The sequence below is a fragment of the Tursiops truncatus genome, chromosome 21 (genome assembly GCF_011762595.2).
Source record: "Tursiops truncatus isolate mTurTru1 chromosome 21, mTurTru1.mat.Y, whole genome shotgun sequence".
In the NCBI taxonomy this organism is placed as follows: Eukaryota; Metazoa; Chordata; class Mammalia; order Artiodactyla; family Delphinidae; genus Tursiops; species Tursiops truncatus.
In genome coordinates, this window is record NC_047054.1 from 13,706,243 (window position 1) to 13,994,600 (window position 288,358).

At 38.6% G+C, this 288,358-nt stretch overlaps 1 protein-coding gene across 10 annotated transcripts; it reads right to left on the reverse strand.

Moving 5' to 3' along the window:
• Positions 1–2,186: 2,186 nt before the first annotated feature.
• SORBS2 (sorbin and SH3 domain containing 2) lies at positions 2,187–174,650 on the reverse strand. Of its 10 annotated transcripts, XM_073798705.1 has the most exons (26): positions 174,361–174,650; positions 139,901–139,956; positions 97,249–97,298; positions 92,371–92,463; positions 87,716–87,742; positions 87,349–87,473; positions 72,750–72,888; positions 68,953–69,125; positions 63,790–63,856; positions 63,061–63,105; positions 60,340–60,529; positions 57,540–57,654; positions 49,679–49,837; positions 48,904–48,987; positions 47,066–47,122; positions 42,761–42,810; positions 39,918–40,105; positions 35,986–37,566; positions 33,364–33,452; positions 31,949–31,995; positions 27,673–27,787; positions 27,459–27,587; positions 25,891–26,094; positions 10,218–10,267; positions 6,443–6,549; positions 2,187–4,335 (listed from the first exon to the last, which is right to left on the reverse strand). In XM_073798705.1, exons 3-26 carry the CDS (start codon positions 97,256–97,258, stop codon positions 4,274–4,276), a joined length of 3,906 nt encoding a protein of 1,301 aa, XP_073654806.1. In that variant the 5' UTR covers positions 97,259–97,298; positions 139,901–139,956; positions 174,361–174,650; the 3' UTR covers positions 2,187–4,273. The 10 variants fall into 10 exon arrangements, with proteins under 10 accessions (XP_073654806.1, XP_073654811.1, XP_073654812.1 ...); XM_073798710.1 differs by lacking the exons at positions 35,986–37,566; positions 48,904–48,987; positions 139,901–139,956 and having other exon boundaries at positions 174,361–174,624; XM_073798711.1 differs by lacking the exons at positions 35,986–37,566; positions 48,904–48,987; positions 49,679–49,837; positions 92,371–92,463; positions 139,901–139,956 and having other exon boundaries at positions 174,361–174,621.
• Between the last annotated feature and the right edge of the window lie 113,708 nt (positions 174,651–288,358).

Sequence of the window (288,358 nt, forward strand, 5' to 3'; positions counted from 1 at the left end):
AGGGGTTCACAGGTTTTTTTTTCTATAAAGGGACATATAGCAAGTGTTTTAGGTTTTGTGGGCCAGGAGGCAAGATTGAGGGCATTATGTACATACTTACGTTACAGAGAGAAAACTAATTTCCACCAATTTTTAATTGATGAAGTTCAAAATATAATAATAATAGGTTAAAGTTTTTCTAATATAGACCGACCAGTGAAAAGAAAGGGATTCTTTTTCTGGGGACACAGGATTTCACTTAATTGGGGCTCAAAGTTATCATCAAATTTATTGCCCATGTTCATCTGTACAAACCATTCTTAACTTGCAGACCAAATAAAAGCAGGTAGCAGGCTGAATTTGGTCCACAGGCTATAGTTTGCCAATTCCTGGTGTAATCCGTTTACCGCTAATGCCAGTCTCTGCTTGTGCTCTAAACCAATCATCCATGATAGGTAAATAATTTGAAATCATAAGTGCTACATAAACAACTATCGGAGGGCTACCATCTGGAAAGGAAGATGAGATAATTCAACCTTTAAATAAACAGGCTTTTAGAAGCTGACCGAGTGCTTATTCTATTTGATCCATTTGTGGCTGCAATCTGGAAAACAGTGGGAAGAAATTACCAGGCCACACAAAGTGACCACGTATGCACAGAGATCAAGCAGTGGACCATCATGGAAATAGTTACTCACACAGGTTCTTTGTTTCCTGTCAAATAAGAAATGGACATGCCTGTTTGTAGTAATCCCTCTAAAGGGGGGATTAAAATTTGGCACATAAAATAATGAGTGTCCCTTCCTGCTGCCCTTCCGCTGACCTGGCTGGCAAGTTAGTGGACAGATGTGAGTCCACAGCAGATTGAGGCTGGTGAGTAGAGACGGCGCTTTACGGGGCTCGTTGTGTTGGATTCACAACGATGGATCCGACTCCACCTGCCAAGGTGGCCGTCAGTGGCACAAATGAGATGCACTTAGGAATTTTTGGTGTGTATTGATTTTATGCATTGACATAAAATCAAGTAAAACAGGTCACCAAGCATCAATTTTTGCAGCAAAAATAAATCCATTCTACCCAGAATCCTGGCATTCACAGTGAGGAAGCACGGCAGGAGGGTCGAACTGTGGCTGTAGCCGTTCTGGAACCTACAGCAGTGCCTGGCTGGCTGTGACAGAAGTCTAGGCACAATGAAAAGCTGTTCAGGGATTCTTGAGCCCGGGGCTTTGACAAAGTTTCTGCTGCATCTCAGCAGACTCTACAGAGGAGCAGATGATAAATTCTCAGGTGGGACAAGGGAATCCAGATTTTGATGCATGTGGTTTTAAAATCCCAGATTTATATTTCTAGCGTGCCGAACACTTGGCAACAGATTCTCTTGGAGAGAGTAATGACAAGCAACCTCTGAGTACACCAACAGCATCCTTCATTTGATCAGATTCAGATTCACCTAGTTAAATTACCCATAAATGTTCTCATGAAAACAGGGACGAAAGAATAATATGGGTCATATTCTTTCTACAAAGGGAACATGTTTTTGTGGAAAGCTAATACATAGTGGAAACTATGCAGTGGAACAGAGGGGATCAGGGTGGGTATTAGGATGAAGCAACATGATAAGACATTGTTGACAACTGAATGGCCAACAGAGGAACGTACGTGTTTCTGAATATGTGAGTGATAGATATGGAAGAGGGCTGAAGCACATAGAGCAGAAAGGACTACGCTTTATTAGAAAGGATCCAACTAGAAGAGCTAGTTACTTACTACCTATGTGAGATAAAGGAATGACACCCAATGGCAATACATAGTTTGAGATTCATTGAGATCTTGTGAGTATTAACAGTGTCTGCCATGCCAATGGTGATAAAGCTTTTTAGGGCAACTGAAGAAAGGTGAATTTGGAAAGTGCTTACAACTTCTTGTAACTAACTTCTTCTTAGAAAAATAGCTATTTTTGAGGCAGAAATATTTTAAAATGTGTTATTTTAGCTGAAGAGCAATGTTCAGCCAAGGAGTATTTAGCAAATGAGCTTTGGTGATGGGTTTAAAAAATATTTCTTCTCTGAGCTTATGCAAATGCATCTTTTCTCCATTTGTGTGTCAAGAGAACACAGAGCAAATGCATTTCCTCTGAGGTTTATCTAACCGATTGGGATAAAATACACAATTCATGTAAGGATAAATGTCAAGAAGAAAAACTGAAGTATACTTCCAAGCAAAATTTATTAGATGTCTATTCAAGAAAAACACAATGACCTTTGCTTGTAAGAATTCAAAGTCAATTACCTAAAAGCTAGGTATGAATATTTTTCCTTTTAAAATCAGATACAGAGAATAGAAACATTAATTTTTCTTAAATATGACAGGCAACAGATATTGAATTTTTTCTCATAAATGGCATCAAAGGTAATTATTCATTTATCAGCAAAGCTGCATGCAGTTGACCTAATTTCAAACCCAAAGCCTTTAAAATATAAAGCTGGCTGTGAACTTGACAGTAATCAAGGTAGTAATCAAGGCTACTCAAAGATGTTTCTTTACCTTCTTTCTAATGAAATTCCTCTCTAATCGGTAGTTATATACATTTCAGTTTGGCTGCTAAGATGTTTTATGTTCATAAACTTTTGCAGAAGTGCTGTCTTACAGAATTGCACTGTCAAGGCATAATGATGATTTGTGGGAGATGTAAAGGGTAATCTGTTGAAAGTGTTTTAGCTTAGTTTAAAGGAAGGATAAAGACCAAATTAGGAAATTCCCCTGTTTTCTCAACAACTAAATAGTCCATACAAAAAATGAGCAAACATATGTACAAAATTCTAGAGTCTACATGCATTGTGAAAAGATCAACCACTGTTCACAGAAGAAATGCCATAAAAAGTTTTGTCTATAAGGTGCTCAGGATCCAAATATGAATAGTTCTTATGCAAAGTCATAAGAAATACAAAGCTAGTTCTCGGGTATGTGTAATTCAGGCACTGTTAAGCACATTAAATCTTTCAGGTTCCAATATCATCTTCAAGGTTTCTACTGCAGGGCAGAAAATTTAACCTGAATGATTTAACATTGCTTCTAAAAAGTGCCTAATGTATTCTGAGGAAATATTTTACACACACTAGGAAAATCAGGCTCAACATATTCCTGTCCTCAAATGTAGCCAGGATTCTGAGTTCCAGAGAAGAAAAATAATTATCATAGTAAAAATAATTGTACTGATCATAATCCTTACTAAAACCAGCCTTAATACTTGTGATGCTTCTGAAGTACTCTATTTCTATAAAATAATATGTGAGATTCCTTTACATTTCCATAAATGTACAACATATCTTATGGATTGTCTGTTCTCATACAATCTCAAATGTGTATGTGTACACACAGTGAAATCTTACCTATGAATATTGCTTACAGATGCTTTCAAGTGTCTATGTTAGAATGATTCTTTGCACCTCTCACTAACACTGCTTTCATTTAACTTTTATCAGATAAATAAAACACTAAGAGCTCATTGTTCATGATGCTGATTATTACATTTTAATATAAAATAGCAATGCAACTTTACAACACAATCGTTTTCTGTAATCTAGCTAAACCTCTTATATTCTCCTGATTATTACCAAAGGCTCTTATTCACTTATTGTTTGCACTTCTAAAAAGTACAAAAAAAAAAAAAATCCTGCAGAAGACTCCTATTTGAAACTCACATTCAATTCAACAAAATCACACTCATTCGAATTAACTTTCCTACTCTCGCTTTAGATTCTGTAATCACTGTGCATATTACAACATATAAGTGCAGGCAAACAATAGCTGAAGTACAGTTGTCATATCGTGTAAACCAGGACACTAGGCAAACTCGTGAAAGGAAAATATACTGCCAAGCTAAGAAGGTGAAAATGCAAACCCCAGCAAGTAGTAATAAACAAGCTTCTGGTTGCCTGAGGGGAGAACATCTTTCAGAGTGGACAAGAGAGCCTCCTTGAGACACTTACTTTTTTGCCTCAACTACTCAACCGTTATTAAGTATAATGATTTTCTTTCTGCTGCCGCATATTGACTTTTCAAAGTTTAGAGCAGACGGCAGGAATATGCACTTTCACACCGAAGCAAATCCTCCAATCTCCCCACCGCAGCGGCAGTTCCATTGCTGGTGGTTTGGTGGCAGATGGAGATGGTGATGGTGGGTGACTTCTATTGGAAACCAGAAGGCATAACAGCAGGAGGCCTGTGGAGATCTTTCAGGCAAGGTTATGCAGATGTGGTGCTGAAATGCAGCATAAATAATGGGGAGAGTGATTCACAGCCTCTTGACATAGTTCCCGGGAAAAGTACCAAAGAATTTGGTTCTTCTTGAGGTTCCTGAAAATAGAAGTGATACATGAAAGAGGGGTAACAGCCATTAAATGTCAGTTCATCTATGTGGGCTTGAAAACTCACTAAGAGAGCAAGCCCTCAGGGTTTGGAAAAGAGAGAAAACTCACTTGAAGGGATAGGAAGACAAAGTAAGCAGTTTTATCTGTTTTGCCTGATGCCTCTGTTGCCTCTTGAGCTTAAATTTTGTGCTTCCATCACACCGGGCTGAACAGAAAGCTCAGCCTCTCAGTCTGAGGGGAGAGACAGTCTTGCTGAGGAGGTGGGCTTTTGTGTTTTTTTTTGCGATACGCGGGCCTCTCACTGCTGTGGCCTCTCCCGTTGCGGAGCACAGGCTCCGGACGCGCAGGCTCAGCGGCCATGGCTCACTGGACCGGCCCCTCCGCGGCATGTGGGATCCTCCTGGACCGGGGCACGAATCGTGTCCCCTGCATCGGCAGGCGGACTCTCAACCACTGCGCCACCAGGGAAGCCCAGAGGTGGGCTTTTAAGTACAATGATACTCAAGTCTGATGAGGCTCCATTACCGAGGCTGCTAGACAGGAGTGAGGAGTGGAATAGGAAACGCAGCTGGGAAGTGACATTTTCAAATCCAATCTTCTCAGTTAGGATAAGGCTGGCCACGTGATAAGGTAGGCTGGAAAAGCACCACAGCAAGGCTTGGTTCTGGGAGCAGGACGTCTGTCACAGCTCCTCAGCACAGTGTAACGTGAAGGCTTTACTGGGGCTGCCATCACTCTCCAGTTTTATTATCTCATACAAGATCATGCTGAGCGCCACAGCATTCATTTACAAATAGCGCTGCCAGGGTCCTTAATAAAATATAGAAAATTTGAACTATTTACCAAGTCACTAAAGAAAAGAAAGATAGACCACTACTAGTGGGCGGGGGTTCTATCACTGGGCATGTTTCTAATATGAGGAGTAAAACCAAATGCATAAGCGGCCATCATTATGATCGCCTTTGGATTAGAATAACATGATTTCTTTGAAACTGTTTGGAAGAGCTAGTGCACTAAATTCTTCCTTATGATTTCCAGCTCACATAAAGCGAACAGGGTCTCTACACTTCCCTTTTGCATTTACTGTCCTGGTTTGATGACTGATTTTCTTTATCCCTGTTTAGGTAAGCCATTTTACCTTCTTCTAAATGGGGGATTAATATAAACAGAGGCAGAGGCTTGTGGCTGCTAATGTGGCCTTTGCTCTTATATTTCCCCACTGTTGGCCTGTCTACAGAAAGCCCTTATTCCCTCATCTTTTGTCTCCTCCATCCTCCTATGCCTCTGATTCCTCTTTACCTCTTTCCTCTGTGACTTAGTATATGATACTCTTGTCTACAAAATTTTTCTCAGAAAACCTCTAGTTTTCTTTTAAGACGGTAAGAATGGGATTGTTTTTTAAGTGGTGAGAATGGAACTTCTACTTGGACCACACATTAAAGCGAAGGTGAATCACTGGTGTTTTAGGGCACCTACAGCAGACCTAGTCATGGGTGAGTTGTTCATTTCATCTTGTTTTCTCAAATTAGATCCTCACTGCTGACGACTAACATTTACCACTCAACAAGGGTATTGGTATTTTGCATCTAGGGAGCAGTTTCGTTGTTTTTGTTCTTAGATCTCAGTCTTTCCTGGTTGGTGCTATTTAAAGAAATTTTCTTCTCTCAGTTGAACTGGAAATAAAACCAGCAGAAAATCACGTATACCTGAAGCAGTAAATACTAAACTATATTAAAAATGCAATTGCCGGGCTTCCCTGGTGGCGCAGTGGTTGAGAGTCCACCTGCCGATTCAGGGGACATGGGTTCGTGCCCCGGTCCGGGAGGATCCCACATGCCGTGGAGCGGCTGGGCCCGTGAGCCATGGCCGCTGAGCCTGCGCGTCCGGAGCCTGTGCTCCGTAACGGGAGAGGCCACAACAGTGAGAGGCCTGCGTACCGCAAAAAAAAAAAGTCATTGCCTTGAGATTACATAGTGCATATGGATGTGTGAAAGATCAAAGGCATTATGAAATCAAAGAAAGCTTGACTATCGCATCCAACCGTGCAAGGGAGCAAACATAAGCAAATTACAAAATGGCCAATGTACACATACCCACAAACCATCCATCATCACATTTTTCCATCACGTCAATGACATCACTTTCTCTGAGCTCCAGCTCGTCTTCATTCCTAGGAGTATAGTTATACAGAGCCTGAAACCTTAAACAGGACAAATGGACGCGTTAAACAAAATCTTTATGCCTCTGTGAAACTACAGAAGAGAGTATAATATTTATTTTACTTTTAACATTTCTATTCTTATTAACATATTAATTAGGTAGTATAAGTCTTTGGTAAGCATGTAAAGTAAGTAGAAGTAGTTAGGCTTTCATGGGAATTAGACCACTCTAATAGCATTTCAAAACTCATAATGGGGAAAATTTATGGAAGATTCTAATATCCATAGTTGGATTAAAACATTTATAAATTGGACCTGCATTTCAATTGTCCAGTCATGGATAGCTATCATTCGGACATTAAATGATAGTACAGAATATAAAAGAAGTGATATGTGCATTATTCAGCTATATAAAAACCAGAAGGAATTACAGTTTTAATTAGCCATAATCAGAAGCAAGTAATTGCAGCTTGCAAGTGGAATTTTCAAAAGATTCTAAATTGAGATGCACAAAATGTCTCAGACACAACTTCTAAATCACTGTATGGGAATTACTATAACAGAGAAGTGTTCTTTGTTTTTGTTTTTTTACCAGGAGGAATTCTTTAAAGCAGTTTAGTTTCATAGTTTGAATCAGTGTAAGTGGTGATCTCAAACAGTAGGTTAGGGACATACGTTCCTTTTTAAATGGGTCTCAGAGAAATTGTGTTCAATGTAAAAACTCTCAAAATAATCATATAAAAAAGAATTACTGATAGAATGCTGCCACTTTCTCTGTCTGAATTCTTTGAGAACACATATTTTGTTGACATTGATCAGTAGCAAACTCAGACATTGAATTTTTGGTAATAAAATAGCATGCATATTCATATGGACTGGCATTTTGGAAAGACACAAGTTCTAGCAGCTCGGGGTCAGGAAGCATTTGATATGCAGTGAACATGAAAACTTCATATTACCACTAAAATATTATCAGTATGTGAGGGGGATTTTTTTTAAAAGTTAGTGAATTTGTTTCTGCCGTTCTTCATAACAGTTAATGTAATTCTGCCAATGTAAGAAAATAAGAACCACATTTCAGGGCACTGTGAATTTTTTCAAGCCAACTTTAAAAGGTTGATAATATTGGATACTGCTCAGGAACAAGAATGATTTATTTTGATTACTTCATTCAGTCAGAAAATCATACTTCGGTAGAACAAAACTATTCTATCATGTCACCTGAACTCAAACATCATGTGATACACTGGGGCCTCGGCTGCATTGGCTTCTCTCCCTGTCCTTGAACTTTTCACATTGGGGGGTCTGGATAAAGTTGGATTGGGGGAGGGTGTATTGGGGAAAGAGCTGATAAGATGTGGTGCCTATCAGCCTCTCCTAGAAACATTATCTTCCCTGGCCTGAGAGCAAAGCCTGAAATTCCAACGTTAGAGATTTCTTCCCCTGTTAATATTTTGTCCTCCTAGTAAACCTTTTTAACCACTTGAGCTTCTGAGGTCTTCTATGGAAAAAGGATTCTCTGATTGTGGGGAAGGACAAAGAAAGGTAGCCTGAATCCCAGAGCCATGTGGAAAACAGACAGGAAGGTCTTGAATACCGACATTCCTTAATTTGGATGTTTGCATGGGCCAACCCTGGTTGGAACAAATTATTCTGCTGTTTGATTTGAAGATGCTCAGGTGAAGGAATGGTATCTCTTGTCTATCCCTGGGGAAAGTTAATTTCACCATAGTTCCTTTTACAATCTCACATCTGAGGGAGATAGGCATTCCTGGGCTGTTAATTCCATGGATATACATTGCATCTCTCACTTTGGGAAACACTGATTCTCTGAGCTTTTCAGGCTTCAGCCTTCACCCAGGCACATCTCCAGCCACTTACAGAGACAGACCTATTTAAGGCCACAAACCCCAGCTGCTTGAAGAATCTCAAGGTCCCAAGAGATTAAAAAAAAAAAAAAATTGGCATGAACTCCTTCACTTTGATATGATGAAAGCCACTATGCTTATCAGAGTTTACTTACCATTCTGGTTTAATTAGACCACCAAAAAAAAAAAATTTGGAAGTTTCATGGAAACATAAACAAACCTTCTGGAAATCCTCCTGCCTCTGCTGGCTTTCAAAATCAGTATTGCACGACAGGAAATGCAGTCGAATTACAATAAAAAAAATGCTGTTTTGAAAGATGTGTTGGTGAGATGAATGATGGTGGTGGGGTTAGGATGCCTCAAAAAGAAATCTGTCTTTTAAATAGGAAATGCTCAACCAAACTTGAAGCTCTCTCTATAACTTGCAACTTCTTCTATAACATATTTTACCATACTTCTGAATTGCAGTGACATTATAACATTATGTTCCTATTTTCACTCAAAACCTATTTCTTAAATGAAAGAGATTAAGTGACACCCATCTAATTGGCATTGTGATCAAATAGAAATTTCATAAAGAATGTTTTATGTCCAAAGCAGGACACTGAAAATGCCTTTTTCCACCTGTGAGCTCATAAACACGAGGAAGCATTAACTTTGTGACATGAAACAGTGTGACATCACCTACATCTTAATTCATAAATTCATTAAAAGCTGCTGATATAATGTGTTGATAATGCAGTAAACCTAAGCAGCCTTGGGATTTACTTTTTGTGATGTAATCCCTTCATCATTTGTGTAAATAAGGAAACACAAACCTTTCGAGTTACAAGTTATATTTAACATTTTTCCAAGTAAATGAAATTTTGAATTATTTGTACCTCCAAGCTATTTTTTCATAGTCTTTTCCTTAGCAAATAAAACCTTTCTGGCTGTACTCCGTGAGAGCCAGTTTCAGGTTAGAGATGGTTTCCGAGGAGCATGCTTTTAGCTGAGCACCAGGTCTGTGAGGAGTGAGGTCACCAGGCCCCCCTGGTTTGCTCTGCTCCGGGGGAGCAGAGCTTGGACAGTGGGCAGGAGGCACGCTGTGTGTGCTCAAGTCAGCCTGACATGGTTTAGTCCTGTAAATGTTCCTTCCCAGTGTCTAGCTCTGCACTCAGAGTAGGCAACAGCCAACAGGAAGTGGATAACCTCTGAATATCTCTCATGGGCAAAATGGGGCAGAAGGAGACCCTAAAAGACAATGTGTGACACCTTCAGATTGATTCGACTTAGAAAGGAGAGGGGATTTGAAAGAAAGTGTGAAAAGGCATTTTCCTGGTCCTCTGGGTAGTGAACATCGTGTAACTGAATGACAGTGCATGCTTTAATACTGCCATTTCCAAAAGAATGGAACTTTGGAATTACGCTACTAACGTATCACTGTAGGTCTACTTTGACATTCTCCTGCTCTTCAGATATGTGTAAAAACAATGTTAGAACATTTTCAGTGTATCTTTAAGGCTGTAGTTACTAGAATCTACGTGGTGAGTAGAAAAGAGCGGGAGACAGATTCATGAATCTTAGGAATCACTGCAGCATTGGAAGGGTTTTTTCTTAGTGCATAAATCAAAGTCTTCTCTGCAAAATCACGGATTTTTTTTTCTTAAATTAGCTTCTGTTCTCTGTTGTGAAAGATGGAGACTATTGCAATTTCTCTTAATCTGGGAGATGTCATCTCATGTTAGTTACTCTGATCTCTTTCATTTGCAAAGTTGTACCATCCTCGCTTATGGTACATCAGTTGTCCATTTTGTGGGTCAAGGTTAGTCTCGAATTTAGAAGATAAGAAGAATACTTACGGTTCCCCCCCACCTTGAATGTTTTCATGAGTAAACACAGGACGCTGTGGCTGAAATGAAATGATTTTCAATGTAATCAATGCTTAAACTGGTACTAATTAAAAGATAATTTGGATAATGGCATGGCACTTTTCTTGACATTTAATATTTCCTGTTGTAAAAAACCAAGAGGAAGGGAAAAAAACCAAATAAAGGGTTTCTGCTGGATTAATAATTAAAATATTTTGAAAGGTGCTTTAAATTAAATTGAGATAACCAAGGTTCAAATGTTTTGAACATATCTGCAATCTTGTCTGCTCAAGCTTTAAGGAAGAGTCAGGGTTTAGTCCCATTGATTTTTCAAAGGCCAGGAACATGGCAAGAACATAGACACCAAATCACTAGACTGGGAAGTCTGGACACCTTCATACAACCTTATTCTTCAGCGTTTTCTCAAACAAGCAAAGAATAAACCACATTTAGTCTAACAGCAAAGTATCCACATTCATTCTAATATACTTTTCCTTCACAGACAACATTTTCACATACAGTACAGATAAACATGTCAAGAGGCAGACATGTCATGCTACATTTGAAGTTACACTCTCTGTTCTCAATGTGGAGGAAACACATGCATTTTTAAAAAGAGAAAACAGAGAGTATGAAATAGCATGTAACAAACAATATCCAGGTAACATGTAACATTTTACCTTAGAAGAGAAATATTGGTAGAAATTCCCAGTGCACTGAACTCTCAAAAGAGTTTCCTTTCTTTTTAAACTAAGCATCAAGACCAGTATCTGTAATAGATACTTATAATATTGGAAATGACAAGCCTTTGCGTCCCATATATCCACATAAAAATTGCAATGAATGAAAGTTCACACATTTCTTGAATATGTAAACACAATGTAGTTTATACCGACTACCTAAATGTTACCTTTTAAGGGGGGAAAAAAAGAATTTCAGTTCATTCATAACACACTTCAAAAGCATTCTCTTCTAAATGATGGCTGCATGGTAAAATGAGATAAACCAGAGTTTGCATGGCAAATTGCATGGCAATTGTAAGTGATTCTTTATTGATGACTGCATTCATTTTTAGATCCATGTCTTTAGACCTCAGGGCTAATTCCTGGATCCCGGAGTTAGGAATGGATTACTGAGAGGCTGGGAATTCCCCCTGCAGACTGTCCATAGAAACCCCATTGGTCCAAGAACGGAGGGGGACTCTGGGGCTCCTCTGAGTCTTCGAGTCTACAATCTGCTCCCTTCCTGCGTTCTTTATCCACTCCCTTCCCATCCAAGCTGTCTATCTAGCATAGTAGACTAGGTGCTTACTACTAAAACTTTAAGCTTTCAGTTAATAGTAATTGGAAATGTTTACGAACAGTATTCTTAGAAATTTCACTCAACAGTCTGTGCATGGAATATATAAGCATAAGATTAAAGAGTGGATAAAAATTATCAGACACATGTATGACTTAAGAGTATAATACTTACCCTATAAATCAACATAAAATAACTAACAATGTATCTATTATTAGAATTATAACATATACTATTTTAAGAATGATTAAGACTAAACCATTTTCCAGCCATTTTTAAGGTCATTTAATTCAACATATTATTGAAATCAGTTTAAATGTATGAACAGGTAAAATAAGTCATTCATAAGCCTATATCCTACTACCTTTCTACAGGTTCTCATCCAGTCATATATATATGATGTATGTCATATATATCTTATATATATGTTTTATGCAGAAATAAGATTTGTATATATCAATTGCTATTAATATTTTGTAATTATTTCCAGTCTCCTTTTCTCAGTCTTCCTTTTCATTTTAAATCACTGCAGAATATTATTCCCTTACATATCTGTCTATACCTTTTTTGTTGACTTAACCATTTCTCTCTCTCTTTTGTTTTTGAAGTTCAGATTGATCTCGCCCTTTTCACTATCATAAATAACAATACCATACAATTTTTATACAAAGAACTATTTTCTTGTTTTGAACTATCTCTTAGGACACATTTCCAGGAGTAAAATTTCGGGCCAAAGATTATGCATTGAAGCCACACGATATTAAAAATGCTGGTGTTAGTTACTCAAACACACTATATTTAAAAACGCAATTAAAAAAATCGAAAATGCCATGTTTTGAATCACATACCAAGATAGCAATGGTTCTCTCACAAAAACAATCATAGAGCAGTTTACAGTGCACAACAAAGTTATAAATAAGGAAATATTATTTGTTCTTGTCTTAAGAGAAAATCTTTTGTAAAATATATTTCATTGTGCTCTAAAAATGGCATGCCTATTTCCACATATTTAAGCCATTCTAATATTTTTGAGTTGAGTAGAAGTTTCACTTTGATATCACGGCATCCAGTGCTTGGTAAAACTGGCTGGTCTAATTTCATTGCTCCCTTACGTTAAAATGTGAATGCAACTTTCAGGATTAAACTGTTCATTAACGTAAAACAATCTACTTATAAAATCCGTATAGCACCTTTCCGTTATTGTGATTACAATTCCCCTGGTTTAATTCCTTTAATTCAACTCATCTCATAAATCATTTCAATGAACCATCTCTGTGGCAGTTATGAAAATTGGGCTATTGCCAAAAGTATGTGGCTTCGTTAATTCTACAGGCCTCTAAGTCTTAAGAACTTGTGTTCCTGGGTGTGTCAGCCAGTAACATCCTTGTTTTTACTCATCTTTCTCAATACTTCCTTCATATCCTTTAAAAGGATCTACCCCCACTGTTTTGTTTTTTCTGAATCACTGGTTTTCTATACTGTTCACATACTGAGGCTAGGATTTATCACAGCTTTTATTAGCAGAGAAGTTGTGTATCTATTATAATGGTGACTTTTAGAACTTTTCTGAGGTTACTTTTGATAGGAGTCATCTCCATGTGAATATGGATAGCTAGGAGGCAGTTTTAAGGAAAGATGACCAGTTACAGCAACTGAAATAATTTATTTTAAAAGTCTTTTGGGACTTCCCTAATGGTGCAGTGGTTAAGAATCCACCTGCCAATGCAGAGGACACGGGTTTGATCCCTGGTCCGGGAAGATCCCACATGCTGCGGAGCAACTAAGCCCGTGTGCCACAACTACTGAGCCTGCGCTCTAGAGCATGCGAGCCACAACTACTGAGCCCACGCGCCACAACTACTGAAGCCCGCGCGCCTAGAGCCCATGCTCCGCAACAAGAGAAGCCACTGCAATGAGAAGCCTGCGCACCGCAAGGAAGAGTAGCCCCCACTTGCCGCAACTAGAGAAAGCCCGTGCGCAGCAACGAAGACCCAACGCAGCCAAAAATAAATTAATTAATTAGATAAATAAATCTATATTAAAAAATAGTCTTTGGTCAATAGAGGAATAAGCAGCACAGATACTTATGAGGGCATGTTTGTGCCTTTCCAGTGTTGGCGATGACTAACTATATGACCTTGGATATGCACCTCAGCTTCCTTATCTCTAAAATCAAGGAGGTGGACAAGTTGATGGTTTAGATCTTGTCCCCCTCGGGGAATCCATAAAGGAATCCACGTTTCCACAGATATATTTCCTCTGATACTCATTCAGTTGTCAGAGAGCTATGACAACTGGTTTTGGTTAATTCCCAAGTGTCTCAGTCATGTAAAAACAATTAATTTTAAAACAATAATTAAACTTCATTTTTCAGATCAGTAAACCAAAACCCAAAGATAATTTCTTAATATCACAAATAAGCAAGAAGAAGGAACAGAACTACAATTCTGACTCTCACTCTTTATTGCATAAAAGCTCACTATGATGGAATAGATAGCGCAGGCTTTTTAAAATCAACACCTTAATTTTTTTCCTTTAGGCAAGTGTTATGTTCTGTATGGATACCCAAACAAATTGTCGTAGAAGGTTGTCTTTTGCCTTTCCCCTTCCTTATAACTGGGCACAAACCCTGGGGCAAAGACCTGTGAGGTATCTGCACTCTTTTGCCACCTAATGGTGAGTAATGGCAGCAACATGTTAAAAGTTATTTTGCCTTTGGACAGCTCTCACCAAGTTGCTTCAGCCTGGATTCATTTGGAAAGGATATTTTAAAGACCACAGAGCGATGTGGAATAGATATTCATCTGTTTTTCTGACCATGTTCTTCCTATCCCACATTTTAAATTCTTGAGAAAGGATCAGTCTTTAGCCACCAGTATTTTTGGTCTGTGTTCATTTGTATTTTCACTATCTGCTCAGGCATTTCTATTACTCATAACTTCTTAGCGGTTTTGTGATAAATATAGAAGATACATGAGTGACATTCAAGAAGCTCATATGAGCTGTGAGTTTAAAAAGATGATTTTGAAGTTAACAGATTGCAGTCACTGTGCTGGAAATTTTAAGCGAGAATTATGTCATATTTATATTTCCTTAATGAGTCTTAAGAGCACAATAAAAATTAGAAAACCCAATGAAACATGCTGTTTTTATAGAATCCTAAATATTTAGCTTTTTCCTTGGCAATGCAACAATCTTTTTTTTCTCTTTTAGTGTAGCTGTTTTTTAGTGTTGTCAAAAGCAGATACAAATGAGACAGGTTTTAAACACATGCTAATTTTCAAAGCCAGAACCAATCACAAGCCACTGCTCATAAGAAAGTTGGTTTGAAATATCCTAGAACCTTAGGTATCAGTAAAATATATACTTTTCTAGCTGAGATAGTAAGGCACAGTCTATCCTAAACCTACCTTCTTACCTGTGCTTCTGCAGAGGCATCTGGAGGATTAGCTATATCTAGTACTAGGTAATTCTTAGGTAAGGATTGACCATTACTTTAAATACTAATGTGGGAAAATCTTTGAAAGAGCTATTAGCAGTTCTAGAGTTCTTATTTTTTTTTCCCAGAAAATGTTAGGTGTGGTACTTGCCAACCAGAATTAGATGAAATTCTCTTAATAACAAACAGTACCATGTTTATGTTTCTAGGCGTATTTTTCTTTCTTACCTTATACAATTATTTTAAATCTTTAAATTATTTTTTAAATTGTGGAAACACAACTTTGCCTAAATCTAGAGAATATAGAATATTTGTGTTCCACACAAATACATATAATAGAACATATAAGTACATAATGTAAAAATCTGACAAAGAAAAAAACTTATGGTGACCCAAAGCATACCATCTCATTGACCCATGGGAATTTATGGATGGGCCATATTAATTTTGGAAAAGTTTTCTTTTTTGGCTCTGGAAAGCCCTTCTGTGAGAATCTCTCCCAATCAACATTCCTCATTCTCTATGGCAACACAAATCTCTGCCTCAGAAACAAAATCAGGTCTTATTAGGCAAGGCAAAAAGCACAAAAATGGCCTAAATACAGAGAAGTATCTACATTTCTTAAAAACGGAAAAGGAAATCTGTCATCAAGTCCTTAAAAGCTTGCAGAACCATAATCATGTAATGGAGCATGTAAGATTAAACCAGCGGCCATCAAAATAGAAATGGGAAAGGACCGATTCAGGCAGAGATGAAAATTCTCAAACTCCTCGGCTGCCGTCCTCAGTATTAATGGTACCAATTAGAATCCATTCATTTTCCAGGGCTGTCGATGCCATAGAACTAAGTAGTCAAAGGGAAAGTAATCTGACCTTTAAGTTCAATCAGAGCTGTCAAGAGACTGGGAGCCCCTGGAGTCCAGAGAAGCAGAGTTGGCTTGAAAGGGTCATGGAGTAAATGCGGCACATGTCAGCAGAGCAACAAGATATTTTACAACAAGGGCCATGGGTTAAAAGAAATCCACATAAACTGAACGACACAGAAGCAAGCATCCCTGGAAGGGTGTGAGTTCAGTATATGATTGGCAGCAGCTTTATTCTTTGCACTAGAACTAGTGATGGGAAAGCAGTGATTTACACGAGATGGATGTGGAAGACAACATATACCACACCCTTATTTGTACAGAGGAGAATTGGGGCATGTCTCTGTCGCTTTTGGAAAGCTTACGCACACACATAAAGGAGAAGCTCATTGCCCAGAGACTCAGGATAGGATTTTCGTGTTGATCTGACTTCATAGCTGCTCATCATCATCAGAAAGGTCATTTCCTTTCAAGGGTACCTCCAGCCCTACTTCATTGGCAAAGCACAGCAATGACAACTAAGGAAGAGCCAGCCCACTGACGGCGGAGGGGTGGCCAGAGTGCCTGGCTCAAGGTGGGGCGTCTGATCCTACCCTGTGGGAACCGCTGAGCCCTCTGACTGGTGAACTGCAGGACCTCCAGGACATCACTGGGCTACGCGGAGGCTTACCCAAGACAAGTAGATCGCTTTTTAAATCAGCCTGGAAAAGCCGTAAGAAGTTAATTAGTTCTCATCTTCATTACCTAGCCTTCAGAGGAGCTTTACTGTTTTTTTTTTTTTTCCATGCACACACAGCATGCCAAACTCCCGAATGAGAGCAGAGCAGGAAGGGTTAAGACAGCTCTTCTGGCGGCCCAGAGTTTTCACAGCACAGGCATCAGTCGCTACTTTACTAGGGAACTCACAGGCAGAGCAGAGAGAGATTTATAGAGGGAAGTTGGTATAGGGAAGATGTTTGAATGCAGTGTAGATGGCTAAGAACACTTACAAGAAAATTTATGTCTTTAATAGAATGCTTAACAATTGGTTTCAAGATACTCTCAGATCTGACCTGTTTTCTTTGTGTTTATTTGAATGGATGCAAGGTAAGAGCCAGGGAAATCTTGCTTCATATCCATCAAATTTCATAGACAGTGTCAATCATTTGTCACAGGTAAATTTTCTAATAAAACACATACAAAGACAATATGGGGAATTCCCTGGGGGTCCAGTGGTTAGGACTCTGCACTTTCACTGCCGAGGGCCCAAGTTCAGACCCTGGTTGGGGAACTAAGATCCCACAAGCCTTGCAGCATGGCCAAAAAAAAAAAAGGTTTTTCTGGGGGAAATTGTGAAATACTGTTTAATTAAATACAGAATATTGTTCTAACTCCAAGCACCTTGTGACTATTTTGGTGTTCTTTCAAAGTAAGACTTTTAATATGACAGTGAGTAAACTAACCTTTCTTGTGTGTATGTTTTATTTTCTGTCCATTCATGGACAAGACCTAGCAATGTACTATCTGGTATTTGATTTGGCTTATGGGAACTTTAGCAGGACTAATGGACTTTTAAATAAAAGCATGTGCTTTTCTCAACTCTCATTTAGGAAAAAGTTCATAATAATTAGTAATGATGGACCTCATATCTTCAGTCTCTGGGGATGAAATGCATCAGGCATTTTTCTTTAAGGCTTGTGGCAGAGAATGCTTCATGTTCTCCAATATCCATTCTCTTCTTTGTCATCCCAGTAACAGAATCCCAAATGTTAGGTAGGCACACGGCCATTCTTAATAAGGTCTATTTTCCAAACTTCCTTGTATCTAGATGTACTTATGTGGTAAGTTCTGACAGATGGGATATGTGCGGTTTCTGGAAAATGCCCTTCAAGGAAGAAGACATAAGCTTCCCTCCCCTTTTTTCCTTCCTGGCTGGCTGGAATGAGAAAGGGACTGCTGGAGCTGCTGCAGCCACTTTGGACCATGCAGTGGAAGCTTTTCATTGAGCATGGTGATGTGCCAAAATAAAATGGAATCTCCTGGGATCCCTGATGACTGTATAGCCACCTACCAACCCTGGATACCCTACATTTATGCATAAGAAATATATATTTCTACCTTGTTTAAGCTCTAATTATTTTGAGTCTTCTGGCACTGCAGCTGCCCCAATCTTGACTAATACAAGGGTTCTATAAACATCAAGACTCATAGAGAAAAAAAAGTAGCTGTTGGAATGACGTGGATAAACAACTGGAAAGATCATTTGAACATATTAGGAAGAATCAGGGCTTAATTTCATGTTGGAAACTGTGCTCAAGGGGATTACCTTCCAGTGGGATGGCTTTAGGATGAGGAGACTTCCTTCTGGGACCATAATAACTGAGTTCCTTGGAAGAAACCCAAGAAAGAGTCTTTCTCTCTGTTCACAAAGCGCTTGCACTGCAGCTTGAGTCCACATTGCTGCAAGACTCTTTTACAGAATATTCTTAGATGGAACTGGAAGCTCAGCTTACAGCAAAGCTGAGGATTATAATAATTTGTATTATGAAAAACCAATATTTAAAAGATGCTCAAAGACTAGAGAAAATATTGGATTCTGATTTATATATCAAACTCATAATTTATATGTACATTTCAGTCTTCCGTCATCTATAAAGTCGTGGTAACTTTTACTTCCATGGAAGATTTTGGATTGCATATGACAGACTTACATTATCTCAGAAAATACTTTAAAAGAACAAAATTGCGTTAAATTAACATGAGTTAAGTAAAACAATGGCTGATAGGGGTTGATAACATTGTTGTAATGATTTCATGCATACTATACTATGCCTATTAAAGCATTATTGAAATTTTATTTTCTCTTTGCTTTTAGTGCTAGGTTACTTTCCTTCTTTGCAATGAGCAAAATTTCTAACATTCTTGAAATGAGAGAAATAGGAAGCCTTCTTAAAGGATTCACATCAATTTGTTACTGTGTCAGATGTGGATTAAACTATAATAATGGCCTAAAATTTGTAGTTGATGCAATTTGTATGTATACTTACAAGCATAACTTCAGTGAACTTATATTCTTTCTATGAGTAAAAAATAGATTTATAAGGTTTTCAGAAAAAGTGGGGGATTAAAATGAACATTTGCTCTCAAATATGAGATAAAAAAGAGAAAAAACTTCATTTTTCTGGAGTTGGTTATTTGATGTGGTTATTAAAGTATTCTTTTAAAACATGGTTACTGTGAATATCTCCATTCTCTCATACCATTCTGGGAACAACTGAAACATACAGAATGTATGAGATGAGCTTGGTTCTTGCAGGAGAATCAACCTGTTGAAGTTCTGGTTTTGTCCTTGACACTACAGTGGTGTGTTCCATCTCTCTACATTTGAGAAGGCCGATTCTCAAGTTACTTGCCCACTTATTGACTGAGCTTAAAGGCTGAAGAACAAGTTAGGGAAAGGCAAGGAATAAATATTTTGGCCTTAAAAGAGAACCACAGAGAGGGAAAAAAAGGCAAATTCTTAGACTCAGACATTTTCTAAAGAATTATTATTATTTAAAAAATTTCCTAATTATTTCCTGCCAGCTAAGATAAAAATCTCAAAGGGCAAAGAGCAATATGTCTTTAAAATATACTACATTTTTTTCAAAGATTCCTTTTCTACGTAAGATAAAATTCACGTAGATGGACTATTTTGGTGAATAGATTTGGTGATGGGGGTTTGGAAGATTGCATAAATGGCATTTCTCAGGTGTTGGTGCTTCCTAGTTCAAAAACATGACTCTACCAGAGCCTTCCTTTTGTATTGTTTTTTGACTTATGTGCAGAGGCTCTCATTTCAGGTGGAGAAGATTGAGTGTGAGGTTGAGTCATTATTTGAAGTCCTTTTGTCTAAAGGAAAAGGTTTCAGGATCATTCTGGACATAGAAGTAAAACTTTTCTGAGATGGATTAATTTCATGCTGTGGTTGTCACTGCATCTCTTTCCAAGGCCAGTCATTAACTTTGTTAAAAATCTTTTATCATGGTATCCTAAGAGGGAGTTAAATACCAGCAGAGCTGCCAGCCAGCCAACAAGTCTCAGAGATGGATGCTTTGTTAACTGCTACAAAAGAAGCCTCCTTTCCACATCCTCATTAATTTACTTCAATTTTGTGGAAGAACAACGCTCAAGACAGTGCCAAAGATCATCCAGCCCTTAGGCTCTGCTGAACCTGCTGATTGGTTGGGGAACTTGGGAGGCAATGAGCCCACTAAGAAGTGACAGAGGGTGACAGGCACAAAGCTGACCCCTTTGAATGGGATGGTTCTCCTGCTGACCCTCAACTTAAAAAAAAAAAATCTAATAATCGCTTTTTATTCTTGTATGAAGTTTAGTTTGTTCTTCTCCTCAATCTAAGTCTAGCTGCTATGCAAATATATCTTTCAAATTTTTGGACAGAGGCCATGCTAATGATGTTAAAAGTTAGCAACCAATATCGAATGGCTTTTTAGATCTTGTGAGATGGCACCAACCTAAAGACGCACATCTAATTAATTAAGTTCATTGAAAGACATGCAATAAACCACACTCAAGATGCAGTTACCTTTAATTTTGGTGAGCTTATCTCCTGTTGATAAGAGTATTTAGGGAGGAGCGGAGATGAGTAGGGCTGGGTAGGCTGAGAAAGTGTGGGGACCAGGTCAGAGGCAGTGGCCAAGGAGGAATGAGAGGGAAGGGAGGAAAGCAGACAGCTGGGAAAGGATGTAGATGTTCTATCTCCCGAAGAAAGTGAAGATGGCTTAAATATTGAGGAAAGACAAGGTGCAATTATGCTTGTGTCCAGCATGAGGTCACATGCTTTTTAGAGAATACCCCCCACACCTAAATAATTTTAAAGTTACCAAATACCCTGGGGCGTGTGACATTTATGACAAATTCTTGCTTTGAAAGCACTAACTTTTTATTCTGCATTTGATTCAAAATTCCCAGTGGGTATGATCAGTTTCACTTTTTTCTGATATGAGCGGCTGGAGATAAGAACCCCCATAATCTACAGTTGTATAACGTAATTTGTGGGATGGGTCCTTCTAAACACTGAGGAAGAAAGCGTAAAACCCTGCAATGACTCTTTGTAACTTGCTTGTGAAGTAGATCACAATTTATAGTCAGTTTGCTGCAAAGCTAGGGAAGTTACGACCTCTGTCTGTGCGTGTGCGTGCATGGTGGGAACTGGCTGTGAAACTCAGCCCCTGAGCACCACGCTGTGGGTGCTGCCTGCAGCCGGCAGTAGCAGTTCCTGGGAACCAAGCCACATGTCTAACCACATCTTAAACTTGATTAAATTGAAGGGGAAATTAGTTATTTAAGTAATTGACTTAGAAATCTGTTTGACTTACTGCAATGAAGGAATGATCTCTATTACTAAGCAGTGTGTTTATTTTATACGAATGCAGACATGGCTCCCTTCTTTGTCCAGATGACATTTTCTCACCTGGTTAGGGGACGGCCAAGACTCAGGGTTTTGTGGGTGTCTGGTGGCCTAATGGGCACTCACCATGATTTAATCCCAAGAATACCCCATATAGACCAAATGCCTCTACATTTGTTATTGGTAAGATCTTAATTGGAAATTATGGGGTTTTAAAACTGATTTTCATTTTTAAAGATTTCTAAATAGAGGAGCCATGGGGGAAAGTGACTTGCTTAGTGGCATAATATGAATCATGAATTTTGTTCCATAATTTCAATATTTGCCAGTAATCATATTTGCTTTTTAATTCACAGATTAAATATTTGAGACATCAAGTTTTGTTTTTGTCTTTTTCGAAAGAGAGAAGCTTACAAGCTAAAGATTTAGAGCATTTCCCTCTTAACTGATTAAAATTATTGCCCAGGGTTCCTTGTTTGTAAGGTGAATATGTAGGACTCAACTCTTAGGTCGTCACCAACTTAAAGCAGTTACCTCTTCAGAAAGAGTGGAAAGGGAACTGCAGTATATTTTTCTTTTTTGTTTTCTTTTCTTTCTCTTTCTCTTTCTTTCTTCCCTTCTTTTTCAAACTGCTACTGCTACAAAGATATGGTGTATAGTTTTCTCACCCTGGAGGTGAACTAATCTCTCTGTGTAGCAATTTCCTCATCCCGAAAGTGGGAGTAATAATATAACCCACCCCACTGAGCTTTGAAAAGTAAAGATGTAGCATTCTTAGAAAGCTGCCTGACACTCAGTAAGAGCTCAACTATTAGCTATTATTATGAATATTAAAATTAGAAAGACTTTAAATTACAAAAATCTTTAAATATGGATTTATAGTAATAAATAAATAATGGAATAATATCACATATTTACATCATCTTGTTAAAATTTGGTGTGTTTCTATCCATCCCTCCATCCCTACCTCATATAGTGCTGTGTTTCTTGCATGGAAACCTTCCAAGACCGTGTCAAAATTGATGTTTATTAATATGGTTAACTGTACTAGCTAACCGTAGTAAGACTGGTTAGTTCTTCAGGAATTAGGCAAAATTAGAGTACCTCTTCACTGGGTTTTGCTGCATCGCTGTCTTCCTTAGGACTCCTAGGGTCTGTGGGCATTGCTATTGGAAATTTTAAGCGGTCAGCTTCCCTCTCTTCTTCCTCCTCTATGTGCAGGAGTGGTGTCACCTCTGTGCCATCGTGGCCACACCACAAGGCATCTGGTTCTTGAGATTCTGGCCCTCTTCGGATACCTGCCAAGACCCCCTCATAGATTTCCTCATCTTCTTCTCCAATGACGGGGAGGGTTTGGGGCAAGGGACCCACACTAGCGTGTGCAGAGGTCACGAACTTATCACCTAGGACCTCAGGTACTTTTTCAGGGCCTGCAGAACGCTTCCTCATTGTCAGATCTGCAAAATGGTTTTGAGGTGTCTTTCTGGAATCCTGAAGTGGCGCTGCCCCAGGGGGCTGGGCTGCAGCTGAGGTCGCACCCAGGCGGGGGAGAGGTAGCAGCGAGGAGGGTGGCTTGGCAGGTGCAGACGCTGGCGGCAATGGGAGGACAACAGAGGGGTCCTCCTTAATTTCAAGGGTGGTCTCCTCTGGGGTATTTGGTTTGGCTTGGTCAGCAGGTAAAACTAAAGCACCAAGCTTCTCTAATTCGTCCAAGAAGTTGTCCAGAAAAGGAGGTAGTGTTGGGGCCAAAGGCTTTACCAGTGGACACTTGGCTGTCAGGGACAGCCACCCCGGGGTGATTCCCTGGAGAGCTCCTTTATCTGGGCCACATGAAGCTTTGTGCAAGGGAGGGGGGACTGGTTCGCTGGAAGCCAACTTAGAAACGAGCAGGATATATGAAGTTAAAAAAACATGAAAATAATAATAATGCATTAAAACACAGAGACAGAGAAATGCAGAAAGGTATGATGGTGAATATAAAAAATATTTTATGCTATGGTCTATATTTGCTTATAGTTTTTGAATTTAAATACATAAAATAATTAGTATGTTAATTAAAGATTTATCTGAATACTTTATACTAGTATTTGGAAAAGGTCTATTAAATGTCAAATGACACGATAAAGCTGTCATAGAGATTATAAGAACAGACAGCAAAATCTTTAGAGATTTAATTTACTAGACTACTTCTTTCAAAGCAGGTTTCCAGATATTGATTAATTGTAAATGACTCTGAAATAATGTTAATGTAGAATGAAAACCAATAATGAAGCCTTTTTTATTCCCAGAATCTGTTTAGTGTTCTTTCTTCCTGTGCCAAATCTTTTGAACCTTCATCATTTTCTCACTTGGGTTTGTGAGGTGATTATAACATACGGCATAAAATATTTTTACATCATTATATGTTAACACATTTCTAAACGAATAAGTTCTGAGAGATATTTTTTAAGAACAGAAACCCATGATCAAAACGAGACTGAACTTACATAACTGCTATTTCAAAGTTTTAAAAAATCCAAAGTAACTGTTGACATAGAAAGGGAGCATATGATGCGAACAGGAATAAACTTCTGCTAGGACTTCCATTCTTTTTTTCAAAAGCTGGACATTTTATATAATCTAGTGGAGGTCTAATTTATGAAGCTTAATCTCCTGAAGTAAAAAAATACTTCTGTATATCAATATTATCACTATATTTTGGATACATTGAACAAAACAGAATTTTTTATGTAAATTCATTAAAAGTTGTTCTAGAAGTGTTGCCTAGAAACATTCTAATACATTTATGTATTGTTTTTGGACTAGGAAGAATGCTATATGCTACACATATGAAGGCCTTGAGAGAGGCTGGTGGAAGACATTTTACTTTGGTTCTTTCCAGGTCGATGATTTGGGTTTGGAAAGAAAAAATCTTCAAGAAAGACTGCACTTGCTGGTTGACTGTTTAGGCTGACACGTCACTGGTGCACTCAGTACTCTTGGTCCTTGGGCCTTAGTATGGATCAGTGCACAGTGCACTCTCCACTTAACTTTTGACTTCTGTCCTATGATAGGAATGGGGCTTTAATAGAATTTATTTAGAGTTTTTAAAAACAGAAATGTGATGCCGTGTCACCATGGGGTGGGATAAATGAGATTAAATGTCACAAAACATTTGTGAGCATCCTTACAGAAGATTCAAGACTAAAGGCTACATAACACCTTTAGTGCTAGGAACATTATGTGGCTGAGGAGGAAAGGTCTTTAAATTCCATTATCGTCATGGCTACTGCTATCCCATTACTACCTGCTGCTACTACTACTCCAGCTCCATGACCGCCACAGTCACGAATATACATGTTAATGGGTTCAAAGTGCTTAGCCTTACCGTGGACTTGCTTCTACTGAAAGTTAAATTAAGTATCCCGAGATACCTATATCACAAAAATATACCTATAATACAAACATCATATAATTATCTTTTCTTCCAAAAGCATTAGAATTGGATTCTACTATATTAAAGGCAGAAATATCAGAAATAACATCAACTTACATTTGAGTCCCTCCTAAAATAAAGATAGTATGTCAAGAAATGTGATTTGAGTATGTCCAAGAGTGATTCATAAATCACAATGAATTCCCTCCTCTATTTATAAATATCAGTCAGAGAATAGGATATTTAACGTTTAGTATATTTTGGGTATCATGGTTTAAAAGTACATTACAGTTCTTTTTCTGAAAATGATTCAGTTCAAAACTACTGAGAAGTTCCCTTCACTTAACCAGTGACATCATAGTATACATTACCAGTTGGTAAAACCATTAAATATTTTTCAAAATTTATGAAAGTAAGCTTTTCAACGTATTTTTCCCCAGCAGTGAGAATAAAACAATAATTAGTTATTAGTGAAATTTGTACATTTCTCGATTTATAAAATGTAAAATCTGGTATTCTAAGAGAAAACTTAGGAAACTGAAAATACGTTTAAATCATATTCTCAGCAAAGATTAAAACATTGTGATCTAAAATATTACATTGCCAATATTATGACATCATGTAAGAATTTCTTATATTTTAAATAAGCCTTTGTAGATACACACTTATTCTTTCTTATAAACTTTTATTTGAAAGTACAGTCGCTTTGAAATTTATCTGGTAGTTCTTTTAAGATGACTGAATGGTGGATAAGACAAAGATATGGATGAAGATTCTTTTCTTACTAGCAGTAGGAACTACTGAAGGAAGGATGTTGCTCTAAATGCTGAGCTCTGCTAGTGAAGTAAATGTACTAAAGAAGATTCTGGAAAATTTTATAACCAATCAAACAAAATTGGAAAGTACCAGACTGTTCCATTATCCAATGATAAAGGATTGAGAGTAATTGCTCAGCAACCCAGTCTTCAAAGAAAAGTAGAATAAATAAAATGCCTAGCCTTAGCCCTTTAAAAGAAAATGCTTCTCTTAAGATAGTAGATTCTTTATGTAGTTTCCCTTTATGTAGCTTAAACCTTTATGCCAGCACCCATAGGAAAAATTAAATTATATTGATTTGACCTGGCACTTAGAAACATAACATGTAAATCTTTTGCTTTGCCATAGATATGATGTTGTAATCTAATGTCCTAAAATCATGTACCGAGTATGTTACTCTGAGCTCCCAAATATTATACTTAATATGCTAGAATGTTTTCTTACCTTATTTGAACTTAAGCTGTGGATTCTATCACTAGAATAGCTGTGGGGTATTGGAGGGTCAGGGTAATCCTCAGCACCTTTGGTTGTATTCTTCTTGATGACTTCTACATAGGAAACAGGGAAGATGCCTTGTCTGTTGGTTCCTGGAATTTTACCTTCATACCAGTTTTGATCAACTCTTTTAAGAAGAATAATTCTATCTCCCTGTAATGAATATTAGGAAAATGCATTAGAAATAGAGATGTGATAACATAAAAATTATAATTGTCAGTGTTTTCTAATAAACAATAGTTTTCCATCTGGGAAAGCCTTATACTTCCAGTGTTTTGTTTTCGTTATGAGAATGCAACTAAAGCCTCAGAGCTTACTCCCAAATTATGGCTTATCAACATATATGCGGTTTAATCATCCATTCACAACATTCGAATCTTTCCTAAGGATATTTGGCCTTATACATGTTCATATTGGTACTGTGGGAAATGACATGTGTAAGTTATTTCAAAAAGCACAGTAGTTTAACCTGCAATGTGTCGATGACAGTACCGTCATCTGATCACTGACAGATTCAAGGGAATGACCTTATGTAGGAAGAGCTTCAGAAAGTGCACTATAGCTTGCTGTGATGGTGTATCTGAAATGGGTTCTAGAAGTCAACCCCTGGAAGGGATGAAGTTGGATAGCACAATGTTCTTCTTCTTTATCTACATGTTCTGAGTTGTAACAAAGAGTGAGGCTAACAGGACAGGGCAAAGCTAGCATCCTAGATTACGCATAGCTGTGGCCAGGGCTGACATCCACCCGGTCTGCATCAAGATGGTGTAGCACCAGCATCCATTCTGATTGGTGGGTGGCCATGCCATAGTGGTCAATAATATATATATATATATTTTTTTTTTCGGTACGCGGGCCTCTCACTGTTGTGGCCTCTCCTGTTGCGGAGCACAGGCTCCGGACGCGCAGGCTCAGTGGCCATGGCTCACGGGCCCAGCCGCTCCGCGGCATGTGGGATCTTCCCGGACCGGGGCACGAACCCGCGTCCCCTGCATCGGCAGGCGGACTCTCAACCACTGCGCCACTAGGGAAGCCCAATAATATTTTTTATGAACCCCCTGGCTTTTGCAATGATAGAACTTTCTACAGTCACTATTCCTGCTGGCTGCAGGATCAAGCCAATGCCACAAGACCCAGTTTAAATTTTGAATTTGATATAATTTTTGAATAGTAAGGCACAGCAGAAGAACACGATTTTGAACTGTATTAAACTGCTATTTTCTTTTGATGTTTCCACATGTACAGCTCCTGATATTTAGCCCGAGGCACCCCTTGGAGACAGTTTGGAGCCTCCCAGGCTAAACCACAGAGGGAAAGTCTCTCTGAGAAGCTTTGCATCCCACAGGCACCTCATCTGGAAGGACATAGGAGTGGCAGGTAACAGTGACTCAGGGCAGCCTGATGGAGTTCTTTGCGGAAAATGAGGGAGACACAAAAATGTCTAAGGAAAAAGATGACCTAACTTAGTTGTGAAAATATACAGCCTTTCAAATGCACCAGTGAAGAAAGCAGGTTACCTTTCTCAGCGATAGCTCCACATTTGTGTCAGCGCTGAAATTGTATTTGGCTACAGCTTCTCCGATTTCTCCAGGCTGGGCAGGGGGAGGCGGTCTGGCAGGCTGTGCTTTTTCAGGAGGTGTGAGTTTCTATGAAGGAGAACAGTTACTTATGCTTGACCTGTGGTAATCCTGGAAACAGCAACCACGTAAGGAGGAAGGGGAAGGGACTTACCTCCACGTATGAGATTGGGAAAATGCCCACTCTCCCGTGGTGCTCTCCCTCATACCAGTTTTGATCAATTCTCCTGAGGATGTAGACAGTATCTCCTTTCTTAAATGACAGCTCCCTAGAAGAGATACATTTGAATGTTTTTTTTTTTTCCGGATGTATGGCGATTATTCTTAACATCAAGATTCTCGCTAGATCTGTATGTGGCTGGGAAATATACTTCCAATATTGAAAAAAATCTGTTGAGTCCAGTTAGATGAGGATTTTCCTTGAAAATTTTTAGAATTCCTTTGAAACATTGTAACTTTAGAAATGATTTCAAAAAGAACAAATGTAAACATCACATCTGATTTAAATCACAGGCAGATTAATATGAAATTTAAAGGCGGGGACAGACTTGCTGTCTAGTCATTGATTTAGAGTAGAGGAGTCCGGAAGCTTGCCATAAGGCTGGATTCATTCCGCAGCGATTTTTACTTGTCCTGAAGCTAGTTGGTTACTTACTTCTCTCTCTTTCTGTCTCCTTCTGATATGTTAAAGCTTACAATAAGGAAACCAGTATCACCTAGCCTTAGCACAGAAGTGCCAACATGAGAAAAAATTTTATTTGTGGATCCTTGAAGCTGCTTGACAGGCATTGAAGTAGAATATCTTGATAATGAATTTATTTTGTGAAACAGAAAAGATTTTATACTTTGATTTTTCAGTGAGGCACAAAGATAAACATTTTTAAAAAGTGGAGTATAATTGACCTTGTAACATTATATTAGTTTCAGGTGTACAACATAATGATTCAGTATTTGTATATATTGCAAAATGACCACCACCATAAGTTGAGCTAACAGCTGGTCACCACATATGTTACAATGGTTTTTTTTCTTCTGATGACAACCTTTCAGATTTACTCTCTTAGATACAGTACAGTATTATTAACTATAGTCACAAAGATAAACGTGTTTCAAGTGCAAAGACATGCACAGATGGCTTGTAACCGCCTTTATATCTTTTGTTTTTTAAATAGAAAAATATTTTCAAGAAACTAACTATGCTTTTCCATTTGGGCTGTTTCTAAGGAGACAGTACGTAAATTGGAATATTTAATTTTAAGTTATAAATACATTAGTCATCATAAATAATTCACGCCTAAATTCTCACCCTCACTGCTTCAGGTTTTCATGGCTTCATCCCCCAGGTAATTGTGTCTCTGTGTTATTTTGCCTCCACAATTATGTCTCATTGGAGGGTACCTATTTCAGATCTTTTGCCAAGAGCCCCATTTTCACACACATCTGCCTTCCCACTCCCAAATCTTCTGCGTTGCTTTGTTCAGAATCTTGAGTTGGATCATTTATGTGTGCAGAGTACATAATGGAGAGAGGTTTATATCAGATGTAGAATATTTCGTGTTGATTAAAAGAATTAATTGAAAAAAAGTTGCATAGTAAAAAGAATTATTACCCATTTAGAAGTGCTAAAACTTTCACATTGAATCTGTGTTAAATTTTCAGTAACCCTAAAAGCAAACAAGATTCACAGGGCCTGACATTCAAATACAGTACTTCCCTCTTTTATGCAAGTGCCTAATGTAGAAAATAAAACCCCAAATGTTTAATGTTTACAAACCAACTGTTTTATTTATACCAGGTATGTTTTATTTCTGGAAATGAGAGTAGGAAGCTTAGCTTAAAAGAAAAATAATTAGTTGTCTCTTATTTACATTTTTTTAAGTGTGAAAAGATTTCTATGTGTAAAGACTTGTATTTAAATTTTTGAAGTCGTCTAGAAAAAACAGTGGTCTCACCCTCCAGTTTTCAAAATTATGTTCGTCTCATCTCAGAACTAGAGTTTCTTTCTAAGAGTCCCATTTTGACCAGTTTGCTCCAACCAGCGCCTACCACCTTTGAACAGTGGCCACTGACAACCTTTGGGAATAGCATTTTATCTCGTTTTCCTCCTTAACAGTTGAGACATTATGTTTGGTGAGTTACTTAGTTGTCTTTTTGAAAATTAAACTTTCTTGTGTTAGGTAAAGAAAAACAGCTTTTAAAACAGATAATTATTCAAAACAGAGATATCTGTCTCTTGTTTGTAAGATGTTAGGCACAAAAAGCACTCACATCTCTTGCAGGACATTTTGTCCTGCCCAAAATGTCCATGAGACATTTGGTCCACATGAAAAGGTCCTTGATATTTGGTCCTGTCCAGAACAATTTGGCATGAGCCAAATATGCTCATGGACATTTTGGCTAGGACCAAATGTCTGCTAACCCTCACATCTAGCTAATGATTGAAATGACTTAAAAATGTGGCTGGTCCTCCTGAAACTTTCAGTGCTCTCTGGGTGTGTGAACCTTTTTTTTTTTTTTTTGAGGTACGTGGGCCTCTCACTGTTGTGGCCTCTCCCGTTTCGGAGCACAGGCTTCGGACGCGCAGGCTCAGCGGCCATGGCTCACGGGCCCAGCCGCTCCGCGGCATGTGGGATCCTCCCGGGGGCACGAGCCCATGTCCCCTGCATTGGCAGGCGGACTCTCAACCACTGCGCCACCAGGGAAGCCCTGTGAACCTTTTTTTAAAGCTGCATGAGTCATCCATAACCTTGATTTTTGTGTCAGGTACATAACTACATTGGGGGTGACAGACAACCGCTCTTTACATCTCCTGAGAACAGAACAAGAGGAATGTGATTAAGCTGCAATCAGATAAACTTATTGATGGTATGGGGGAAACAGTTTTTTTTCTTACTAAAATTATGGGATGGTTTCCATGGGTGATTGTTCAGTTCACTTCTCTGGAGGCTTATAATACAATTAGATTTCGTTGGTTGAGGAAGACCTTTGTGAAAGTGGGATGGTGCAAACAGCCCTTCAGAACAGCTGTGTCATTTACACTCCCACGGGCAGCGTGTGGGAGAGTGGGTTTCCGTGAACCTTTGCCAACGTCAGACGTTCACAGTGAGGATGTGGTCTTGGAGGAGGGTGAGGGGCTGGGCACTTGGAGCAAATGCAATCCAGTGACAGAGTCAACACCACAAACACCTCTCCTCTGCACTGTACCTCATCTTTCTTTCAATGCCTGTTTCTAATCAAGGTTTCTCAAAAAGCCTGTGAGCCCTGGGCATATTTTATATGCCCTGTTATTTCTCAGGGCTTCATACATCTAAGGACACTTTTGATTGATTTTCACAAAGAAGAAATGAAATTTACATGTTTTATGTCATTATTTTATAAAACTGACATGCCTTGTACAAATTATCACACCATATCCAAAGAACAGTAGCTAGGACCATAGTGTAGTAGAAACAGAGCAGATGTTACTTATCTCATCAAAAAAAGTTGTAAGCTTCCCTTCAGGATTTTTTTAACCCCAGATTTAAGCCATGTTTGACATCTTCACTTCTAAAGAGAATTTTCTTATTTAGTTAATTTAATTCCCAAATTCTGAGTGATTTTATTTTTTATGTCTTCTGTCAGAGATAGATTCTTTAACTATTAATTCATATAATATGCATTTTTATGAATAAATGCTTTGGTTATTGTATATATATTCAGCTAAACAGCACGGTATAATTTAATGCCAATATCTTGAATTCTAATGGAGACCAAAGTTTCTTAAGTAAGGTCTGTGACATGGGCCATAACAGAGCTGGAAAACTCACTCCTATTTAAGCCTCCTCATGTGCTTAGTACTAGCCTTCCCCAACCCTATGCTCACCTGATGAACAAATTCCTAAAAAAAAGGTAAAAAAATTACGAGACAGGAGTATGAAAACACCAACATCAAAAGACCACAGGATAGAACTGTGCTCAAACTCTCTAAGCTCTGAGTATTGAGAAATGGAGATTTTACTGCAGGAATCTTCATAAACAATTCTAGTCTTTAACCACAAGCTATCCTTAATATAGTTGGATAAATAAATGATATAAAATTCTCCAGTTAAGTGTTACTCCCCCAACAATTTATTTTTACTTCATTCTCCACATGAAAATTGTAGAAACAAAGATCCTTAATTTCGTTTTTTTTTTCCTATCCTTTTGAACTCATTGTGCTCTAACATGTTTGGTGTAATTTAAAACTCAATGTTTTTCAACTAAACTCAAAATGAAAATAAAATTACCCACATCCCAGTCAATTCAGAAGGAACCATTTAATTAGAGTAGATTGCTGAATTGGGAATTAGGTCTTATTTGTAACACATCCCAGTGCAATATTTGTCTTTCAAAGTACTATTAATGTATTTAAAGTCAACTTAAATCATATGATGAACACTTATCTTACTTACTTGGATGTCTGAGCCTTAAAATCGTAAACAGCTTTTGCAGGCAATTTCTGAAAATGAAGGAAATGGTTAGCGCTAACTTAAAGTTATGGATTTCCTATAAAAAAGCAGTTTCACGTGAATTAAAGAGAAATGAAACCTCAAGGAATGATTAAACATATACAATTTAAATCATTTATGTAATTTATAAATAAATCAATTAGTTCTTTATTTAGATATTTAAACTACAACAGGAATGTAACAGATGACTTATTCACCCTAACTATTGAATATCATATTTCATCTTAGGAACTAAGGTAAATGAATGCCATAAAAGGGGACTAAAATTCCTGCAGAGGATTCAGTCCTAGGTATAATTTTGGCTTTTCCTGGGATAATTGTGGGAGGTCAATTGCTGTATGTCCTAAGTATTGACACAACTTCTGAATCATAATAAAAGGACTGGAAAAAGTCATGAGGGAAGTCATTACCCCTTTTACTAAATACTAATTGACATAGTAGCAAAGAAATATTAGCCCACTTATCACTGAGAGGCTTGTTAGTGGCCAAAAGTATAGGCTGGTCACTTTATATTCCCTGGAGAGTTCAGGAATTCTTCAGCACACAGTAAACCAGCTGCTCATCTTTGAGTCGTGATACGATGTGACTCGTGCCCACACTCAAGCTTTGGGGCCCACAGATCTGCCTGGGCCACCTGTAGCTACTTCCTCTCTGATTCCAATAATCCCCTCACCTCACTCTCTTTCCCTGTGACTCTGGTGAACTTTGGGCAACCTGCATCATTTCTGACTTCTTTGGGGGTCCATAGGCCCTGGACTATGTCAGACACCTGTAGAGAACTTTCTAGAGTGCCTGCCAGTCCAAGACCAGCCTTCAGTTTCTATCAAACCTTCATGGCTCCAAGGAAGTACAAGCTAGACCTCCAGCCCTGGCTCAGGACCATGGACAAGAGCCAGTAGGTAGGTGGTTCTCAGGGGCAGTGTGTTTTTTTTTTTCAGGGATCCTCTCTAACAAAAGCAGGCCAGCAAAAATTGTTTCTATGGAATTTGTATTGATTGGCAGCACGGCTGACCTAGGGCTGTCCCCTACATCACTGGGCCAGAAATTTGTACAGGGGAAACCTTCTTCCTCCAAGGGGCGGCCCAGCTCAAGACTCTTTAATTAATGGGTGTCAGGTCAAGATTCAGAGAGTCACTGTCAAACTGGATTACAACTGGGGGAGACCTGCCGCTAGGGTCAGAATGCAGCTAGCGTCAAGTCCTTTGCTCGGGCTCCAGGGAAAACTGTTTCTAGTTTCTCTGCCATCACTTTTGTGTTTTTAATCTGGGTTCTTTACTGGTTTTGGAGGTAACTTCAGCTGGCAAGTGCTTTATCAAGTATATTGGTGAAAAAGACTCAAATGATACTAAAAAGACTACCTCTTTTTCTGGAGTTCCTCTTCTTTCCCTTGGTACACTTCTCCCCAAATCGGTCAGCGTGGATGTGTAACTTCTAGGGGACTCACGGTCTATTGGAAAGGACAGGGCCAGAGTGAGTATCCACTTAATCAAAAGCAGACTTGTTTAGCCTTTTTTCCTGGTGGCAACTATTTACCCTTCACATTTGGAGAGACACTGCAATGGAACACATGGGTCTAAAACTCATGGGTAATTGTAAAGTTGTGATATAAGACAAAAACAGAGCATTTTAAGAGGAAAAATGGATATTTTCCCATTTTTTTCCTTTTTCTGCAATACAAGATTGCAGAAGTATTATAATCATAAATATAATTGTAACATTGCTGATATAATTATACTGTAGCACCTGGTATAGACAATTTGCAGTTACAGGGATTGTTCACTTCAAAGATTTAATACTTTCTATTTCTATTATTTTTGCCACCAGTTTATAATTACTATGATAGGGCCTGGAGAAGGTAGCAACGACTTAATTTAAGAACATAGTAATGAAAAAGAGAGAAAAATAAAGTATGATGATGACAGAACTGTGTCATGGCCATTCTCTTCCCTCTTTCTCTCTGTTTTTATTTTTTTATTTTTTTGCGGTACGCGGGCCTCTCACTGCTGTGGCCTCTCCCGTTGCGGAGCACCGGCTCCGGACGCGCAGGCTCAGCGGCCATGGCTCACGGGCCCAGCTGCTCCGCGCCATGTGGGATCTTCCCGGACCGGGGCACGAACCCGTGTCCCCTGCATCGGCAGGCGGACTCTCAACCATCGCGCCACCAGGGAAGCCCTCTCTCTGTTTTTAATTACTTATTGAGTCTGAAGATGGCATCTTAAAGCTTAAGGCTTAAAAGGCTGTCACCTATTGCCTTCCTTTGTGCTCAACTATCTTATTAGAAAGTGAATATCTATTCCAATAAACAAAGGGATAAAAATTTTCTAAACAGAATGTGTTGCATTGGTTGCCAAATTACTTATGAACTATTGCATTGTTTTTGTTCACCTTAAAACAAAATATACATGGTTAATTACATTATAAAATAATGATTGCAAGTATCTATTGATGGTATCTTATATCGCATGCAATGTAACTGATATTGAATAACTGGAAAAGTAGCTAATTTACTAAAACATTAGGTTATGACATGTCTCAATCAGTGAAAATTTCAGATTGTTGGCATTGATTTAGAAAATTTGAATTTACTGTTTTTGAAGCATGTCGTATAGTATAAATGAAAGCAAAGATAAATACTAATAAGATAAACAAATGTGTGCAATGGTAACTAACAATTGGGCTATATATAGTACATTAATATGACATCTGAATTATGTCTCTTTTTTGCCTATAGAGATTATATTCTATGCTACAAATTCTGAATTACATGAGTTTGAATCTTGTTTCTGCTACCTACTGTCTGTGTGACTTTGGTCAGATTTCTTGTCCTCTTTGGGCATTGATTTCCTCCACTGTAAAACAGTATTTACAGTAGTATCTATCACCTAGGTTTATGCCGTGTTAAGTAGATAATGTATGTAAAGCACTTTGCAGTGTCTGGTGCATAGAAAACTCTCTTGACAATCCAAGTTTCAGCCTGGAATACTCATTCCAGCTTCCTAAAATTTACACAGTAAGCAGATGCACTTTAAGCATTAATGAAAAGAATTGGATAAAAATATCAAAACATCCTGTGTTTTTCAGTAACGTAAACCTGAAAAAATGTCCTCTGTATTTGAATTGCTATTTGTCCTTGTGTTCCACTTTAAGGAATAATCCATTTATGAAAATGAAGTCGAGAGTCACTTTTATCCTAAATAGTCTAATTCAAATGTCAGTATAGGGTTGTTTTAGCAGAAATAGAAAATAAATTAATTAAATAATGGAAGGGAAGAGAAAATCAATACAATGAATGATGGAAGTGAGACATATATAGAGAGCTTAAAGATATATTCACAAAAATTTTATCCCAATTGTATCTTTTAAATGGAGAAAGTTATTAAACAAGTCCTATTCTCTTTTAATCGCCAATCAATTACTATATTACATATTTTGGTTTGCTTCCTGAGTGTTTTGATTTAGTATCTTCTATATAGAATGTCAGCAAATTATTTATTGAATGAATGACTATAAAGTTAATATAAGAATCAAGGAAAAGACTGTTAAACTATTGGTTTTGATTCATTTTCCAACAAAAAAAGAGCTAATGCAAAGTTGTCAGTTTCTTAAGGATACTGATACTCAATTATGATTTTTGCCTTGAAATTCTTTTAAATTGGTAAAATAAATTTAATTGGTTGTTTCTATGTAACAGTTGTTTCAACCCTAACATCAAGCTACAAAATGGTTTTCCCTTTCGATTCTGAATGAGTAAATTTTTGTGAATTGATGATTACTTTAAGCCACACATCAAGTCCAGATATCCCATGAGCAAATGAGAACTATTCAGTAAGGCAGGTTTGCACAACAAGCATTTGCTTCACAATGCATAATGAATCCAAGTGGTCTCACAGCTCAAGAATGATGAATGTAGGAATGGAAAATGAAAGAGCTGGAGGGTGGGCATCTGAACCACAAGGGAAAAGATAGAAAGGTTGATCCACCTTGGAGGCCCAGTGCACTGTCGTGGTCTTGGTGGTGGTAGTTGTTGTTGGTGTCGTCTTGGAAGGAGGCACTGTGAGGCATTCTCCCACAATCGTTCTGGTACAATGGACAATGAATAGCACCTTCTTGAGATGGTGGGTGGAAAGGCTGGTGCATGGGGCTCCTTTTTAGAGCTTTGAGTGATGAATTCCTTTCTGGAATATCTGGCAGCAGTTCACTGATAAGACGGTGCAGTATACTGTTGTCTGGCAAACTTCCCCTTCTCTTTTCAGCCTTAATTTGATCACAAATGTCTTTAAGGGCAGAGTCCAGAGCCTCAAATACAGATGTTTTACATTTTGCCTTTTCCATCTGTTTTTTGGGAGTTGAATTTTTTTTCCTCCGGAAAGGCACGGGACTGACTAGAAATGCCAGTTTAGAAAGGCCAGGGTCCATTTCTTGTCTTCTGGGCTCTTCAGTATTTTCGTGTTTAGCTCTTTCATGTTTTAACATTGTTGTAAATCGAGTATAGGAGGCAGGGCATCTGCCTTTGCAGGAGCTGATGAGGTGCCGGTGATGGTGGTGGTGATGGTGGTGGTGATGGTGGCTGGATCCATAAAAACTTTCAGAGGATGTGAAAGAAAAGTGATCAAAGTCACTCTCACTGCAAAAGGACGATCCTTCTACATGAAGGTAATCACTGTGGTCAGACACGACTCCATCCTGGTCACTATCAGAAAAGTCCAGATGGGTTCTGGGCTGCACATCACTGGTGACTTCAATGTGGATGGGCACCAGGGTTTTAGACTTGTAGCTTCGTTGTACCTGAGAAGGGTGTCTACTTTGATTTTCTTCCTCCAGCAAAGACTCAATGGAAAATCGCCTTTGGGGACATAAACCATTTTGTTGTGGTTCTAGGGTTACAGGAGATAACATTTCATCTCCTAAATTTGGCATGGATTTTGACTTCTGAATCAACTTTTCAAATTCAGAAATGCGGGTGGGGACCATGTCCCTGGGCACCTCCTCAGTGGAGGACTGGCTGCATCCATGGAGCAGAGCCCTGTGTTGCTGCTCCTTTTCGTACTGCATTATTCTTGACTTTACAGAGCAAATCACCTCTGAATTCATTAAATCCTTGCGGTTGATGCGGTGCATTTTCTTGTACAATTTTAGGAACCCTGGGGCATTGTGGGCTGACCTGTGTCGCAGCCTTGATCTGCTATTACTGCGGCCCTCCTGGATGTAGGGGGAAGCCCATGTTACGGGGCAGCTCTCCTTGGAGTCCTCTTCACATAACAGAGAACCCATACTTTCTGACTTGGCTTTCGGATCAGGAAAACTATCGCAGTCATCGTTTAAAAGGTCGTCACAGCTACGGGATTTGATTTTGGGGGAAACTGTTTCTTCAGTGCTGCTCCAGATCTCTGCGTTTTGCCGGGCCATTTGCCAGCCATTTTTGAAAGTAATGGCCCTCTGCGAGTCATGTGGGATGTCCAAATGCTGTCTGTAAGTGTTACAGTAATCTAACTCATGGGAGGGGTTGCCGTTGAGCCCTGAGTAACTGCAAAGGGATGGACATATTTTGCTATCGTCCCCACCTTTTATTCCAGGGCAGCGTGGTGGAAGAGAGACGTTGGAGAAGTTAAAAGGCTCATAAAGAGGAGAGCATGTCAGTTAGCATCAGATAGCACAGCAAAGAGAAAGCAGTTAGTGGAGTTTAATCTAGACATTGATCGTTATACGCGTAGCTTCAACTTTAGAGAAAAAAGCCTAATTCTAAAGCAAGGCAATGCTTTGGCAATAAATGTAGCTTTGCAGATGATAGTTAACAAAACCATGTATAAAAAGTAACTGGTGTCGCTAATACGCCTATTTCTATTGCATATTTCATCCATCTTTCTGCAAATATGGTATTCAAAAATCCAGTAGTGCCTTGTAAGCTAATAGCATGACCTGGTAGTGAATTAAAAGGTTTGTAATTAATACCAAAAATGCTATAGATTTAAACATCTTAATAGGGTCAGGATTTGAATCTTATTTGATTTATAATAATATTATTAATTATTAATAATATTATTAATTTATAACAATAAAGAGGTAAAGAGTAACTTATAAATTTACATTTAATTAATACTTCCATAACCGTATCAAATAATTTTTCATGGGCATTAGGTAGAAAAAGCTATAAGACAAAATACTTTCCCAAATTGCAAAATCAAGTTCAGTTGCTGTGAACTATTGCTGCTAATATTTTTCTAAGAAAAAACCCAACTAGCAACTCTTTAAACAAATGAATTTACCTCTTTAATTTCTCTAACTTCAACCTCTTATTAGGCAGTTTCCCATAAGGATAACTGGATATAATGTAAAACTTTCATCACAGTTAAATGCACTTGCTTTTTTCCAGGAAGGGTCTTTTTAAAAAATCATTTGCAATATAATAATGTAGAGCTAACCCTGACATCAATTTCGAATATCTATGGAAATAGTCTTTTCTTTTGTGTTGCTGAGTTAATTAATAAATGAGAGGCCAAATTACATCTGATGGGACATTTTCTTCTTAGAAACAAGCCTAGTGGAGGAAAACAGCTCTATTGACAGCTCCTGCCTTCTCCAAATTCTTCAAAAGTGATAAGCACATTAAGTAGCTGTGTAGTATTTGAGAAAGGAAGTTGACTTAACACCCCCTAGGATAAAAACAAATATCTAAATTAATCAGAACCCTTTTAACTTTTGGGTGGTATCCAAGCATAATGAGTCAATGGCATTTCATGACCTATTGGTTTCCTTGGGGTATTTGTTTATATAAATGGGTAGAATCTAATACGGGTACTTCTGTTAATTTGAGGAATGGTATAGTGAAAGGGGATCCCTCCCTGTGAATCTCCCAGTAAGTAGTCATAGCTTTACTAGGCCACAGACAAGAGCTAGCACCTCCTGCCTATCCAGAGCCCAATCATCAAATCTTTTGCACACAGACCAGCTAACTCTTAGCTTTAATTTCATGTGGCAACACTTTCAGTGCCTGCATTCAATATGCGTAGCTGAATCTCTGCTACTTTATGGAAACTTCAGTTACAACTCACTTTCTTCACACACTTCAAATTTCTTCTCTCTTATGTTTCAACCCCAGAGCATTGGAGGAGACCCCAGTACCTATGGATACTGGTTCATTCCTAGGTCTCTATTTTGGGAATATTCCTGTTACAGCTGCAGTAATGTGTAACTAAACAGAGACTTGAAGGAGTGACATCTTCCTTTCAACACAATTCACTAAATTTCAAGAGAGGAGACAGGCCATACAGAAAATTGGCTTGGTGATATCTAAACTTTACAATTATGGCCTGAAACCAGTTAGTTCTTACTAGTGGACTGTTTTGAATTGAACACTATGTTACATGCAGAACATGGATATTCTACTGTATGTATGGATATTGACCAAAATATAAAGCAAGTGATTAAAGAAACAACTTTCATAGGTTAGACAAACTTTTGTCTAGAATTAAATAATTTTAAAAATCCAAAACCAATTTACGTTTTAGGCAACAACGTTCTCTGTTGCTACTTCTAGTTTCTATTCTATATATCTGATTAATTTTTCTAGTTGTAGTAACATTAGAAAATGTTGACAATATGCAAATGTTTGGAACTGTAATCTTTTAATAGCCTGACAATACAATATTTCATACTTTAAATTTGTTCCAGAAAACACACACAATATATTTGAAGAAAGAAAGCATTAACAGATGATAAGAGTCCTTTAAGCCACTCAAATGGTTCACCATCCTGATTTAGTCTGTGTATAAAGAAAGCTATTTTTCTGAAACTATATTTTATTTAAGACACTATTTACATGCTAACTATTTCTGGGTAGTTATCATTGGACCAGCTCTCCCATAGTTAAAACTTAAACTAGTAAATTGTTTATATGTCATTTATTGCTGCTCACCTTTTGCTCTTGATGGGGAAGAAGGAGAAGAACTAATGAAGGACTTTGTCAGGGTGGAGCTTGATCCTGGGAGGTCTGCTCGACCTGGGCTAGTTCTGCTTGCAGTTGGATCCCCCAAGCCCCTCGGCTGCCCCACCGCAGGCTCGCTCTTCCTCCTTTTCCTGAAGTCACTGGCCATGCTTGCAGAACTGAAAGAAGGAATCAGCTTCAGTTTGGTTGGTGTTGCAGGGGGTTCAACTTTGAATCAGAAAGACTAGTGGAAGGTGCTGGTGGCCATGGTATGCCTCTTATCTCCCATCCCCCAAACTGCATTCTTAGGAATTCATTCCTTGATATTAAAAACTATTTCTTTATAATCACCTCTTTGAAAATTAATAGACTCATCTGCAAACAGTGACAGTTTCACATCTTCCTTTTCAATTTGTATTTCTTTTATTTCTTTTTCTTGTTTGATTGCTGTGGCTAGGACTTCCTAGACTTAATTTTTTTAGAGCAGTCTTTTTTTTAATCTTAAAATCTTTTAGAGCAGTTTTATGTTTACAGAAAAATTGATTGGAAAGTACAGAGAGTTCCCATATACTCCCTTTCCCTTGCACACATTTTCTCCTGTTATTGACATCTTCTATTAGTGTGGTACATTTCTTACAGTTGATGAATCATATCAATATATTATCATTAAATGTAATTAAAGTCCATTGTTCATATTAGGGTTCATGTTTTCTGTTGAACATCCTATGGGTTTGAAAAATGTATGATGACATGTGTCCCTCATTACTGTATCATATAGAGTGGTGTCATTGCCATAAAAGTCCCCTGTGCTCTACCTCTTCATCCCTCCCTCCCTGTGAACACCTGGTGATCACTGATCTTTTTACTGTCTCTCGTTTTACCTTTCCCAGAATGTCATATATTTGGAACCAACAGTATGTACCCTTCTTAGATTGGCTTCTTTCATTAGCAACGTGCTCTTAAGGTTCCTCCATGTCCTTTTGTCGCTGGATAGCACATTTCTTTTTATTGTTGAATAATATTCCATTATATGGATGTACCACAGTTTGTTTATCCATTCACCTATTGAAGGACACCTTGGTTTGCTTCCAAGTTTTGGCAGTTATGAATAAAGCTACTATAAAGCTACAGGTTTTTTGTATGAACATAATCACCTTTTAAAGTAAAAATTCTCCTGTTAGTGTGATATTTTGTTACTGACAATTCAGTGTTAGGATTTGTACCATACATCTTTTCTCTATACAGAACAGTTGCAACAACATGAATATATCTGGAGGAGGGATGCCAAAATGGAGGAAAGGATTGGAAAAAAGAAGAAGATCTGGTAAGACCAATTTTTCTTACCTCGAGCTTTCCCTATGGCTTTTCCTAATAATCTTAGCTTTAAAAAACTTACACTGCAATTCCAACGTTTTTCTGTTTAAATAATGAATGACCAATAATCTGATCATCAAATAAACTATTAGAGTCCTTTTACCTGGTTGTATTAAAAGGTGTCGACAGTTTGTAAGGGCAGGGACTTTATATCATGGTTCTGGATCTTAGTGTAATATCATTTAAGACAAACATTAGTGAACGAATATATACCTCACATAGCATGCTGTCTGTCAAATCATTAGATAAAATTCCACCACCACCAGCAGCAACAGCACACCAGCTCCTATGAACCAGAAGTATGCTATTTGCTTTACTGTCATTATTGTCTTACACAGCATGCACGGCAACTGCTGAGCTATGTGCTGTTATCACTGTTTTACAAATGAATAAATGTAACCTGCAAGCTTTGCAAGTATAGAGGTGGAGCCAGACCTCAGAATTGGTCTGCATTCTTCTAAAGAGGACACCCATGTTCGCCTAGACCTGTTTTTGCTGTCACTGTCCTGTCACATGAGTGTCTGTGTGTCTCTACGTAAATCCTTAGATCAGATTAGAACTAACTAAAATTCAAACATTTTAGGTGCATACATAATTGTAAAAGATATAAAAGAAGGGGTTCAGGGAGCTCCTTTCTCAGTGACATTAATGCTGTTGAATGGCACACATGAAACCAATGTACAAAGGACCCAGTTTACTTTTCCATTTATGTTGATAGAAATCTGTAGAAGGGCAAATTATTGTTATATAAATATTTGTTGTTGATGATATGATATGGCTGGGAGTTTGCATTATTCATTATTGTCATTCTACTGTGTCTGAACTTCTGTAATATTTTAAAGTAAGAGTGATATTTAAAGCCTACGAACAGAACTTGCCTTGTTAGACTCTTAGCACAGTTAGGACCTACAAGTTATTTTGCCAACTGTGTAAACTTCGTATGTTATGGAGCCCAAGTTTCAGTTTACTAGAGATAAAATCTTAGGGATTGAGTATGCTTCTGTACTTAGAATGCCTGGTATATAGTAAGTTCCCATTTATCAGTTGTAACAGCATTCCTGATTTGTGTGGTCAGAGTATAATGAACAAACATATGTAGAACATAATTTATAAAATTTTTTCTAACTTATTACAGTTTTTTCAAATATATCATCACATCATCTAACAATATTGAAAATTAGATGTTTATTATACTCATCTAAGGAGAAGAAAACTGGGTATGGAGGAGACAGGGAAGGCAAGAATTTCTCAGCCTGTAATGGAATCTAGAATTATTTTACTTAATTTTTATACATTCTTGAATATGGTCATATAAAATGATGCAGAAACAAGTTAAAACAACTTCATGAATTATGGTGCTTAAAATAAAGATGAGGGATACATAATTTTTCATTTCTATTTCACTGAAAAAGAAACCACTGATATAGAATATCCTGGTTGCATAATAATGAGACTCTTACCTAGTGGGTCTTTCCAGGCTCCTGTCTATAGAGGATTGATACAAGGAGGCCTGTTAAGATAGAAAGATAGTTCCATGAAAATTTTTACCATAGCATAATTTTGTTTGTCCCTGGACATTATAGTAGGTATCCTAAAAAGAATACTGTCAAAATTGAGATTAAAAATACCATTTATTTTGGGCATAAAAATGTTTTCCCGAAGAAAAATCATGCAGCCTAATTTCTACTTTGTTCTTATCTACTTCCTCTTCTAATATACAGTCATCCCTTGTGGTATCTGATGGGAATTGGTTCCAGGACCTCCCCAAGGATATCAAAATCTGAGGATGCTCAAGTCCCTCATATACAATGGTGTACTATTTGCATATAACCTACCCACATCCTTGCGTAAATTATCTCTAGATTACTTATAATACCTAATACAATGTAAATGCTATGGAAATAGTTGCTGGCATGGAAAATTCAAGTTTTGCTTTTTGGAAATTTCTGGAATGTTTTGTTGGGGAATATTTTTGTCCCTAAGTTGGTTGAATCTGTGAATGTGGAACCCACAGATATGGAGGGTCGACTGTACAGCACCGCTCTTCTCTGTGTAACTCAAAATATTCATAAATCAAACATTGCCTGAGGGGGAAAAAGAAAAATCAATAACCAGTCCTTCATGTAGAAATAGGCTATAAATAGAAATTTCTTACATAAAGGAATGGTTTGATGTTTAAAGAAATATTTGTAGTCTTCAATCCTTATAAAACATAACATTCTTTATAAATTTTTGTCATGTTGCCAGGTGTTATTTTTATGTAGACATAAAATGTAAACAGAACTTCTTTCATTGGTTAACATAGACATGACTTTTTAATAAAAACCACAGAATTTGGTTTGAAATTAAACTAGACTACCTGGTTCTTAAATCAGGTACAGATTTATATCTTTGAAATTAGTTATGTTCAGGGTTAGTTTAAAATAAATGATTTAATGAACCAAAATATAACCTTTCTTTAGAAAAGTGTACTTTTAACATTTTAGTCAGAAAATCAGCTCTCAGTTATCCATGGTTTTAGGGACAAAGAAAAATAGATGATACAAATGGATAAATAATTCCAAATGCTTATTGTACACACCATTTTCATACTTCTTCATTCTGAACAATACAATGAAACAGATATTAAACAAAACTGTTAGATATGAATTTGAGATGAAAGTAGTTGTGGTATGATGTATGATGTCTAGGATGTATAGGGAAATGCCTACCAAGTATATATATATATATATATATACACACACACACACACACACACACACACACACACACACACACACACACACACACACACACACAATACCCCTTATGCATAACTCTAAAATTGCTTCTATTAACTAATATTTTATTTTTACTGAATGAGAATGGAATTGCCCAAAAAGAAACAAAAGCATCTCTCTGCAAGAGAATATTACCCTCTCTTTTCTCTAGACAGAGAAAAGCATATTATAATACTTTTAGTTCCTGTAAAACATTTAGATTCTGAATTTCTCAATAAATATAAAGATAGAAGGAAATTGGTCTGCTAATCGGATAAGTTTACATGACTATTTTAACTATTCAGCTACTCTGAATTGGACACTAGAAAGGTGGAAAGATAAATACTAAATAAGAAGGATGGCAAACAAGTAAATAAATAAAACCAGACAATTATATTCTGATTTTGAAATATTAATTCTACATGTTTGCAGAAGAGCAACACCAAAGAGCCTCAGAGCACTGCCACCTGTGTGGCTCACAGCTTTCATGGGACATCCAACCACAAACCACAGTTGGCCATCAAAAAGTATCCATTGTGGAACACTCTTAGAATACCCCTAGAGTGATCAGAAATTTTGAATCACCAGCTAAATGATTTTGAATCATGAGCCTAAACAATACTGTAATATGAAATAAAACATAGTGTAAGAAGTGAAGGCTCTATACTGATAAATTAATTGTGTTTCAGACTTAGGCTAAGAAACTACAATTACTCCTCCTTGTGCTGGTTTCCACAACCTAAAATAAACTGAAACCAGTATTGTGATGTGTGTTCAAAGGAAAGGTTCAGTATTAAATTATAAGGAAACAATAAAAAGTCTAGATAGATGACTAAGAGAAAACCTTGTATGATAAGTATATGAATAGTACTCATTCTGAAATGGAAATTGTCTCCAGAAAGGAGGTAGCTATTTTGCCTATTATGATCTACTGAGTATTTACATATTACCATTATTTTAATACACCTAAATGAAGGTCATGTTAATAAAATACAGACACTGAATTGCTCTTTCTGCTATGTGATTAAACTTTGCTTAAAAGTCCTTAATTGTTCCTTATTAATGCCGGCTTCTCACTTATATTTATGGATTAAAAAGTATGTTATTCATGGCATATACTAGGCAATTGATAAATGGTAGCTAAGATAATGTTTAATCAATTACAAATTTTACCAGAAATGTTTTACATATGGTTATTAGAGAGAGAATCCAGTACCTTATCAGAGGCTTTTTTAACACTGAAAAACCATGATGTGAAGTTAATAATATAGTTAATATGCTATCAGAACATACAGCACCCCCTTCTCAATCCCTAAGAGATAATGCAAAATCAGTTTACCATCGGCAAAGTGCTTCTTTATGTGATTTTTTTTTGCCACTACTGTTAACATTACAGAATGCATAGAATTAAGTTTCTACTATTTTTATCCCAAGGATTATTGTGTAATGTTAATTATAGAAAAGTATTTCACAGAAATTAATGGTTAATAAGAAATAGTATTAAGTAAATAATTTGTTTCTAAAAGATTTGAGCTCTAAATATATCTTTTGGAATTGCTAAGAAGTATGGTATAAAGGAAATAGCACTGAAGTGAAGGTTAAGCGATCTGTTTTTTATTTTTAATTTGCCACCATATTATCATCTGATTTTGGACATATTTCTTAAAATAGTTGGACTATACTTTTCTTGACTGAAAAATGAGTGAGTTAGACATGGCGATCTCTAACTCCATTTCAGTTCTCAATGAACTAACTGTCTTAAAAATATCTTGGAAATATCTGACCAAGATGTCTGAGAGAAATATCTGACCAAATTGAATTCCAAAGTAAATTCTTTGGCTGTTCATGTGTTGAAATGATACCCTTTCTTCAGATCTAGAGGTAACATGACACACAGAATAGAACTGCTTGTTGTATTTGATTTTCTTCAGATTATACACCTATCTATAGCAAATAAGCCTTTAGAAATGATTGAATTCAATAACCCAGAATGTTTCTGGTTACTCTATTTTACTTTTTATTTAATATATAAATATTTCAACACTTCTCTGTTTTAACATACACTGTGATGCATACCTCAGGGGAAATAATTTGGAATTGCAAATTGGTCTAGAAAGTTGGGTATTTCCTCCTGAGACTGTGCCTGCAATTCCAGTTGTCACTATCGTGTGTCAGTAGCATATCCTGCAGCATAGGTATTCTACTAGCTTTGTTTTCTAGTTGCATGTATTTAACTGAGTTAAGACTTTTCAATGAAAATATTTATTTTTCATACTCTCTTTGACTAATTCAAATAACACTTTACATTGCCAGGCATAAATTTTTTTTTTTTTTTTTTACCTATCAGATTGTCATGAGCATTCCTATACAGAGATGGAAAATGCATTTCATCTCATTTGCCAGTGATAATCTATTAGAGTGGCTGCCTGGATTATAGCATTGAGAAGGATTAGTAATGTCTGCCAAGGGTATCTGACTGGGAAGTTGTGACATGTGTGCCAGTTATTTGTCAGCCCTATTCTTGATTTTATCTGATGCTAAAGTCCACAAATTGTATTTAGGAAAATGAAAGAATTAAATTTTAGAAATATGTGAGACATAAAAATCCGATTATCTAAGAATATAAACCGTCATTCTACACCTCCAAGCATGATGATAAAACGGCTCTGAAGAGAGTTCTAGCAGTATTTTACTCAGTCTAATCAAATATATGCTCTAACACTACTACTTTTGCTTTTTGATTATCACACTCCTGGATACCAGGATGCATTGAATAGTTCACCTGCAAGTAATGATCGGAATGATTCTTCACCTATGTTTTACAAAGAGCCAACAATTTTGGTATAATTAATGTCCAGGCAGTGATACTGGATACAATCTAGTGATGCAAAGACAGATTTTCAAAAACAGCTTAGACACTTTAGCGAATTGTAAAACACGGATGTTCAGAATCACAGTAACAGGTCCTAAGAGAGAAATCTGAAAAAGAGAATAATTTGTTTTTACCTCATTGGAAACACCAGAAGAATGATCTTGAACATAGTCCAGAGCCTTTTTAGGAGGCTGGGTGTAGATGCACCACATAAGCAGAAGTGTAGAGATGGAATGGAGGAGAATCAATGGCAGCAAGGAATGAACATGTGGAAAAGGTGACAACAGTTAGAAATTGAGCGCTGACAGTATCAGATACACATATAGAGTGACACGAATGGAGCAAAATGGGTGTAGCCCAGGAGGAAGAGTGCGATGTTCGTAAATATTCTCAAGCACTGGGCAAAATTACTAGTGATTTGATTAGTATATTTATAAACTCATTTCATCAAATCAAAATTAGCACTCCTAGTCTCTAGCCACAGAGGAATGCAAGGTACATTAAAAAAACACCAAAGGAGCAGGTGGATAGCATGCTGGTGAGTTTCCACGTGTGGCCTGAAAATGATTGTAGAAAAACGCTGATAATTTAGGCTCAAAACAGAAATTGGTCCTATCCCTATAAACTGTCTAATCAACAATAACAACACATATAAATTAAAGCTAGGGAATTTTTTTTCTCTAAAGTAAAATGCATTTATGTGAGTACTTGGATTCAAATTAGGAAAAATATTCTTCCTATTAGTTATAGAAATTCTAAAAATATTATTAGGTTTATACTCATTTACAGTCACTTTTGATCCAGTTCAATAAGATACAATGAATCTAACCAAGTCTCCTTTGCATTTTAGGGGACAAAAGGGACTAACTACTATAACCACCTAGTATATAATATATGGTCAGTATATGACTGTATAAATCAGTCTATGACATGATAAAAGAAAGATTGTACTCTCTGATCTTTAATCAAACTTCTGTGCGGTGTATTCAGTATGTTCTTTAAGTGTTTAAAATTCAGAAACACCAGTGAGAGTATAAAAACTATGTAACTGACAGACATCAAATGCACTGCTGTCGGCGGCTGCAGTTCCCCAGTAAAACTCGAGTTAATAAAGGAAATTGCTATTTGAATCTTGGGTTGATGCTTTATCCCAAACAGATTAAGCAGTTCTCGTAAGGTCCACCTTTGGTGGAGGTCTGGGGACTAGAGGAGTTGTGGTGGTTTTCAGTAGCAGGAGGAGAAAGCAGGGTCCACAGGGTTTCTTCGTTTTTCCTTTTCCTTATATCCCTAAGGGCAAATGAGACATTTTATAGTGGGGATATCCTGGCAGTATATTATAGTGGGGATTTGCCAGAAGTTTTTGTTTTTCTGATAGGTCTGAGTTTAACTTCTGACACTGCCACTTAACTCTCTTGGGCAAATTACTTAACCCCTCTGGCCTCCGGCTTCTTACTGGAGGGACACTGTGAAGACTCAGATCATTAGTATGGAACCCAGCCCTCTCCAGGTGCTTGGTGATTCCTCAGCAAATAGGAGCTATCATAATAGTAAGTTTGATTATTGTAAATTTCACAGTGCTTTTCTGATTGAGCTAGATCCAAATGGACTGTAAACAAATACAAATCTTCTATAAATCTGTAATAATTGTCTGACTGTTCTAGGACCGATACTATCTCAACATTTTGAATCTGTAATCAATCAGATATAAAATAATCTAATGCATGATTTGGTGGGAAAGAAAAACTATATAGGAAGTGTCTGACATGTTTAAATGTTTGGTAGAGAAGTGAATGCGGGATAAGATGTACCAAATTTGTGTGTGTAGAATATACTTTTTTCAGAGTATTTTTGGTGTACATAGTATTCAGCTTTCGTTCTCTAAATGACACCTATCTCTTCTGATAACGATATGTTTTATAAATCAAACAACATTCTCCTAATCGTTTTATATTAACAGTCTAGCCTCACTTACCGGGCGTCCAAACTCCAGTTCTGAAAAGAATTTATACCAGGGCTCATTTTCTAAATCTATGTCATCTGGATTTATGCGATCAGTCTGGAGCAGATGTGAAGGAAAAGGGAAGGAAAAGTCACACTGAGCTAAGTGAGGGCAACGCTGTGAGGCATGAAAAACACACACATTCGCACACAAACATGCATCAACTCTCACCCAACAAATCTCAGCCAGAGAGAACAAAGGAAGTAAAGTAAAATGGGCAAAATTAGGATATGAAGGTGAGCTTTGATGGCATCACTTAGGCCCCTAGTTATTTTCTCCGCCATCATTTCTAGTTTTCTCCTTAGCTTGATGCATAAACTATGACAAACTCTCTGTGACAGTGAGATTGAGCATTGATAGCACAGCAGGATATTAAAACAGGCTCAACTCAGTCACCAAGTAGCTCTTCTGGGCGAGTCACTCCATCGCCCCTGCCCTCATTGGTCCCAGCGTGTAAGCCTGGAGTCAGCAGACAGTTCGCTCAGGTGCAGGCACTTGGAGAGCCTGGGGACGGCAAGGGGTCACGTGGGAAGAGATACAAGGTGGGGGAGGAGTGAGAAGTGCTGGGAGACTGTTAGCGAGTTGTTTGGCATGAAGAACCCGGGGTCTCGGTGAGAAACAAAAGGGCAGCAAGGTGGGGGTGATGGTGAGTAGCCAGCCTCTGATTATCTTCTTAGCCTCTGGGGAGCAAGGGCTGCGTCTGAACTTCCCGACGGCATGAGATAAGTTAAAGAAGGAAGGAGCTCACCCAGATGGGAGAGAGAGCCGGGGTGCACGCGCTTGGTGTGGGAATGCTGGTCCTGGGCGGAGGGGAGGGGCTACCAGTTACTTCTCCATATGGTGACAGAGAAATAGGCTTCCGGCCAGGGTCCCTTGGAACAGGTGTCGGAGTGGTTGGGAGAGGGGGCTGTAAGAAAAAGGGGTGAAGGAAAAACTGCTTCATTAGATGGAGGTTCTCGACGGAACCAAGAGGTCACCAGCTAGCGGCACTTTGTGTCCTGCCTTAGGTAAGGCAGGAGGAAACGTTCAGGAAAGGTGAAATGTCCCCGGGGTCTCAGATAACTTAGGAATGGTCCGGATCACTGAAAAGGTGTGAAGACAGGAAACCTTCACAAAGTGAAGAAAGACCACGTTTTATGAGATACCCCAAGTATCACCTTCTACCGGTCCACCTTGAGCTAGAGAAATGGACCTGGGTGGAGTTAGGTTTTTCATATTACTGTGGTCGGTCAAGGTTGGGGAAGAGAGAGGGAGAAAATCCCACCCTGGTTTGGTTAACACTTTAGAGAAAAATTTAAAAAAAAAATTTTTTTTTTTGGTAATTAACTTACACCCCTCCATTGGTTTCTGAATGTCATATTTAAGATACAAAACCTAGGACTGTTAATATAAGCAGGTTGAGAAAATATATACATATTATATATATATGCTTTAATAATAGAAAAAAAGAGCATTTATTTTACCCAGTGATATCCTTAATCTTTTAAATAATACATGCCTGACCAGATTCATTCAGGCCATTGATTTTACATTAAAAAGGGATGCTTAAAGTACTACATATGGGTTATGACTTCTTTGAGAATTTATTACATGACCCTAATTAAGCATGGAACAACTGGACAGTAATATTTTAAGTCATGGGAAAAATAAAAAAAACTCCAGTTCTCTAAAAGCCATTCACCTGGGCCAGGAGAGGACCTATTCCAGGAGATATATGATGTGCTCATGGCCTCAAAGCAGATCCATATCATTCCCTTCCAGTTCCTAAAGAACTCAAGGACCTCCATGGAGTAACTACATCTCAGCTCCAGAAGAAATGCTCTACAACCTTGTGATCTTGGGTGCTTTGAGGTATGCCATATTCAAACAAAAGCCATTATTAGACATTAGCTTGTCCGAGTGTTTTGTTGGCCTGTTGCATTCCCAATAATTTTGTTAATAACACACAGTCTGTATTTAATAATCAATTATATCCAAAGTCTTTTTAGAGATGTGCTTTTTATTTCAATATTTTATGAGATTATAATAGTAGTTACAGGCAGTGATAGAAAAGTTTGAGACATCATAACACAAGAGCGAAAGGGCCTATGGTATCGATATGTGGTGACCATAATGATAAAGGCCATGTAACAACCCTGTGACATGTTTACCGTGAAGCACTAGGGGATTAAAAACAGACTATGATAATAGTTGTGGTGGTGTCACAAAGCCTGTGTCTGGACAAGCACAGTATTGAGATTGTTCTGTTCTTTCTTTTAAAATATTATTATATTTTATAATGTTATGGGGAACATCGTATAATTACTATGAGAAATGTTGCAGAAATTTTGAGATATATTCTCTTACTTAGTCAACATTATATTTGGTTTTACGTTTCAGAAGTAACAGTGAAATTGATAGAAAATATTCTGGTAATTAATTTACCATTTTCTGTTTAATTAAAAAATTTGTTTCAATTTATCTCTGGTTCAATAGTGCAAAAGTAGTAATTGAGATTCTGATAGTACTGAAATACTGTTTTTCTCCAATCATCATTTAGATTATAGCTGCAGTATGTAGGTATTTTGTGGAATAGTTTGGCTGGAGCTGATATTTAAGGTAGTTGACACTAGAGAGAATTTTCCAGTAATTTTGTTCTGTCTGTAGAGACCCAGGACTGCTTCCACAGGAAAACTAATCTTTGGCTTTTTCAAATCTCACTGTTTCTAATGTTATATCCTTAATAATATTATTAATTCTTGATTTTATAATCTCTGTTTTCATGTACAGTACTTTATTTTGCTAAGGGGAGATAGAAACTTCTCTTAGAGGAGACATTTGTTTAAAAAACATTTTGAACAGTAGAGGGCAGCAAATGTAGAGGGCCAAACAAATAAGTATATTTGGTTACAACTTCACTTCGATTTCCACCTTAAAAAATAGATACAACAAACAAATATACTAAATCCTGATTTATAGAAATCTATTTCTATGATAGACTATGGAAAAGGGAGCAGAATATCTACCATCCTGCACCCTACCTTGGAATGGCAACTTCCCATGAATTACGACTTTGTAGATTAAAACTTCAATTTATCGTCTCAATGGGCAACTGTCTAGAATTCATGCCAATAGAAATTAGAAGAGAAAACCCCCGCAAGGATAATTGGTAATTATCCATAACTTTGGAACTTAATGAAAGGCACATGCTTGAGCAGAGCCTCGATGGTAAAGAAATGGTAAGTGGCAGAACTAGAATTTTCTATATGCTGTAGTTGACCTTTTGAATCCCTTTAGTCAGGAAACAATTAAATGTATTATGTAGCAAATCTTGAGTCACTCTAAGGTACACAGAGGGCTCACAAAAGTCAGTGATACACATTCAGATGGTCAGCCAACAGACAGACATACATACTAATGATCTCACTAAATCAGCACTTTCCATGAGTGACTTGAAAGTTTTTTAGTCGTTCAACATGAATGTTAACATTCAGCAACTCATTTAGGAAGCATGATCGTGCTCATAAAAGACAACAAAAGAGCAGAGATACTGCTGTCCCTCTTTCTACCCTCTTGATCTCTTTTCATTTTGAAAAACTCAGCACACCTGGGCTTAACAATGAACATGGGGTCATGAGCTCAAGGGGAAGTAAGAAAACCTAAAATTATAAATCACACACAATTCTTATTTAAAGGTAACCTATTTTTGAAGTTTCGTTTTCTACAGTTTAAAAGCATTTTGTTGCTTTTCAGGTTATAAAAATTCTACTGTTCTCAGAATTCTTATTGTGGGCATGGGATTTCTATGTGCTGTTCCAAACAGAAAAATTGCCAACGTCATTTGGTCCTTTATAACTTACGCTCATTAGATTTTTAAGCTTTAATGACATTGGCTACTATGTTTTATATCTATTGAGATACCACAGTAAATGCTCTATACATTGTTAGTTGGGATAATTTTTTATGGTTCAAACCAACAGATGAAAGTCTCAGAATTTTATAGCTTAAGCTTTAAGTGACAGTCTTCACTGCTAAAGAAGCTTAAGTTTACTGAGGGCTTAAATTGCATTTCAACTCTGCCCTGTGTTTTCAATGCTTTTTCTTTCACTTTTACCATTATGTGCAGGTTTAATTATTGTAGAGGAAGATAACATCTCCCCATTATTTTCTATTTTCAAGCATAAAGGTATCCTAAATAAGTGCTTAATTGAATTTATATTATTTTATTTTCATGTGGTTCACCTATAAACATATCCAGCCCAGATGGGATGTAGAATTTTTATTAATATAATCCAAGCAGAGAGTTTGCATGATTGTCTCATGGAATAAATTGCGGTTCAAATCAGTTTAAGATAAATTCCTGGTGATGGCAAAGTATTTTTCTAGATCAAACATTTGGCCCATTTAGTCATCATTTCTAAATTTATAGTCAAATGAGCATCTAGGCACTTCAAAAATTGTATTCAGGGGCTTCCCTGGTGGTGCAGTGGTTGAGAGTCCGCCTGCCGAGGCAGGGGACATGGGTTCGTGCCCTGGTCCGGGAAGATCCCACATGCCGCGGAGCAGCTGGGCCCGTGAGCCATGGCCGCTGAGCCTGCGCGTCCGGAGCCTGTGCTCCGCAATGGGAGAGGCCACGACAGTGAGAGGCCCGCATACCGCAAAAAAAAAAAAAAAAAAAAAAATTTATTCATTTTTACTTTCCTGTTAAAGAATATAAATGCATATTCCATTGATTTCTAAGGAAGAGGAGAATTCTTTTGGCCAGGGTCAGAGGAGGACTTCTCTTCCTCTACCCCCTTTGTATGCTAGGGAATCATGGAATTCGGGAACCACAGTTACTAATAGCAGTGTGTGGAATCCCCCGTGTGTGCTTTGATGGAGACCCATGGTGCCTTTTGTCACTAGAAATGTACAGACTTCATAGATAAGCAACAGAACAAGGATTAGGTCCCACCAACTTTACCCACTAACTGCAAGGGTAAAACCTATACTCATTCCCTTACTATTAATTTAGTGTATATTCACTGAACACCTACCATGTGCCAGGCATTGCGCTAGGTGCTGGGGATTTGACTGGTGCACCAGTCGGGGTCCCTGCCTTCAAGGAGCTTAAAGTCTAGTGAGGGACACAGACAAGTAAACAGGCCATTACAATTCAGGGTGGTGAGGTGTAATGCTGTGTGCTGTAGGGGGGCTCACAGCAGGGGAAGCTTGGCCCCAGTAGTGTCCATTAGTCAGGATGGTGCCCTGGGGGAAGTGAGACAGGCCGAGGGGGAGATGGGATTTTCCACAGGAAGAAAGAGGTGGTGGAGAGAGTATTCCTGGCAGAGAGACAGCCTGTGCAAAGGTCCATGGGGGGAAGATTGAGAGCTCTCTGTAGAGCTGGAACATGGTGAGTGAAGCAGGAAGGGCAGGAAGATACTTGAGGCCGGAGAGGTCAAAATGGGGGCCAAACCACAAGGTTTTTTGTATATTACATTAAGGAACTTGGATTTTGCTCTAAGGACACTTGAGAGCTGGGAGAAAGTTTTGAGCAGGAGGTTTTCTAAGATTGCCCTGGCTGTGGTGTGGAGACTAGATTGGAGAATTAGAGAAAAGAGTCAGTGGCTGTCATTCTAATATAGGCAATGGACAATTGTGGACCAGAAGAGAGGAGTGGCCGTGGCATGTCTCCTGGGAGGCAGGACTTCGAGATGGCTGGGGAGAGGGGAATCCGAGATGACACTTGGGAAAACTGGGCAGACGGTGGCATCATCTCGGAATTCAAAAGAGCAACAGAGCCAGTGCACCAGTTAACCCAGCGGCGGTGTATAATTTACAGACGTTAAAGATGAAAAGAGCAAAGGAATTCTCACAAACTGTCTTGGAGGAAAAAGACATGAAGGTGCCTAAATCTTGCAGTCCTTACATGTTGTACGTGTGCTGTTCCATCACTCTCATTTAGCAAACCTGCTCTCTATCCTCTCTCTCGTGTGTGTCCAAGACACTCTCAAATCTCACGTGAACTCTATCAAGATACAGCCACTCTCTGCAACAGCACCATGCCCTGAGCCCTTTGTTTTTGTTTTTCTGATTTAGAGAGGCAGCTGGAATGGATTCAGGGTTGATGAAAAGAAAAAGATAATAGTCAAGTCCTATAATAAAAACCTGGCCAAAATGATAAAGATGATTAGCTCAAATCATTTTGCGTAAGGCTGGCCTTCAGCAAAATTGTTTAGGAGGGATAAACATTTTGGTTCTTTCCATTTCTTCATAAGATACCCATTTTCATTTCCTTCCAAGTTTCTAGGTTCCTTCCACTGCTCCTTTCCTGTGGCAGCAGAGACCCATCCGTACCCAAATCTTCAGCCATACCCACATTCGAGATCTTTCCATTCTTCTTAGAGCTAGTTAAGTATACTGGTCTTCTGTCCTAACTACTCAGGGCCCAGGTTGCTGGTAAAATAAATCCAGTACACTAACGTATTATAAATGAACAAATAAACTAACTTATACTGCAAAATAATTAAATAATCAAATACTCTAATTAAGGTGAAAATGACTAGCAGCTAAATGTGTTTTCGATTTAGCTAATCCTGGATGTGCAGCAGTATGGTGGTGATTAAGTGCACCAGGCATGAGTCTGCCTGGGCTCAACTTCCAGGTCCAGCACTCACCAGCCACGGGAACCTGAGCAAGGTTACTTAATATGTGCTCAGCCTCTCTATCTGTAAAACGGGAATTCCATACATCTACTTCATAGGGTTGTTGGGATCATTATATGATATAAGGCATAAATTACTAATTATAAGGCCTGACACATAAGTAAGTGCTCAATAAGGAGCTACAACTACTGCTATTGCTGCTGTTATTATTATTGCTATTTTTAAACCAGGAGCCTTCAAAGCTGTAACCCAAAGACATGAGTAAAGTGGAAATTTCAGTCACAATGACGGGCCTGTGAGTAAGGTCTTGATGGGGCGAATTCATTTGGTGTGTCTCCGTTTTAACCATACAGGAGATGGTCTACTTCTCACAAATGTGGCGCTACTCTGCATATTGATTAAATGATAGACTCCAAGTTCCTTGAGGTAAAGACTATGTTTTGCTCACTGCCGTGTCCCTCACACGTAGTACGATGCCTGGCACATAGGTGGGGCTTCACAGGTTTTGCTGCATGAGTAAATACTAGAAATATCCTGACGGGACTGCTTCCAAAATCAATCCTGTTTCCTGACATCACAGATACAAAAGCATTCCAGGACAGTGACATCCCCCAGCATCCCAAGAGTCTCAGACATTGTTAGAATGATCATTAATGTTTCGTTATTTACATTTAAATCTGAGACTCATTATTTTGCATGATTATTTTGTTATTTTAAACTTTATGCAATGGTGATATCATGGTTCACCCACTTCTCATCTTAGAAATTTCAAAGATCATGATATTCAGTCATATAACTTAGAGAATGGGTTATATGTTTGCAATGGAACCTGCAGTCCGGTGGTGTTCCTTTTTTTTCTTTCAGTTTTTCTGGTAAAGTCCTGTTACTCTAAAAGGTATGAGTTATCTGAAGAAAGGCAAAGAAGGCTTAGAAAAATATCCTGTATGAATTATGTGATTATAAGGTTTTTGAACATGTTTCTCAGGAACATAATCATAAATACAGGGTTTCAAAAACTAAATGAAGGACACTTATATTGGGTGTGGTGAGCAACGGTTTCTAATCAAATTTCAGGGCTGGCCTTATGTTATATACAATAATGTGGTTTCTTGGATACTCTTAAAGGCACTAACAAAGAAAACTCTCTTTTTCCTGTTCACTGACACCTAAAATTCTTTTAAGACAAAGACAAGAGCAAATTGCAGCCAGGTTTTGATAGAGGGGACGCAGAGGAATTATAGAATTTCAAAGAGATCCTGAAGGCATTGATCTAGGAGGGAAAGCAAGGACTGGGGGAATCAAAGCAAAAGAGGGCCAAGGAACAGCCTATTTCTTCAGTTGTACTTTGAGGAGGCAAGTGGTTATTTTCAACTTTCTATGTCTTTTCCTTTGCATGTAATTAAAATATATAATTGGGAGAAACACTGCAAAGTTAAATATGGTCTTGATCCATTAGATTGACAATCAGTCAGGAAACTTGAGGCTTGGTAACCTGAGGGAGATTTAATAAGAATCAATTAAAACAACTTGTTATAACAAAGGACATTTGGAAAATTTCCCTTTAAGCCAAAGAAATATTAAGAAACCAAAATGGAAACCAAGGGATGGAACTGCCTGGCCCATTTGTATCAGAGAATGAATGATTGTTCTCATTAGCAATGTAGACTGGCAATTCAGTGTTGCATTTGAGAGTTGTTCTTTTCCTTTTTTTAAAAATTAAACTCAGGATCATGATTAGGCATATTTATAGTTACATGAGAATGAGTCCTATATTTGATGAGTAGGGACAATATATTAGAGACTGTATTTTTAATTCTGAGATAAGATACACAAATCATGATACAAAATAAACATGATTTCTAAATAATGCCAAATAAATAAATTACCTTTATGATTCAAAAACTGCTAAACGATATGAAATTCAGGTTTATTTGAGAACCCAGGAAACCTAGAGAACTGGCGTTCTGTTTAATGACAAGTGCTTACTGGTCTTTCATGCTGCAGAATGGATGACTTCCCAGGTTCATATTCAAAGATACTCCTTGGCTCAGAACGAAATCTCCTTGTGTCCACTTTTCTGTCTGGAGGGTCCCAGTCATGCCTAGAAATCAACAACAAATTACATATGAAAGTAATTCTCTGTGCTTAAAACTGTTGTATAAAACCACTGATTATCTGTTTTCAAAGCTAATTTTAGTATAGACATTTTTTAAAGCTTCTCAGGATAAAATGTTAATATGCAAAAAAATAGCACATTTGTGTTCTGTTTTTCATAAATGATTTAAAGAAAGCCATTTCTTTGATTTCCTATTATATTTTCCTCTACTTCTTTTCATACAAGGACTATTCTCCTGCTGGCTCAATAACTCACACGAGGGGTTTGTATTGATAGAAATGCAGCCAGTTAGCTGCTGGTGAACTCTGGGGATCACAAATGGCAGCTGTGTATTTTTGTGTTTAGAGGAAGTAGCAGTTATGCTCCATTAAGTTATGTGAGTTTATCCCATCACTCTGTGACCTGGCATCCTTGATCCGAAGTGACAAGGAGTAATGTACATGTCATGTTTATCTTGTTATCTTGTTTATCTTGCAAGTGGCATCATAGTTTGTCTATGAAAAGTGCAAAAGTATCACTTGGGTTGCCATCCATAAGAGCAAGTTGTATGGCAGTGGAGACCCTCCATGGCTTTACCCTTGAAAACCCAGAGGCTGGCATCTATTCCATCGCGTAGGAGACCCTGGAATCAGCTCTTTTTCCTGAACTAATATCCTTCAAGAGGCAGGCAAAGAGGGACTTCAAAAGTAAAGCTTTTCTAGGTAGCTGAGGCTGAAGAAGGCTTCCTTTGAGAGGATCACATTTGAGGAAGAAGGATTTTCTGACTGTAGATGGAGGCAATTCTTTTGTTTTTTTCCTTTTTTTAAAAAAATATATTTTAATTTATTTGGCTGCGTCGGGTCTTAGTTGTGGCATGCGGGATCTTTGTTACCTGTGAGGGATCTTTGTTGCAGCATGCGGGATCTTTAGTTGTGGCATGTGAACTTCTTAGCTGCGTATGTCGGATCTAGTTCCCCGACCAGGGACTGAACCCGGGCCCCCTGCATTGGGAGCTCAGAGTCTTAGCCACTGGACCACCAGGAAAGTCCCATGGTGGGGGCAGTTCTGACCCATAGAATGGGATGAAATTCTGACTCCATGCATGTTGGAAATAGAAGTTTCTACAAGACAGGAGAATTAGGGGCAGGCAGGTCCTGGCTTTCTAGTAAATTGATGAGCAATATTCAGCAGATGTACTTTGAGCATCACATAAGACAATGTATATGAAAACATTCTAGAAAATTTTAAGGGATTATTGTGTTTCTCAATGAAAGATTTATTTTTACTAGACATATAGGACAAAATACATTTAAATCTGAGTTCATTTTGGTTCTTTTTTATGGCAGAGATAGTATTTTGTGTCTAGACAATTATTTCTCAAATTTAAGATATAACACCTATAAACACATAATCATCATGAGGAGACGGGCATTAAAATGAGAACTCTTCACACATAATGTATGTCTATCTTTGTGGTATCTTATACCCTATATGATCAGTTACTTTTAATGGTACAACAGGGCGTTGAATATAATATTTCTGGGATGGGTATGACAGATGGATGCTTAATAACCATATTAATACTGAATAATTCTTATATTCTTATTTATTATTGCTGGTATAGCATGAGCTATGGCTTTAGTTAGAGCTGAGTGTGAATCCTGGCTTGGACATAGTAGCTGCATGAGCTGAGCAACTTACTTTAATTTCCAAAACCACAGCTTATTTTTTCTCTTTCTCTCTAAAATGGGTTTAAAATAGAACATATCTCATTGGGTTGTTCTCAGAATTAAGTAGTATAATACAGGAAAAGTGCTTAGATTAGTGGCTCATAGTGAGGTCTCAATGAAGGTTACCTATAAGTGGTACTATTAGTCATTATCCTAATAAAAATGGCCCAATAGAAGTGTGTTTATAAATGTTTATTTTTGTTTGAATAGTTTCTATAAAAATATTTCAGTGGGGAAATTAAAATTAGTGTGTGGAAATGAGTCACAGGTAGACACATTAATGCCTTACTTATGATTTATGAATAACCTTTTCTGTTTTTAAAAAGATACTTTTGTGATCAGAGGGGAAATTTTAAATCATTAATAGTCCTAACATTTCAAATCTGAGGAAACTGAAAATTAACTGCATAGTCTCTGACCTGCTATGCCAAAGGGAGTGTCAGTTATTTCTATTTATTTGTCTCATATGCATTTATTTTATTTTATTTTATTTATTTATTTATTTATTTATTTTTGCGGTACGCGGGCCTCTCACTGTTGTGGCCTCTCCCGCTGCGGAGCACAGGCTCCGGACGTGCAGGCTCAGCGGCCATGGCTCGCGGGCCCAGCCGCTCCACGGCATGTGGGGTCTTCCCGGACTGGGGCATGAACATGTGTCCCCTGCATCGGCAGGTGGACTCTCAACCACTGTGTCACCAGGGAAGCCCCATATGCATTTACTGATCAAAGAGTGGAGATGACGCTCAGTTACTTCAAGTCTAACTCAGGTGACCATGATATTATGAACCAATATTGTGAAAGTGTTCGCTACAATCTTGATAGAAGAGGTGAACATGGCACCTTTATAAGACTATACATATACTATCTCAGAAAGGTGAGCAGTGATTCTTCTGCTGAATGCCCTGTGGGCTTATTTTTATCCTAAGCTAAATACAAGACACTTCAGGGGAAAATGCCTTACTTTTCTGTTGAAGACCGATCTCTTGGTCGAAGTGGTGGGACTGGAGGAGGAATGTGCGGGGGAGGGACAGGAGAGGAAGCATCCTTAAAGGCGTCAGTGCCGTTGTCGGAGTGGCTTTTGGAGAGGGGTCTGTAGGTCTGGGTCTTGGCAGCAGGATGTGACTGAGCACGGTAGGGTGAGTTGTACAGGCCTATCACGAAACACAACACAGCAAAACAAAAACAGAACAGAAACAAATAACATTTTGCAAGTGCATTACATTATTTATACCCCACAAAAATATCCCATGATTTTACCAAGATTATTATCAGTAAACATATTCACAATGCATGCATTGGATGGTATGCTCTTGATTTATTAATATTATTAATTTATTAATCATTATTAATTCATTAATGGATTGCATGCACGAGCATTGGTTACAGTGAATCCTCATCAATTATTATGGAATTAGTAATAATTCCAACTGGTACTAGAAACAAACTTACAGATACTTAGCAAATTTTCTCGTGGATAGTGTAAACTAATATCGTAGTTAAGATTTTAGAAGAAGATTAAAAATACTTAATAGAACTGTTTCCAAATATCTTCTATTACTTTAAAAGCTCTGATTTGCATATGATAATTGACGTGTTAATTGCAATCAAACAAAATATTGAGCAAGTTAAATACATGTGGTGCAAGGCATAAGGAAACATCAACTCTCAATAAGCTTATAGCACATCTGGGGAAAAGAGACGTGATTAGAATTATGATTGAAAATAATTGGTAGCATATGATAAAGGCCACATGAGGAAAACATATTTTAGGCATTAAAGATTTTAGAAGATGGTGATTGGTCGGAGAATATATCACAGAACTGATGACACTAGAGTGAGCCCTGAAGGATTGGTTTGGGTGGGTCGGGGAAGAGGGCAGCGGAGATGGCAGAGGAAAAAAAGCAGCAGAAAGTGCAAGGCATAGAACAGCGCGATGTAAGGTTAGTAGGAGGGGAAGAGACTAATCAGAGTTGCTTTGTCTGCCGATTAAATGGTAAAACTCTAAAGGGCTCTGAAAGTTTATATGTAACTACCGTTCAATTGACTAATTCTAATGGATGCAAACTTCAATATGAAAAATAATTATAAAAATTCTGAATTTCCTGCCACCTCAATCTTTTGAGCTAAGCCTATTTTCATTCATCTGCTCCTCCTGAAGGTCCATGCAAATTGGCTATGACAAATGAGACAGTGTCTGCACTTCTGTTTTGCCTCAGTGCTACAGTCAGACTTCAACTTGAGCGCTTGTTCAGAACGAAACAGCAGACCCAAAATGGAGTTGCTTGTGCTAAGCCCCACAGCACCAAACCGAGACTTAACTTAGTTACAGTTCTGACTCTGCCAGAAATGGAATCTTAAAGCCGTCCATCAGGAATGGCCTGGCCAGCAGGAGTTAGATACTCTGCCTGACAGCCCCCTGCCCTCCCCTCAGGGAAAGTGACCTTGCAGTAACCCACCCGCTGTTTTTCTTAGTCTAACTTTCCTGTTCCTGCTCCCTTCTGCCTATTGAAAGCATTTCGTTTTGTTCAGCTCCTCGGAGCTCCTTTCTGTCTGCTAGATTGGATGCTGCCTGATTCATGAATCATTTTATAAAGCCAAGAAGATCTTTAAAATTTTCTCAGTTGAATTTTGCATTTTAACAAGCGAAACACAGGAGAGGAGTTAGGAGAACCTGAGACCGGGAATAAAAGTTGAGGGAATCTTAGCAGGCCACCTGCTGCCGTCTGGAAGAGCGAGGACTGAAAACCAGATTCTTGCAGCTTGCTGAGCCCGTTCTGCTTGTTTTTTTCCTTCTACTTGTCGTCGGACACTAGTAGCAGAATCCTCAACAGTGAAAAGGCCTGAGTGCTGGCCTTCAGGCCTCGTGGAGGGGACAACCTCATCCCGTTTGGGGGTGTGGCTGGCAAGGGGACCTCGATGGGAGGCTGCAGCTGCTGAATGGGATGTGGGCCTCGGAGACTGCTCTACAGAAGGCAATAACAGGCACTGTGCAATCGTCCTGAGCCTGGGGCCGGGAAGTGACAGGCGGCCCTGTGTGGGGTCCCCTGATGTGACATTCAGGAGAAAGCGATGATGGAAACATTTTTCAGGGGTCCCTCACTCCAGCCTGCAACCATTTCACAAGATACCAACTCACTCAAGTTCAAGTGGAAATGCCCAGAATTGAAGTCATTCCATTATGACCGCTGGCAACTCTGAGTCAGAAAAGTGGTCCAGCAAACTGGGATGTTTAAAAATCCTTCAATAAATGATTGCATTTGGAGCAAAAGCATGGACAGGGTCACAAAATACCTTGCTTGACTTGTTTTTGGTGAAGTGTATCTGAAAGATCTTACGCAATTGTAATCATTCTCTCTACTGATAAAAGGAGATCTTTATCTTATTTTGTACCCCCTGTTACAGTATGTTCTTTCCTGCTGTCCTCACACTTTGGTTAAACATTCCTGAAGCCGAGAATAAACTAACAGTGGGGATGAAGGAGATAAAATAGTATTAGTTCTCATTTCCATGAGAAAAGATCAAATCTTTCGTTATACATGCTGAGAAAAGAAAAAAAAAGCATCTTCCTAATTGTAGAGACTGAAATCGTGCACTCAGAGTGGTAAAAAAAAAATGACTGGGAAGTTCTTCCAAGCATGGGAGGACACAGTGTAGTCATGGCAAGCAAGGAAACCCATCCTACCTGCATTATATGTATAAGGAGTATTATACATGTCTGTGTCATCATCTAGAAAATGAAACATAAATATTATGGTAATACAGATTGGTCACCACATCCTAACAAGATAGCAGAACTTCAGAGAAACAACAGATTTGTTAGAAAACCAACACATTTTGCCTAGTTCATAAAACCATTTTTAAATTTTCAAATATTATGGGGTTTTTTTTTTCTGTTGTTTTTTGTTTTTTGTTTTGCTGGGACTTTGCAAATTGACTTCTCTGGGCTGTTAAACAGGTTTGCTCTGCTGCCCACTTCACAGCATACAGATATCAGTCCCTCTTCCTCCTTTCTGCCTGTCCTGGATCATGAATTTCCTTTAGTAAGTGCTTTAAAGATCCCTTGTCAACTCAGTGAGACCCAGCTACAGTCACTGTCTTGATATGGGGCAGATGCACGTGGACAGAGGAATAATGTGTCTCTTTAAGCAGATAATACGCCAGGCCAGTTTATACTGTGGATAGGGAAGGATGAAGGGTCACCTTCTAAGAGGCTTCCTGGCAGCTCAGGGGTGAAGCAGCAGTGCGGGTGTCTGGGTGTTGAGGGGTGACCTAAGAATAAGGAGGAGTGTTGAAAAGAAGGAAGGGCCATGAAGTTTGCTGGGGTCTTGACAGCTTGTGTGAACCAAAACTACACAAAAGAGTGTACATCCTTCAGCCCACAAGGACCTGATCAGAAAACAGAACTACATACCCGGCTTGTGCACCATGTGGATTTGCTTAAACATGGTCTTGTACCAGTCCTTTGGCCTGTCAACTGTCTGTAAAAGAAAATGTCCAACAGTTACAAAACTGGTTCCAAATAAACATTGTTCCTCTTTGTATATTATATCTTTTTAAATAGAAGATTTCTGTTCTGACTCTTTACTATGTCATGATGACATATCAGTAATTTATCCAGGGATACATGCCATTTGTAAATACATTACCCTTTGTTTGAGTGGAGGCTGAGTTGGAATGTTATACGCTATGGTTTTATTTCTTCCAGGTCACAGCTGTGCCCAGCCCTAGGTAGTTGATATTTGTGCAAGCTTATTTATATAAAATTAACTGAATAAAAGTTATAGTGTTATAATTATTTGCTTCGCTCCTTTTGGCGATAATTATCATTATCCATAATAACTTGTTAGTATACTGGCCAAGACATTATTTTAAAAATTAACTAGGGAATATTTTGGACTCGAATTGTATTCTGATCATCAGCTTAGAATTAGAGAAATAAAAATTTGGCATTTACTAGTCTAAGTTACTAAAATACTGACTATAGTAAACAATCTAGTGTCCTAGAGCAAGTCACAAAATATAGATATTGTTTCAAGATTTCTTTAACATGATAATAAAATGTTGGCAACATTTGCTGTGCTAAACTGTAAGTTCCTTAAAAGCAGAAGCTCCTTATCCACCCCGCTTTTGATATAATATAAACAGTAGGCTGCAGTGGAAAGCTGAGATTAATGTCAGATCAACCTAGATTCAAATCTTGGTTCCTTTCATTACTGTTTAATACTTCCAAGCAATAAGAATTTGAGCAAGTGAGGTAACCTTTTAGGGCCTCAGTTTTCTCTTCTCTAAGATGAAATAATTATATCCACATCGTAGAATTGTTATGGAAATTGAAAGAGACAGTGTATACAAAAAGACCTAGAACAATGCCTAGAATATAAGAAATGCTCAATAGATCATAACAGTAGGAAACCTCAGATATTTACAGAATAAAACAATGAATGAATCCAGGTTATTGGATGGAAGTCTACCTAATCGTATACCTGTGAAAGTGGACATATGCCTTTATAATCATAATTCAAGATTTTGCTTGGAGTGTCTTCATTTTAACTCTTCCAGGGTTATTCTGGTAGGAAACTTGACCATTCTGTATATAGTGACTAAATATACAGATTTTTCGAGGCAGTTCTCTTCATAGAAAATATTCTGTTAGGAAGGCCACAAAAATATTCTTGTATTTGTTAGACTGAGCTTTGGTGTAGATTTTATGTCCTGATTTTTCTTTCCAATGTGGTCGTCGTGTTTTCCATCTGGAAATTGAGGGTTTTGTGCTATATCTAGACTTATTTTGATCTCTAAGAATATATGATTCTGGTAATCACCACAAATACAGAGTAACATCAAGGGCTAATTGACTTTGTTGGGAATCACTTCTTCACTCATTCTAGGCTCTTTCTACAATGGAAATATTGAGTGGATCACTGGTGGACTTTATACTCAAATGGTGGCTGTTATTTGCTGGGCTAAACAAAGTAGATGAACATGTATCTTTAAGGGACACTTATTTTCATAAAAGATGGACTTGTTTTTCATTAAGCTTTAATTCCTTTGCAGTCTTTAGCAAAAAAAAATAAGACATAACTTTGTGTAAAAATGTTTCCCAGCCATACCTGGACACAACCAATGGCAACGAGGAAGCTGAATAAGTGAGTTATATCGCTGTATATGGCAATGCATCCTGACAGACAGGAGTTTTTCCTTCACTTGCTGGAGGGCACATATCTGGCGGGATCTCTGTTGTGCCATCTGCTAGCTTTATATGGTGAGCACAGAGATGCCAGGAAATGCCCAAGTTGCTTGGCAAAGAGGAATGTGAAACTGGTAAATGGGAATACTAAAACTCTATGTCCCTTTCTAAAAGAAGTCCTCTAAGCATTTAAAGTCCCTTTTAGAAATGCCACCATGTAGGTTGTTATGGCAAACATTGAGATTAGGTAAACGGAAGTCTACTCAAATTTCCGGAAGTTTACTTGTGTATTTGTTCTTCAAAATGATTTTGCATGGGCAGTAACTACTAGTAAATCACTATTTGGTTGTTTTCTATAACTTGGCTGAATAAACCTGAAATTTTACACTCCTGTAGTTTACAAAACATCAGAACTCTACATTGATTTATCGTGCAGAGATTTCCAAAAAGGGAAAAGACACATTTTCTACAGTTTTGGTGATAATTATCATTATCCATAATAACTTGTTAGTGAGTATAGTGTTCAAGACATTATTTTAAAAGTTAACTAGGGAATATTTTGGACTCGAATTGTATTCTGATCATCAGCTTAGAATTAGAGAAATAAAAATTTGGCATTTACTAGTCTAAGTTACTAAAATACTGGCTATAGTAAACAATCTAGTGTCCTAGAGCAAGTCACAAAATATAGATATTGTTTCAAAATTTCTTTAACGTGATAATAAAATGTTGGCAACATTTGCTGTGCTAAACTGTAAGTTCCTTAAAAGCAGAAGCTCCTTATCCACCCCGCTTTTGACATAATATAAACAGTAGGCTGCAGTGGAAAGCTGAGATTAATGTCAGATCAACCTAGATTCAAATCTTGGTTCCTTTCATTACTGTTTAATACTTCCAAGCAATAAGAATGTACACCAGTATACATTATTCTATTCTATTTTTGCCCCTTTCCGGCTTGGAAAAGACTCAAACGGTGTTATATTTGAACTAGAAGGAAAGAATCTTACATTTCACTTAACTACTCGCCTTAATTACACAGTCTCGTGGGATCTGAACCCTAGCGGTTTTTGTTGTTGTTGTTTTTAAGGATGGCAGTAAAAGGCTAACATAGACGTCCCAGGTCGCATGAGAGAGGGCAGTCTGGGAGCTGCTTCCCTTTCTTCAGATAGCTCAAAGGTACATTTGGTTAATTCTTGGCTTTTTAGAGTTTCCATGTTACTTTTTGAAATTCTGTTTCCTTGGTCTATGCTGGTTGTCTAAAATGAGACCCTGAGATGATACACTGGGACAGTACTGCCTTTGGTGTGTACACTGAGCAGAAAGCCCCTGTGAAGCAATGTAAGTCTGATAATCATTACTTTCTATGCGGATGAGAAAGAAAAACAGCCTTGGAGATTCTTGGCCTGCCGTGGCTCAGACATGGCGAGACTCCACATTTATAAACACAGCTATACTTGGGGATGTGCTCTGTGGGGCTGACAGATAAGAAATGTGAATGACTCTTCAGACCTGTACCTTCTCTGCAAACTTTGAACAGTCTACATAAGAGCACAGCTGTACATAAAAATGCTGGTTCCTTATAAGGAACTTCTGAGTTGCTTATATTTTTATTTTCTCTTTTATAGAGGGGGAACTTGCATTGAATGTCTAGTATCTGCATTTGTTTATGCATATCTAAACATGCTTTTGATTTGGCAGTAGATTAAAAATATATAAATTTTTAATATTTCTTGATTTTTCACTAACCATCTATAACATCTCAGTTTTTTCCTTTTAAAATGTAAAAAGCAAGGTCTTGCTATTTAAGAAAATTATATCTTACGGATAAAGACAGTTCCAGCTTTGCATGTCCATTTGTGTCTATCATATATTGACTTAAAAACATACCTAGAGGTCTCAGATAAAATCAGACAATCTATAACTACACAGAATCAGGGATCTCCTAATTTGTCAAGGGTCAATTAAACAAAACCAGTGACATTATACCTGTCTGACACTGTATCCCTACGTTATTAGGAAAAGAAATTCAAATTAAACCATTTTGAGTCAGAAATCTTAAAACAGAAACAAACAACAGAGTGCCACCGCCGGAAACATGCAGCCACCATAAGATTAAGAATGTTAGTCACAATCCCTGAACTCTTCCTGTCACTTAAATGGGACAATCATTGGTTCCAACAGAGATGTTTAGGACTTTATAATTAGTCACATTCAGCATCCCCAGAATATAATGAGTCTAAAGCCCCAGCAACTGCTCTACAGATTTTCTTTCTGGCTTCCAATTCTAATACAGATGCTTGGAATAATCAAGTTTCAACTCTCCTCTCCGAACACAGGATCCCCATGTGATGAATGCAAATCCAAGGAGACAAGAGACCCTCAGTCTTTGTCTTTCGTTCTTTCTGAGCGATTCTAATCGTCCCTGATCTCTTTTTCTGATCTCTTGCCGGTTCTTTTCCTCTCTCCACCCTTGTCTTTGGCCCCCCAGGTTTGCCTTCCAGGCCAGTAGCTCTCGGCACCAGCCCAGCCGAATACGTGGGTGTTGCAGACCGAGTGTATGCAGTCGGCGCTCCCTTCTCTCACCACCCCCAGTTTCACCTGCAGAGGTGCTGCCGCTCTCATCCTGGCGCCCCCAGTATTCCTTCGCGCAGGCCAGCACAGACCTCCTCTCCAAGTGGACTGGATCAGCAAGCAGCTGCCTGCCCAAGCTCAGCCTCTGCTGCTGCTGAACTTTGCCAGAAGGGGCTGCCCTGAAACACCGAGCAATGTTCTGGCAGAGTTTAAAGACTTAAAAAAAAAAAAAACCCAAACACTTTCACTTATCGCCCCGGAGAGCTCTCAGCAGGCACAGCTGACGAGGGACACTAAAACGTGATGTGTATTTTCCTCAGACAGTTTTTCCTTTCCACGACATGAACTCCCTTCCCTCCAATCATCTCGCTGCCCAACACCCAATTCACGGCTCCCAGTCTCCTGGTGGTAACACATCCATCTCAAGGAACAAATCACCGGTTTATTCGCAATGCACATGGGAATTCAGTGCAGCCAAAGAATTCACATTTTCTTCTTCCTTCTCTTTTCTCTTTCTATTGCCCCAACACTCCATGGAAAAGGTAAAACCAGACAAAGCCTACTTTTAACAGAATCACAATTTTCGTGATTTTTTTTTCGTGATTTTTAATTGAAATGGAAAAACAGATTGGGTCATTATCTTCAATCGACAGTTCCCTTTCTCTGCCACACACAGCATAATATTCATGAGAACTCAGATGGCACGGAGGGCAATCCTCATTATATAAGAGCATAGGAATGCACAAAGCCATTGACAATCCATCCTTTGTGGAGCCTGTGCACAGCCCCGGAGCAAGGCGCGCTGGCATTTCCTACCGTTCTAATTGCCGTGGGGATTCCGGATTCATCCACCGGCCCGATCCCCGGGTAGTGCGGCGCTTTGATGACTGTCACTCTCTTCTCCTCCTCTGAGGATCTGTACAGTGGTATTGAGCTGCCCATGCTGCCGTCCAGAGACTGTGCATGCTGGGGGTATGCCTCTGAGGAATCTGTGGAGAAAATTTGGTGAAATATACTTGATGCACGAGGAATCAAATTAATGGAGCCTCAGGCCTACCGTAATATAATATATTTAATTACATGTAATTACGTATAATTACATAGTTATATGTAAATATATAATACTATATTTATAAATAAATATAAAGTGTATTTCCATCACTATATCTTTTAACTCATTGACCTTAAATTTGAGCCACTCATTGTTAACATGTAGGTATATATTGAATAGACCTCTAACAACAAGATCATCATCATTCAGTGTTGAGGGGAAGGAGAATAATATTTGTTGAAAGACCATGCGGCCCCGTGGCAGCCACTGTGTTAAGAAAGCATTGTACATGCATTACTTCTTTTTTTTTTTTTTGCTGTACGCGGACCTCTCACTGTTGTGGCCTCTCCCGTTGCGGAGCACAGGCTCCGGACGCGCAGGCTCAGCGGCCATGGCTCACGGGCCCAGCCGCTCCGCGGCATGTGGGATCTTCCCAGACCAGGGCACGAATCCGTGTCCCCTGCATCGGCAGGCGGACTCTCAACCACTGTGCCACCAGGGAAGCCCGCATTACTTCATTTTATGCTTCTAGTAATCTTGGGTGAGGGATCCATTTTATAAATGAGGGGGCAGAAGCTGAGACAAGTTTAGTAATTTCCTTCAGCTCATCATTTACATTACTATTATTTTGGTGAAACTGCTGACTACCATTATCTTAAAGTACTAAAGTGTACTTTTAGGATGAAAAATATGACTATTGAGTCTATGACAGTGATTTTATAAAAATAAAGTGAAAACAAAAATCACATAAGGAAATCTTCACATCCAAACATATACTTGGATGTGAAGGCTTATGGGTAGAGAAATGATCGTAAGCTATTAATATTAACGTTTATTTAAGACTCCATGACGGCCACTAAAGTAAAGTAGCTTCGCTTTTACTTTAAAGTAGCAAAAACCATGACTTCTCACCCCTTGGATGTGAAAATTGCCCTAAGCATACATTGTGACTGAGATGTATCATGCTTTTCATGCCATCTTCGTTAATTTTTGGTATACTTTCATAAGAAACAGAGAGGACATAGGTGTACTCTGTATTCCAGTTAGAGTTTACAGGTATTTATGAAAATCTACATTATCATGTATTTAGTACAATTGATAATATGACCTCCTGTTTTTCTACAACAAAGTTCAAAATTTTGCTGACCAAGTATGACTCTTGGTTTGTCAGATCTGTTAGTCAGGTCTCTTTTTATGTGCATATGGAGAAGTCCTTATGTCAGGGCAGCAGTCATTGATTACGTATAGGTATAGATATAAATATAGATATAGACATCTAAAAAGATATGACTGTGTTTTTGTAGCAAATTTATACAAAATTTCATAAGATTTTTAAAAAATTTAACTCATCATTATAAGGATAAGTAGAGATAAGACCTTTGTAGACTAATATCCGTTATAATATTTGTAACTGCTGTTACTATGACTGTGTTTTAGTTTGCAACAGAAAAGCATTTTCAATCCATTTCTGATGAAGAATGAATAAGGCTAGGAATACAACTGCTTTACATGCCATTGTATGTAAACGTAGTATCTCTTCCAAGCAACTCTGAATTAAGACGCAAAGTGATATTTGACTCTGATTTTCCATTTAATTACAGAAAGGATTTGAGTGGGCAACCGTGATGCTAGTATTTCTATCAAACACTTTTTAAGCACTGAGTATTTGCAAAGCCCTAGCCTAAACAAACAGTGTTAACTCTCTTCATATGTGGGTCATAAGATTCTATGAACTTACAGCTTACAAGTTAGCGTTTTATTTTATTATGCTCTTATATGGTCCACTAACTCTCAGTTTTGCAGCTTTGTCCTCAACTTTATAAAGTTCCTCTAGGGCAGAACAGATTTGTATATATTCCTCAGGACCTATCTCAGCACCGGCCAACTGGAATTTGTTCAGTATTTATCTACAGAATTTCTTTCTCTGTAGTACAGTTTATATGTAAAATCCACCCATTGATATGTTCTAATATAAAAGCCTGTCCATACTTAAGTATTTATATATTTTGTTTGTTGGGGTGGGAGGGACAAAACTGTGTTCATTAAGGCAGGCAAAGGGGACAGAGTCCAACTTTGCTAATAATTATTTGGAAAAATATTATGGCTAGGATAATTTGTAGAGTTTTACTATAGATGTGTAATCATGCATAGCTCCATAAAGAATCTAGATATAATGGACTCCTGTTATAATACTACACCAGGGACTGATTATATAAGGGCAGTATTTTGGCACAAAGATGTTCTACTCTCTTATACTGTAAAGGGACATCATTATAAGATTCACAGATGATCCCAGGAGCAGCCTTAGAGAAGGTGCGAGTATATTTAGACATTTCTTTGAGTCTCATGGCTACATGTAAGTCTTATAGTTAGAGAGGTTTTGTTGGCCATAGAAGTTGAATTCCACAATCCATAGGCTGGGTGTTCCTGGGTAAACTAATAGCCTCATCTTCTTTCCATACAGTGTCGGGGAAGAGAAGGCGCTGTCTGCTGTCAATGAGGACATGGGAGTTAAAGCCCTGTGTTCTAGTTTCTTTCTCTCTGCTGGTTGGTGGTGGCCAGAGGATCGGTCTCCTGCTTGTCTGAGAGGTATGTTGTGGTCACGTGGTCCTGCGCCGTCTTCACTGTTTCTTGCTGCCCTGCAATCCTTCTAGTTGCTCAACATGGAACGTTTCTCTGCTTGAATTCAGATGATCGTTCGATTTGGTCTGTTTTTCAATGTTTGTTTGGTTGGGTTTTTTTGCATTTTTAAAAACTAAGAAATATTTATTACATTATTTTCTAAATTGTCCTAATATATTTTGCTGCATAAAAATATTTCTAACATTATATAGCACAGCTTCTTTTCCAGGAAGCTTTAAAGAGTTCATAAGCGCCATGAAATCGTATGTTTAAAAATTTATACGAATGTTCTAATGTTCATTTTTCTGAGGGGGAGGAGAGCTCTGTCTTTCATTTAGTTCTTAATTCCCAAAGGATTAAGAACTATCTTTCTATAAAATTCTGCATCGTTATTTAAAGGAACTCACATCCCTGACTGGTGGTCTTCTGGTCTCAGTTTGAATAGTAGTTTACTACTTTGGGAGGCAGCCTATCCCCTTGTTAAACTGTTTTAACTGTTAAATAGTTCTTCTTTATATATATTAAAAGAATTTTCTACAATGAAAGCTTTTCCACAAAAGAAAGGGCTCTCTCGAACATGGGTGGTATTTGCCACCCATGGAAATTCACTACATGAATGTTCTCCTGGTATATATGCACACTCCTCTCCCCAACTGGCCATCTTTTTCTTTCTGCCCCATCACCCCAAATATCTAATAGCCTTCTCCAGACTCAGATATAGATGGCAGTCATCGTCTTGGAATAGCCGGGTCCCCATTTTCTCCAGTGTTAAATCCTCTGCCTTTAATTCCTCCCCTAGGAGAGGCTCATTAAATAGTGGAGTATTGAATGTTTCTACTTCCTTTTCCAAAAATTACTTGGATGCTTTATATTTTTCTTGTTTGGTTTGTACCTGTTATATTGAAATTGTCATGAAAATCATGATTATCCGATGACTTACCAAGTGACCGGCCATGCTGCATGATAATGCTTGAATTGAGTGAGCCTGGTAGCGAGTAGGCAGAAGGGGAAAATGGCCTTTGATAGTAACTCAGCGGACTCACAGTGCCTCCAGAGTTTCCATTCAGCGTTATCTGGCTCTGAGAAAAGTGCAAAGACATCCTGTTAAAGCACACGGACCCCTGTAAACATCACTCCTTTAGATGACAATAATTGCTTCCATTCACATGACAGTAATCAGCTGTCCAGTATTTATTTACTAACTGATGTCGAGAAGGGCATGGAACTTTTTTTTTCAGTGTCTTCACTATCTTCTTTACTCTGAAAATCACTCTCTTTATATGTCAGAGGGCACAGGAGGTGATTAGGAGAATGGAAGCAGCTGACCAGTGGGCACATTGCTCTGCCAACAGTGATGTCCAAAGATATCAGAGGAGCCAGTATAAAGTAAACGTGGAGGGTGAATCTGCTCTAATGTCGTGACTTAAATCACACTGCTCTGGGTGTAGGATTTTAAAAGAACATTCTTTGACAAGAGGAAAGTGATCGGTTCTCAGACTTAATCAGGGAATCCTGTAGTGAATCAAGGTTTCCAGGGCAAGGTGACTAACATAAGGAGGACAATTGTTTGGATTTATATATGTCATGAAGCAATCTATTCTGGAAGAATCAAATACCTGGTGAAGCATCAGAAGGTGGTGTTAACCCACCGGCTTCTTCCTACTCATGTTTCATTTAGCACGTTATAGGCCTCTTTTTGGTTCCTTAATAATTTATTGTTTTGATTGCTTTATATTTGAGTATTTTCATATCCCCAGTGGTATTTCAAGATTCTTGTTGAAGATGGTTATATATATGCTTTTTAAACATATTTTTCTGTATAACATGCAACCTGGTGCTAATAGGATAGTAGATATTCAATAGATACATATTCTCATTGAATTGAATCAGCTCAGTTAGAGAGGTGGAGCTCACTATTAAGCATGCCTGTCTGTCCACAACATAGCACTGAGCATTGTGGAGATTGTATAATGCATGCAAATAAGATAAAACATTAGTAAGAGCATTTAGTTCAAACACCTTACAGCTGAATACACACAAAACACACATATGAGCATAGATAAAGAACCATAATTTGTGACCTTTATCTGCTTATTTTAAAACAAATTAAACTTCTCTCGTATAGGCCTGAAACATAGGTAGTCAATTAATTGCACATTTCCATGATTTTTCACTTTAAAGCAGATGTTTTCAAATAATGTAGAATTAATCTAGTTTCATTACTTTATAGCCATACCACACCTGTCCTAAAGTCAGTAAGCATATCATTACAATGATTGTGCTTAATGATGAACTACTGCTCTGAGCTGTTACAGAAATCATTGTTAGTAACCCCATCTTGAGGGTCATCTACCCTAGAGCACTGGCCATTCAGAGAAGTGTCACGCACTGATCTACCCAAATGCTTCAGAGTGCTTATATATCTTCGATGAATTATTCGAGACTATTTTTGCCTCCTTGCCCGAATCCAGTTTGGTTGATCTTTGTAAATATAATTTAAATATTATTGTTATAATTAATGTTAAAGGCAGGAGAATTCTCCTTAGTAAAAACTATCATGTTACTATGTAACTAAACTTAGGAAAGTTGCCCTGCCTCCTATTTTGATGGTTTCAATAACATTGGTTATGGGTTAAACAAAATAAAAGCTGCAGATAGATTTAGCCTTTCATCATGTTAAATCAATTAGGATTTTACTAATGAAATAATACTATTAGAATTTTAGAAAATACTTTATTATTATAGTGAAATAATTATTAGGAAAACCATCTCATGGAGAAGGTACGTGCAATTTAAACTGTTACTTGAAACTAAGTTCAGTTACAGTTGGCTCCACAAAGCTATATGTATGCCTCTCAGGCTCCTGAAGAGTCTTAGAAACAGTAAATTAAATAGGCTAGTACATAAATTAATACACTATCACTGCTTTGTATTTTTGAGTAAAGGCATTCCTTAGAGTTTTAAAAGTAAAGAACTATTGAAAGCATAGTAGAACATGGAGAGGCTCATGCCTGTTGCGCTCCAGGTACTAGTGGCAGGGGAGGTATTAGCTGTGGAAAAGGAGGTTCCTTCTGTAGCTAGTCTCTGAATGCAACATTTCAGGGGAAAGTTTTATACCCAGCTGTTGAATTAATACTGAAGCCCATCTAAAGTATTATTAAGTATTTAGTAAAGATACTAAAAAGTATCTTTTGTCTTCTGTAATTGCAACGTCTTGAAAAACATATAGTTTATAATATTTCTCCAGGCATGAAATTCACAGATTTATGACCTTGATGCAACATAAAAATTATGTAGCACAGCTAAAATTTTCTCTATGACAGTGCATATTTAGAACTTCATTATGAAATCAATTTTAGAAAAAAATTCCCTTTGTTTTGCCTAAAGTTATGTGCCTTTCAAATTGAAGCTATTATCTATACTTTATATGCAATAGAAAATCTGCGCCATAAAATTTTGAAACACTTTAGGCATTTATAAATCATTTATTAGGGACTGCTTGCCAAGTTGATATATTTAGATGAAATAAATATGTATGGGAAATATTTATATATTGTTCTAAATGGAAGACAAATTGTTGATATATAAAACAATAAATATTCATAAATTTCTATACTGGAGTGTCTTGGGAAAATAATTCCAACAAAATCATAGGGCTAAGTTTCTGCAATGTAGATTAAGGTTATTTGCATCTTTCACTCCTGTTGGATAGATGGGTTCAAAAGATGTAGCTGTTAATGAGAAGGGAGCAAGAAGAATTAACATCATACAGTGAGTAATCATGTATGTGACAAATAAGGAGATGTGAACTGTTCACACAGGGCACATTCATATGAATCTCTGAAGTAAACTGTTATCTACCAGGATTTAATACTGGATTAAAATTTTAGACTTTCTCTACTAGTCATCATCATACGTATACCTATCTAAATTTCTGAGAAAACTTCTTATTAAGGCAAATCACTGTACAACTCATTAGCTAGAGCAACACAGTGTAAACATAAGTGACTCTAAAATGAATGAAGAGAATATAATTGACCTTTTTAGCCCAAAATAGGTTTATGAGGATGAATGTAATGTATTTCCGTAACAGACTGTACGGGATCGGTTTAGATGGAATCAACATGTATGCAAATAAAAATGCTCGACTGCAAAATCAGATGGCAGACAAGAAATTGGTCCTTTCGGTCTTTGGAGATCTGTTTAAAAAATGATGGAGCATAGGAAAGAAGAATAATTACATGCATGATAGCAGGGATGGTTAAAGTGATGCCATCTGTCATGGCAGACTGCTGACCCAAGGCTGGGCAAGGTGTTTCAGAACAGTCAGTTTGTCAGAGTCAGCTATCTGCAGCTCATGTGGGGTGTCTGAGGAGTACTCCCTGGAGGAGCAGGAGGGGTGCTCGCCCTGGGAGGTCTGTAGTGAGAGAGCCTGTGGCGTTGCTGTGGATAAGGCAGGCAGGAGCAAGAAGAAGGGGTTTGTAAAAACAATGCAAAAACGTCGGGGGTCTTTGCAGGTGTGAAGGCCCCAAATCAGCAGGTGGTAGCAGGGTAAGTGATGCTGGGCTGGAGCCACCATCTGGTGAAAAAGTGGTTGGGTTAAAAGTTACCACAGAAGGAGGGCGTGAAGAAGAGGCTTCTGGTGGGGTTTGTCTGTGTGTTTGTGAAGCATTTACCTCCAGCACATTGGCGGTTAAGTTCTGGTTTCCGAGCTGAGTTTGAGGAAAAAATAATGAGAAGAGATATAAATGATCCAATTAATAAAAACACCTCTTTTTGCAATGTGGCAGAGAAGGCAAAGCATCGGTTTTATTTGCAAGCACTCTAAGGAAATATATTCAGAAGAATTAGGTGCCAACCACACAGTAGAGGAAAAGCATGAAAACATGCAGAAGAGGAATCCAGTAAATGTTTTTTGGAAATAAGACCAGTTTTCACACAGCTTTAGTTTGGGGTGAGGGCTTAAGAGTGTTGGCGTAATGGAATTTTTTTTTTCTCCAAAGTTTTGGTTTTTGCGCTTGTGACAACAAATTAATATCAAGTCATTCATTGGTTGGCAGAATTAGTTTTCCCTTCACCAGATTTCTCCCTACTGCCTCCTTGTTGGACAATGTCCCCCAAATATAAATCAGTTTGCCTCATGTTTTTCTGACTTTCAGATCTAGAGACTGATCAAATTAAAAACAACTAAATGGAGAGGGAATTTTGTTTCCTTTCCACTCATTGAATCTCTATTTTAACTTCACTATAAAATACTAAAGGAATTGAACTTTAAAATATCCTAGCAGTGCAAATAGTGGTACCTTTGTGTGAAAATGAAAAAAAAAACAAAAAAACAGCCACTGATGATGTTAGAGTATACCCTAGCTGGTTAGAACTACTGTCGGCTTAAAATCTTAGGTAAAGGAGAAAGAAACTGAAGGAGAGAGAAAAGGTTTAATACCTCCAAGGCTAAACATGGCGGAGGGGTGGTCTGTAAAAGGAAGAGAGCGGATGCCCCATTAAAGGTGTCATAGCTATCCATTTTCACCTTCATGATAGCTGACCACACAGGGCAAATATGATGATAAGTGAATTCATTCAACATGAGTGAATAAAACTCTGAAGCAAATTTTGTTTCTTACTCCTCACCCCCACCTCCAAAATAAAGGTTTTTTGGGTGTTCAGTATGGGGCCAGTTGTAGCATAGATAGCCAAAGTATTATAGGATATTAATACAAGGATGGGGAATGTATTAAAGAAAACTGTATAAACTTAAAAATCTTGCCTAGTAAAGATTTAAGTGATTCTTGGCCAGCCATCATCTTCCTAACAGTTGATGTCATGCAGGCTGTTGATCTCATAAAAAGTTATAATTAATTTTTGTCCTCAGAATTTTAATTGGAGAGTTTTAAAAAATCCATTATATAAAAAGGTCTCTTGGCCACAGATACCTTAAAAATCTGAGAGCTATTGATCCTTCTCTTAGGAAAAATGCACAAATTCATGTATGCATAAAATTTGCATCAACTTTAGGGGTTCATGGATACTTGAAAGCACATCTTTAATCTAACAGGTTAAGAAACTCCAACCCTGGATAAAAAGACAGATTTTTCTATTCTATTCTTATCTAGTGAGGTTTTGTTGTTGTTGTTTAAAGACACACATTTTAAATGTGATACTTTTATACTCATATGTGGGCATTGCAAACTCAGGTGCTGACCCTGGGCCAGGAATGTATCCAGAACGTGCAAATCAGGCTAGGGGTTAGATAAGAGGGAATGACGGTCCAATCTCTACGTCTGCATCTTTATTGCTGTCCCGATACAGGGAGGGGGAAGGGTAAGCTGGGACGACGTGAGAGAGTGGCATGGACATATATACACTACCAAATGTAAAACAGATAGCTAGTGGGAAGCGGCGGCATAGCACAGGGAGATCAGCTCGGTGCTTTGTGACCACCTAGGGGGGTGGGATAGGGACGGTGGGAGGGAGACCCAAGAGGGAGGGGATATGGGGATATATGTATATGTATAGCTAATTCACTTTGTTATACAGCAGAAACTAACACACCATTGTAAAGCAATTATACTCCAATAAAGATGTTAGAAAATAAAAAAGAGGGAATGATGGAAACTGGCAGAAGGCAAAGGGCATGTTGCCCCAAGCCAGGCAAATTAAAAATTAACTCAGTGGCAACCAAACAAAGAATATCTATAGTTATAAACCCTTAGGCCGTATGTTTTTTGGCTCAGTAAATGTAGAATCTGGAGGTGGAAGGGGAATAGTTGGATGTGGAGCTTGGGGTACAGAGAAAGGGAGCAGAGTCTGGCAGGGCCAGGCTGAGGGTGAGGTGAGCAAGGCACTTATCTTGGGTGCAGAATTTAACGGAGTGACAAAAACTCAGTCATGGAGATAAACACTATTTTAATGCAATCTTATGAAAAAAAAATCGAAGTCAATACAAAAAAAAATCCAAACTGAACAAAATATCAAAAATTTAAATAATGAACAGTGCCATGCCAGGTCATATTGAAGACTGAGGAAAAAGGAAAAATTTGTATCCTGGATTTTTAATGGAAGCAATAATATTATAATAAAATAATAATATTTTCAAAATTTGTTTTTTCCCAATCTCATTTTCAGTTGAGACAATAGCCATGCCTGACAAATTTCCCTTGGCCAACGATGATCTTAAACAATTTTTAACTAATTTAAGATGAAGTTAAAATTGTAATAAATTCTGTTTTGGTCAAAATAAAATATTGAAACTTAAAATAATGTTCAGTTTTGATACACTTACTTCTCAACTTTTCAGTATCTTTTAAACTGCTGAAATGTCCTAGAAAAAAATGACATACATACATAAAAACATACGTATATGGGGGAAATATTTTTCTTTCTGTCTCAGACTCTAATTGGCTTGACATGGCACTGTAGTCTGGGATCTTAACACTTCCCTCTTAAATGTCTTTAGTGGTTGAACTTCTAGGCCTCATTTCTCAAGAAACGTATGAAATATGTCTTAAATATCAAGTGAAAGGATGTGACAGGTTTTGTTCTCTACTTTTCAATAGAGCTGATAGTAATTTACTTGAAAAGAATATCTAGGAGAGAGTTATACAAAAATCAATCTTTATATTAAGAAATTATTTGTATCTTATTAGGTGTCATAATGGTATTTTCATTATTTTTTTCTCTTCATCCATTAGATAGAGGTACTAAAATTTCTACAAACCTAAGGATACCATACCTTATATTGGATTTAAACTACTACCAGGCTAATTGAGGTTGACAGTTGAAAACAAGTGACAAAATAATGAAAATTGCTGAAGCCTTGTGATGGGCTACTTAAAATGGGTTTTATTTTATAATTATCCATATCACTGTTAAGATTTACAATTTCCATGGTAACTTTAAAAGAAACAATTTAAGACTTTCTCTGAAAAAACAAGTTCGCTTTTACATACCACCCCATCTCCTTCTGTGATAATCACCCCCCTCTCTCACAGCCCTCCTGAGGGAAAGAGGAGGAAGCCCCTGGCTGCCATGTTTGTACCAGGCAAGCCCATTTTATTGTTTAGGAGGGGGAATAACTGAACTAAACTGGGCCAACGAGGCACTGCCTCTTTCCAGGGAATTTGAATTAAATGATACTGAATGCCCCAGTCAGGTAATCGTGTACCCCACAGTCCCAGATGCAAGTTCACACATAATCAGAGCCAGAGAATGTCATGGAAATCCACAGGCAACTTGGAGAGCTGAGAGGGCAGAAGCTAAGAGAATGTGGCTGACTTGCAGGGAGGCGAGACAGGAACTGGGTGGCCTCTAAGATGGACAAAGAGAGTAGCTAACTGGTCATTCCCCAGGCCCCCTAAGACCTGGCTTTACTGCCTGCATTTCATGATACAAAACTGCCCGGTAGCCTCAGAATAAAAACCCTTTTTCCCAGAGGTCTTAGCCTATAGTCCCTACCCACAACCTGGGTGACAAGTGATCTAAGATGGTCACACAGATTTGGGCACATTGATGGAGTGTGTTGTCTGGATCAGGGGAGTGAATATTTCCACTGTGCTACTCAGATCAGGAATATGATTTTGACTCCAAGAAGGTGTCACATCTTAAGAACATTGCCAGAACATGGGGTTCAAGTCTCAGATTATATCAGCAACTAAAGGCACTTGAACCTTCTGGTTGAGCTGTGGGTCTAGAGTCAGACAGACGTGACAAGTTGTCTACCTTCCCTTGGCCTCAGTTTCCTCATGTGTAAAAATGCAGACATTAATAAAACCCAACTCCTAAAGCCTGTGAAAATTAAATGAGAAAATGTATGTAAAGTGCTAGTTCAGCATTTTGTGTGTTGTAATAGCTGTCAATAAATGAGAGCCATTTTTAAAAAATTAAAATGCTTGGAAGGCATAGGAATTCTTTGCCCAAAGCAAAGAGCAGGGTAGAGAGAAGAGTAATGTGAAAAGGGAGACAACTTCATCTCTTTTGCTTCCTGTTGATGAAGTACAGAAGTTAAGGAAGGCAGAGTGCCTCAATAAGAGAAATACTTTCTAATACTTAGATCTGAGAATTGCCCAAGCCTTGACTAGCTGTTCCTACACTAACTGAGCTCTCCATACCTACGTGTATTCAAGAAGAGGCAGGCTGCTCTTCTATTTGGAGGTGTCATAGAGGGGCTCCTAGGTGATTTCTAAATTCATACTGGAATCCCAAATATTCTCTACTGTTCAATCATTTAAACACACACACACACACACACACACGTACGTCAGGTGGAGGATTTGCCATAGACCTGATCAATTGATCTCATAACAAACCCATAAAAAAGAAGTCCTGAGATATTGGCTGGCCATCCTAATAGAACACGTGAGTGATCAGAGCTGGTGCTGCTGGGACTGGTCCAGAAGGCACACTCTGTATTCTACACCCTTTCTATCATCCCACACTGCTGACATTTATCATGATTCGGCCTTCCTTAAAACTTCTACATCTTGATCCCATGGAGCAAAAGAGATGAGTTTTCTCCTTTGTCTACATGACACTGAGACAAAGTCCCCTCTGAGTTCCCAGCATATGTGCAGGAGGAGTGTGAAAGTGAGGCTTTGGCAAATGCTTGATGACATTATTTCGTAGTAGAAGGGCCAAGTTTATCCTCCTGAAGCAAAGGGCACAACACTAACAAATGCCAGAGAAAATGTCTGGGGTGTAGACTTTGCTGTCTTTCGAAGCTTCTGGTTTAGGCATTCACTTATCTGACACTGAGAACAATGTGACATTTTTAGCAACAGGATGTCTGTTCACACAGTGACAGAGGGTAACATACCTCATTTTGTGTTCTCTCTCTATATAAATTTGTAGGAGGTAAATTAAAACATATGCAGCTTATAAAACAATATGTTGTATTATCAGATACAGAGAGAATTAAAATTCCTAATGGTAGGCTGCAGTTTTCTTCTTACACTAATGGTCAGACTTTAATGAAAACAGCAAAAGTATGTAAATGAAACTTCCAGAACACTAATGTTTCCTTTTCATCTCTCAGTGTAGAGCATTTTTGTTTCTTGGGACTGCTAATTTCTTGGGAGGATAATTCTTTATAATAGAGCATATATTTGGCTAATTCATAATGTGTAGCTGACAGCTCTTGGCATTTACTGAGACTTCTTGCAAGAATGTGGAATGTAAGTATTTAAAACGAAAAGGTCACCACCATGAAAGGCCATTAGGTGGAAAATGAGACAAAAGTAAAGTGTATCACAATAGGCAAGATGTGCAAACATGTCTAGACACCGATCAGTGGATGAATGGATAAAGAAAATGTGGTATATACAGACAGTGGAAGATTATTCAGCTTTAGAGAAAGAAGGAAGTCCTGTCATATGAGACAACACGGGTGAACTTTGAGGGCATTATCCTAAGTGAAACAAGCCAGTCACAGAAGAAGAAATACTGCATGATTCCACATATATGAGGGCTCTCAAATAGTCAGGCTCATAGAAGCAGAGAGTGGAAAGGTGGTTGCCATGGGTCGGGGAGATGGGGAGATGGGAGTTGCCGTTCACAGGTGGAGTTTCAGTTACGCAAGAAGATGACATGATTACATTCTAGAGATCTGTGGTACAACACCACGCCCATAGTTAACAGGACTCCATTGTACACTTTAAAATGTGCTAAGTGGGTAGATCTCATGTTAAATATTCTGACACAATTAAAAAAACTCAGAACCGCAAGAGTTTTATGCCACCTTTTGAGAAAGTGTTATGAAAGACTATACACTGTCATCTTGGAACTAACTGTTGGTTGGATGAAACAAACTTTTATCCACCCATTCAAAGAATGTACTATTGAAAATAATATATTTCCTTTTCCCAATCAGATGCATAGTTTGGAAAAAGGATATTATTTTAAAATAACAACAGTTACTCCATAGTGAGAGATTATTACGTAGCAGGCAGTGTCTTATTCAAATCCCACAGCAATAGTGTGAGATGAATGCTATTATTATCCCCATTTTATAGATGAAGGAAGTGAGGCTCAGGGAAGGGGAATAACTAGATGAAAGGTCTTACATTAATAACCCCTTAAGGAGCTGATTGTCCAATTGTTCTCCTCCCAGTCTCTCTTAAACTCACAAGAAAGTTCCCCTCCCCACTTCTAGGTCAGCGGTAGGTTAGCAGACCTCATCTTACACATGTACTGTCAGCAGCATTTATGCAGTTAATCATCTCTCCTCGATATACTTTCCTCACTTTCCTGGATTTCCTCCTCCCTTGAACCTCCTTAGCTGATTCCTCCTCTTACTGTTGGGATGCCCTTGGGCTCAGTCCTTGGGCCTCCTCTTTTCTCTGTAGTCATGTTCTGGTCATCTCATTCAGTCTCATGGCTGCAAAACCATCTATAAGCCGACGGCTTAGATCTCCAACCTGGACCTTTCACCTGAACTCCAGACTCATATATCCAACTACATAGTGGACCTCTCCATGTGGATGTCTCATAGACACCTCAAACTTACCATGTCCCAAATGGAACCTCTGATCTTTCCACAAAGCTGCTCTACTCACAGTTATCCAGTCTCAGTGCACAAAGCGTGGCAAATTCCATTTTTCCCCGTTGCAAAGATGCAAAACTTTGAAGTCAGTCTTGACTCTTCTCTTTCCCTTACCTCCAACATGCAATCTGTCAGCAAGTCCTATTTACTCTACTTTCAAAATACATTCAGAATTCGATTTCTCACCACCTCCACTGTTTCCACCCTGCTCGGAGCCACTGCCATTCACTTAAGTTGTTGCCATAGCCGCCTACCTACCTGGCCTGCCGACTCTCCTTGCCCTACTATAGTTTGTTCTCCATTGAGCTGCCAGAATGATTCTGTTAGAATATAAGTCAAATGATGACAGCCATAGCCTTAAAATCCCCCAATGACTCCCATTTATATTGAGAGTAAAAGTTGAAATCCTTGCAATGGCTTCTAGGAGCATCTGGCCTCTGGCCTCTGTTACCTCTGACTTAACTTCCTCTTACCTACACCTCACATAATTCCTCTCCTTCCCTATGACTCCCTTGCTGGTCCATGAGCAGTCCCAGAGTGCTTCAGCCTTAAAGCCTTTACACTAGATATTCCCTCTGCCTGGAATGTTCTTTCCCCTTCAAAGCTGTTCTATCGACTGCATGAAGACTCTTTGACTCTCCTATTTAACATGGACTCTGCTCCCCACATCCCTGCTCAGTGCTGCTTAGTTTATTTACATAATCTCCTTCTAATGTATGTAGTAATCTACTTATCTAAGTTTTTATTAATATTTGTCCCCTCGACCCTCAACAAGACTTTAATCATCAATGGTTTCAAATGCAGCTCTGTGACTAGAACAGACAACACATGCCCAATAAATATTTGTTGAACGAATAAAAGTGACAGCATCTCAAATCTTAACTTGTGGCTCATGGTGATTCCCTGAGGATTGTATTATGAAACCAGCTGTCTCCGGTCAGCCTGGACGGTGACAAAGCCATAGGGAAGAAAGTTATCAACTTAAGTTTCCAAACATAATAAAATGATTTAGAAGAACCAAACTATGTCAGATGAGTGAACTGAGCTGTGAACGTGGTAGCATTTGCTCTGATTGCTCCTACACCTGCTTCCAGGGACACGTCCTGGGACACAAGTAAGTCTGTTGTCTGACACTAGCCCAGCCGTGTCTGTGGTGTCTCAGCTTGACTTTGCTCCCTACCTCATGGGATTGTGGAAGTTATTAATAAATGTGAATAAGTTGGAACAGCATCTGCATATAGTAAACTCTTAGTATTTGTTAGGTGCTATTGTTATTATTTCATAAGGGCTTTTAGAAAATACTACCTTTATTCAAAGAATTTACTCTAATGAATGAATTTTGCATATCATGATTAGCTGATGAAGGAAATGTTTTAGTAGAGGTATAGAAATACCCACTTGTCTTTTTAATCATCTAAGCTTAAGGTTGCTGCTTTATGGGTGTGGCAGGGAGGAGAGGATTTTGGTGTCAATCAGATGCCTGTTGAAGATTTTCTATAAAGCTTAAAAATATATCTCTTCAAGGATATGTCCTGAATGATCTTTAATAGCACAGCTACAGGAAATAGTATTATACAAATTATTTACTCAGGTATGAGTGTTTTCTAGACTCCCACTACTGCTGCAGTTGCTGGTGTATCTTTATAAATGGCTACCACTTACGCAGGGCTTGCTCTGTCCTAAGTAATTTACCTCTACTATCTCCCTACTCTTATCACAACCTAAGAATTAAGGATTAATTAATATTCTCATTTCTTTGTTCAGACTCATAGAGTAGTTAGGATGGTTGCCTCATCACATAGCCAGTGATAGAGCTTGGATTGAAATCTACAGTTTATCGTTAAAGCTTATTCTCTTAACATTACATCATTTTGTGGAAAAGCCAAGAAGACAAACACATTTCTCTTCTAACTAGATTAATAAATATCAGCAGAATGACACTATGGGAGAATTTTACGTATAAGCGAATGAAGATTTACTTCTTAATAGTCTGAGTACTAAAGATTGATTAATATACTTTCTGAAATTGTAAACTTAAAAAGGTAGAAATTGATCAAGTTTCAATGAAAATGATTATTGAACTACAAGAAAATAAACTCTGGTGGAATTAAGATGAATGTTTCTTGCCAAAGTGAATTATAATGGACAATTATTTTAAGAGTTTTTACACATGTAAATAAAGTACAACCGAGGTACTCAAAGGTCTGGCATGAAAAATATTTCTTTAAAACTTAAAAGTACTTTGCAGTCTTACGTGATAACCAATCATCAGTGATTTCTTATAAATACCTGAAAGGAAGAAACTGTTAAAACATTTTATTTCTGGATAAAAGATCTATAGATATATATTTCTTTTTATGTAGATATTTTTTAAATTAAAAATACCTAGAAACTTATCGATGAATTTAGTACGGTTTTAAATAGGAAGATGGTTTCTTTCTCCTTTCCTGATTGCAAACTGGCAAAGCATCGGATTACATAAGAAGCCCAAACCAAAGGAGTTAGGGTCTCTACAGAATGCTCTAAGAAGAGATTGGAAAGTGTAAGGTACCACTTGGCAGTCTGAGGACTGAGAGGCCGCAGCAACTGCAGGTTTTTGTCTCTCTGGCTGAAGAGGTATCTTTGCAGTCTCTGGAGAAAGCTCAGATGGCTGTTTGTGGCTTTCAGGATCGTGTCCTGAAAGGGGAGCTATCTGAATGGAAAGAGATGCTGTGTGTATCTCAGGCACTGGGTTAGGGGGTGGTGAGCAAGGCCTTTTACGAAATGATGGTACTTCAACAGATTTGGAAAACTGTGGAGGATTAAAGGGGATGCTACTTCCTGGATCCTGGTTATGGATTAGTTTCAATGTAGAGATTCTCCGAGTCTGAGAATCTTGCGTGTAGTCCTCTTGTAGAAATGGGGTACTCATGTCAGCTTTTGGTGGGGAACCTGTGCTGGAAGGTGGTGGTAGTGGATTAGTGATTTTTTGTGTATATGAAACAGTTGTGTTAGATTCTTCAGAATATACAATTGTCTGGCTGGACTCATCATTAGAATACATAGTTCCCTGAAGAGGTGTTTTGTTAGTAAAGAACTCTGTACAGGAGGGAATTTGTGTGTTAGTTACTAATTGGTCTAAAATGTCACCCTTTGTGTGACTGGTTATCAAGGAGCTACAAAAGCTCTCTTTTCTGGGTGGTGGAAGGGGTGCCTGGATTATCAAAACATCCGGAGAAAGAAATAATGTTGAAGGAAAAACAGAGAGAAAGTCAAAGTTAATCATTAAACCAGTGTTAACTCTACCCTTAAAGTAAAGCAACGTGATACCTTCTTATTATGCTATACATTTTGATGGCCAGATTGAATGATCATTTTTCCTTTGTTTAGAATGTGTTTTAATTTATTATCAATAGTTGCCCTCTGGAGGAAAATAGTTTTATAGAGAATAGAGAATACATTATAAAGTTTGTCTCCATCTACATTCTGGGAAATTAGGTTAAAAGTGAACATATGTTCTCTTGGCATATTTTTAGACCTTGAGGTATATATATATATATATATATATATATATATATATAGTATTTACTCACATTGTTTTGGTAACACTTTTCACGCCTGTAACACAATTTTACTAATCTCTCCAACACAGAGTTTCTTTAGTTAATATAATGAGCAGTTGTATAACTCATATTTATTGAGTAAATAATATATTGCTGACCTCATAACTTTGAAATCCAAATCATCAGCTGACAGTTTTTTAAGAATTAGAAAATATCCTAAAAATTATGTCAGAAACTGACCTGCTTTTATCAGCTGAATTAGAAAACATATTCAGAAACCTGTTTTGAACTTAAGACTTGTCTTCCATGTTGTAAATACAAGTCAATACGAATACAAAAGCAAAACCATATCAAAAATGAAACATATCAAAATATGCATGTTACTAGAAAAGAGGCTCTAGAGCAGTGGCCTAATAGCCATGCTATAAAAGAACACAGTAGACGACAGTGTGCAAGATTACCTGAACTGGTGATTTTTTTTCTTGTAGATTTGGTCGAACGCTTCTAAAACCTTTTGCTGCAAGAGAGGAATATGTAGCATCTCCATTCAGTGTCTCTTGATTTCGATCATTGTAACATCTCCAAGCTTTTATTAAGGGAAAGCAAATCGGATACAAAAATATCTACATTCACTTTTAACATTTTTTAAATAGAATTTATTTTTTATTTCCAAAATGGAAGTTTTCTTCTTTCTTTCTTAAAAGTTTAATATACATAAATGTATATGCAGTTTAAGTTTACGGTAGGATTAACAATGTGGCTATAAATATGTTTTTAAAAAAACTCACAACAAATGTAGTGGTTATTCAGAACAGTTTTTTTTTGTACCTGAGTCCGGTGACTGAGAATCACGCCCTAAAAGAAAAAGAAACGTTGAAATGAATACTCCGGTAAAAGAAACGAACAGTCGCGTAAAGATCATCTGGCCAAGAGCTACATGTATTTTTTGGCAAACGTTATCTCAGTTCTAAAACTCTGGGTACGTCAAATAAACTAATGGAAGTTTGTGCATTTATTTTTACTCCAATTAGAATGTAATTCATTAAATATCTATAATATATAATTAACACATAGATCAAACACTGATTTTTCCCTCAGTAATATTGCAGCCATTCAATTTTATCTTATTATTGCTTAAGCTGGATGAATTTCTAAATATCAAATTAAAGGGTCAAATGGTTTGTAAACAATGAATGCTTCTCCCAGCAGTGAATCAAACCACCAGATCCTTAGCTTTCAATGCCATTGAGTTTTTGTAGTTTGCGGGGTTTTTTACCTTAAGAAAGTGTAAATACCCTACCATATTATGTGATATTTTCAAATTATTCTCTAGACTTTGAATTTTCTTTTTATTGCCATTTGAGTCATTTTATATTCAATTCTGAAAGAGCTGTTACAAGACATTCCATTGTCTTGCAGGAAGCATTTCAGTACTAATAAATTGCTTTTGATAATGCAGTTGGGAAGTGGCTCAATGACATGTTTACTCTCAGTTTTATTGGAATTATACATTCAAAGTATCTCCTATAACGTATGAACAATTTTAGGTAATCAATTTATGTTGCTTGGCTCTATTATAACACATGGCCAACTTCACCTAGAATCATAAAGCCTTAATTTTGGAAAGGATCTTAGGGGTCATTCAGCCTAACCTTCTGTCCAGGTCCTAGATTCCTTCTGCATGTTCCCTGAAACCATTATTAATTGCTGTTATTTCAATGCCTAATAGAACATGAAAGTTGCGTGTAAAAAGGACTCTCTGTTCTCTTTCTAATGCTTAAGGAATAGTTATTTTGAAATCTAAATACATAAATTTGGAATGATAAACATTAGTTGAGAAATACAAGACTTTGATTTTTAGATAAAATATTTATAATAGATTCTTTCCAAATCAAAAGAAGAAAAATAAGTGTGAATTGGTACAGAGTGCATTAGAATGACTCCAGCTTAGGTGAGTTAGAGGAGACTAATAAATCTTCATTCTTTATGATAGTTGCTAATTTAGTATGGACTTATCTCCAGTGAACTCAAAATCAGAGTTATAAAATGGGTACCATGAAGTAAAAATAACTTTGAAAAGTTATACATGAAATATTTATTAGACTTTACTTCTAGGATTTGATGGAAGCAGAAATGATTGAAATTCTCAAGCACTTAAATGATGCTGAGGACGCTCTATAAAGAAAGCAAACACAGTGTAGCAATACAGAGTGATCAGAGGTCTGCTTTGGGGCACCCAAGGAGAGTGATTTAATAACCACCTGGGTGCCACATACTGTTTGTGGACAAGGAACAAGTTTTGGGATTCGGGGATGTGGCAATGAAAAGAGAAACAGCATTAATAATTATTATTATTACTTATAGTGTAATTATTTGCTTGAGAATAGGGAGTTAATTTTACTCTTGGTTTGATAAAACTGAGCTTATAAACAAGGGTACGTGCTGGGGATAGATGTGATAGAAGCCAAATGCTTGGAGGTGTGAGAGGTGTAGACTTGGTGAGGAAGAGGAGGGTATATTGAGCAGACTTGAAGGACACTTGAAATAAACTTCCTGTAATTGACAGTTTGTAGAGGGCCAGTTTTGTTTCTTCTTACTGGCCACCATATTGGAGGTTATGGAACCTTCAGTGGGATAAACATTAGGTGCAAGAATCAGAGGATAGTCACCCTAGGCTCAACTAGGGTCTATCCCTTTCCCCTTACCAGGCCCAAGTATCTCCAAATGAAACTGTACCTATGCTACAGGAAATATGAGATATTAATGGTGAGCTCTATGGAAAAGCCCTGCTTTACACTGTAGACACAAGTGTGTAGAATTATGAGAAGGGAGAAAGGATAAAAATGGCCATGGATCAAAACTTCAGGACAAAACCATATTTTAATGAAGCTTACATTAATGATTAAGATCCTAGATCCATGTCAAGTAAAGAGAATAAAGTTTTTTTTTAAGGGTTGATAAATGACTTGGCAAATGCATGGAGAAAATGGTTTTGATCAATATCATGAACATTATTCATGACCATTCACTTGTGAAAAACACAGAACTAGAATTCTAGGGATCAGAGCCCTTAATTTCTAGTATTCTTTAGTGGGAAGTCATTGCTTCTTTGAAAATTTAAGAATGAGGAAATGGGACAGATTTATTGTTCCCTGGCTGCTCTGCATGTGAAAATCAAGAGTCTTTGAGAACTAAGGACTATAACTGCTCTTCACTCTTACAATGAGCACTCCCTGCGTCCTGGCAAAAGGTAGGGAACACCTGTCAGAGAAGTTGTCAAGGCCTTCCTGGCTTGGTGTCGGGCATTGGACTTGACGTCCTTAGAGGTCCTTTCCAACTTTATGATTCCAATACATGAATTGTCCATTGGGACTCTACTTCTTGTAAAAGCAAAAGAGAAAGACAGGCTGATTTACTGGACAAATAGTTGATGACTAGCAGCTCATGTTGACTCTCTCATCTGGGAGGAGAGATTGGGAAGGTTAGACTCTTTTGTGGAGGTAGTCTAACAGCCTCTACTTAAAGGCTGTTCTATTTTAACAATATTTAAAGCAGTAAATATTTATTAATCTTCCTTTGATTCACAAAAAGACTGTCAAATAAGTTCTTATTATGAAGGCTACCGTATAATGTGAGTGGGCATACAAAGAAGCTGATTTCTTTCTTCAAAATGTAATTAAAACTTCTTTGAAAAGGGGCTCATACCTTACATGTCTAATTAATACAGAAGAGATCTATTTTTAATGTAACAATTAAATCCAAAATTGAGGGGACCTCATTCTCTAGAACTCTTACTCCTATTTGATATAATGGGAGTGATACGAAATTTAAAATGGTCCAGAGCGACTACTAACTTTTATTACTGAAGATTATTTTATATTCCCAAAGTATTTAACATTTTCTAATATTTTGACTCTGAAGCATTAAATATATTATATTAAGTTGAGTGATATGAAATTACTAATCTTCTAGCTTTGACTCTCCAAAATGGCAGTCTCTAGCTCAACCTAATAGTATTCTTTCTGTGGTTACTTTTATAAATAACAACAGTATGGCATTTTTGAAGCATTGCCATGTTCCCTAGCATGTGCCTTAATGGTCCACATCTGAGTAGCTTGGGCTAGAATTTTACTTGGCTGAACTGTCAGTGATATTCATGGTATACACATTCCAACTACCTGATGTCCCTGGACTTCATTTTATTTACTTTCTTATTTCTCTTCATTCTCATTTCCCTCAGGTGTCCAATGTAAACACATTTGTAGTTTTTCTAACATTTTTCATGCTCACATACACATGAACAAACATGTACAAATACATATATAAAGAGAATTTTTTTCAAACCAAAATGAGATCATACTACATACATTGCAATGCAATTTACATTGCTTTAAAAAATGTAATATATTATGGAACCACCTGGCTTCGTATTTAAACTTAGACATTGAAATCTATTTATGGATTGGAGGTGGTGGGCAGGAGTGGGATTCTCCACATGGAAGTTTGTTTTTTTCCCTCAACGAAGCTGGGTAGTTTAGGATCAAGTGGCTTTAAAGCTAAGGACATCCTGACTATTTAATTAACGACTAAATGTATGTGTGTAAAAGATACTAATATGCACCGTGAGAATTAGAATTATTTAAACACTCTTCATCCCTTTCCCACTTCTGCTCCAAAAGCCATGAATATTATATAAAAAAAACAACAACAAGGAACCCTCAACTAACCAACCAACAATCAACTAACCAGTCACCAAAACATATGGGTGTATTTCAGGGTCTAGAGAGGCCAGGGTGGAAGTCATGAGAGATTATTTATTATAAAGAGACTCACTTTAGTGAATGCTGAAATATCACACCCCCAGTTACTTTCTAGAGTATATTTATACTTGTGGGTGCATGTTAGTCTTAATTGGACCAAGATGTTTAAAAATATATATTAGAAGGTTCTCTGCTTATTGGATTAAAGGAAGGTTTAAAGTCTCTTTCAAAACTAATATTCTATCATTATATTTGCAACCTTTGGTATAGAAGCAAATTAATAAAGATTAAGTTTCCTGCAAATCCCACTTCCTGACCCTCTGTGTCCCCAGCCCCCAACAATTTTTAGGTAAAAAACAACAAAAGCACCTGTGAGTTATCTTAATTAAATATTATGTTCCTTTAGTTCATGCGATGCAAAAACTTCAATAGTTATTAACACTTGCATTTACTTAACACATTTTTGGCAAGTGACTGTTGTTTTTAATTAGATTTTTAAAATGTTTTCTACAAGATATCAGTTTCCTTTGGCTTCTTTATTTTTAGAGCAAAACAGTCATAAGGGATAGGAGCTATTCTTGAGACAAGAAAAATAAGAACTTGTGGGGCATTAGAAAGGTATTTACAGCCACTTTCATCATCCAAACAGGATAATTCTGGAAAGAAAGAAAGGTCAGAGAAAGGCATTCAAGTATGACATTCTGTGAGTTAGTGGTATTATACCTGCAGCCAATAGGTTTGGAGAACTTTGAACTCTCTTCACAGATGTTAATGTAACAGACATGGCAGCACGTTTGCGAGCACACCCACCGCTATCTGGAAGCAAAAAAATGATATAGCAGAGGCCACAGCAAAGGATAAAGCACATGCAGTATCATGCATTTTCAGTGAAATGTGGCAGACATCCATGAGAAAGATGGTCAGAACTAGTAACCATGGAATACATCTGCAGAATTTACACCCACCCCAATCTAAAACAAAACAAAACAGAAGAAAAAGCCAGGGGTCTGTCTTAGAAATAGATGCCAATGATTTAATAAAAAATCAGATTTTATACTTAACATTTTATGGGTTTTCTTTAAATAACACACAGCTATAGAATTCAACTTTGTTTACACCATTTAAATTCAACTATTAAATTTACAAGCAGTGTAACTAGCTTTTAGAGTTATGAATAACCTGTATTTCAGGATTAAGAGCTATGGTATAACATACTTTTGTATCCATCATATAGGTTTTACTGTATTCTAGCTATTATGATTCCTGCAAACAGCTTGAAGAACCTCTTGAAGTAAAAGTTGTTAGCTGTTATAGGTATAATATATTTGATACATAAGATTCATAAAGAAAAACAAATGGTGTTATGGCAATACTGTGTCTTCCCATGGTTATTATTAGTTACGGGAATAATTTGCCTAATTGAAATAAAAAACAATGTTGATATATACAGTACTGAAATGACCATGTTTTTAAAAATTAGTTTTTATACTGTTGAAACATATGTATATGATCTATATATTTTCACTTATGCAAATCACAACATGAAGCAAAATAAGTGAAAATTCATCAGCTATTTTAATATGATTTGAGAAGTTTAGCATAACAAGACTTCTAAAATTGGAAGGTTAATGTTCTATTTACGAACAGATTCCAATTCCATTCCCACATTCCTTTTTATTTGGAATGTGCAATAAATAGTTTTGCTCATTCCCCTGCAACCAAAAGAACTTAAATTTAATTCTCTTTGAAAGTTGTAACAAGAAGATGAATTCTTTAACCACCAATATTAAACATAATTAATATATACTGCTGCATGCTAGTCTTATATATTATTTTTCTTTATTTCTTAAGGAGTGTATCCACTTTGTTTATTGGATGTGAGAGAATTTAAGAGTGCTTGAAAGTATGATTTGGACTAATTGTTGGTAAAATCACAGGTAGTAAGGTCAGCAGACCTTAAAATTGATAGAATGATTCTCATGTCAAAATATAATTTCTTAAATATTGATATATGCTTAAAATAACAATTTTGTAATACAGATAATAATTAAAACAGAAAAGTGACTTGAAACAACATACAAAAGTAAATCAAAGACCAAATACAGAAAGACATAAATGGTAGAAACATACAACAAAATGTATCTTCAGGAGAGGCACCGATAGGATTTTAGCAATCTCTGCAAACTGAAAATAGCTACGAGGGATGAGTGTTTCTGATAAAATGCAGGTAATATAATTGAATATGCAGTATATAGCAGCTATCAATGTCTAAAAGGGTTAAGTAGTCCAGGGTGTTGAAGGTTAAGTAGTCCAGGGTGTTGAAAGTGTAAATGGAAAGCTCTCTAAGAGATTAAATTTTCTAGTTCTTTTAATTTTGAACATCTGAAAACAAGCAGAGATGCAAAGGGAAAATTTCAGAATGAGGAGACCCAAGGTCACTGGTTAAACCTTTGGTTTCCAAAACTCTGTGTTGAGCACCCACCTCAGTGGATTCACAAGGGTTTGGGGACACAGTTCACATTTTTGAGGAAAACACAGCGATATCTATCAGACAGACTGCATACACCACTGTCCTGAGGTAGTTCCCAGTTTCAACATGAGAGGTCGTGTTATCTTCCTGTAAATGATGTCACATCTTTGTAAAGCTGGGTTTTTGGTGATTGCTGTGATGGAAAGCAAGTGCCCTGTGAAAGTAACCTGGACCAGTAACTGGGAGTGGTGACGTACAATCTAATTCCAAGTCTGAGAAGTTTTGTAGCATCCAATACGCACAGGCATCCCAATAACAAGTAACTGTGGTTATAAAGAATGAGATAAAATGATTACTTTTCAGTTGAAGTATATTATTTTTTCAGATTGCTTCCGAGTTGATAGAACATGAGTACTTACTAAGTTGTTTGCACCTAACTACTTAATAAATACAACTGTTAGGTACTTCTTTTGGCTTGAGAGTGTGGTGGAAAATTACTGAACTATCTTGGCACCGTAAACCAAGAAAGTGTGGGAACCTCTGGGTTAAATAATTTTTGTATTCTAGGTAACTCTAAGAACTAGATAAAATGACGGGAGAATTTGTCTTTATTAACAGGTTAATAAAGAGCTTAATTTGAAAAGTTGAGGCATTTGTGAAATTGCTGGAACAGAGAAATCTATTATATTCTGTTTCTACTTATTGTGTCGATACTTTCTGCTAGTTATTGAAGATACCTTTAAGATCACAAAATGAGGGTGCTGTCTTACATACTTAGGTCATCCCAAAGAATCCTAATGCTACCGTTACCTTCACACTCATTAATGACCTGCACACTCTTCCAGGCAGCGGCAAGACTCTCAGTAGCTGTTTCTACTGCTGGAAAACACTCACAGGAGTAAACCACATACAGTGAATCATTTGATGTCTTATTCTCTTTCCTCCATAGCTAAGATTTTCCTTAGAAAATAGTGGATCGAAAATTCCAAGAGTACAAATATACAAAACATGCTGTTTTGTATATTTTTATACATTATTTAGATACTTTAGTATGAAAAATGTATCACAATTCCCTTGGCTCGTTTATTATGTATTTGACTAAAAACAAAGAGCTGCTTTAAAAGAATCTTTTTTTTAAACATTAGTGACTGAACATTGAAATAGTAATATATCCCTTTAATGACTGATACGTATTTAAATAATGAAGACCCATTTTATTTATTGGATACTTAGGAACTAATTTCTACTTCATTTTGAGATACAGTGACAATGCTTTTTTCAACTTCCTACAGTATTATTTATATATATTTTCAAAATTGGTATTTTTTTATAGCAACATTATAGTATTTTAACATTTTAAACAAAGGGTTCCAGTCACTTCTAATTAATTATGTATGCATGTGTTTGAATATCATCTTTTATATGCATACATAGATGTATAAATTCAGTCATATAATCAAAATATCTATGCAAATTAGCATTCCATATAAAGCCCAGCTTATTCCTTTTAATGAGAGGATGTTTAGAGGGTTATATTCATGCTGCTGTAACAGTAACTTGGCTCAAGTACCCTAGAGAACTAAACAAATTTACAAATTTCTATTTGCCTACTTTGTTATTATGGACTGAATTCTATAAATGGGAAGGTTAATTACTAAATGCATTGTAATGAATATGGCATATTTAGTATAATCACATATTATACCTCTGTCATAATAGGGTTATAATAAATAGGAAAATCAGACTCCACAAAATGAAGGATATTGGGAAGTTATGTTCAACTTAGGTCTGCAGGAAAATGCTGTAGAACAATAAGTAAATATAACTTTCTCCTGTGCACGTCCTGCTGGAGTGATTTTGCAGTTTCACAGTATGACTTACCATAGCTCAGCTGTGGGCTCTCTATTCTATTTGCTTTCTTCAATCACTTTTCCCTAATAATATTTTTCCTTTCATTTCCCATGTATAATTCTGTCATCTCCAGTTGTCCAAATGACTTTTCTTGGTTCATTTCCAGGGTTATAATTTCTCTTGATTTCTAAGCCTTCCTTGTATATTTCAACTGTTTCCAATATCCTCATCTTGCCAGGTGCTCTACACACCTACGGGCTGACCGCATCCTCAGGGGCCAGCCGACCTCGAATTATCTGAGGTCGGTATGGCAGGTTTCTCCTAAGGGGCAGCCGCAGAATCACGTTCAATAGTGCATGTCTCTACACTTGATCTAGGGATTAGATATTGGTTTTCACCAGTGGTTGTTAATCCTCCCTTGAGGCATTTTGATAACAAGAGACAGCAAAAAGGCAACCAGCTTGACATGAGAAAAATGTCTTCCACTATCCTTTCTCCTTTGCTGTGGAGTGACGGCACTAAAAGAACTTTCCAGTGATCACTTGTGGATAGGAAGAGCTATTTTTAAAATACAAATTACAAAATTTCAGTGAGACAGTTGTTTTCCAGAATTATTCAACCCTGAATATAAAAATTTCAGGGGTAGAGGAAGGTGAAAATATAAGCTAAAATGCTTATATTATGGAAAAAAAATCATATGTATCAAGCAAGTATCACAAACATTTTTACAGTTAATCTGTGTACAGCACAAGAGTTCAGAGCATCCCTGTTATTAAGCTATTTGGAGATACTGTTCCCATATCAAAAAATATAATGCTTAAGACTTTAGGTGTATTGTGTATGTGGATTAATTAAGCTGATTTCCTGTGAAGCTTTGGCACTCTATCTACGGTCGCTGTCAACATAAAATGTTTACAGAACGGGGGATTTTAAATATTTTCTACTAGAGCAACTTGCCTTTGAATTTAACCTATTTTAAGTGAGAGATTTCAAATGTATGCATTGAATGGCATGCTACCTCTTGCTAGGGTATACAGGAGTTAATGTCATGATGTGATTACAGAGAAAGGGAGTAAGAATATACAGCAAAATGGAAAAGTCTACTTTTGATAGCTATAAGATTAAAACACAAAAACAAAGAAATCAAGTAATGAATTTAGACTATCTAAGAAACTCAGTATCACATTTAGGATCAGCAGAGGGCTAAACTAATGATTTAGGGCCAAGATGATATTTAGAGAGCAAGGCTGAAGAGTTTAGAACTAACAGAGGCAGCATACCTGTGTTCATTTTGACCTTGGAGGGTTTGTTATTAAAGTCTTCAGTTTTCCTGTAGAAAAAAAATGATGTATTAATTTGTTCACTAGCATGGGGAACAAAATATCATGAAAGAGTGTTTTTGTTTTTGTTCTGTTTTGGTGTACCTGTGAGTTAATATCACATGATCATTAGTCTTATTTAAATTAGAGTTTAATAAGGTGGCCAGGGCTTCCCTGGTGGCGCAGTGGTTGAGAGTCCGCCTGCTGATGCAGGGGGACGCGGGTTCGTGCCCCGGTCCGGGAAGATCCCACCTGCCGCGGAGCGGCTGGGCCTGTGAGCCATGGCCGCTGAGCCTGCATGTCCGGAGCCTGTGCTCCACAGCGGGAGGGGCCGCAGCGGTGAGAGGCCCACATACCGCAAAAATAAATAAATTAATTAATTTTTAAAAATTAAAAAAAAATAAGGTGGCCAGAATTTATAATTCTATTCAAGTTAAACTTCATTTATTATTGGTCTTATTATCCTAAGCATAAACTTATGGTTTTGTTTAATGGTGACCATTAATGGATGAAAATGGGGTTTTCATTGTTAAAAATTAAATTGCTTTCATAAATATTTATAATAACAGTTTTTGTTCTCTAAGCCAGAAAGGATCACTGGTTGTTAAGCGTCCTCTTCCAGAATTTTAATAAGCACTCTGGTACTTTGAAATCATTACCTTACATTATTCAATTTATTATATTCAATTTGTTATAGAGTTAATTTACTACCAGGGAGTGTTTAATGTATTTAATATGTATGTTGAGCAAATAGTCAAAGAAGATAAGATTCATATATTTTTACAAAGATGCAAGAAATAAATGATTACTACAAAACCCACTTCTGTTTCAGTATCAGATATGGTGGTTTTTCCCATTGAAGTGTTTGCTGTATAACAACTGAGATTAATTCATTAGAAATGGTTGGGAAAATGGTGCTTGTTGTAGAAAAACATTTTTTAATACTTGTATTATTTCTTGACGTGTGAGATGACTTAGTTCTTTCCCTGGCGTATTCTCTTAGCCCACTTTTAGAGTTTCTTATTTATCCATACCCTACAAACAAAGAGAAAGGATAGGCTCTTCAAGAAGCAGTTCTTTTAAGAGGAAGAGCTCTCTGAAAGATGTTTAACCCTGGCCACTTTGCCTTGGCTCCTGAGTAGGGCCTGTTGTTAATGAACGTGAACTTCCCCTGCACCACACATTCAGTTTCCATGTGCATTAGCACTCTAACATCCGATAGTTAAAACAATTTTTATCTATACCTCATGGATGAGTAGGGATAGGGTTGAAATGAAATCATCTGTCATGACCTGTCAAGAAAGACCTTCAGTAAATAAGTTTTTCTTCATTCTCTAAAAAGAGCACCAAATGAGCTTCCTGGCTTTCTTGTGTTTGCCTGTCGGGGTTCTGGCCCTGTCCTCTTTTCTGACCATTTCTCCGGTCCTCATATGTTCTACTCTAGCCATCATTCATCATTTTCTTTCAACATGGCCATCGAAGTTCACCTCTTATAGAAAGCCTGGTTCTATTTAGTACTAATGTGAAATTCTAATAATAAAATTAAAGTATTCAATTGGGAAGACTGGACAGCTACATCAAAAGAATCAAACTGGACTACTTGCTCACACCATGCACAACAATAAATTCAAAATGGATTAAAGACTTAAATGTAAGACCTGAAACCATAAAACTTCTAGAAGAAAATAGAGGCAGTATGCTCTTTGACACTGGCCTTCATAATATTTTTTTTGGATATGTCTCCTCAGGCAAGGGAAACAAAAGCAAAAATAAACAAATGGGACTACATCAAACTAAAAGCTTTTGCACAGCAAAGGAAACTATCAACAAAACATAAAGACCGCCTACCAAATGGGAGAAGATATTTGCAAACAATTTATCTGATAAGGGGTTAATATCCAAAATATACAAAGAATTCATACAACTTAACATCAAAAAAAAGCAAACAACCCAATTAAGAACGGGCAGAGGATTTGAATAGGCATTTTTCCAAAGAAGACATGCAGATGGCCAACAGGCACGTGAAAAGATGCACAACATCACTAATCATCAGGCAAATGCAAATCAAAACCACAGTGAGATATCACCTCACACCTGTCAGAATAATTATTATCAAAAAGACAACAAATAACGAGTGTTGGCAAGGATGTGGAGAAAAGAGTATACCCTCCTGCAGTATTGGTGAGAATGTAAATTGTTGCAGCCGCTATGGAAAAGAGTATGGAGATTCCTCAGAAAATTAAAAATAGAACTACCGTAAGATCCAGCAATTCCACTCCAGGGTATTTATCCAAAGAAAACAAAAGCACTAATTAGTAAAGATATACACACTCCTACGTTCGTTGCAGCATTATTTACAATAGCTAAGATATGGAAGCCAACCAAGCACCCATCCATACATTAATAGATAAAGAAGATGTGGTATATATGTACAATGCAATATTACTCAGCCATAAAAAAGAATGAAATCTTGCCATTTGTGACAATGTGGGTGGAACTAGAGGGTATAAGTGAAGTAAGTCAGGCAGAGAGACACAAATACTGTATGATTTCACTTATATGTGGAATCTAAAAAACAAAACAGGGAATTCCCTGGCGGTCCATGGTTAGGACTCTGCACTTTCACTGCCAAGGGCGTGGGTTCAGTCTCTGGTCAGGGAACTAAGATCCCACAAGCTGTGCAACATGGCCAAAAAAAAATTTTTTTTAATAATTTAAAAAACCAAAACAAATGAGCAAACATAACAAAACAGAAACAATCACAGATACAGAGAACAAACAGGTGGTTGTCAAAGGGGAGGGGGGGTTGGGGGAAGAGAGAAATAGGTGAGGAAGATTCAGAGGTACAGACTTCCAAGCTGCAAAGTAAAGATGTCACAGGTATGAAATGTACAGTGTGGGGAATATAGTTAATAATTATGTAATATCTTTGTATGGTGACAGATAGTAACTAGACTTAATGTCATGATCATTTAGAAATGTATAGAAATATCGAATCACTATGTTGTGTAACAGAAACTGACATAGTGTTGTAGGTCACCTATACCTCAAAAACAAACAAATGAACAAACAGACTGATAAAAAAAGAGATCAGATTTGTGGTTGCCAGAGGCAGGGAGTAGGGGGAGGGGGAACTGGATGAAGGAAGTCAAAAAGTACAAACTTCCAGTTACAAGATAAATAAGTACTAGGGATGTAATGTACAACATGATAAATATAATTAACACTGCTTTATGTTATATATGAAAGCTGTTGAGAGAAAATCCTAAGATTTATCATCACATTGAAAAATATATTATTTTCTGTTTCTTTAATTTTGTATCTCTATGAGATGATGGATGTTCACTAACTTATTTTGGTCATCATTTCACGATGTATGTAAGTCAAATCATTATGCTGTTTACCTTAAACTTATACAAGTGCTGTATGTCAATTATATCTCAATAAACTGGAAAAAAGTTATTTAAACCTACAAAAATTTTTAAATGTGAACACCAGCTAATTATAATGATACCTTCTACCCCAGGGTAGGGGGAGAAATGGGGAAATAAAATAGCATGGAAAAAAATACACATAAATGATATGAGATGTATATATGAACCAAGAAGAGAAGGATTTTATCTTTTTTACACCTAGATTGAATTACTAATACCCGGTACTCAATAAATACTAAAACAATGAGCATATAGAATGGATAAAATCACAGTACTGATGTTCATCCCAATTTATATTTTAGAGCTATAAACTGAAAACAAAACAGATGACATCCTCATTATGTAGTGTTTTGGTATCACCTGATTGTGTATAGTGTTACATTCTTGCCCATCCACCCTGGAAGGACACTGCAGCAGTGTAGGAGAAGCAGGGCAGGAGTAATGTGTACAGTTGCCACATCTAGGACTGAGAGAATTACCACAATGTTACACTGAATTTTACGGTAAAATTTCACAGGCCAATTGACATTAAATAGTGAATGAAGGTAACTTTATTATGATGAGTTTTATCTTTTATTTTTCAGCTGGTATAAATAAAGAGGCATATTTCTATTTTCTTTTACAGAATACAAAAATAAATGTGGTACATAGCTAAGTATTAATACCTAATGTAGCCTACTTGGTAGCCTTAATACCGCCTGGATTGAAGGGATGCCAATGAAGTCAGGGAAGAAGGCAGTGGTCAGTGCAGGAGCCTTGAGAAAACTCCATCAGATGTATTTATTTTAATGTCTCAGGAGCAAAACTCCTAATACGTTAACCTTAAATGGACAAAATAAATGGAAAAGTAAAGCCTCGGGGGATGTCTGTGACCACGGCTGAGGCAACTGCTAAAACAAGAAGGAATAAACAAGTCTCCAGAAAAATGAGGACTGTAAAGACATTTCCCAAATTCTATTTATCACTCCTTTTCAAAACACTTGATGTTTAAAACTGTTTTAAGTTTTAAAACTGAATGACAAAGACAGTGTTTGAGCTGGAACAATACTGATTGATAAAGAAAACATCAAACAGAAGGAAAGTTAACTCTCAGAACACAAAACCTGCTACTCTAATAATGTTTTTATACCAAGTTAGGGAACTAATAATCAGCATTTGTTGTTTGAATTCAAATGCCGATATTTACAAAATATCTGACACTGAAAAAAGTAAAATTGGATTAATGGGAACAAAGAAAGGCGCCACAAATCCTTGAGCTTTTCATCTTTAAAGTGATGTATCCTGTTACTTATAAATGTAACACGTGAGGTTTTTTAGCTTCGCATTGTTTTAGATGTCAAAATGTGAAATGACTAACTTCCTAATCAGGCAAGACATTTTCCAAGTTTTAAAAGAAAAGCCACAGTGATTGAGCTCTGCAGAAGAACCCGAAACCGAAGGCTTCTTGGGTGACTAATAAAAATGCATGATTCTATTTCCATTATTTGTACTAAAGCCATTAACAAGTCCACAACTGAGAACTCTCTTTAGACAGTTTGAACTAAAGCGAATCTAATCTCTTTTGTTCTGTTCTGAAAAAGTGTCTTTGATTGTACTTACATAACAAGCACAGATTATTCTGGAAAGCATCAAATTCCTGGAGTGTTTGCATGCTACTAGGAGAGACAGTATTTCAAGTATTCTCTTAAATTGGAATTGAAACAGGTCCAAGACTATGAAAACTGACCATAAAATGCAGACTACCTTGAACCTCAGCAGAGGATCCACAGAGCAAAAACTATCTGTGCATTAGAGTATCAAAATGGTATTCAACAGGTGGAGCAGAGATGTATTTACTTAAGTTCAGTTCTTGCTGAAGTTTTTATATAAAAGGCAACATTATATGTATCCAATTTGTGTATAGCAATGGATTTGTTTTTCTCATAGGTCAGAGTAGGGTTCTTTCCCAATATGCATTGGCAGTAGATTGTGCTGGTTGTTCATGCATGGATAAGACATGATTTGGTGGCTATGGTCTTTTAATTCTGCTTGAATTTCAGTGATCAGATATCTCTCTCTTTTTTTTTTTTATGGATCAGAGTCGGCTTTATTTCCAACATGCGTATGACAACAGGTTGGGTAATTTAAGTTTTGAATGAGGATCCCAAGATGTTTGATTGTTCATTCATGGGCACCAACATGACTTTGTGCCCATAATCTTGTAATTCTGCTTGAAATCTTTTGCTTATGAGGCATCCCATTCTGAAGAGGACCAGAGGCAAATTTCCTCCTCAATTTTGGCCAAGAATTCTGTGTTAGTCATTTTGTTTTTGTAGACTTGATTTTAAGCACCAAGGCCAGCCATACAACTATAGGACTACATTTTAGCTCGGCTAATGTGAGGAGTTTAAGATTGGAGCCCAAAAGATTTTCCATGGAATAATTTTAATCCAGTAAATTGCTAGGTTATTTTAAAATTGTTCTATTCACAGTTCATATATAATTCAGAAAAAAGGACTCACAGATAGTCAAAGTGGTGGGAAAACATTGAGGATGTTAGATTTCTTAGAGATATTTTAAACACAAGAATAAAAGTACGGTGCATATTAATTTTATGCACCAGATTTTAGCCTGAATTTACTTTGAAATGGTATATGTACCACTCTTTCTGCATAAACTACCCTGAGTGGTCAAATCCTTTCTCTCTCTGTGGTAGGGTTAGCTGTATTCATAAATGCCCAATGATTTCACTTTTCAGTTATAGCCAAATGACTTAATTTAGGCTGTTGACATTTATCTTTAGTTATCTTTTATAATATATTAATGTGCTGCTTTGAAATGTTCACAGGAAATACCCTAAGTAGTTTATTATGTCCTTTACAGTCCCTGAGCTTAGAAAAATGAGAATCCACGTCTCCCCCTTTTCTGAATGGTTTCTCTGCGTTGACAGCCGGTATATGACGTCAACTCAGGGACTCCTTTGCCTCTGAGTGGGTGGTACAAATCATCTCAGTCACTAATGAGAGCAGCCTGCACATAAGAGCTTAAATCCCTCCCAACATTCCTGAGCTAATGGTGCCTGAAGATGGGTCCTTAGTATTCAGAAGCCAAATCATCCACAGCATCTATATGTGAGTGCTGGGATCAGAACACAAATAACATCATTTCTAGGAATAAGGCAGAATCATTACTGTGAATAGTGATGAGGGAAAGGACGCGAGGCCATTGACAATTTTCATAAAAAATGCAAAGTGTTCTTTTTAATTATACCAAATTTCATGATACCTGGAAAAATTTCCTCAAGAGCACCATATGTTTTTCAAGGAAACTAGCAATTTTCTTCCTGAGACTTTACAATGCAAGCTAATCAAAATGCGTGCAGATTTTCTGTAAAATGTATACTAGTTAGAAGTCAATCCTGGTAGATAAGTTTCTTTCTGATGCTATTTCAAAGGCTCAAAGTCTGTGATTTACTCTCTTTTTTAATTATAAAAGAATACTGGTTTCTTTTTGCACTAAATTGTCATGTGATTTAATATTGCTCTAGTATCCTGCTGTCATGGTATCTTTTACTTTTATACTGCAATACTTAAGGATGATTATAGGATACATCTAAGTACTTACAAATGCATTTTTTCTAAGACAAAATTATTGATCAACTTGATAGTACCGTACTAGAAAATTTCCATTGGTTTCTATTCTATAAGTCAAAAGCCGTGTATTCCTAATGAAAATAAACCAGAACCTTAATGTGGATCTGGTGTGTCAGGCACATCGTCAAAGAAACGTAGAAAGAATTAGACTATAGAAATACATGTTACAGGTGAACTGAATAGTGTTGGAAGGATAGGTCTTGAAGTCAAGTGCACCTGGATTCAAGTCCAGTTTTGCCCATTTCCAGCCATTTAAATGATTTATAGCAACATCATTATCATCTCCGGCAGTAGCAACAGCAGCAAGCTCAAACCCCTCCCCCCAATGCAGCAAACCATCCCCGAACTGGATAACTGGCGTCATGCCCAGTCACCAATATTTTGAATATTTTGAGACAGACTTTTATCTTTGATTGAGTCATAAGAGTATAATCTAGACTTTCCTGAAAACACACAGAGTATATTTTATTGCTTTAAATTAAACTAAGCCACCACAGTTCGTAAGGTTTATTTGTATGTATTTTCCCATTACTCAATTATTCCATGCCCAACTTAGCAACATACTGGAATTGAAAAGGAATTCTGCTTTCCAGGCAGCTTTTCTTTCCTCCTTAAACAGAGCCTTCTTTTAGCAAAGTTCTCCCCCTGCCCCACCACCACTGCAGTGAATAAGAGGAGACAGACCTAAAGAAATGGTTCAATCAAACACTTGCCTCCTATGCCAGCTACGTCATTGCTATTGAACCTAAGGGAAAGTGACACTTAAAGGTCGTGACAATTAGCCTTTAAAAAAAGACTTTCCATTACCTTTGACAGCTTATAACCCAAGGTGATGGGTGGAGGAAAGAGATGTCTGTAAAATGTCACATAAAGAATTGTGTGGCAGATTGCAGAGTGATAGCATCCTGATGACAGCCATTCCTGTTTAGTTCACTAAGTGAAAGTATCTCCCCTGCTTTCCACCATTGCAGAGAGTACCATAAATTTCTACTTTGAGGAGCAAATCTTTGATCTTTGAAAAAAAAAAGTGTACTTCTTTCTTTCTGATTTGGAAGAAGTAAAACTGTCTCTATTTGCAGATGACATATTACATATAGAAAACCCTAAACATTCCACCAAAAAACTGTTAGAACTAATAAACGAATTAAGTAAAGTTGCAGGATACAAAATCAATGTGCAAAAATCAGTTGCTTTTCTATACACTAATAACAAAATATCAGAAAGAGAAATTAAGAAAATAATCCCATTTAAAAATGCATCAAAAAGAACAAAATACATAGGAATAAATGAAACCAAGGAGGTGAAAGATCCGTACACTAAAAACTGTAAGACATTGATGGAAGAAAAGGAAGAAGAAATGGAAGAAGAGATAAATAAATGGAAAGCTATTTCAGGCTCATGGATTGGAAGAATAGTGTTAAAATGTCCATACTACCCAAAACAATCTACAGATTCAGTGCAATCCCTACCAAAATTCCAATGGCATTTTTCACAGAAATAGAAAAAACAGTTCTAAAATTTGTGTGAAATCACAAAAAACCAAATGAATAGCCAAAGCAATCTTGAGAAAGAAGAATAAAACTAGAGGCATCACACTTCCTGATTTCAAACTATATTACAAAGCTATAGAAAAAAAAATATGGCATTGGCATAAAAACAGACACATAGACAAATGGAACAGAATAGAGAGCCCAGAAATAAACCCATGCAAATATGGTCAATTAATTTATGACAAAGGAGCCAAGAATATACAATGGGGAAAGGACAGTCTCTTCAGTGGTGCTGGGAAAACTGGCCAGCCACATGCAAAAGAATGAAACTGGACCGCTACCTTATACCATATACAAAAATCAACTCAAAGTGGACTAAAGACATGAATGTAAGACCTAAAACCATAAAACTCCCAGAAGAAAACATAAGGCATAAGCTTGACTTTGGTCTTGGCAATGATTTTTTTGTATTTGACAACAAAAGCAAGGCGACAAAAGCAAAAATAAGCCAGTAAGAGTAAATCAAACTGAAAACTTCTGCACAGCAAAGGATATCATCACAAAAGGAAAAGACAACCTGCAGAATGGGAGACAATATCTGTAAGTCGTATATCCGATAAAAGGTTGATATCCAAAATATTTAAAGAACTCATACAACTCAACTGCAAAAAGCCAAAAACCAAACTAAAATAAAACAAAACTCAAAAAACCAAATTGATTTAAAAACGGGCTGAGGAACTGAACAGACGTTTTTCTAAAGAAGGACATGCAGTGGCCAATAGGTACATGGAAAAGTGCGTAACATTACTAATCATCAGGGGAATGCAAATCAAAACCACAGTGAGATTTCACTTCACACCTGTTAGAATGGCTATTATCAAAAAGACAAGAGATAACAATTGCTGGTGAAAATGTGGGGAAAAGGAAACCCTTGTGCACTGTTGGTGGGAATAAATTGGTACAGGTACTATGGGAAAAAAATATGGAGGTTCCTCAGAAAATTAAAAATAGAACTATCATGTGATCCAGCAATCCCACTTCAGGGTATAAATCCAAAGGAAATGAAAACAGAATATTGAAGAGATATCTGCACTCCCATGTTCACTGCAGCATTATTCACAATAGTCAAGATATGGAAACAACTTATGTGTCCACCAACTGATGAATGGATAAAGATGCGGTATATTTACACAATAGAATATTTATTCAACCGTGAGAAAGAAGGAAATCTTGTCGTTTGTGACAACATGGATGAACCTTGAGGGTATTATGCTAAGCAAAATAAGTAAGACAGAGAAAGACAAATACTGTATGGTATCACTTGTGTGTGGAATCTAAAAAAGAAAAAAAGTCAAATTCATAGAAACAGAGAGTAGGAAAGTGGTTGCCAGGGGCTGGGGGCCAGGGGGAAATGGGGAGAGTTTGGTAAAAATGCACAAACTTTCAGCTATAAGATAAATAAGGTCTGAGGATCTAATGTAAAACATGATGACTATGATTGATAACACTGTATTATATAATTGAAATTTGCTAAGAGAGTAGAACTTAAATGTTCTCACCAAAAAAAAAAAAAAAGGTTAATATGTGAAGTGATGGATGTGTTAACTAGATGGGGAGAATCCTTCCACAGTGTATACATATATCATCACTATGTACACTTTAAATATGTTACAACTGTATACGTCAATTATAACTTCCATAAAGTTGAAATTTAAAGATGTTAGTAACAGTTATGTTCAATGTAAAAAAATTGAAAATAAAAGAACCATTTTTTAAAAATTTGAGCTTTGCTAAATATCCTTTTTTTAAAAATTAAAAAACTTTTTGTATTGAAGTATAGTTGATTTACAATGCTGTATTAATTTCTGCTGTACAGCAAATTGACTGAGTTATATACATTTATAGATTTTTTAAAATATTCTTTTCCATATGGTTTATCCCAGGATATTGAATATAGTTCCGTGAGCTATACAGTAGGATCTTGTTGTTTATTTATAAATTTCCTCCTATTTTTAATTTTAAAACCTTTCATTTTGGGCTTCCCTGGTGGTGCAGTGGTTAAGAATCCACCTGCCAATGCAGGGGACACGGGCTCAAGCCCTGGTCCGGGAAGATCCCACATGCCACGGAGCAACTAAGCCCGTGCGCCACAACTACTGAGCCTGCGCTCTAGAGCCCGCGAGCCACAACTACTGAGCCCGCGTGCCACAGCTACTGAAGCCCGCGCGCCTAGAGCCTGTGCTCCGCAACAAAAGAAGCCACCGCAAGGAGAAGCCCGCGCACCGCAACGAAGAGTAGCCCCCGCTCGCCGCAACTAGAGAAAGCCTGCGCCTGGTAACGAAGACCCAACGCAGCCAAAAATAAATTAATTAATTAAATTTTTTAAAAAACCTTTCATTTTAATTTTTATATATTGATATCACAAATCATCGGATATAAAAAGAAATTATGTAATCTAGTTTAGTTTTATATATATCATATTTAGACTTTAAGTGGAAACAAACATTAAATGCTGTGGCAGTAATAAAGACGTATCATTTTATGTGTGTTTTATTTCTTAAACCACAACTTCTGAAAAGGACCTTGGATCAATCATCTTGATTTTTAGATTAGGCTTTTGAGGATAAGAGAAATGACTGCTCCAAGATCAAACAGTAAAAAGCTGATCCTCAAAAATGACTTAGCTTTCCTGACTGTTAGTGAAAAAAAGGCTTCTCCTTTTAAGGCATCTTGAAATGTCAACTGAAATCAAGATAATTCCCCTCAACACATTACAGTTAATTATAATACATTACATTAGGCATAGTTGCCTAATCGAGTGCTGATATGTTGGGGGTTCTAGGAGAGAAGGAGGTGTAGTACGAGGCAGGCCTGGCTAATGAATAAGTAAGGGCTGTTAGCAGAGGACCATAGGATTTATTCTTGTAGAACTAATATGGAAATAATGGTTGCTTATGACAAGGATTTCTTTTGCCCGACGACTGCACAAGCCCAAATACAAGGCTCTATTTAGACTTAAGCCTAGACCAATAGCTATTGCTATATTTTTTTTCAGAAAACGTCAGGACTTTAAGTTGAGAATGTTTATTTTAATGTATTTCCATGGCAATGTTATTTTATGAAATAACCGTTAAATAATCCTGCTTATTGTTAATTGACTATTAAAGAAACAGTCATACTTTTTCTTTTGATTGAACGAACACACCTGCTTCCTGAACACCTGAAATAACATTTACATAACTTAGCAAGGGCAAAAGCCTGCTGTATACCGCCAGTAGTGGTACAAACCTGTGTTTGTGTGTGCCTCAGGTACGAAATGGTGAAACTCTGCTTGCTACGTGGAATTTGAATTTTGGGTGGGGGGGATGGTGATAAGAAATTTGCTCTAATTTAGTCATTTAACATTTAAAGAGTATTTCTCTTGCAAAGTTTATTTAGAATGAAAATGTATCTCAAGTCACTTCACATATACCTTAAGGTCACTGGACTAATTTGTGAAAAGCCAAGGAAGAAAATAAGGGACCACTGGGGGAAAATACTGTCTCTGAAGAAATTTTGAATCTATTAAAATTTGAACCTTTTGATATTTTTGTTGGCAAAAATATCAAAAAGTGGGCAGCTTATGATACTATTCATTCGGAGCCAATGAAAATAGATAATAAAGATAGATATCTTCCCTTTTCATTGTTAAAATTATGTATTTCTGTAATATTTGGAGTGCAAAAGTAGTTCACTAGATCTTTAGCGAGAAGTCTGGCAAAATTCTTCATGACATCTCTAGGTACTAACTGTAAAAGTGTTAGGTGGAATTAGAGGTGAATGAAAAATCATTTTCAGTAGTGCCTTTCCCTGCCTATGTATCTTCAACATTTTTATTTTGGGGAAGAATACCTGGCATGTTCTACAGAAGGCATACATGCGAGAGAGGATAGGTAATAAGTAGAAAGACAGATTATCTTGACAGTCTGAATTAAACTTCAACAGGGATAAATAAGTCTTGCAATTTAGCTAAACCAAATTATTTCATGATTAGGTTGAAAAGATTGATTTCTCAAAACTTTATCTGAAATACATCTAGGAGCTTCAGTGGGCTGTGAGCTCAGTGTGACATAGTGCTTTAAAATATAATTACATAAAAATGAACAGTGGTTGCAGAAATCAAGGAAGATTATGATCCTACTTTTATGGCCATGTTGGCACCTCCTCACCGCAATTTAAAAATGTCGTCTTTTTGCTGTTGTCCATGAACCAACTTGGTATGGATGTGAGTGTCTCACCAGGTTTTAGGGCCTGGCACTGAATGCTGAAGGGAGGTGGTGAGGCCACTGTGTGATTTGGTGGAAAGAGCTGCCACGAGAGTGTTAGCAGCAGTAGGAAAATTATTGACCGTACCCTGATTTGTTGTTGTTGTTACTGTTTTATCTCAGGGAAATCATCCGAGTGGCTTTTAGGATTAATGCTCTTAAATCATCCACACTTATGCTTTGCACTGACCGGGAGACAGGTAACAGTTGTAACTAGAAGCTTCAATATTCCCTTCAGATGTACCTGCATTTAAGAAACATGATATACAAATGGGACTGTTTCTCATTGCTGGGCTTTTAACAATCTGGTTTACAACTCTCATCAGAAAGGATGTAAATGACTCCATCCTAGAACTAAGTGCTTTAATAATTCTGAATTATACAACAAAACTGGGGTTGCTATCTATTGCTGTTTTGCTCAGCAAAATGCCAATCCAAATGACCTCACTTCTAGGTCTTACCCAATTCACATGTACCAGCATTCTTCATTTTTTATACCTAATATAGTCCTTTATACCCTGCCACTATTTAAAGCTAAAACTTTCACTCAATCCACCAAAAATAGGCAAAGAAAACAACCTACAAATTTATACTTAAATTATACTTTGGAGAACAGTGAAAATTATTTGAACAAAGATTTTGTCCTTTCCTAACACCTTTACCTGACACATTTGCTGCATCTAGAAATGGTTGGAATAGTCTTTTAGATGGTTGTTGAGCATATTTTAACATAGGTAGTTAAATCTTACTTGATCTGCTCCTTATTAGTCTTTTTTCCCCCTTTTATCTATGGGAACAAGCCTTCCACTTCCTTCCTTTTATTTTGGACTGCCACTGCTCTTTGAAAAGCAGAAAGACTTCATCTTGACATCACAACTGCATGAGGACAGGAACTCTTTCAGGGAACGCTGGGTTCCCCTGCAGGGTAAGCTGTGACATGAGGTCATGACCTTAAGGACCCACCCTGGGCTTTTTGTTCACACTGACTCTACTGTGTTCTACTTCAGGTTCACAGGTAGAGACTATCTGCCGTGAACATTCCCATGACAAAAGTCTGACACTCACTGACTTCAATATCATTTCTTCTCTGTTAATACAGAGCAGAGCATTCCCTCATTTCTCTCGCAACATTTGGAAACCTAGAAACAGTGTTGTGCCCATGTGCTATCACACCGATTCTAGCAAATATATTTGAGGAGAGCGATCCCTTTTCTATTCTCTAATGTGAACTCATCATTGTTGGAATGGTGCCTGTCTGCCCTTCCTGTGTCAGGGTAAGAAAACGGAGCTCATCATGTTACAGTTCATAAATGTATCAAATCAACAATTTGTACACCTTAAGCATACAAAATGTTGTATGTCAGTTATATCTCAATTAAAAAAAAAAAGAAAGTATAGCTCATATTGGGAGGGAGCAAAAGATAATGGGTGGGCCAGAATGTTAGCAACTTTCTTTTTTGTGGGAGGGGCGACTTCCGAAATATATATATACCCTCACCAGCATCTAGTAAGTGGCAGAGTCAGGATTTAACAACCCATATTTTAGGGAACTTTCAGGTACATGCTCTTAACACTCCATTATATTCTTCACTGTATTAAAGTGGGTATCAGTATTTAGTCTTATGTGTGTATATGTGCTTGAGCAAATCTCTGTACTTCTTTGCCTGAGCGTTTTAATTTATAAAATGAAAAGCTTGTTTTAAAATTCAAAAGCATATAAGGTCCTTTTATGGTGTGAAATTTTCTTAAATCCAAGAAGGGTATATTTAGCTGACTTATATTTATTGCGAACCTTTACAGTGCAAACCAATATGCTTACTGATATGATTGTATATAATATAAAGCAGAATCTTACTGGAAGCCAATATTTTAATGACTCATTTACACATTAAAATTAGGAAGAAAGAGATTTTAAAAGATCTGTATTTCTAATAGCATCAGTATGAGATAGATGTGTATTAGTACAAGTCCAAACCATCATCCAAGGATGTTATCCTCTTAGCTGCCTAGTTTACTTAAATCCAGAAATGAGATCTATAGACCTCTTTCTATATAATATGTCTTCCCATATCATCTCGCGTGTCCTTCGATGGAGATGATCCATTTTAGGATTTCATCTCACCTAAAATGATATCCATTTTATAAATGTACATCCAAAACTATTTGTCTAAAAATAAACTTCAGTCAATAAATTATTACCACCTTTTTAGAGCTTTTTTCATTATGGGTGGTGTGACAGTGCCAGGGATATTGGGAGTGACAAGAATCATTGATTTTTTTGGCTTTCTATTAGATTTTGCAGTGGAAAAAACAGATAAGTCAAGAATGCGGTTTCAAATTCCAAATGTTACATTATTTCGCATATCTCGTATTTCAAAGAGTAAAGTCTGTTGACCTTTGAGGAAACAAAAGCCTAAAAGATCTCAGCACATTGTGTTCCAAACTAGTATTTTCATTACATTTTCTTACTGGCTGAATTAGTCATGTCATCACTTGCTAAACTATAATAGCATGGGAAGTACAGTGGTATTTCACGTTAGTTTTCACGTGGATAATTGCTGCTGCATGCTTTGGTTAATGTTGAGGTTTGGTATCAGGCTCACAAACAAATTGCCAAAGTCTTATGACCCACGGAAATTTCAATCAGCCCGTTCCCCTTTCAGAATCTTTGGAATTTGAACGTTTACTCAGCATAAATTATGATTTAATATATTAGGTTATTTGTATGGTAACTATGTGAGAAATGTGTCATTAAGTTAAAGTGATTGAGAAAGACAGTCAAATTAAGGAGAAGTATGAATTAGCGAATGTTTGTGAAGAAACAATTTATTTTCCTTTAAAAACATGGATTAACTCTAGGTCCAGGAAATAATGCCAAAAATGGGTCCTTTGGGGTCCCAGTTTAATAAACACATAAGAATGATTAGTACATATCGCATCAAATTACATGTAGTAAGTGTTTCATAAAAGGTTTATTTTATGTAGTTTAGGTATTTATGCTAGCATTTTCTTTAAGAACTTAGCTTTTAATACCATCAAAAGTAAATGGCAGCCTAGACCCTCATCCGATTATCCTCATTTGTAAATTGATACATTTAAGTTACAATTCAAATATACTTCATATTTATTTCCCATTTCATGCTGGGTTCATGGTATTCCCCTCTCCCCAAACCTCACCCCATTTTCTAGCATGCCCTAACTCAGAGAATGGCACCATTCATTCATTATTTAATGCATTAATTCATAAATCAAAAAATTTGAAAGGCAGGCACTGTATAAGCAGAACATGGGGTTCACCCTTGACAACTCCCTCTCTGTCTCCCTCAACTCTGTATTAAACAAGAGACATTTAGCCCTGGAAGGGATACTATGTCTCTATCTCAGCCGCACAGCTCATTTGGCCAAGACATTTGAGTGTGAGAGGATATGCAGTTTTAGCTCTCTGGTCTTTACAAGGGCCAGATACAGGTTAAGCATAATTTAACATCCAGAGTCAGGAGATGGGAGTGCATGAGGGTTAACAGTGATACAGGGACTAATATTATTGCTTCATGTTCCTACGACAGCAATGAACACTAAGTGGATATCTTCCAGTGGTATATAGGTAGGGGGCAGCAAGGCAGATAATATCAGCTCTTCATATCTAGCTTACCACTCCTTATCCCAACACGATGATTGCTGTTACTTTGTTGGGGGGGGGGGTGAGTGGGTCTCAAGTATACACAACTGGATGAATTGTAACCCTTGGCTCATGACAAGGTCTAATCATAATCCATGTACCTCTCCTTCCCACCCTCCCTCTCTTACTTATCACTAAATGCCTACATACCCACCATCTAAAACAAAAGGTAGCCTTTGAAAGGAAGCTACATCTAACCGGATGGTCTTGGCCATTATTCTATCCTTTGCCTCCGGACACCTTAAATAACCATCATTCTGAATTCCATGTGGGTCATTCTCTTGCTTTCCTTATTATCTACTTTCATTGAAGATATATGTATATATATCTTCTACAAGTACACTCAATTTTTGTTGTTTTTATCTTTATAATGATGTCATTGTTCTGGATATAACCATATTCCTAAGATTTATCCATATTGCTCCCTATTTCTGTAGTGTGTTCCTTTTGCCTTCCATATAATAGTCTATTGTGTGACTATACCACAGTTTATATATTTGCTTTCTTCTAAGTGAGCATTTGGGTGGCTTCTAGATGTTTGCCATTCTTGTATAGAGCTGCCGTGAATATTTATATACATGTTTCTTATTGCTTTGCTTATCAGTGAACTCCTTGCCAGAGAACTTAAATGATAATAATAGCTCCTATTTAAGTGCTGTCTATGTGCTGGGAACTATTCTAACAATATTACATACATAGTAACTCACTTGAGCCTCACAGTAACCAAACAAGGTAAATACTATTGTTATTTTACTGACTAAAGAAACAAAAACTCAGAGAAGTTAAGAAACTTGCCCAAAGTCACATAGCTATCAAGTAACAGAGTCAAGCTTGGGAACCTAGGCAGTTTGGCTTCAGTTTGTGTTCTTAAACGCTGCGCTGTAGTGTCTTTCTTAGATCTAAGAAGCTTTAGGATTACAACAGTTTATAATATATAGTTTGGCTATTGACCAAAATTTGAGTGTGGGACTGTCATAATTTGGATTGATCAATGTATAGTATACCTTGTAATGAGCAATACTGAAAATGCACAGGCCTATCGTAACTACTCTAAAACACATGTTCATGTAAACTTCCTTGTATATCTTTTATCATTGGCACAAGGCTCTTGGCAGATTTGTTTCAATGGGATGAGCCCTGGTTTTGACACTGAAGGTATCATTGCTTGCCCCGCCAACCCAGTGGTGGCAGTTCTTTGATGCATCTGTCACATCTCTCTACATCTTTTCATCCCTCTACATCACAATCAGAGGGTGCTCATCTTTACAGTCACCCTGCCCATCTGCATCACTTTAAGGTGCCCAGGCTTCCTCTATGCCTTTGTGCTCAGGGCACAGTCTGGACCCTGGGTGGCTCTCAGGGAATCAGATAATGAGCTTAAAGCAGAGACGACTTGGACTCTTACTTCCTAGAGGAGAAGATGCTCCTACATTAGGAGCAAAAACTCTCACCCACCAGTAAAGCAGCATCTTCAAAAACGTATGGACATCCTGGCAAACGAAAGGTTGCATGTCTCTCCTTAAGTTTACATATGTTACTACACAATATAACCCATAATAAATAAATTTGGTCAAGAAACTCTATTGCCATAAATACACATAAAATATCAAAGACAGGAAGCACAAACAGCATTTGACTCCTTTGGCAGCACAAAAGCCATCATCAGAGCCACCGTGTATGGCTCCATTAAGCCCTTGTTCATCCTGATTCTGAAGGTTTAGTCTCAAGAGGAAGAATGAGCCATCAGATGGATGAGTCATATTTTGGTTAGAATCACAGGAACATTCAAAAATGAAATCACTTTATTCCACTGAACAAACCTTATAAAAAGTAAATTACTTCATATACGTTTGGCAAAAGACTAATTAGCTATTTTGAGTTCTCCCTGCAATTATCTCACCCATTCTTTCCACCCTCTGTGACACCTGCTTCCATCTCTCTCCTTTCCCAGTGCTTTCCTGGTCACGCCAATAAAACAGGAAAAAAGCAGGAAATGTGGTTTTGACAACCTTCACATCGTTAAGGCAAGAGGGAAAAGGTCCCACAATCAGTAATCTTTTAAAAGCAAACGTCTTTCAAAGAAATAAATACTTTCAAGACAGTTTAATATTATCTTTATCATTGCTTTTACATATCTGAACCTTTAAAATCTTCATTTTTAAAATCTGAATTAGAACACTATTTCTGGATTTCCAAACTTCAGCTACCTCCGTACCTATCTCTACATGTGTAAGAGTGTACAGCCGCCCAGCTCTCCTCTCCCTTTCTTCTCTTTCTCGCCATGCAGGTTTTTCAATATTTATCAATACTTAATACAAAAGGCTGAGCCGATTATGCTTAAACTTGAATTCCTCTTCTTTTGTTCATCAAATATTTCAATTCAGTCCTTCTTGTGAACCAAAGAGCTCTTCAGATTCTTTTTTTTTTTTTTTAATAAAATGAAACTAAATTTACAATAAAACAGCTTACATTTTGCTGAAACTAAATGGCAGGTTTCAAAGAAAGACTAATCTTTTGTATTAGGGTAGGGGTAATTATTGGTGACCTTCTTCTGCAATTTTCCAAGAGTTTGTGATGCATTTTTGTTACTTTTAAAATGAAATAAACATAAGCATAAAAGTAAATTATAGCACACCCACACACCTACATTTAAAAGAATATATCCCTGTGACCCGGCAGAAAAATGGACCTACTATTCCCTAACATAAACCTTCATGCGCCCTTTAACATCTTTGATGACCTCAAAATCCTGTCTTCCTTTATTGAAAGCATGCTCACTTGCTTTTCAAAGTTTGGTTCAAGCTCTTCATATCTCCCACTCTGGCCCAATCACCCACATCTTTGCATACTTCTAAAGGCTCACCACATGTGTCATTCTTCTGACACTGAATCATAAACTCTCTTGCAGCATTCTGATATGACTGCCGTTGTATTTAACTTTTTAACTTTTTACATGCATTGCCTTTCCAGCAAGTTGTAAGTTCCTTGAGAGGAGAGAGGAAGTCACTTAGAGTTTTTGGCCTCAGTTTCCTCATATGTAAAACGGGGGGGGGGGTGGATTTGACCTCTGATTTTCCTTACCTCTAGCATGCTGTGCCTCTTCTTCCCAGGACTGAAAGTCATCTTTATTATTTTAGCTTTGCTTTCACAAAACTTCCCCTAGCCCAGAGATCTTAAAGTCTAAACTAGAGGATACAAAATACTGCCTCAGTCTTGAGGCCTGCTGGCTGTGAATGCCTTTATTGTTCCTCATCTTGGGACATAAAATAACATCATGGACATAGTGGACAAAAAGTATGAAGTGTTTAAATTTATTACTTACATCATTTTTTTATTAAACAGGCAAAAGGGAATTTTTCTACTGCCGATTAAGTGTGTCTGAGTTTTGTTTTCGATTAGATCTACATTTACCCTCAAATTGTCAAGATGGATTAAATGTGTTTTGCCCAATATTTACCACTTAAGTTCCTCCCACATGATGGCATGATACCTGTATTTGTATTTTGGTCGTTAGTTTCCAGCACTTGAGTTGTTTTTGTTTCTGTCTTTGTTTTCTGTGTGAGATATACAGCTGCTTTTGTGCTGTGGGAGCCCCTGTATTATGAGTTATGGACCTTGTGTCGTACATTAGCAGGGGATGCTAATGGCAAAGTGAGCACTCACCAGTCTGTTGCCCACACTGTGTGGGAACAAGCGGGTCCACTGACAGTGGAGACGCAGAGAGACCATGTGCCTGATGGGGCTGGGAGGAACCAAGCTCTTTGGGTAAACGCTCATGGGCCATCAGAGATGCAAAACTGAGTCATAGCTCTATTCGTAAATTGCAAATAACTATATCCCAAACATAGCAAGGATCCTACTAATTAGATATTTGGCATTATTTTAAAACCAATGTAATGCCTTCTACAAAGAGATAGATTTATGCAACAGATCTCGACAACCTTTTATTACAGATATTTCATTTCTTGAGTTCAGCTAGAGCAATTTGCAGGAATTTACAGGTGTAACCAGTGTTTCCGTTCACACAGTCTCTTGCTGTACAGTCTCATCCAAGTGAGCTCTAAGGGTCAAAGCACCTGCAAAAATGGCAGAGCAGGTGAAGCACATCTCTGGTGTCCTTCCACCCTTGGTCTGTGTTTTTACCTCCATCATGTTTTTGTATTATTTTTTTGTTTCATCATAATTGGGCCTACACTGAACCCAAGCAAAATTCCACAACTTATGTTGGGGTTTAGGCAATCATACTTGGAACTGTGGTAGAGTAAGATATGAATGTGTTTGAAAGAGGGACTATGTAACCTAAAATTACAACCATTTGGAGATTCCTAAGTTTACTTCTCAAGCCCCTGCCTGTCTTCAGCATGCCAGGCTTGGAACGTCACCTGCCTATTGACCGTGTCCACTTGGATGTCCACCAAGCACATCAACCTGACCTTTCATTTCACCTCACCACCCAGCCTCTCCCCCTGCAGCCTTTCACTTCTCCGTAAACAGCATCACCATTTCAGTTACTCTGACCAACAGCAGTGACATGACAGTTGACTCATATTTTCCCTTCCATCCCTGACCCTCATTTATGAGCAGATCCTACTATCTCTGCCTTCAAAATATATCCAGAATCCAAATACTCCTCATCACCTTGTCCACTACCGCCTTTCACCTTAGTCTAAATCTGAACTATTTCAGTAGGCTTATGATTGGTCTCCTTTTACCTGCTTATATCACCTGCATCCTGCCGTTCCCAAAGTGCTCAGAATGATGTCTCCAAAACCTGAGAGCGGTCACTCAGTCCCCTGGTGGAAACCCTTCATGGCCTCTCACCTCCCATTCTTACCACAGCCTACAGGGTCTCCATGTCCTGGGCCCTCACTAGACCTCAGGCGTCATTCTGCCACTCCCTCCTTGCTTATTCTGCTCCAGGCTTGCCAACCTCCTCCCTGCTCCTTGAACATGCCAAGCTCAAATGGTCCCAGGGTCTCTGCCTCTGCCTGGAACACTTGCTCCTTATCACCGGCTCACTCCTTTAGCCCTTCAGGTCTAAGTTCAAATGGCACCTTATCAGAGAGATCTTTCCTAACCACCCCCTATAAAATCCCTCCTCCATATTTCTTTTACCCTTTACAAGTTTTTTTCTTCAGAACACTTCTTATCATCTCTCATCTTCCATGTTTGTTTATTTTCTCTTTCCCACCCTAAGAACGTAAGCTCAGAAGACCAGGGACTTTTATCAGGGGAAAGTGATTCAGAGGCAGGAAATTCAGTCATGGGGTGGAGCTTCCAGAGAGGTTCTGCCTACACACTGGCATCCTGTGGCTCCACACAGGGTAGTTAGGGGAAAAGGGAGGAGATTACAAATTCTTGAAATCAATCTTTTTTCCCCACTTTAGTAAATGCAAAGAGGTAGTCAACGTTGCCGCTTAGGCAGCAGTAGCAAATATTGCTGTTGTGGACCGGAGTGCAAGAGAAAGTCAAAGAGTAGACAACGTCGGTGTTTTAGAATTGGATCAACAGAAACTATAATCATTATTGTTTGCTACTTGTTCCGCCGTCATTATGCTGCAGCACTGCACAAATTAATACCGTTCATACTGAGCAGTATGGACGTGATTTGCCTTTGTTGTCTTCTCATGTGAAACTAGACAATCACCATCCAACTTTGGACTCTGATCACGGGCATTGATTCCAAACAACACTGACGCTGCAATTCAGTGAAATTTAGAATCACTACCACTACTTGTGATCTTAACTTTCAGTTCTATAAATGGGATAGATAGCTATCACCTATCCTAAGTATAATGAAAAAATGACTTTCTTGGTGGTAAGAACCTTCATTATTTAATTGGCTGGATGGCGGATGTCTTATCTTACATTATCAAAACATCGAGTTTTGTTAAGATTCTGAGTGGTGAGGTTTTGCCTTATAAAAATAACCCATTTAAATTTTAACAGGTTGTCTTCAATTTCTTTCCAAAGGAGTATCTCGAATAATGGGAGCAGCTAACAGGCTGGAGTGCAGTATATTTTTGAGCAAATGTCTCACAGTGAGCCTCGAAGCACTGCTGGTCCCCTCTGATTCTATACTCCGTCTATGCATGGCCATACCAGGTCTATACTGGAGTTTCGTGGATACACTGAGCTGGCATCATGTAGAATGATGGCAGATTACACAAACTTAATGTTTATTTAAATCTTTACTTAAATTTGCTTTAGGTCCTTTTCTACCTCATTACCACACAGAACTTGTATCCTAAAATTTGCGCAGAGATGTGTTTTACAATAGCAATAAGTAATACCATCTTGCTACCTGTGTATCTCGAATGATTTTACACTTTCACTTAAGTCAACTTCAGAACACATGATTCTATGACAAGATAAGAAATTGTGTTTTTGGACCACAAGTTAAAGCCTTGTAAATCATTGTCAAAAAAACAAAACAGGGGGCTTCCCTGGTGATGCAGTGGTTGAGAGTCCGCCTGCCGATGCAGGGGACACGGGTTCGTGCCCCCGTCCCGGAGGATCCCACATGCCGCAGAGCGGCTGGGCCCGTGAGCCATGGCCGCTGGGCCTGCGCGTCCGGAGCCTGTGCTCCGCAACGGGAGAGGCCGCAGCAGTGAGAGGCCCGCGTACCGCAAAAAAAAAAAAAACAAAAACAAAACAAAAAACAAACCTACTTTACAGTGGCATTTTTCAAGAAAGGTTTCAGGAAATATCAAGATTTTCTAGTAAATATACATGAATTCATTTGCAAATAAAAACAAATTTACTAATCATTAGCTTTATACTGCTTTTGGAAAGCATGTCTATATAATTTGCCTAAACAGAGAGAGCAGTGTTAAGAGTAAAAGGGGGTGTCATTCATACTTATGTTGACATAACAGGCGTAAAATGAAATTATCCCAGACAGTAAGGCAAAAAGCGTCTTAACAAAATTCATTCTATTTTAATATTAATTTAGTCTCCAACACTTTAAGCTTTTCTCTCCAAGAAATATTCCTGCATGCTAAAAAGAGATAACAAAGTTAAGAAAAGGCATATAGCAAGATCAAAGGGACAGATGTAAAACAAAATAAAATAACTTTTCAGATTAAAGAAGAAACATTTTAATTCAGCCCAGAATAATCAAGGCTGAATAAAAATGGGACTGAAATTTTAAAATCAGAAAAAGCACTGGTAAAATTAATTCTACTTTTCCCCTAAGTCCTAACTTAGCAGGATTAAGACACTCCTCGCAATTCAAAAGGTTTTTTTTTTTTGATAAATGTAGAGAAACACTGTTTTATGTAGTGAGCAGAACATTTCTGGGGCTCAATAATTTGAAATATAAAGACTGAAAATGTAGACGGAATTAGAATCCTCACAAGTATGCATGAGTGACAGCCCCATTCATGTTTCTCTCTTGAGTATAAATGGCTTAAAGACAGAGATCATAAATAATAAATGAAAAATACTAAATGCTCAAAAGATAAATAATAATGCTAACTGCTCAGTAAGTGTTTTTGGAATATCTAACAGAATATTTTTAAAAGAAGGCTATTCATGCTCACTGCACAGTGTCCTATAATGCAACTCTGCTGGGGGGGGGGCACCGAGAAAACCTAAAGTTGATTACATCTTTTAGTCTGCTCAGAACAAGAATACTTTTCCATATACAAACCACAGCAAGAGACCTAAAAGAAAGCAGTCCTCTTCCTTTTCTTGAGAGAAAGAGACATAATTTCTGTATCAGAGGATTTCATAGAAAAAGTATTTCAGAACTAATATTTACTATCTGAATTATGAGCATTTTCAAGAACTGTAGCGTCATTACCTTCTGCCCTCAGTTTCCAGACAGAGAGCTGGGGTCGGTGCAGGATAATGCCTGCTGCTGGGGGGGGCGGGGGGGCTAGTGCGGTGATCAGGACTTTGGGGCCAAGCCAACTGGGTTAAAAGCCCATTCTACCATATCCCCGTGGATACCTTCTGGCAACCTACTTATCCTCTCTCTGAACCTGAGTTTTCCACTCTGTAAGTAGGAATAACAATGGTGCCAACCTCCTAGCGTTGTTAAAGATCCAATGATTAATATACATAAAGCATTTGAAAGTGGATCAATCTGGCACATCAAGCCAAAAATGTTACTTGTATCCCTTTTAAAAGTGAATGTTTCTTTGATGTTGATTCTTATGACTAGTGGCTGACTCATTTCAGATATGGGTCCCTTTCTTGCCACGGTCATTCATTCAAATGAATTCTCTAGTAGGGTTTTCTCTTTTTATAAACTAAACATTTTTAAGGAGTGTATTAACTCCTGGATTGATGAGATGACATGAATTCTCCTAGCGTCACACTTGCTTCTTTAGTGCACAGATGGCCGAATAAAACCTGCTCTGACTGCACCTTCATCTGGCACGTGAAGGATCCTAGAGCAGTGGCTTCGTCAGATGGACAAGGAGCCGATTTTGACTGACTGGTCTCATCAGCACACCAGACCATGCCGGCAGAGAAGGAAGCCCACTGGGAGGAAACATCAGGGAAGGCAAGGATGCCGTGACGCTGTCCAACCCTAGGCGACAGATGTCCCTTTATATGAGAGAGGCAGGGAACAGGCTTCGGCAAAGGGGAACCGCAGAGCAGCAAAATGATCTTGATGACTAGTGACACTGCACTGCAATTAGATTTTTAAAGACAACGAAAAAGATTATAAAACTCTTCAGTTCCTTTCACATAGAACTGCCCCTGCTTGGGACATTTTGGTGCCCGTTCTTCCCGCAACGTCATCAAAAACGGGTTCACTGTATCTGCAGGGTACTGAAAAGAGTTAATGGCCAGAGCAGGAGCTCTGCTGGCTTCAAAGTTCAAAGTTACATGTGCTCAGACTCAGCCACACAAATTATTCCCTGGGAGTAATCTTCAGTGCGTTGCTAGGAGATGACCGGTTTATGTTTTCCTTTGATTATAGGGCATAACCGCCCCACTGTCAGAATGCCAGAAGTTTTAAAAAAAAAAAAAAAGGCAGTGATTGCTTAAGAATCATTTTTTCCTGTTACTTGCAGTGAAGTATTGAATCCTGGGCCGTTTTGCATGAAGGGAGGAGATTAAGGGAGCCACGAAGATAAATGTAGTAGAATTTTAAGAATTGTTATCTGAGCAGGGTCAGTATTTCTCCACATGCCAATGTGGTTGGCATGTTACCAGTGTTTAATACATATTATTTGTTTAATCAAATGGAAGCATAATTTTTAGTAATTGCTTCAAAAATAGTATACTAGTATCATGCATAGATACAGTGCGTGGCTTATGGCTTAAAAGAAGTGCTTACACGTACATGTAGGAGCCTAGCATGGGTCAAAAGAGATATGGGTCCACGCACTGAAGAGGATAATTAGCTCAATCCTCTGGATTGAAGTAAAAGAAAAGACTGTAACCCTTCTGGCCCCAAGACTAAGGCTCATTTCGTTATGCCATACCATCTTCTGTACATACTGTATATGTACAGCTGTACATACTGTGAGCTATAGAGTTCTTTTTCTATGAGAGCTAACATGTTGTAGTGACTGAAACTGACAACTTGGGTGTAAACAATAACTCTTACGACTTACTAGCTGCGGGACTTGGGGTGAATTACTTACATGCTCTGTGCCTCAGTTTCCACAACTATAAGATTGGGGAAATAACAGTACATACCTCACAGGATTAGTGTGAGGATGGAATGAAATAATATATGTAATATACTTAGAAAATAATATGCTTAGGAAAGTCCCTGGCGCTAAAAATGATTAAGGGAATATAAGCTATCATTTTCATTTTCACTATGATTATGAGCATTATTTGATTGCTCCCAGAATACAGCTCATCACCGCCCAAGAGTTAGAGGATCAGGTATATGAAACTTCAAAAGGTTGGAAAGCCACACATTTAGATAAAAAGAGCAGACTTGCCAAAGTAGGAAAAGCTCAAGGAAGCAAAGAGAAAGCTGAGGTTTACTTAAATATCCTGTCTTGGTAGCTTTTGACTATCACCTTACTCTTAGTGACGGTTATGAATTTGGTAGATATGTGCTCCAGGCTACCTAAGATTAGCTACATATTAATCAGATTCTGTGCACAAGGACATCTATGTTTATTCCACTTAAAAGTCATGTGGTCCCGAGTGTTAAGCAACAGACAGTGCACTTTTCTGGGATTTGGGAGAACCTGGAATCCAGGTTCTGTTTGCTAACTGGGTGGGATCTTTCTACCTTTGTGGACTTCCGTGTGTCCTCATTTGCAAATGAGAGAGTTGGACTTCTAGACGATGTTTCCTTGATCTCCACAATTCGTAATTTTCTGATTCCTCTTTGGAAGAGCAGTCCTGTGCTACAATTTCCTTTGCAGGTTAGTTCTAAGCAAACCTGCCCATGTGGAAATGCAGAGTTTGAAATCAGGAACTGTTAGATGATTTACTTTTGCTCTACAGATGAGTCATACTCTCTACAAATGTATTATTAAATTCCATTAAATAGCGAGTTTGCCCAATGACTCTAAAAGAGAACTGGTTTTCCAAAAATCAGCTTGTCTGTTGTCCATTGCATAAATAAGGGTGTGTCATAGAGTTCTTAAACGGTGCATTTTAAAAACTAGTCTGGCAAATCATTTTCTTAGAGAGAGGTGACAAAGAAAAAGAAAAGGAGGAAGGGAGGGAGGGAGGGAGGGAGGAAAGAAGGAAGGAAGGAAGGAAGGAAAGAAGAGAGGGAAGAAGGAAGGAAGAAAAGGAAAATTCAGTCTTTTCTGATTTGGAGAAGCAGCAGGTGCAAGTCACAGCTCTGGTACTAAATCGAGAAAGCTCCTTAGAGAATGACGTATACAGACTTGCCCGTAGTATTTTTATAAAGGCTCTCAAACCAGCATGAACCACACACCGTAATTAATTATTAAATGTGATCCAGGCTGGGCAGTCTATGCTAACACAATTCAGATACGATTTTCCCTCCAGCATTTGGTTATCAGTTATGTGATGTATAGAGTAACAGTTATAAGGATCACTTTCTGCAACTCCATCCCTCAACCTACTTTTATTGTAAATAAACCAGACAAGGGGGGAAAAAAAGGCAAAGGGAGAAAGTGCCATGTTTCAAGAACATTTGTCTTGATATTTTAGTGACAAGCTTAATCTAATTAATTGTATTTGGCTCTAACTAGCTTAGCATAAGGTGTTAGCTTTCAGCTGCAAGAGGGTAGCACTTGACGAAGTGAGAAATCCTCCTTTGATTGCTGAAATCATCCAGGATGCATTTCTCATCTGTTTCTGAAAATGAAAGCTCTAGTAATATGTGGCCAAAAAAGAAAAAGATCACTTTTCTCATCCATAGTAATGGGGTTCGGTAGGTGACTGTAGCACGGTTACTAGCCATGGCAGAGATACCTAGCTGCCCTCTCACGCCCACTCTCTCCAAGACTACATTTCTCAGTTTTCCTTCCTTTGTGATTAAAGTTTGGCTGGTGAGTGTGAAAAGAATTATGTGTGCACCCGCCAAGGGGCCAGGTTCTTACAGGGAAGGGGGTGCCTTCTGCTTTCCCTTTGTTTCCTCTCTGCTGGCTGGAATGCAGACCTGCAGCAGCCATCTTGACCATAAAAGGGAAGCCGTATGTTGAGTGTGGAGGAAAGAGACTGGGCCCCTGGTAATTACAGCAATACCAATCTGTGCTTTCATACGACTGGGCAATGAACATCTCCCTTATTTAAGCCTCTGTTATTTTGTATCTTTAACAGCACTGAGCTTTTATCCCAATGAGTGGACTACCATGGTTGGAATCCAGCAAAGCATAACTTCTCCTTCAATTTATATTCATGCATAGTTATAAGGAGAACGTCTCCAATTTTATAGTAAATTTTATTTTCCTTCTAATCGTCACAGATTGAGTGAAATGTTGGCTAGCAAATATATTCCTGGTGGCACTATAACCCCTGCATCTGTTTCAAAGATCTTATTTCCTTCCTTCCTTCTTACCTTCCTTCCGTTTTTCCTCCCACTCTTCCTTGAATGTCTTATCATCTCTATTGGACTATAGATTCCTTCAGGCCAAGACCTACATTCCATGTTCCAATGTTTACTATCCCATGTCTAAACACAATGTTCTGTACATAAAAAGTTCAGAGTGAGCCTTTGTTTGAAGAAATACTCCAAAGACATGCACAGAGCTGTATTAATTTTTAACATTACTATGCGTTAATTGAATTCCTGAAATGAACAATTTGAAAACAAGTGCCTAAATTAAATATAAAATTTAATTTCTAAGTTTCCAGACAGATATTATTAATCACTAGTGATAACACATTTAAAGAAGAATTTCAGTGGAGTTTGAAGTGATTCAATACCTCAAGAAACAGCCCTAGGCACAACAAACGATAGCATGATATATTAAATAAGATGGAATTCTTAAATCCATAAAGCCTTTAAGTATAAAGCACTTCAAGCCCATTATTTATTCCCTTATTGATCATTTCCAGTAAAAATTATTTAAAGATTAAGAGGGCAAAAACCATAAAAGGCAAAATATCCATGGAATGTCTTCAGGGAAAAAAATGATTTATCCTGAGGTTTAGAAAATAAGTTCTAAAAATGTCTTAAATTCCTTATTTTTTCCTGAATTCTTCCTTTTTCCTGAGTTGATATTATAACAGTAGATTCTGATTATTCACATATAATGTAAACATGCTTTACAAGTGAGAAGATTGCTACAACCAAATAATGAATCAAGTTGTATTTTACCTTGTGTGTACTGCATTGTGTATACAGTGTATTCTGTCTTTGCAGTGCAGGAACAGGGACAAAGTGAAAGTTTCTAGACATTTGGAAAATTTTTTCAGAACATTTCTCAGCCAAGAAAGGCATTACCTTTGCTGTGGGGATGATTCTAGAGTTCCTGGTCTGTCTCCCTCATGGGGTTGGTCAGAGGCTAAAGTGAGACAACCTAGGACAATGTACACTGTGAACAAAAAATCAGCTACAAAGAAAACTAACTTCCTAATTCCTTCTCCTCCCTCCAGCCCCACCCTACACTCTTTCAAGTATGATAGAAATGTTTGATCTATAATCTATTTGTAGACAAAAATCACCACGGTAATTGAATTGGTGCCCTAACTTTCTCAAAGGATAACAACAAGTAGCAGCTCTTTGAAGCTTATGTAAGCAAACTTTCTGGAGCAACCAGTGAAAGTCTTGCCCTCGTCCCTGTTTTGTCACTTTTAATTGGAATTTTGATCCAGATGTGAAATGCAAACAGGGTTGAGAACCAAACAATTATGGAGAAAGAATTTTGGGGGGTATAACCAGAAGATGAACCCGAGACCACAGTTTCAAGTAAGCCAAGTACTTTACCGTAAAGTAGAAGAAAAAAATACCTAGATCTTTCTGGAGAGAAAAATGGTTTCTGTATTGACATGCACTGAAACAAATGAGGAAAACAAGAACTTTTTTAGGAGACTAAACCAATCACCTGAGGAAAAGCCCTGTTCCAGAGAACTGAGGTCTTCCTCTTAGAAATTATGGACTTTTATTCCTATGTTGCTCAACTTCCAAATAATTTAAAGAAAACTATCATGCGAGATTATAATTTTTCTCCAAAACAGCTTTCTTAATGGTAGTAGAATGTAGTAAGGGAGAAAAACGAGAAGTTGTTTGGATTTTAGCCAAAACAATAATTAAAGTCCCACATAATTATATAAATGGGCACCGTTGATACCTGTCAAAAGGTCATGAGTTCTGTAACTGCTGTTAGAACAAATCGTACTTCAGAATAATCTGCAAAAGATAAATAGAAAGGAGATCATGTTTTGTCACTGGCCCTAGACAGGGTGATGAAACAGCTATGACGTGTTGTCAGGGAAGAATGTGTTACTTTTTGAGTTTTTTTTGTCGTGTTGTTGGGTTTTTTTCGCGGTACGCGGGCCTCTCACTGTTGTGGCCTCTCCTGTTGCGGAGCACAGGCTCCGGACGCGCAGGCTCAGCGGCCATGGCTCACGGCCCCAGCCGCTCCGCGGCATGTGGGATCTTCCCGGACCGGGGCACGAACCCGCATCCCCTGCATCGGCAGGCGGAGTCTCAACCACTGCGCCACGAGGGAAGCCCCCAAGTTTTGTTTTTTATTAAATGAAAAACATCCATGAAAGTTTAATGACATAGGAGAGTTCCTAATTCTTTGGATCTCAAAATGCTTCTTATATCCTAATCAGCTATGAACAATTAGATTTATTTTAAACTATTATTATTCATACAGTTATTTAATTAGAAAGTGGTATTATTTGGAAAAGTGTTTCTGGAACTTATTCTAATTGAGTTTAGCATGAAGCAGCTATGTTGCCTTTCTGGATATCTTTAGAAGTGTGGAAATCCTGAATATCACTTCAGCCTTGGCAGAATTGTGCTCTACAATTAGTCCGTTTGTGGCATGTGATTGGTGATAAAAAATAATCAGGCATAGATCATAAGTTATTCTGGGACAGAATTTTGAGAAAGCTGTTGAAAGAGTAGGACTTGAAAGAGAGCAGAGAGGTCCTATTCCTTCATCCCTGTGTTGGGCCTAAGAACTTCATCTCCTTTTTCCTTTAACTAATGGCTGAAGCATTGAGAATACTTGATATTAAGTGTCTACTCACCAGAAACACCTGAGCTTTTCTTAACCCTCCTTTACTGTTACCCAAAACTCTACCCAAAATGGGCACCCAAAGTGCCAGAAAAAGAGCCAGTTTTGTAAGACTCAGTATAATGTTATTTTGTGTAATAGCTGAAGTGGGCCAGAGCTGAATTTCACATCACCATGGAGGGAAGAAGGAAAATATCTGAGAAATTAATCAATCCCAGAGCCACTTAAAGGTGTATTGTATTTGGGGCACAACTTTGGCCATAAAGGTAAGCACCTGAAATAACACAGATGCTTCTTGCTGGAGCGTAGCAGCAACTTCACTGAAAACACGAAGAAAAGGATTCTTTTGCTCTGTCTCCCTTAAGAACTTTGAAAACAATCTTATGTTTTTGGAGAATAAGACCAATTTAGTTTGAATTACAGATCACATAGAACAGGGTATGTTCTAATAATCTTAAACCTAGGTAATAGATGTTGCATATGTTCTAATAGTCTTAAACCTAGGTAATAGATGTTGGGTATGATCTAATAATCTTAAACCTAGGTGATAGATGTTAACAGAGCAATCTGTTTCTACGAGGATGGTGAGAAAATAATTATGAAGCTTTACGGGAAGTTAGGAGGAAAAAAAAGATCCAGTGCACCAGTATAAGTGTGTTCAAATACCCAGAAGCAGCAGAGATGCTGATTTGCCTTAAGAACTACCAAGTCTTATTCCATTAATTTCCTTAGAATAATTTCCGGTGTTTGTTCAGGCGTACAGAATCTGGAGGCTCGAGGTGGGAATTGTGTCTTATTCACACTGGAAATTCTACAGCTTTGGGGAGTTCTGTAATGCTTCCTTTTGAAGCATGCATCTTTCTAGTTCAGTGATCTCTGTAGAGCTGAGGAAGAAACAGAGTTCATAGTCACAGAGCAGGACGTGAACCTTGCTTCTGTGATGTAAAGGTCCTGGGTTTATAAGGAGCGAGGAGAAAGTGGCAGTATATTAATCCATAGACTAGAGGTGCACTGCAGCCTCATTTTATTTATTTATTTATTTTTTGCAGTACGCGGGCCTCCCAGTGCCGTGGCCTCTCCCATTGCGGAGCACAGGCTCTGGACGCGCAGGCTCAGCGGCCATGGCTCACAGGCCCAGCTGCTCCGTGGCATGTGGGATCTTCCCGAACCGGGGCACGAACCAGTGTCCCCTGCATCGGCAGGTGGACCCTCAACCACTGCGCCACCAGGGAAGCCCCCTAGCCTCATATTTTTAATCACTTTACTTACTTTAAACTTCTCTTGGCGTGCCATGTACACAAAGGGCAGATACCCAGGAAATAACAATTTTCAGTGTTTTTAAAAGCATTTCTGTGTTAGCAAATTACTTGAATACTCCAGGTAATTTCACTCCTCTATTCTGAAGGCCAATTTCTTTACAAGTGGACAGCAGGAAGCTGTTTCGGGGGTATAAATTACCTTTCATTGTTTCAACTTTCAAGTAAAGTTAACAATCCAAGAAGCTTAGTATTAAGAAAATCTTGGGAGAAAAAAAAAAAGATCTTGGGCTTCTTGACTTACATATAGCATTTTTGGCTTTTTTTGAGGATGCTTGGGTGTTTTAAGAAAAGAAAAAAAACACCATAAATTTAGATCTTAAGCTGTGCTGGGACCACTTTGGTGTGTTTTTATTGATTACTTGGGAGTATTTTTATGCACAGAGAGTGAAAGAAGACAAAGGAGTGAGCAGCTAGTTAATGGTCTTCATAGCTACCAGAAGGAGCTAGTTATCCTTCAACAGCAAATATTTTCTGGAGTGCTGTGGTATTTGCAGAATTGACCTAACAGTTTCCTAATGCAACATCCAATGATCAGATCCATACTTTGTCTCTGAGATCTCAGGTAGAAGTACCTAACCTAACTCTCCTACTTCCCCTCACCATCATTTACACTGTTGCCAGAGGGCTCTTCCTAAAACCTAGCCCAATTATGTCACTCTTTCCAAAACTTCTCAGGGCTCTCTGTTGTCCAAGGTCAACTTCTAACAATTTAGTGTGACTGTATGGCCATCCCCTGATCTGACGCCATCCTTCTTTTCCAATCTTATCTTCCACCATGCCCCTCATTTCAGCCATGTCTACCTGCTCTTCCTCAAAGCCACCATGGATGGTCATGCTGTTTTCCCAATCTGGGTATAGAATTTCCTTAACCTTTTGGTTTCCCTAAATCCCACCCATTCTTGAAGGCTTCCCTTTCCCTAATTAATTACTCTTTCTTTCTGTGCTTTTTAAAATGTTTTTAATCTGTTCAAATCCTGTAACATACAATTTATTTTCCCCCAGGCAAAAATAGTCTCTGAAATCATGCATGTATTCCTCATAACCTCAGACACAGAAAGAGACTCTAAAACTGGCTTGTTCATATGCCTGATGCATTGACTGTCATTATTCTTTCTATGTTCTCAAAACACTCTCCTTTGGCAATACTAGAATACTTATCTATTTCATGTCTGTCTGTTTCTCTCACTGTGATACATGTGAGACTAAGGCTAATTTCTTTTCACCGTTTATCTCACATTCCAGCTAGTTCAGCACCTTGCACACCTTACATGCTTAGTACATTTTTTAAAAAAGTGAATCACATATAACATTGTGTTGCCAGTTTATATTTTAATGGAGAGCTTTTTTAAAAAAAAAACAATTACAGTAAATCTTTGACTAGTTCCATAAAAAGATTTAGACATCTATTTTCGAGCATTTCTCCTGTTAATATTTACAGTGAACTTCAGCCTTCTGTGGGTCAATAGCTATCAACCATCACAGCCTGCTCTCATCCCCTAGTTACAAAGGGGTGGGAATTATCCTGCAAAAAGCCCCATGCTGCAGAGATTCTAGTTTGGAATTATTACCACTGGTGCTGCCTACTCTAGCTAATTATTTGTATTCAAAAGAGAAGCTTCATTTGATAAAGCTTCTAAATGTAGGTTTCTGACACCTACCACACAGAATTCTATTCCAGAGGATGAGACAAAATGTGACATCCTAATACAGTTTCTAGAAGAGCTCCTATGAGGGAGTTACTTAATCTCTCCAAGTCTCAATGTCCTCACCTATAAACTTGTGAATTACAACTTTATAGTAAGAGTCCCAAAAGGTAGATTAATAGAAATTCTGACTCTGTGCCTGGGTATAGCATTGATCATTAAATATTAGCTATTGTATTTATCACTTTTTTGCTATTGTTCATAGAGTTCTTGTAACTACTATTATTAATTTCAGGGTCATCATCTCATTTTAATTCCATTTTATCAAACAAATTATCATCTTAATCTTTTTTTTTGGGGGGGGTGGCCTCTCACTGCTGTGGCCTCTCCCGTTGCGGAGCACAGCCTCCGGATGCGCAGGCTCAGCGGCCATGGCTCACGGGCCCAGCCGCTCTGCGGCATGTGGGATCTTCCCGGACCGGGGCACGAACCTGCGTCCCCTGCATCGGCAGGCGGACTCTCAACCACTGCGCCACCAGGGAAGCCCCATCTTAATCTTTTGATTGGTTTTCCTGTCTCTAGTCTTCCCTCTCATATCTCTCAATCCCTCTTTCCGTCTCTCTCTCTTTCTCGATTTGATGGTGCAATTGTTGCAAGGTTAATCTTTTGAAAAGGACCAGTGACTTCACATTATCTATTTATACATTCCAAATCAAGCCCAGCACAATATGTTCCCATCATAATTTTCAAGATGTTATATTCCATTTCCCTTCTCATATTCTGTTCTTTAGCCAAACTGGACTTTTTGCTGCTCATTTTTATGCACATTTTATGTTTCAGCCTTCGAGTTAAATCGGCACATTTTAACTGGGCGCCTTACCATGTGTCTGACATAGTTCTGGGCCTCAGGGGTGCCCAGATCATCAAAACCAGTCCCTGTCTCCCAGGAACGCATGACTGGTGTGGTGAGGCAGATATGATTTTGAGTCACATCTTTTATTTGTTTCCTCCATTGGGATTACTCCTAATCACTCTTAAAATCACACCCATTCTTGGAGGTCCACGTCAAAGTTGCCTGCTGTATATATAACATAAATTGCCTGCTTTCATTTAAGTGAATATAATTCCTTGTCTTCACCACTTTATCTTGTCTTACTTTCTGTTATTTGTGTTTATGCTTTCTTGAGGGCAAGGACCATGCTTTATTCACTTTCGTGTTCTTCATTGTGCCTTATACATAGTAGACTTTCAGTTAATACTGGTTGAATATCAAAGGAACGTATTAGTAGAATTTTATTTTAAATAGAAAAAAACCCAAAGTTTTCATGGATCATCTTTAAAAGATCTATCCCCAAAGATACTTAATCTAACAAAGCTTACTTGATAGGAACTCTGTGCTGCTTAAGCTAAACAGATTATAGTTTTGGAAACCACGTAGAGACATAAGTATGGAGAGATGTATATACACATATAACTTGACTTAGGTTGAGTGAATAAGGAGATTGATTGCCTATTTTCTTGATGTTCTTTTCTTGTCTGTTTGTCCTACAAGTATATATGTATTAATATATTAGAAAATCACGGAAACAGATGCAAGATAAATATTATAGAAAGACACAAACATAAAGATAAATATAGTATGGGAGCCTGGAGATTGACCAGGGATTTCAGAAATAGAAGTAGTAAAAATGTGTCTGGGAGGAGGTCTGTTTTTAGCACATTTGGACACACATCTTTAAATATGAGACTCATTTCTGGAAAGAACATAGGGTCCTGTGAGTGAAGTATTGGGTTGCCTTGTTTTATAATTACTTGGGGCTATTCTAGAGAAACAACAAAAGTGTGAAGGGAAAGCAAAACCAAATGAGTTTGGTTTTTTGAGACATTAAATGTGTTTCTAATCAGATTTGGATCCCTGAACAGATGCTGCCACAAAAGCAGCAGCATCTGGAAGCCTGCACACTTGTTCCCCACTTCATACTCCTCGGCGTTATTTCCATGGTTACTAAATGAGTCACTCACTTCAGTCAACACTGATGTGATATAAACAGCTTCATCAAAGCAAATTCTCTTCCCCTCTGAAAAGTCGACAGATTATTAAGGAATGTCCTCAGTTTGCATCAGTGGTGCTTTTACTTCGGTGCTCTTGATTACACAGTTATGGCTAGCTAAATAGGTGTGTCGGAGTCAACATATTGTGTTAATGACTTACTATCAAAGTAACAATACTCACAAGAGGAAGTTAGGAGGATTTTAATAAATTCAGTAATTAGCTTTTATTATACTCTTGGCATTTAAATGAGTCAATTTTATTTGTTTATTTCAATACTTTTGATTTTTTTCAAAGTTAGTGAAAAATTAATGATTTTTGTTACCAGATTACCAAATTAAGCCTTTTATGAGATCATACCTACATTAAGAAAGAAATGCCTGAAGAGATTCATTTCATTTCAATAAGCTTCTTTAACCAAATGTGTTCATTAGGACACAAGCCTTATTTATCAAGGTTATTAAACCATCATGCAACGATAAAACTTGATTTCCAATTAATGTCCCATGATTAGGCATATTTTGTTTTGATAAAACCAGGTTTGATATACATTTTAAGAGAAAGTAAGAGGAATAGCTTGTTCAGGAAAAATAATTAAACCAAAATAAAATCACCTCAATCACTGTTTTGAATTACTGATTAATGTTTGACCCTGAATCTGCTCCAGACAGGTTTTATGCTTTCTTTGATGACTAACTCACAGAAATATGATTTACTTTTAAGATTAAACACACCCTGGTGGTACAATCCTTGACAAGGGGTCTGATGTTAAAAAAAAAAAAAATTTGAAATATACATGGTCAATGCCTTAAAATTAATCTGAGTTTTAGTAAACCTATGGAGAATACTGTGGACATTTTTAGAAAGTTCAAAAAAAGATTTTTATTCCAAAAACAAAGTGTTTGTATTTTGGGTCTGTGGGTTTATCCAACCAGCCCAAGAATAGGACTCAGATAAGGTTCTGTCTTCCATTATGGGGACCAGAAGATCTACCATAGTGCCAGTGCCTGCGTTCCCTAAAAAAGCCCATTGCATGGTATATGGAAAAATGTGGCCACGAATTGATGATTGCCTGGCTCTACCATCTGTCACCTAGGCAAACGTTTTCACCTGCTGTGGTGAAAGCCCTTGGCTTGCCAAATAAAACTGTATTTGTGGATGGGGATCACTTGAAAATATTTTGCTAAGGTTCTGTCTTTGCCATTCTGTCTAATTCTGGTCATCGGGATGAATCTTGTGTTCTAGGTACATACTGGTGATATTTCTTTTAGTGTAAGCATTCTTGTCTCTTCCGTGGTGGTTGATAAGACTTTCTGGTGAAGCAGCAAAACTACAGGGCTTTATTTCTAAATCTGGTTATAACCAAATGAATCCTGTCTTCATCTCGTCATCACAGAATGATACACAATATCACCAGTTATTTTCATTCCAAGTTCTAAGGTTAATCATGGTGATTCTCAAATCAGGAAGAAAATAAATTAACATACAGTGCTACTTACTGGTCTCCTGTGAGACTGCACGAGTCTCTCTATTAAACAGGACAATTAGTGTTGGGTTCAGTGCCTTGGAGATGGACAGACAGATGCAAATCCCTGGCCGCTCGGGAAGGAGGCAGAGGGGATGGCTGTGTTCCCGGCCACGTTCCCCGCATTCACGCCATGGTGGCTACACATTAGGAGCTAAATGCATGTTTTCTGAGGGACTAAGTGGGACAGTAGATGAAGTCAGCCCCCCAGTCTTTCCTTCCTCAGCTGCGGAATACAATGATGATATCTATTTACCACTGACTGTGTGAGAATTAGATAATATATGGAAAGTGTTGAGTGCAGGGTAGAGAATATGATAAGAATTCTGTGACTGGGAATTGCTTATCTTGTACATCAAGGCCTTATCTCCGACTCATAGAAACTGCTTCTTTATTTCCTGTTCTCCTTTATTTTCTTATGTGGTAAAGTATAAGTTCTACCAGTATTAAACGAGTACACTCAGGATAAAGCTGCTAACACTTTAAAGTCTGTATACTTGAAAAACAAAAGGACTCTAGATGTTTCGTTGACTTTCTACCCAGCTCTCTCCGAGCCAGCCAAGCAAATCTCTACTCTTTCAGAGGACTGTCCTCTAAGGGGCTAGAGACAGGATTTCCTTCTGCATTTTCTCTAAGTAAAGAGTAGAGCTAGATGCTTAGTGCTTTCTCTGTGTGCCTTGTCCTTATGTTAAACTGCTTCGGAGAGAACACCCCTCACCCTCAGGTCAAATGATGGCCGCAGTTCTGTAGGCAAGTGGATCACAGATACACAGGGTCAGCTAATTCTAGAGAATCATCTGATCTAACGTTTGCCCAGATCGCACATTTCCAGCCTGTGAAATACAAGGAATAATGCAGATCTTCAGTTTCCTGGGAAGACACTTTATTGCTCTTTCTCTTTTTCTTCTTACTTAGTCTAATGACTCATATTCCAGGTGGTTCTGCCCAATTTTAGAATTATCATGATCTACTTTGTAGGAAAAAAAAAAAAAAAAACCCATACCATTTCATGTACGGTATAACTTAACGCAGTTTTTTTGAGGGAATGAGCAAAATCCAACACTCAATGCAGAATTTCTGGCTCCTTTAGCATTAAGAGATAGAAAATTTTTAGTATTTATCATTGGGTTGTATTGTAATTTACTTATTTAGTGTAAACTCCCTGTGCAGCGAATTAATTTACATTTTCAAAGAATACTTAATGAATGGGAACAATATTCTCAAAACAGTGAAGTAAAATTGAAGATGCAAAGCAATGCAGTGTAATTCCAATTTTGTTCTTTAAAAAGGTTACTATGAAATTTTTTTAAGAGCAGGAGAAAAATATCTCCAAATGTTCATTTCATCATCTCTCGGGTGGGTTGAATTTTTGTAAAAGTCATCTTTTTCTTTTTTGTGAAGCATGCCTTCTTCCACTCAGGGGGACAGTCAGGATAGCCAAGAAACTTTAAGAAGTCATGTTTTAGCTCTTATGAATCTCCACAAATAAAGGCAATGTATGCATGTGATGAATTGTAATAGAACACTGATGACTCAGCATTTCTGACAAGCAGTCCTTGAGCGAGTCCCTTTTAAGTTCCTCCAAGAAGGACAGTCAGAGATTCCTCATGTGAACTGCTGCAGCCCAGCTTGCAGTAAGCGGTTTGCAGCTAGAACCCAGGAATAATAGCTCAGCTCAGGACCCTGCCCCAGAAGTCACAGGCTTGAGGAGGTCCAGGCTTTAAATGCTGTACCACCTTTGGAGCCGGGCTTCCAGGCACCTGCCTTCCTGCTGGAACAGGTGAGCAAATATCAACCATCTTGAAACCTGGAAGGGGCTTTATCCTGACTTAGCTGCACATCAGTGTTCTACCCAAATTCCATTGTTACTGATATATTTTTTTTAAATTGATGTTATCTGCTTACTGGATATTTTTCCTATGAAAACCACTAAACAGGTCATTCCCTTCTATTAGGCAACAAATGACTCATGCCACTCACTATTTTGTATCTTTTTCTCATGGTCAAGTATCCATATTCTTTAACTGGCTGTTTTAAGAAACCAAGTCCCATTGGTTAATTTAAATCCTTCCTTCACCTAGGATATGTAAAACTTACTTTGATACACAGTGGCATCTGGACAGATTCGAATACAGAGGCTCCAATGCTGCCCACCTAATATGGGAGGAGCTGGAACTCAGAATAGAACTTTCCTCCAAATGGAAAACAGTTCAGATGGTTAATGCAAATGAGGAATTTCAGTTGTCTTTGAACATAGCATAATGCAAAATTACCATCTCACAAATCACTTTTGCTTGTACCTATGTATGAAAAATTTATAAAGTGTCTTGCCTTGTCATACCTAACTAAGCCTCTTGGTATTTACTGTTTCAGTAGGATTCTCTTTGTCTTTTTTTAAAATTATTAATTTATTTATTTATTTTTGGCTGTGTTGGGTCTTCGTTGTTGCGCACGGGCTTTTCTCTAGTTGCAGTGAGCGGGGGCTACTCCTCGTTGCGGTGCGCGGGCTTCTCATTGCGGTGGCTTCTCTTGTTGTGGAGCACGGGCTCTAGGCGCACAGGCTTCAGTACTTGTGGCACGCGGGCTCAGTAGTTGTGGCTCACGGGCTCTAGAGCGCAGGCTCAATAGTTGTGGCGTGCAGGCTTTGTTGCTCCGTAGCATGTGGGATCTTCCCGGACCAGGGATTGAACCCATGTCCCCTGCATTGGCAGGCAGATTCTTAACCACTGTGCCACCAGGGAAGTCCCATTCTCTTTGTCTTTACACAAAGTCTGATGCAATGACTAAGCACTGACTTTTAGAAAGTGGAATTTCTCTCTCTCTCATTCTGCCTCTGTCTCTGTCTGTTTCTGGATGTGCTTTCAAATCAGTGTGCAGATGGAGGACTAAAAGTGTCACACAGATTGTTACTGTGGATCATGGGTAATAAATCCCACAGTGTGATATCTGTGCCCTGATATCTGACCTGCTTTCTTGAAAAATATGCACATTTAAAAGCCGATTTATAGTTGAGGAAGTCAACATTTTCCTTTTAAAAGTAATATAGGAGTAGAAAATGGAAAGTTCAGTGGAGATTGGTGGTCTTATAAGTTGTCTGCATAGGAATAAGTAACTCCAGGGTGTTCTGCAGCTCTCCAAATTCAGAACAATCAAGGGGACCCATGAAGTTTTAGGAAAACTCAATCCCTTGGAAGAAAATCTCAATATTGTGTGTGGATTGGAAGGGCGTCTAAGTATGACAGAAAGAATGTGAAAAAAGAATGATCTATTCCAAGGATGATCATAGTACTTAGAAAAAAGTAAGTTTCGGGCTTAAAGTTCAAAGTAGACCGAAGTGCATGAGTGATAGTGAGGGGTGGTTAGTCCTCCGGGCTCTGACCTCACTCAGAAATAGCCTGGACCAGGTGGGCCCGTCCTGCCAGTGAGACATTAGGCCACAGCCCTGCGTGGACCCCACAGAGCAGGTCAGTTGCAAGGATGTGGGAGAGGGTGAGTGCTGAGTCTGGGGACTGAGGGGTGTGTTTTGAGCTTGCGATACACTTAGGAGCTGCTTCTTGCTCGGAGACCCAGTGCCCAGGAGTGGCGATTGTATGGTGAACTGTGTCTCCAAAACAGTATGTTGAAGTCCTACTCCTGGTACCGATGAAAGAGACCTCGTCTGGAAATAGGGTCTTTGCAGATGTAATCATGTTAGGATGTGGTCAGAGAGGATTAGGGTGGGCCCTAAATGAAATGACTGGTGTCCTTTTAAGGAGAGAGAGATCTGGAGAGAGACAGACACACGAGAAAAAGGAACACCACTGTGTGACAATAAAAGCAGAGATGGGAATGATGCTGCCATCGGCCAAGGGATGCCAAGGGTTTCTGGCAACCACCAGCAGCAAGGAAAAGGTCACGAAGCGCTCTTCCCTAGAGCCTTTAGGGGCAGCACGACCCCACTGACACCTTGATTTTGGACTTCTAGCCTTCAAAACTGTGAGACAAGGTATTTCTTTAGTGTTAAGCCACTCAGTTTGTTGCACTTTGTTATGGCAGCCCTAGGAAACAAATACAGTGCCTAGGATATATCCTTTAGGCATCTCTTCTTTTGCAATTCAAGGCTGCAACAATTTGTCTGAAAGGGGTAAAGGAACTACTTAAGTTCGCCCTTTTCAGGGGATAGATTTGGGTAGATTCCTCCATGATGAGTTAGATGAACACCATATGGTAGAACCAAATCCAGACAGCATTTGGCCAGGGTGGTGTCAGAAACAGAGAGAGCCGGCATGCCTGGGCATCGGCAGGTGAAGCAACCTAACTAGACTGAAGAGGCAGGCAGGGACATCCGGAAGTGGGGCCACCATTGGAGCCCAGTTGCACCAGGGAAAATTCAACGTAAGTAGGTGGCTTGGAGGGCCTTAGAAGTCCTGCCATCAGGGATGCCTGTGGCGATCAGAGCATTCCCTGTGCTCCATGAAGTGTCAGTGAGCAAGAGACATCCAATCACTATAACGAGTAGGGACCACATGGGCGTGGCTGTAACTGAGAAGAGCAAGATGGGAGGAGTTTTAGGACAAGGATGGGGCCTGGTTATAGATTCCTCACAGTATTCCTAAGACCCCCAGCATAATATTCCACCGTGAAATAAGGCAGAGTCAAGAATTCCAAAACCATCGCTCTGGCCTCCCCGTCTCACTTCCTCTCATTTCCCCACTGGCCTGTACATCAATCAGCTTAAATCAAAGGTGTCTCTGCAGAATCTCAACAGAATTCTGCTGGGACATGATAGGAATGAATGGCAAGGAGAGGTCAGAGTAGCCTCATATTCTTTGGTACCCATCATTTTATTTCCTTAACTTCCCTGGTAAATCTTTTTGTTAAAATACATGCACAGATTTCCTCCTGGCCTTGTCAGCCCCAAGCCCAGGCAGCCGCGGTTCCCCGTGAGTACAGCATACCTTCTGAAGAAATGCACCCAGATCAGAATGGTATATGAGTCTGTCCTATTCTGGCTCTAGAAAAGAAACGTTACAGTAAATAGGTGGGTGGGATCGGCTCCACGATCACGAAACAACCAAAATAGCAATGAAATCAAACTCAGGAAAACTTCACTTTATCATTGTATATACACTTTCTTCTTGACCAAGTTTGATACCTTCTTCTCAAGAAACAGCTGCAAAAAAGAAACTGTGCAAATACTTGTCGTTAGTTTTAGTTTGTTACATACCACAGTTCGCCACCAGAATTACATAGAATAGGGTAGATGGGGCTTTTTTTTACCCAGGGTGGGTCTCAGGTGGGGCTGGAGCAGGCAGTGTGACTTTGGAAGCCCTGATTTGTTTTGCTGATTTATCTTCACTTTCCTTGCCCCTTTTGTTTAAAACAAACTTTCTCTTACAAAGCTTCATTACCACTGATGAGCGTTTTAATAGAATGGAAGTAGGCAGAATAGCAAAGACTATAGTGTTAGTATATTTTATACCCACCATTCCCATCTCCTCTTTGCTTTTCTAGTCCTTCCCAAATCTATGTGGAGATAGGGGAGGTGGGAGATATAAAGGGTAAGAGTGAGGCAACCTCATTTCTGCAGGATCCAGTCAGCTCTCTGGAGTGTTCTCCCTCTGCGCCCACTGCATGCTCTATCTTCTCTCTACCCACAGCCAACTCATCCTGCAAGGAGACCCCATTAGGTACCCCTCCTCAAAGGATCTTTCCTCGATGTTTCACCAGCTGTTGATCCTTTCTTTCTCTACAATTCAAATTTCCATTGCCCAGATGCTTTTCACAAATTGAAAATCACCTCTCGGGGACTGCTCTCTATACCTTGAAGGGGTGCAGTAGCTCATCTGACCATTTAAGGCTCTAAGAGGTGCTAACAGAAGTTGAACACACTCTCCTCTCTCAGGTAAATTCTATTTTAAGCAAGCTATCTGTATTTTTGAAACATAGGATTGATCCTGTGGGCAGGAATTTCAGACCAGCCAGGAAGCAAGGGTCATGGGATGTGGGGAGCTACTTGGGGGCTAGTGAGGACTTGTCAGGGGGCCTCAGATCTTGTCAGGAGGCATTGCCTAGTCAACCTGTTTCAAGGGAAGGCCTTGATTTTAGGGTGAGAAGCAATACCTGTTTCTGCAGATAAATCAATCTTCTCACAGCAATAAGTACTCCCTTTTGACATTCTAAGAGATTTGCTTCAAATGAATCATAGTAAGCTATTTTTTCCCTTCTGGGCAGAATACTATTTGCAGACATCTGCAAATTTGGGAAGAAAGCTTGTTTCCTAAATGGAACCATTCTGACAAGGGAAAAAGGCAAACAGCACGCGCGCACACACACACACACACACACACATGCGCACGCAACCCTCCCCCCAAATCTCTCCAAGTCTTCATTCTGTTTAAACTACCTGTTTATAAATAATATCTGGTGAAACTTCATTAAAAATGCATCTGCTTCTATGTTAAACTTTAGTTAAATCACCATTCCTGGACTATATCTTTAAAGTATTTGAGTGTGTGTGTGTGTGTGTGTAATTTTGTCCCCTTCATCTATCATGGATCAAAATAAATGGTTTACCTGCAGAAAACTAAAGTTTTGTGCACGTGCCTCGAAGTTCAGATTATTTAACAGTTGCAATGAACAAATATCTCAGAAAATATTTAGAATTTGATTTTTAATACAATACTAATGTTGCTGAGTTCCCAGCAACACAATTATAGTATCTATCGCAGCCAACACGTGTGTCAAGCTCTTTTCCAAACGTTATAGTAACTTAGCTAATCCCCGCCCCCCAATGGTAGGGCCATTGACAGGTGCCCAGTTACCCAGGTCCAGGCCGGGGAGGGGTGGGGCTGTGTCTCCCACACAGGCAGGGCTCAGATGTACTCTGCTACGGCTGCATTAAAACTGCCCCATCATAACGGTCGCAAAGAGTTTGCTCATCATGGCTTCTTGAGAGCTTGGATACTGAGTCGATCAAGAGCCATCTCAATAAACTTTGTAGTTGTGTCAGCCTCACCAATCACTAACCTTCATGCAGCTGCTGTAGTGCAAGTCTGGGTTTGTATGAAACTAAAAGGAAAAGTATGCTTTGCATCTAAGGCAAAGAAGTAGCATATTGGTGTTTTCATTCAAAAGTGAACACTAGCAGAATATACTACCCCAAGATATGCTGCTTTGGTATATTCATTATTTTGAGCTGTAGGCACTTGAAAAACAGCAAATGCAGGGAGAGGCTTTCTCTGAACTCCCTTATCTGCCTAAAGACAGATCCTCCAAAAGGAACTCAATGGTCACAGATCCCCTCTGAGAGTTTCATCAACCAGGAAAGTGGGACTCTTCTCACCGGAGAGGAGACTAGAAGTCAACACCACACCCAGACACATGTTGTCACAAACTATCACACCTCCTGTCTATTCTTCTAAGGGTCCATTCATCGTCCTAAATATCATTTACCGTCCCCTCAGAGGCCCACATCCCCCCTCCCCTTTCCCTGTAAAGATGGCATTTAAGCCTGAATTCTAAGCCACCTTGGAGAGTTTCTCATCTTTCCCTGTGTATCTCCCACATGTATGAGGTATACATGTTAATAAACTTCTGTTTGTTTTTCTCTTGTTTATCTGTCTTTTATTATAGGAGTCTTAGCTAAGAACTCAGAAGGATAGAGGGCAAATTATTGTTCCTCCCCTACAAAAGTCTACCCTTGTCTGCGAGTGCCCTGGGACTATTAAGGTCAAATTATATGGAAGTCTGTACATGAAGGAACTGGGTATTCTGGAGGTCATGGAGCAGACCTGGGACTCGGGAGAAATAGGAAGGGAGGGTGAGCTTTAAGGGGAGGTTGAAGCTAATGACATTCAGTGACCACAGCACTTGGTTCTGTTTGCTTTAACACAAACTCTGAAAATGAGGCTTCAGACAAAACGCCTTTTGCAAAGGAGCCAAGGCTGACTGGTCACAGCACAGGATTTGTACTGTGGGTGACTCTCAGCCCCCATGAGTTTTCCAGTTGTTTCTGATAATAACAGGGCCATTCTGACACAACCCGCTCAACCCAAGGGTCCTCCAGGACCGGGCTCAAGAGCTGTTCATTCAGAGATGGGTCATCCACACAGTGACCCACTCTCAGCAGTGACTTGGAATCGGGAACTGAGAGCCCATACTGAGGTAAACTGGAGGGTTCCCCAAATCCTCATCTGTTTTACCTAACAGTACATGCTTACCTAGCAATACTGTAATTTCTCCCTTTGCTCCCATCGCTAACATTTTTACTTCAAGTTACAAGTCGAGTAAAGCATAGTAAAAGCGTCTGAGTCCTGGGTCGCTCTTCGCAACCTTCATGAGTCTGAGCTTCTCACCTTATTTACTAAAGGATAGTAACCAGGCTAAGAACTGGCAGCATTCGTTGCTATTGAGATTGCCCACGGTTTCTCCCTTTTCGGCAATTATTTAAGGGCTTTCAAAGCACTGCTTCTTTCACTGTTTTTCAGGGCGAAAGAGAAGGAGAGGTTCATTTTCCAATGATTGTTTTGACTTGGCATTTATACCTAGAATTTCCACTGCTTTCAAGTCTCAGGTTTGGGCCTTAAAGAAGTTTGGTAGGAAGGGCAGTAGCGGCTGACACCCACCCACCCAGGACCGGAGGAGAGAGGAGGTGGAGGGCCCGGGGGACCATCCAGCAGCCGGGTCTCCCTTCCCGCAATCAGCGCGATCAGCGTCAAGACTTTGCTCCTTTAGAACCTGCGCCTCCCCTAGAATGGCTGTACTGTTTAGGGAGATCTGTGCTGACAATAAGGTGCAATTCAAAAGAAACGAGGTTGTGTTTTTCTTGTTTTCTGTTTTAAAGTTAAGGGAGGGAGAATGGAGGTGAACTCTATCGTTGAAGAATAAAAAATAAGAAAAAACTTAAAACTATGTCTTCTCAAAGACTCTATAAGAGGGGCTCCCCTGGTGGCGCAGTGGTTGGGAGTCCGCCTGCCGATGCAGGGGACACGGGTTCGTGCCCCGGTCCGGGAAGGTCCCACGTGCCGCGGAGCGGCTGGGCCCGTGAGCCATGGCCGCTGAGCCTGTGCGTCCGGAGCCTGTGCTCCGCAACGGGAGAGGCCACAACAGTGAGAGGCCCGTGTACCGCACAAAAAGAAAAAAAAAAGAGAGACTCCATAAGACCCTTGACAGTTTGAAGGTTCTGATTCTGAAGCTTGGGTGGGAAGGTGAGGTACATATGGTATCTTCCCAGCATCGGAGAAAGTAAGGCATCTTTATGAGGATTTATGTTTTACATCGTGGGAGGAATGAAAGGACTTTCCCACAGATAAAGCCAAATCTCCACAAAATCAGGTTCTGTCTGCTGCCTAAAGACCCAGACCTCTTGTTGAACTCAGAGGTAAAATGGAAAAAAAAAAAAATACTGCGAAGTTTCCTTTCAATAAACAAACATTTCCACTCTCCAGTCAGCAGATAGAAACACTCTTTGTTGACTTTAAATACGAGACCAAAAGAGCACAAGGGCTTACTAGTTTAGAAGAGATCATTTTCTAGTTGCTTAATCATCTCAATGAAACTGCTTTAGGGAATACAACACACTAGGGGACAAAAAGCATTGGAGAGAGAAAAGCTATGGCGTTAAGAAGGAATGGTAATAGCACATTTTTTGTGATTTCCATGCCTTCTTCTCCAGCATCTGCCTACGCTTCTAATCCAATCAGGGCAGCTTGTTTGTGTGCAGCTTTTAGCAGACACAGATTCTCCGCCGACCCTGGAAGAACACATGATCCACATTGGAAGCAATTTTTGTGTAAATGATTGTGCTGTTAACCTCTGAAGGTCATTCCGATATTTTCTGAGAAACTGGCTGCTTTAACTTCTTTCTCAGAATGCCGTGTGTCTCATGTGGGGTCAGGGCAGATGACAGCTTAGGCATTCCAACAGGAGTGGACTTAATGGAACTAATCCCCGTCAGGGGATGGGAAGTGATGGGACTCATAAACCCATTGCAGACGAGGATTTTCCTTCTTCCCTAACAGAAAGGCAAAACACGCTGTGCGGTTTTGCAACTGGTCAAGCTGGGAAATATTTTTAAGCTTTCTGCTTTGCCAAGTGTTTCAGGAAAAAAAAAAAACTATTTTCTTTCTCTTTCCTGCCAAAAAATGTCCCCCCTTAAATATTTTTTTCCCATATCTGGCTACATGTCCAAGATTTCTTCTTTTCTAAGAATAAATAGTTTTTCTGGGGTTTAAAAATGCCACTTGCTCTATCAGATTAAATGTCTCTTTGTATAGAAAAAGCATTTGAAACATTCCATCAGTGGGTCTAAGGAAAGATCCTTACTTAACTTGATTTTGTTAAATTAATTTTGATTAAATTTTTGGTCTTTTAATTCTTTTTGTGACCCTCAGTGGAATGTTCAGGCTTGTTTTATAACACTTCCAATTGTACTTTTTCTCTCACTGCCCTCATACTATTCCCTTTTACCAGAAAACAGTAAACATGAATTAATTTCTGTCTTTGACCAAAATAATACCTCGGAAACGATACCAATGCAAGGGCACCCTCTGGGTTCCATTCTCTATTTTCATACCTAGCTGGAGTTAGAAGGGTTCAGCTGTCAGGGTTTCAAGAACTCTAGCATTAAAAAAGTGCGAACTTGCAAATTAGCTGTCAAGTTTAATAGAAGGTGAATAATGCAGCCCAGAGCTGACTTGTTTCCATTCCTGGTGTCCTATTGATCTTGCTGTTAGGTAAAGCACAGACACACAGGAACACTGAAAAATAGCAATTCACATGGCTTAGTTTGGTATTTTCTTTTTTATCAGCTGAGAATGGTAGTTACATTCACAAAGTCAAAAAGTTGAATAGTGTTAGAGTTGAGAATATAGGACAAAGTAAAAACAAGCTTGAAAAAGCAATAATAGCTATATACCTGAAATGTGATAAATATTCATAGGGAAATAAAGAACATTAGCTTTCATAAAACCACAAACGACCTGATGAAATACACTACAGATTTAAAGCTTAACATTGGGCAACAAATATGGTCATTTGTTACTGACATTTAACGAATTATTCTGCATAAATCTACTGTAAGCAAAAAGCATTCTAGGTTGATATGTAATGTTATTGCTAGTTAGCTAGTTAATTTTTAAAATCTCTTTGTGTTTGTTAGTGTGTGAGGGTGTTTGAGAGTGTTTGGTATGGGGGAAGGGCTTTATGGTCCTTTGTAAATGGTTCTCTCTAAATTTCCTTGTTTGCAAATCTTTATCACTCTTTTTAAAGTCTAAAAATGCAAGCTTATTCTATTTGGAGACCATATAAAGATGAGGATATGCAAACATTTAAGAGAGAGCACATGACAATATGATTCTGAAAATCACAAAGCTGCTTCAGAATAAACTAAGATTCCCTCAGAGGTTAATGATATACTGAGAAACTGGAGGATGCAGCAATTTATTTCGCTCGTCTTCAAATCCACCGTCATCCTGCCACCAACTGTACCAAATAAAATTTCCATCCCTATTCCATCTTATCACATGGCCATTTCCCCTCATGCATGAGGAATTCGTTATTTACATTTTGAAAAAATCAGCCATCTCAAAACACTTACGTTTTGTTGAACTAGGTCTCCCATGGTAAAGGATAAAACCCAACTCAGCGAGCCTGCTTCTTAGGAACGGCAAATCAGCATGGTGATGCACCCAAGCCAGAAAGAATACCCTTCATTTGCTGCAGTTGGTTTAGTATCAGTGCTATAAAAAATAGATGATGGAAAACCGGAGCCCTTGACAGAAATACAAGTCTGCTGTGTGTGGCTTCTGCAGGACGAGCAGAGCACAGTGTCGGTCTTGCCTATACATCGAACTTGGACTTTGCCTGTGCTGGTCAGCAGACGCACGTGCACAGGGTACTCATCAGGGCATCAGCGTTGTGGGCATGGCAGCGCCTGCTTCATTTACATAAACAACAGAGAGCTATAAGCATATGCACCCCTGCAAGGAGTCAACGGGCACAGAAACTTCAACCTATGGAATATCACTGTGGGGTGTGCGGGCCAAGTTATTTATGGTGCTTGGGTTTTCCTCTTTGCTTTTGCAAAAAGGTACTTTCAAACACAAGAATGATCTGTGGCTTTGGCATAAGGAAAGCTGGAAGTCAGTGAAATAAAGTCCTGAAGGTCAACTCATCTGCGCTGCAGCATGGAGTGATGCTGAGAGGCCAGAAATGCAAAAGAAGCACCTCAGACCAGTTCTCACTGCAAGTACTGGTCATGTACTGGTCCCGTGGCACAGAAATGGAACCCAAAAATGTGTAGAGAAAGTCTAACTAAAAATTGCCAAATTAGGACCTGTGGTCTGTGCCTTGCCTGAATATGACAAGGTCTATGAGTATAAGACATGAAAGAGAAACGTGGTCTGAAAACTTTAACATTATTTAAGAGAGAACAAGAGGAGTCAACAAGGAAAAAGGCAGAGTGAGAAATAGAGAGAAAAGCATGAAAAATACCTTTCATTTCTCCAGTCCTGTCACTGCTTTAGAACCAGGCTCGCACCTGAGACCCACCCCCCTTCTTACCTTCATTATGCACCCTTGCTTTTGTGGCCCTGATTGGACACTGCACTAGATGCTACACAAAGCAAACTAAAAATACATTTTTGTTTTTGTTATCTGCTTTATTTCTGGTCCTTTACGTTGGACTAAGCCAGCCACAAATCATACAGTGGCCAGCATACAAGAGCAAACTTGAATGCTTGATTTTCGAGGTGATTATTAAGATGCTCACCACCTCCCACCCCACCCAGTCCTCCCTGCGCTGTGGTCTGTACCGGCTCGTCTTATCTCCTGCCTTGAAGAACCGCTCCAGTCTGATGCAGTCTCTAGTCCCTCCAACGTTGGCGGCCTTCCAGATGCCCCCCCCTTGCCTTTCTCGGAAATTGGTATCCCAGCCCCCTTGCATTCTTTCTGATTTAACTTGCCCCACTGGCTTCTTTATTCTGCTCATTCTTGGGGAAGAAAACAATTTCTAGTTCTTGGGGGCCAGCCCTGGCTCCAAGAGTTTGGGTGTGGGATTCAAGCAACCCTTGAGAATCTTATCTTTCAAGCCTGCCAGCTGGCATTTTAGGGCAACTCAATTCCTAAAGCAAGCAGTGAATAAAAATAAAACAAAACCCACCTGATGTAAAGGTGGTACCAGTACACATCAGGAAGACTGTCTGTGGAGACAGACTGCCTGGCTTTGTATCTTGTTCTCCCCATCGATTGGCCACTTAACTTTGCACGTTGCAAAATGGGAATAATAATAGTACCTGCTTTATAGTCTGCTCTTTCACTCACTCATCCATTTGTTCATTCCTTCAGTGAAGATGTATTGAGTACCTACTACCCCCCAGGCAAAAGGAATCCAGAAGACTCTAGAACAGCGTCCGTGCCCTCATGGAGTTTATATCCCAGTGCAATTTACTTCCCGGGTTGTATAAGATAACCCACCAAAACAGCTCATCATAGTGTCTTTGACACAGAAAATACTCAACAGTTGTTAGCTATTATGATAATAACAAACTTTTTAGCAAAGGTTTAAAATCGGAAATAGAGATATATCTGCTATAGTAAAAAGGAGAGAAGATATAGGGAAGTCAGGAAAGAGGAATGTTCACTAAAGGCATTCATGAATCCGGCATTAAGTAGATTCTGAGTGTTTCCTAATCCGTAAGCTGTGCTATGGGATAGGGTGTTACACAGCTGGGAACTTGTATTTATAAAGCCCCTACCTGTGCACACACCATATGACCCCGCACCCAGCCGCCTAGCCTGCAGCATGTGTTGGTGCCCCCTTAACTCTAAAGGGCCGTGGGCAGCATGGCAACAAGTAGCCATGAGCCCTCTGGGCATAGTTGGTACCAGCTGCATTTTTCTGAGGAGGGATCTCTTTTACACCCATCTACAAAATTGCACCCTAGATCTGAACCTCAGATCTCAAGATCATACGGTGGGTAAGACTGAGGTTTTGTACTGTTACTGTTTATTAGATACACTTTCTTTTTAAAGTGTATCTTAACCATATTTTTACAATCACTTTCATTTATTATTGCTTTTTCGTAGCATCCTGGTGAGCAGGCTTGTTTCACAATCTGCTGCTTAGCGGAAATTTTCGATAAGTCATTTGACCTCCCTTAATTTCGGCACAGCGTGAAAACCTAGAGTGTTGAACTCACTCTGTCTCATGTACCCACTGGATTCCTGATATCACTGCTAATTTTGCGAAGGCTGCTCACCTTGCTCCCTGCCTGCTACCTAGGATGCTGAAGACCAGGACTGTGAGTCTTGTAATTGTTGCTTCCACATCGTCCTTCAGGCCTGAGGATGAAGTGAAGACATATATCTAAAAAGTGTGATATGCAATGATTTATTGCCTCCTTTCAGTATGTACCCCCAGTAGCTGAGAACTCTGTTTCTTTACTTCATAATCTACTCAGTTTCCTTGCCTTGCCCTCTCCCACTCCCACAAGTTCCATGTTAGAGAGGGTTCAGGTATCAAATGGGTGGTCAGACAAGGCAAACTTAAGATTCTTTGTATTATTTGTGTTATTTCTCTTCCACCTCCTAATTCTTCTTCCTCTTCCTCTCTTCCTCCTCTCCTTTTTATTTTTTTGTTTTTCTGTCTCCCACTTTTGCTTCCTATAGGTTCACGTGGCTGGATACTATCGTAACTATACAGTGACACTATGATCATGTCAGTGCAGGTGGTTTCCAAAGAGTATACCCCATCGTGTAAGTTACTGTATTCCTGTAGGATTTGGAAACCTAGTAGTTCCAGGCAGCCTTTTTTCCAGGATCCCCAAGAACACTTGGTGGGTATGGAGTCCAGTTTCTTGTATCAGTCAATCAGTGTCTTACCCTATCTAGAGTGTACTCTGATATATTTAGTAGAAAACCAGCTTAATACTTGAGGAGAATTTAAATATTATTTTCACAGGTAAAAAACAAAGTAGCATCAGACAGATGGCGTTTCTCTTTTCGGTTTTCTTCAGATGTATGTTTTATTTTTAGGCATAGACTGCCCCCAGCACCCACACACGGTTTGAAGACACCAGCTCAGGTGCCTCAAGAGTGCCTATGATGAAAACCTGTTTCATCCATCTCTTTGGTTTCTATCCCCTGGCCATGACTCTGACTGCCGCTTTGGCCTTCCTGAAAAGTGGGGCAGCCCCAGCTGTCACAAATAAGTCTTCCAGATCATATTTTTAGTTCTCTCCACTCATCAGAAAAACCTCAAGTCTATCTTCCTACATTATAAACTATGGGAAAGGCAGCAGAGGGAGGAATCACAGAAGGAATAACAAAATGACAGACACTCGGGGAAGAACAGCAAGTGACTTTTCATCAGGGTCACTTTTAGGTAAGATTTACAGGAGAGAATGTTTTCTCTACACTTAAGTGGCTTGAAAAGTTATAGAAAGATGATTCCCTAGTGACATAATTCAAACACATTTAGTTGTTTCTGAAAAGTCCTCCACTGACATCACCATCAGGCATGTTTTTAGGGATGTTTTTCAGAACTGTGATGGATCCACGTGGCCTCTTTTACCTGATTCGAGTTGCTTAAGTGGGAATGGAAGCTGTGGTTACAGGCTGGGACAAACTGTGACAAGCTATGACAAGCTAAGTTCATCCTGGATTGATGTACGGTTAGGAATGCCTGGTAAAATATTCCTGCGTGGGGAGATTTTCTTTCCTCATCAACCAGACTGTCTCCTAAACTAGTTGCAGCCTGTAGGCTTTAAGCTAGAAGGAAGGGATGCACCTTTTTGTGTTGCAGTAATGTGAATTTATCGCATGTGTTTGGATGTGAGCTCAAACAGGCTTTCGATGATCTATCTGATAGGAAAGGCCTGGAGGGTGGTAGTTAATGGGCAGTGTGTTCAGTAAGAGCCCCGTAGAAGACAGAGCATTCTGTCCTCTCTCAGGGACAGCCAGAGGTACCAGACTGTGCCATTGCTGGTCCCTTGCTGGTCCCTACCTGGGCCCCAGACAGTGAGTTAGACTCAGGTGATCAGGGCAATGGCTTTCCCCTGTCCTCTCCTAGCATACACTGCTCCATGCCTGAAGGGGGAAAGTTGTGGTCTCTGCCACCTCCTGGACCAGGGATCCTTGCCTTTCTCCCCAGTTTGGTCTAAGATGTTGTAAGAGCTGGTAACAAAGTTTTCTTCTCTTCGAGGCACATTTTGTGAGTTCTGGGGCGGTCCACTCTGAGGTAGAGAGGGCTGCTCTTGGTGACACTGTGGAACTGGGAAATTACACAACATCCAAGCATGTGGCCTTGGCCTCCTCAGTGATGACTGGGCTCCAACGAAGTGAACTGTGGCCCAGGGCCTCAGGGTGTGAAGCAGGGATACTGGGAATGACTGGCTAGGTTTTCAGGACCTCATACAAATCCTTCACGAATCCCACCCGAGGCCGCTTAGTCATTCAGGGAAGCTCTTTTTAATCATGCTGGCTTTGATTTTTAATCATGCTGGCTTTGATTTTTAATCATGCTGACAATTTGTTCTTGAACATATTTTCGGAGTTTAGCATTCATCAATATTACCCTTCTGTATTGACGTTTGCTTCTGGGGTTTGAAGTAAAGTGAGATGGGCAGCAGGGCACTGAAACCGCTTAAGGACTGGTACAGTCTCCCTGCACACTAAAGCAAGAGCGCCCTCCACAGCCAGTCCAGGCTATCAAGGCAGGGCCCCAGGGGCAACTTTAAGGAGCTAATAACGGGTGGGAGAGACTTATCACGGATTTTGTATCCGCAGTTTTGATATTAGTGACATTTGAAGCATAAAGTCGATTTGTTCACCACCTCAAAGTAATTTTCTGATCCTATTAGATCTTGTTAGTGAATTGATTCATCAGTTTTTTGTAATCCAAGTAACATACTGAAAAATGAGAGGCAAACCTGGCTTATTATTAGAGCTGGTTCACCTTTTACCTTTGGCAACTATAGGATTTCCCTGGGCTGTTTCTGGAGCCTAATTTATTGATGAGCTCCTGTGCCCTACTGCAAGAAGCAGCACCTTTCCACCTGAAGAAATGAGGGGTGGAGCCCTCATTTCTTGGAAGAGAACCTGAGGAAGAATGAGAGAGAATTCCAAGCTAAGATGTTCTTTTCTCAGAGGGGAGCAAAGACCAAAAAGATGTTTAGAAATACGGCTCTGCTTGCTGTGGTTATGGCTTTAAAAAAAATGCATATTTAGGAAACTTTGAGCAAGACTTTTTAAATAAAACTGATCCTTGATAAAGCCATGGAATTCTACAGTCACCAGCAGGGATCAGCCACCACTGCCATTAATCAACCTCTGGTGGTGGTGCTGAGAGGAACACTGAAACAGTGCATTATGGGAGTGACCCTAGCGCCACAGCCAGGAGGCAAGACGGCATGATGTTGCCAAGAGCAAAGGGCTCCCAGGAATTGCCCCTGCTCTGAGCCACCTCTGGGAACAGAGGAGATTTAATTGCTCTGAGCTTCCTGCCTTGTTGATACCCCACCGAGAGTCAGCCTTGAGGGAGACAGAAACAGAGCCCTCACGTTGTATTAAGCAACAACAAGAAAGAAGAAAAAAGACATTTTGTTTTCAATCTGAAATCTTGATGGGATTGGATATCAGAGCTAATTATATACCAATGAATTAATCACATGGACCTCTGATTCCTGGCCATTCTGGGTCAGAATTACAGAGACAAACGTGTGAAGTTGTGTAACCTTAGGGTGAATGGACTTTTAGACCAGATGAATTTCAGGAAGGGCAGAAACTGGAAAGATAAGTTAGTTAACATATGCATTAAAATATAAGGAAATAATTTTGGAGATGTTGCCGAGGCAAAAGCAGGATGGGCCTGAGTGGACTCGTTTGCCAGGAGTTTACAGATCTAATGGAAGACTTCCTGTTGCCCGTGTAGACAAAACAAATACAGAAATGGAGATCAAAACCTTTAATGCAACCCAAAAAAGAAACTCCATATCTACCCAGAGTATACCCGTTAGGCTCCTTATAAACAAAAAATGAGAAGCTATTTTGGGGCGATTGTTGCTCACCTGCTGCCCCAACTGGGTGCTATGGCTTCCTTTTCTGTCTACAAACACTGGTTGGGCTGGGTGCTAAGTGTATTCAATGGGGAACTAGTAAACTGTTCAAATGTAACCACTTATACGGCTACTTGCAAATACCTCCCTTTAATCCTACCACCATACTATTGAGAGATTCCCTGTCGCAGAGGACCAATCTCGATGCTGGAGTGTCACACAAACCCAGGTTAGAGTCCCTGCTCTGCCACTCACTAGCCTTGGGACTTTCAGAAAGTTTAACTCTTCTGAAGCTCTCCCTCATGTGTAAATGAAAAGCATGATACAAAGTATCACTCTAAGTGTCAACTGTGTATATCAAATATGTACAACTTATAAAATCCAGCTTCATTTCATCACCATCAAACTGTGGGTTTAAATTTCCCCATCATCCCAGCAATACTGTCTCTTTCCCACTGGAAAATATCAAGAACATAGAGCACATCTGCACTCAGGATCGAATCATATATTTGAAAAGGATCCCGAAAATTCAAAAGCAGCATATTACCTGTCATAACCTAATAGCTAAGATGACCAGCGCACACTGTCCCAATCATACGGCACAATCGAAAGCTGCAGAGTGGACCAGGGGCTGCTGTGGAGGCCCCAACATTTGATCTTTATTGGAGTTTACTGATAAAGTTGGTGCACTCTTTGCATAGTCATTTTGTACCATGTAGAAAATAAATGAACTAATTCCAAAGTAACAAACAAGCCCCACTTTCACCAACATTTCCTGAGTCACTCATTTGAGAATGAAATGCTCCCTCTTCATGGAGTGAGTAGTGCTAAAGAGTGATAGAGAACTTGAATGAGAAAGCGTGGCCCCTAACTTTGTCTTTTGGTTTTTATTTATATTTTGAAACTTGGGGGTAAACTATAAGCTACTTAGGAGCGCTTAACTTCTTTTTATCTCTCTCTTTTTTTTCCTTTTGATAGCATTTCTCTCTCTTCTCCTTGACCTTACACGGGTGTTAAAATTCAAATCACAAGAGCAAATAGCAATCACTTTCCCAGTATATATGAGGCATTATATCAACACATAAGGCACATCAAGGGATGCAAAAAATTTACAACATGGTCTCAAAAAGTTTGTAGCCTTGTTTGGGGAAACAAAACATACCACATGAAAAGGTCGTGATGTAGGATGCAAACCAGTGCTCAAACACATCATGGATGGATTGTTATATCACATGGGCACTTAAATAAATTGCTTAAAGGAATGCCATTAGCTCTAACTACTATATGAATTTGGAAAAGAGAGGAATCTGTGAGCTTTCCAGTCAAGACTGAGATAGAGGGCAGGGCAAAAAGGAACTATCTGAAAAGAATGTAGGTAGTACAGTCGATCTGGATGTAAGAACTAGTGCTGAGAACCAGGAGAGGAGGAAGACGAACAACGAACTGAAACAAGATAGGCCTGGCCTGAGAAAAAGTGAGATGAGCAGAAGGTCGGCCATCATCTTTGACCTTTTGCTAAATTAGGTGGCAAAGGGGCAAGAATAGTCATCCTTAGGCAAAGTCAATCTCTGACCAAGCTTGAGGAGGCTGGATTGAGGGCTGGGAGGGGCAGGAGAGGCAGCTGCCCAGATGTCCTCAGAAGATAGCTGAGACTTTCTGAATGCAGGAGATACATATTGACCACAACAGCGGCAAAGTGTGTGTGTCCACATGTACACATGCATGTAATAGGCTGGGACATCTAAAAGCAGCAGGAATACGGAGAGAAAGGAGGCCAAGGAAAGATGCCTGACATTCCCCAGAAGCTTAGGCACTGGAATGATTGGGACAAGTCCAAGTTGCTTTGGAGAAGGGTTTTTACTAGAGTCTGTGTCTACAAACAAGTGAAATCACCTTTACATGGAGGTGAAATGTAGGGATATTTTATTATCTAATGCAGCGGTTTTATTCTGTAAGGCCATGGTGATTTTGACATAGGCATATTGGACAATCTGGAGACATTTCTGGTTGTCACACTGGGCGATGGGGGAGGATGCTAACTGGCTTCTGGAAGGCAGGGTTGCTGCTAAACATCCAACAGCATACAGGAGAGTCCATCACAACAAAGAATTATCTGCCCCCAAATATTCACAGTGCCAAGGTCGAGAAACCTACTCTAGAGGATCCCAGTGAAAACCAGAACACGATCTTAAAAATAAACGACTCTACTTAGCTGCAAATTAGTACTGCACAGTCGTAAATGTTAGCATTATGCATTTGCTAAACATGAATTTAAGCAACAATTATTATTGTGGCTAGAATTTAATATATACATTTACTGTAAGACTTTTGAAAGCATATATTCAATTTCATCACCCTTTTAAAAAAATAAACTGAAAATACCCTTTCAAAATCATGCCAATGGAAAGCAATGGTATGCTGAACTTCGTCCTTTTCAGAAAGAATTCAGATACAATGAGTGGAAAATAGCCTTAAAGAAGAAATTGAAAGAAGTGACAACTTAATTAAACTCAGCTACTGGTCCCATTTTATATTTGTCTTTCCAAACTGCTAATGAATTCTGGCCCATTTAGTCATGAAAAAATGTATATCCTGAAGAATCTGTATCCCTTTTGAGGTAATTAATGGATATTTATTAGACAAAAAAATGCATGTCTATTATTCATAATATTTGATTTTTAAATTGGCATTAACATGCTACATTTGGACTAGTAGGGGAAACCCCAGCCAAATTATAGAAAGCAGCTACTGAGATGAAAGACCTTCCACAAAGGGGGACCCAATCTCAGAACCAGTTAACACAGCCATGAGTACTTTATGGGTTGCTACAACACATTAGCCACAAACAATTTCCAGCCTAGGAAATACACTCAGTGTAGCTACTGGTGCATAATATATATTTGATCCTAATTAGACCTAATGAATGAATTTTAATTCTTTATCCACTATATTTTGTAGGACACCGACCCACAAATACAAAAAAAAGGTTTTGGGGGAGTGGGTATAGAACTAGGGCCATTTTAACACCAGCACTAACATCTTCATTTTCCTAAGTCATTTAATGATGATGAAGGATTGTCTGGAATTCTTTTTCTAAAAATAGGTTGTGGTAAAAAACAAAACAGAACACATTATCAAGAGAACTATGAATTGCATAAAGATTCAATAAGATGTACAACTTCGTAATAAGAAAGTTTTAGATTTCCTTTGTTTATTTTAATACATTGAGGAGTTCAAGGTAATGTATGCTTTCTAAAAATCTAATCTGAAAAATTTTAATTGGGGTACTGATTTGGAACTTGACAGGTTCAAGTCTGTTTTTAAAGATTATTCATAAAAATTCTCCTTTCAGATAAAGTAGAAAGGATAACAGTTTCATTTGAGGGAATTAAAAAAATGAATGTCTTGTGGATTCTTCCTTATGATAGAATAACTCTTATCCTCTTAGAAGGCAGAAATATTTAATGAGCATTGTCCAAAAGACATAAATGTAACTAAAATATTTTCAAATGAAATTAATGATTTTAAAAATCAATGATTTTAAAAATTCTTTTAAAATCATGGCACCACTGCATTTGAGTTTCTGAAATTATTCACCTATCTTTTAAAAAAGACTTCCCTTGAGGAATATCTCTTCATATATAATCACAAAATCTATTAGGATATGTTGACATATTATACTATAGGGTTATGTAGCTCTATAGTTTCATCAGCACTGTAAGGTTGGCAGATGTCTGTAATTGACAGGCCCTAAATTTTAGTGGCTTAACACAAGAAGATTAAATATCCCGTGCAGGTCAGTGGAGGGTGGGAGGTGAGGTTGAGGTGGGAGGCCTCTGTTTCAGGCAGTCAGTTAGGATCAGACCTAGTCGGTTATCATGCCCAGGCCACCCTCTTGGTCTTCTAAGCAATAATGCTCCTTTCCTTCTGTGATTGACAGTCTTGCTTCCAATAGCAATCATGTCCAGTTCATGAGAAAGATTTGATTAGTGTCCCCTGCATCTTTGTCTTAACATGGGGAAGAGTCACTGTCACCCGGAATGGGACTATAGACTCTGCTATTCATAGACTATATCAAAATGATGCTCCTTGAAAGTATTTGAAGAGTCATGAGAAAATAGTAGGCACCAGAAATATCACAAATGTGAGGAGTCTGACATGAAAGACAGTTTTCCAGTCAAAAATACACAACTTGAAATTTGGTATAAATATTAGATCATGAATAATCCAGTCATATTTTGACTGGCAGACATTATCAGAGGAGACATTATGATGAAAATTGTCATAGAGTTGGAAGTAGCACAAAGTCTTGAAAAACCAGATTTGACTATCAAGGCGGGCTAAAGCATCCATTAACTTGGAACACAAGGACTAAAGTTCTCATTTGGAACTTCTTATCATTCAGCAAACATCATTCTGTTCAGAAGCCACCATCAGTATAATTTTGGGCTAAGAGCAATCGTATTCATTCTTTTGAGACCTTTCCTTCTAATTATATATAAAGAAGGAAATGGCTTCTCATTCCTCATACCTCATGGGGTAAAAGTCTTTTATTTGTTCATCTCACTGATCCCAATCTCATATCCAGTTACATTTATTAAAAGAACAAATTTAACTTTGAATGTTAGAAAAAAGATCTGAAGTAAATATCAGTGTGTATATATCATATATCTATATCTATTTAAGCCATCCAAGAACTCAGGGCTTACTCATTGTTGAATGTGGCCTGAACCCTGCATAACTTTAACTACATGTGGTCAGCCGACAAAAATTTATCTGCTACATATGCTTATAGGTAATACAGGTAACACCCAGGGCTGGGTCCTGAAGAGGGTTTCCATTTCTCTACTTTTGTCATGGTTTCCTCATTGAACTGCATGGAAAAACAGGAGGTGCACTGCTCAGGGGGCTTGATCTTCTACTAGAAGACTTTAAGATATTGTCAAGTTTAGTTCATTTTTCTGGACTTCAGTGACTTCTATTACAACATAAGATATTTAGAGTATGCAAAGCCCCTTCAAGAAACATAATTTGACACAGAGTAGTATCTGATTGATTATGCTGTCATTTCATAATTAGCCTCAGAAATGAGACAGGAAATTCATCTAAGTGAAGAACACAGAGCAGGACAAAATACCCTTACTGCTTTTCAAATTTTGATTTCTGGGTAAGAAAAACACACAACTAAACCTCGTATCAAATTTTAGTCTTTAATTTTATATTTAGACTAAATATAAACTTTTAGAGATTTTTGTTAATGTTCCTTTTCATTGTTAACTTGATATTCAAGAGAATTCAGAAGCCAATGTCTTTATAAAATAATTTCAAGATATGAAAATAGGGCTTCCCTGGTGGTGCAGTGGTTGAGAGTCCACCTGCCGATGCAGGGGACACGGGTTCGTGCCCCGGTCCGGGAAGATCCCACATGCCGCGGAGCGGCTAGGCCCGTGAGCCATGGCTGCTGAGCCTGCGCGTCCGGAGCCTGTGCTCCGCAACGGGAGAGGCCACAGCGGTGAGAGGCCCGTGTACCGCAAAAAAAAAAAAAGATATGAAAATAGCATTTATCTTTAATGTCATTTGCTTTGTACCAACATCACAATTCTATTTTAACAATTATTCTGAGTCCTTAGAAATTAAACCACTGTATTAACTACAGAGACAAGAGTATAAATTAGTTCAGCTATTTCAAATCCTTAAAATATCTGCTTTCCTTCCAGTTAGATCTATACAACCAGATGGTAAAGGTCAGGCTTAGGTGTTTAAAAATGATCTTCCTAATGGTGGCTTTCTTATTTTACTCTTATTATAAGAGTTGTTTGCAAGCAAAGGTTATACGAATTGGTTGGTTCACTGATATGATTGAATGTAATAAATGGAAACTGCTATAGATTGTTAACATAGAGGTTGATAACCAGAATATCATGTAATTTTTCATACAATTAGTAAGAACTGGTGATGCAGAAACTCTCAGGCCCTAAACAACAATTCACAGATTGCCAGTAAGTCAGTATGAATTTGCTTGTGTTATGCTTCATTTTTGGAGTAAATACATTTATCAATACCCATTTTATATAGTTCAATGAAGTAATCTACAAATATAAAAGCATTTTGCTTTTGGGTATTGCCATGGTCCATGTAAATGCTCATCAGTCAGAATCGTCTGTAGGAAGCACTCCAAGTCGCATGGTTTGGTTTACAGACCTGAATATACATATTTCATTAAACACTGGCATTTATGTGCTCAAGTGGCACAGTGGCTTTGGAATCTACGGTCAAGTGGAGTAAAAATAATGTGGAAGTTTAAATCAATCGAAAAGGTATCAACCACCAATAAAAGCACTTCAGGTTTTTTAACTTAAATATCATGCAAAAGACTTTCCAGAATTACACCATTCCACCAAATTGCTCTTGTCAGGGTCACTAATGATCTCCAAATTGTGAAATTCACTAGCCAAGTCTCAGTTGTCGTCTTACTTGATCATTCCCCCTCCTCTGATATAATTTCTTCTCTTGGCTTCCGGCACACTGCATCCTCTTGCTTTTCTTCCTATCTCCCCAGATATGTCTTCTCAGAGCTTCATTGATTTGTTTCTCCTCTTCCTCCTGACCTCTCAACCTTGGAATATCCCAGGGATCTAGATACCCAGGGAGAACCAGTCACTTCTTGTCACCTCCTCCATCCCCACCCTGTCCGAAGCCATCATCCTCTCTCACCTGATGATTGCACTAGCTTCCTACTTAGTCCCCCAGCTCCCACCCTCCCCTTCTTACAGACTCCTCTCAACACGGCAGCCAGGGTAAGCCTTTTATAGTGTAAGTGCCTCTCTGATCTCATCTTCCAGTTACTCTCCTTCTCTCTCGGCTGCAGCTGGACCAGCCTCCTTGCTGTACCTCGAATAGGGAAGCCCTGGCTGCCTTGGGGTCTTTGCAGGGGCAGTTCCTTCTGCCTAGAATATGTCTCCCTCAGAGAGCCATATGGATAACTCCACACCTTCAAGTTTTTTGCTCAACATTTAAAATTCTAAGCTGCACTGTCCTCAACACATTCTCCAGACCCTCTTTACTCTGCTATATTTTAAAAGCACTCTGTTACTTTCTTATCTGCTACGTAATTACTTATTATGTTTATCTTCTATTGTTTGTTTCTTTTCATGGGACTGTAAGCTTGTTGGGTTAGGAATTTTGATCAGTGTTGTTCATTGATGTGTCCCAAGAACTCAGAACAGTGCTTTGCTCTTAGAAGGTGCTCCAATTGCATCCGTGTGAGTGAATGGTGGTGCTATATCTAGAGCGATCAGAAGGTCAGTCTTTCTAAGTCTGGTATGCCAAAAGCCGGAGGAGAGAACAGTTCCTTGGTTAAATATATGAAGTATGAGTTAAAACTATTTTTGCCTAATATAAGGAAAGCACCTTTCAAGTAACAACCTCAAAGGGTTGATTGCTTTTTTCTCAGTAATTCTCACAATACCACACATTATCAGGTTCATAAATTAGGGTAAGGTTTTCCATTGATATATCTAGAAATCGAATAAGGTTTGGTGTGTGTGTGTGTGTGTGTGTGTGTGTGTGTGTGTGTGTGTTGGAAGGGAAGAGGGGATGTCCTTTTCTAAGGGATGAGCTACATGACTGTAAGATAGGAGAGATTTAATGACAGTGGGTAGAGAGAACATAGTTATAACAATTTACAATATCTCATAATAGTGAAGGAATCAAGTAGAGAAGACCTAAGAAATTTCTTTTTTTTTTTTTTACATCTTTATTGGAGTATAATTGCTTTACAATGGTGTGTTAGTTTCTGCTTTATAACAAAGTGAATCAGTTATACATATACATATGTTTTCATATCTCTTCCCTCTTGCATCTCCCTCCCTCCCACCCTCCCTATCTCGCCCCTCTAGGTGGTCACAAAGCACCGAGCTGATCTCCCTGTGCTATGCGGCTGCTTCCCACTAGCTATCTATTTTATATTTGGTAGTGTATATATGTCCATGCCACTCTCTCACTTTGTCACAGCTTACCCTTCCCCTCCCCATATCCTCAAGTCCATTCTCTAGTAGGTCTGTGTCTTTATTCCTGTCTTACCCCTAGGTTCTTCATGACATTTTGTTTTCTTAAATTCCATATATATGTGTTAGCGTACGGTATTTGTCTTTCTCTTTCTGACTTACTTCACTCTGTATGACAGACTCCAGGTCCATCCACCTCATTACAAATCACTCAATTTCGTTTCTTTTTATGGCTGAGTAATATTCCATTGTATATATGTGCCACATCTTCTTTACCCATTCATCCGATGATGGACACTTAGGTTGTTTCCATCTCTGGGCTATTGTAAATAGAGCTGCAATGAACATTTTGGTACATGACTCTTTTTGAATTATGGTTTTCTCAGGGTATATGCCCAGTAGTGGGATTGCTGGGTCATATGGTAGTTCTATTTGTAGTTTTTTAAGGAACCTCCATATTGTTCTCCATAGTGGCTGTACCAATTCACATTCCCACCAGCAGTGCAAGAGGGTTCCCTTTTCTCCACACCCTCTCCAGCATTTATTGTTTCTAGATTTTTTGATGATGGCCATTCTGAGTGGTGTGAGATGATATCTCATTGTAGTTTTGATTTGCATTTCTCTAATGATTAATGATGTTGAGCATTCTTTCATGTGTTTGTTGGCAGTCTGTATATCTTCTTTGGAGAGATGTCTATTTAGGTCTTCTCTGAAAGTTGAATTTCCTATGGGTTGAAAGATTTTCCTTCACAATTTTTAAGGAATGTGAAAAATGGAATAATTTGATAAAATATAGCTGTGATTTGCATGAGTGCTCTTAGAAGTTATGCTCTAAGATAAGTATTCAAAGATAGGTGATGATATTTCAGATGGTAAGTCAATAGAATAAATCTATATCCTATAGTAATAATTCTGTAATTGCTTTCATGGTCTTATGTTACTGTTGTATTAATTATTTCAAAGTTTATCACATTTTGCAAAAATCCTGTATTGTTATCAAAATTCTAAGTCAACTTCGGCAGTCACTTAAAGTTAGATCTTCAACTTCTATAAAACACTATGCCACAGCACTTTCATATTCCTATGGAGCAAATTTCTGTTTTCCACTGCAGGTCGGCTCATTGAAATGGCATATACTCAAGGATAGCTTAGGGCACTCCAACAAATGTTTTGATTCTACTTTATTCAACATATATTTATCACCCGGATTTCCCAGCTCTCGGGTTCAACTCTTACATCAGGAATATAATATTCATTGAATTGGAAGTGCTTTGTTTAATACTTTGTATAATACTCATTGAATTGGAATACTCATTGTTTATTACTCTCTTTCATTCCCTTTTGTTACCGTTCATGGTTAAGCCAAACATGAGGAAGGAATAATCTGAAAAATTAAAACGTATCTATACAGATACCCACTTTGTGATTTCAAACAGCATTTTCTAGGGCAATACTGATCCCTGGCAAAGAAATGTCAGAAAAGTGCTCAGCTACCTTTTACAAATCTAAGGTCATGAACATTTCCAGAAAAATAAAAACATGTAATGCATTAAAAGCCAAGTTTCTCTATTTTTAGTTGCATGCAGATATTTTTGTTTGAAATAACTGAAATTCTTAAAATAAATTAGCCATGTTGCTGCTTTCAAAAATGTGAATGAGGGTATAAGTAGCAGAAGAAAAAACTGTTATCAATCCTACTCTGAATCATACTATTAAAGCAGAAAATATTTTATTTTAAATAACTGCCATTTCAGATACATAATAAAAATAATAGGAATAACCCCAACCACAAGATCTAATTCACACACACATATTTGTGTTGGTCCATGGAGGAAATACATGTTTGATGCTGAAATTATATATTTCTTTGAAATGTAGTTCAAAGTAAGAAAGAACACTTTAAACATCTTCTTTCACTTTTAAGTCCTTACATGCCTCAAAGCAAACACCTGAACATATGTCAAAATACTCCATAGCTGCAAATCAGTAAGGTCTTTATTCATTGAGAAATTTCGTTTCCATATCCCTCTTGTTAGATTTTCCTTAGATGTTTATCTTGAAAATCCTACTCAGAGCTCAAATAAGTTTTTCTCAAAGTCACATTCATCTTTCATATATCATTTCAGAAATCATACTCCTTCAGTATTTAAATAGGAGCAAAGACAACACTATCTCCATAACCCATGGAAAATTTATATATACTAGCACAGCTAGCTATCATTCTAAAGATATTTTCCACAGGAGACAAAGTCCATCACATAAACTCACGTGCATTTAGAGGGTGGATATTCAGTGATGCCTGACATACCTGTTTTTGGAGGAATCACGTCCACATCTCTTTATTCTTTACCCTCAGTAATTGATAAAAGGGGCCATCATTCTTGGCACAGGAAATGCCTCTTTTGATTGCTACCCCAAGTAATTAACCTTCCTAATAATTTCACTAAATTCCAAATCTAGCAGTCTTTTTGTCATTGACCCTTGGTTCTCAGAACTGTAGATTCTGCTCTTCTAGCCTCCTTTATCTTTCTTTCATGGCTCTTATTACAATTTGAATTACATGACTATTTGGCCAATTACCTTTCAATAACTACCTCCAACTGCACGGAGGATGGGGGTGGGGGTGACTAGTCCACAGGGACCATCACAGAGGCCAGAACAGACTACCGAGTAGACTCTTTTTATTTTATTATTATTATTTTTTTATGAAGTGGATTTATTTAGAGAGAAACACACTCCACAGAATGTGGGCCATCTCAAAAGGTGAGAAAAGGCCCCGAGTAGACTCTTAACAAATGATTATTGACTAGATGACATAAAGACCAATGGTGCCATAAATGTTAAAAGATCCAGACGTTTGGTATTTAGAATTTCACCCTTTATATTATGCTTTTCAGATAAAGTTACATTTACTGAAATTATGGCAATAATTCAAATAATTCAAATAATTCAAATAATTCAACAACCTTTATGCTGTTCCAGAATATAACTCCATACCTTGTTTTTATATTTTTTACTGAATATTAGAGCTCGGTACATTTAACCCTTGGCTGTGCTTATATTTAAGAAGAGTGTTCTCACGTATAAATCAGAAAGGAAGGAAATCAGGCATTTACTAGTAAAACCGATTAGTGTTTTAAGTGACCACGGATAATGACTTTGAATACCTTAAGCGATTTCATATTTATTGAGTGAAATATTGTCATAAGGATCTTTTTATATTTTCAGTCATTTCTTTTTTTTATATTTCGTTTTGAAGATACTCACATTTTTTAGAGTTGAATGGCTATCTATCATCAAAAAATAAGAAATAACAAGTCTTGTTGAGTGTGTGGAGAAAAGAAACACTTGTGTACTGTTGGTGGGAATGTAAATTGGTGCAGCCACTATGGAGAACAGTGTGGGGGTTCCTCAAAAAATTTATTTCTTAAAGACTTCTTTCACTGTCACATATGAATCATATGGAGTTTCTGGTTTAAAACTTTGTGTTCTTACTATGGTCTGATTTTTTTTAAAAACAAAACGTTTATCTTTTAGCATTTGCCTACAACCATCACATCAGTACATAATAAGTGGCAACCAAACAAGTGATTGGCGAATGTTGTTATTACTCTGTTAGAAGGAGAGTCTGAGGAAAAGGGCTCTTTGAGAGAAGTAACAGGACTGACACTGGATCTCCGTTCCATGGCTGGCACAGCGAGCCACACCCTTTCTACTAATGAGTCTGGAGGGGTTGCCAGCTCTGCCTTTTATCTGGGAAAACACAGGGCTATTTATGCCTGAACATCATGTACTGAATTTACTTCCATTGGTTAACATGGTCACCATTCCTGGTCTTTCAAGCCTGAAAAGAAAGCAAAGTGAATGTACTTGCTATATGATAGGGGAGTTTGGTAGTTGGGAAGTCTACATGCAAAGCTTGTTTATTTTGACAAAATGACTCTGGCTTCAAGGGATTAGACTGGAAGGCAGAGAAAATGGATGTCAAGAGTGATCGGGACAGTACTGAGAAATCCTAGCCAAGAATGTTGCAGCAGCCTCTAAGCTAGGGCAAGGGGGGGTATTGAAGTTGCAAGTGTAGATAGAATCAACAGTGACTAAGTTGGTATGAAGGAAAATTTGAAGGCTTGTTTAAGATTCTAATTCTGAGTAACTGGGTGACATGATTATATTAAAACATAGCCCTGGGGAAGAAGAGCAGGTTGAGAGTTGGAAGATGATGAGTTTTAGAAGTTTTGAGTTTGAAGGACACTGAAGATATTCATATGCGATGTTTACCAGTTACTTGGAAATGCGAGTCTGGAACTGATGAGAGAGATCAGGGATAGAGACATAGATTTTAAGATTTTCATAAAGGAGGAAAAGGTGAACTGAGCGGAGATTAAACAAGAGGGACAGAACCCAAGGGAATACCTTTAAGGTCAGGCAGAGAAAGAGGCACCTGTAAGTGAATTCAGGAGTGATCAGAGAGATTGAAGGAAAATCTTCCAGTGTCACAGAAGGCAAAGGAGAAGAGGTTTTAATGGTCAGGGAGCTGACAGTGCATAGTGCCAGTAATCTGAAAGCCTTTTTCTCACATTTGTTTCCAAATATTACTTTTTGTTAATTATGTAGTAATTGGTTTCTCAGCTTTAGTAACAATGACATGAAGAAATTCAAAGTAGTTCTTTGTGTTATTAGAACTGCACAATTTCTTCAATGTGTTTATTGTTTACCATTCAAATATTTGACATACTTTACCTAGAAACCTAGAAAATATATTTTCTTTGAATTTTATGATTTAAAATAAGGAACTTTTGGCTTGTACTGAATTTTCAGACTACGTGTAAAATTACTTGTAATGAAAAAAAGGAAAAAAATTATTCAGTATAATCCATCATTTATCAAACCCCCTAAGAAAATAGTGATGTCTGCCAGCTTTTCCATTTTAGCATTTGGGATAACTCTATGAATAAAACAAACAAAAAACTCAGAATAAAAATTCTCAAAATTAAGCATTGATTCCTGTCAAATGATAATGAAAAATCACTAGGTTTCTTTCCCTGTGATATCAAAGAAGTGTTAAGTGTGAAAATTAAGGAACAGTTGTGTGTATGTAAATTTTTTGAATAAATTAAATTTTAAGAAATGTGCTATTAAGTTACAGAGTGAAGTCGTTATATTAAATATAGGTAGTCCTCACTGTGCACAGGATAACATTAACTGGAAACTCAGGCATAGCAACCACATTATTGCTTTCTGTGCTTATGGTCCCGGTCCCATGGCCACTGAGAGGATTGCCTATATGTTATAAAATCACTTTTCATACGTTTATTGCGTAGAGCATCTTGAAACAGAAATCCTTTCATCTCAATATATTATCCTAAAACCAATGTTAAAGAGGTAAGTTAAAATATACTTATTCACTGCCACATTCAAACGCCGTTGCAAATTCTCATAAAGCAAAATGACAAATTATTCACTGTTTTAAAGTGCAAATATCACATTTAATAGATTCTAAGAATTGTATGTAACAATGCCTTGTGGAACAATACACACTACAAAAGTGATCTTGAATGTAGGTTTACAATAGACATTTGCATGCAAAAGAACTAAATTCATTGTCTTTTCTAATTCACCATTTATAGAAGTTTTGGGCCCTAGGTAAAAATATAGACATATAGGCTAAACAACACACCACCTATTGTATTGCTTCTTTGTAAATTTTCAGAAAATCTGCTCTGCTTTAAAATTCTTTCAATATTATCGGCTGAGAAATATATTTAAAATTTTTTTGGTATATACAATGTATCTTAAATTTAAGGCATGGGAGATACGGGTCTTTACTCAGACATTCAAAAGATAAAAAGAATAATATAACAAATATCCATGTACCCACCATTCATCTTAAAATATAAGATATTATGAATTCAATAACTAATAAGAAGCTGCTGTATAAAAAAATAAAATAAAATACAGAGTCCTAAAAATATTTTTTAAAAGACATTATGGGGGCTTCCCTGGTGGCGCAGTGGTTGAGAGTCCGCCTGCTGATGCAGGGGACACGGGTTCATGCCCCAGTCTGGGAAGATCCCACATGCCGCGGAGCGGCTGGGTCCGTGAGCCATGGCCGCTGAGCCTGCGCATCCGGAGCCTGTGCTTCGCAGCGGGAGAGGCCACAGCAGTGAGAGGCCCGCGTACCACAAAAAAAAAAAAAGACAATATGAATTCAATTAAGCCTATCACACACGCCTCTGATTGAAATATCTTCCCTAACTCCCCCGAGGTAACCAGTGTCTGAGTTTCATATTTTTCAGTGCACTTTTATGATATAGGTTTTTAATTGATGCTTTTTTTTTTTTTTGTGGTATGCGGGCCTCTCACTGTTGTGGCCTCTCCCGTTGTGGAGCACAGGTTCCGGGCGCACAGGCTCAGTGGCCATGGCTCACGGGCCCAGCCGCTCCGTGGCATGTGGGATCTTCCCGGACCGGGGCACAAACCCATGGTCCCCTGCATCGGCAGGCGGACTCTCAACCACTGTGCCACCAGGGAAGCCCTGATGCTTTTTTTTTTTTTTTTAAGGTTAAAGCGATTCTTTCCTGTGTCTGGTTGTGAATTTTTATTTTGAAAAGTTGTTTTGGGTTTTATCAATGTTTTCTGCATTGAGATTGATCTATAGTCTGTGTCAATTGTAAAGTTTTAAACCTCAAGTCTCATATGATTCATATATGATGGTGAAGGGAGTCTAAGAAGTAAATGACTGAAGCAATAGAAAAAGATCCTTACAAAAATATTCACTCAGTAAATATGAAAATGCTTAGAGTATTAAAAGTAGTTATTTGTAGGGGGACTTCCCTGGCGGTCCAGTGGTTAAGACTTCGCCTTCCAATGCAGGGGGTGCGGGTTCGATCCCTGGTTGGGGAACTAAGATTCCACATGCCTTGCAGCCAAAAAACCAAAACATAAAACAGAAGCAGTATTGTAACAAATTCAATAAAGACTTTAAAAATGGTCCACATAAAAAAAAAAAAATCTTAAATAAAAAAGGAGTTATTTGTAATTACTTAAAACGCTATTTGGTTTTACTAATAACCTCCTAATTTTCTTCCTTTTTGATTTATATGTAAGATCATTCTTCTTAAATTAATAAGCACAGTCAAGTGTTAAATGTACAAAGCTATAATGTTCACCGAGAAATACAAACTGGTCTTCTGTCAAGTGTTTTTATTTGTATGCTCTATATAGTCATTCAGAACACTAATTAGGAAAAGGATGTAAGTGAATATATAAAATTATGATTTAGGCACAAGTCATTTTTAACCCTTAATGCTTTTTGTTTAATTTCAATATCCAAAATATGGTAAGGAGGATAAAAATCTCACTGCAATCAAATTTTCTCACCTTAGCATAACTATTATCGCTTTATTTCCAGACAAGTTTTTACACAAACTTTGGCTATTAAGTCATGGATCTCACCACATGAGACAAAGCTCAAGTGCCAACCTTATATTAATTTTGGAATATGAAATTCATCCATTGATTTTTAAAGTAAAGTAGCTCAAACACAAGCTAAAATGAAGCTATATTTTATATTGAAGACCAGTAGTCATCTTAAAAAAAAACAGTTTTTTTGTTTTTTACAAAATCAACTTTCATTATTCTTTCAACAAAAATCATCTAACTCTTACTGAATTTACCATTTTACTCAGCTTTTCAGTCTTTTACTTGGTTTTTATAAGTCTCTCATCAGGATTTTCCTGGTGGCGCAGTGGTTAAGAATCCTTCTGCCAATGCAGGGGGCATAGGTTTCAGCCCTGGCCCAGGAAGATCCCACATGCTGTGGAGCAACTAAGCCCGTGCGCCACAACTACTGAGCCTGCGCTCTAGAGCCTGCGAACCACAGCTACTGAAGCCCACATGCCTAGAGCCCGTGCTCTGCAACAAGAGAAGCCACTGCAATGAGAAGCCTACACACTGCAATGAAGAGTAGCCCCTGCTCACCGCAACTAGAGAAAGCCCGAGCGCAACAATGAAGACCGAACGCAGCCAAATAAATAAATAAATGAATAAATTTTTTAAAAAAGAAGTCTCATCATAAGCCACAGTCTTTTGTGATATCAGTATAAAGTTTAGAAACCTGTTTACATCTACTTTTGGTTTTATTCTGCCTTGAATGAAAATAATCATATTTGATATAAAAAGAAAATTTCAATGATTTAATTTTATGTCCAACAATAGTAAATTATTGATTTTTATAGTAAACAATTGTTTACATGTTATAAGAAAACAATTTATATTTCAAATTTTAACACAATTTATAAATAAATAAAATAGAATAAGATTTTATTTATTTAAAACTTTAATTAAATAAATTAAAAATATTTTTAAAATTTATATTTCAAATTATAAAGTGAATTTTATTGAAAGCAATTTGATTTTTTATTTAAACTCAACCACTAAGAAGTGATACTCTGTCAACTATTTACTTCTCCCCAAAGTTATCATTTTACTGCCCTGTACAGTCAGGGATAATGACCACTTCTTACTTCAGAATGAGGCCTGGATCTCTTAGTTTGACATTTAACATCCTTCTTGAATTAGCACAAAACTTATTCCTTTATCTCCAACACTCCCCTGCTGAATCCTTTAGTACAGGCCCAGCGTTCTGGACTATTCACACATGTGCACATGAAGGTCAACCAGATGCCAGATCATGCTTTCCAACACTTGGCTCTGCTGGTACCACGAGGATGCGGTTTCTATTCTAACTGCGTATTTACACAGCCATATTTGTTTCTGGATAGTTTTCCATTCTTTTTTTTCTTTTTCTTTTTTTTTTTCAGGGATTTTTGTTTTGGCCATGCCCTGCAGCTTGCAGGATCTTAGTTCCCCGACCAGGGATTGAACCCGGGCCCTCAGCAGTGAAAGTGCAGAGTCCTAACTACCGGACTGACAGGGAATTCCCAGTTTTCCATTCTTAACCATGATCTTTAATCTCAGTATAATAACAATTTTTTAAAAAGTGAATACTTTCATAGTAAAACAGCTAAATGTGGAATAGAAAATAGTTTTGATCTAGATCAAAACTGTATTGTTAACTATATTTGGTTGTTCATTAAATTTGCAGACAATGTACTTATGTATAACTTTTTCAGTGTTCTTAAGTGTTTTTAGCATTAAGAATTTGTTCTAAAGGTTGAGTGTTGTGTAGTTTTAAAATATTTAAATGGTCAGGTCAAACAAACACAAAACTTCTGAACACTGCTTGGAGCTAAATTTGAAACCAACCAAATTTCTTAGGTTTGCAAAATTGAACGAGAGAACTACCACTGAGCTGAATGCGTGTCAGGAGCAACGGCTCCACTAGAATTAAACCAATTCAAAGTTGTACTTGGACCAGGATTTGCAACGGGTCAAAGTAGCCAAAACACAACATTTAAAAACACATGCTATACATGTGTTTTTCCATTAAACTAAATTCAGTTTCTTTTTTCAAGCCCAAATGTATCTTCAGAACAAGAGATTAGTGTTTCTATTCTATCTTTTCTAATACTGAATTGACCTTTCATTAGAGAGCACATTATTATTTTAAGCTGTGTCATTACTAACCTGATTCTTTTTGCTGACCTGTATCTTCTGTTTCAATCAACCAAGTCATAACTTTTGGTTCATTATACCACTGGCACATGTGTGTCTTTCTCCGTAATCCTAATCCCTCTTTTGCTTACGTTTTTCTCTCAGTGAAGTATAGGAAGTCAGAAGTTGTTATGATTCGAAATAGCTCTTTCATTGCTTGGACCAGTCATTTTCTTCCTATCCTCTGGCTATTATTTTTAACTTGTTTTATATCTTTGTATTTTGCAATGGGGTGGAATAGTACACTTTGAAAGCTCTTGACATGAGAGCCAACCTGCCATTTGCTATTTACCAGGAATGTAAAGTGGATGACGCGGCAATTTTGGGGGTCAGTATCCTCACCTGTACATTGGGAACACAATGCCTGCATGACCAACCCCATATTAATAGTAATACCACCCTACCTTAAGATAGATGATCCAGGAAATCAAAGTAGTTATTGAATGTGAAACACCTATGCACTGGGTGAAATAAAAATACAATCTGTTATCTCTGATAATCCTGAGTATTAAATAAAATTACAGGTGTGGGTATTTTGCAGGTAGAGTTTTAGTTTCTAGGAGAAAGCCTAGTTAAAGAAGGCAGTATCAAACCATCCTGATGCTTCATCCTCTACTCCAGTTGGTCTCTTCTTATTTCCACTGCTCTCATCTTTGTCCCCTTCTTCTTCTCAGTTGTTTTTGGTTTAAATATAACATATTTGCTGAACAAAGCTTACAAATCCCCTCTTCCTTTCCAACCATTCAACACACACACACACACACACACCCCTTCACAACCCAGCCCATTAGACTGTCACACAACAGCTCTAGGTAAAGCTTTTCTGAAGAAAATAGACTCTGCTGAGTACCCCTTTATCCTCAGTATACATTACATTACAAGTATCAGTACTGAACTTTTTAATGCTTACAATGTTCCCTAGGAGTATATCAGTTAAGCGGGCAAAAAAATATATATCTGGAAGTTTATTATTTTTCCACCAATACATTTGACACCACCTTTGGAGAGCGAACAAAAGGCATACTGTCAAGCAGATAGACCTGGACAAAATGTTACTCTTTGTTCCACACAAGCACAGAAGTATATTTAAGCAAAGAAAGACATTCCATGACTCTCCTGGGACTTCCTTCCTCAGCTGAGTTATACCAACATGTTCACACCACTTGGTTCAGACTGTGTTGGAATTTAAAATGCAGACTTCTATTTGCCAATGCTTCAGTCCCACAGCTATAAAAATTCATATTAGGATTGAACCTGGCTTTAAAACATCATAGAACAGATGGAAGTTTATTGGGGAAATGTGTATACACATGAAATTAGTTGGAGATATGAAAATAAGGGTGTCCTTGTTTGACAGATTCTATACTTCTACAGGACAGCCTCAAAGTCGCCAGAAGTCACCTGGTTTGGGATTATGTTTCAAATCCAGGCTCACTGGCATTCACGAAACTTTTGGCAAAACATGGGCCAAGTTTCAAGCAAGGCTGGGTAGAATACTTCTTTCATGTGGAACCTATGTGAAACTCAGCGGTTTTGGCGAGGTTTCTCCTTGAGTTTCACATTCAAACAAGCCAAAGTTTCAGCGTAAAATTAAGGGGCAGAGGGAAACAAAGAAACAAAAAAACCCAACAAAACACACAAAAAATGGCTTGCCTAAGAATTTAATGGCCTCTATCATGTTCCAAACCCATTTCATCCTTTGGATTCTGCAGCTGAACTTGTATTGCCTTTTAGCAATACATTTCTCCTCAGCAATGCCAAATCAAGCCTTCCTAGTATTAAGGAGGAGAGTATTCTAGAACCCCCCAAGGCAGGGAAGTGTATGCTCAAAATAACTGGAGGATTTCAAGTTTTGAATGTACATACATCACAGAAATGGGATGATTAAAAAGCTCCATATTATGCAGATCTGAAGGGAGAAAGTTAGCAATTAAATGTCCAGCTTTTGGAAATAAAAAATTAGACTGAATAGCTCTAGGTTCTCCTACTATCTCAGTCCCAGTTCTAGAGATCATACTGCATCTGCTCCTAACCTGGAGGGACGTCTCCCATAGCTGACTCCCTACTCCACCCCTCTGAACAGGAGTCCTGCAGCCACTGGCTTTCTTCCTTGTCAGCAAGGTGCAGAGCACGGAGCACAGTGTATCAGTCCCCACAGTTGGGGACTTATACAGAATCCTGACAGGATCAGGCTCGTTCTACTCTTCACATTCACCAGGACACAGGGACAGCTTGCCAGGGAACATCAAACTCAGTATCTGGCTGAGGACTTAGAAAATATCCTTTGCTTGTGGTGAAGAAGAAAAGAGTGACAAACAAATGTAATATATACATGAATTTTCTCCAAAATAAAGAATTTGACTGAATGGCTAGAAAGTGCTACCCTCTGCCTATTTTAGGAAATACGTTTTTTTCATTCCTTAGCCCTCATTCAGCAGAAGTTTCACTGCCAATACAGACTTCTGGCTACAGAGGATTTTTCTTTTCCTTTTTTTTTCTAGTTTTCCTTTTTTTAATTTTTTTTTCTGTTTATTTTTTCTTCTTCTTTTTCTTTCTTTTTTTAAAAAAAGTTACCCAGAAGATGTGTGTTTAAAATGCATTTTTCTTTTGACATATGGTGTGACACCAATAAACTTCTTTGGAAACAAGAATCTCTAAATTCCAAGGACTTCAGTGTCCATGTTAAAAAGCAACAGTAAGTCCCCGAGGCACCTGGTAATTTGGAGGCACTCAAGTGAGGGGTTGATAGAATCTGGTCTGTGCACCGTCATTTGCTGCTTGATTTTAGACATCTGCTTGGAGGGGAACAGAGAGCTATCATAAAGTCTATAATGGTCAAAGAAACTTGCCATAAAATAGTCTTGGCCTCTCAGTTGGGGGTCCCTGTACTAATAAAACCTAACACATATCAGTGAGAGAAAACCAAAGCTCAATAGCTTATTCAAAGGAAATAATATAAAAGCGTTAAACCAAAAAAAAAAAGAAAAGACTTTTTACTGAACATAGTAAATACTCATAACGAAAGTAAATGCTGTGTTTGAAGTTAAAGTCCACAGATCAAAGTCCTTTGCAGAATGTCAAGACCAAGCATAAGACAGGGGAGGGGAAGGCACAGAAAACTCTCTAAAATATTATATCGTCACATTGGAGAAACCTGCTAGCCGAAGACAGTCAGCTAGTTGAGGAATTCTCAAAACCAAGTCACCAAATTGTGCTAGGAGTATACAAAATAACAAAACAAACAAACAAACAAAAACTGTTCTCATTCTATGCAAGTAATAAACAGCACAGTGATGAAAGAAGGTACTAAGGTAGAGCTATCTCCTTGTCCTTAAAATAATTACTAATATATCTCCTTTCCTCAGGTAGTTGCATCTTTTTCCTTAAAAAAAAAAAGGCCCTTAGAAAGTTAAAAATAAGTAAGCCGTCTAAACAGGAAAATTAGGATGTCTGCAAGGCTCTGGACGACTCTGGCAATGAGGCTTAATTAGCGTTCTGCTGCAGTTCAATCACAGGCGGGTCTGTACTGCAGGTCAACAGGACAGAGTGCGTTCAGCACAGTTTAAAATTACAGCCACAGAAATGCACAGATGCTACTGCTGTATCCTGGAACACCGTATTTACCTGGAAATCGTTCAGCACCCCCGTTTATTCTCCCGATTAACAAGTTACTTAAAAAACATCAGTCCTAAACATATCATAAACCAATAACATCACTCCAGAATTAAAGAAAAATCTTACCTACAGGCAGCCGGGTTCAACAGTTGCTCTGAAGAGAGGTAGGAGTCATTGGCCTTTTACACGTGGAGATTGTTTATTTAGCCCTTTTTAAAAGGTCTTGAACTCCAGAGGTTTAAGATTAAGTCCAACCCAAGTGTCTGAAGGGAAAAAAAAGGCAAGAGAGAAGGCAAATGAGAGACGGAAAGAATCCCAGCTGCTGGGTGGTGCTACTGTTCTGAGAGCGTTTGAGCTATTTTCAGCATTAACAGCAGCCGGGGTTGTCTGCAAGGGATGAAAAAACCTTGCCGAATCACCACAGCCCCCCTCTGGGGAAGGGGGGCGGGACAGAAACCAGGAAGCCCACAACAACTTGCTTCACTGTGCAAATATTCATTGACATTTTGAGGAAAAGTGCCAGCACGATTGAAAACAAAACACAATAAAACATTTCGACTGAAACCTTAAAGAAACATAGTGCTTTGCCATAATCCTCGCGTTTTCAAAATGATCCACCTGGTTTGTTGAAACTAAGATGTTCTATTTATGCCTCATTGAGAGGAAAGACTTTTCTTCTGATAGTTCCTTGCTTGCTCATACGGGTCTTAAAAAATATTTTAGATCTCTCTGGGAGGAATAGCTGTTATCATCCTATCCTTCTTAAGACCGAAGACAAATGGTTTATTTCTAGCCCACACCCAAATTTCCAGTTTCATCAACTATGCTATTTTTGACAGCTACTGGGTTAAGCTGTTGACATTTCTTATCTGTTGGCAGAGATTGGGGTCCATTCAGTGACAAGACGCAGACAGGCACCCATCCCCTGCCTCTCCCTCCAAGGGCCAACGAAGAAATATTTCAGATTGGGTCACCAACAATGACTGGCAAACTCTGAGCTTTCATTTTGTTTGTAGAATGATGAATTAAGATCTACAAATTGTATTCATTCATTCAACAAATATTTTTGTGGCAAGTACTGAGTCTACTCTCTGCCAAGAACTCTGATGAGAATACAACAGTGGACAAAATTAACAATGTCTTTGCCTCAAAAGGCTTCCAGCACACAAACACAGCAAGAATAAAGACAGAATTTGCTACAGACTTCTACAGCTTCTTTTCCACAGGCTATTCAAACCATAGCAACTGGAGATGGAGATCTCTTTCTACTCTGACTGAAGGAAGATATGCGTCATCAGACCGACTCCTGATTTCCATTGCTTCATTATACCTTTAGCAACACCCCTAAGAAGGAAAATTAGTTACTTCCTACCAAGGAAACACTTAAGTATTTTTTATAAAAGCCTTTATTCTACGTAGATGAAATTCCTGAATCCTCTCAATTCCCTTTTCTTCATAACAAAGAGAAGGCTTGCGCAGTCAGAAAGTACTCCGGAGAGGTGTAAGAAGATTCTCTGATTTTAGTCCAGTATACAAACCACCTTGATATATTTTATAGTTAATATTATGAAGGTTGGTTACCAGAGGCTCAGATCGAATTCAACTCTTTCCTTGCAACTGATTAGAGAAACTACTGAGGAAAGAAATAGGTGAGGGAGAATAAGAGGTACGGACTTCCAGTTGCAAAATAAATGAGTCACAGGTATGAAATGTACAGTGTGGGGAATCTCTACAGTCAATAACTATGTCATATCTTGGTATGGTGATAGATGGCAACTAGACTTATTGTAGTGATCATTTTGAAATGTATAGAAATGTGAAATTCTGTTACACTATGCCGTGTAACAGGAACTAACATCATGTTGTGGGTCAATTATACTCCAAAAACAAACAAACAAACAAACTCATAGAAAAAGAGGTCAGATTTGTGGTTACTAGAGACAGGGGTTGGAGGAAAGATAATGGAGTGAAGGCAGTCAAAAGGTACAAACTTCCAGTTAAAAGTAAGTACTAGGGATGTAATGTACAGCATGATAAATATAATTAACACTGCAGTATTTTATATATGAAAGTTGTTAAGAAAGTAAATCCTAAGAGTTCTCATATAAGAAAAACACTTTTTTCCCTATTTCTTTAATTTTGTATCTATATGAGATGATGGATGTTCACAAACTTACTGTGGTCGTCATAATGTACGTAAATCAAATGATTATGCTGTACACCTTGACTTATACAGTATTGTATGTCAATTATATCTCAATAAAACTGGAAGAAAAAAGAAAGAAAATACTGAAGACTATGCATGATATGTTTTTTTTTTTTTTTTCTGTACACGGGCCTCTCACTGTTGTGGCCTCTCCCGTTGCTGAGCACAGGCTCCGGACGCGCAGGCTCAGCGTCCATGGCTCACGGGCCCAGCCACTCCACGGCATGTGGGATCCTCCCGGACCGGGGCATGAACCCGTGTCCCCTGCATCGGCAGGCGGACTCTCAACCACTGCGCCACCAGGGAAGCCCGTGCATGACATGTTTTTTTAAAAAAGTTACACGACTGCTATTTCAACTACTATGGTAAAATAGTGAAATCTTTCGGCATGATACGCTCATGTTAAAACCATGCAGATATTTAAATTAAAAAAATTATAACTTAGGTTTGAAATATGTAATCAAAATTTTAAAATAAGATTAACCTTATTTTAAAAATATGCAACAGGGTTTTTAAAAAGATCTCTGTAGAATAATGCATTTTTCTGTTCATTTATTTTAAGCGGTCCCATTTTAATATGTCTTAAATAACTGTCAGTTTAAAATCGGATATTTACTTTACTTGGTCAAAATGATAAATGGTAATTCTGGCAAAAAAATGGAAGCCTAGCCTCAGAAAAAAAATTTCTAATTGTTTTTACTTTTTCCTCCTCATAGTAGTTTATAATGAAGAGGAAAATACATTTTTAAATTGGCCTTCCTTGAGAAACTATGGAAGTTAAGGGAACAGATAAAGATTAACTCTTTGAGTACTAAGTCAACCATAATTTTTAAATTCCAAACTGCCTGCTTTTCACACCAATACTGAGAGAAGCCCATTGCCTCCTGTTTAACTATTATTAATCATTTTATGTCAATCTGCACTTGAATGAACAGGTTATGACCCTGCTAGCTCCCCATTTAGGATGAGTCCTACACTGCCAGGTGACTCACCCAGGTCTCCTTTGTTCCCCAAAGATCCTGACTGTCCAGACAGCCTGTCCATAAGCACCTTTTGACAGATTTGATGTCACAGAAGAGTGCAGATTGAGGCATATTTCTAAAGGTTAGAAGACTAATTTTGGACTTTTGCAACCACTATGTCTGTTATAAGTTATTAATGCCTTGGCAATTGTACCAACTGTACTATTGTTAATGATTTTATTTATATTCTTTCTCTCTTTTTTTATTTTTACAAATAAGTTGATTTAAAATCATTGGAAAATGCTTATATTAGAGTTGGACTTCTTATATTGCTGTAGCACTAAATAGGGCTTTGGCATAACCCTTCTCCTGTATAAGATGGGGATAATAACAGTACGAATCCACAGAGTTGTGGGAGGGTTTACATGATGATGCACACAAAATGCTTAACTAAGCAATGCCTGATGCATAGAAAGCATAAAAGTTAATGCTATTACCACTGTAAGTCTAGAGCTTGGCTATCCAATATGATGGATACATACGGCTGTTGAGCACTTAACATGTGGTTTGTCAGAACTGAGATGTCACATAAGTGCAAAATGTACACCAGACTTTGAAGACTTAGTATGAAAAAGAGACTTGATCATATGTTGAAATGGTATTTCAGACATATTGGGTTAAATAAGATAATTTGTTAAAATTAATTTTACCTGTTTCTTTTTACTTTTTAAAATGCCAGAACCTTTTAAATGTACAAATGTGGCTTGCATTCTGTTTTTATTGGGCAGTGCCATCTAGGCCAATGGTTCTCAAACTGTAGCGAGCATCAGAGTCTCCTGGAAGGCTCGTCAAAACACAGAATGCTGGGTCCTACCCCTCGTTGCTGACTGAGTACGTCTGGGAAGGGGCCTGAAATTCTAATCTCTCACAAGTCCCCAGTGATTCTTAACCACACTTGGCGAACCACTGGTCTTGATCCATGCTACTTAAAAGAGGGGTCCATGGGTCAACAACTAATTCTTGGAGGAATTAGAACACTTGGCAAGTTTGCCGGCAGAGATGCAGGCTCCAAAGACTAAGATAAGGACCTAGTTACAAGAACCCTTGCGCGAGGCATGAGTGGGACCGGCCGCCATGTTCACTGAGGTTCTTAAACTCTCCAAAAGGACAGGATTGGTTTCAGAGGCTCGAGCAAGAATAATCTTTCTGAGATGAAGAGGGGGGAAAATGGATGGAAATGTTGGAAGTCAGTCTAGCTGTACATTTCCTTCTCTCCCTCCACAGCGCACAAGAAAAACTGAGATTGTTTTCGGCTAAGTATTTGTCTAATTAAAACAATGTAGCTAAGGCACAGTTGATGTAGAACAAACCATGCTAAAGGGTATTTATGTCTCAGGAAAGGATCTTATTAAATCAGATAACACTCCACTTGTTAGAACCATGAGGAAGATTGGTATTTTAGAGTAGAGTCTTCTGGATCCTCTGCCCCACCTTAAATAAGTGAGCACACTATTTTGAATGATCTCACCAGTTTGCCAAATGACTTCTCACGTTTTCAGGTGACACCAAAGCCTTGTGGGCTCAAAGGGCTTCCTGAAAATAAAATCGTCACTGTAAGAGAGAAAGCGGACCCACTGGTAATATTTAAAACTCCCAGTTCTGTATGCAGCGACCATTTGTAGCTTTATGTCTCACAGGTTGGTTGGTTGTTTCAGAAAACTTTAAAATATGTGTAATGCTTAACAGCAGAGAGTCTGGAGCCAGTGTGTCTGGGTTAGAATCCCGGTCAGTTACTTCACTTCCCTGTGCCTCTGTTTCCTCCTCTTTAAATAGGACCTATCTCAGTGGGCTGTTGTGAGGATTAGAATAGCTGTCATTTGAAAGGAATGTAGAAAAGTCTGGCACGTTGTAAATGCTATTATTGGTTAAATAATTAAAATATAGTCGAATCTAACTGTGCAGGTTAGCATATATGGCCAAATGTAGTAATTTGTTTTCAGATACCATGATGATTTCTAGGGACTTTTATATGCATGGGTTCTTGAGTACATGTATTTTGAGGGCTTCTTTGAGAGCTGTTTAAATTTTTTTCCCAGGAGAACTCCGAATTCTCATTTGATTCCTCATCACTTCCTATTAATTGAGAGGATCTCAGTAGGAAGGAAGTGAATGTAGTTTTCCCATGAATATTGTTTTCCAGGTTACATTTTTTTCCCCTCTGAAGTCCTTTGAAAAGTGAGTTGCAGTATAAATGTTGGAAGGTTTTCGTGGCCATGTCAGTTGGGTAGCATTGTCTAATATTCCAGGAGAACAATGCGTCATTCTCTTAGTCAAATATTTTAGTGCTTAGGGAGAGGCAGCATGACCGTCTGAAACAGTGGCATGAGTTTCAAAGATGTACCGAAAGGGCAGTCAGATTCTCATACTATAGAGACGATAGACATCAGATAACACTGATCAAAGGAAGGGATAGACCCCCAAAGTCTGGCATGTTGAATGCAAAATGAAGGCTAGATTAAGTGTACTAACATCTTTTATACTTGTCTGCTTAGACCACATGAAACAGAGTGAAGCATGCTCAACAAAACTGGTGATGCTTGGCAGCATCACGCCCTTAGTAAGTGTCAGCAGGGCCATCTCCAGGAACCTCAGTGGTACACGTGTGGAACCGTCAATAACTGCACTGAGTGGGGAAACCCAAGCCCAAGAGGTGAGTGGTTTCAGACCAGTCACGCAAGCCCTCCGCACTCGTGCCCTGAAAGGGAGGGAGAAGAACTGAGCTATAAACCCCTTCCTAACTCTAACATCTCAACTTTTGCTTGGACTTAACAGAGATTCCATTTGGCCTTTCCCCCTTACCCCCATAATCTACATCTAAAGTTGTCAAATCGTATGTCCACTTATTTCTGCTTGCTGGTTACCGATGTGAAGCGAATGTGTTTTAGGAGGTGATTTGCCATCTCATGTGCCATTATGCAATCTGGGACTGAATTTTACCAAATAATGTGAGAGTCTGAAGGAACGATTAAATAACCAGTATCAAATGCAAGAGGTTCTATAGAAATAACTTCTTAAAACCTTTATTCCAACTCACTTTTCTGGTTAAAACCTTATTGTTTTTAATCTTACTGTCTGAACTCTATGTGTATTTAGCAAGTGCCTCTGCCGTTTTATATAACCATGACTAAGCTTTTCTTGATATTTATATGCCATTGAAATTGAGCATGTGCTGTAGTTGCCACATATGGTAGAAAAATCGTTAAGATAAACCTTCGTAAAGGGGCCTATTTAAGGCTATGCACGACCTGCTATCTTCTCACATCTCCACCCACATCTCCTAGCCTCCTTCTAGCTCCATTTCTTCCAGGTTCTCTGGTTTTCTCTCAGTTCCTGGGATGGGCCGTGGTCAGGGCCTGTGCGTGCACTATTCCCTCTTGCCGGCCGCCTGCCCTGCTCAGCAGTGGATTCGTGCACCCTTCAGCCCTCAGCTGAAGTGCCTTTTCCTCAGGAAGGGTTTCCCTGCTCCAGCCAAGGTCAAGCTTTTTTGTTGTTGTTGTTGTTTTTTTTTTTTTTTTTGGAGTATTATTGCTTTACAATGTTGTGTTAGTTTCTGCTGTACAAGAAGTGAATCAGCTGTATGTGTACATATATCCCCTCCCTCTTGGACCTCCCTCCCACCTCCCCCCATCCCACCCATCTAGGTCGTCACAGAACACCAAGCTGAGCTTCCTGTGCTTTTATAGCATGTTCCCACTAGCTGTCTATTTTACTCACGGTAGTGTATGTCAATTCTAATCTCCCAATTCATCCCACCCTCCTCTTCCCCCAGCCCCCATGTCCACATGTCTGTTCACTACGTCTGCGTCTCTATTCCTGCCCTGAAAATAGGTTCATCTGTACCATTTTTCTAGATTCCACATATATGCATTAATAGAGGACCTAAAAAGATGGAGAAATATACCATGTTCTCGGATTAGAATAGTCAATACTGTGAAAATGACTATACTACCCAAAGCAATCTACAGATTCAATGCAATCCCTATCAAATTGCCAATGGCATTCTTCACAGATTTAGAACAACAACAAAAAATTTTTACAATTTGTATGGAAACACAAAAGACCCCAAATAGCCAAAGCAATCTTGAGAAAGAAAAACAGAGCTGGAGGAATCAGGCTCTCCAACTTCAAATTATACTGTTTTTAACTCTTGAAGAATCACATTCCTCACATTCCCTCCAATGTCAAACGTTGCATTTGTTTGAGTGATTGATTCATGTATTTCTCCTCTTATTTCCCCTTCTCATCATACCCCTGACATGTGTGTTGTATTTGTGCTTTGCACAGAGGAAGGGCTCAGTGTGCATTTGATTAAATAAGTCCTGCTCAAGGCATTAAGCAACACACGATGGCATTTTTGCTGTATATTAACGAGAATTTGTAAAATAAAAGTATCTTGTAAAAGGCAAAAACCCTGTATTCTAATTAAGCAGCTGTTTCCAACCAAGAAGATTCTCTGAACTGTATTGCTTTGTAGTTACGTATTTAATTTAAAAGCTTTTTGAAGTATCAGATAGCACTTGTTTTCCCCCTCAGGATATAATATATTCTATTATCTTAATAATTTGCATTTATCTTCTAAAATAGGCTTGAAATAAATCAAGTTACCTGCATTCTCGCATCAACTCTCCAGACCTTTTTCAGAACCATGTAATACACCATTAGGGTGTATTAATCACTCACTTGGGGGTCCCTGATCAAAATTTCTTTTGATTAGGGTTGTTGGAGAGAATGATATATTTGTCTGTATATTGCTAGACAGTTATAACCACCTGACTCCCTACAAGCCATACCTGATGTTGTTTATAGGTACCTGATAAGCAGAAGACAGACAGGCAGACAGACATGAAGTATCACACCAACAACACTGCCTGGTCAGGCCATTGTCATTCCTGTGACTTGAAACCCTTTCTCATGTCCATATAGTGCATTCATTATAAACACACAAGGAATGACTAGCCATTGAGAAACTGGGAGATTTGTGATCTTGTTCTCTGGCAAAGGAGAGGAAAGGAGAGCTTTGTGTGGCCTGGGCTACAGAGCAGAATCAGAAACTGGGGGCTGATCTTTGTCCTGTTGCCTGGGAAGAGGCTGTGTAACGCTTTCTGCTACCGTGGGCACAGGGACGCTGGTTATGGCCTAAGCATGTTTGAAGATGTACGGTTTTGTATATTATTTTCATACATTTGTAAAACACTTTGAAGTCATCAAAGCACAGCATGAAAAGTATCTTTTCTGAGGCATTTAAAAAACAAACTAATTAACCCAACAATCCTTGGCACATTTCCATCGTTACTGTGGCCACAAAAGTTAATTTTGCAAGGACAGTCATACATAAGTAATATACAAAATGTTAGGAAAGTTTTCTTGAAACTCACAGAGATGAAATATGAGTGAAGAATAAAAAGGAAGAGTTGACCAGCATTCAAGGGTTAGAAGGAACTACAGATTCGTTATATCAAGTGCATAAGAAAAACATCTTCCTAAAATGAATGCAGGTTAGAAATGGCAACCTTCAGATATTGAACATGTTAATATTTTCTGTGCTATCTGTCCTCTAATCCAGACCTTCCTACCTCTTTGTGTGACCTGTTGGTGTGTCCTAAGTGGGTTACAGATGTTGCTGCAATATTATCCCTTCAGTTGTCCCCTGACCAGGCTATACCTGGGGTGGCTGGAGCTTCTGGACCAGTTGCCTCTGGCTGTTAGCAACCTCATCTGTTTACCTCAGTGCCAGACATAGAAAAGTTTGGGTGGGAACCGTCTGACCAGCAAGGTCAACCTCCTAAAAATAGCAACAATAGTCTTATTAACAAAAAGGAAACACAAGAAATAAGATGGTATGGGAGAGGCATGTTAGAAATGTCAAGAAATGAGTAATGATATCTCAATTTTACAACAAAGGGAGAAAATCACTGTTCAGACTCCAGGCTGAGCCAGGACTGGCCTGGTCTCCAGAGGAAGGTGCTAGAGGGCCTCTCCTGCCTGCAGCAGTGGGTAGTTTGTGTTCAGGCAGAGGGGTGGGGAATGGACATCTGAGTCAAAGTAAATGCTCACATTTTTACCTTCTAGCGAGTTTCCTCTTTTTCTCAGCAAGGGTTTCTCTCAGGGTCATTTTCGAATGAAGTTTCCCTCTGATACATTTTATTTTGCTATTTCCAGACTCATTATTTCCAGAAATAAATAGTGTCACACAGTCCTAGCAGACACAGTTTTCTACCTGTGGAGGATCCATTTTTGCTTTCAACTTTGCTACAGACTCCTGGTACCATGTCTATTTAAAAACGTACCTTCTCAGATTCCCTTGCAGTTTGTTCAGGCTGATAAGCTGAAGGCAAGACATTTCACACGCGCGATAATAACACAGAACCTCCTGAGGAGAAGGCTGCTCTGCCCTTTGCCCTTTAACCTGGCATTGCTCCTCTAGGCTGATGGAAACACAGATGCCCTTCTGGGAGGCACCTGCTTAGGCAGAGTTGAACCCACCCTGGGCTTCTCGTTGTTTCAGGGAAACCAACCCCTCACCTGGTTAAAGGTAATCTGTCGCTTGAAGCTACAAACATACGTGACACAACCATCTAAGGACAACTTTCTCACATCAGGCTGGCTGAAAGATAGCAGAAGACAATTAGGCCGGCTATTAAGATGTCATGTACATGGGACTTCCCTGGTGGTCCAGTGGCTAAAACTCCACACTCCCAATGCAGGGGCTGCGGTTCAATCCCTGGTCGGGGAAATAGATCCCACATGCCGCAACTAAAAGATCCCACACGTGGCAACTAAGACCTAGCACAGCCAAATAAATAAATAAATATTTTTTAAAAAAGATATCATGTACAAAATAGTTTCGGAAGTTCTGAAAGTACTTCTGGGTATCAACGATCAGCCCTCACAAGAGTTGCTGCGTTCAGTTTCAGGCCCCTTATCATTTCCTAATGGATTGAAAATTGCAGTGAAAAACAGAGCTGATATGTTTGAAGCCCTTGGACCTGCAGCATTTGAATCTTTTTGGCTTTAAATAAATATAGTCAAGCTCTTTTTTCTAAAACTAACATTTAATGATCAGTGATATCAAGAGAAATAAGAATATCATAACAATATACAGGAAATACAAAACAGGAACCCATTGTTTATCCTGTTCTCAGTGGACATTGCCAGAGCATTGTTTGGAAAACTTTAAACAGGGTCACTTCAATGTAGTTTACCAAGCTTTCAAAATCTCAATTGAATGATGGAGTTTGTCCTTTTTACAGAAAAAGTGATTTTGAGAAAATATTCAAGGCTAGGGATGTCTTGAGTTTGAGTATTAAATGACCTTAAAGATTTCGACTTATGATTTCTTAAAATGGTAAATGCTCTCCATCGTAATTGAGGCAAAAGCATATTGGATTAGGAAGCCAATAATTTTCCAGTTTTTAAATAAAACTGAAGATACACACACAATGTGGAAATTATTTTAAGCGTTCTTGTCTCATGGCTTCTGGTTACGTACCATAAATTGAGGAAATGAATATAAATTGCAATACATTCCATTTTATAACAAGCAGTCACGTATAAATATTTTCTCTTTCTATCCATATCTGTGAAGAACACAATGGCTGAGAGGAAGGTTCTGGAGGCTGTCTGCCACCATCGAATCTGACTCCACTGCTTCCCATAGCATGGTTACTCGAATCTCCTTGAGCTCCAGTTCTCGTGTTAAGAAAATAAGAGCTATTGCAGTACTTGACTCATCTGATTGGTATGAAGATTGAAGGAGTTAATATACGCACAGCTCTTAAGACAATGCCTCATACACAACAGGCATAAGTGTTGGTTGTTCCTGTTGTTATCATCATTTTTTCGATGGTGCATGACAGGTAGTTGAAAGCATGGGCTTTGAGGATAAATAGTCCTTAGTTAATTTTCTGGTTGTGCCCCTTATTCACTGCTTGGTTTGGGCATGATCTCTGAGTCTCACTTCCCTCAGCTGAAAAGTGGGGATATCATTAGTTACCATAGAGCATTATTAAGGGGATTGAAGAAGATACTGCATGGAAAATCACACCTGGCACACAGTAACCATCAGTTATTTTTTAAAATCAGGTAGAAAAAAATTATTTGCAAAAGTATTAATTGATCTTTGCAAACACATGTACTTTCACTTTGCTGATGGGGAAAATGAAATGGATAGGACACACTGAGATACTGAATTTAATTTCCTTAAATTTATTTCAGATAGCTCACGTTCAGACGTTTATGGGGTTTAAAAAATTTTTAATTTTTAATAAGCATTCATGGAATTGTCAAACAGCTAGATTAAGAAAACTCCCATCTTTGCTAATGACTTTGCTAATGACTTTCTCTATGGTTGATATTTTCCTCTTTAAAGCAACAGTATTTTATCATCATCTTATTCGGTGAGTAGAAGGTGGAAGAGGAAAAGATATTAGCATTAAAAGGAATAACGCAGAAGAAGCAAAAAAGAATTGACTTTGTAAGCCCCTGTAAGCATCTATCATTCCCTTAGCAGGTGGGAGGAACAGAGTTATAATTCTATCCATCTTTGCTAAAAACAAACATATACTAACTTATATCCATTGACTACAATTCTGATGAGTGATAAATGAAGTATAAGTACCTCTGTTATAGCAATAATTACATAGCAAGAAAAAAGAATCAAGGTTTGGAATCAGGCTTAGTTCGCCTAGTGACAAGCCCTGTCACTTTTAGCAAGTTACTCAATCTGTCTGAGCCTTGATTTTCTTATCTGTAAACTGCAGACAATATCCCCTACCTTTTGGGGAGCCTTTTGAGAGGATGAAATGAGACTGTGTGAAGACCAGTTAGTTAAGCACCTGTTGTGGAAGGATGTTTGATGTATTGTTGTTGCTTGCTGTCATTTTCCTACTAGACTGTAGGCTCCTTGAGAACAGGCTTCCCTTTAAAAACACAAGTATCGTCTGTTCCCAGCACAGTGTCCGGTCCCTAGAATGTACTGAGTGACTATCTAATGAAACCAGGCAGGGATACCCTGCCTGAGAAACTGAAACAACCACAATAATACATAGAAGGCTTGACTTGTTTAAGTGAAAGAGCTGAGAGAGACAGGCATTGACCAATCGAACTTCTGTTCTGGGGAAGAGATTTAAGTAAAAAGTAAATAAAAGACAACCTTTTCCTCACACATATAGAAGGGAAAGATAAGCTCTAAGGAACAGAGAAGTGTTGTCACAGTGATCATTACCTGAGGGGATTGTAAACAGCATCTTTAAATAAGGCTATTTCTATATATCACCTATATTTTCTTCCTTTGTAGAAAGATGGTAATGACCTTAGTCCATGATTTCTGTGAGTTGTTGTCAGATTTCTTCTTTGAGTCATAGGAGTTTTTATGTATAACTCAGATCTTCTGATTTCTCTTTGATTCCCCCCGCCCCCTCCCACATTTTCTCTTCCCTACACTGAGTGTCTCCACCGTGGGGACTCAGAAGCTCGATGCCTACATCCAGTCACACTGATCCTGGAGAGGTGGGCTCTCTATGTATTGGCCTTATCCTAGGTCTCTGCTACAACACACATATCCTCGGAAACGGTATAGTCAGCAGATTTGGGGCACCGGTTTTGGCTTCCCATATTTCTTATCTTTCATTTAACCTTGAATCATAACTGGAAAGAACACTATAAAACCTACTTAATCATCCCCTTTATATTTTGAAAATTGGGATTCAGAGGATCACTTTATAGAAAATCACTAGGATCAGGGTCTGAGACACGCTATCCCAGTGGGGCTGAAAGGGCATAAAACAGCATCAGCAGCAGATTCTAGATCTAAGTTGGGATGAGAATTCCCCCTGGGTCCTGTCAGTCTGTACCACGAGCGCCAGGCCTACTCCATCACCGACTGCTACTTTCTTTTGCCTGGGAGCAGCTTTGATAGAAACTTGTGTTCAACCCCCGATGAACTAAATTAGAGGTGAATGCTACCCACAATAGTAGACTCATTAAAGTATCAGGTGATGGCTTCAACTGCAACCAAAAGAGGTTTTTAGAGATAAAAAGAAATAGACATCAACAGTAGAGAAGATGAGGTTTGCAATAACTCTAGTAAGAAGGGATTCAGTGGTGGAAAGAAATTAATAGACTATATCCTAAAGAGACAAGAAGAAAAATTTGGAGCTTCCAAGTTCAGTATTAGGTATATTTTAATTGAGGTGTAGTCAGACACGCAAGTAGAATAAAGTGATCTTGGAATCAATAAATTATCAAAGGAGAATAATACCATTTAAGATAATTAGAAAAATGACTCAAAAGTGAGATAATTCTCAGTAAGAAATTATTTTTATTAATGCAGGGCTTGCTTAGTAAAACTCTTCTAAAAAATGGAACTCTTGAGTTCATTTTATAGCATTACATTAGGGTACACTTATTTGCCCAGTTTTGCAATTACACTCTGTAATGAATCCTACCTGCAAAGACAGATAAAGAGGGCTAAATTCAGGTTGCCTTTAGATTTGCATATATAACGTTGGGTAAGAGAAGAAGGAATTGGAAAGGCCTTAACAAACAGTGCCCATCACCTGTGGCCAAACCAAACCTGAGCTATAAATTGCAGTGGCTCTACCATTCTGTAACGTGAACTCTGTTTTCTTGTTCCTGATTAAGATCTATCCACTTGGCCTCTTTTCAAAAGACTTGCGCGTGACACGTATACACTGATGTGTATAAAATGGATGACTAATAAGAACCTGCTGTATAAAAAAATAAATAGAATTCAAAAAATAAAAATAAATAAAAGACTTGCGCACATTTGAACACACCTTTGAGACTCCAGACTGGACTGCTGCACCACGTTCTATTTGGGTAACCACAAAGGTGCTGGAAATTTCAAGTAGTGACAAACGCCATAGCCTACAAACTGAAGAACACTTGCTGGTGAATACCTGATTCCCGAGTGTCAGAGCACCCCCTGGCTGTGGGCTCCAATCATTCTTTGGGGTTAGGGTTGATGTACGGATTTAGACCAGGTTAAGTCATCTTTGTTGTGATGATTTTATTCTTCCAGTTAACGTAATATTGCTCTTTTTTTCCCCCATGAATCCTCAAAATTCAGTTTAAGGTCTTTTAAAAAATTTTTTTTTATTGGAGTATAGTTGATGTAAATGTTGTGTTAGTTTCAGGTATATAGCAAAGTGAATCAGTTGTACATATACATATATCCACTCTTTTTTTTAGATTCTTTTCCCGTATAGGCCATTACAGAGTATTGAGTAGAGTCCCCTGTGCTATACAGCAGGTTCTTATTAGTTACCTATTTTATACATAGTAGTGTGTATATGTCAATCCCAATCTCCCAATTTATCCCTCCCCCCCTTATCCTCTGGTAACCGTAAGTATGTTTTCTACATCTGTGACATGCACCCCAATGTTCATTGCAGCACTATTTACAATAGTTAAGGTTCATTTTTAAAGCTCGCTTTTGTGCTGCCCTGAGATGATTATTAGGTAGTTTCACTGTTCGTAGGAAATGGTACTGCCCACCTTCTACTAACCATCTCCATGGAGAACTCATTCTCATTCATAGTAGCTCATCTTGTCTGGATTTTAATTGAATACAGAGTTATCAGAGCCTTCATGTTTCATACAGAAATTATTCAAAATACAGTCATAATAATGTGACTATTTGTCAAAATATAATTTATCAAGTCAGTGATAAATTACATTTATAATTATAATTTATATATTATATAGTTATATAAATAGATCTATTTATAGAAGGATAAATTTGTGTTGTGCCTTCAGAATATATTAGTTTCTTACAACGGAATCATTCAGGACAGACATAACATTGAAATCGTCTTGATTTTTAATGCAATATTTCATAAATCTCCTTTCTAAATACTAAAGAATCTTTTAAACATACAAGGTGAGGAATGTTTATGTAACTTTGCTGCTATTCTTGCTTCTCAACCATCCTCTCACTGTCTTAGTATATTTAGAAGTTTTGAGTTTCAAGTTTCTTCATATACATATAAATTCATATAAATTCTTACACTGTTTCCAAATCAAAGTGAGCAGTGCCTCAAGGGCTGTGTTTGCCATTTCTGTTTCCATGATAAGCAATATCCGTACAGTGATTAAAAGGTTTATGAACGGTCCTTGCTAATTTCTAGGCTGATGAAACGTGGCTCTAGTTTCACACACTTCAGGAGGCAGGAGGTTCGAGGTCTTATTTCCTACTACTTATCTCCAGTCGCTGCTTCAGTGGTTTTGTTAACTTTGTTCTGAGAGGAACTAGCATTGGGCTAAGATATAAAACACAAGAACAATGAAGTGAGTAAATCAGTCTATTAACACGTACTGATTAGTGCCCACACTCGTACACAAAGACACATTTATACTAAAACATTCCTGATTCTCGCTTACATGATAATCACTGGCTCTACAAGTAAAATAAATGTATCTTTGTCATTTCATCTGTTGGATATGTACTAATGGCTTCCCCCAAATGGATAAGGACTATAAACTTCGGGAATTATAACAAGATACCTGAGTAGCTGCAGAGCTCTAAAATTGGAATGATCTCCACCTCAAAAGAGCCAAGATATCTGTGGACTCATATTTCACTCCATTTATCTGCATAGCCAGTCACACTGACAGGTGGCGCTTCATGTAAAAGAAACTTCAACATTTTTTAAAATTGAAGTATAGTTGATTACAGTATTGTGTTAGTTTCAGGTATACAGCAAAGTGATTCAGTTTTTTTATATATAAATATATATATATATATATACAGATTCTTTTCTATCATAGGTTATTACAAGATATTGAATATAGTTCCTGTGCTATACAGGAAATCCTTGTTGTCTATTTTATACATGGTAGTGTGTATCTGTTGATCCCACCCTCCTGATTTATCCCTCCCTCCTCTCTTTCCCCTTTGGTAACCATAAGTTTGTTTTGTATGTCTGTGAGTCTGTTTCTGTTTTGTAAATAAATTCATTTGTATTATTTTTTAGATTCCACATATAAGTGATATCATATAATATCTGTCTTTCTCTGTCTTACTTCACTCAGGATGATAATCTCTAGGTCCATCCATGTTGCTGCAAATGGCAATATTTCACTCTTTTTTATGGCTGAGTAGTAATCCACTGTGTATATATGTACTACATCTTCTTTATCCGTTCATCTGTTGATGGACACTCAGGTTGCTTCTATGTCTTGGCTATTGTAATTAGTGCTGCTGTGAACATCAGGGTACATGTATCTTTTACAATGAGAGATTTTGTCTTTTCTGGATATATGTCCAGGAGTGGGATTGCTGGATCATATGGTAGCTCTATTTTTAGTTTTTTAAGGAACCTCTATACTGAGAAACTTTAACATTTTAAGGTCAAGAATGTTAACTTCCTTATTCTTACAATAGTCCCTTGGGCGGGTAGAAAGCATTTCTCATTTCACAGATAAATACTCTAAAGTGCTTTTATCACTTAACAGCTGACTTTATTAATTTAGGGCAGAACTCAAGATTCCCTGATCACATTTTCCTGAAATGAACGACTTTTGTAACTCAGCATTGATTCTGTTTCATTGAAATTGCTTTCCTCTTTCACATCACACAAATGGAAAGAAGAGCTGATTTTGGTGCCTGGTTATAAATATTCCATAATGTCTGTCCTCTGAAAAAGTTTGAACATTGAGGTGAAAACCACGAGTGTGGGGAAAAGCAATAAACGGTGTCAATGTGATTTAAAAGCATAGCAATGTGCTGCTTTTAATGATGTTTATTAAAATGGTATTTTTCATAAACAACTTTAAAGATTTTTCTAAGTACTAATTCTGAAAAGTATGCTTATTTTCAATGCAACTTAAAAAAATGATATCTATTTAAATTAGAATGAATATAGTTTGCTAATGCCCCATTTAATTATCATCCAATGGTATGCATAAATTCACCACCTATATTAGAAAAAATTGGGAAATATATTTATGAATACAGTAAGTATTTAAGAAAAAACTTTTCCACATTTCATATCATCATATGTTTTGTTTGTACAGGCTCATACATTCATGAATTGAGCCATTCAGCCTCATATACAAAGTATAAATAGACCTCAAGCCTATAAGCTCCACAAGGGCAAGACCTTCTGTTTTCTTCATAGAGTACAGTGCCTAATTCATAGAAAAAGCTTACTTAATGCCAATGAAAAATGAGTGATGGAATAATGGGAGAACCAAGTCAGGCAAGGCAGGTCATGTAATGTATATTGAACAATAAATGTTTCGGATATGATCTTTTGAATTGTTTTTTCCCCCTTATTTTTCTTATTTTAAATGCTCTGGATAATCTATTTCACCTAGTGTGTTAGGACCTACCTGTGAAATGTAATTTGTCATACAGGTTAGGACTCTTACACGCTATCTATCATACTAGGTACTATCTTAAAAATGTGAAGAAGACAAGATTGTTTTTCCCTCAAAGTACCTGCTCTCAAAGTGGCCACCTTCTTCTTTAGATCACAGTGCCATGGTTAACAAAGGGAAATTGTTCCGTGTGTACGTAGCCACATGTATGTGACAAAGGGAATTGTTCTTAATTCTTTTTGAACTCCAGTTGCACTGTATTTGGTTCCAAAGTAGAGCTAATTATTCTTAATCCAGAGGTAAAACCATCACTGCCAGTGAACAGGCCACTGACACTGAGCACAGAAAACCAAGATGGCAGTGATCAATTTTCCAGTGGGACGTATTCCAAATAACCTCCCAAATTAAAGTGGAGGCGAATTATGACAATAAAAGGGAATTGATAAAATATTTATATCCAGAGATTTGTTTCGTTTTGTTTTTCATTCCTATTGCTTAGCATTGTAGCATCAGAATTAGATGTCTAAACATCTAATTCTGATGTTTAGAACATCAGAATTGGTGCCCCACGAATTTCCTTTGGTCCTCACCTATATGCATCTCCTTATTTTGAAAGTTTCAAAACTTGAAGTTGATTTAGAAAATATGGACAAGCATAAGAAGAAAAGAAAAACCATCTGCAATCTCACCACAAAGAAATAATCGTTATTGGCCTCATAGATTTTTTTTTTTCCTCCATACCTCTATTGTTGCGTTGTTTCTGCTCTTTGGGAATAAAGACACTTGGTGTAGTCTTGTAAATAAATGTTTCCATAGCGTCCACAAAGAAAAACATAGAGAAGGATAACAGGCGAGTTATAACGTTTAGGGGGGTGGTGTTGCTAATCAGTAGTTCCCACAAAGAAGCAGAAAAATGTTAGAGCACAGGGCTTGGAATCTGGCCGACCCAAGTTTGATTTCTACCTTCCCCACAAGTGTGACCCAGTACAAGATGTTTAACTTCTCAGAGCCAGTTTCCTCTTCCGTAAAATGAGAATAATACCCTCATCAGAGTGTTTTTGTGTACAGTCAATGTGAGGTATTTAAGGAATTTGGCAAGCTGCCTGACACAGTATGCATTCAGGGAATGGTAGCTAATATTATTATTTATAAGAATACTTACGGTTATTTTACATTCCTAACTAACCTTGCAGATCACGAAGCTCAACACCACATGACATGAAGATTAATTTTAGATCAGCTCAAGAAAAACAAAATTAAGCAGGTAAATCTATTGGCAAACGACCGTATAATACATTCTGAAGCAAGTACTTTAGGATTGTAGGATTAATTAAAATTCTTCTCTGTTAGCTTAGTTAATGGCAGGATGGCTCTTCCTTGGAATTAGGATCTTTAGAAATGGTGATCTCCCTCGTTCTATCCTAGTATTGTGTTCGCAGTTAATACTCTGCATAGTCTGCCTTAGTGTGATATAATTCAGGCAAGACCAGAAGATACAGTAGTGTGTTGTTAGACTCTTCTAGAAGTTTCTTTGAGTTTTAAATTAAATTTCAGGTTTAAGAAATATGTGATCATTGCAAGTCTGGTGGGTTTTATATTTAGAAGTTTTAAATTATCTATTGTGGAAATTCATTGTTGTGTTATGTAATTTTTGTTCTGGGCCCAGTCGAACTTTATTATGTCAAGATCTCTGTTAGATCCCCATTACTCTCTCATCCCAGGAGAATTTTATTGACAGCATAGTTGTCATTTATTGAGAGCCAGTTATGTGCTAGGCACTGCTGTGGGTACTTTGCATGAATTATTTCATGTACTAGAACTAATGGGCCTGTGATCTAGGCATAAGAGCCTCATTCTTCTGGTTCCAAACCTGTGGTTGAAAGATGTTAAGTCACATGCCAGCACATCCTCTTAAAGGGCAGGCCCACAACTGGACCTTACCCTACAGCTCCCCGCAGGCTTCTCCCTGCCTGCTCCCTCCTTTCCTGAAAAATCCCGAGGGACTTTCATGCAGAATTGGAGAAAACTTGTCCATACAAAAGGAAAAGCAGTTATGGGCTATCAAAACATAAAAACTACTTAATTCATACTGTTATTTACTGACCTTTAAAAATTCGCAACCAAGAATAAGTAACATAAAATTGTTTCCTAAATACAGCAAATGGCACTTCAAACTATAATTTGGATTTTTATAATAACCACATAGAGAAACAACACAGACAAGGAAAGGAGAATGGAGAGACACATGGAGGAGAAGGAAGGACAAGGCTGGGCTGGAGTCAGGGGGACCGCGGGGGAGGTGCACTCACATTCATGAGTGTCTGGGGTCCTCTTGGCACCTGGTGCTATTCAACGAGGCAGATCTCTACTTTCATATGTAACACACTACAGGGAAAGTCTGAAATTGATCATTATATTGACATTTTTAAGGTCGGGGGAGTTCCATTCACAGAAGGCCATAGATACAAAAATCCAAACGTGTCTTCAAGCATTGGCCTGGACCTAGAACTGCAGACACATCAGCCTACTTCAAACTCTCTAGCTATTGGGCTTATCAGAGGGAATTCCAGATTATGCCTCCTTGACCCCGTGCCCCTTCCCCCATCCTCTGAGGAGGCTTGATCTTCTGCTTGCATGTCGGAATGCGCTCTTACCATGGGAAGGGGTGGGGAAAGAGGGTTTTCTAGAAGGTAGAGGAAAATGAGGAGCTGCCAGATCCCTCCCACACTGGGGACTTCACAGGCCCCCTCGACATGATGCAGGGATCTGGGTGATGGTATTCTGATGACCGAAGTCCTGCCCGTGTGGGGTATAGGAAGGGTATGGCAGGACTCATGCCTCCCAAGGGCCCCAGCCTGGGGAGAAGCTGCGTTTCCTCCAGCCAGGAAGAGATAGTAGATACCAGTAGAGATACCCCACAGTAGCTCAGACTCATTAATCATCTTATTAAGTCCATTGCGGTTGGTGCACAAAAGGCAAGAGTGTTCACATACCATCGTTGTGTGCAGGGTTGGCTTTATGGGCCTGTGACCTGAGCATTTACATCTGACCCTGTGCTTAGAAAGGCCAGGTGCTGGGTTTAATACTCTGTTCATCATCTTGAAATTATCAAGGATTTTTGAATAAGGGGTCTAGCATTTTCACCTTGCACTGGGCTCTGCGTATTGTATGGCATTCCCTCTTGTATGAAATTTCAACACAGATAATCAAAGTCTCCTGAAATTTCCGAGACTCCAGTCTCATATCTCACATCCTTCAGAGATAAAAGAACAAGGTCAGGGGCAGTGTTCTTCCTGTAGTTTACACCATCCTCCTCTGTGAAACCCTTGCATTTAGTCTCACCCCCCTTCTCTGTTGTACTTTATACCAGAGTAGAGGTTTTAAAATGGAAATCTTATTATTTCACTTTCCTGCCTGAACTCTTTCAGTGCCTTCTCATCGACCTGACTGTGAAACAATGATGCCGCAATCTTGCTCTGGCCTGCTTGTCCGTTTTACTTTCTCTCTCTCCATATCAAGCACCCTGCATTCCAACCACACCCAACGACTTGACTTTCAGTCCTTAGAACATGTCCTTCTTGCTTCTGTGCTTTAGCACATGCTGTTCCTCGATCACGGGGGCTCAGCACGTTTCAAAGCAAGAACCCACATATTCTTTTCTTTTTTTTTTTTTTTTTTTGCTGTACACGGGCCTCTCACTGTTGTGGCCTCTCCCGTTGCGGAGCGCAGGCTCAGCGGCCACGGCTCATGGGCCCAGCCGCTCCGTGGCAGGTGGGATCCTCCCGGACTGGGACACGAGCCCGTGTCCCCTGCATCGACAGGCAGACTCCCAACCACTGCGCCACCAGGGAAGCCCCCACGTATTCTTTATACCCCAAACTCTTCCTCAGTGATGCCTCGGGAGCTCCTGCACAAGCAAAGTAGATCCTGTGCGTGTCCTCCATCTCTATGAATGCAATACCGCAGTGAATTAGAATCACCTATTTTTAAGACTGTTGAGCAGTCACTGTTTGAGATGCGTTCCAAACACTTAGAAGAGTTGATTGTTATATAGTAATCTTGACTATAAAACCCTCACTTTTCTCCCTGACCCATCACTTTCATTTCATGCCTGTTGTTCTCTTGCCTCAGATGTTGAAACTCTCTATAACCACTTCTTGCTCTTTTCATTTAATTTGATAGACTCTTACCAGGTGTATCTTTTTTACACACAAACATAAGCATTACTTTTTCCCATTTAAACTCCAAGGGTGAGCTGGGACGAAGTGAGAGAGTGGCATGGACATATATACACTACCAAATGTAAAACAGATAGCTAGTGGGAAGCAGCCGCATAGCACAGGGAGCTCAGCTCGGTGCTTTGTGACCACCTAGAGGGGTGGGATAGGGAGGGTGGGAGGGAGACGCAAGAGGGAGGAGATATGGAGATATATGTATATGTATAGCTGATTCACTTTGTTATACAGTAGAAACTAACACACCCTTGTAAAGCAATTACACTCCAGTAAAATGTTAAGGAAAAAGAAAAAGGAACTCCAATGGTTCTCTTATCTAAAGATTTAATCCAAACTTTATCATAAGGCTGATCCTGAGGCTGGTGGTGTGGCTACCATTCCTCCGGTGTTTTTGATGTGTTAGGTGATATGCCAGTCATTTACAATAATCCCACTTAATCCCAATGTTAATCCTCAGAGGTGAGCGCTATTATCTCTGCTCTGAAGGTAGTAAAATAGGGATCTAGAGAGGCTGGGGGTCCTGTCCCCACATACTCAGCAGTCACAGGGCTGGAAAAGAAATCCAAGTCCGTGTGACTGCAAAGCCCATGTGCTTGCCCCACCCCACGCTAGGCTCAGTTCTCCCTATGGTTCCCTCATTCCAGACCCACTAACCCACCTCCAGCGTTCTCTCATGCCCATTCTTTTGTACATGGTGTTCTCTCCATCCAGAACCTTGCACACTTCTGAGATCATCCAGGGAGATCATTCACACCCTATTCTGAGTGCTTGCTCACCACTGTATGGGTATTTATGATGCTATTTGGTCATCATTAGCTTCCCCTCCCTCAACCCTGAAGACTATGAACAGCTCTCAAGAGCTAAGACTCTGGCTAGTCACCACTGAACTTGCACAGCCTGGAGAATCACAGCACATGCCTCTCTACTTAACTCATTTATATAAAAATGATTGCAGGGCTTCCCTGGTGGCGCAGTGGTTGACAGTCTGCCTGCCGATGCAGGGGTCGCGGGTTCGAGCCCCAGTCCGGGAAGATCCCACAGCCCACGGAGTGGCTGGGCCCGTGAGCCATGGCCCCTGAGCCTGCGTGTCCAGAGCCTGTGCTCCGCAACGGGAGAGGCCACAACAGTGAGAGGCCCGCGTACCGCAAAAAAAAAAAAAAAAAAAAAGATTGCAGACTTCCCTGGTGGTGCAGTGGTTAAGAATCTGCCTGCCAATGCAGGGGACACAGGTTCGAGCCCTGGTCCGGGAAGATCCCACACGCCACGAAGCAACTAAGCCCGTGCGCCGCAACTACTGAGCCTGTGCTCTAGAGCCCGCGAGCCACAACTACTGAGCCTGCGTGTGACAACTACTGAAGCCTGCGCACCTAGAGCCCGTGCTCCACAACAAGAGAAGCCACTGCAATGAGAAGCCCACGCACCACAACGAAGAGTAGCCCCCGCTCGCCGCAACTAGAGAAAACCTGCGCGCAGCACCGAAGACCCAACTCAGCCAAAAATAAATAAATAAATTTATTTTAAAAATGATTGCTAATAATACTTTCTAACACTTCTTGAGCATTTTCTACATGCTGGGCCCCCTTCTACACACTTAACATGCATAACCCAGTTAAGCCTCAAAAACTCTTTGAGATAATTTATCTTTTTTTTTTTTTTTTTTTTTTTTGCGGTACGCGGGCCTCTCACTGTTGTGGCCTCTCCCGTTGCGGAGTACAGGCCCCGGACGTGCAGGCTCAGCGGCCATGGCTCACGGGCCTAGTGGCTCCGCGGCATGTGGGATCCTCCCGGACCAGGGCACGAACCCGCGTCCCCTGCATCGGCAGGCGGACTCTCAACCACTGCGCCACCAGGGAAGCCCTCCACTGGCTTTTATTTCACCTTTTGTGCCTCCTTGTTCATTCGCCACTGTGAACTAGACAAGGCTGCCACGCCATCTCACGTACACACTGGACGTTACCCATACTGCAGTGTAATAAGACTGTCCTTTGAGATTTCCCTTCTAGCTGTCAGGAGTTGATCTCATTTCTCAATTCCCGCTCATGCTACCTAGGTCCCAGCCTCCCCGGCTCCCTTGGAGGCTGGACTATTCCTTGTCCTTGAGTCTTCTCTCTCTTTGCTGCCCCCTCTCTGAGGTCTTGCTCCTGGAGAAGCCCTACTTCCTCTAGCACCTTCCTTCTCTCCTGCTGGCGCTTTCTCCATGGCTGCAAACAGGCTAAGCTCTTTGCCAAAACAAACAAATTTCTTCATTTGTCTCCCTCCCTCTTTTATTTTTCTTTCTACTGTCGTATCTGGAGTCTTCTCCATTTATTTTCTAGTTGTACCTGTTGCTTCCACATCCTTAAAAACATTCTCACTTCTTAATCTTTGAATGTGCCTTTATCCCTGCCCTGGAATGAAATGCTTCTCAAAGTCAACAACTGACCTATATGAGTAAAATACGATAGGCCTTTCACCTATCGTATTGGTGAAAGGAAGAAATGAAGAAGCTCCATTTCTTCTTTTTTCATGTAAAATGGTGATGATAGTACCTACCTCACAGGATGCCTGTGCAGATTACATGACATGTGCAAGCAGTGAGGGGATGCTAAATAAATTAGTTAGTGGAGTAAAACAATTCAGGATGCCTACAAACCTTGCTTTTGCAAGCTATTATCAAAATCCCGCCCCATTCAAGACCTAATTCAAATATCATTTTCTTTAAGTCATCTTCCCTGATCCTCTAAAACACCTCCCTTTCCTGAGCTAGTTATGACCATCTCCTAGAACTTTATCTCTTAAAACAGTTAAAGAACTTCTTTATCTACATCATATGACAGTTACTTTGGGGCATGTCTTTTGAAGAAATTATAATAATTAGTGTTTCTGTCATCTCTTTTACTAAATTGTAAACTTTCTTAATGGCTTTCTGTTTCATTTTCTTTTTTTTCATCTTTTTATCCATGCTAAACACATAGTAGGTCCTTGATGAGTGTGATGTACATGAAAAAAAATGAATGATATGAAAATTCAAAAATTATTTAAAAATATACAACTACAACTTTGATATCTGTATTTGGGTCTGGTCTCTCTTTACATTGTTCCCAGAACTTAGGATCTCTCTCATTCTCTGTTTTCCCTATCAAAGCTTCTTTTCAATATCATAGATAAAATCAGAAGCCAGCTAACTTATATTAACATACCAACAACTGAGACAACAATCTTCAAAAGTCTGGAAAAAAACAGAGTTAGAGAATCTTGTCAGTGTATGGTCAAGCCCAGCTGCAGGGACAGGTGACTCTAGATATTCTAGTCCACTTAGCAGTTATGAACTTGTGGTTCTGATGTGTTTGTTGGGCAAATATAGTTTGAGGATAGTTTTTAAATCATTTGTCCCTGGCATTATACTTGTCAGATGCAATTCTGATTTTATTTCCTTAAAGAACACACTGACCAGTTAGTAATCTGACCTTTTGGGAAGTGACATTTCTCAATGTCAGTCAACAACAGGCCATTCTGTTTTGTTGGCCAGATAAAATACTCTCACTCTGAGATGCATTACATAGTGTACAGATTTTTCAAAAAATGCTTTACTTTTGGTTAGAAATCAGAACATGTGACTTTTCCTAGTTTCTGCTGAACTTAAAACTCTTTTAGTTGAATGACCCTGTTGGAGGGGTCATTCTTGGAGGATTGGGGTCCTCCTGTTAAGCTCCTGTCCTCTCCACCCCACAGGCTTTATCTGGACCATGGAAGCCAGCACTTCTTCTAGGCCAGGTTAGAAAGCAGATGCAGTGAAATGACAGAGGAGTCTGGAGACGAGGCAGTTCATAAATGGAACGTTCCCCAGGAAACTCAATTTTATCATCATAATCTTTTAGTTCTTGACAGCTGCAAAGATCAGTGCCAAAAAGAGTGAACCAGAGTTTCGGGGGTATGTTTTCCCAATTCATTCCAAAGGAAGTAAAAGTTTAGGGTTCCAAATGATCATGATGTGTTAATACACCACATAATAATATATAGAGCAAGTGAAATTATTTTACCAGAGAACTGTCCATACGAGGCCCTGAGAGGACATTTGGGACTTTGGGTCAAAAGGAAGGTGATTTTCAAATTAAGTTATGGCTGTGTCATTTACTTTTACTTATAAAATGAGATTATTTATGGCTTTCTCATTTACTTTTTTTTTTTTCTCATTTACTTTTACTTATAAAATAAGATTATTTATGGCTTTCTCATTTACTTTTACTTACTAGAGTGATGACTCTCCTCTCTGCTGCCAATAAATCTAAAAATTAATTTAACACGTATTAAAAGCACTTTGTGCACTTCCGAAAGAAGGTTTTTTTTTAACTCAAGAAGTCATATTAATTATATAAACTGGTTATGTTAGTCTTCTAAAATTAAATTTATGATGGGAAGGAAGTCAGTGATATAATCAGCTTTTAGACCACAAATCATATAAAAAAATCATGTTTCTAAGTAAATTCATTGTCAAAGAATTCAGGATATATTATCAGTCATCTGAATTATTGATCTAAGAAAACCCTTTTCCCAAAACAGGTGTATTTTCAACAAATGAGTAAAAGTTTTTCTGGTAAAGGAGGTAACTGTGCTTTCCCACATTTTTATTGTTTCCTTGATTGTCAGAGATAACGAACATATAGTTAACTTGTTCAGGAGACTAAATTCTGGGGAAAAAGTCTGTAGTGGCTTAAATGAGCTGGATCATTTTTGGTTGTGTCATGATTTCCTCTGTTGAGGAAGTCTGATGTCTGAAAAAGGATTGCTCTGACATTTAGCTTCGTGTTTTATCAAAGCATACTAACCAAAAACAGAGTAAAACTATAACAAAACAAAACAACAAATGTTTAAGGATTTGTGGACTGACTTAATTTTCTCATGATGGTTACATGGAATTACATACAGTTTTTATTACCTTGACTCCATTTCTTTTCCTTGGTGTCAATTTTATTTATTAACATTTGATTCAGCAGCCTACTCGGGTTAATCACCCAGACTCATCTACTGTTGGCCATTCCCATGACAAGATGATGCAGGTAAAAATAGAAATAAAACACCATTGCTCCCTCATGGAGTTCACTTTCATATGGAAAGATTAGATACATATAGAAAAAACTTCACTAAAATGAGATTAAAAAAAAGAATATAATTTACAAAGTGATACGAGAGCATCTAAGAGCAACTAAATGTGCTATTCATTCAGTCCCTCTTTGGGAACTAATTTAAGATCACATTCTGGAAAATTCCAGTTCAAATACCTTTAAAAGCTTTGTAAATTCCCAGATCCTTCACTGAAAGGAAGCTTTAATATATGTAAAGCTCTTGGGATAGTAGCTAGGACAGAGTAAACTTCATGCAGAGTAGCCAGATACAGAAGCCCATCAAAAGATGAATGGATAAAGAAGATGTGGGGTGTGTGTGTGTGTGTGTGTGTGTGTGTGTCTGTAATGGAATATTACTCAGTCACAAAAAAAAGAATGAAATCTTGATGTTTGTGACACATATGAATGGACCTAGAGGGTATTATGATAAATGAAATAAATCAGACAGAGAAAGACTAATACTGTATGATTTCACTTACATGTAGAATCTACAAAACAAAAAAAAAATGAGTAAACATCACAAAACAAAAACAGAGTCATAGATACAGAGAAACAATAGGTGGTTGCCAGAGGGGAGGAGCTGAGGGGAGGAAAAAAACAAGTGATGGAAATTAAGAGGTACTTGCAAAATAAATGAGTCACAGGTATGAGATGTACAGGATGGGAAATACAGTCCACAATTATGTAATATCTTTGTATGGGGACATAACAACAGCAAAATATTAATATCTGTAAGGCTCTTCAGATAGTAGCTAGTACAGAGTAAAGTATATAATTTTTTCTTATTAATATCTTTTGGATTGAAAAAATCAAATAATTTTTTTCTGTAGTTTATTGAAATCTTGTTATTCAGGTTTTCATTGTTTTCTTGAGTTTAATCAAAACAGATATTTTGATTGGCCTTGGAAGGTCTCCCAATTCTTACAGTTTTTAATTTGAAAAGATCTCCCAGATGGCTACCTTTTCTACACTGAATTCTCTGTTTAACTATATTCTAAAGCCTTAAAGTAAACCTCTTAAATTTTGTAACTCTAGGTTTTAACTTTTCTCTCTTACACTTATCTAAAAAGGAAAAAATTACTCTTTAGTGTTGATCATATTGTTTGATGAATGTGATGATAACCTGAGACTTTAAGAAAGTTAAGAGTAGAAACCAAAATTTTTTGGTGTCTGAATTATTCACTAAATGATGTGTGTCCTTTGAGTTTTATCTAAGTTTCTGGTTGTACTTCTCTTTATATCATTGTTAGAAATATAGTGCTTCTCACCAGGAAGACTATATTTTATTTTTAAAAATAATAGTGTTTTCTAAAATCGTCATCCTTTTTTCCTTCTCCTCAGTTTCATGACTTCCAAAAAACAAAAATCAGAAAATCTTGTCAATTACCATTTGATCTTTAAATTCAAGCAACATCTTGTAATCAATGTGTTGCCATTAACACAACATCGAGGGGAAAACTGTGAGCCATTCATTCATTCCACAAATACTGACTGAATATTTAATAGAGTGACTTGTTTGCCATGTACCTACAAGGTTTCAGCTGCTATTGTAAAGCAAGCTGAGTTTTCCCTGTAACTTTAATTCTGCGCAAGCAATCTGTACCTTCTCCCGTACTTGCTACCCTCAGGATCTCCCTTTACTTAAACTGGTTCAAGCCAGTGCTCAAGGTATATCAGACAACACAAGTCTATTCACACTGTTCCAGAAGAACTCAGTGGTTATAAAATTTTTATCTTCACTACTAGTAATGCTACGCTATATACGTCTCCAAATCTAGATATTGATATTTAATATCAAATCTAGATATTAAAAGTTATTTATCCCCACAGGATATAATAAGATTTACTGTACTGCAATTATATATCTGACAGATTAAATGTACATGCTTCAGAAAGTGCTCAAACAGTTCACCAGATGACACAGTTAGCACCAGAACAGCTGAAACTGTTATCTAATATCTTTTCCTTTGTGAACTTTAGTTCAGAGAATTGAAATCATTAGATGTGAAGGCATCCTGACAATCTACGAAATAGCTCACTTTTAAACAACCAAGTGTTGCTTTCTTAAACTTTTTTGGTTAATAGCGTAAAGTGAAGGAAAACCTTATAAAACATTAAGATCTTATATTAATAGGATCCAAAGAGGCAGAAGTAGCTGATGTGTCCACAGGTGGAGGATGAGGCCCTCACAGTCAAAAGCTTAAGCATGTTTCTTTCCATCAATGAGGCTGCTGTCTCTACCAATGGTCACCTTCATGGAGGACTAAATGTCTCTGAAGAAGTTAACTACCCCTGACTAGAAGTAGGGACAGGGACTTTTTAGAGGAGGACAGAATGAACATTTATACTAATACATTTTCTCCAGTGTGGCCAATTATCCCTTAGAATGTCTCATTTGCATATTTTTTGTGTGTCTACATTTTAAAAGTTTCCCATTCTTCATGCCATTCCCTGCTTAGACTCTTAAGGATTTTTGTAACAAGTGCTCTTGGTTAGAAGCCTATTTTTGCTACAGTTGGTTTAGGAATCTAAAAAGGAGAAGTATTTCCACATTGATTGGACTAACTTTCCTACCTACAGCAGAAGATACAATTCATTATAAGAAAATATTTTTGACACGCAATTTACACCAACTGTTGAGGAAACATCTCAAAGGAAAGTTAGAAGAATTGAATGTCTAGGTTATACAAAAATTTAAAAAGTAGGCAACAGTGCAAATTAAAGAACCAAAATATCACTAAAATGTTCAAATAACATTCTTATGAAAAATAAAATTTCCTTAAATTCTAACATGGAGAGAAAAAATTTAGGAAATATAATGGGAATATGGCTAGATTTTTTTTTTTTTTTTGAGGTAGGAAAATTTTCTTTGAAAGTGAGATCTTTGGTTAGAGGTAGGAAAAGAGAAAGTTTTCTGGATTTTTGTTCAAATAATGCGTTTCAAAGGTGCAGAATTAATGCTGGATCTATGCATACCAGACCTGTAAGGGGAAGAGGAAACTACTGTCTTTTTGGCTAAAATTCCTGGTTGGCAAAACTTCTGTTTTGAAGACTGGGGTAAAGTGTAATATAGATCTACGTGGATATATCACGTTGCTGAAACTCAAAATAAAACCTTCTCTTTGCTGGTTCTCTGTCATTTATTCAAATAAGATCATCTTAAGTGAGCTTAAGCTGGAATGAGGTTTCTTATCCATTAATATTTAGAACTCAATAGTTATAGAAGTGTTCCCTCATAGCTAAATGTATATGTCTTAACTTTTTCAGAAATGTGGTAAAGAGATCTTGAAAATCTCCATATAATTCTTTGCAGTGATAATTTAGAATTTAATAGGCATCTATGATTAAATTATTTGAGGAACTTTGAAAAAATTATCTAATACAATTATGTACTAGTATACTTCATTATAAAATGCCACAAGAGCTCACTCATTTCATTTGAATGTCAACATAGTTATATATAGTTTAGGCCTTCAAAATATTATAAATTACTTAAAATAGAAAATCTTAAAAATGATGCAGAAATACTATAGAATCATGTTTCCTGAAATCTAATTACTGTGTACAATTTAAAATAATTGATTAAACACGATTAGTCTTTAAGATGCATAGAACCAATTTCAACTTTAGCTATTATTAAATTAGCATGTTACACATTAAAATCAGCTGGAAGATAGTCAAAATAAACTAAAGGACAGCGTGACACTTAAGAGTTGCTATATATCTTACTTTGATTATAAAATTCAATGCTGGAATATAGTGTAAAAGTGTCCAGAAATATGAATTTAAGTGGTTTACCAAATATTTTGCTTTCTAATTCTTAACATCTGGATATTTAAAATTTCCTAATCTTTGCTACTTTATGTACAAGAATTCATACTATATTAAGTCCAACTTTTGCTTTTTAGATGGATATCTTAGAGATGAGGGATTATATAGTTATTAATTCTTAATGTAATTTTTGATACATTCTTACTTTTTATTACAACATTGTGATAAATTTTCCATAAAAAGGGTATAAAAATTTAGGCTTTAAAAAAATAATAATCGTGCCATCTAATATAGAAAAAAGAGTGGGAAGTCTCTACAACCAAAAGCATATCTGTATCAAGAATGATACTAACATACTATTCTATCCGTCACCCAGAAACTCAAGTTATGGGGAAGTATAATGTAGCCAGTTATTACCAATAACCTTTCAGGTTTATAAGGAAAATCAAAAGAAATTCTCCTATTGTAGACTTTATTTTAATCCTTTGGTCTCTTCCCAATTCATGACCTCTACTTTCCTCTGGCTTACGGAAAACAATTCTGTAAGTAACTTTTTTATAATCAACTGCTAATCAACATCAGTTCAACATTAATTTTAAATGACCTGATTTTAGAGCATACTTCTAATAGGGATACTTACTGTACTTATTTTCCCCTGCAAATTTTATAATAGCTATAAATAGAAAAACAATATCCTCTAGATATTAAAGCTTCTAAGCTGGTTTTGTTTAAAACTTATATGCTGTAAATTTTTCTTTGAGAAAATTCTGATATATTATAGGACATTTATAGCTTTTATCCAATTGTGATCTTGAAACTATAATTTCATATCAAGGAAATTAAAGCTTCATCACTGTTTGTAAATGTTTTGAGTTTCTCTGATCAAATGCAGTATAATAGATAATAGGACTTCTTTTTCGAGATCAAGCCTATATTTACGGTAACTAATAGGAAAACAGTCAAGTCCGAGCTTACCAGTACAATGTCTGAATGCCAAGTTCTAGACACTGGACAAAGTACAGTCAGAGGTCAGTAAAACTCTGGAAGCCCATGAGCAGAGACAAATGCGCTACGGTGCAATAGCCAGAACTACAGACATAAGATTCAGATGTAGCCGAAGCAGAAGGCGAGGAAGTGTCTGGGGAGACATTCTAGTTGGATTTTGAAGGATGCATGGCAGGTGGCTGCCGCTGCGGGGGAGATTTGAAGAAAAAGTCTATACAGAGGAGACTGGCTTTGCAAAAGTTTGGTATGGTGCGTTTGGGAAATTACAAAGTATTTGCTATTGCCAGCAGCTGAGTTGGGAAGTGGCAGAAATTAAGAGTACCTAAATAGATAAAAGCCAAGGTGCAGAGTGTTGAAGGATAGGGATTATAGCTCTGCGTCTAGTTCTCAAAATTGTTGCGTTAATAACTACGTAGATGTGTGGTGCAGAAGTGCACTTACAATGCTAATCTTTCATAGCATATCACCTTAAAAGGTTACTAATGGAGGGAAAAAAAGTACAGGTATAAAGTTTGTGTGTCACTCTTCCCAGTGGGGCTGACTCCTGTCACATATGTTGCCACCACAAAGGCAACAGGGTACAGCCTTAGGTATTTCCACACCTGGTTCTTCTAAAATCTCCCCCAAGAAAAACTAAGGCAAAATCATTTTCTTGCTGCAGGACTTTTCACTGTGTTAATTCTAGAAATTCCTTTTGCCGTGTAAAGCTCTGACAGGAATTAAATTGAAGAGAGACTTTTTCCACCTTTCCTCCTGCTATAGCAGAATCACTTCCTTGGCTGATATCTTTATTTATAAAATTTGACCTAACACTAGGTCTATTAGTTAAACTTTCCTTTGAAAGTTAAACGTAAGTGAAGTACAATGCTATCGTTTCACCATTTTATCCTACCCAATGTCTCACACACACAAATAGACAATATTCCTAGTTAGAGCTCTTATTATTAAATGTTTGGAGATGATTTTCTGGACTGAGATTGCTTGTACCTTGAATTTTTTGAATATTTTTATACCTTGAATATTGGTGACATTTAGAAGAGAAGTTTTGAAAAATATTCTCCCTATGCTTTATAACTGTCTTATCTGAGGGCATAATGACATTGCTGTATTTGTGAAACAGGTGCTGTGTGCTCATATGTAGCAATGAAAATTATTATACTTAAAAGGTGACTCCTATGTCATCCACATATTGGGTAAAAGGATAGAAAATAAAAATATATTTCTTAGAAGTAGATCTCAGATCCTATTTATTTTATATTTCACACTAGATTTCATCTTTAGCACATAGAGGTTTTTATTCAAAGTTTTCAACAAAATATTTTTCCCTAAATATTTTCCATAGAATTCTAAATGATCTGACGTTTCTGGTAGACCAACAATAGAACTGATTTACGTAAAACTGAAATGTTGCTGAAACAATTTAATCATTATTCGGTCATTTCTTTACCAGGAATTTCGATTTGACTGACCAATTTCAATCCACAGTAACAGCTTTGTTCCTAAGAGACTATAAATCAAAGAAATACTCAGTAAGGAGCAATTCCTACTGCAGTTCAAAGTCTGTGCTATTATCACGTAGTGATGGACAGCAAACATCCATTGCAAATATTAGTACATTTGTTGGAGGAGGGTCGTGTTTTTGGTTTCACTCTCTATCTCTGAAACCTATCTGCTTGTGAGAAAAGTTGTGCAATAAAAGAAGTTTTACCGACACATACTATAGCTATGCTTGAACTCAATGCAGCGATTCACTTCCTTTCTTTGCCTGGATTCCAAGCCAGGGAACACAATGAGGGTGTTGTGCTCTGGGCTAGCGTGGCATGCATGATACTCGGAAAGGACGCGTGAGCAGCTTCCAGTACCTACACTATTTGCTTTACAACTACCCGCAACTAAATCAAACAGCACACCAGGACTCTGTGCTCAGAATACGCAAGGGTACAAGCCACTGGCTCTTATGACCTACATAGGGTACGGAATTCCTTAATTTAAACGTATATAGAGGTGTGTTAAGAGTTAAATACATCATTTCAGAGGCTTAAAAATAAATGCTTCACAATTTTCGAGCTGCTGATTTTCCACGTAATTCACTGAATGTATGTCAAAGTGCAGGTCGTAAAAGAATCTATTGTTTCTAAGGGAGAAAGATTGTTGCTGGTTATGAAGGCTGTCCAGAACGACAGGCCATCGTGGTTTGTTAAAACAGCAAATATTTATTTTAAACCCCAAGGCATATTAGTAATTTTTTAAAAAATCATTACAATTTCTAGAACCTGAACTTACCGAAACAATTCTAAGTCTCTGACACTATTTTGTGTATGTGTATGTATGTATGTGTGTGTGTTTGTGTGTATGTATTTCCTTGGTAAATCCAAAGAACACGATGATTGTAAATGTTTAGGTTAAGTTTTGCTCGGAGTTATTGTTATGCTGTGCTTGAAAAAGGACAAAAAAGCTTACCTCTGTCAGTCAAGTGGCTACACAGGGACCTCCTTCTCAGCCTCAGCTTCAGCATGCAGACAGATGCTCTCTGAGCCAACAATCTGTTAACAGGAAGCAGGTAAACCCGAGAGCGTCCGCCTGCGTTACAGTCCAGTGCCCATCCGAGCACACACCTGCTTTTTCAGACTTGCCACTCATATGCTACAGCCACGCACAGGACCTGTGCTTGCAGACGAAAACACCTCCTTTGGGGTCACTAGTTTTCAGGGTAAGCAGCTAGAGAGCTGCTGAGATAACATTGCAGGGAAGGCGAGCCTTCCCAAGACAAAAACCTTTTCTGCTGTCTGATAGCAGATACGCAGCATTATCTCTCTGCATTCCACGTTCTCAAATCAGCTACTAGGAAAGGCAGTCGACAGCTCGTCCAAATGGCAGCTGGCAGGCATGCTTGGCTGTACTAATTGTATACTAACATGCCCACTACTTCTCTCTTCCCTCAATAGATTTTTTTAAAAAATGCTTCTTCCAGGGTAAAGCTCGGCGGAATATGCCACACTGTTTTCCATAAGTAAAATGGCTGGTCCTCCCAGCACTGCTGCAGACAGCTCATTGGGTTCCACTGGCTTTTCGTAGTCATAGCAACAACCAACAGACAGACTTAGCAAGCATGGCTGATCACGTGCAGTGCACTACACAGCTTGTTAATTTCTTTTCATGAAACTCATCATTTTGGGAGGAGGGTAGCTTCTGTTATCGTTCTCAGTATTTCACCGATAGTGCAAGTGCTCTGAGTTTTCAGCTTTCAGGAGGAACTTCTGTTATATGAGCCAGTGCTTCATGTGAAATTGAGAAAGCGAAGCCCTTCTCAATAGATAGATTCGGGTCTATCCAGGTTAATAACATGCAAATCACTGTAGAGACAGTAATTGGAACCATTGTTAAAACAGCTTCCACCTTCGCGTCATAGCGTAAAGGAGACTGGCAAATGTGGACAGTTATACTTTCTGTTTTTCAGTGATAATCTTGTAGCCACTTAGCTGAAACAAAGCCCTATGGCTCATTATATGTGGCCAAAATAACCAAAGATGTTACCTGTGGATCCATGTATTTAATTATTTTAATACACTTTTTATGTACTACAGAATTTAAAATAAAATTCTAAAAATTCCTATTGTTTCCTACTGCAGAAAATGATTAACTCAATTATAATTTATGTGTAATATTAAAATACTTCAGGAAATCCAAACCAAAGTAAAACTGCTTTGCTTGGGCTTCCCTGGTGGCGCAGTGGTTGGGAGTCCGCCTGCCGATGCAGGGGACACGGGTTCGTGCCCCGGTCCGGGAAGATCCCACATGCCGCGGAGCGGCTGGGCCGGTGAGCCATGGCCACTGGGCCTGCGCCTCCGGAGCCTGTGCTCCGCAATGGGAGAGGCCACAACAGTGAGAGGCCCGCGTACCGCAAAAAAGGAAAAAAAAAAAAAAAAGCTTTGCTTTAAATCTCACCTTTCAAGCAGGAATAGTTGTGCTTCCTCAGTTAGATGGATCACATCCCACCCTTCCTCAAAATTTCACCTCTTCAGGGAATTTCTCATAATACATACCATTAACCATTTATACTTTCTGCAAAATCCCCACCCTTTAATACTGTCACCAGTCATATTGTTTGATATATTTTCAAGACGCCATCCCGTTTATTTTTGTTTCTAGCGACGTGACTGAAATAGTTGTATTAATACTTTGCACTTGTAAACATAGATACTTCCTTCATTTGCTGCTAGTCGTCGATTTCCTGTTTTGTGAGTGTTGCATTTCCCAGCCCGTGTTAGGACTCCTGCTCCAGTAGTAATTCCCTAACTTTACTAGGCATAAGAATCCTGTGCATGCAGATGTGGGGATCCCATTTTCCTTCTGTCTCCAAACAGATTCACAGTTGGAGGGTCTGAGCCTCCTCAGGTTAGCATATCTGAAGAAACGTGGGTGGGCCTTTCCCACTCCACATTGTTTGCAGCCTGCTCTGACTTCAGGTACTTTTTCCCTTAAGTTATTTTGAGTTTGCTATTCTTGAACTTGCCCCTGCCTTCAATGTCAGCCTCATATTCTACTCTTCATTCCCCAGGTTTCAACAATTTTGAATGACATCCCATTTCTGGCTTCCTTGCCTTGCAGATGTTCCTGCTTCCTAAAAGCTTCTCCGCCAGATCCCATCCCCCCACCCCCAGCACCTTTTGCCTCCATCCCAATCTGCCTCCGACTTTATCTTTCAACACGTTGCTCAAACAGACCACCCCGCTAAAGACAGCCACGGGCAGAGTTTGTAGGGGCTCCTGTGTGCCTCCAGTGTACCTGGAATCTACCTCTACTATTACACACTTGTCATGCACCGTAGGTTATTAGCAGTCTTCCTTTCTTGTCTGACTTCTCTACTGCTCAGTCTACTCCCCGAAAGCCAACCTGGTCCATGTCTTATTTGTCATACTTGGAATATTCTAAGTTTTCAGTACATTTTGAAGGAGAACCTAAAACACTGTCTGAACAGGTGCTGAATGACTGGATAGTGTGAGGTCTGGGTTTTAATTCATCTTTTCAATACCATGCATTATTGACTTACTATAACTTCAGAAGAATTTAAGTGATTTTGATTAAATGTTGGCATTTTAAAAAAGTTATGAAGAAACATCCTAAGTTCATCTGGTGTCTTAGGGTAGCTTTTCTTTTCATTGTATGTTTGAAAATGTCTTTATTCTACCCTTGTACGTGACTGTTTGGCTAGGTTTAAGAATCTTTGGAGTCATTTTCCTTTGGAATTTTGAAGGTCTTCTTTTATCTCGTGGCTTCTTGCCCCAGGGCACCATCAACTATCAACCACCGAAGAAGAGAACTAGAAACCGCCCAAAGCTGCTCAGGATTAGAAACTGGGAAGCTGGTAGGAACTGAGACAAATCTTTTTGCTCCCATGGTGTCCCTCATGGGACCTCTGTTCATCATTATAAATCACTCTGTGTGGCAGGGGGTGGGGATTGGGGAGGGATGGTTGAGTGTTCTGTGCGTGCTGTGGCTTCATCACCTACCCCAAGCCTCTCCTCTCATATGTAACTCTGGCTGCCATGACCCATCACTGTTGCTCTGGCCCTCTGGTTCTGCTCTACCGCATGTAGAGCAGACTTTTTTTCTCCCTTCTAACTTGTTCATTGCTAAATACGGATTCCCAAGAAACAAATATGATCGTCCCACCTCATCTTTCTGAGCCAGAGGAGATACCTCATAAGTTGCCAGCAGCTGTATACCTGGACTGCCCTAAGTCAGGTTCCAGTCCTTGATCCCATCAGCTATGGTAGGGACACTTGGCAGTATATAGTTTTCAAATATTTGCCACTACAGTAGGTGCAAAGTAGCAGCTCATTATCATCTTAATTTGCATTTCTTTAATTACTGATGAAATTGAACATCTCTTCATGTTCAATGGTCTTTTGCGTTACCTCTTCTATAAATTTCCTGTTCATACCTCTTGCCTGTTTTCTCTATTGAGGTTTGCTGTCTTAATGTAGAATTTTAAACAAAATGCCCATGGAAGGTATTTTCAAATGTTTTATATATTTAAACATTACAATTAAATTTGCTATATAATTAAAAGTTAGTAAGTTACCCATTGATATATAAAGGGGAACCAGTAATTCACTGCTAATTGTTTTGGTTTTTATTACGCAGAATGTGGGTAAAAATCCCTGTTCAGAATTTTTTTTCAGTATGGAAGTGTATACTACCACAACCGTGATATAAGAATGATTTTCTAAGACAAAATCTAAAGTCATATAAATCACATCCCCCTAAAATGTTGTCAGCAAAAGTGCCTTTCCAAATTAAGATTACTTTTATTTTAAGAATAGCAAGTATCATGAAAGAAAAAGAAAGGCTGAGGAACGGATGTAGATAAAAGGAGACTCGAGAGAAACTGAAAACAGTGTGTGACCCTGGCTTGGGCACTAGATCTGAAAAAAAGATGCCATCAAGCCTGCCATGGAGACAGTAGGTGCGTGTGAATATGGACTGTATGGTATATAACAGTGATGTTTCCATTTCATACTATATTGTGGTTTGAAAAATGTATGTCTTTGTTCTTAGGAAACACAAATTGAAGTATTTAGGGTAAAGGGCCAGGGGCTCTGCAACTTACTTTCAGATGGTTCAGCAGAAAGAATAATAATGTGTAATAATGTCTTATGTGTGTGTGTTTGCAGTATAATTTGGCTCTTATAACAAGAGATAGAAGATAGATTTATACCTATAACCTGTGTACATCTATATCTGTCATTCTACCTACCTACCTATCTCTCTATCTATCGAGGGCTAACACAAATGTGGCAAAATACTAACACCTGGTAAATCTTAGGTGAAGGATATTTCCAACTTAGTTTATTATTCTTTCCATCTTTCTGTAAGTTTGAAGTTCTTTGTTTTCAAGATAAAAAGTTTGGAAAATGGGGCTTCCCTGGTGGCACGGTGGTTAAGAATCCACCTGCCAATGCAGGGGACATGGGTTCGAGCCCTGGCCCAGGAAGATCCCACATGCCCCGAAGCAACTAAGCCTGTGCACCACAACTACTGAGCCTGCACTCTAGAGCCCGCAAGCCACAACTACTGAAGCCCGTGCGCCTAGAGCCTGTGCTCCGGAACAAGAGACGCCACCGCAATGAGAAGCCCGCGCACCGCAGCAAAGAGTAGCCCCCGCTTGCTGCAACTAAAGAAAGCTCACGTGCAGCAACGAAGACCCAACGCAGCCAAAAATAAATAAATTTTTTAAAAAGTTTGAAAAATGAAATAAAATGAGAATAAAATAGTGTTCAAAACAAACACAGGTTTAAGATAAGATTACTTGATGAGAACGTTTATCAAAGTTAAAAGTAAAGTTGATAAATTATAGACTAAGATGACAATGATGATTGATATTATGAAGAGACTACTTCGGTAGAGAGTATTAGAAACATTTTGCACTTTCTTATTTTTTTATTTATTTATTTATTGGCTGCGTTGGGTCTTTGTTGTTGTGCTCGGCCTTTCTCTAGTTGTGGCAAGCAGGGGCTACTCTTTGTTGCCGCACGTGGGCTTCTCATTGCGGTGGCTTCTCTTGTTGTGGAGCACGGGCTCTAGGCGCCGGGCTTCAGTAGTTGTGGCATGTGGGCTCAGTAGTTGTGGCTCACGGGCTCTAGAGTGCAGGCTCATTAGTTGTGGCACATGGGCTTAGGTGCTCCACGGCATGTGGGATCTTCCCAGACCAGGGCTCGAACCCGTGTCCCCTAGGCAGGAGGATTCTTAACCACTGCGCCACCAGGGAAGTCCCATTTTGCACTTTCTTGAAAGAAGTTTGATATTTCCCTACATTTACTGCTTATACTGATATAAGCCACTTATCCCTTGGTTCCCATATTGAAATCCTTCTTAATCCGGCTTCACTGCTATAAAAATTCAGCAGGATCACTGTTGACTGAAGCAATATATTCTCCAGTCACACCTATCCCTGCAGACTCCACAGCTGGGTGACAGTCTTCTAAGGGATCCTGTCCCTGATAGAGCAGAGAAGCTCTTTATACAACTTAAAGAACAGAACTTGAGCATGGTTTGTTTAATGGGGTAGCACAGACTGTTATAAAGCTTAGACTGAATTTTCTAATTCCTAGCAACACATAGAATATGCCAAAAGATCTTTCTAAATCTTGCATAATTAGATATGTTAGCAATAACATGAAAAATGTGCTTTTAAATGGGACCAAGATGGGAAGTGTGACAGCTACCTTGGATGGGATTAGAAAGAGGCTTGGAGGACCTCTGTGAAGCAAATGGGATTTATTTCTAAGATTCCATCTTCCAAGAAACATATGCTGGGAAGCCAACTTAGTCACAGGCTATTAATCAAATGCCTTCATATCCTCTGAGGAAGTCTGACCTTGATTAGGATCCAGAATGACCTTCATACATGAGAGATACCTGAAACCAAAACAAACCCAGCAGAGTGAAGGCTTTATGGAAATCCACTTATTGAATGAATTACAAATGAGAAAATGATTACTGAAGAACAAAATATTGCCAGAGGGCAAGGGATAAGAATATAAATGTCTGCTACATAAAACTGTTTTTAAAAGCCGAATGTGAAGTGAAATCTATTAACACAAAAATACCGTATGTGCACCACAGAAGTAAATTCCATTCGTAGTTACCAGAACCCACTAGAAATTCTGTATCCCCTCTAGATTAAGAGGAAGAGGAAACTGTAACAGAAGGTACAGAAAGAAGATTTGGCCAGGCTTAAATCCAGAGAACTTGGTCTTGCTGGCTAATAATAACAACATTGTTTTAAACATTTCAGGTTTATCAAGCTCTGGGCTTGCAGATGCCTATAACACCAGGAGCTTTCCAGAATGACTTTATCTGAAAATGTCCATTAATATGTGTCAGTACCAGGTGGCGGAAAAAATCTTAGTGTTAGCCAATAACAAAAGAAAAAGCTAACCTACAATGAACCTTCCACACCCCCCAGTCCCCCAGCCCTGGTAACCACCCCCCCCCACAAACACACACACACACACACACACACACACACACACACACACACACAAATACACAAATGCATCTTGCTTGCCCCCCCCTGCCCCCCAGAGAAAAGCACACTTGGCTTTTATTAAGCCCACAGGGTGAGAGATTCTTCGAGCCATATAGAAAAAGCTGCACTTGCTTCCAAGGAATTTGATTGTTTATACTTCATAATGATAAGCTAAAACAGCTACCTAGAAAGAGGAGGCTGATGGCTTTTACTGTCCTACAAGGGGCCGTGGTTTGTTCTCTGAGAGGCACTCCGACCAGATTAACGAAGTGTAACTCAAGGGACCTTTTCCACTCACTATTGTTTCCTATGGAAACAGTGGCTCCCAGGTACCTTGTGGCGACGTGGCGTAGTGCCTGACTCCACAGAAAGCCATCGGGCTCTGCCGTCACCGCATTATTGAATTAGTAAGGGAACACATCAGCCTCAGCAAACAACGCCTGGAGAGAAGCACTTTAAAACAAACGCTGTTGGTTTCACCTGAGCCACTGAAACAAATTATGATGCACAAGGTGAAACTTGGCAGCCTCTGGAAACTCTGAAGAGGCAGCTGCCAAAGCCCTCAGCAGGCAAACGCACAAATCTCAGAGGAATGAAAATTAGAGCGGGTCACCTTTGCCCTTTAGAAGTACTTCTGATGCAACCGTTCAGTGAGATTTATTCATCGAAATGAGCAAATAATGAGGTCTGTGTAATACATGATTTGGTACATGTTTTAGAATCCAAGTGTCTGATACCAAATGAGAAAAATGTCGAAAACAAACAAACAAAAAACCAAAGGCACAAAACGTACTGGACTTAGTAGATGCAGTTAAAAAGCCTCCCAGTGACACAGTGACAGCATACACAGCTAGAAAAAAATGAACGACCTGTGTGCCCTTGCAGAAAACTGGATGGGAGCTCCATTTTATCAGGGTAGAACTGTACCCCAGAATGGTAATTATTTTACCAAATCTACCCAAAGCAGAATGCATTTCCTATGCTATCAAAAGTAAGACTTAGGTCCTAATTGCTGCATAGTTTTCTTGAACTGATAGTTGGGTAGAATGTTCTCCTTTTGGACGTTTTCTGTATCAAAGGAAGAAGATTAACTTTGTAAACAGTCCTTGTGGGTTTAAATTGGCACAAAATATCATTTCACAAACCACTTTACGATGGGCACGAGAGGGGATAAAGAATTCTAAGAGTTGACACCTAAACTGTATGTTGGAAGACATGGAGGCCTTAATGAGGGAAAGACATAGAAAAAAGTCTGTAAACCAAGGGGATAACATGTGTAAGTGTAAGATGTGTGAGGGGCCTTGGTGGATTTTCTTTCATAAATTGGGTGAAATGAATGTATCCCCTGAGTGCCTCACAGGACTTTTATGAGGATCAAATGAGATAATATGAATCAGCTCGGGGTGGCCCCCTCAGGAAAGAGTCACATTTTTCTTCAAGGCTTCTACAGCTGGACTTTGAAAGCGATGCTACTCACAGACAGGGCCCTGGGGCAGCCCAGTTCCTGCTGGATTATATACTTCATGAGAGCAGGAATCATGTCTGTTTAGTCTTCACCTTATTTCAGTTGCTTAGCATAGCACCCGGTATGCAGAAACAGGCACGATGAATGAACAAATGAATGAATGAACAGCCTGGGGAAGTCGCGGGTGAATTGTATCTTCCTCCATGGCCGCCCCTCCATTCAATCCAACAAACATTCCTTTAACCTGTACTACCTGCCAAGAACCTCATCCGGTGTCAGGTTACTAACTTACAGCTCTTGTTCTGAGTGCAGGAAAGTACAAGTGACCTAAGTCGTTACATTACAACGTGATTTGCTCTTCGGTACAAATCTACCCAGGGAGCCAGAGAAATATGACTAGTCCTGGAGCTTCTTGAAGGGGCTCTACTTGAAGAGGACCGAGAGGTTGACAAGGGGTTTGCCAGTCTGGGAGCTCAGGGAAAGGATTGCCAGGCTGAGGAAGCAGCACGTGTGACGGAGACAGGAAAGCAAGTTCAAAGTTCGTACAACCTACATTAAGTGTAGCTAAAGCACAGGCTGGGGCAGGCGTGAGAGGAGATGAGGCTGAAAAGGTAGACATGAGACAGTTTGTGAAATGTTTTCTTGTACATGTACAGGACTTTGGACTTTATCTTTCAGGAAATGGGAAGCCATCATAGGGCTTTAAAAAGAACAAAGATGTGACCATATTTGTACTTTAGGAAGATAGCTCTGGGACACGTTTACATAGGCAATACATTTTTTTAAAAATATGTTAGTAAATGCTTTTTATTTTTATTTATTTATTTATTTTTGGCTGCATTGGGTCTTTGTTGCTGCACGCGGGCTTTCTCTAGTTGCAGCGAGCGGGGGCTACTCTTCGTTGCGGTGCGCGGGCTTCTCATTGCGGTGGCTTCTCTTGTTGCAGAGCATGGGCTCTAGGCACACAGGCTTCAGCAGTTGTGGCTCATGGGCTCTAGAGCGCAAGCTCGGTAGTTGTGGCGCACGGGCTTAGTTGCGGCATGTGGGATCTTCCCGGACCAGGGCTTGAATTGGCAGGCGGATTCTTAACCACTGCGCCAGCAGGGAAGTCCCTAGGCAATATATTTTAATGGAGCAACTCATAGGGCTGTATGTTTTGATTACTTTTTATAACTCATCATTATCAGACATTTATTGAACATCTTTATGTGAGGTTATATTAGGTGCCAGAGACGTGCCAGCAAAATGAAGGACTCATAAATCATAAGACATATCAGTATTTTATGTTCCTCTAAAGAGAAAAAAAACTTGCCAGTAAAATTGTAACGTTCCGTTTTATGTTCGAATTTTTATTATTTGTTGGAATAGCTCTTTTAAATATATGTGGATTAAATTTCATCATCTGTCACTCTGGGCATACAAAAAAGAAAGAAAGAAAAAGTTGGGAAAGTAGTTAAGTTGTTCTTAAAATTCCTCACGCTCAGTGTTAAACTCCTCTGAATGGCATTTAGATGCCCTCTCTCCCTCCCTGCAGCACACACAGTATTATCATCTATTTAGTAGTTTTCAAAATTTGGCATGTTTCAGAACCACTTAGAAAAGTGGTAAAAAATAGAGGCCCAGGCCCATGCTTTGCTCCAGCAAGCCTGGGCTTCTGTATTCTTTGCTGTGTTTCCAGGAGATTCTATGACGCCCAAAGTTTGAGAAGCACTGCTCTATGCCATCAGGAGAGCTGCTGGCACAGGTGCACTGCTTAAAGTGGGTGCACATCTTCTGTGTTCAGGACTCCCTGACACTCAGTGAGTTTCGACGTACGTGCACATGGCGAGGGTGGCATGACTGCCTCTGCCTAGCTGATAAGCGTATTGTTTCCTGGGATGTTTAAATGGCAGAAATGTGCATCTTAGGATTATTGAAAGATGATATTTTCTTTCAGAAATAGGACGGGAATTTTACAAAGTAGGCAGGGAGTACATTAAAGAGGATGATTACTTGATTTCTGTCATAGGGAAATGATTAAATAGATCACAGTTCCTCCACACCATGGGAGATGTTCAGTGTTTAAAAGTAATTATGTAGTATGATATTTCCAAAATGTGTTCTGTGAAAGGCTATTCAAAAAGGGCACCACAGGCCAAAAATGTGTGGGAAAACCTGCAAACCATGTCTCTTTCTTAGTTTCATGGTGACCTCATACATCTTGAAAGCTCTGAGAAGGCCTGGAGTAAAGATCCTATTTGACTTTTTAAACAAAAAATGTTCCTATTTATAGCACAAAAGATGCTCATGTTATATTTAAAAAATCAGCAACAGCAATAAGCCCATAAAAATGTGCAGTAACACAATTCCATTTTTGTAAGTAAAATCTGGGACATAGTGTCAAGGAAGAAGGGCAGTCAGGATTTACACTAAACATTAACCATATTTAAAAATGAGTGATTGGATGATGTACAAAATTTCTTTACTTGTGTTTGATTGTATACTCTTCGATAAACTGACTATCTATAATAAAACAGTTATTAAAAATAGTAATAATGATCATGAAAAACATCAAAGAAAGATTTAAGCTTTACTAATATATTCTCCAGGGGAAGCTTTGATGAATATAAAGATAATTTCAATGAGAAGGTGGGAATCTGTTTTATATGATTTTTTCAATTCACGTGAGACTGAGGGGAAAAAAATGTTAGCCATAAAGTATAGTAAGAGCAGAGAAGAACAGAATAAATGTAGGCATTGGGTGCTATTTTTATTTGGTCTTTTTTCAAGGTCATATATTTATGGAATCAAGATTTTTAAACGAGTGAGTCAGACTGTTTTGTCTATGGTTTGATATAAAGGCCAAGTAGAGAATTCAGTGTATTGGATCTCAAAATTTTGTTCAGCTGTTGAAGAGAAATGACCTGAAATGAACAGTCTACAGCCTATACCTCCTGTGAGATAAGGAGTAGCTCTAACTAGTTAGGTGATCTTGGGTAACTTGCTTAACCTTCATGGGACTTGTTTTGCACACCGAAATGGTTATGGTTATTGTATTCGTTTCTTAGGGCTTTGTAACGAAGTACCACAAACTGGGTAGCTTTCAACAACAGAACTATATCATCTCAGGGTTCTGGAGGCTGGAAGTCTGAAGTCAAGATGTCAGCAGAGCCGTGCTCTCCCTGAAGTCTCCAAGGAAGGAGACTTACCGGCCTCTCTTTAGCCTCTAGTGGTCGCCAGAAATCCTTGGTGTTCCTTGGCTTGTGGCAGTATAATTCCAATTTCTACCTTGATCTTTATAGAATCATCTTGCCTCTGTGTGTCTGTGTCCAAATTTCTTTTTCTTATAAGGACACATCATTGGAGTAGGGCCCACCCCGGTGCTTTATGACCTCACCTTAATTTGATTACATCTGCAAATGCCCTATTTTCAAATAAGGCCACATTCACAGGTTCTGGGGCTTAGGACTTCAATATGTCTGTTTGGGGAACACAATTCAATCCATAACAGTTATGGTGTTATAATTATCATTTTTTTTGAGGAAAAAGTTGTTGCTCTCAATCCAGAGTTGGGGCTGTGAAGAACTAAAGCATGGACAATGTTACTGAACCGAATTAATAAATGAGTGAATTCCCAGGAAATTGATGGGAAATGTCAAACAAGATGTTTATTTAGATGCTTTTTTTTTCCTCTGCTGAACTGACTAGAAGATTCTTCTACTGGATATAGACTGAATCTACCATTATAAAGTTGAAACAGAATAACACAAAGGGATATATCTGATATGTTGAAGAGATCCTACCAGATCTCCTCCAGATTGATTGCTTTTTCCAGGAGAATCTTCCAAAGCAAAATTCTCCAAACCCACGTTCTCACTTCAAAATGCGTCCTCCCCCGTTTGTGGGCGGTGGGCAGTCTGATGCCCAGGCGTGGATTCTGAGATCCATCTGTGGACTTGCATGTTCTCTTCAGTCATCAATTTCTGAGAAAACATGTATGATTTCATTGTATCTACAAAGGCAGGCGTTGCTTCTTAATTCAGACTCTCCCAGGCTTTACACCATTGTCTGGTTATAGGTCAAGTATAGCAGCTTCAGACCAGCAGTCATCTAAAGCAGTTATTGCAGCTTTCTAAAGTGCCTAAAATCTCAGGGAATTATTAGGCACATGGAGAACATCTTTTTTGTTGTTGTTCATTTTGTTCTGGGTGGTTTTTTTTTTTTAACTGTGTTGAAAATCATTTGTAATTTCAAAGCATAGTGTAATAGTCCCATCGCTGTGTCAATGTAATTTTTTGAGCAGATTACCATGTGCCAGGCACTATGCTACAAGTTTATAAATATTAAGTCTGTTCTTCATAGTAGACCTGCCAAGTAGGAATTATTTTCATTTGAGAGATGAGAGATTAGGCTTCAAAAAATCATAATTTCCGATGTCAGAGAATTACATGATCTTTCTACCGTACTAAATTTCTTATTGAAACACTTTGTAAATTAACTTTCTGTAAATGTAGAGACTCCTGTGCTTTGTTTGGGTCAGATTACTGGAAGTCAACTGTAAAGAAATCGTGATGTTTTCAGGGATTTTTTTTCTGCCATTTATCCAGGATAAATCATCTTGATCATTCTCATTATAATTTCTGCATCATAGAGTAAAGTATTATATTTTTTCATTGCTTTGAGGTACTGCACATAGGACTGTGGCAAGGGAGGAAGAATTTTTAGAATTTAAATTATTATACTAGCAACAGTTATCACTTCAGTATCAAACTACAGAGTTGCTCCTGACATGAATGATACAATTGCTGCTTCCAGCTGTTCTATACACTGGGTCTCAGTCCACTGTGAAGAAAGAAGAACAATGGTTTTGATTTTCTCTCAGTTGCAGTGACCTAGATTACTCAAGATTTCTTCTCTCTGCTATAGAAGATCTTCACCTAGAACTCCTAAAAAGTGAAGTATCTTAGGTCACCACAGGGAGTCTTTCTGCAGTTAATTAAACAAGTTAACCTGAAAGCATTTAAAGTCCATGGCTTAACAAGCCAAACAAGAACTTGATTCAAACAAAATCAAAGTAGGGGGAGCAGCGTTTTAGTCAGCAATATTTAAATCAGTGACACCTCGTCAAATGTGAACTCAAATCCTTGTAAATTCATTTGCCACATCAATGCATTTATAGCATAATAAACATTTCTTAGAGCTCAGATGCTCTGCACAACTAGGGGAACTTTCTCTAATGCTTTTCTTTACATTTAAGACTTGGTAGAAATATTTTTTGTCAGAGTGACCCATAAGGTACACTCATCAAGCTGAGGTTTGTGCCCTTATTGACCATTAATACCTGTTATTCCAGTTATACTGGTCTATGATATACATCACCCCAGGCCCACAGCACAGTGAGTCAGCATGTCATGGAAATATTTCTTGAGTATCCATTTGAAAATTTTCTTTTTCTTTGCCTTGTGCATTAGGCTTATACAAGTCATATTTTTGGAACAAAATAAGTTGGTCTTGTCAGCTGGTGAGTATAAGCAGATTTATTGAAAACAGAATTCAGAATATTTGAAACTATGATTATCTTGCAAAATCAGATAACATTCTATCTTTCCCTGATTTGCAGGGTCAGTGGGAGAAAAGGAAGGATAAAAGGCCAATGAAATCACACTAATTTATCCCAACAGATATTTTTCTGAGTTCTGTGAAGTGTCAGGCACTATAATTAGGTGAAATAACTTTAAAATAAGAACCAGAAGGCAAGATTTACTGTAAAATTTATCCCTAATTATGTGATCATGAGCAAATCACAGACTTTATGTTTCTCAGTTCCCTTATTTATATATTGGGAATGGTTTGGGTTCCTGCCCACTCCCACGTTATTATGAAGATCAAATGAATTTTTTTTTTTTGCGGTACACGGGCCTCTCACTGTTGTGGCCTCTCCCGTTGCGGAGCACAGGCTCCGGACGCGCAGGCTCAGTGGCCACGGCTCACGGGCCTAGTCGCTCCGCAGCATGTGGGATCTTCCCAGACTGGGGCACAAACCCGTGTCCCCTGCATCGGCAGGCGGATTCTAAACCACTGCGCCACCAGGGAAGCCCAAATGAATCTTTTTATTTGCTAGTATAAAGGACAATGCAAATGGAATGCAGTTGGTTTTCCTTCTCCACTGCTACGGCTACCTGCCCCCCAACCCCCATCAGCACCATCATTATTGTCATCATCATCATTAGTGCTGTGGTTAGTTCTCTAGAAACAGATGATAAGGAGGGGATTTATTCAAGAAGGTTTACTGGGGAGTTACCCTTAGTTATAATACCTGTAGGGGAGTGGGAGAGAGAACCTTGAACAAAGAGAGAAGGTGAACTCTCGTGAAGTTTCAATAGAGAACACAGAAGCTGTGGTGCTGAGGTAAGACTTCCAATTTGTCCCAAGTGAAGACACAGGGACTGGGCCTTTATACTCCCGCATCCATCCTGCAGGCTGCCTACATGAAGGGGGCATAACTGGCTGAAACCATTCTTGGAAAGAGACTCAGTTGTGAGCTTTCAGCAGTACATACTCCTGGGGGCTGGGTGGGTGAGCACTTGGTCCTGAAGGGCAGATAGGAGGGATTTTAGCATCCTCTAAAATTATCATCATCATCATCATTGCCATCATTTGGGGCTTGAAATAGCCTTTAAGAAATCCTTGGGGGCCCAGTCTTTTCATTTCTCTTCTATAGCACAACAAAGAAAGAAAAGATAAAGCTGCCCTGATAGCAGTTAAGCACCACTTTATAGCTGAACCTCAAGAGCATCCTAGAAAGGCATGAAACTTCGACCCACCCACAATTGTGGCAAGATCAGATACTACATGGTCCAAGAAGCAGACACATAACATAGTACATGAATTCCGTATCAAATATCTCTTGTCTCCACATTAATTGCCCTTTAATTTTCATTTCTTTAATTGGATGACAGATTCTCAGGGTGGGAGAGGGCTTTTTGCTGGTCAGTTGATTGAAGTGCTGCCTTGGGCTTGACCTCTTCTTAGAACCCTGGCAAACACTACCCAGCCTTTACTGGATGGACCAACTCCTGTGATGAGAGCTCCCTACATTCCCAAGCAGTCTATTCTGTTGTCAAGGGCTTCATATGTAAGTGGAGTCTGCTTTCCCAGTTGTTTACCAATGGTCCCGTTGCTGTGTTATGGAACAGCAGAACAGATTTAACCTATCTCCTACGTGTTCCATACACATTCTTTTTGAACTAATTGTGCCTAGTTCCCAAAACTTGTTCCCAGTTTTTTGTTGTTGTTGTTTTGTTTTGTTTTGTTTTGTTGGCCATGCTGTGAGGCATGTGGGATCTCAGCTCCCCAACCAGGGATCGAACCCACGACCCCTGCATTAGAAGCGTGTAGTCTTTAACCACTGGACCACCAGGGAAGTCCTGTTCCCAGTTTGTAATAATTTTAAAACCTGTATCTTGCCTCTATCTTTTGAATATCTTCTTTTTCCTCTTAAACTGTGAAGATTGCTCCAACTTTTCTCTAACCCATGCAAAGAATGAGACAATCTTCATTCTTGCTACCATGCCTCTCTATTCATGTGACCTAGTATTAAAATACTAGACTCTAAGCTCCATATGTGAACACTGTGATGTGGTTGCTAAATAAAGCTCTGTTTTAAAGCCATTTATCTCTTAGTCTTGTAGGACTCTGCATAGACCTCAGTAAAACTTAATTTTGTCTCTCATTCTAACTCTTGGAGATCTTGATGGATCCTAATTTTGTTCTGGAATTTTTTTCCAGTACAATTAAGGTGATGACACAAACAAATTAATAAAAATATTGGACAGAACAACATGGAATATTTAGAGAAAGAGAAAATGAATGAGAAAAAGTAATCCCTATTCCATCCTCATCCTCACTCGCACCAGACACACAGACAGACAAACCAAGAGATGACTTTGAAGGACTATATGAAGCAGATTTAACATCCCACTTTCCACAAGGTAGGGGAGTGAGTTTTCCTTTAAGTTTTGCTCCCAATTTCTGTCACATAGTCTTATAAAATGTTAACAACTACCCCGTACTTACACACTGGAATAAAACATCCATGAAAAAATTATTTCATAAAGAATGTCAAGATATTTTTTCATTGATTATTAATTCCATCCATCTGCTTTGTACAATTCATACTTACTTATTTCTCCACCCAACTTTTTGAGTGGTACCAAAGATGTATCTCTAAAGAAGATCAAATAAATCATTTGATTTTCTGATTTAAATTTTCAGTTGAAATGACTTTACTGAATTGGACTAAGAAAGGGAAGAGAAGTATATCTAACACTTTTGCAGTCTATATCTTTTAATTCGGTAGTTTTCACTATAATTTTCCCAAGGGTCCCAGGTCCATGTATGGTATAATTTTAAGAGGCACAATTGTAATTGCATATCACTTGATTACACATTTATACTGGCAATTTTCAAGTCAAGTTGTATTCTTTTCACTTCACATTTTTTCGTTATTTCTATCTCTGATTACTATTATTAACTTAGATGTAGCAAATTGAAAGAAAAATAGTGAGAAAATTCTCATTGGCCATCTAGATGCTGTCAGATCATAGTTTAAAGAGTGAGACGCTGAGCTATTGGAGGTTTCCCAATTAATGAATCTGCAGGATAATCATATAGAGGCAGGAACTCCAGCACACATGTGAGGGACTATGAGATGATAAAGCACATTTTTGCTGAATTATTCTTTGAATTACCCAATATCTGATTTTGAGTCTGCAAACAGAAAACGGTTGTGGGAGGAAACAGCTGAATAAACATCATCATAAACACTGAAGAAATAGGGGCATATCTTTAGTGTGTTGGAAAGACCTCCTTTTGATCTCTGAAGTGCAGCCTTGTCCAATTTAAGAAAGGGAGTGGCTTCTGCAGTAAAAGTAAAGAAGCTGAGGTCCAGAGGATAAAGGAAAACTTCTCAGGACGGAGTCTTGCTGGTACTAATGCTTCTTTTTTTGAGGCACAACCTGAATAGCTCAGATTACTGCTGTTTGTCGAAGTAACATGGTTAATTATTTACCTTTCTCACCATTGGTTCAGATTCTTTTCCTATCAGACTGCTATGCCCAAACCCAAAACAAACAACCTCCCTAGAACAGTTAGTGATCATGTTAAACTGGGTTTGTGTGATGGTGACAGAACATTTTTCTATTCTTTCCTTCATGGTTTCTCTTGCTTCCATTAACCATTCTGCTAGCAAAGGTTTCTCTTGCTTCCAGTAACCATTCTGCTAGCGAAGGTCAGGAATAATTTGTGCTTCTATGTTGATTGTACTTACGACTTGCTGTGACTTGGTTCTTTCTGATCTATTAAACCTGCTCTTTAGACTTCTTCCTTATTTTTTGAGCTATTCTAATTCCTCCATCCAGTAGGGTGTCTCAGATTTCACTAGAAAAAGAAGCCTGTTTTCCTACCCAAGGTTTTTCTGCTGTTTGGGTTTTTGATTATATGCTCTAAAACAGACCTAAGATGATCATCTAGAATTGGAATGATTTAATGATTGAAAATAATTAGACAGCAAAGCTGATATTTTGGGCCTTTCTCTTCTTTTCTCCAAGAATCCGTCCAGGAGCAGAACGCTCTGTCCAAATGTGGCAGAAGGAGATTTGGTAGGTGGGGTGGGTGCAAGCAGGTGCTCTTTTTCTGTAGCAACTTTCAGTCTCAATTCCATGCTCAAAGGAAGCAGCCATTCTTATCCTTGACTTGGGGTCTGGCTTTTCCTACTTAAAGTATATCACTCTTGATCTTTTATCCTTACTTTAAAGGTCTTATGCAGTTGCATCTTTTATTATGACACCTGAAATCGTTTCTGGAAGCAAGGAAGATATAAAATAGGAAAGAAATAAGAAAGGAGTGGAGCCCAAAGGGGTTAAACAACTTGGCCGAGATTATACACTGTTAGCAACCCATTCATTCATTCATTCATTCGTTCAGTCATTCTAAAAAGGCTCATTAAGTATTTATTATGTCACTCATATTAGGAGAGGTTTTGGGCATAGAATGGTAACCAAGACAGAGGACTCAGGGAGCTTACAGTCTAGAATAGAAGGCAGGTCTCTTGAGTCGCAAAGTTCTGCTCTTTCCACTGTACTCTGTCATGTTATTGGCGCTTAAAAAATGCATTCCCTGTGTGTCTACCTAGGGCTGAATGGAAACAAAGCTGTGAAGCTAGAAAGACCTCCATTTCCTCCTCTCTAAATTGGAACTAATAATAGTGTCTAACTAGCAGGGCTACAGATTAAATGAAATAATTCCTATGAAAGGCTCAGCACAGTGTCTAGCACATACTAACTGTGCAATAAATGTTAAATATTATTATTACTGTTATTGATGTTCTCTGGCTATAAATATAGTCAATCTTATAATCATCGTAACCCATTTTCAAAATCTAAGCTGGGAATCATTGCTGAACCAAATGAAATTCTCATCAATAATCATTAGTCTGAATTCAAGTGTAATGGTTGAGGTTTAGTATTTTCTGAAATTTGCTTCTTTGAAAAAATTATTTTCCTCTCATAAGAGCAGAGTTTAGTGGGTTTGATATTTATAAGATCTCACCTTTCTAGCTGTTACGGAGTGTTAAAAGTATTACTGTACAAGCTGGAACATTTTTCTAAATTACGTTTTTCTCATACATGGTCTTAAAACGGCTAATTCCAAAGAACAAAGAATAAGTCATCCATGGAGAGTGAAGTCATAATTTTATTTTTATCTCTCCTGTCTGAGTATAACTACCACAGCACATCATGTCCAAGTAATGCGAACATGTCTGGTTGGCACAGCTACAATAGCAGGACTGATAAGTAACTGATCAGCTTATTCACAGAATTCTTTTCATGGGGAGGTCACTGTCCCCTTTGTTCTGAATGTTTCAACAAAGCTTAAACATTCCAGAAACTGGTCATTGAAATTAAGTAAATGGCTTCATGTACACTGCTCCTGGGATTATCTTCTCGTAATACTGTGGCTTCTGTGCTTTTAAGTTTGCCTAATTAAATCCTTTCAAATGTAAGAAGTTAAGCAATTAGCACTACTAAACCACATAATTAATATATGCCTTAAACACACTTTTAAAAATAAAATGGTTTGGGAAAGAAAATTTTTGAGTAATAGATTACTACTACATATGAGATACAAAAGGATTATCAGTGTCAACAACTATATGACTGTGGAATATTATCTTCATGTTTTTTTCATGTATAATATGGGAATTACAGCACCTATTCACAGGCTTTTACAAGGATTTTCACAGGGCGCTTAATTGAATTAATATTTAATTTTGATGTTTAATTTTCAATTAATATTTAACACTAATTCTCAACTAATTTTCCTTTCAATTAATACAAAGTTAAATGTAATAAAATTCAATAGTATAATTCTAATGGAAATAATTATTCTTAAATTTTGATTCAGAAGGCACTTGATGTTTTTGTGTCACATAGATAACGTCTAACTCCCTCACTGGACTAAAAGTTCCAGGAATGTAAGCCTGCACCAAGTAGCACAGTTCCTGGCACGTCACACACACTCAACAGGTAGTTCTAGAATTAATCAATGGGTAATAGGAATATAAATTACAACATTAGAAATGTCAATTAATAGATATTCAGGTGATAAAATAATGGGTATACCAGCTTCTACAATATAAGTAAACACAAAATATAAAAAGTATACACATGCGACCCTAATTAGATAAACACATATATTTTAGAGTGTGCTTTTAGCATCTGTACATTTCTATGATGTGTTTAGGAGCGAAATATGCCCCCTTGCTCTTGAAAAGTTTAGATTCATGAGGTGAAGAAACAAATATCCGCATATTATTCTCAAATCAGGCAGGATTCGATCAACACTAGATGTGTATGCCCCTCCGCCAGACGCATGCTGCTAGACCCTAAAACGAGAGTTACTCTTCCTGTTACCGAAATGGTGAATATAAATATTTCTATCTAAAATAATTTCAAGGTTGGGCCTTAAAAATGTTAACACCAAAAATGACTGAGTCTAGATATTATGGAATATCAGTATACATTTAATTTGATTTGCACATGAGAAAAAAGTAATCATTTTTTGCTAGCAACTGCACTACTGTTTTCAAACATATTCCCAAAGTAAAAATGTTTGTAAGTTATAAAGTAGCCTAACCATGGAAGTTATAAGAAACATCAAAAATATCTCCAAAAATAATTTTCAAGAGTTTTATGGGAAAAAGTGGAATGAAATAAAGCATGCAAGTTACTATAAAAATGTTCAAGGAAAATAAAAGAATATTTCAATTCCAGTGGAGCTTAAAATTTTATTGACTTATAGGGAAAGGAATGAAACCATATCATCTTATATTCAGGTGATCCATTGACATTTTCCCCTGAGGAATCTAGACTACAGTAGAAAAAGAATTTCTCAACAGAGCATTAGAATGTGCTTACATAAGTTAAAATTTATATGGACATTGCTCAAAAAAGTGATAAAATGGAGAGATTTAAAATTTTGGTGTGTGTGTGCGTGTGTGTGTGCGTGTGCGTGCATGCGTGTGTGTGTGTGTGTGTGCGTGTGCGTGTGTGTGTGTGTTTGCAGCAGTATTCAGCTAAGGGGCATTAAGTAATAGAAAAACACTTTGGTCAGTTCTCCTCCATCCAGAAACCAACATAATGGCAGGGGATTCCAACTTCAATTTTTTGAAAGCCCCCCTTGAAGGTGGGAGACTGATTTTCTTCACAAGACGAAGAATCTCTGAAGAGACTCAGCCTGCCCTGTTGCCTTGAAGTTCCATAAACAATCTATTGTAGACTCAAGGTAAAATATGAAGTCTCTTGACATATTCATATGTCTCTTCCTATGATAGTGAAGCTTAATTCTGGGAAACCTAAGCAAGGATATAATAAACAATGACTCAGGTCTCCAGCATGATGCTGCTAAAAATATTCAGGTGAAGAGCTATAGCTGCCTACCTGGAACTCTGATCATGAATCCATGTCTAAAAAAAAAGCATAGTTAAAAAGCATTAAAAGCATAATCCCAGAGCAATTTACTAAAATAGTTGGAAAATTAATGTGTTGAAATCCGTATTGGCACAATGAAACTAACTGAATGATGACGCCCTGTAGGTTTCCTCGTTTTACAGTTCTCAACATCTCCTTCTACACAAGCTTTATTTTCTGCTTTGAAACAACAGCTACACTGACAGGGTATTTCCTGATCAGAGTAGATAAAAAGTCAGCTTATAAAAGAGGCCAGGTAATATACAGAGAAAAAATAGAGATTCTGAGGGTAAATATATTATAAAATTATCTCATAAGTTTATTAAAAGCAACTTCAACAATAATAATAATTTTAAAATCAATTATCTATTAAGTGCTTACTATGTACTCATCACTAAGTGCTTTATAGAAGTCACTCATTTAATCTTTACAGTGAACCTAAGAGGTAGGCGTGAAATTTATCCCCATTTTATAGGCCAGGACACTAAGCCTCAGAAAGTTAGAAAACTTGCCAAGGTCACACAACCAGTAAGTGGCGGAGCCTTGATTCAAACCCAGGGAATGTAGCTCAGAGCCTGACACCATAATGTCAGTAGCACTCAAGGATCAAACTTCTCTTATCCAAATAACTCCATAGAAAAAAACCTTATTTTGAATTTTAATGCCTGAAAGTGCAGAGATAAGAAGGAATTATGTGAGTAGTCAGAGTTTTGAAAAGATGCACTTTTGCCTAAAACTGGGCGTGTGATGTAAGGACAGTCACCCGGGATCTTTTGACTCTAGTGTACTCGGTTTACAAACGTGGGTAAGCTCCTACTTCTAAAACTGTATGGTGCTTATGTCCACAGAACACTCGGAATAACCACCACTTACCACTTCTTAGTAGTGGATATTTGATTGAGTCTATCTTACCCACAAAATGTTTTAAGAAAGAGATCTTACATATTCCTACTATATCTCTAGCCTATGCATACTGAGTTGTTGATGAATTCATATATACATATACACACACATCTGTAAGAAAAAAATACATAACTCTAATCTTGCTTATATGCAGAAATTGTTAAATTTACATGGATTTTTAAATTTTTACATAAAAGAAGAATTCATCAACTCTTTATGCCCAGAGAAATGCAGGCCCAAACACAGATGAAGGCCAAAGTATTTACTGGAGGTTGCAGTGCCAATTACTCCTGAGCCAAGGTGAGCCAGGGCATCTAAACCGGAAAATGTTTTTGAAATTGATTTTGGGCTGTAGTGTTTTCCACGTTTTATAAACAGGGAGGCTATTGTTTTCAAAGGTCTTATAATAAATACCTTTATTTTCCCCTTAAGCATTTCAAAAACCTCAGAAGAAAAGCCAAGTATAAGGGAAATTCTCATACAATCCTTAATCAAATGTAACTAGGTTGAAAGAAGATATATGTGTCTTGCTTTGCTGAAGTGGCTTTCATTCTAATTAAGTTGAGGTAGATTATTCCTCTTTAGACTTACGAGCATAACCCCTAATATGATTGTAACATTCCTGCAGTCAGATCTTTCCATATAAATATAACTCTTCGAGACGTCTTGAGATATTGCTTTTGAAAAGCTTGTAAATCTCTAGGTAGTGAATCATCATAAAAGTATTAAAATATGCAACCATAAATATGAAAAAGATCTAAGAGAAAAATTACTCAGACTATCCCCAAAAGGTGTAGCTTTTTAAATAATAAAAAAACCAGCATTGCTTCGAGAATAGGAAGGATTCTGGATTCTTTTGCAGTCTGCATGGGCAAGTCATCTAACCGCTTCCATGTGAAGTGTTTTAATGTGGAGATGGTCTCTGACAGCTCCTCCACTTATCCAAGTCTAGGAGTCTGTATCCCTACGGAAATTCTGCATCTTCCTTTGTAATGTTTCCCATTTGATGCTAATTTCTGCCATGCCAGGAAGTGCACAGTACCCATATTATATGCACCCTGGGTCTGGTGGGCCCCTACTGTCCCATCAGCCTCAGCTGTCTTCCTGGCCTCCCAGCTGCAGTAGTCCAGCCGTAACTCGCGCCACCCCTGTGGTTGTAAAAGCACAGCTGCGGCCTCTGCCACCTCATTTCCTCACCCGCAGACTGCCTCCCGCTCCCACAGGCAAAACCGCCGTCATAACCAGTGGAGTTGGGGTCACAGCACATCACCGCCCAAGTCTGGCCCAACTCAACTCACTGACACAGTGGTTTCCCCAGGGGAGAACCTGGGGGAGTGGGTGGATTAACACTGACCAAGGGAGAAAAGAGAGCGAAGAGCCAGCAGAGCTAAGATGTAGTAGTGCACTCCACATGACCTAGCAACAGCCCATATTTCCTTGAGAAACTCTGGCCAGCTCAGTAATGTATCACCTCATCTTTGCTTTTCTTCTTTCCCTGCCTCACTTTCAGTTTTCCCTCACTCTTACGTCTTGGGATTGCAGAGCTCCATCCCTCCCCCATAGAGTATTAGCTTAGTACATAAGCTCTGCCGGGCTCTGGGTTCTAGAAAAACTGATTAAGACCTAGTAACAGTAACCGTACAGACTTCTCTGTCCTCACCTTGACACAGACCCTCTTATCACTAATAGCTCACCATGAGGGTCTGTGAATCCCTAGCATCTCATATATGCTCACAAACAGGTCTGCTCAGCTACCTCAGAGCATCTGGTGGTGGTGATTTACGTGATATACATTTGTCCTTCCAGCAGGTCCCACTGTCTTCCATGGGGCATCAACTGGGCATCCTTTTCTTGCCCTGGCTTTGAGGCACAAAATCTTCAAGGTCCCAATGCTACATGGTGGTATTTTGCAAGGAAGAAGAGAACATTTCTCTTTTTTATATTGTGCAGTCTGTCTTTAGAGAGATCCGGTAACAGTGGGGCCCATGCTCTGTTGTGAAAAAAATGTTTTTTAACTTTCAGAAGGGAACTGAGTCAGAAGACAAATTCAAGAGACAAATGCCCAGGATAACCCCGATACAACCCTCAGATTCAATTTCTGTCACTAGCTCTAGGCAGAGAAAGAGGGCACATAGACATGAATAACTTTCTGAGAATTTCCAAATGAGTCTCTCGACAAGGACCGAAGAAGATCTAGGAAAATCAGGCTATTTCACCCAAGATCCATGCGCTTAATGCAGTTCTGGGGACTCTGGCAGTGGCCCCAGGTATCAGGTGGGAGAGCGGCAAGAGACTGTTTTTTATTTTTATTTTTTGTTGATATTTACCACATCCATGTGTCCTGCAGTCATTATTCCAAAGCAAAAGCTCTAGAGCACTGGGTGTTCCCTAGGGAAGAGGCATGGGGGAGAGGCCAGGAGAAAAATGGAGCTTCCTCCCACGCATGGCAGTGCTTCATGTGCTCTTCTTTCTTTATAGTGTTGTTAAGAGTTGTTTTTTGATGGGATTGTCTTCTGAGTCTTGGACCATGAAGGGCACACTTATAAAACTCTAAGAAGCAAATTAAAAGCCAGTGCACCATAAAATAAAGGCAGTTTGTATGAATTAAAATGTGGTGTGCTTTAAGTCTGGAGAGGTGAAACAAGAAATCTTAAGTTACTACCTAGGATCATTAGGTATTTGGCTTGATCAAAGAAGGGCCTTCAGAGGGGCAGAGTCATAAAGGCAGGGGGCACTGGCACCAAAGAGAATGGAGAGCATCACTGAGCATCAGTGAGTGGGTGGAGAAATGAAGCACGGTGAAGCGTGTTTATTAGGTAGGATATAATCTGGTGCTCACCATGAGTCATTTCCCATGGAAGAAGTGGAAAGGGTAGAGAAGAGCAGCTGAGCAGAGTTTCACACCAGCGCTTCCCTCTGAGTGTAGACATACTTGCTGACAGCAGCGGAGCGCAGGTGTGGCTCACCAGTTGTGAAGCTCCATAAGGAGGTTCTGTGCTGTTTAGCTTACTGGTAGAGTCAGGGTATTTTATGGATAAACAGGGCCTGTTCATTTTAAGCATATTGTTTAGGTAAACAGAGAAAAGTCAGATCTTCCTATATTACAGAAATGCTCTAAGAAGAAAAGGCAACTTCACATGAATGGGTCAAAGAGAATGCCAAAGTATTAAACACCTACTTGTTTGTAGACCCAAAAAAAGTCTCTCATTCAGGCTAGATGGAATCTGGCTGGCTTTTGGTGTGATTCTTTCATAAGCATCTCTCTTGTGTGGCCAACTGCTTGTACTCAGAAAAATAACAATGCTACTATCTTGCATATCTGATCCGCCACCCCTGCTATTAATTTCTTCTAAGCATGTCTGTACGTTATCTGAGCATACAAAACCCTTTTAGTTCCATTCCAATCTTCTTTTTTCATCAAATACAAGTAGGCAGGAGGAACGAAAATGTGTTACTCTTGGAAGAGAAATCAGAGATGGTGTCTCAGAAGTATGAAGTCCTGATCACTTTTTATGTACAACTGTGTTACATTTCTCTGGGAATTCTTTCTTTGCATATACCCAGTATTTAAAAATAATTAAAGGGACCAGATGCATGTAGTACTTATGCATGCATGTATTCATTCATTCATTCGTTTATCAATGTTTGCTGTGTGCTCTGAATTGTCAGGCACTTGATGCCAAGACAAGGTGGCAGAATCCATCCTTTGAACATGATTGCACTCTTGCAGGGAGGACTGATTCATAAACTGACTTGACCACATGAATAGGAGCATCAAGAAGGTGCTTCTAGCTCAGACTGGGTGTGGGTGTAAGCAGAGGGGGAAGGGAGAGTGAAGGGAGAGGGGGTGAAGCAAGGCTTCCTGGGGGAGGTGACACCTGAGCTGTGTCTTAAAGGATAATCGGGCATTAAGTGGGAGGGCAGGAAGCATACCGGACAAAGTGGATGAGATGAAGAAAGGCCAAGCAGTGTTGCAGAAGAATAAAGGATGTCAAAAGGCCAGGCCTTCCTTCCGCTGTTATGGAACTTGAATTTACCTTGTAGGTGATGCAAAGCATTGAAGACACTTGAGCTAGGGAATAATACAGAGTTATATTTTAGACAGATTATTTTAAGAAACAGGCCGAAGAAAGGAACACCAGTTAAGCTGTTGCAAAAGATAATGAGGGTCTGAATGGAGGCAAGACATTTGAGATCTTTGAGGGAAGTGCAGCAGTGAAATCTCTAGCACTTGCTCGTGTATTGGAGGGGGGTGAGCCCGGGGACTGGATTGTTAGTGTTTCAACACCGTTCTTTCCTTCTATACTCTTCCCCTATATTGAAGGTGCGAGAGCACTGACATTCTTGTCACTCTTTATCCAACAGGGTCTCATGCTAGGTTCCCACAAGTCATACTCAGGAAAGATTTAGAAGGCAATAGAGAAGGAAAACGCATTATTATTCCAGGAGTGGTGAGCAGGAGCATGTGTTTTGGTGGATGGCAGAATGACGCTTTGTGAGTAGCTCTGAGGGTCACTCCCTTTGGTGTTGTAGACAGCTGAGATCTTTGGTGGAAGTTCTTTGAAATTCCTATAATTTGTTTTCTTAAAGGCTAGCAGTGACTTCTCTGACCTTTGCTTCTTTAGTGCTTCTAATTGATTCTGTAATTTCCTAATTCCCTGTATTAAATTCTTTCCTGCTTAAAATACCTGGAGTGGTTTCTGTTTTACTGAGCAAACTCTGATGGATGATACCCAGGTTTCTGGCTGACCAGGTGGATGGATGAATGAATTATAGAATTTATCCATCATTCATTTCTTCATTCCTTCAGTATTGAACATTTACTATCTGCCCAGGCATTGGTATACGTACTAGAGATACAGTCACTACTATCAAAATGATCAGTGAGCCTGCCCTCATGGAGCTTACCTTTTAGAGACAGAAAAAAAAGAGTACCAGAAACCAATAATTAGACAATGTCATTTCAGATGGTAGTAACTGTTAGGAAGAAAATAAAATAGGACTGTAGGAAAGAGAATGTGTAGGCAGTAGAGTGACTAACTTAGACTGAATAGAGAAAAATGTCACTAAGGAGGTCACATTTCAGCCTGAATGACCTCAATGACCAAAAAGCATTAGTCATGCAAAGATTTATTTCTGGCATAAGTAGCAGCAAACTTGATTGGCTCAAGGAAGAGAATGGAGGCCCATGTGGCTAGAGCATAATGGCAAGGAGGAAAGTGTTCGGAGATGACGCCTGAGAATTAGGTAGGAGTCAGGTCATGTAGGGCCTTGTAAGCCCTTGTGAAGAGTTTGGAACAAGGCTTTAAAAGGTTTAAGCAAAGGAGCAACACAATCAGATTTGTATTTTAAAAATTACCACTAGAGAAAACAGCTTGTTGAGGCATATGGAGAGGGTTGGATGAATGGAGTAAATATTAGAAATATTAAATCTGACATGCCTCTGGGAAATGCAGCTGGCATGAAGCTGGATAAATAAGCCTGCTGGGAAAGGTCTGGTATTGAATATGGAATTAGGAGTCATCTGCACATAGGGGACATTGGATACCCCAAGACTGTATGAGGTAACACAGGGAGTGTATGTAGGAAGAGCAGAGCATCTGGTTGGGGCAGACTCTTTGGAATCTATAAGGGTAGCTGGAGTAGGAAGTTCCTACAAAAGAGATGCAGGAAGAAGCTCCAAAAAGGTGTGGGATCACGGAAGTCAAGAGAGTTTCAGTAATGGGAGTGACTGCTTAGTGGTATGGGGTTTCCTTGGGAGTGATGAAGATGTTTGGAACTAGATTGTAGTGATGGTTGCACAACATTGTGAGTTTACTAAACGTCACTGAATTGTATACTTAACATGGCTAAAATGGTACCTTTTATATTATATACAATTTACCAAAATAAAAAAAGCTAAAATAAAAAAATATATAAAGTGAAATGCTAGCAAGGATATATTAGAACAGGAACTCTCATTCACTTGTGGTGGGAATGCAGAATGGCGCAGCCGCTTTGGAAGACACTTTGGCAGTTTCAGATGTAGTGAAACATAAATTTCATGTAACCCACTAACCTACTCCTAGATATTTGTCTAAGAGAATGGAAAACATGTGTCCACACAAAAACCTGTACATGAATATTTCTAGGGGCATTGTTTATAATCAGTAAAACCTGGAACAACACACATATCCATCAGCTGGAGAATGCATAAATCAATTATGGTACATTATACAATAAAATGCTACTTGGCAATAGAAAGTAAAAACTACTGATGCATCCAAAAACATGGGCGAATCTCAAATGCACCATGCTAGTGGAAGAAGCCAGACACAGAAGGCTACATGTTGCATGTTTCCATTAATAGGACATTCTGGGAAAGGCAAAATTGTGGGAACAGAAAACAGATTAGGAGTTGCCAGGGGCTGGCGTGTGGGAAAGACACTGACTACACGAAGACACGAGGAACTTTTCTGGAGCGATGAATATTTTCTATATCTTGATGTGATGAGAGTTACACGACTGCATGCCTTTTTCAAAATTCATATCACTATACCCCAAAAAGGGTTAATTTTACTATAATAAATTATACTTTTATAAACCTGACTTTAAAAAAGGACTGAGAATACCAGTTGCTTAAGCCAAATGAAAGGGTATTGGCAACCCTATTCAGAGCAATTTCATTGGTAGAGCCCGAAGCAAGAATGAGATAATAGCACCCATTTATTCAACGATAGAAAAGCAAGGCGTTCTGTGGGGAATGAGAGAGTGGGGCTCTGCTGAGTGCTACATTAATCAAATTAAACCGCTGTGTGTCTTTTCCTCTAGGATTGTAATTCAAAACCAGGAAAGTTTGGGGAGCAGGACAGAAGGAGGGGGACATGGGGTAATGATTCAGAATCTCCAAGGGCATTTGTGTTTGAAAAATCTTACTTATGATATTTAATTTGGAGAAAGAGCCCTATTTGTCAAATAAAAACTAGGGAAAGTAAAGCTTGACAAAACCTTTTTATTGGGTGAGAATACCCGGGGGGGGCGGGGGAAGACTCACTGTGGGATCATGATGCCTGTGAGGATTCTTCCGTGTGGCAGGAGAGGCAATGGAGATGAGGTATTTTATGACAAAAGGGCGCATAGGCTAAGACAACTAGAGAAATTCTGCCCCATAAACTTACACTCATCTTGTAGTTAACAATAGGCACAATACTGATATTATTTTAATTCTTCTTACCAGCACATATTTGAGTCTTAACTAACAAGAAACAATTTGTTTTACGATAAGAAAAAAGGCTTACTTTTATTTCTACCTACTGAGTAAACGGTGAAGTAAGGCACTTTCTTTGGGGTTGGTTGGAAGAAGTGATCCGATTTGGTTTCCCTGTGAAAACACCCTCCGTATCTTTTGGACTGATGCACCAAATTCTCACCCTGCCCAGCGTGGAGGTGACTGCTGAGTGCTGAAATGCTGCTACCATAAGATCAAGCCAAATGAGTGAGTCATGGTGACCAATTATAGCTCAGAATCCATCCTCACAGGATCTGGGGTCCCCGTGTTTGATCGTCCAGACATATCTCCCCTACTGCCACAGCAGCAGGTCCAAGCCAGACCTCGCAGAATGAGAAAGCAACACGTGGCACGTGTGAAATTCCCCTCCACTCTGTGGCCCTTCCCAGAGCTGCTGTAGTGACGATTATAGTAACCTTGACTCCATGAAGAATGTGACAACTTAAACCCCATAGACTACTTAGCAATGTGTTATTCCGGAGCAGTAAGTTGTACCCTAGGGCCCTGGAATGATGACTAAACTGCGGAAGCTCACATCTAAGGAGACTTGTTCATCAGGCTTAAGAGACAATGACTGAAATATCTAGAACAGGTGGTATCTCTTACACAATGGAAACGATTTCTTTACTATCATTTTTGACGGCTACTCTCATCAAAGAATAGTTAAGTCATCTTTCACATTAGAACTAGCTGGTTATTTATCATTCCACACACTTCTCACATTCATGCTGGATGCAGGGTGGACCTGGTCGATACTCTAGGATCTGAACCATCCAGAAATTTAAGAATGCCAACATTTGTCCCCAAGTCATGGCTTGGGATTGGGGCAGTCCAGAGAATTTGATCAACCTCAGAGGCCCCTGGGGACTATGCTTTAAACTCTAGCCTCAGATACCTCCAAATTATACAGGTACAGTAGAACGGAGGCAAAGAGGGTGTAGCTATGGCAGTTTTTTCATAAAGGCTCTAGGATTCAGGTCAAGTTTAATGGTCTCCATGGTGATTTCAGTACTTCAAGGGCATTCTAGGGAAGTCATGTGTCATGTGGATAACAATCAACCTGTGTTTCACCACAGATCCCCTAATATCATGAAATATAAATGGAAGTGGAAGTCAATGCACTGGGAGGTGACGGTGGGTGAGTTTCCAACCCACGAAATCCCACCGTGACACACAACCTTAAATATTGCTCTGGTAGTTTATTTGTTCATGTCGATGACTTCTGTGACTTTGTGATTTTGAAACCAGGAAATCAACCTAAAGGGAAATTCGAATGAACAGAATTTTATGAAAAGTAAACTTTAAAAAGTATTAGGAAAATTGTCACAGAAATGAATATTTTCATGGTTCATAATTAAACCCAAGCTTTTTGTTGTTGTTTTTTTGCGGTACTCGGGCCTCTCACTGTTGTGGCCTGTCCCATTGCGGAGCACAGGCTCCGGACGCGCAGGCTCAGCAGCCGTGGCTCACGGGCCCAGCCGCTCCGCGGCATGTGGGATCTTCCCGGACCGGTGCACGAATCCGCGTCCCCTGCATTGGCAGGCGGACTCTCAACCACTGCACCACCAAGGAAGCCCCTAAACCCAAGTTTTATATGTCCTTTATATAAGGACACCTATGTCTGTATCTGTATCTATAACCTTTTTACAAGGACTCTTCCTGACAAAGAGTTTGGGTCTCTCCTCTGACTATTAAATCCAACGGATACAGTTCCAGGCTTCATTCCTACAGATAATATATTCTAAACATTTTCAAGTTGCTTGAGATCATTAGATGAAGCAAAGTAAAACATCTACTGTGGCATTTCTACCACTGTGACTTATTTATATCAAAGAAGCAAATAACAGTGGCACACCCATGTCATAGTGACTTTGCCGCTAGCTGGTCTGGAAGAGTTTTGTTTTTGTTCTTTTGGATAATGCCCTTCAATCATGAGAGTGGTATCTGAACCTCCTCTTTAGTACAAGGACCACTGGTGTTCCATTTATCGGATCCACAGAGCAAGTTCTTCCTACGCAGGGTCAGTAAAGGTCCTTCCACCTTGGCACACGCTTCTTGGTCCTGTTGCCATTCCAGAGAGCAGGCACCATGTGATGGAGCCATGGGAGCTTCCCAAGTCCACTGTGAATTCTGGCTTGAGATCTTGCAAGACACCCTTTGTATTTTGGAGTAGGATTTTCCTTAATAGAAAAGTCTTCATTAGGTCTGTTCAGTTGACAAGTAAAGAATTCATGAATTCAAAGTGACACTCTGAATTGACTGCTCAAACTGGTGGTTAGGTTAGATTGTCACTTACAGGAACTTACAGTTCCTCCCCTCACCCCCTTTTTGTTGAGATTCTGGTAGTATTCCCATGATAAAATAAGTTATCTCCAAGGCAAGGATAACTCTTCATTCATACACTCTGAAATTCTTGCTCCTAAGTAAGCCCTCTCCTGTCTCCACAATTATTCTTTTAGATGCAAATCTTTGATGCTTCAGCCCTCATTGAAGAATAAGACAGTAACGCAGCATGCCATGCTCTCCCAGTGCAGGCCTGGGTCTTTGCCTATAAAAATGGAAAATTAGCAGCCCATTATTTCAATTCCAATGAATGTGTCAGGACTATAAAAAGCCCTATTCCATCTGGTCCTCTTCACAGGAGACTGAAAGAAGACAGGCAGAATGTTGATGGCCAAAACCACTTAATTTCTATTGAGACGAAAAAAGAAATAAAGAGCAGATCTAGGTTGCCAGGAAACAGAAGACAAGCATACGTTCAGCAGCATCAGGGTTTCTACATTGCTTTTTGTTTGCTTGTTTGTTTGTTTGTTTTGCGGTACGCGGGCCTCTCACTGCCGCCGCCTCTCCCGTTGCGGAGCACAGGCTCCGGACGCGCGGGCTCAGCGGCCATGCCATGGCTCACGCGCCCAGCCGCTCCGCGGCATGTGGGACCTTCCCGGACCGGGGCACGAACCCGTGTCCCCTGCATCGGCAGGCGGACTCTCAACCACTGCGCCACCAGGGAAGCCCTCTACATTGCTTTTTGATCCACACATACACTGGCAATTACTGCACCGTGTAAGCCTTCAAATCTTCAAGATTGTATAGATACTAATTTAGCCTTGGTCTCTGGTTTGTTAAGAAGTGAAGCTCGTTCACAGCATAAGTGCAGAGTAGAAGAGAATCTGATTTGAAGATGCCTAGGAGAATTTTCTTCTCATCCTGCCTCTCAGGCGTGAGTCACCATTTCCTCTTAAAATAAGGAGAAGTACTAAATGTGGCTTTCATGTGGGTTGTACGATTGGTAATGAGTGAGCTGGGAAGAATGCACAGCTCCCTAACCATCCATGTGTCGTGGGTCCTCACAGCAATCTTGAGAGATGCTGAGCTATAAGAGGAAGTTTAAGATTCTGCTCCACTGGCTTGTCCCATATGTCAAGTCTAACATCTTTGTGAAAAAGTTTCTAGAGGGAAATGGGACAGTTTATTCATGGTTGTCAGAGAAACACAAGCAAATGACAGTGTGTAGTTCTTTAATATCCTGGCATTGTTGGTTTTAGAAAACTCTTACCCCAAATGATAGCTGACTATAGTTGCCAAGTTCAAAACCAACCAAAAAATGGAGTTTTGGATAAATATATCAAAGCACCACAACCACCCATTTGGCGGGTGTTATACAGCTAATTTTATGGGTGAAGAAATTGAAGCTAAAATCAATAAAATCACTTCTCCAGAGTTTTATAGGATGAAGTATGTATCCTTTTCCAAATACATGATGTCGAACCAGAAAGTATGTTATCCTGGTATTCTTTGAGGCATGATCTTGGCTTCATTTGTTCATAGATAGGATTCCTACCACACCCCAAATGTGTGCATTGGGATTGCGGTCCAGTGGTGATGGATGAAAGCAGCTGTATAATTCTTTCTTTCTTGTGGGTATAATAAGGACAACATAAGGATACATTAATGAGATATATCTCCTTTCCACCTTTGGGGAGAAATATGCAAACATCTAATTTTTCAATGTGAGATATAAAATAACTGTCAGGATTTTTCCCTCTCTATTATACTTGTAAAAGTTCTCAAACATCCTCCTAGATATATGCATATGGTATTATCCCATCATCAGACAAGGAGTAGAACCACAGAGAGTGTGCCAGAAGATTTCTCGGCGATAGAGCTGAAACCTAGGAACTCTGAACAAGGTCTAAGAAGGAAATGGAAGGAAAATCATTTTTGTTTTTTCTATTTGGCGAAGACAAAACTATAGAGTATTTGGTTTGTGTCTTGGATTGTTTTTCATGCTCTCAATGACTTTATTATTTTTTTTAATTGAGGTATAATTGACATGTGTCTAGGACTTTTGGTAAGGCTTTTAATCAGCACCAAATAGGTAAAAAAAAAAAAAAAGAGACATAGATGTGTTATTCAGATGTTATTCTTAGGTTACTTGTAGAAGTCAGCCATCTGTACTACTAGGCTTATCTTAACATGAGAGTTTAAGAAAATAGTCTCTGAAATAAAATATTTAACACGTAAATCATCCATTACGGTCTTTAAACAGGTAATTATACTAAAGAGTGTGGCAAGTGCTTTTTTCAAGTATGAACAATTAGATGTTATTAAGTAAAGAGGGGAGGAGTTGAGGAAGGCGTCCCAGAGAGAGTAGAAACCTGAGCTGAGCTTTGAAGGTGAGCAGTAGCTGGTCAGCAAGAGTGTGAGGGAGGGGATGGCAGGCAGACACATTTGTGTCTGAATTTTCACAGGGAATATGAAAAAGATTAATGGTAATAATTTCTTGTTTTGAAGTTTAGCTACGAAACGCAGTGGTCCCATTTGAATTGAAATCTCTTTAATTATATAAGGTCACTGAGAGAGGCATATTGAATTTTCTTCACCTCATCCTCCTGGGCGGGGGTGCCTCTATACGCCTACTGTTAGAACAGCAGTGCAGCATATTCATACCGCTGTGAACTTGAACGCCTGGCTACAGCTGACTGCTTCAGGGAACAGCAGCTGTCCCAAGCTAGGCAAGAACGCAATTGTTGCAGTAATGAACATCTGGGATACTACTTTAGCATTAAGATTTCTTTCAGTCACTTGAGGTAAATTCGGCTCAACTGTCAAAAGATGACAAGGCACTGTCTTGGTTATCCATTTTGCGGAACAAATCACTATGTTTTAAAGAAACAAAATGTGTCTATTGTGAATCTAAATTTGGAGCTAAAAGAATCTATCCTCAAAATGATTCTCTTGATAAGAGAGAGGCACAACTGGAAATTCTTGTGGTGGCCAGAGGACTCCTGCACAGTATGGAAGAGGAATGAAGAAGCTGCTCAAAAAGAAAGAGATGCAGGGATAAGAGAGACAGAGACAGAGAGAATGAGAGAGAGAATTTGCTCATCTCTGATTCCAAAAGCATCCTTGCCCTTGGGTGCCATGAAACTTCTCCCACAACATTAAAATGCTTTCTGCTAGTTTCAAACTATATAGTACTATCAGATTCCTCATTCTTAAATTTAAAGCATTTTATATGCACACATTTGTATGAAGACATCTTAAAGACTATAATCTCTTTATATACTTAAAAGTGCATTTAAATGATGGCATAATAAAGACCACAGTCTAATAGTTTACTCACCCCTGCAAAAATCATCATAGATTACCAGTTTCTCCAAGAATTAACTACCTTATTTTATTTGGGGCATAATTTTTCCTCACATTACCTTCTTACATTCTCTCCCAGATTGTAGGAGCTAAAATGAAAACTTGTTAGCTGTTTTTAGGCTAACAAGGATGGCGTTTCCTCTCTGAAGTCCAAAGACTTATGAAGAGTTCATTTAGGCATGTGCACATGGTAAATTTAGCTTTATCTACACAGTCCAAGTGTGTGATGTTCATAAAGCTTTTGCTTCAATACTTATTGTGGACATGCAAATTCATCTATTTGATAGGGGGCCATCTTAATGTTTGTAGCAACTTTTGTGAAGTGTACCTCAGAACGCACAAAACAACAATGAGCACTTTACACAGAAAGCACTAGATTTTATTAACCACTTGAAATCCCTGGGGGGGAATGTCATTTCACTAGGAGGCTTCTTGGCGGCGAATCAAGGGCTTTTCACTACCTTAAGCACATTGATCTGGTAACAACTTTCCTTCTCTGAAAAACAAACCATTCGGGAAAGCACATTCTGAGAGCGAACTCAGAGAGGTCTGTTTGTGTTTGGTAAATATAAACACTGAGGAATCATCAGGAACCAAAGCAGAATAAAAACCCAGCATCTGTACCCAGATTAGATGTCAGTATTCATACTAAATCCTTCACCAGTCTCACTACCCACCACAATGCTACCCGTGATGTGTGCTGTTGTCATTTATACCTGCGCTCCTAGTTTAGCATTAAGATGCCATTTTCCATGGAAAGGAAAGCCAAGGAAGAGGGGATATATGTATACGTGTAGCTCATTCACTTTGCTGTATGGCAGAAACTAACACAACATTTTAAAGCAACAATACTAAAAAAAGATTCCATTTTCTTCTAGTCCCTTGAAGTAAACTATGGTTGGTTGTCAAAAGATGATAAGGCACTGCCTTGGTCGTTGGGTTTGTGAAGTGAACCACTTTTTTCTAATGAAGAAGTATGCCACTGTGATTCCCAACACATACTCAGCACTCAATAAATGTAAATCAAATATAGGTCTGCATTGTAGATTACAACACTAAATTTCCACTCAAATTGCCGTTTATTAAAAAGTATAAAATTCAAACAAATTAACAATAGGATACAAATCAGTGCATTTTTCACATTCCTTTGTTACTCATTTAGTCCAAAGTCTAACTTAAATCATGCATGTAAACTAGGATGTTCCTCATTTAGAATAAGAAGCAGTGTCATGAAGCAGAAAGATCACGGGCTTCTGGATCAGGCTAGATTCCAATCCCATCTCCCACACTTCTAGGTGACCAGCTCAGGTTACCGACTCCTTGAGTTTTAGCTTCCTTATAGGTAAAATCCCAATAGTACCATCCAACTGTGATTCAAAATCATGGGAAATAATAACTAGGATTATGCATTAATATGGCCAGGTCACTGCCTGGCAGGTAGAAGACACACAGCAGAAGTTACTTCCTCCTTCCTCCCATCTCCTCCCTTTTACACGTTATCTACAGCTAAGACCTTTGTGAGTTTCGTAATTCTGTAGATTTTTTCACTGGTGGCACCTCTAGCCACTCTTCCAGCATCACAAGTTAAAATACTCTGTTTTTCTTCACTACTTATTTTCATATTTCCTATTCTCACCTTTTCTCCACATTCTCCTTACACAGCAGAAATGAAAACGCTTTGGTAAAAGAAGGCACTGTGCATTTGTTGGGGGTTGCAGATCGCCATTTGACACCTTTTCTTTCCACCAGGTCCATAAATTGCTTTTTCGCTGAGGTTGCCATCAGCACTGGTTTCTCTTAGACAAGCCTGCATTTCAGAGCATGCCACTAAAGGGGAGGCACAGAAAGTGGAATGCGTTTTTATTCAAAGAATTAATTGGCTTCATGAACTTACTCTATGTAGTAATTGGATAAAATCCAAAACGTAGGGGCAAACATATGACAACTTGCCAATTTCTTGCCTTGTGACAACTGCATCTATTTTTACGATAAAAGTAAACAAGGCTAAGAACTGTCAAAAGGAGTCTAGATATTTACAATAGTCTCCAATGATGCCTTGAAATTACTAATTATTTATTAGTTACTGTAAAACCTTTCAATTTTCTCAATATTGGGATTAGTCCATTTATGCATTGTAACACATGTGTACTAGGTTTGGGTGAACCCAAAAGTCTGGGGGAAGACAAAGACAGGAGAAAAATTGCAGGAGGTTGCAAACCAAACAACAGCTATCACCTTGCTTTATTTTGTTGTCTGAGAGGAGGTATCTCCCAAGTCTTTAAAAAATACAGTATTGGCCTTAACAAGACTTACTTTAGTCAAAAAGACTGAAGAAATGAAACTCATTCTGAAAATGGACTATGGTTTTTTCAGAATTTCTTGGGGTGGAAAATAAACACCATTTTATTTCCATTTCCATTTTTTTCCAAGGGATAAAACTCAAATATTTCTGCAGAGCACATCTCATCTTCCTCATGGCTCTGCTCCCTGCTTTCATCCACTCCCCTCATGCCCTACACGCCAGACTCTGTGTGGTTTTTCCAAGTGCTGGACTAGTTTACAGTTCCCACTTTTACTGGCCTTGCTTCCTTGCTAGGAATGCCTGTTTCCTCTGTGTAAGATCACTCTATGGTCACCTCGTCCCCAAAGCATTTCCCAACCCCCCTCATTGCTATGGAAAATCAGCCTCTCCCTCGTGTTTTCACCCCACTATTCCCTGCATATACTTATATTCTAGACCCTATGGCACCTATTGCTCTTGCTTGTTTCCATACCATTCTTCTCTAGTAGACTGTAAGCTTCCTGAGGCCAGGCCATTTTTAAGCCACCTTTGAATTCTCAGTGCCTAAGAGGTGACCAGTAAAAGATGGTGAATAAATGGAAAGAGAGTGGAGTGGATACGAACTTGAAGCAAGAGGTGTGTGGATAATGAGTAAAACCTAAGGCTCCAGCGGCTGTTATTTCCAAGAACAGCTGCTTGGAAAGAATGAACAGGTAAAGAAACCAATACTATGAGTCACTTAGATGAATGGCAGGTAAAAGTGACACTGAGCCTTTACCATTTTTACCATATGCAAAAGATTCTTCCATACTTTATTAGCTTTTTTTTTTCCTGTTTAACTTTAGAGGTGGCTTGAAGGTGGCCCATAAATAAAAGGTCATTGGTAATTGCACAAGCAGCTGGGGTTCTGGGAAACTTTCCACTAGAGATGAAATAGAATTACACAGAATTATAATGGCAAATGAAAAAGGAGAAGAGTGAGAGAAAGAAGGTTTGCTCATTAAATCAGGAAACAGCTGTTAAATCTTTATAAATCACCATCACTGCCTCATATGAGGCACTGGATAAACAAGATGGTCAAGGTTCCGTTTCTTAAGGAGCTTGCATCCCAGTGCAGGGGGAGATGGACAAGTAAACAAACAAGTAAACAAATCAATGGCCAATAATTTTAGATAATGAGGAGAGTCAGGAAGATAATAAAGGGTGCCATGTGAGAAGAGCACAACTCAGTGGTCCCCAACGTTTTTGGCCTGAGGGGCTGGTTTTGTGGAAGACAGTTTTTCCATGGAGCGGGGAGAGAGGGGGCAATGGTTTCAGGATGATTCAAGCGCATTGCATTTATTGTGCACTTTATTTCTATTATTATTACATTGTAATAGATGATGAAATAATTATACAACTCCCCATAATGCAGAATCAGTGGGAGCCCTGAGCTTGTTTTCACTTGCTACTCAGTGATAGGGTTTTGATTTGAGTCTGCAAGCAATTGATTGATTACCGTCTCTGTGCAGTCAAACCTCTCTGCTGATGATAATCTGTATTTGCAGCCGCTCCCCAGCGCTAGCGTCACCACCTCAGCTCCTCCTCAGATCATCAGGCATTAGATTCTCATAAGGAGTGCGCAACCTAGATCCCTCGCATGCGCAGTTCACAGTAGGGTCCACACTCCTATGAGAATCTAATGCCGCCACTGACCTGACAGGAGGCGGAGCTCAGGCAGTAATGCGATCGATTGATAGCGAGCGGCTGTAAATACAGATGGAGCTTCGCTCGCCTGCCCGCTACTCACCTCCTGCTGTGCGACCTGGTTCCTAACAGGCCACAGACTGGTACCGGTCCATGGCCTGGCGGTTGGCGACCCCTGGCATAACTGAAGGACGACTTCTGTTTGGCAGATTAGAAAAGGTCTTGCTAAGGAGTTGACATTTTTGCTGAGACCTCAGTGAATAGAAAAGCCATGAGAACATCTGGGAGAAGAATGTTCCAGGCAGATGGGATGTGTGTGGATCCCTGAGCTCAGAGGGAGTTCAGAGTGCTTGAGAAATCAAGAGAAGGCTAGTGTGGGCAGAGCAAAGAGTCGGAGGAAAGCAGTGATTCATGTAAGGAGGCTGGAGAAGCGGAGAGGAGTCTGGATTTGATTGTGGCAGAATTTTAATTAAATAAGTGAAAAGAGCTCTGATTTCTATTTTATAAAGAGCACTCTGCCTGCTGTGTAGAGTCTTGATAATAGGGAAGCAATTGGAAGCAGGGCAATGACAGCAATCGTCCAGATGAGAGATGGCGGGTTGAGCAGGGTGGTGGTAGCAGAGAGGAGAATATTGAAACCACAGGGATTTACTGGGTACAGAGGGTGGAGAGGAGCATGATTGCCAGAAATATTGTACAAGTAGAACAGAAAACCCTGTGTGTGTGTGTGTGTGTGAGGGGGGAGGGGAGAGAGAAAGAGGGAGAGAGAGAGGAATTAACATTAAGTGCAATTGAAACCTGGAGATGCAGCAGGAGTTGGGTAGTGACTACAGTTTAGATTTGAAGAGGCCAGATTATGCAGAGCCTTGAGCCTTATAGGTCATGGTACAGAGTTTAACTTATCTGAAAAGCAGTGAAGGTTTTCGGCGGGAGAGTGACATGATAAATTTGACTTTGAGCGAACGTTGTATTTCTGTGACTCCAGTGAAGAGAGGGGACAGGAAGGCCATGAGATCCGGGCTCACCATGGTGGTGGGAGAGCTCTCTAAGCAGTTTTCCTCTTCTAAACACTAAGCCCATTGAGATCCCTCATGCGGCTGAGATCACTTGCTTGCCTTGGTGTGTGATTATTTACACATAGCCCTCACCTCCCGAACTAAATTCTTTGTGCATTAAGGGTAGCAGCTTATGTGACTCATTTCTAAAGCATTTAACAAGGTCCAAACAGTGTCTGACACATAATATGCAAGAAAACGTATTTCTTGAATGAATGTTCCAGTTTTAGGGTCATTTTTGCTCTGGGGTGAGGCTTGGAGACTAGGCCTCTTCTTCCTCTGTCCCTCATTCCCAGGTCCCTCTCGTGTTTCCCTTACTCTGGGGATGATGACGGGGTGTCCGCCCTTCTCACATACACCTGCCACCTTCTGGACAGGTGGTTAAGCCTGGACTTAATTGCAATTGGGCAGCTGGTAAAATTCCTCTGCGTACCTACCTACCCTGTAAGAACCCTTGCACCTTGCACCTCATCCCGTTCGGTGGTCCAGAGCTGTTTTCTGTACACCCTTTTATCCCTGCCAGGGCCCACACCCTGCACCCCAGGCCAGTGGTGAGGTGGGCTGGGGACAGGGTGGTGAGAAGCTCTCAAATAGCTTAAATTATCTGTTATCCTAATATGTTCAATGCTGATTAGACTAAATGCACAATCCCCTCATCTCTCCACATGGCATTTGCATTTTTACAATAGGAGAAGCATGGTGCTAAAAATTTTTTTAAACAGTGGGCTAGGTTCAGAATTATAGGATCTGCCTTCTTTCAACACTGCGTGTAATCTGAATACCAGTAAACCTTTATCAAGTGCCTGTATGTGCCAGGCAATGTGCCAGATACTGAGGTTGAAAAAAAAAGAGATAAAAAACTATGCAGTCCTATGAGGATACTTTCATTTAGTTGGGGACACAGATAGGTGAAGAGACAATTGCAATCCCGGGCAAAGTCCTGTCCTCATTTCATGAGGGAATTTATCACTATTTGTGATCCACCATCCTTACAGATTCAACTCATAAACAAAAGACCACATGTTAAATGTACTGCTTTCATATCCACTTGGGGTTAAGTCATTTCATAAATTAGTTTATAACTATCAGTGCTGTTGCATAAGATTATTATAATCACTCAGTCTCCAGGTTTCGTGTTTTGTCAGGCGCCTTAATTTCATTTATTATTCTTCCTTTTGTTTGGGATTGAAACTCCAAACAGCTTTAATGGTATTTTTGTAATTTTTAAACAGAATAGGATCCCACAGGAAACGTGGAGATATGCGTCACCTCCAAAGAGAAAGATTAGCTTGTCAGCTGTCACATTTTTATTAACCTGTGGAAAGTTATGATTATGAATTAAATGTGACATCTTCATTAAATGTGACTTTTATTTTCTCTTCATTTTAGTGTTATTTAGAAAGGATACTGGGTTCTTTGTTTAACTTTTTAGCTGTGAAATAAAGCGTAAAAGGAAGATAAAAGTCTCCACAGGAACACAGATTATTATTTACAAAGACTTCAGAGCAAGTGTCACATGTTTTCCATCCTATTTATTTTGCTCCACAAGATAAGGCGAGGCATGCAATGGCTAACTCTTGCGTTACAGTTAATTTTAACTCCCATATCAATAAGCAGATGCCTTTCAAGTTATAAAAAGTATGCCGTTATTATCAACTGGAGAGAATGAGATCATTGTTCTTATCATACTATAAAAAGCCAGAAGGGCGAAAACATACCTCAGGAAAAAAATCTCATCCAACCAACGAAATAGCTTTGAGGCAAAGAATATCACATTGAATTTTCCCCACGAGAAAGGGTTAGATGCAAAGAAAGAGATTAAAAGCCCCAAATGAGTCACAGGGATGTAATATACAGTTTAGGGAATACAGTAAATATTTTATAATAACTTTGTATGATGTTTAATCTATAAAAATATAGAATCATTATGTTGTACACCTGAAACTAATAAATAAACTATACTTCAATAAATAAAAAGTAAATAAAAGCCCCGAATGGAAGTGATCTCTCAGAAATGAAAGGATTGTTGTACATAAGTTTATTTCGTGATGCTGTTTGTTACCTGCATGGTAAGATTTTTTTTTTCCCTGTTGATTTGCAAACTCTTCTACAAAGCAGAAACATTAGGACAGAAATATCCAGTTGACATTTGGATTATTATCACATTTGAAGATTTGAAATCATCACTCCTAACTATCACTAGATTTGTTCAATTGACTAGGGATTTGGAAGGTGGAAGCGGGAAGGGAATTATTTAACAATTTACCAAAAGAAAGTAACTTGATGGGGGCAAAGCAGACATGCTGTAGAAAGTGGGTTGTATGTAATGAGAGCAGGAGTAAACATTAATAGAAGTTGGCACACAATAGGGGAAGTTTGGATGGGCACCTTAGGATAAACCTTCACCTTGCCCTGCCCAGTCCATGGTCTTATAGCCCTGCTATCTCCCCAAATAAATGCTGAGTTTAGACATTACCTAAGGCATTCTTTCTGTTCTGTATTTTCCTGTCTTTGATGTGGCTGCCAAGGTGGAATAATTTAGAATTGCCTTTAATAGTAAAAGAAAATAATTCACATAAGTTTAATGATCAACCTCCAACTCAAGTGACCACTACGTAAGCCACCGTAACAATGGCACACTGGCCCTTCCCCTGCCCGGGAGCAAAGAAGGCCACAACCCACATGACTGCAGGACTTCTGCAGCTTCTTTCCTGTTGTCCCCCCATCCCCTGCCCTTGCTACTCCAGCCCTCACCAAGACCCACTAATTAGCTTAACTAGGTTGGAAATAATCCTCTTTGCTGGCGTGCCGTATACAAATCTCAGGCCTAAAATCAGCAGATTAACTATTTCCTGTCTCCCCTGAGACCCAGAAAAAAATAAAGCTCTGAGGGATTTAGGTTATACGTGTATATGTATATATAGGCTTTGAAGGGTATTACAGTCTGGGGTGGGAGCATTGAAAATCACACCACACCACTTCCAAGATCATCCTTACTAAAGGAATTATTCACCCACCCAGGAAATATTCATCTTGTTCCTACCTTGACTCCTAGGAGTCTCGTTCCACTTCAAACACTTTGTATTTGTCTCTAGTTCTTTCTGATGTAACCTCTGGTTCTAGTCTCAAAGAAGCCTAGTCAAGCCGTAGCACCATCAGGTTTTAAATTCGACTCCCAATTTTTATGATACCTTATGCAAAAATTCTAGCTCTTTCTCCATAAACATAACTTAGTTTCTCTTGCCCATGGTGCTGAGATTTTTATTTTAGCAATGAAACAGGTTTGGCTCTGAAGTACAAACTGTTCACAAACTGGTCTCAAATGACATGATTTAACTAGGCCTTTGCCATGTGACTTCTTGAGCTCTCACCCAGGAAATGCAGATCATGCTTCGGACAAATTGCCAAGGGGAATTCCAGGTTTAGAAAGTCTCAAAAAGTAGTCATATTTGAGAGGGCTTTGATGTTTGCTAATCGCTGCGCTGGTTTCTGTAGTTACCAGCCATTCGGCATTGTAAGACACAGATAACTATTACTAAAGGGCGGCTGGGGGAAGTTGGTGTTGGGTGGGTACCAGTCAAGACAAAACGGGCCAATGTTTCCAGCCTCACAGCAAACAACCAAGTGTATCAAACAAGCCAAAAAGGAGGATTTGCTACAAATCACATTTTATTTCACTTCAAATTCAATTAATCCAATTATTAGTAACAACATTTCATTAAAATAAAACATCTTACATTGGAAATGAGTTTGAGTTATATAGAACTGCCCTTCTTGGATGCAAACGGTTAAACGCTCACACAAATATGTTACATTTAATGCACATTCAACTTTAAAAGGGCCATGAATGTGATTCAAGGGCATAATTTTTCTTCTGCCTGTTTCTTGTCCTATCATATATAGTGGAAGTAATAACAGATTCAGTGAGCCTGCCTTACATAAACTGAGGCTGCTCTGTTTTAATGCATTTAGCTCAAATCACTTAAAATTATTTCCTGGTGAGAGAGTCAGTTAGCTTTTTCTTATTTCCCCTTCTTTCTCCATCTTAAAATTCTTATTTCTAATCTGTACAACAAATCATATTTTATGACAAATTTATTTGTTTCCCATCTTGATGGTTGGCTAGAAACCTCAGTAGAAAGCACAGATTCCTGCCACCTCAGAATTTATTTTATCACTAGTACTACTCTCCCTGAATTGCCAGCTTCAATAAATGTACGTTTCTTAATCTGAATTGTATATTTCGGCTGGTTGCTAATTTCAATTTCACAATTTCAGAGTTGCCAGAATAAAGGCAGGATTCTGAGTTCTGAGAAAATGATACTGGCAGTGCTTTAATGAGAAGAGATCTCATTCAGGTGTCATGCAATGTACACTAAATATTGAAGTTTATTTTAAAGATTCAAATAGTACTTCCTATTAGCAAAGGGTTAAACAAATATTCTTAACTAATCCAGACTGTGAATGATGTCAAGATGATCCCTATTCATCTTGTGAGACACACAGGCCCCAACAGAGCTAAACGCGTGCTTAGGGTCAGAGGGGACTTTACATCATGACTGCAAGATTTGTATTTGCTGATCTTTCATTTCCTCTAGAGATGATATAGTAGGTGAGAATCTCTGTCCAAGAAGTCAGGCAAAGAGGAATGTTCACATTTCTCTTTGGTCTAAGTCAACTTAAATTTTATTTCAACCACTGGACTGGCAAGAGTTGGAACCTTAGCCATTACTAGAGTTTTTCCTTGAGCCCCATCCCTGCCGTGCAAAGATGCTGGTGTCTTTCTAGTTCCAGAATATGAGAGGCCCCAGTCCTGAGTACAAATGCGTCCATTATCTAGCCTTTCTGTATCACCTTTAGGTCTGCACACTCTACTGCTTATTGCCACACTGGGCTCTGGATGTCCCCCGTGAAACTGGAGTCTCACTATGCCTTGAGGTCCCACTAACTCCTCAGGCTACTCACAGGACAAACACCACCCACCTCCATCTCATCTGTTGGGAAGTCTCTCCCTCTGGACGCCTTCAAAGGCCAAATCCTTTCTCCCCTCCCTTTGGGACACCTGCCTAATTTCAATTCATTTATGCTTCTACGAAAGACAGGAAGTGCCCCTAACATTCAACGGGAAGTCAGAGAAGTGGCATAGAGGAGAGTAGCATTGAGTAGTGGAGCAAAAATAAAACGCTTCCACTTTCTACAGAGCAAAACCCTCAAATCTCAGGAAAAACGGATTCGTGTTGGGGGGAGGGGCATGGAGGGAAAAAAACATAGAGAACACAGAAACATGTAATATTTCAATAAATTACCCCGCCACTATTTAAGATCTTGATTGTTGGCTAAGGACCAACTTTTTTGTTCTGTTACCTGTTGTAATTTTTTCACATTGACCCCTTTCTCTAAAGCCTGCTTAGAGGAAGAGAGAAAAGCTAAGGGTATGGGGCAAAATTCAGAGGCAGGGAAATTGACTCCATAACTAGGAGCATGTCACGTTGTGTCCGATACCCACCAAAAAGCACTGGTTCTGAACCGGTGCGTAAAATCCTTTGTCTCAGGCAGTGGCTGGACAATTTTTCAGATAGAAATCTGAAGCTCATTCAATATAGGCCAGAAATGTTCTGCTATAAGTACACAGTGATAAGGACAAACGAAATCCTCTGGAGTTAAATCTAGAGGAGAAACAATGCTGATTTTATGGAGCATAAGACAAATACACAATCACCACGAAGTTCTGAATGCTCAGACTGTTGGGAAAGAATTTGCCTTTGGTGGTGAACAAGAGAAAACACAATGGACATGCATACTGGGGAAGGATGGGGACCACATCAAAGATCCAGGGACAGTGCTGGGCAGGTAGTTTTCTATTCCAAGCAGCAAAATCTACGAGCAAAGATGACATAAATAATTGATTGAAAAAATGCTATTTTTCTAATCTTTCTGATTTACTGAAGGACTGCATTGGGATATGCTTTTGGTTAGGATAGGCATTCAATTGATAGAAGAAACCTGAAAAACTGCAGCTTAAATAAATTAAGGTTTTGGTTTTTTCTATCAAAAATAATAAGTAGGGACTTCCCTGGAGATCCAGTGGTTAAGACTCCACACTTCCAATTCCAGGGGCGCAGGTTCGATCCCTGGTCGGGGAGCTAAGATCCCACATGCGGCGCGGCGGCCAAGAGAAAAAAAAATAATAAGTAAGCAAATCAAGACTTCTATGAAGAATCTGCTATATTGTTACTATTGCAGTTTCCTTCTATCTTTGTGTTTTGACATCCTTAGTATATGGCCTCCTACTTGGCTCATACAGGATGGCTCCTGCACCCTCAGCTATCACGTTTACACAAGAAGAAGGAGAAAGAGGAAGGGCAATCAGGCACGTTACCAACATTTCATGAACCCCATGTAGTGACTGCAGCTCCCATTTCATTGACTCAAACTGGCTGCAGTAGATGCTGGGAAATGTAGTTTTCACTTGGGCATGTTTTTCACTTCAAATGCACCTAGGCTTCTCTTAGTAAGAAAGGAGATTTGATATTGGCTAGACAACTCGGAGTACATGCCATAGTCACCAGGCCCGGAATAGAGTCTCATGGACAGATCCACGAACTTGGAGATGGAGCCTCATTTCTGCTTTTGACTCTGCACGTTTAGCAAATTTCCCAGCTATAAAATGAAGGGGAATTTTTTTCTAGTTCTGAGAGAATGGGTTTCTTTGAGGAATCATTTAAATGTGTCAGTTACTTTATGAATATTTTCTTCAAATAAAAGATAACCATGAAATATAAAGGCCCTTAGTACCATTTTGTTTATAAGCCTCTGGGGAATACAAAGTTGAAAAGTCTTCCTTAGTTGTTTACTGAGAGAGTAACACTTTCAGTCAACTGTACTGTACATTAGATATGAACTAATTATAACACCTGGCCACTATAGTAATTTACAAGCAGTACATTTTCAAACTTGTTGGGCCATTGTCAGGTTTAAACTTCTGCCTTTATCTGCCTTTTAAGTGAGGAAAATATAATTGTTATATATAGTGCCCATAATGAAAAGTTGGATTCCCTGCTTATAGGAATTGCAAGATTTGTGCAATCTTTAAGAGATATAAGATGCCACAGTATAACATACCACCACCTGCCCTGGGGCTCTCACAGAAAACACTTTGCTCTCTGGATCCGGCCTCTCTTTTTTTCATGACCCGCCATGGGCTTCCCAACTCTTTATCCCAACAAAGGAGACTCATTTGAACTAATCAGAAGCCTCAACCACTCTTACAGTGTTATGTTTCAAATGGTTTGTCTCTGAACCCATTTGAACTCTGATCACAATAACTGTATCTCCAATGAGAGCAAACTGCTGGCAGCATCAGAAAACCCAGCCCAGGAAGTTTCTGGGGTCAGCGTAGTTAGACAAATGTTGTACTGATAGCTCAGAGAGGACCACAGTGGCCCCTGCTTTACTTTCTCAGGTGCCTTCTTATCACCACCTTTCAAAAAGGTTTTGGATCGCAGTTGTTGCCAGGTGAATCCGGGGATCAGGCCTTTTTGGAAAGTCTTAAGGTTCCAGTTTGGTGAGGTGAAGCTATTCGTTGGAAGGAATACACTGTTGTCCTTTTTAAAAATAAAACTAGTGTTAATCAAGAATTTTTTTTCTAAATAATTCCATGAACATTAAGGAAATAAGTCTCATTCATTCGTTGAAACTTTCTGAACACCTGTTAAGTTCCCATTCTGTGTTAGGGTTTGAGGGAACACGGTTAAGTGACATTGGTCAGTCTCTTTCTTTAGCTTCTTTCCATGCACACGATGGTGAGTACCAGACCCTCTAGTACATTTTAGGGACTCAAAGGAAATAATTTCCCAAATGGAAAGTTAATGCAGCAAATCAAAACCAAAATGAGATATCACTTCACACCTGCAAGGATGGCAATTATGAAAAAGACAAGAAAAAAGTGTTGGAGAGCATATAGAGAAAAGGGAACCCTTGTGTTGTGCACTGTTGGTGGGAATGTAAGTGGGTGCAGCCACCATGGAAAACAATATGGAGGTTCCTTAAAAAAATTAAAAATAGAACCACCATATGATACAGCAATGCCACTTCTGGGTATACGTCCAAAGGAAGTGAAAACAGAATCTCAAAGAGATATCTGCTCACCCATGTTCACTGCATCATGTTCACAATTAGCCAAGATATGGAAACAACCTAAGTGTCCATTAATGGATGAATGGATAAACAATTGTGGCCTATAGAATGGAATATTATTCAGCCATAAGAAAGAAGGAAATCCTGCTACTTGTGTGAACATGGATGGACCTTGAGGGCATTATGCTAAGTGAAATAAGTCAGACGGAGAAAGACAAACATGGTATGATAACATTTATACATGGAATCTTCTCTTCATCTGAAATAGTAAAGAACTGATTGAATAAACCACAGTTCACATAGACATGATGATGCAGGAAAATAATGCTGTTGAGAAATAATAATGTGGAAAATGTGCCTACATTATTTTAAGTATAAAACACTCACATCATGGTTTCAATTTTGTGAAGAAATACACACATAAATGCAAAGAGAAAAGGTAAAAAAGCTATAGCCCAAACTATAAACTTTAGTTTTGTGTAAGTGGTGGAATTATGGAAAATCTGTTCATTAGAATGTAAGCCTCCTGAGGGCAAGGATTTGGGTCAGTTTTGTCTACTGTTTTGTTCAGCACCTGGGACAGGGCCTGGGACAGTGTAAGAGCCCGATAAATGCATGTTGAATGACTTTATATTTTTAGTTTTACATATTTATGATTTTTAAATTTCTGCTGCTTATTGTAATTGAAAAATGCATTTTAGGGGCCTGCTAAAGTTAGGCATAAGCTTTAGGGCCACATCATTCTCTAATAACATCTCCCTACACACATTCAACTCCCTATTGCTATTTTTATAGCTTTTATAAAGGACCTAATTATAAATGAATTCTGCTATATCATTAAGTATTCTAACAATTGTTTTCAGTTACTTGTTGACGTTAAACTTCCATTATTTGCCCTTCACTATAATTGTGTGAATGACCTTGCTACTAATATAGGGACAAGGCCATTTATTTGATTCTAAAGTTAAATAGTTATTATCACATTTTACCCTACTTTGTTTTTTGCATGTTACAGGATATTGTGTTTAGTGTAAGGCTTTGCATGTGCAAACATTCATATATTTTAAGATCCTGGATCTTTTTATTTTTATGACTAAATACCTAGTTGAATGGAATCAGATTTCATCATAAAAGTGTAGGGATGATTTAGAGAATATGCTAGGGAGATAGTGTTTTGGAGATCCCCTAAAAGTTCTCACACCAGAACTCAGTGCTGAGCCACTTGTTTTATAATCTGCCAAAATCTGAGGTTAAAACTCTCCTAGATAAAAACCAAACCAAACCAAACAGACGAGAACAGCAAAAAAACAAAAACCTATCTTGGAGCATTGAAAGTCCCCTTGTGGTCAATCCATGTTGCTGTAACTGAGTGAATCTTCATGTTAAGGACATTAGTTGATGGCCACAGTTAACAGAGTGGCTTTTCTTTATTCTGTGTTCAGTTTTTAAAAATCATAAACAAGAGATATGACTCTATTTTCTCTGTTAATGTCTCAAACAACATAGAAACAGAAAGAGTAAATATACAAGTCGCCCCCTTGGCGACTGCCTTCCCTCCCCCCCTTCTCTCTCCAGACACACTGTGAACAGTTGTGCCTGGCTCCTTCCAGGAGTTTATCAGGGAGATGCTTACATACACATAAAAACTACACACTGACACATGTATACAGTTGTTGCTTTGTTTATCATAAATGTCATCCTAGAATCTGTATCGCTTTTATCCCTTGCTTTTTTTCATTTAATAACATGACTTGCAAGAGTTTTTTTCTTACTACAATATACACAAATCTAGTTGTTTTTAAGAGTTGCATAGTATGGCATGATATGGAACTGCTATACTTTAATAACCACCACCTAACCACTGGTGGTGGTTCATATTCTTTTCAGTTTTTCTCCATGAGAAACATTTCTCTGTATTTGTTCCTCTTCTCCATATACCTTTTGACCTGGGTGTAAGGTACTTGTGTCTGACAGAATTCTAGAAGAATTGCAATAACTTTTATTTTAAGGTTTAAACATTTTATGCATCTTAAACTTTGACCTTTACTGGCTAAATGCCCTCACACTCAAAAGGGGATTTACTCATTTATACTTCCACCAAAACTGGAAGGAATTAGCTGCCCTTGGCTGTCTCTGTCCCTGCTGCACTTCATTCTGTATTTGAAAGGAAGGGATTGGTCTTAATATGTCCAAAAGTTTTTCTAAAAGACAGAAGGGTTATCACTGGTCAGCTTTCAGATTTAGCCCCACTCTAAATGAACCCTCTTTTTCTGCTTGTATTATCTTACACACTAATAGACCAGACCATGGCAAACCTGGAAGAATAAAGTCTAAGGTGTAAGTACTACTGGCTTAGTTAAGTGCAAATGTGAATAACAAATGTTATTGCAATGCAGATATTAATACATTATGATGTTAACAACAACAAAAATAACAATTCAGTTAAAATGAAGATTCCAGGACAAATGCTAAATAAGATAGGATGCTGGAACAATAGGCATAAGTTTTGTTCTGGACAAATTGGAGTGTTATCAAATTATTCACGTCCCCCTAAAACCAAACTCTAAGAATCAGAAAATATGCTGATGACGTTAAAATAACATGGTAATTTTTTAGTTGATTAATTCTTTTTAGTCATGATTGTGTTTTAGAAGTTTTTTCAATTTTGAAATGCAATTTCTATTGGACAGTGAGACCCTAAGTCAGAGATCTGCTTCAATAAAAGAATAAAATTATCTGTAATAACCTCTGGATCATAAAGAATAGAAATATAATTAAATTTTCTTTAAAAATGGCTCCTGCGGGCACAAACAGCAGCCATAATAATGTCATATATGTAACTATCCGTGAAAGAGCCAGAAAGATAAAACCTATTATTACAATTTGCAATCTGTTAAACACATTAGCTCTAAAATTAAAGGCTGATTTAAAAAAAACTTAAAATTTATCTTTTATAAAAGAGCCGAGATAAGCAGAAAAAAAGAAATTTGTTTAATAAGTTCCTTTTTCAAGAAATTACTGCAGTTACATAACAATTCAAATGCATTTACAAACCATATTAAACATTAATGCTCTCTAACTAGTCAGTGTAAACCACGAATCAGTATCACATATAGTTGATTTGATCATTTTGAAAGTACAACTATCTCTCCTAAAAATCATACAATTTAAAAAAATTAGATAATCATTGAAAAGGCAGAATTCAGCAGTTAATGTTCATTAAAAATAGAAATAAACAGAGACAACCAAATACAGCAACTCTTTACCAAAAAAACAAAAATACATATTATCCAAAGGCATGACATTAAAGTATTTTCAACTAAAATAAAGAACTAGACAGGAATATTTCCTACTACTCTTACCACCCTTGAAGGTTGTAGTATATATCATTAAGGTATAAAGTAATTATATAAGCATTGAAAAAGAAAAGATCAAGCTGTCTCTTATTTCTGGTGATATTTTTTATATTTAGAAAAATCAGGCGATTCTCCCTAAAAAGAAATGATAAGAATTTGCATGTATATCAGATAAATATTAAAAAATAGCATTTGCTCTACTTGAGCAATTAAGTAGAAGTGGGAATGTGAAAAAATTTATTAATGTAATTTGAAAAGCTATAAAATTTTCAGGAAATCCATATATGAAGATCACTATAAAATCTTATGAAAAGAACTGAAAACAAACAAAGCATTTGATCCAAGCCCACCCTCTTCCCACCCCACCCTGTCCCTTCCTCCTTCTCTTCCATCTTGGTAAATGACACCTCCATCTACCCAATTTCTTAGGCCAAGAATCCCAGAGCCATACCTGGTTCCTCCCTTTTTCTCATCCCCACATCCAAATCCTCAGCAAATTTTACTGACATCATCTCTAACTACTTCCTGAATATAACTACTTCCCATCACCTCCAATGTCAAAACCTTAACTCCAGCCATTTTGGCCCCTCCAGGATCATGGGACCACCTCCTAGCCGGTGTATCTGCTGACACTCTTTGCTTTTTGCGTTATGTTTCCATCTAGCAGCCAAAGTAACCTACAGCTCAGATCTGATTCTATTGCTCCCCAGTGGAGACCCCTGTTGTTTTTCACTGTAGTGGAAGAAAATTCCATCTTCTTATCTTAGCCTACACCATCTGGCCTCTGCCTACCTCCTTGACATCATCTCTTACCCCTCCCACCTCATTCAAGCTGCTGAAGCAGCACCTGTCTTTCTGTCCCTTGACCAGGCCAAGTTTATGTCTATGTCAGGTCTTTCTACAACTGCAGCAGCTATTTTAATACCAACTCTCCAGTCACTTTTTGTTTTCTTCATGAGGACTTACAGCTATCTGAAATTATCCATTTATTTGTTCCTGGGTAAAATATCTACCATGAACACTAGAAAGTAAGCACCGCAAGCACAGGGTGTTCAAGTATCTGTCTTATGTCCTGCTTTACCCCATGCCTAGAGTTACTATGGCATATAGTGGGCTTTCAGTATATACCAGCTGTGTGACTGAAAGAATGAATCAAAGAAAACTGGAAGTGTTCCCACTTTACATTACAGATTGAAGATTTGAGGTTTGGCAAGATATGTAAATTGCCCATGATTAAATAGCTAAGATTTGGCCAAGTTCAGACTCAAGACCAGTTTTGTCTAATTCTTGTGCATTTCCCCTCTGCACGCTACCTCCCCACTCTATTTCATTGCTATCTGTAACTTGATTCTTCAAATTCCATCCCTCTAGGATAGGAAGAGGAGGCCTGTATATCTTGTCTTTTAGTGAACCCAGCTGCACTTAATGATTTTAGGACAGACTGTTTTAAGTGCACTTTGAATCTTCAAATCAAACGTGGGTTATGCTGACTACGCTGCGTAGTTGGGGAGCATGTAAAGTTTGATATGGTTTCAAATGCATTTGGATTGTTCTATAATTGCACTGATTTCTTGAGAAAAGCAATCTTATTAAAATAAAATGAGGAATATTATGCCCTGTCAAAACTGATCTATCATATTAAAACAATTATAAAGCAATGAATGGTGTCTTAAGGAAAAAATACTGTTTTATTATTTGGCAGTTATATGTATGTCTTGAAAACATTTTAAACAAAGAACTCAAACACAGAAAACAAACCTTCTACAAAAATAGCAATATGGTATTCATAAACAACTAGGATAAATGCAAATTTCTCATTGATATTTTCTAACAAACATTGTGCTTAGGGCCACTTGGCACCTTCCTTTCTTGCCAGACTCTCAAACTACAGGGAACTAAATAGAACAAAGTAGCCAATTTTCAACCGATAGCCTAGAGGCAAAGAGAACTTGAAAATAAGAACTGATAAGGGGTAACTGGTTCAGGATCCTTTCCCTCATTCTGTGATAGTGAGTGAAAGCTCTGGAAGGTATTGTCTGTGGTAAGCATAAGCATCATGAAAAATGGGATGATAGCTATACAAGTGCAGCACTGAGATGAAGGAGGAGGAGAAGGGGGGTGAGGAGATACAAGGGGGCAAAGGACAAGGAAAGAAAGAAAGGAAGGAAGAAAAGAGGGAAGAAAGGTAAGGAAAGGGAAAGGAAAGAAAAAAGAAGGAATTCAGTGAGCACAAGTCTGAATTTATAAAACAGCAAAATTTAAACGGCATTACACAATGATACCCCTTTCAAATTCTTAGCACTCTAGAAGGATCTAACATAACTTCAGTAAAACGAACTTTAGATGGTCAGATAACAAAACTATGATATAAAGAGGGATATTTCGAGTTAAGCAAATTGACAAACAAAATAATAAACCTTTACAGAACAGTGCATTAGAGGCAGCAATAAACAGATAATGAGAGTGAAAGCACAGGAAAAGAGATTAAAGCAAATGGAGAGAAGATAATAGCTTTGGAGACTAGACAACAATGATCCAAGTAAACAGGATTTTGGGAAAAAATATCAACCAACGTATCTTTCTGTAAGAATTTTGTACCAAGGAAAATTCTCTGAAATTAGGGACAGAAACTGTGTTCCTGGGAAAATGCATATAGAACAATTGATACCAAAATACATCTTTTAAAATTATTTAACATCAAATATGAAAAAAAATTTTTCAGATATCCAGATAGAAAAAAAGGAAGTCATCTATAAGTGATGAAAAATTTAGGCAAGTCACAGACCTCTTCAGAATTTAGGAAATATGGAACAAATGAATTCTTGAAAAAATGCCAATGACTTTTGACTATGATATCTGGCCAAATATGTTATTAATCAAAGCAAAAATGTCAGTAATAGAAAAGTAATTATGAGAGGATGGGTATGAGGATGTACTTTTTTCTTACTATAACACTAACGTTAAATTATGGTGGGAATTTTGGTTACAGAATTTAAGGTGTTATAAATCTTGGTAAAATGAAAATAACAATATAACCAAAGAGCAGCCCATAAGAAAAGGAAAAGAAAGTATAAAATTGTTAATTTCCTTAGTCTTTCATATGATTGAGTTCATCAATAATACCTAAGTTTAAAACAAACGTATAAAAAACTTAATGAACCTAACTGCTTAATGGTTTTCAAAACATTTTTTTCATCATCTTGATGTTATCTTTTAGACACTAATATATGATGTGACAAAGAAATATTTATCTGCATTTCTGCAATTCATTCAGCTTTATATAATTTCTCCCTTCCATCAGTGCAAAATTACATTTAGTACCTTTTGAAAATTAAACTGGTGAAAAAGAAATGAAAACCATTCTTTCTTCCTGATTGGAAAGGAAGCAAAACCTGTCTTTATTCAAAAACAATATGATTGTGTGCATAAAAATTCCCAAAGAATCCACCAGAGACTACTATATTCATAGATAATGAGACGATATTAAGATGTCAGTTCTTCCCAAACTCATCTAGAGATTGAATGCAATCTCAACAAAAATTTTAGTAGGATTTTTTGTAGATATCAACAAACCAATTCTAAAGTTTATATTGAAAAATACAGGACTGGAATAGTCAAAATGCATTTTTTCAAAAAAGAACAATGTTGGAGGACTCACACTACAGAATTTCAATACTTCCCGTAAGGCTTCAATAATCAAAATAGTGTGGTATTGACAAAGGGATATACACATGGGTCAATAGGATGGAATAGAGAGTTCGAGACTGCCCCCCACACGTATACACCAGTTAATTTTGACAAAAGTACAAAGGCAGTTCAATGGAGAAAAAGGATGGGTTTTTTTCAACAAATGGTGCTGGAGCTTTTGGTTACTCCTATTCCAAAACATGAACCTTGACCCGTACCTGGCATCTTATACAAAAATTAACTCAAATCGATCATAGACATATATATAAATCTTTAAAATATTTGAAGTAAGGCTCCTGATGGCTCAAGGAATTCAGCCCATTCCAGCGGAAGTGGCCCAGGTTCCTACAGGTCCTTGGAGCAGTCAGCATGGGACTTCTGCACCTCTGGGGTAGGCTAGGGTCTGCGGCCCCTGTCCAGCAGGAAGAAGATTCAGAAGAAGAGACCTTCAGCCTCTTACCCCTTAAGAATGAGGGTGTAGAGTCTCTCAGGGGGGAATGAGACAGGCTGGGACCTGGGACCCTTTGCTGCAGTGCTGCAATACTTGCAGCTGGACACACCTCTCATCAAGCAACAAAATGCAAAGAAACTGTATGGGACTAAAAATAACTGTGTGCATGTGCAGTTGGGGCAAATTCTGGACAAAAGATACAAAGAGACCAAAAAACCCAACTGCCACTTTTGAAGAGCCTGGAGCAAAAAAGCAGGGGGTCAGGAGCAAAAGCAGGGTAATGCGCGTGCCCCCTGCACAAAACACCACCTAAGGTATGAGCAAAACACCTAAGCCACCCCTCTGGCCTGACCCCTGGACACACCCCTTCCCTCACCCTACATAAGGAACAAGCTTGCCCCTGCCTCAGGGAACGAGTAAGCAAGGGAACCTGTTGTTTGTTCTCGCTCCCCACTGCTGCAGCAGAGGCCCCAATAAAGCCTTGCCTGAAAAAAAAAAAAAAAAGTATAGAAGAAAGTACAGAAGAATAATCTTTGTGATCTTGGATTAGGCAAAGCTTTCTTAGAAACGATAACAAAAGCACAATCCACAAGAAAAAAAAATGATAATTAAAAACTTCTTTACTATGGAAGACAGTGCTGAGAAAATTTAAAAACAAGCCAGAGACAGGGAGGAAACACTAGCAAAACACTTACTGGGAAAAGAACTTATATCCATACTACAAAAAGGACTTTCAGAATTCACTAACAAGAAAACAAACAACTCAATTTGGAAAACGGGCAAAAGCTTCAAAGATATACTTCACCAAAAAAGACGTTAATAACAAATGAAGCACAGGAAAAAGATGCTTAATGTAAGTCATCAGGAAAATGCAAATTAAAACCATAATGAGATACCACTACGCACCATTAGATGGATCAGATTATTTTAAAACTTGACAGTACCAGTCCTGGTGGGGATGCAGAGGAACTCCAACACTCATACATTGCTGGTGAGATTGCAAAATGGTTCAGCCACTTAGGAAACAGTTTTCTAGTTTCTTGTGGCATAAAACATGTACTGACGATAACAATTCCACTTCTAGGTTGTTACCCAAGAGAAAGAAAGTTTATATCCAAAGTCCTGAGTACAAATGTTCAAAGCAGCTTTATTTATAATAGCCCAAACTCAAATGCCCTTCAACTGGTGAACACATAAACAAAATGTGCTACGTTGGTATAATGAAATACTATTCAGCAGTAAAAATAAAGAAACAAACTATTGTTAACATGCAACACCAAGGAAGAATCTCAAAAGCATTATGCTAAGTGAAAACTCAGACACAAAACTACATAGCTTGTGATTCCATTTATAAGACATTCTGGAAAAGCAAAACTATAGAGACAGAAATCAGATCAGTTTTTCCAGAAGCCGGGAGAGGGAGAAGGTGATTGGCTAGAAAGGGGCATGAGGGGATTTATGGGGTGACGGTGACATTCTATATTTTGACTGTGGTGGACCTTACAGGATTGTATCTGCCAAAACTCACAAAACTGTACACATAAAAAGAGTGAATTTTATTGAATGTAATTATTCCTCAATAAGCCTGACTTTAAAAACTAAGTTGACATGTTTATAGTTCCTATATATGGAAATTGTTCCCAATTTATCTTTTCTATCTGGATGTCCTTACAGAGAGCTAAATATTAATATTAACACTAAAGATAATTATATATCAAGGTGATGGGACTTTGGGTGACATTTTGCATTCTTTATACATTTCTGTACTGCTTGATTTTTAATATAAGTGCACACTATTTTTTAATAATAGTCATTAGTTTTTTGTTTAAAGTTCAAAATAAAGGCTCAAAAAATATAAAGGATCAATAAGATCTGAACAAAGGGAATCCAGACCATCACTGAGGTTCCTGAGAGGGAAGATACGATTTCACTGGGGAATCGAATCACACTTCTTTCTGGTTTTCAGGTCATGAGCTGAGCAGGTACTTTGTAGATGAGTCATCATCTAGATTGTGATTTCTTCAGAATAGGACCCAATTCCTACATGATCTCTCAACATTCTTTAGTTCCAAACACACTCTTGACTCATAATAAGTTTCTAACATTTAGTCTTTTATGAAGTCAGTGTATGCCTGGAATGCTCATATAATGGAGAGTTTCTTTAGTTATTTTATCTACACAATCTTTTCTCAGTCCTTGGAAGGAATGATTACATGTTATACATGTGCATTTTATTAAATATATAACAATAAATAAATATATATTATTATATATACAATAATTTTAGTAATAAAGTTATAGCCATGCTACTGATTTCCCTACAGAAAAGCCAGGCAACTAAACTGGTAGCACTGAATAAATTGATATATCAAATCCACCATCTGTTCTCAGTGTGTGCATCAGCTCTTCCACACCTGTCCTGCAATTATCTTGGGAATGACACCAATAGGAAGGAAAAAAAAAAAATCCCCAAATGTTCAAGCAATGTTGCTAGGAAAGAAGGTGCCATTTAGCAAAACTGAACTTAGAGATAATTGGACCCAGTTCACGGGCTTCTCCTTACAGCTCTGAAGGCTTGAGCGAGAAGTAAGTAGTTCTTCTGTGTCGCCTTCCGATGGGATGCTGGGGATGCTAAGATGCTGTTACGGGAGCTACATAACCTGAGAGTGAGGTCCAAGTCCACTCTTGCCCTTTCGCATTCCTGCCTGGGAAATAAGACGCAACCCTCTATGGCACGTGTTGCTTTGGCTTATGCTGCTGAGTAAACAAGCCTTCCGGCGGTGGGGAGGGGCGGGGGGGCTGTTCACGACCATAACGAAGGCTTAGTTCAGAGTGCTGGAGTGTTCAGGGCCACCCACTAAGGCTTGGGGGCCAAATCGTACTCCAGATCCCTTCCAGACTCATAGACCCCACTCAGCTTATGAGATTACCTCCATTGCCAATTACACTTCAAAAGGCTAGCATTTCATAGTTTACTTTTCAAATTCTCTTTAGGCCTACCATCTACATCACCATATATAAACTCAAAAAAGAACTAACCGGTTATTTTTATAACTTCTCATCACGCTCTTCAAAATTTTTAGGAAAAGATAAAATATGTAATAATGTAGACATGAACTTGAACACTTGGCTCCTTGTTTAGAATTTCTCTAGAATATCCTTGGCATCTCTGTAGAGAAAAAAAGGGTAGCGCGATGAATGCCAAATCGTGCTTCACACACACCCACTCCATTTTCCATTACACTTTTCGGGGATATCTTTTTTAGAAAAAAAGTATTTGGTCTTATTCATATGAGTTTCCATAAAGCAAAGGATTCTTGATTTTAAAACTTTATATTTTTTTAAATTGAAGTATTTGTTTACAATATTGTGTTAGTTTCAGGTGTACAGAAAAGTGGTTCAGCTGTATATATATATTTTTTCAGATTCTTTACTATTATAGGTTATTACAAGATATTAAATATAGTTCCCTGTGCTATACAGTAGGTCCTTGTTGCTTATCTATTTTATATATAGTAGTGTGTATCTGTTAATCCCATACTTCTAATTTATCCCTCCCGCCGCTTTCCCCTTTGGTAACCATAAGTTTGTTTTCTATGTCTGTAAGTCTGTTTCTGTTTTGTAAATAAATTCATTTGTATTATTTTTTAGATTACACATATAAGTGATATATAATTTTGTCTTTGTGTGACTTACTTCTCTTAGTATGATAATCTCTAGGTCCATCCATGTTGCTACAAATGCAATATTTCATTCTTTTTTATGGCTGAGTAATATTCCACTGCATATATGTACCACATCTTCTTTATCCATTCATCTGTCAATGGACATTTAGGTTGCTTCCATATCTTGGCTATTGTGAATAGTGCTGCTGTGAACATTAGGGTGCATGTATCTTTTTGAATTAGAGTTTTCCTCTTTTCCAGATAATATGCCCAGGAGTAGGATTGCTGGATCGTATGGTAGGTTTATTTTTGGATTTTTAAGGAAACCCCATACTGTTTCCCATAGTGGTTGCACTAATTTACATTCCCACCAACAGTGTAGGAGGGTTCCCTTTTCTCCACACCCTCTCCGGCATTATTGTTTGTAGACCTTTTGATGATGGCCTTTCTGACCCTTGTGAGCTGATACCTCATTGTGATTTTGATTTGCATTTCTCTAATAATTAGTGATGTTGAGCATCTTTTCATGTGTCTCTTGGCCATCTGTATGTCTTCTTTGGAGAAATGTCTATTTAGATCTTCCACCCATTTTTTGATTGGGTTGTTTCTTTTTTTGATATTAAGCTGTATGAGCTGTTTGTATACTTTGGACATTAACCCCTTGCCGGTCGCATCATTTGCAAATATTTTCTCCCAATCCGTAGGCTGTCTTTTCATTTCGATCATGGTTTCCTTTTCTATGCAAAAGCTTTTAAGTTTGATTAGGTCCCATTTGTTTATTTTGGCTTTTATTTATTTTGCCTTGGGAGACTGATCTAAGAAAATACTGCTACAATTTATGTCAGATAAAACTTTCTATTTTAACGTATAAGTTCCAAAAGGCCACTCTCTCAACTTATCATTCCTATTTAAAAGTTCTGAGGAAATCCAGGGCATTAAACATTCCTTTTTTTTTATAAGTGACTGCGCTCCTTGGTAAACCACCTGACAAGCTGGTAAACACAACTATTTACAAGCAAATACAATGTGTTACAAGTGAACACAGCAAGTCCACGGGCAAAGATAGAAAATTATGAACTGAGAAAGCATTTAGGCTGACTAATGACTTGTTCCCTGACTATGCCCAAAGAGTTTTAAACCCCTGCTAGCAATTGTTTTGAAAGAAAAAGTGAGGAGGGCATCAAAAAGTCTAGGGTATTTTAAGCTGTATTGAGAGACATACTGTTAATGTGGCGTGGTCTGCTTCTGCTTCACATCCACTGCTCAGGCCAAATCTGGGACATGGGATTCAGTGTAGGGAAGCACACACTCAAAGGGCTTTAGGACATGTGTAGCAAGAAGAGGAAACAGCATGATGAGAGGACTGGGACTTATGAGGCACAAAGGATGATCGGCGCGATCTGGGTCATTCAGCCTGGAGCAAACTCATTGTGGCAGAAAGGGACGTTGTCACCGTCTTCAAATATTTCAAAGCTGTGCTTTGATGAGAGTTACATATTGTTCACTGTGCCCCAAATGGTATAACTTAGACCAAATGGTTGGAAACTGCAGAGAAACGGATTTCAACTCAAGAAATACTCAGGCAACTCAAGAAAAACTCAAGTGAGAGGAACCTTCCAGCCAGTCTAAAGATACAAAGCGATGCTTGGGAGGTGAGTGTTGACTTTGTAGGTGCACTTGGGTCATGTTAGCAAAGACCAGACAGCCAGTGGGAGCAGTAGACGGCATCCAAGGAGCAAAGGGATGGAGTCCATGGAACAAAGCGTGGTTGTTGAGTAAACGTGCGGATGTACTCACTTAAACACTCACAGTTCAAGTGATAAAAAAACTAATACATTTCTTTCTGCTAGTAGAATGCTGTATGAGCTGGGGAGAAAAGAAGGTGCTCTGTGTACTGAGGAAGGTTTTGAGCAAGCCAAATTAGATAGAGTCTTTGAAGAAACACACTTCCCTCTTTTCCGCAGTTCCACAGCTGTTATAAAGATTTAGTTGTTTGAAGAGTTGAAAAACTACTGCTTAATTAACAACCAGTTTGGTTTCAGGAAGGGGAAATCACAACTTAGGGGCTATCCGAGACTGTGGTTTTTATTACTTAAGAGTTTGACACTGTAAATTCATACCAGGCCGTATGCACGCTTATGGACTAGAAACGTTGTGGTTTGTTAAAAATATTTTTCTTGCAAGTGATTTGAAAAATGTTATTTTTGATATTTCAGCAAAATGAGCTACTATAACCTCAGTAAAGCAGGTTAGCATCCTTAACACAGGGAACCGTAACCTAGCAAAGTTAGGAAAGCAGCAAAGAGACTGTCCCTCAAGCCCTCCTCCACAGATGCTCCCAAGGTGAGTCCCCCCCAAAAGCCTCACTCTCTCCTGCCTTCCTGTCCTGGTCACATTCCTCCCCAATTTTCTCATCTCTACCTATTCATCTACATCCTTTGAAGCCTGTGGACAGGTACTAGCTGTGTCCGGAAGTACATGTTTTCCCCTGATGGATGTGATCCCTAAAACCCTTTCAAGTCCTCACTGTGCCCCAAGGCCTCACCTGGGCCCTTTCTAACAGTGCAGAGTGTGTGCATCTTGTCCCACTGTTGGCTTGCACGCTCACCAGCTCTGGGTCTGCCTTCCTTCCCATTCTTGTATCCTCTTCAATTTGGGGCACACTGGCCTGAACATAGTAGTGACTCCATATTTGGTGAATTTCAATGCCTAGAGTGTCTTTCCTGCTAGAAGATAGGCTCTTTAAGGGTAGGAACAAAACCATAAGCAATTTGTGTATGTTTTATAGTTTGGGACACAGTGCATCATATATAGTTGACCATCAAATTTTTTTTTTCTTTCGGTACGCGGGCCTCTCACTGTCGTGGCCTCTCCCGTTGCGGAGCACAGGCTCCGGATGCGCAGGCTCAGCGGCCATGGCTCACGGGCCCAGCCGCTCCACGGCACGTGGGATCTTCCCGGACTGGGGCACGAACCCGCGTCCCCTGCATCAGCAGGTGGACTCTCAACCACTGCACCACCAGGGAAGCCCTGACCCTCAAATATTGAATGAATGATGAATAAAAGAATAGAGTGAACAAAGAAATCACATAATCTCTCCGGGTTTGTTCAACTATGAAATAAAGGAATTGAGCTACGTTGTCTCTACAATTCCTTCCAGATCTCAAATGTTATGAGGTTAAGATTCTGTATATTCTAGTATTTCTCTTTTGCACCAGGCAACAAAAAAAGTGAATTTTTGTATCTCCTGAAATTTAATCTAAGAAACCCTTATAACTCTTTTTATACTTTATGTTAAATTTGATGCCAAGTTAATTTCTTTACTCTTGTTTATACCAGAAATCCTTAAGCATCAGGGTAAACTAGAATGTTGCAATTGCCTTAGAAATTAGCCTGAGTATACAGAAGAATAAAGATTTGAAAGAAAATATCCAGCAGTGAAAGAACTTTGAAGCTGTTAATGTTTTATTTTTTTTTAATTTTCTAACTTTTTTTTTTTTTTTTTGTAAAATAGAGCCTCTTTATTGGTACCTGTAAGCTCAGGTACTAGGTATTCCACAAGCTTGAGGGCTGGCAAGACCTCCTAGGCAAGAGGGCAGGCCCAGAGCCTGGGCGTCTTGGCACAGACACAGAAAAATGAATAAATTACAGTTCTAATACTCAGGGACAATATAGAAATTATGATGCAAAATTCAACATCTGCAAACAAAGGGCATGAAAGCCATAAGGAGCCACCCCTCGCCCCTGGCCAACTGGCCTTAGGGTACAGGCAGGTGGACCAGGCTGGAGTATGGTGCCTGGAAAGCCCTAAGAGGTCAGGGGCGTGCTACAGGCCCTGGGGCAGCCTCTTGCCCTCTCTGGGCTTCCTACTTCCCCCTCCTACATTGATGGGCTTGGAATAAAAGCTGCGTCCTTTGGGGACGGGGGAGATGGAGCAGAGGACAGGAAGGAGAGGGTTTTTTTTAACTTTTTATTTTGGTTTTTGTTTGTTTTTTAAATTAATTGTATTTATTTTGGCTGTGTTTGGTCTTCGTTGCTTTCTCTAGCTGCAGTGAGCGGGGGCTACTCTTCGTTGAGGTGCGTGGGCTTCTCATTGCTGTGGCTTCTCTTGTTTGGAGCACAGGCTCTAGGCACATGAGCTTTAGTAGTTGAGGCATGCGAGCTCAGTAGTTGTGGCTCACGTGGCATGTGGGCTTTTCTCAGACCAGGGCTCGAACCCGTGTCCCCTGCATTGTCAGGGGGATTCTTAACCACTGCACCACCGGGGAAGTCCTATTAATGTTTTAGAATTGTGTCACGTATCCTTAGGGGGCAAAGGGTAGACATAATCTGAAATATCCACTCAGGCAGCTCTACAACATTTCCTTTTCGCAAACACCAAGCAATCAGTGTTAGTTATTCCTCAGAACAGTGGCAGAATTCCAAATTATTTGTTTTATTAAGAAGGATTCTGATTGTAGAGCCGTGTTCATAGGAACATTATACACAACAGCCAAAAGGTGGAAGCAATCCAAACGTCCACGACTAGGTAAACAAAGTGTGGTGTATATTTACATACAATAGATTATTTTAAAAAGGAAGGAAATTCTGATGTATGCTACAATGTGGATGAACCTTGAAGACATTTTGCTGAGTGAAATAAGTCAGTCACAAGGGACAAATATTGTATGATTCTACTCATATGAGATACCTAGAGTAGTCAAATTCATAGAGACAGACGGTAGCATAGTGGTTCCAGGGGGTAGGGTAAGGAAGAAAGAAGAGTTAGTATTTTATTGGAGGCAGAGTCTGTTTGGGAAGATGAAAAAGATCTGAAGATGAATGGTGGTGACGGCTGCATGGTAATGTGAACGTACTTAATGCCGCTGAAGAACTGTACACTTACAAATGGTTAAAATGGTGAATTTTGTATTATTTATAGTTTACCACAAAAAAAAAGGAACAACAACTTGGAGCAGGTGAAAGGACAACTGTATCAAGACACAAGAATGAGGGAAGTATAGAATACGTTCTTCTCTGGTCCAAATACTCTGACCGTTATTATCTAGACCAATGAAGTGACTGGCCTTGAATTTGCTAAGGATGCTGTACGTGGAGGAGAGCAATAAAGAGACAGCTGTGAATGAAATAGGGCAAGCTACAGTGATTTCTGTTGCATCGTGAGGAGGAAGGATGAAGAGATAGGTCCTGTTATGTTCAGTACTTAGGGAATGGGCTATCTTGTGCCGTCCTATTATGGACTGAATTGTGCCCCCATCTCCCACCCCAGCCATTCGTGTGTTGAAGCTTTAACCAACGATGAAATGGTATTTTGAGATGAGGCCTTTGGGAGGTAATTAGGGCTAGCTTAGATCGTGAGGAGGCCCTCATGATGGGATTCACTAATAAGTCCGTTCTTCCTCCCTGCCCCATCCCTGCATGCACACGCCAAGGAAAGGCCATGTGAAGAAATAGCCAGAAGGTGGCCTTCCATAAGCCAGGAAGAGAGCTCTCACCCAGAACCCAATGGAACAGCACCTTGATTTTGGATGTCTAACCTCCAGAATTGTGAGAAATAAAGTTCTATTGTTTAGGACAGCCACTCTATGGGATTTTGTTATGGCGGCTCCAGCTGGCTCATGCATGTACTAGAGACATGTATGGTAAGAAGGCTTGATATAGTGTCCTGACATGTGCACCCTTGTGGCTGGTTGAAGCAGGATGGACAGTTGAAATACGGCAGACACAGCTCCCGCTGTCACATCCAGGTCGAGGTGCCAGGGACTGATGGCTGGTGCTGGAACACACCCACTAAAAGGGCTTGAATTTGTAAAACTTCATCCTTTGCTGTGATCCTGAGGGATCTGGGCCACTCAGCACCTCATTCATAGATACTATGAAAGTCTGTGAGGGAAGGAATCATGGGAATACATGTGCATATTTTTAAAGAGTACAAATAGTATGGGAATATGTTAAAGGAGTAAAGATGAAAAAGAACAGAGCAAAAGGATCAAATGCAGAAGAAAATGTTGGCAGGAGATGTGGAGGGAAAGTGGGAGTAAAACTTGCCAAATGCTTCATGGCCCCCAGCAGCTTTGCATAACATTAAAATGTGACTTTGACTAATTTTCCAACATATTACTTGGCTGCAGAAGTAAGAAACATAAAGAGATAGTCATTTATCCTCTTGGAAGCCTTCAAAAATAAAAATAGATTTGAAAATGTCAGTGTATCTTTCCGGTTCCACAGACATCGTCTCCAGCCCCTTTTGAGACTGGTCTTAACCCAGAGCAGTTCTGTCCATTCCAATTAAGCCACATGTTCCATTGAAAACTTGGTCAAGGATATCACAGGCACACGGATGTCTTATCCACAAAGCACCAATTTCCCCCTTTAATTGTTTGCCTGTCAGAATCAATATCTCTCTGGGGTCTGCTTTTGGGGCCCAGCCAATCAGCTCCATTGTGCTGACACAGCTCAGCTTATGCCAAACGGAGCTGCTGCCTCAGTCCCCATTAAGGGAACAAAGCATGCCATCATCCCAGACATCACACCCCATTGCTATGGCAAACATCACTGTGACTTGAAAATCATAGACTGTCAGAAAATGAAGGGGGCCTGGAGACCGTCTCATCCTAGCCCAGCATTCTCCTGAGACAGAAGGGAGCCACCACACAGTGAGCTCCTGACAGAACCTGGACGCACCCGCACCTTCTGATTCTCAGGCCACTTCTATCAATATTTCTACCCTACCTAGTCCCGCCTTAGCATCAGTTTTTAAATGATCTCTCCATCTGATCACATTGCACATTTACCTTTAATTCTAGACCTAATAAAATGTGATTTACTAGTTGCATGCTTCCAAGAACCCAAGACACAGAAAAGAAAGAAGAATGGATTAGGGCTCACTGGAGACCAAAATTCTGACCGTAAACCAACCTCTTACGAGTGACAGGGCAAAAAAGTGATGTCATTGAAGCAAAGGCAACTGATTATATCAAGGTCATGGTGTAGTGGACATTGTTTTGGCAACACAGCAACTTCTGAACTCAATGCCTGTTTGAGCAATTCCCTTCTGTAGGAACACCTACTCTATTAAACCATTCCAGTAAAGAATCCAAAAAAAAAAAGCCAGGTACACACTTTCCCTGGCTCTTACCTAGCTCAGCCTATGCTCCAGCCTCAGACTTTGCTTAAGGGACAGATAACCCAGAGAGGTGAGGTCTGTGGAGGACAGTTCAGCAGTGGCATGAACATCCCTTCTCCAGGCCACAATGGTCCTGGTGCCAAGGGTGGCATCTGGTGTTCCATGGTGATAGCACCACACCTGTCAGGAACCCTAGTAATGTGGTCCCAGAGCCTGGCTGCTTTCTTGCTCAGTGACCAGGTCTCAGTGTTCTTGGTCCCAGGTAGTCCTTTGACTGTGACTGGCCCAGACAAGGCAGCTGAGAATGAAGGACTAGGGTTCTTCTCCGAGAACTTGGCCATAACAATAAGAAACTTGAATATTATGAGTTCAGCATACTGTAACATTAATAATTTTTTCAGAGATATAAAATATAGGCAAACTATAGTTTGTCTTTTCCTTTCAAAAGTATTATTAATGAAAAAGTTTGATCACTAATTTGTAGCACAAATCTTCACTCGGATTGTAAATAGTCAGTAAGGATTGATTAACAGAATGTATTAGAGTGATGTGAAATCTCAAAAAAGGTATGGCCATAATTATTCATCTCCGAAGAAGAATCAAATGATCATTAGCCCTCCCAAAAATGTTTTGGAATAGTCAAAGTGATCTCATTTAATGAAATTGGGTAAAATAAATACTCTAATGGATTCCACAGCAATTTTCTTGTGGAATTTGTTATGGGAAGCAAGTGGAAAAGATAGATTCCAGTGGATTCATGCATAAGGAAATACACTTAAAGAAAATGGGTAATTTTATGCATCGATGGATTCTGAGTTCAATACAATCTCCAAGAAGAGATTTAGACACATTTGCTGCTATTAGTATATTCAGCAGGTGTCAAGAACAACCAGGCTGTTGGATTAAAGGGAATAATAGTAGTTAATGATGATTGTATTAACACCCTCCCACAGAGCAGGGATTGTATCTTGAAGTAGTTTTCAAAGCAAGAACAGGCTGTAATGGGGGCTGACCTCCGTGGGGCTGGAAAAAAAGATCAGGGAAAAGGGAATGCCGATGGCCTTCTTTTTTCATTTAATCATGGGCACTAACATCGAAAGTCAATTTTGAAAGCGAAGCGAAAGTTGTGATAATGGGCTTTATACCTTCTCAAACAATTACAACAATGAAAACTCTAAAAAGGGAAGAATACCAGAGAAATATAAATATTTGAGATATTATTTATACTGAGATTAACTAGAACGTTAATATGATGATAAGGTAAAACTTCAAACAGTGGAACTTTCCTGAGCTAGCTTCTTTCAGAAATACAAGTAAAATTTAACTTGCAGGATAATATTTACGTCAGTTATACTGAGGTTACACATTACAGAATAATTTTCTTTAAACAGTTAATAACTGGTTTTTGAGATATGGAAATCCCTTACTTCTGACTTCAATTTACTGCTCTGTTTCTAAACACAGAAATACTGTGTGGTGTAATAAAATGATTGACAAGGGGTGTTCTGTGACTCCCCCCGCACTGGGTGTTCTTTGTACTCTTTTCCTAGGCCCATGTGTCTGCAGTGTGTGCTCACTTACAAAACTTACAAAGAGCCATATCTTCTGCAAATGCTGCAGCCAGAGGGTTCTTAATTTGAAGGATGATTTCACTGGGAAGTAACATCAGTGTGTTGATGAATTTCACTCAACAGTTCCCAGCTACTCTGATGATACCTGTCCGCCATTACAAGTACTGCTTACGCGTTGGGGGGAAAAGTTACCACATGCCAGTGATCAGTATGTATTACTGAACCACTGGAAAAAGTGCAGTCATCTGTAGCAACCATAAATATGGACGGTTAAAAGGATATGCCCCACAATCTCCTCCATGTAGTAAATAAAGTCATGGAACACTGATGGATATGGGTTCAAGCCAAGATATGAGAGAATTCAAAGAGCTGAAGGGTTAACCTTCTACCAGAGGCTAACATTCTATCTAAGCACAATGACTATAATACATTGACTTTTTGACATATAAACTCTGTGTCTTTAATGAATGTTTTCTTATTAACGTCCCATTCCTGCAGGAAGGTAGAGCAAAGATGATAGGGCAGGAATCTGATAATACTTTTACTTGTGTGATATCCAGGAAACTCATTTGTATCCTAAGCCACTGAAAGTTTTAAAATTTATATTCTAAATAGATCATCCTAGCAACCGAACAGTGGGTAAATGAAAGGGGGGGCAATATAAGGGAGATTACAAAGGAAAATATTTCAATAGTCTATGTCAAAGATAAGAAAGACCTGAATGAGTACCATGTGTGTAAGGAAGGAGAAAGGGAGTTGTTGTTGTTATTTTAATTTAGGAGTTAAATCTGTCACACTCAATGATTCATTGAAGTATGGACTGGGTGAGAAAAATGAAAGAATCAAGAATAATCCTTGGGTGTTTCAGAGACAGTATTGCTTTGGGTTAGTCAGTGAATGGTGGCAAAATAGATATAAAACAAAGACTACGAAGCAATAATTAAACTAACTTATGACTACATCGATCTGCATGTTGGCCCTATTGCTTAGTCTTTATCTCTGGGAAAAAGTCAAAGATGAAGTAGGAATAAAATGGGGAGTGACATGGAAAAGGAGTCAGTTCCAAGTCTTCAGGAAAAGTGAAGAGAATATTATTTGGACGCCGTGAGCTTCACTATAGAGGCCAAGGCATCGTGTGATTTAATTGAGGTGCACTGAGCATAAATCTAAAAACCAATTGTCTAGGATGTCCCACACGATGTTGTGCTGATGTGATCAAATAGTAATATCCTGAGCAGCTCTTGCCTAGGGATGGTTTAATGGAGCCACATAAAGAGTACCAGGCTTCGGTTCAGTTTGCTGCAATATTCTATATATATGTGCAGGTGTGCATGTGTATGCTGAGAGAGAGAGAGAGAGAGAGAGAGAGAAGAAACATTGCAACATTTCAGACTAAGCATCTGATTCAGTAACTAAAAGCAAGGACTAAATTTAATCCAGAGCCCAAGGATAGTCCAATGAAAGCAGTGCAATGACCAAGTTGTCTAAGACACCATTTATGGACGTCTGTTTTTTCTGGGTCAAGGCTGACCTCACTTGGTGCAAATCCAGCATTCACGATCTCAACCAAATGAAACAAGATGATAAATTAGGTTGCATTTATTTATTTATTTATTTTGACTTCAGTAGTACTTTATTTATTTATTTTTTAACATCTTTATTGGGGTATAATTGCTTTACAATGGTGTGTTAGTTTCTGCTTTATAACAAAGTGAATCAGTTATACATATACATATGTTCCCATATCTCTTCCCTCTTGCGTCTCCCTCCCTCCCACCCTCCCTATCCCACCGCTCCAGGCAGTCACAAAGCACCGAGCTGATATCCCTGTGCTATGCAGCTGCTTCCCACTAGCTAGGTTGCATTTATTTATTTTCCTGAAGAATTAGCCCTGGAATTCCCTTAGTCAGTCTAAAATGATGAAGCCATTTATAAAATTTAATTCATATTCATCTTTTCAGATTACATGTGTTGTGCAAAATGTTTCCAAAACTAGATGTTTTTCCCTTGCCTTACCCAAAAATTTGAAGAGAAAAATTTACAGTAAAATAATTTATGGCAGAAATGTTTTTAAAATGTTGAGGGGTTATTTTTGGGTTATTATACATCCATACTAATCACTCAAATCCTCATGTCTATAGAGTTTTCTAGCAATGGTTATAGGATCTTTGGTTAGCATGCAAAGATAAATTTATATTTGCTAAATTATTCTTATTAAGGCAAATGTTATAACACTTATCAGGGTTTCAAACAATGAATTACAAGCTCCTTAGCATGTAAAGAAATGTCTTTACTGGACAATTCTTACGAGGCAAGCACTGAAACAAACAAAATCTCAAGGTTAAAGTTTAATTGGTCAGAAAATTCACGTAACCAGATCATTAGCAACCAGAATTTTGTGGTTAAAAGAGCTTCATGCTTTCTGCTTATTTTAACTTTTAAATCCTCAGTTTTACAAAATGTGAAATAGTAGCTCCTTAGTAAAAGTATAGGTATCGGGCTTCCCTGGTGGCGCAGTGGTTGAGAGTCCGCCTGCCGATGCAGGGGACACGGGTTCGTGCCCAGGTCTGGGAAGATCCCACATGCCGTGGAGTGGCTGGGCCTGTGAGCCATGGCCGCTGAGCCTGCGCGTCCGGAGCCTGTGCTCCGCAACGGGAGAGGCCACAACAGTGGGAGGCTCACGTATAGGTATCATAAGAAAGACCTGTTGTAAAAAGAGTTGTTTTGTAGATTATCTGTCAATTAGAATTATTAGTAGTTTGCCCTCTTCTTTGTAAATTATGTCAGGAAATAATATTTTTCCTGCAAATAATATTTTCAATGAGCATATTATACTTCTATCCATTCTTCAAAATCTGGGTTAAAAGTATTACTTGAGGTAGAACTGTTGAAGAAAATGTCACTTTGAAATAATATTACTTTTTCAAAGCTCAATTTCTGAGTCTCTCTTTGAGGAAGGCAAAAAGATAAATTACTTTAAAATCCTTAACTTACATTTTTTCTACTATATTAAGGTAACAATGATAATATTAGAGGCTACAGTGTCTCAAACAGTTATTAAAGACAATATAAAAAGACCATCTTTGGCAAGGCTGAGATTAAAAAGGAAGAGCTTCTAACTTGGTAGTTGGAATTGTATATATGTATACATAGAGGTAATTATTATATAAATAGCATATAAATTAATATTATATAATAATTTATGTATATAAATCAATTATACATATGCATAATGCATATTCAATCCTAATTGCTTTCTGTAGCTTACTAAAGCTGCTATAATGCCTCCTAAGTTGTTGGTTTTGTATTCTGTAAATTACTTTAGTTCACCTCTGTTGAGAACAAATGGTTTAGCTGTTCTGGGCTTTATGCAACATTCCCAAATGGCATATTAATTCTATGACAAAGTAATTAAAAGCTCCTGCTCTGAAGCCGTAATTGCTGAGTTGGAATCTGGCTTTGCCATTAACTATTTGCACACCTTCAGAGAAGTTACTTAACCTCTCTAAGCCTCAGGTTCCTCATCTGTGACCTGACAATAGCAATAGCACTGATTCCATGGGGTGTTTTGAGCACCACATCCATGGAAGGTTCTCAGTGTGGTGACTGCCTGGTGCATAGTATGCATGCAATCAATAGCAGCCATCGTCACTATTATTACTAAGAACTAAAGAGAATGTAACATAGCTTTATTTTTTGTAGTGATCTTCTGTGGGGTACGCCATAAAAAAATGATTTGGTAACTCTGGATCTAGAATTCAAAATCCTTAATCCTTAGAGAAAAAACCTAGGCTCTGAGAAGTTTAGAGGTAATCGATGTGAAGCATGTCACATACTGCCAGGTACTCAGTAAGGCGTAGGCGATGCTATTGCTATGGTTATCATCATGATTTTGTAAATTAAATTCTTGTCCATTTTGGCTTGACACATAGATGATTGAGGCCCATGGGCAGAAGTTACCCATGGCTGTTTGGGACAGTATTGTGAAGAAGGCTGAGGCTGTGGTTAGTAAAAGTCTTTCTTTAAATTCCTTTTCCCCTCAAAAGGAGTTACCCTTTAGCTACCTGCTTATCTAGACCTCTTCCTTCCCCCTCTGGCAAATATGTTCTTGGAAAAGCATTAGTTAATTAACTTAAATAATTGAGTTTCCTATATTCTTTTCAAGCTAAATGTTTACATGTTTTACACAATTCATTAAGCCAAGATAACAATAGAATGGCCTGCATGAAAACCTTTCTCAGAGCCTCTCAAATTGCACTATAACCTTGAATCTTTCAAAGCTGGCTCTGGTTATACAGGAATCATGTCCAAGGGACTTGCTCAATGCAAGATATCAAAAGTATTAAAATCTATAAGGCATGCAAAGAACTCTAGGATAATTTCAGTGACATATTGTCAAGATCATATTCGATTTCGAAAACTACTGGCCCATATGATTTTGTCTTATTTGCATTGAGAAATACTAGGAGTATTGAGCAAAAATTGCCCATCCTTCTAGAAATTGACTCCCTGGGCAACAGTATGATGTATTTTTTTAAATTAATTAATTAATTTTTGGCTGCATTGGGTTGCTGCTCACGGACTTTCTCTAGTTGCGGCGAGCGGGGGCTACTCTTCATTGCAGTGCATGGGCTTCTCATTGCAGTGGCTTCTCTTGTTGCAGAGCTCGAGGTCTAGGTGCATGGACTTCAGTAGTTGTGGCATGTGGGCTCAGTAGTTGTGGCTTGCGGGCTCTAGAGTGCAGGCTCAGTAGTTGTGGCACGTGGGCTCAGTAGTTGTGGCGCACGGGCTTAGTTGCTCCTCGGTATGTGGGATCTCCCCAGACTATGGATCGAACCCGTGTCCCCTGCAATGGCAGGCGGATTCTTAACTACTGCGCCACCAGGGAAGCCCCAGTATGATGTATTTTTTAAAACTCTAGAAACTATCGTGTATTCATTAAAAGCTGCATTGAGACTGGAATTTTATTTACCTGAGAACTGTGGCCTCCTATTGTGACCCCAATTTTATAAATTTAATTTGTAAGCATATAACTCATATATTTAATTTTTGAACATGACTTCCGAGGGAAAAAGACCTGCATACATATCTACCACCCGTACAATATAAGAGTAGCAGGATCTCTGTTTATATATAAGAAGGAATGCTCCCACATTGGGAGACTATATTTTTGTGCTTTAGAAGTGGAGACAGAGATTGAGAAGAACGTCTAAGTTTGTAGACACTGATGAAGTACGCGTGTCCACTTATTGCACTACAAGTACCACTGCGGTGGTACTGGACGGACTCCAGAGTGGAACAAAGGAAGAGGCTTCTTTGGTGACAGTAGCCTCATCAGCCTCAGGACTGTGGGGGGACACTGTCTCTCTGTGAGAAAGTCAAAAGCCTTCCTTGGGTGACTTTCTGCCTGCATGTGACACCAGAGGCAGGTGGGAATAAAAAAGAATGTTCTCTGACTCAGTATTTTCTCTGAAATTTTTGATTAAATAGATAACATTACATGCAGCCCAAAGACAGAAGTAACTTGTAAACATCCAGTGTTATGTGAGGCAACCTCAAATCTGACTTTGATGTTGTGGAGTGAACTTGATGTTTCATCAGACCAAGAAGATGAGAGAGCATAACAAGAAGCAGTTTCCCAGGGAGTTATGGCAAAGCTCAGGTCTTTAAACAGAGACATAACCACCTGAGGAGTGCAGCGTCTTCTAGGGACAAAGCAATAATGCCAGCCTACCGGGTGACCTAGCTGTGTCACTCCAGCAAATCAGCTGTCCCCAATCCACTGGCTTCAAACCCCTGGGGATAAAGGATAATTTCAAGGAGTTCATAAAACATATCTAAATTGAGCTTGTTTATAAATGATTGAATACATACACATATATACATATATATACACACAAAACATATATAATACATATGCATATGCATAATACTTTTATTGTGTGTAGAAGCTACTTAAATATATGGTCAACTTTAGAGTAGTGTTTTATTTTCTCAATCAAGAGATATTAAAAGTTATATTATTTTCATTACAGAGATCTGCCAAATGTTTTGGCTCAGAAAAATGACTCTCATGTGAAAATGCTGGAAGCCACAGCAAAACAGTATTCCATTACTAAAACATAACACTCTTCCATTTCTGAAGCATAGTGACATAAACCTTTTAAAATGGTTAACATTTGAGTGTGAATTAGGTTTTAATTGTCCTCTCTGTCTTTTTGTATGTATTCATGTGTACTAAATAATGACCTCATGTGAACTACCAAGTCAAAGACTTGGTTCTCTGCTGTCAGAAGAATAAACACAAGCTCTTCTGGGAGAGAGAGAACGACCCTCTGCTTCCTTCCCATATTCTGTCTGAGCCCAGGGTAATAGTGCAAGCGATTGCAGGACAGGGCTAATTTGGGACACGCCTCACTGTCCTTGCCACTCTCACATTTACTCAGGTAAAGACAGAGCAAAGTAAATATCAAAGTTATTTTAGGAAAAAACTGGGAGATTTTGATTAACAATGCTCAAACGTCTCAAGGTCAGGAAGGTGTGTAGAAAGGGGAGTGAAACCCTATTGTCTGCCCTGGAGATGGCTGAGTGTGGGCTGTGGGCATTATCCTCAAGCAAATGCTTTGGAGGAAATGATCGCTAAAGGGGAGATAGGAAAACACCAGTTTAGTTTACGCCCAGTGTTCACACGCAGAATATAAAAGCTGTCTCATCTGTATAGACGCAAGAAATTCTTGCTGTTTGCTCTTACAAGCAATGGCTTGTTTTATACCTGTCTAGATTTACTATGCCGCTCCATCCAAAAATGGAACAACTTTTGTTATTTATTTATCAATGCTTATTTGGATTAACCTTTTACAGACATTGGGAAGTTAATTATAATTATTTGTTAAGATATCTGAGTCCAAACCAGAAAATTTTAAATCATTTTTTAGCAAGACTGTTTTTGGGAAATGAAATAGATATTATTGAAGTTATTTGTAAAGTTTTCATTCATAAAGCATAGCTTAAGGAAATACCTACTGTAGCATGCTATAAAGAAATAACCATCAATAAATAAATGAACGAGGGCTTCCCTGGTGGCGCAGTGGTTGAGAGTCCGCCTGCCGATGCAGGGGACACGGGTTCGTGCCCTGGTCCGGGAGGATCCCGCATGCCGCGGAGCGGCTGGGCCCGTGAGCCATGGCCGCTGGGCCTGCGCGTCCGGAGCCTGTGCTCCGCAATGGGAGAGGCCCGCGTACCACAGAAAAATAAATAAATAAATAAATGAAATTTTCCCATCCTTCATATGATTCTACACGTATCTTGGATTATATGCAGGACTCTGATACATATGATAACATTATATCTATATCTATATGAAAAGGCAAAGATCTTCCTTCTAATAAATGGTTTTTAATTATTACACTCCAAATCCCCACTTGAGAGAAATATTCAGTATTTATGTGGAATTGTTGGGAAGATTCGTTGTCCATCCATTCCTTCAGACACTCACTGGTCATTGTTGGTTGAAGCCAGACCATGGGATAGTGGAGGTTCAGATTAAATTTCCTTGGTAGTCTGTTTCCCAGAGTTGCCTTTTGGTGTTATAATGTTAATTTTTATGGTGAGAATCTATAATAAGTATCATCTCAAATCCAGCGTGTGTGTATATACATATTTTTGGAAGTTTATAAACTTCATATGTAAAGATATAAGCTATATATAAACTATATATATATATAAATATGTAAAATATATACAGATGTCCACCGATGTATGACGATACCGATGTATACACACTATCTCATTTAGAGCTCTGTAGTCTAAAATTCCATATAAGAAACATATTTTATTGAATGAATGAAAGAGTAAAATATTGAGTGGCATCACACATAAGATTTTACTTGCTTAGAGTGTGGCTATATAACACAGCTGGTTTAGTACAGTCCCATCATATGTCTTAGCACTTAACTGACTTGGGAACAGGTTTAACAGCCCTCAGTGGAAGTTGGGAGACTAACACCCAATAGTACCACACTGTTTAATTTATTGTTGCTGTATAATACATGTTTTTAAATCTGATTGGGCTAATCCTCTTTCATTGTTTTTTCTCAATATATTTCCTATGATTTTATCTCACCCTTTAAGTTCTATCATGGCTAATATGATCTATTATCTCTATGGACAGTATCCTCAAGTCTGCTTTGCCCAGGGCAGTCTGGTTTATGCCTGTTGTCCCAGCATATTATTTCATTCTCAAAAGTGTCCAGATTCAGATGATAAAGTATATATTTCTCAATTCGGTCCATTTTATTCATTCCCACAGCCGTCACCATTGTCTGACTTCCTTCCTCCCAGGCGTCCATCCAGCTCCATTACTTACTCCATTCCATTCTCCTGCTTCCTTTCTCCCTCTGCTACCATCATTTCTACTTTGCAGTCCTAATGGATGCCCCTTTTCTTCTTTAGATATCCTAAAACATGCATACTGAGTAAGTTAACTGATCAGTTCACATCCGTTTTCCCCCAGATGTGTTACATTTACTGTGTCAAACTTCAAGAAAAATCTCTGTAGAGATTTTGTGCTTAATTGGTCTGGATATTAGTATACTTGGATATTATTCTCAATCATTTAACAATTCTTATTTTATTCATTGAAGGATTCTTTCCATCCATTTTCCCAAAAACTTAATCAAATTTTATCCAGAACTCAGAAGCCCGTACAATGGTAAGTCTATAGTGAGCTACACAATTTGTGAACCTTATTGTAAGGATACATTAAGAATAAAGAGCCTTTTTTTTTTTTTTTTTTTTGTGATACGGGGGCCTCTCACTGTTGTGGCCTCTCCCGTTGCGGAGCACAGGCTCTGGACCCGCAAGCTCAGCGGCCATGGCTCACGGGCCCAGCCGCTCCGCGGCATGTGGGATCTTCCCAGACCGGGGCACGAACCCGTGTCCCCTGCATCGGCAGGCGGACTCTCAACCACTGCGCCACCAGGGAAGCCCAAGAGCTTTAATTTAAAAAATATATATATATTTATTTATTTATTTTTTGGCTGTGTCGAATCCTAGTTGCGGCACGTGGGATCTTTGTTGAGGCGTGCGGGACCTTTCACTGTGGTGCGCGGGCTTCTCTTCTCCAGTTGTGGCGCGCAGGCTTCAGGGCGTGTGGGCTCTGTAGTTTGCGGCATGCAGGCTCTAGTTGAGCGGCGCGAGCTCAGTACTTGCGGCGCGCGGACTTAGTTGCCCCGCAGCATGATCCCCCGCAGGGATCTTAGTTCCCTGACCAGGGGTCACATCCGCGTCCCCAGCATTGCAAGGCGGATTCTCTACCACTGGACCACCAGGGAAGTCCCAAGAGACTTAATTTTTAACCTTTAATTCTAGAACCAAGGATCGCTCACTGTGGCAAATAGTTGGTGAGCCCTTTACATATTTTATGATAAAACTAATATAGTATAATCCTTTTATTCTTAAAGCTTTCCACCTAAATTCATATTTTCATTCTCATACTGTATCTACTGGGCAGGTATTTTATTCTGAATAAACAGATGAGGAAAATGAAGAGCACTGGTTTTGATCAAACAATAAAAGTGCATGTAGAGCTGTCTGTCTTGATTGCTAGTCCTATTAATTTCTTTCTGAGGCAAAATAAATTAATAAAGAAGTAAAATTTGATGTAATTAATGATATAAAGTTATCTCCTTAATTCTCAAAAAATCTCTTCGTTGTTTTTATGAAGAACTGATTTTGGTTCTACTTGGAGATTAAGTGTAGCAATTTATGAAAATTAGTAGTCAGTAATGTGGATATAAAAATACTTTGTATACTTTATCCTTTCTCAACTGGAGTAAGGAAGAAATTTATTTTAGTAGGACAAAGCCTCTAGGTTATTCTAGAGTGTTAAAATATAAGTCCTATCCATATGTCTTAACAGGAAGGACAGTATGTATTGTTATAGAATGTAAATATTCTGCAGTGCAGTTTAGTTGATATACTTTATAGGTACCTAAAGATGGGTACTTTCCATCTTTAAGAGTTTCTACTTGGTCAAAGTAGGAGAGGTTGGAGTGTGTCTAAAATGAGAAGCTTAACCTAGGTGGACAAAAACCATGATTACCACTGAGATCCTGGCGGCGGCTTCTTTTTTTTTTTTTTTTTTTTTAATCTTCCATTTCACTATGTTGATTATAAAGGAAAATAAACTTAGATTTTTTCCCCCCTCTGGAGAATAGTGAGAAAAAAACTTGACCCACTGACTAAGCACTTGATAGCATGAATACTTTGAAATGTTAGACAACACATGGAAGCACTAAGCACTAACCTTTCAGTATTGAATGCTACCAAATAAGCAGCCAGATACTGCTGACATTAACACCCATTATTGTGTCACATTAGTTTTATGGATACAATAAACCCTCCTGGATGATGAACATTTTGCAATTCAAAGAATGACTCATGAAAAATATAGTTTTCACTTACTAAAGTGCTGTAGGATTGAATTTAGAAATGTCTTTCTGTGTTGAAATTGATTCAATTTGAATGGCAATCCAGACGCTATAATAAACTTTAAAAATGTACAAGTATGTTTTGCTTCTTTCATCTATTTGGGAAAACAGAAGCAAACAAATATAATAATGTTCCTGGGACCCACTGCACAGTTATATCTTATTACATAAACAAGCATTATATAAAACAGTCATGATTATCACTTTTGTTTATGGAACAAATAAATGAAATAAAGCCAGTTTCTAAAAGATGTTAAATGGCATCCAATAAAGCATTGTAACTGAAGTTCATTCTGACCAAAACTTTTTTGAATGTTTGTATACCTTGATTTAGATTGACCTAATGGGACAATATCTGGATTTCTTTTTTAAGTATCTGATAAAGCCATATCTAAGGATTCACCAAGTGATTCTTTTAAGACACATCTAAACCAATATAGTTAGGATAGAATTCAGTTTAAACTCGGAATCTGTACTCTGCTTTTATCTGATCTGAATAATTGAATTAAAAGCCTTAAGCAGTCACCTACCACTAATGATTTTCTCATTTCTTCTTGAGGATTTAATTAGATCAGACTCTAAAGAGCATGATGATTTGTTGGTCATCCCAGCAAGGCAGCAGTTAGAGGGAATGATTTCTTAACAGCAAGAAATGTCTTTCTTTGGGATCTTAAAACTAGAGTTGATTTCATCATTCTGGATTTTAGGATGTATGAACGACTTTTCAAAGACTCATTCATTGCAATGATTTACTTTGAATATATTCCCAGAAAAATATTTTTTTGAGCTTTGAAGGTTACATTTTTTAGAAAGTTCATGTAGCAAACATAACTTAATCTTTATAATACCCCCTGTGGGAGATGGTTAACTCTAAGTCACACTGAATTTAATTGTAGCAGCTCCTCATAAAACTATACACTTTACCCAAGGTTTTCAACACACATACCTTCAAATATGTACAACTATTTATATACAAACATTAACAAAAAAAAAGAAAGAAAGAAAGAAAAAGAAAATTTGGAGTACCAAAGTAGATACGTCTTAAAGTATTCCCTTTCTAGTCTGAAATTCCATGAGTCTGTAACTGGGTTGTTTTCACTGTGGACAATAACAGGCTTGACCTAGCTTTGCCAAAGTTGCAACATCCAGCTATAAGCAAGGAAACACACAAAACACAAAGATTAAAAAACCAAACTGAATGTCCATTTTTTTCTAGGCAACTTAGAAATGAGTATATTTTCTTTCCTTTTAACTTTGGAAAAAGAATAATCTTGTATCATTGCATTTAATTGTTTCACTAAATCTCAGTTGAAAACTTTGTTACAGTATCATTTTCCCATTCCAGTGTAATTTCTATATACAGAATGTCTTTATTATTTCACTCTTTCTTAAAAGTATGCTTTGATAATCTAGTCTACAGAGTTGCCATTCTAATATGTTATCTTAGAGAAGCCACACATAGCCTTGTTTTCTAACAAGTTATATAGGCACATACTGGAATGTTATTCAGCAGCTGGTTCAGAGATTGATGGTTTATAAATGTGCAAATATCTGAGATTTGGGGATGAAAGGTACTGTTATGTTATTACCATGAATGTACGATCACAGTAA

What these genes read in the sequence shown, in the direction of transcription:
- SORBS2 (XM_073798705.1), bottom strand. An exon ending in CGGCTCTCTCTCCCATCTGG is followed by an intron (nt 48,988 to 49,678) that starts GTGAGCTCCTTC and finishes CATCTGCTCCAG; the next exon opens with ACTGATCGCATAAATCCAGA. An exon ending in TGGAGCTATCGCTGAGAAAG is followed by an intron (nt 26,095 to 27,458) that starts GTAACCTGCTTT and finishes TATTCATTACAG; the next exon opens with GGAGATAGAATTATTCTTCT.